The 288358-nt window shown below is 40.0% G+C and overlaps 4 protein-coding genes and 4 long non-coding RNA genes across 12 annotated transcripts; 3 read left to right on the plus strand and 5 right to left on the minus strand.

Annotated features, from left to right (window-relative positions):
• Positions 1-5257: 5257 nt before the first annotated feature.
• kif21a (kinesin family member 21A) lies at positions 5258-121789 on the minus strand. 5 transcript variants are annotated; one of them, XM_033039607.1, is made up of 35 exons: positions 121091-121789; positions 89015-89237; positions 88419-88601; positions 85575-85724; positions 82515-82649; positions 80741-80908; positions 76869-76984; positions 74191-74386; positions 72103-72292; positions 70680-70743; positions 69142-69339; positions 67079-67163; positions 66888-66996; positions 65225-65413; positions 63903-64102; positions 57303-57410; positions 55590-55658; positions 50193-50401; positions 46844-46991; positions 43877-44068; positions 41609-41710; positions 39084-39249; positions 35871-35891; positions 31707-31764; positions 30510-30564; positions 28624-28853; positions 21158-21277; positions 17549-17587; positions 13463-13599; positions 11942-12122; positions 11121-11285; positions 10480-10597; positions 8468-8638; positions 6545-6744; positions 5258-6409 (listed from the first exon to the last, which is right to left on the minus strand). In XM_033039607.1, exons 1-35 carry the CDS (start codon positions 121135-121137, stop codon positions 6316-6318), a joined length of 4836 nt encoding a protein of 1611 aa, XP_032895498.1. In that variant the 5' UTR covers positions 121138-121789; the 3' UTR covers positions 5258-6315. The 5 variants fall into 5 exon arrangements, with proteins under 5 accessions (XP_032895498.1, XP_032895499.1, XP_032895500.1 ...); XM_033039608.1 differs by lacking the exon at positions 35871-35891; XM_033039609.1 differs by lacking the exon at positions 17549-17587.
• LOC116985140 lies at positions 110017-110869 on the minus strand. Its single transcript, XR_004415213.1, has 3 exons — positions 110787-110869; positions 110284-110287; positions 110017-110152 (listed from the first exon to the last, which is right to left on the minus strand). It is a non-coding gene; the product is annotated as an uncharacterized LOC116985140 (long non-coding RNA).
• A 7431-nt stretch (positions 121790-129220) lies between the features above and the next one.
• On the minus strand, positions 129221-171474 carry abcd2 (ATP binding cassette subfamily D member 2). The gene is made up of 10 exons (XM_033039613.1): positions 170467-171474; positions 166865-167045; positions 161849-161973; positions 157539-157707; positions 154466-154560; positions 150507-150652; positions 137258-137403; positions 134074-134158; positions 132143-132268; positions 129221-130794 (listed from the first exon to the last, which is right to left on the minus strand). The coding sequence occupies exons 1-10, from the start codon at positions 171370-171372 to the stop codon at positions 130584-130586; spliced, it is 2190 nt and encodes a 729-aa protein (XP_032895504.1). The 5' UTR covers positions 171373-171474; the 3' UTR covers positions 129221-130583.
• A 7114-nt stretch (positions 171475-178588) lies between these two features.
• LOC116984970 (mucin-5AC-like) lies at positions 178589-235606 on the minus strand. The gene is made up of 61 exons (XM_033039331.1): positions 235531-235606; positions 235069-235128; positions 234563-234607; positions 233172-233519; positions 232836-232904; positions 232198-232248; positions 231811-231861; positions 231630-231689; positions 230659-230703; positions 228839-229186; positions 228501-228572; positions 227484-227534; positions 227303-227362; positions 226838-226900; positions 226332-226376; positions 223154-223204; positions 222973-223032; positions 222508-222570; positions 222002-222046; positions 218827-218877; positions 218646-218705; positions 218181-218243; positions 217675-217719; positions 216283-216630; positions 215929-216015; positions 215304-215354; positions 214917-214967; positions 214736-214795; positions 214277-214333; positions 212260-212304; positions 210427-210774; positions 210120-210179; positions 208862-208912; positions 208191-208262; positions 205992-206042; positions 205796-205834; positions 205660-205716; positions 202797-202853; positions 202465-202530; positions 200265-200315; positions 200069-200107; positions 199933-199989; positions 199604-199669; positions 198195-198542; positions 197419-197469; positions 197223-197261; positions 197087-197143; positions 196763-196819; positions 196452-196504; positions 195464-195635; positions 195131-195363; positions 193205-193388; positions 191656-191866; positions 189792-190168; positions 188598-188667; positions 188369-188475; positions 186546-186577; positions 183331-183441; positions 181483-181534; positions 180201-180306; positions 178589-178993 (listed from the first exon to the last, which is right to left on the minus strand). The coding sequence occupies exons 1-61, from the start codon at positions 235604-235606 to the stop codon at positions 178831-178833; spliced, it is 6018 nt and encodes a 2005-aa protein (XP_032895222.1). The 3' UTR covers positions 178589-178830.
• LOC116984918 lies at positions 200747-202102 on the plus strand. The gene is made up of 3 exons (XR_004415162.1): positions 200747-200785; positions 201088-201089; positions 202093-202102. It is a non-coding gene; the product is annotated as an uncharacterized LOC116984918 (long non-coding RNA).
• Positions 203611-204965, plus strand: LOC116984919. Its single transcript, XR_004415163.1, has 3 exons — positions 203611-203649; positions 203951-203952; positions 204956-204965. It is a non-coding gene; the product is annotated as an uncharacterized LOC116984919 (long non-coding RNA).
• On the plus strand, positions 206474-207828 carry LOC116984920. The gene is made up of 3 exons (XR_004415164.1): positions 206474-206512; positions 206814-206815; positions 207819-207828. It is a non-coding gene; the product is annotated as an uncharacterized LOC116984920 (long non-coding RNA).
• Positions 235607-235669: 63 nt separating the features above from the next.
• On the minus strand, positions 235670-286449 carry LOC116984906 (mucin-2-like). The gene is made up of 47 exons (XM_033039299.1): positions 286313-286449; positions 280511-280546; positions 279027-279255; positions 278162-278279; positions 277838-277916; positions 277617-277705; positions 276600-276801; positions 276322-276447; positions 274792-274912; positions 274560-274698; positions 274214-274306; positions 274048-274120; positions 273816-273953; positions 269838-269993; positions 268077-268171; positions 266862-266988; positions 264329-264575; positions 264188-264246; positions 263995-264080; positions 260828-260976; positions 260607-260745; positions 259665-259769; positions 259335-259523; positions 257017-257256; positions 256781-256937; positions 255425-255538; positions 254963-255104; positions 254116-254147; positions 251612-251704; positions 247892-247936; positions 246072-246419; positions 245724-245804; positions 244706-244756; positions 244525-244584; positions 244063-244122; positions 243557-243601; positions 242165-242512; positions 241820-241897; positions 240007-240057; positions 239620-239670; positions 239439-239498; positions 238977-239036; positions 238471-238515; positions 237079-237426; positions 236737-236811; positions 236099-236149; positions 235670-235762 (listed from the first exon to the last, which is right to left on the minus strand). The coding sequence occupies exons 1-47, from the start codon at positions 286359-286361 to the stop codon at positions 235704-235706; spliced, it is 5538 nt and encodes a 1845-aa protein (XP_032895190.1). The 5' UTR covers positions 286362-286449; the 3' UTR covers positions 235670-235703.
• Between the last annotated feature and the right edge of the window lie 1909 nt (positions 286450-288358).

The raw sequence follows: 288358 nt of genomic DNA on the forward strand, positions 1-288358 counted from the left end.
ATAATTACAACCTCCCCACCCACATATTGCTCTCCAGTTTCCGTGACAGACCACGTACAACTAGTGCTCTCTGTAATGCCACAGTATGAATGTAATAAAGAAGTAAAGTCACAGTGTGTCGATAACATTTCTTTACAGTGCCCAAGAAGAGTAAGGTGACATGCCTCAATGACTAACGTCCGTGGTGAAGAAATGTTTTGAGCGGTTGATTAAGGCGCATATCAACTCCTACCTCAACAAAAACCTTGTCCCCTTACAATTTGCCTACCACCAAAACAGGTCAACGGAGGATGCAATCTCGCTGGATCGCTTGGACAATAAAAACACATAAGTCAAGCTGTTGTTTATAGACTACAGCTCAGCGTTGAATGCTTTAAGGAAAAAAGAAAATTGGCATAATTATTTGTAATTTTTCTTGAACATGGTAACCTGGAACTAGATGTACATTATATTTTGATGCAATCTGATTTTTGTTTAAAATCAAGGCAATTACATGTAAAATAATTTGTAACTAATTAACAGTTGTATCCTTAAAGCTTAAATTCTCCACACTACTATTTGGAATAGAAAATGACATCTGATGGTGCCAGCTGTTTGTTTTTTCAGGGCAGATGTTTGCATTATGCATGAAATGTTTTAAGGACAAATAGCCTCAAGGTTTCAGTGGCCTTTCAGAAACTTGACTGAAGATTTTTGTGTTGCAAACAGGATCTCTCAATTAGTTTTTCTATCAAAAACGTTTAATGTGAATACATATTTGTATTCAGTTCACATCTCAGAACTTAAGGAATATTTACAACCGTAATGTTTTTGAAACAATATCAAAAGATTGATATGAAGAAATTAATGGAACAGTTGAAACATGCGAATTTTGCAATCTACTTGCCTCGGTTAATATTTAGTTTTTAAGTCAGATGGCCTTTGGGTTCAATAACCATTCTAGCTGAGATAAACACTTCAGTGTAATACTGAGGGAATACTGCAGTTTTGAGATGCAATCTTGCTAATGTCAAGAAAATCACATGGTTTTTAAAAAAAAGAGGAAGGTGTCCATAACAAAAGTGAAATATTACACAATAATCATATCTAGCATCCACAAGCTGAACTTTTATATTGATTTTGTGGAGAAACCAAACACTTCTCAATTAATTTCAACAACTGGACTCATCACAGTTGGAATCCAGCAATGGAGTGTGAAATTACAGCAATTATGCAAGGGAAAATCTGCCCAAATAAATCTGATGATCCAAACTGGATGACAGTGTGAGCTCTGCAAAGAAAATGTAGAGGGGGTGTCAAGGGACGATAAATAAAGGTTTCTTTGTAACAGGAGTGCAGTGAAGGATCTGGCATGTGTCAATTAAGAAATCAAGCACGCTGGGTGTATAGTTTCTGTAGTTGAGAAATAGTGAGAGGCAATTTAGTATGCTTCAATGAAACTGACTGATCCCAGCAGGGTTAATGCAGGATTAAAGCTTCCAGTCTGGGATATCTAGAGCCAGGGATCAGTCACAAACTAAAGAATTACCCATTCCTGATCAAGATGAAAAGAAATGGCTTCATGTGTGTAGCAATTTTTTGGTATTCTCAACCTAAATAGTTGTGGAATCTCAGTTGCTAAGGTACTTAGAAAAAGTGCGTCAAGTGAAATTGGTCTAGTGCAGCAAAGTCTTCTTCTTATCGAGTGCACACACAAGATTAGAAGTTGTTCAGCCAGAACTGAACACATTTCTCGGCATCTGCATGCAACGGTGTGTCTTGCGCTTCTTGTGGCGGTGGAAAAATTGGTAGAAACAGGGCCGCGACGTGAACGCTCTTCCCTTGAATAAAATATGACAATGTACACTTTAACCACACGTGTTTTTTTCTATTACAAATCTCAAAGTGTGGAGTACAGAGGCAAATAAATAAATGATGGGTCTTTGTTCCAAACATTATGGAGGGCACTGTATAAATCAGCATTTTGGATAGTAAAATATACTCCTTGCTTCCTTTGAAAACCATGACATTAGTTTAGAGATACAGCACAGAAACAGGCCTTTCGGCCCAGCGAGTCAACGCTAACCAGCAATCCCCACACACTAGCACTATCCTACACGCTGGAGACAATTTACAATGTTGCCAAAGCCAATTAACCTACAAATCTGTACGTCTTTGGAGTGAGCGAGGAAACTGGAGCATCCGGAGAAAACCCACGCGGTCATTGGGAGAAATTGATCATTTTTGTTGCCTAGTACAAAAAGTACATATTTCAACATGTTTCTTCATAGTTGTCTTTTCATGATAGCTATTCTTATCTGACGTGAATTCCACTGTTTACAAAAAATAAATATATCCAAAGCACAATTTAACCAGCAGATATATACATTAAAATATACTTACTAGAGATGAAATCATTAACTTTTTATGATGCTAATTATGAATCTCTATGTAAGAAAGGCCCATCACTAGTGCTCACAAATCACCAGTCAACAATGATGCCACAGTAGCCAAATTAGCTATTACTAAATCAAGACTAGCAGCCATAGTTCACATCTTACCAATGACAACTCTGGAAGGCAAAAAACTAGTTATTTTGATTTACGACAACAAAACTTGTAAAAGCCTCACTCACTTTTGTCCTTTTGGGGAGAAAGTCAATTGTTCCGAGCTAGGTTGAACATAATCAATAAGGTTGAACATTGAGTTAGCCTCATTAAACATCACACCCCAATATTAAAAGAAAATTGCAAACACTTCAGTACTCAGTAAGCTCTAAAATGACACCCACAATTATTGCTCCGTTCCAGTTTCACTTGGCAGCATTAAATGACTGCACTTTTTGTCTGTCATTTTGAGGGTGCTCCCTTTCCTTTACAAATTCTAATGTCCACAACTAGGCCTTGTCTTACTTGGTTATATAGTAGTCAAAATGAAAGTCAATTTAGAATGCTTAAATGAAATTAGTTTGATGTATAAATAAAGCTCTATAAAAGAATCACCTAGTAAAAAGACAAAGTAGTGAAGTTATTAATTGCCATGAAAAGTTTTATTGATGCTCAGAAGGTGCCTTTTTATAGATAGTGTCTCAGAACTCAACCAGCAATGAAAACTAGAAGTTAAATAGTGACACAAGAGAAAGCAGATGCTGGAATCTTGAACAAAAATCAAATAGTTGAAAGAACTCAATGGGTCGAGAAGCATCTGGGCAGGAAATGTCCTCATTTCAGGTCAAGCAAGACCCTGTAACAGGACCGAGTGTGGAGAGGAAATATAACCAGTGTACTGAGAGGGGTGGAGAGCAAGGCAGAGGCCATGAAGTGATAGGTGGACCAAGGAGGGGTGAAGGATTGAGCAGATTGTGGAGGAAGAGTGATGGGAGATACAGGTGGCTGGGTGATAGGTGGGTACACAAAGGTGATCAGTTATAGAATCTGATGTCAGGAAAGTGATAATGGGAACTGTTAAGGGAGAGATGAGGGGCATAGAGAACCAGATGGGGTAGGAGATCTGGTGGATGAAATGCATTGATCGTAGATAGATGGAACCTGGAGAATGACAGAGAGACAGAGAGATAGACGTAGACTGCTCCGGCAGAATGCAAAGTGCTGTTCCACTAGTTGCATCAGGCCTCGCACTGGCAGACGGATAGGTCCGCATAGGAATGGGAGTTGAAACGGCATGCAATGGGAACTTGGGATGGCAATTGCTGCCAGAGCCCACGTGTTCTGTAAACTAGTCACGTTGTCTACATTTGTTCTCACTGATGTAAAGGAGGTCACATCAGGAGAACTGAATGCAGTACACAAGGTTGGAGTTGGTGCTGTGATTCTCTGGCTCATCTTAAAGAGCTATTTAGGTCTCTGGATGGTGATGAGGGAAGAGCGGTAGTGCAAGATTTGCATCATCCACATTACAAGAGTGAGTGACAGGTTCAAGGAGTGATAGGTGGGGGGGGCTGGCCAATCCCTGGCAGAAGTTACTGAATAACAATTATCAGCATGAAAATTCACAGCAACGTTCCCGCTGTATCCATGAATAAAGATGCCAATTGCAATGCCCAATCATTGTTAAAGGCAATACCAAATCAAGCATACACACACAAATTTACTCATACGTAAATTACTCAAATATTTGTACTATAAACTAATACTGAGAAAATGTAATGGTGCAAAAATTATTACCATTCATTGCTGGATACACTTTGCAAGAAAAAGACAACTCATTATTGGACAATTCATTTCACCTGTGAAGTTGGTTGTGTGACTCAACTAATCAATACCATAATTCAAGAAAGACCATGATAAATAAAATGTATTAAAAAGGAACTGTAGATGCAGATCTGATATGTCCTCATTCTTTAATGAAGGTGGTTTCCCCCCTTCTGTCACAGATGGGTCCCTCATATAACTATGTTCCATAGTTCTGCACTCGCTCCCCCTCCCCCAGATACAACAAAGACAGTTCCCCAGGCCGCACCTTTCACCCCACCAGCCTCTGCACCCAACACATCGCCCCCTGACATTTCCGCCACCTCCAATGTGATCCCACCATTAATCACACCTTCCCATCTCCACCCCTTTCCGTCTTTCATGGTGACCGCTCCTTCTGCAACTTCTTGGTTCACTCAACCCATCCCCCCAGATACTTTCCCCTGCAACCGCAGGAAATGCAATACCTGCCCTTATACCCCTCCCTCAACTCCAACTGGTGTTCCTGATGTGGGCTCCTGTACATTGGTAAGACAAAGCATATATTTTGCTGAACACTTATGCCCAATAACTCCCCTTCCCATCCCCATACTGGTCTCCTCCATTACCAGAGTGAGGCCACACACAAATTGGAAGAACAGCACCTCAGATTTTGCTTGGGAAGCTTACAACCCTGTAGCATGAACATTGAGTGCTCTAATTTTCAGTAACTTGTGCAAACACTCCCCCCCCCCCTCCCTCCCCCCACCCTAATTAATTAATACAGTTAATTAGTTCCACAGTTTGCAACTACGAATCCCTTTTGGGATTTCACCATCCCTAGCCAATAATTGGCCTATCAAGGAACCACCTGCTTGAGGTCATCTGTTGCTGGCCCTGATTTATCCTGGTCTTTCCGTCTCCCTCTTACCCCTACAATCAATCTGAAAAATAGATCCCAACCCAAAATGTCACCTATCCAATTCATCCAGAGATGTTGATGGATCTGCTGAGTTATTCCAGCATTGTGTGTCTATCTGTGAAAAATAAACATTGTTTAGGACATTGCGCAACTTTGTGGACTTGAGTGCACAACTGTTTCCTTTTAATTCATGTCACATCATAACATAAAACAAATTGAGCACACATTTCTTTATTTGGCTAATTGTTTACAAACAGCCTGAGAGATAGCAAATAAAACCTAAATCCGTTTCAACTTGGTTATTTACATAACATTTCAGAAGCTTGGTAAAATCACTATCATTCAAATTCTAAAGCTAAATAAAATATATCCCCATTTAGTTATCTACATTCTACAATCTCTGGAAATAAACCAGGTACAAATTAACACTTTCATCTCAAACTCACTATATACAGTGCATTTCCATTCCAGATGAAATTGTCCAGTTAACCGTTACTGAATGCAACATATGCACATATTTCTCAATATTCGCACAGCAGCATTTTACCGACTCAACTGCAAAGGCAATTTCCTCTTACTTGAAAGAAAAGCAGGCTTATGAGATAAACAGTGTGGCTTGAACAGTGAATGACAACACAGTAATGTTATAATGGGAGTATGCCACAAACAGTGCAAGACAATTCTGCTTCAAAGATTTTTGCTAGAATGAGAATACTGCTGTATAAATAGATATTGCTAAATTCTATCTTTAAAGTAATGCAACAGCAATATTTCCAACTAGAAATGAACTCCATATACAAGTACAGACATGGTTGCAGCATCAAAAAAATCTGCACAAACCTTTTGGGAAAATACCAAAGTACATAACGATTCCCATTAGCTGCATAGAACTATTTGCTGGACATGCTATTTGATGCAAACCTTACTGCTCAGAAAGCTACTGCAGACTGAATACATTAAGAATAGCTCTGCAGAATGAAAAGCATTTCACAATTTCTATTCACACAACACAAATCAGTCAAGTGCTAGGTATATTATCTAGTTGCTCTTTTCTCTGATGGTACTGTGATGCTATCAGAGAAAAGAGATGCTATGAATTTGACTGATCAGAACCAATTAAACACTAGAGCTTCCAGGTGCCTTCAGGTCAGTTAGAACAGCTTCCCCAATCACAGTAAAAGTGCTATACACCAATGGCCAATGTTGCTTTGCTCTATGTAGTGTTCAGCTGCTGTTAACATCATCGTTTATTTCTGCAGTTTCCAACAGCTGTCCATCTGATTGTCTCCGAGTGCTCCAAATTCTCACTGTTTGGTCACTGAAAGAAAGTTTGTTTAAATAATGTATTAATGTTTTGATTACTTTGTATAAGGAATATTTTTTTTAAGTTTGAATTGTCTTTACAATGATAAAGATTGGTCTGGAAATCGTCACAGCCATTGTTTGTACTTACTCTGAAGCAGTAAAGATGTGAGTAGAGTTGGTACAAATGGCATTGATGGGACTGTCATGGCCTCTCATCTCCCCAAGTGGTGAAAAGCTGTCTACAGTCCAAAGCTTAAGGATGCCTCCCCTGCAGCCACTGAGCAGAGACATCCGTCCTGGGACAATTCCCAAGGCGGACACCCAATCCTTGTGAGCATTTGGAACTTGCTAAAATAAACAAAAGTATGCCAAGACTTTGAATTTGAAATCTCTTATATACATGTAAATAAACATAGTTTTGAACTCATCTTTAAATGAGCTGGCACAAAGGGCTGAAATTAACAATAATGTCATAAGAGGAGTAAACACATCATCATGGAGGACATCTGACAGGAACATGTAGGGTGCACACATATGGATTTAAACTCCAAAATCAATGTTTGTTTCAATGACCTTACTCCTCTAATGGTTGTATTGTAATAACTTCTACGGTCTAACCAGTAGTTGCGCAACGGTGAATTCTATTCAGACAAGCTGAAAACTTGTACCCTGGTCAGTGAGTAGGCATTTCCAAAAACATAATTAGCAATAAGCTCTTCAGCTAAAAACTACTTTTATTTTTGTGGTGTCTAATTGTTATTTAAAAATCTTCTTCTATTTAAAATAGAAAATCTTTGCTACTAAAAGTAGCAGGAGAGGAGAATCAAGAAGCAGAGGACATAGGTTTAAGGTTCGTGGGTAAAGATTTATTAGGAACACGAGGAGGCATGTTATCCACAAAGGGTGTTGGGTACATGGAACGAGCTCCAGATGAAGTATTTGTAGCTGGCATGATAACATTTCCTTTCTCATACCAGCAATTCATGGAGTTCACAAACAATTCTCACTTGCATCCTGGCCATCGAAATACCCACTGGATCTATCTTCATTAAAATCTGCACCCCAAATCCATGTTTTTATTTCAATACAGAAGTTTTAGTGTTTCCTTATTCTTATCTTCCAATTCCAAATCTACTTTTCACACAATTCCCTGTTAAAGCCCCATCCAACCCATTCTTCTTCTTGGCCTGTGACCTTTGGTGCAGTACATCACACCATTCATTTTCTTCACATAGCTTCCACAGCAGAGTTTTTAAAAATTATTTCCCATCCCACAACAACCTGCAAATATTCAATTTCCTCAAATTGGTCATATAACAATAGGAATGAAAGCACCACTCTCATCTCACTCTATTCTAGAAAGAGAATGCCTGGATTTGAGAGAAAGGGATGTTTTGGGATTTGATGGTAAGGGAGGACTAGAGTGGTGATAGAAATATAGGAGAAAAAAAAATAGGTGGAGTAGGCCATTCGGCCCTTCGAGCCAGCACCACCATTCAATATGATCATGGCTGATGATCTAAAATCAGTTCCCCATACCTGCTTTTTCCCCCATATCCCTTGATTCCTTTAGCCGTAAGAGCTAAATCTAACTCTCTCATGAAATCAAGTGATAAGTACTTTGGAAAGGAACTATTAAAGGTTATAGAAAATAGAACAAGGTAATGGGACTAACAGGATAAAACTTTCAACGAGAAGGTCCTGTGTTGTATGATTCTATGCACCTTACTGGGAAAAGGATGTTGATCCAAGAGGTATTCAGAAATATTGAAGTAGTCTCACCAAACAGACCATCATGGAGGAGAGAAAGAGATCAGAGTTTTTGAAGCAGGAGAGGTAAGAGACAATAGATGCAGGAGTAGGCCATTCGGCCCTTCGAGCCAGCATCGTCATTCAATGTGATCATGGCTGATCATCCACAATCAATACCCAGTTTCTTCCTTCTCCCCATATCCCTTGACTCCGCTACCTTTAAAAGCTCTAACTCTCTCTTGAAAGCATCCAGAGTAATCAAGATTATCTCATTTTGTTAGGACAGGCAACGTACATTAACGCTGCTCGGTATTCATACCTGGAAGAGCTCTTGCTGGGCCATGTCCCACTTTTTTATTCCGTTATCTCTTGATCCACTGAACAAGCTGTCACCTACAATCGTGAGCGATTCAATTCCATCATAATGTGGTGGCTCAAAATTATGTGTGGGGCTTACAGTGCCAATGGCACCTTCTGTTACTTCAAACATCTGTAAAGAAAGAGGTGCAGGATAATACATACATGATTAAGAAAGGTATCCACTGGGTGGCGCCAGCAATGGCTGCCTCGCCAACAGTCAGTCTGTCCCTTCCTTTTTTGTTGTTTGTTTGTATGTGTTTAATGTATGTTTTTACAGTTCTTTAGCTTGTTTTATGTGGGGGGTGGGGGGGGGGGGAGTTGGGGGAATATCTTTCTAATATCTTACCTCGACAGAGATGCAATTTTTTTCCATATCATACTTCCGTCCGCACTGCGGCCTAACATCGAGGAGTTGGCGGCCTTTGCTGGGTACCGACTTCGAGAGCTCCACCGTGGGAGCCTGCGGACTTAACATCACGGAGCTCGCGATGCCTGTCGGGGGTCGACTTTGGGGCTTCAACCGTGGGAGACTTAACATCGCGGAGCTCGTGGTCTCTGGTTAGAGACTGACTGGGAACTCCAAAACGCAGGAGCTTCGACCGCCCCGACGCGGGAGCTTCGACCGCTGGCTGCGGGAGCTTCAATTGCCCCGACTGTGGATGGTTCGATTGCCCCAACCGCGGGAGAAGAGGACGACGTTTGGACTTTATTGCCTTCCATCAGTGAGGAATGTGGAATCCGCTGTGGTGGATATTTATGTTAACTTTTATGTAGTTGTATATCTTGTTGCTTTTTGTTTAGTATGGCTGTATGGCAATTCGAATTTCACTGTACTTTAATTGGTACATGTGACAATAAACTGACCTTGAAACCTTGAGAACATCACAGATTATTTAGTTTACAATTGTAAAATGGGGATGATCACAGATAAAATAAAGGAAAAATTACTTACTGGGTTCATACAAAGTGCACTGTCCTAAAAGCTTAGAAAATCTGAACTCCGCACCCATTACAGGGTTGAGATTGCCAATACAGCAAACCATCGTTATAATGGACCACAGTGGGGAAGGGGAATTGTGTCTGTTTTTGCCGATTGTCTGCCAGAACAGAGTAATGGATTATCATTGTGCAAGTATTAGATAACTGCAGATGCTGGTTAATACTCAAAAGGGCAGAAAGTGCTGGAGTAATTCAGCGGGTCAGGCAGCATCTCTGGCGAACATGAATAGGCAAAGTTTCCGGTCGGGACCCTTCTTCAGACTCTCTGTCTGAAACTGGGCCTGGACTGCCCCAACCTTCTAGTGGTGGGGGGAGGGAAAAGAGGTGAGGATCAGCCGAGTCATTGATTGCAGCCCGAGAGCGGCTGGAGTGCAGGTGTGGGTCAGCGGTGGCGGCAGAAGGTGCAGCCTGGAAGCGGCCAAGGATGCCGTGTGGGACTGCAGTGGCAGCACTAGATCCAGTGTGGAAGCAGCCGAGGAGACAGTCGGGCCATCATTGGAAGCCCTGCCTGGCTGTGCGGGAGCACATCCAGCCTGGAAATGGCCAGGGAGGGCAGGTGCAGAACGCGTGGGAACGGCCAGGGCTGGTTTAGGCAGTCTGGTGTGGAAGCAGCTGTGGAGGTGGTGCAGGCTGGGGATAGAGTCGGCAGTCTGGCCTGACAGTGAAGTTCGGTGGGCCCAGCCGCCATAACCAAAATCAGTTATGAAAAGATCCATAAAAACGAGGTTTTACTGTACTTGAAATCCTGCTAGTTCTCAACTTCCATGTTCCATGAACCTAGAGTCAGGAATTACTCTTGGTGCCTACTGCAACATGGACGTTAAGTAGGTCATGCTGTCAGCTGGTTCTACATTCTGGAACTGCTAGCCAGCAGGCAGCAAAATCTGCTCAATATTTTGTGTCAAATTCTGCAAGAATAGTTGTAAAAATGTAAAGCTTGCTGTAGATTTATTTTCATTGAGAAAATATTACCTTGATGTAGTGATCTTTGGACCCAGTGATAATCAAATCTTGTCCATTTGCAGTTTGGTCAACAGTAAGGCACATAACTGGGCCCAGATGACCAGTCAACTTTCCAGTTGATTGAAACCTTAAAACAGAAAAAAAAAGCTCCATAATCATTGCAAATGCACACACTACCTGGGGGAAAATGTTTCTAAGCAGTATTCACATGCCTCCCACTGACAAGGAGAAGATAGATAATATTTTTCTCAGCTAACAGATAAAAATTTTGATTGCCTTTTTTCGCTGGCAAAATAAAACTGTTGACCTAATAATCATAATTTAAACCTGTATGTTTTGTTGATTGATTTATCTTCGTCCTACATCAGGTCATGAAAACAGATTTAAAAAAATCAAGTTTGACTGAATACGTTCATCGTGACTTAGTTTTGCACTAATTTAACATTATTCCAGCAACCCTAAAAAGTCGGAAACTGGTAGAAATATTCTACTAGTCGGGTAGTAACATTGAAAAGATGACCGGAGATACGATTTCAGATGAAGAAATGCAAAATGGCACTATTTACAGTGAATGTACAGATATTTAATTTAATGTTCTGTTAAAATTGTCGACAAAAATACAATATAGAATTAAAATGAACATAAAATACCTTTTGAGATCCCACATTCGCACAGAGTTACCAGAAGCAGCATAGAGGAACATGCCTGTGGAGTTAAGTGCAATTTGGTTTATCTGATTTTCTCCAGGTGAGATGGTAACTGTTCTATTTTTAGTATTTGCACAAACATCCCCCATCGACGCCTGGCCCGATGACCTGAGAAACAAAAAAAATATTTTTCATACATTAAATTCTCTTACCTTAAATGTTAACACAAATTTGACTGAACAATGTACAGTCTGCTCAGTGAGGCTCTGCAATACTTGGAATGGAATACTTTGTCACATGTGACAATTCTTTGCTTGCATACCCAAAGTATGCAAATAGTCGCCGCAAACGGCGCTGACAAATTTGCAAAGTTTTGAAGGTTGGAGCACTGCAGTGTCTAAATGATTACCTCAATTCTCAAATGTCACTATGTTGTTTGTATATAACCATGTATGTTTCTTTACTAAATTGGCATTTGGCAATCGAACTTTCAAAAGGTGCAACGTGAAGGCACAGCTTGTGGCTCTAACCACCCTCCCCTCTCCATAGCACAATTCTGGTTTTGCTTCAGGGTCCGAGATAAAATTGTCAAAATGCAATAACCTGGGCAAACACTTAAAATCATTTGTCTAGAATCTCATGATTGATTCAACACTACACATTAGAATCTTGCAGATAATATTAGTACCTCCAAATTTATATTCAAGACAGCAAGGTATTTATAAATTATTTAAAACAGAATTTCCAATCAAAAAAATATTTTAAAAACTTAAAAGTCAACGTGTTAAAATATAGTCTTAATAATGATCAGAATGGATACTTACGTCAGTGTTCGGATACATTTAGCAGAATCCCGGATATCCCACACCTTAATATAAGATGTAGAAGCAGAAAATACCAAACTAGAATAACTGCAGTACTTGACTGATACCACATTATTAGGATGCCCACCAAGTGACATGATCTCTTGCCCCGTTACAAGATTCCATACTTTACACGTCCGATCTGTCAAAAGTTTGTAAAAAGAAAAAAATGCAGTCAGCATGCCACCTCTTTTGTACGTTAACAATTATACAGATATACAGCTGAAAAATCAGAAATACTGTGAGAATCAGTGGGAATGTTATGAAGTATTGAAGTTCAGGGTCAATGTCGCAGGATGAGTAAACAGAACTAAAGAGTGGGGATAACCTATGGAAACATCACATGCAACAAACAGCAGAGGAACTGGAGTGGAAAAAATTTCCAAAAACACTTTCTCAATTCCAAAAGGTGAAGTTTTCCATCATACAATCTACGAAAGGGATAGTCAAAGTTGAGCAGACATTTAGCAAGTGGAGCATTCCCTGCACACATAACAATTCAAATTATTCTACTTTATAAAGAAAATTGTGGGAGTTTCCCAAAAACCAATTCTTGGTGCAGCAGCTCAAATGATATAATACAGTAACTGTGGACCCTATGCACCTGGGGAAGTGTAAGGTGTTAGGGAGTGCAAAGAAATCTTGACAAAGTCAGGGGTTCAGAATCCTTTCAAATTTAATGGAAGGACAACATTTTCTTTCAATGGCCTCCCAGCATCTAAAAGAGGATGATAGACAGCGAGTCCTATCAAGTAGTAGGGACCACAGGTCATCGACCTTGGTGTTGGTCCCTGAAAATCAGGAAAGCGGGCCCCAGGAAGAAGGGCTTGGCAACACAAGGAACTGCAAATGCTGCAATCTTGTGTGGAACACAAAGTGCTGTAGTAACTCAGAGGGTCGGGCCACATCGCTGGAGAACATGTATCGCCAATGTTTCGGGTCAGAATCCTTCCTCAGGCTCCTGCCCTTCGACCTGTCTGATGAAGGGTCCCAACCGAAATGTCACCTATCCGTGTCCTCCAGTGATGTGGCCTGAACTGCTGAGATATCCAGCACTTCATGTTCTCAGGAAGAATGGCTTTTTGGACAGGGATTACTATTCTGATAGGAAGCAAGTCAACGACCCTCCTGCTCCCTTCAGCCAATCACAGAGTAAGCTAAAGATGCATTCTTTCATCACTGTTTTTTTCAAAAATCTTGGAATCCTGGTTGCCAGTTGCATAGTTTGTAATAAGTTTTGCGAGAGCGCCGAAATGAGCCCAAATCATTTGCTCATGAGGCATCGCAGTGGTAATGGCAGGCTGTCTGAGTAAAACTGGGGATGGCGGTCATGGTACTTTTCTTAAAATTTCAATGCCTTCTACCTTATACCTGTGGTTGAGATGCTTTGAAATTAGGAGAGGGTCAGTGCTGTTGTGATACCATGGTCTATGAATTTAGTGTAACCCATTTCTTCTTTCAGTTTGACCAATCTTTTCTTACCTTTTGCTCCGGTGAAAAGAAGATCATCTGTAGCATCTAGACAGAGCACTGCTTTGCTGTGTCCTTCAGCCTCATGAGTACAGTAAAGAGGTGCACACCTATTAGCTTTGGAGCTGGGAAACTGGTTAATTATACCCCTAGGGAAAGAATGATAGGATAACAGATTGAGTAATAGAAGTAAATGGCTATACAGTCAACCACTTTATTACGGACCTCTTGAGTAGGCGTGTGTGACCAAAAGTATGATAAATTGAGCGATACCTCTCTTCTAATTCTAAAGCATTAAATGTATATTGTTTTGTACTGTATATATGACTCATTTTTTTCAAAGTTTATCAAGTGAAATGTTTATGTTATGCTGGCAATGTTTGTTTAGGGTCAGAGATTGACCTCACACAGAAGCATTTTTTATCCTAACTCAGTTTTATCTTACAAACTCTGTGAATTTAAAAAAGCTAGAATATTAATATCTTTAGAAGACATGTATTATAGTTCTGTAGGTAGGGAAATAGTGATGAATAAGATTAATCTCTTACAAGAAATTTTTAATGTATTACTTTATGGGATGCCACCTGGTCACGTGTGTGACATCTTGGTTCACTACCCAAAGAATGGCCCATAATGGATTTTGGTTATAGTGGACGATCTGTTGGAACGGTGGCTTCCTATTCTATTGCATCGGGCAGGTCAGGAAACATTGGCATTTTATGGATTGAATGGTCACTCAGCCTGTACACACCATTCACGTTTGGAAACAATATTTTGGTTTTGCTTCTAGTTTGATGAACTCAAATTTGCTGATCTTTTAATGTTAAAGTTGGTGGGCGGCCTCTCTCCCTGGAGCAGGGGATGACAGAGAAATGGGATCCGAGGCTTCAGGAGTCAGGAGATTCATTCATCTGTGCAGTGGCACAGTAGCACAGCTGATAGGGCCTGTTTCCATGCTGTATCCCTAAACTAAGCCAAATCTGAGAACCCAACTTGTGTAAGAAGGAACGGCAGATGCTGGTTTAAACTAAAGATCGAGGGTCTCGACCCTAAACGTCACCCATTCTTTCTCTCCAGAGACGCTGCCTGGCCCGCTGAGTTACTCCAGCTTTTTGTGTCTATCTTCTGAGAACACAACTTTATTGAATTGAGGCAGCATCTATGGAGAGAAGGAATTGGCGACGTTTCAGGTCAAGACCCTTCTTCAGTTTCGATCCGATTACTGCTCTCCATAGATTCTGCCTCAAATGCTGAGTTTCTCCAGCATTTTGTGTCTACCTTCGATTTTACCAGCATCTGCAGTTCATTCTTAAACATATATTGAATTGAGCTTCTCTCCCATTTCTGCCACTTTTGCCGATCTTCCAAGCCCCCCCCCCCCCCCTCCCTCAGGTCCGTTATAACAAGGGTTAACTGTATTACATAATCATAGAAGCTAAGGGCAGTAAAAAGTGGCAACATTTCCACTGTTAACATTTTTTATAAATGAAATAAAAAGTTGTCTTGGACAGTAATCTTAAATATTTTACCTAAAAGCAGATGGACGTTTTGCACATATTAAAGATAAGTCAATCATTTTCCACTTTACGGAAGAGCAGAGTGATTGCCTATTTTTGGAAATTATCTACCAAAATATGTCAATTTTCCTATTTGTCAACAGGCATGAACTTCATGCAAAAATATGAGCATGACTGACCAATCAGCACTTCTCTTCTATCATTTTACCAAGGCGACCGATGAGCCAAGATGTGCCTCACTGATCTTTATAAAGATCTAGGTCACATTCTCTTTCCACTTTTCCCCTCTCATGCCTCTTCTCATTAAGACCATGGCTGATGTCAAGTTACAATTTCATGTATGGGAGTACCCTCCAGTTAAATGTCATTGGTTATTTTCCATTTTTCGTATTTGCCTGCCATCAATTTGCAACAGGAATAGTAATAACTAAATAAAAATGTTGTGGTTGAGAATAAACCAGTTGGTACAAAAAAGGATATTATCTAAAAATTATACTATAGACCATTGTAAACAGAATATCAATCATCAATTTCATGGTGCAGGCAACTAAAATAGGCAGTATCATTGACAGTGAACGTGGTTGTCAAGAATTTGCAGTATTTTCTTGATTAATTGGCCAAATTGGCTGAGTAATGGTTAATGGAGTTTAATTTCACTAAGTGTTAGGTTTTGTAATTTGGGAATCGAATCAAAGAAGGATTTTCACTGGGAACCACAGGGCCCTTAAGGAGTTGAAGACCAGAGGGATCTGAGAGTATAAATATATGATTCCTTCAAAGTGTTTTTGCAGATAGATATGGTGGTGAAGAAGACTCTTGGTATACTAGCCATCATCATCAGGAAAATGAATATAGAAACTAGGATAGTAGTAACAAGGAATTGCAGATGCTGGTTTACAAAATTGATACAAGTTGCCGGAGTAACTCAGCGGGTCAGAAACATGAATAGGTGATGTTTCGAGCAAGGGACAGAGGGGCAGGGGGCGGAGAGAGAGAGAGAGGGAAGGGGGTGGGGTAGAGAAGGAAGGGGGGTGGTGGAGAGAGGGATGGGGGTGGGAGGAGGAGGGGGAGGAGAGGGAAAGGGGTGAGGAGAGGGAGGTGGAGAGGGGGAGGAGAGAGGGATAGGGGAGGGGAGGAGAGAGGGGAGGGGGAGAGAGGTGTGGGGAGGGGGGAGATGGGGTACCACTATGAGGTACCACCTCCAGTTTAAATTCCATTTGGAATATTTTGGAGGACCAAGAAACCAAGAACCAAGACCCTTCGTCAGACTGAATGTGGTGGAGGGGCGCGGATGAAAGCTGGAAGAGAAGAAGGCAGGACAAAACCTGGTACGTGATAGATGTATACAGGTGAGGGTGGGAGGAGGTTGTTAGGCAGATGATTGGACAAAGGCCACAGATGAAAAGACCAAAGATGTGAGATAAGGGTAGAAATGAAGCCAGCAAATTGTGATGCCAGAGGCAGGAATGAAGGGGAGGGGGATGGCAAGAAGTGGGTGTGAATCCAGGTAGCGCACAGGAAAGAGTTTTACAAAAATTGGAGAATTCAATGTTCATGCCATTAGGTTGAAAGCTACCCAAGCAGAATAAGAGATGCTCTTCCTCCAGTCGGTGTGCGACCTCACTCTGGCAATGGAGGAGACCCAGGACAGAAAGGTCAGTATGGGACTGGGAAGAGGAGATAAAATAGTTATAAACCATGAGATCCACTGGGGCTTGGTGGACTGAGTGCAGGTGTTCAGCGAAATGGTCGCCGAGTGTACGCTTGGTCTCACCAATGTAAAGGAGGCCATTATTGGAAACACTGGCTAGAGGAGATTTTGGAATGTTATATTACCGTCACACAGGACGTTGGTGAGTCCACAGTTGGAATATGCATTCAGTTTTGTGGTGAATGCCTAGAGTTATATTCCCACAATAGGGGCATCAATAAATAGAGGGTATAGGTTTGTCAGAGGGAAAAGAGTCAAAAGAAAAAGCTTCCCAACTATTTCACAAAGATGGTGGTAGGTATATGGGATGAGCTGTCAAAGGAAGTAGTTGAGGTAGACACAACAACAATATTTCAAAAGACATTTAGACAGGTACATGGATAGGAAAGGGTTAAAGGGATATGGACAAATGGGATTATCTTGGGTGGGGCACCTTGGCCAGCATGAACGATTTGGGTCAAAAGTCAACATTTGTTTTCCTTCTGTTGGTATCATTGAATAACATGCACTGCTATGTGTGACATCGCACCATTACACTTTTAGTAACAGAGGAAAAGCTTGAGCAGCTATGAATGGGAAAAGCCAACATTACTCTTCAGCAAACAAAGTATTTAAAAATATAATTAGTGCACAAAGCAAAGTAAAACTAAATTTGGCAAGCAACACCAAAAGCAGAGTAAATCATCCAAGAGAGCTACAAAACCGATTTTTTGCTCGACACAAAAACACCCAATTTGCAAAGAACCATCCACAATATTTCAGTCCTGACATAAAACCGTTAATAGCACCAGTAGCATGCAAGCTATATTAGAAGCAATGAACACAACTGTAATTATCTGTTAACTCTGAGCGACAACTTAAATGGTATACCTTTGTACCTCCGAAGGAGAGGAGTCGCTTTCATCTGACCTACAATAAAACAGTGATGGAATTGTGGAAAGGTACAAAAGAGGAGATGTCAGTAGGTTAAACTCTGCATTACTGAAAAGTAGCACTCTTTGCTACTTACATTTACTTTATTTTTGAAAACGAATCAATTCATTTTTAATTTTTAAGTGCTGCAGAGTCCAATACCAAGATCCAAGAGAAAGGAAAATAAATTAAGGGAAAGAAAAAGAGAAAGGAAATCAAGGAAAGGGACAAATACAGAGCACATCTTAAGAGGCAAAGAAAGTCACCAGTATCAGATTTCATTATAACAGAATTTCCAAAAGAAACCAATTTGATGAACTGGACATTTGAAACTATGCATTGCTTACTAATACTGGCAATTCTGCTCAGAGGGGAGGTTTTATGAAACTGCACTACACCACACTTGCTGCAGCTTTTTAATTTAATTGGGAAAAAAACAAGTCTCAAGTGACCTTTATTAATATTCCAAATGTGGCCGAACAACAACAAAACAATTTGAAAGAATGTCCTGATCTTGCTTTTTGATCTATATATTTCAGATCCTCTCTATGGTGGCAATAAACAGACTTAGCATAATAATATTAAGGAACCAAATGATAATTGATAAGGCTACTTTCCCAGGGCTGCTTGGACGATCTACAATTCAAACACCACAAAACGGGCATCTCAATTTTGCAATGGTAATGACAGTTTTTCTTTTATTTTAGTTCTTAAAGCTTTTGGATTGAAGGACAAAGCAAGGTAGATGGAGGAATTATGGCTCAGGGAGCACAGTAGAATTTGCAGAATTCTACCGTAAACAGAAAATGAATTAACTGCAGGTACATCCTCCACACCCATATCCCACTCCTCCCCCCTCATGATATATGCCTAGAGGCAAATGTTGGCCAAATATGAAAATGCTTAAAGATGTTTTACATATTCCAAGGAGACAGATAGGGCTTAATTTACTTTAATCTCCAAAAACATCACTATCCTCCATTTCACATTTGTCCTGAAACATAGGTTGAATCACCACTGTGTCAAGGCTGACATCTAATGGCAAAACTCGAAATTGCAATACAGTGGGGCTGGCAGTAACCCATTTTGCACACTAACAATACACATGTTATTCAAGTAACAATGTTAAAACGGGGAATAAAATCTAAACTGTGAAGAATACAAGATTCAAAAATATTAAATATCAAATACTTCTCATTCAGATTCAACCCGTACAAAGCAACAAAGCCCCAGAAACTATAAACTATCAGATCTTATTTACCTGAAGCCACCAGTGGTAGTAATTCACAGTGCCCTCCATAATGTTTAGGACAAAGATCCATCATTTATTTATTTGCCCCACAATTTGAGATTTGTAATAGAAAAAAAAAATCACATGTGGCTAAAGTGCACATTCTCAGATTTTATTAAAGGGTATTTTTATACATTTTGGTTTCATCATGTAGAAATTACAGCTGTGTTTATACATAGTCCCCCCCATTTCAGGGCACCATAATGTTTGGGACACATGGCTTCACAGGTGTTTGTAGTTGCTCAGGTGTATTTAAATGCCTCCTTAATGCAGGTATATGAGAGCTCTCAGCACCTAGTCTTTCCTCCAGCCTTTCCATCACCTTTGGAAACTTTTATTGCTGTTTATCAACATGAGGACCAAAGTTGTGCCAATGAAAGTCAAAGAAGCCATTATAAGACTGAGAAGCAAGAATAAAACTGTTAGAGACATCAGCCAAACCTCGGGCTTACCGAAATCAACTGTTTGGAACATCATTAAGAAGAAAGAGAACACTGGTGAACTTACTAATCGCTAAGGGACTGGCAGGCCAAGGAAGACCTCCACAGCTGATGCAGAAGAATTCTCTCTATAATAAAGAAAATGTCCCAAACACCTGTCTGACAGATCAGAAACACTCTTCAGGAGTCAGGTGTAGATTTGTCATGACCACTGTCCGCAGAAGACTTCATGAACAGAAATACAAAGGCTACATTGCAAGATGCAAACTACTGGTTAGCTGCAAAAATAGGATGGACAGGTTACAGTTTACCAAGAAGTACTTAAAAGAGCAACCACAGTTCTGGGAAAAGGTCTTGTGGACAGATGAAACTAAGATTCACATATCAGAGTGATGGCAAGGGCAAAGTATGGAGAAGAGAAGGAACTGCCCAAGATTCAAAGCGTACCACCTCATCTGTGAAATACGGTGGTGGGGGTGTTATGGCCTGGGCATGTATGGCTGCTTAAGGTACTGGCTCACTTATCTTCATTGATAATAATAATAAATACTTTATTGATCCCCTCAGAGAAACTCAGATACAACTGCTGATGGTAGTAGCATAATGAGTTTTCAAGTGTAGAGACAAGTTCAAACAAATGCCTCAAAACTCATTGGCCGGCAGTTCATTCTACAGCAAGACAATGATCCCAAGCATACTGCTAAAGCAACAAGAGTTTTTCAAAGCAAAAAAAAAGGTCAATTCTTGAGTGGCCAAGTCAATCATCCGATCTGAACCCAATTGGGCATGCCTTTTATATGCTGAAGAGAAAACTGAAGGGGACTAGACCCCAAAACATGTATACGCTAAAGATGGCTGCAATGCAGGCCTGGCAGAGCATCACCAGAGAAGACACCCAGCAACTGGTGATGTCCATGAATCGCAGACTTCAAGCAGTTATTGCATGCAAAGGATATGCAACAAAATACTAAACACGACTACTTTCATTGACATGACATTACTGTGCCCCAAACATTATGGTAACTTGAAATGGGAGACTACGTGTAAACACAGCTGTAATTTCTACATGGTGAAACCAAAATGTATAAAAATTGCCTTTATTAAAATCTGACAATGTGCACTTTAACCACATGTGATTTTTTGGATAGGTAAGTGGTTTGGAAAACTTTAGAGAAATATGAGCTAAACCCAGGCAAATGGGAGTAGCAGAGATGGGACATCTTGGTTTGCATGCACGTTGGGCCAAAGGGCCTGTTTCTGTGCTCTATGACTCTATGGCAATGAAAGGCATACAAAATAAAAGGAAATTCAGAAAGGAGTTGAGAGAAGTGGAAATCCAAATTGCATGAGCTGAAGGTATGGAGGAGGCAAGGTATTCTCACAACATTTAAGTGATATCATGAGAAGCAAATGAAACATCTAGGCATGGAAGGCTGCCGGCCAGATGCCAGAAAGCAGGGTTAGTATTTAATGTCTGGGTTGAAGAGCCCATTTCCACGCTGTTTGACGTCACAACTATAAAAACCCAAGCTTTCACGGGGCTACAACAGCATTTATATGGTACGAAAATGTTAATTACATTTCTATCAAATTGCTCTACAATAAACTCTTCAATTATTTCAGATTACTTAGAATCATATTGCAGCTCGGTATAGCATTAGAGTTCTGAGAATAAATTGGAAACAAATACAAAATATCCAAGGTTCTTGGTTGAATTGTTGTGAAGTATTAAACAACTACTACGTAACAAAATGGTCATACATTTGCAAACAGAAAAAAAAGTGAACTGTCACTAAAATGATGTACAGAATTCAGGTCCTGTATCATATTACTCACAATTTTTGTTCTTTAACCTTCAATTTCTCTCCTGCCAGGTTACCTCTGTCATACAACTTCCTCCTGGATAATGGTGAAGATTCAGATATTTTTCTTTCTGCTGCTGATGATGGTCGAGAACTAAAACAATACCAGACTTTATAAACTATAATATCATTAATTATTCGGTATAACATCCAAGTTGCAAAATTCAACAGCAATTGCCAAGTGTAAATTAACTGTGATGCTCTAGTTATATTTTAGCACCCTATCCTGCTTTTAAGATGCTTGCAAAATTATTAAAGCTTTATTTCAGACACAGGTCCATATAACACATCAAACAGTACAAAGAATTACAAAGATACATTAAAAAATTGCATATTAGCCTGAAATATATATAAGCTATTGCACCAATGCCGTCTTAGCCTAGAAGTGAATCTATAGCAGCTTTTCAGAGGGCTGACTAGGGCTTCAATTATGTGGTTCTCTGATTTGTCCAGGCGACACATAAAACTAAACATCAGCTGTCTTAAGAGTGCCTCACAGGTTGGCACTCTAGTGGACACAAACAATTGACTGGCACTATGCCACCTAGGGACACGAAGTAGCAACCTCATTGCATCATTGTATGCAACCTTAAGCCTCTGCATACTCTTGTTCTTAGACCACAATTGAGCAGTATATAACGGTGTGATGTAGGTTCTGAACAGGGAACACTTCACAGAATCAGAGCACATATAAAACTTCCCTATAAGCATGTTGGCTTGAAGATAAATTTTACAGCGCTGTCGGTAGAGGTCTTGTCATCCTTCTATGCCACCTAGGGACCGAAGTAGCAACCTCTTGCATCATTGTATGCAACCTTAAGCCTCTGCATACTCTTGTTCTTAGACCACAATTGAGCAGTATATAACGGTGTGATGTAGGTTCTGAACAGGGAACACTTCACAGAATCAGAGCACATATAAAACTTCCCTATAAGCATGTTGGCTTGAAGATAAATTTTACAGCGCTGTCGGTAGAGGTCTTTGTCATCCTTCCAGTCATCAGATATGACATGACCTAAGTATTTAATTTCCTCACACACAGCAAGAGGACTGTCTGACAAATAAAAGGTCCGAAAAATTGATTCCCTGTCCTCAGCGCTTCTAATTACCATTATGCGGCTTTTCTTAGCGTTATACTTAATGTCATAATCAAGGCCATACTGAGAGCACACCTTCAGCATCTGCTGCAGCCCAACACTATATGGACAGAGCAGGACCAGGTCATCTGCATACATCAGATGATTAACAATAGTGTTGCCCACAAGACAGCCAGTTTTTAGCCTATTTAACTGATTTGACAATTCGTCCATATAAACATTAAATAAAATAGGAGACAAAATTCCTCCTTGCCGCACTCCGCTACTAACACAGAATGGAGCAGATACAACATTGTCCCATTTAACGTAAAACGTTTGATGGGCATACCAGAACACTAAAATGAAACAAGAAAGTTGCATAAGAAAATTAAATAATAATTATCTTTGGGGCATGTCTCTTTGCGTCTTCAATAGGCTATTAGTGGACTTTATCACAATTTATATTCCAAGTTTAAAAAATCGTGTTACGGAAACTTAAATTTTTTTTACCTTCGATTTGGTTCCAAGTCAAAATCTGCACTGGATGCTCCAAAGATTGGGGATCATTTCTGTATATTTATTCTATAAACCAGCTTCTTGGACCTACAATATCACATAGATGCCCTCTACTCATCATCACCATGATCTGCCTCTCAAAACAGCAGAATGTCGAGAGCAACCATCATAAAGCCAGAGTTAATTATTGCAGTAATACATGCAAGAAGCTCTGCATAATTTAAGCCAAATGCAGTAAGACTCCAATAGAAAAGAATGCGACTGGAAACATAATAGCTAAAATAGCTAATTTATAAGACACAAGGAACAAATGCTCTATTCCATGGCATCATCTAAATTTAGCTTTCATATTAATTTCACAATCTACTTGGCTACATTTATTACAACGCAGAACAGGTAATGCAACTTTCTGTAAACAATCAAGAGAGAACCAATTATTAATCAATATATTCATTGAAACCTATCAGGATCCCACTCCAGCCGTTCCGTCTTCTCTTGCCTCGCTCCTGCTTAGCTGAAGGTACAAACGTTTGAAAGCGCACACCACTAGACTCAGGAACAGCTTCTCCTCTGTTATGAAGCTCCTCAACGGACCTTCCATAATCTAGGATATTGTCCAATTCATCTCTACCCTATTGTGAACATTGGACATTGTTGATTGATGTGCTACAATGCTGCGAACTATATTCTACACTCTGTTTCTTCCCCATTTGCTCCATCTATTGTGCTTGAGTTTGCCTTGGTTGTATTTCTATATGGCATATCTGAATGGTTTGGATAGCATGCAAGATAAAGCTTTTCACTCTACCTCGGTACATGTGACAATAATAAACTTAAACCTAAAAGGATGCATGATTACACCATCTTCATTTCAAAATTAAACAGGAAATAATAACAAGAAATGCTACAAAAATTAAATTAGGCTTCAATAGCAGGAACAAGTCTAATCAAGTTTCCAAATCAATTTCATGAAAATTAACTTACACCATTGACATATGACCAACATTAATTATATTTAAAATTGAATTTTAAAGCTAAATATACACTTTTATGCTAGATTGTGACCAATTACTCATACATTTGTTTTACTACATAAATGATTAAAAAGACTGGATTTATTGGGTTTTGATAAAATATGATACTCCTGCAGTTAGAAAAAACACTGAACTAGACACACTAGTTGTTTTTACACTTAGAATAATAAAGCAAATTTTTTTTTTTTTGCAGCAGCACAAAAAAATCCAACTTTTATACCAATAAGGTAAAGCACTGGACATTCTCTTGCTCAAACTTTTTTCACTAATTACAACCTTGCAAGAAACTCCAAGTTGTACAATAATCTACAATCTGATTTTCCTCAATACCCCAACACCCTTTTATTGTTCTGGCAATGTTAACAAATACATAATAAAAAACTAAAATGGATCGTCAATTATCTCTAATCATTCATCTGATAGCAAAATGCACACAAGAAATTGGTTTGTGGAAGATAGAACCACATTTGAATTGCTTCTTAATCTTACTTAAAAAAAATTAGCAGTCAAAAACTAAAGAGTAAAAGGGATCAGTTAGAAAAGATTAGGAATTAGGGATGAAGATGCACTTGATGAGAAAACCTAATTGGCATAACTTTTCACATCCTAAAATAGTGCTACCTTCTTGCTAATTAATCAATTGGATTTTTTTGATCAGTTACAGTTCAAATTGACTTAAGTGTCTTGGATGGATGCAGCGGTAGAGTTGCTGCCTTCCAGTATCAGAGACCTGGGTTCAATCCTGACTCCAGGGCCGTCTGTATGGAGTTTGTACATTCTCCCTATTAACGCGTGGGTTTTCTCCAGGTATTCCAGATTCCACCCACATTCTAAAGACGTGCAGGTTGGTAGGTTAATTGGCTTCAGTAAATTGATCTCAGTGATAGAAATAATGTACGGGAGATGATTGGTCAGCGCAGACTTGGTCGGCTGAAGGGCCCGATTCCATACTGTATCTCTAAACTAAACTAAGTGTCAGGCACCCCAAAATGATACAGGAACTGGACCAGGTTAAATATATTCCAGAGCAGGGTAGCAAATATTATTCACTAAATCACTTATGAACCCTGTAATCTACCACAAACAAAAAATGGAAAAAGGTAGACAATGAGGTAGGGCAAGTAAGTCACAAGAGTCATGGGAATAATTGGGAGAGTATTAAAATAATCAGGTACAATATAATAATTGAAAAAGATGGAACAGAAAGACGGCAAAAATTCTTTAAGGTAAGCTGACTAGACTGTTAACGAGATTGGGGATCCCCTCTCTCGCCATCCCTCCCCCATCCGCGTTCTCAGAGCAGTCTGACTGTCCCCCTCATTAAATTTTACAATGTATGTCTCGTTGTCCCTTCCCCGAGATTACAATTATCTCCTTTTTCCTTGAAATTCAGCCCCTTTGATCTCTCGTTTTCACACCTTACGTTTTCACATCTCGCTTCCCTCTCCCCTGACTCTGTCTGAAGGAACTCAACCCGAAATGTCACCCACTCCTTCTATCCAGAGATGCTGCCTGTCCCGCTGAGTTACTCCAGCATTTTGTGTCTATCTTGGAGATGAAAGTTGTATGTATTCGGAATTGGTTTATTCATAGAAGACAGATAGTTGTGGTGGAAGGAAGATATTCTAGCTGGTGGTCTGTGACGAGTGGAGTCCAGGTAAGTTTAGTTTATTGTCACGTGTACATGCTTTTGTTGCGTGCTAACCAGTCAGCAGAAAGACAATACACGATTACAATCGAGCGGGGACCTGTGCAAGGACCTGTCGCTTTAGATATATATAAATGACCTGGATGTAAATGTAGACGGCTTGGTGAGTCAGTTTGCTGATGACGGCAAAATTGGATGAGTTGCAGACGGTGAATAAAGCTTCCAAGAGATACAGCGGGATATGGATCAACTGCAAAACTGGGCGGGGAAATGGCAGATGGAGTTTATCCCGAGCAAATGTGAGGTGTTGCACTTTGGGAGGTTGAATGCAAGAACATATGCAATTAATGGAAAGACCCTTAACAGTATTAATGTGCAGAGGATTCTTGGAGTTCAAGTTAATAGCTCACTGAAGATGGTAGCACAAGCAAATAGGGTGGAAAAGAAGGTGTATGTTATGCTTGCCTTCACTGCTAGGAACATTGAGAACAAGAGTCAGGAAGTCATGATGCAGCTCTGTAGGACTTTGGTTTGTACGCATTTGGAGTATTGCATACAGTTCTGGTCACCCCATTACAGGAAAGATGTGGAGGCTTTTAGAGGGTGCAGAGGTGGTTTACCAGAATACTGCATGGTTTAGAGTGCTTCAGCTACAGGGAGAGGTTGGATAGACTGGATTGTTTTCTTTGGAACTTCGGTGGTTGAAGGGAGACTTGATGGAAGTACAATAAACCCTTGTTTATAACGGACCATGCAGGGGGATGGGAGTATTGATGTCTATTATTGCTGATTGTCTGCTATAACCGAGTAAGGTATTATCATTGTATGCAGTTAAACTGCAAATGCTGGTTAATACACAGTGCTGGAGTAACTCAGCAGGTCAGGCAGCATCTCTGGAGAACATGAAGTGGTGACATTGGGACCCTTCTTCAGACTGATTCGGTCTGCTGAGTTACTCCAGTACTTTGTGTCGTTTCATCTTAAAACTAGGTGCCGATGCCGCTGGTCACCACCAGCGAGCCCCGCTTCACTGTTGATGAGGCTCATGTTCTAGCCTCCTAAAGGACATGTTTTCTTTAGGCTACAACTTACAGGATGCACTTGGCCACCGGTGGGCTCACTCCCCATCACCTGCTGCTTTGTCCTCACCCCCTCCGCCTCCTCACCCCCTACAGTCACTGACATCTTCCAAGGTAAGTATGTCAGCGTCTCCGGGGGAGGAGGAGGAGGCAGCGGTGAAGGGGGTGGACAGAGTGACGGGAGAAGGGAGAGGTGGCCAGTGAGGAGAGAGCAGCAGAGTGGACAAAGCAACGGGAAAAGGAGGAGGCAGTGGGGGAAGAAGTGTACAAATCGATGGCCAACAGAAAACAGCTGTAGCTGATGGGAGGGAGCCCCACGATGACTGAACACATCCTGTCGGTAGCAGTAGCCTGAATAAAGAGCCGCCCCCAGCAGCTACAACATGAGCAGCAACAACAGTCGCGTCAACTGGACCGTGTGGTGGCTGAAGGAGGGCTTGCTGATGCACTTTGCAAGCCGGGGTAGCGTCGGCAGGTCTGTCTGTTATAACCAAAATCCATTATTAAGGGGTCCGCTAAAATGACTGGTTACAATATATAAACTTATGAGAGGCAGTCAGACATTTTTTCCCCAGGATGGAAATGCCCATCCAACATTAGAGGACATCGCTATAAGGTGAGAGGCGGAAAGTTTAATGGAGATGTGAGGGGCAAATTTTCTATTTTACATAGAGTAATGGGGGCCGGGAACACATTGCCAGGGGTGGTGGTGGAGGCAGATATGATAGGCATGTGATAATGCTCTTAGATAGGCACTTGGAAGTGCAGGGAATAGAGGGATACGGATCATGCATAAGCAAATAAGATCAGTTTAATTTGTCCGGCACAGACATTGCAGTCAAAGGACAAGTTCCTGTTCTGTACTGCTCTAATTTAGTTTATTTTTGTCACTTGTACCGTGATACAATGAAAAAAAGTGTTTCTATGTTGGCAAACAACTGGAAAAAGTGCAGCAGGAAAGAGATTAAACACGAGATGTTTAAATAGATTATGATGGCTCAACTTGGGTTCAATCCTGACCTCGGGAGCTGTCTTTGTGGAATTTGGACGTTTTCCCTGTGACCGCGTAGTTTTCCTCCAGATACTTCCATATTCCAAAAACATGCGAGTTTGTAAATTAATTGGTATTTGTCAAATTGCCCCTCGTGTGTAGGGAATGGATGAAAAAGTGGGATAACATAGAACTGGGTGAATTGGGTGAATGGTCAGCATTGACTCGTTGGGCAGAAAGGCCCATTTCCATACTGTATATCTAAACTAAATAATGAATGGGGCACAAGCATAGCTTTATTACTGCTAACATTGATTTCATTCTTAAATGAGTAAAGCAATTCAAAAAGACCAGCTAAGAGACAAAGGATATCTCTACAGATATTGGTAAAAAAGTGGATTTCCATCCATACAGTTCCAATTCTAAGGTTTGAACAATTTTGAAAAACAACTTTATGTCCTAATCTTTGTGTTTAGCCCAAATGAATGCATAAAGGATAAGGGCAAATAAAATGAAAATAAAACCAAAACTAATGCAAGATGAAAGGATACCAAAATGCCATAGAAATCCACGTTTTTTTCATGTAAAGGTGCATCGAGATAATGGGCAAGAGGAAAAAGAGTACTGTACATTTTCATTGGGGAGTTCAAGTGTGATTAAAGCACCTGATTTTGGGTGGGTTGGGGTGGGGGGAGGCAATGTATAAAAATGTCTTCCAATATTTTGGAGCAAACATTCTTATCTCAAACTAGCTTTACTCAACTTCAACAGGAAAGGGCAATGTCAGTTATTTGCCTTAATATTTTTCATTGGATATAAATTAATGTGCTGCCAGATTTCATACTCAATGATTACATTTATTGTAATGTTCAAAGGGAATTTTGGATAAGTTCAAACTCTCAGAATCTCAAATTTTAGAGTTGTGAAGCTTTCGTGAATCAAGGATTTTTTTAAAGTGTGGGGTGCATGCAATTATGTTGAACATAGAATACATTGTTTTAATAACAATTAAAGAAAAGGACAGGAATGCCATAGTAGACCGATGCAGCATCATGCAACATGCTTGAGTAATTAGTGAACATCAGGCAGAACTTACATGCTACTGCCAAGTCTAAGGGGCAAGCCAGATGGTGATGGTATGATCTCTTTTTCCCTAGCTGAAGCAGCATCAGCCTGCAAAGTCCCAACGTCCTTCTCAATTTCTTGCACCTCTGCGACAGGCATTAATGGCACAGGCAGAGCAAGATCTCCTGTAACTATGTCTGAGGCAGAATCACTACTGTCAGCATAAAGCAATTCCATTTGCGTAGCTGTCCTCCTTCGTGCCTGTACAATAATGTGCAGAAACATTTACATTTCAATGCATTATTAAAGGTCAAGTTTCAGCAGAATACAATTAAATTGATTGTAAATGGTCATTTCACCTAACCACAATAAATCTATATAATTAAAAGTCTCATCTTGACCACTTCCTGTCTGCGCTGTATACTGATTTTAGAAAAAACGCTACCCTGTATCGCTGTGATTTTTGGCCATCTTACGCAGTCCTTCCACAGACAGAATTTTCCCATCGATGAAAAGTAAAAAAGTTATGAGTGTTTAAAAAACCTTGAGATCAGCTGATTGGTCCTCTCGCCTGTCAATCACCACGATGAAGGTAACGCCCCTTTCGGGGTGGGGGGTGGGGGTGGGGGCAGAACTATAAAACCCCGGATGCCTGGACGTGTCAGTCACTCTACAAGATCACGAGGGAGAGGCCACGACTGTCATTCTAAGCTGTGAATCAACTGAACTTTGAGTCTGCAATGTACTTGCAATAAGTGATTTGTTAGCTCTTAATGACAATGCCATGAGTTGCTTGACCTGCTGCTCTGCCTGTGCTTGAAAGTGCAAGGCTTAATTGGAAATTAAAAGAAATGACAATGCCATGAGTTGTTTGGCCTGCTGCCCTGCCTGTGCTTGAAACTGCAATGCTTTATTAGGTTGACTGTGTTTGGAAGGAATAAATGCTTTATTAGGTCCGACTGTGCTTGGAAGGAATAACTGCTTTATTAGGTCCAACTGTGTTTGGAAGGAATAAATGCTTTATTAGGTCCGACTGTGTTTAATCCAAAAGTCCCGCTCATTTCGTGACTTCCGCATAGTGGACAGGCCGCGCTGATTGCGTAATTTCTGGTGAGTGCAGAGGTCGCGCTGATTGTGTAATTTCTGGTAAGTGCAGACGTCACACTGATTGCGGAAGTGTTGCGGACTGCTGAAGCCCCACAGTGGAGAAGCCGCGCTCAGCCGTGTGAGTAGATACAAGCAAGTTTACTTTCATATATATGGTGTGCGAGTCAGTGTGTGTGTGTGTGTGTGTGTGTGTGTGTGTGTGCGCGCGAGTGTGTGTGTATGTGTGTGCGCGAGTGCGTGTGTATGTGTGTGAGTGCGTGTGAGGGTATGTGCGTGTGAGTGCATGTGCGTGTGAGTGTATGTACGTGTGTGTGAGTGTATGTGCGTGTGAGTGTATGTACGTGCGTGTGAGTGTATGTACGTGCGTGTGAGTGTGTGCGTGTGAGTGTGTGTGTACTGGAATTGGTGGAGAGATGGAATATTGCGTTAGGCGACCAGCCCTCCCGTGTGAAGCTGGGACCAAACGGGTCCCACTTAGTCTAGTAACTATTAGATTTAATCTAAGCATGTTACATTCAACCAACTTGGCAGTATGGATTCAATTCATCACTGGTCAGACACGCTTGCATTAACGTCAAGGAGCAATTTATGAAGCAACAACTGACTTTACTTCAAATACTAATTATTATACAGCTGTACATGAACCTGAAAGGTAATATTGCTGATAATATTCTGGGTCTTTAAAAAACTGTTGTTTAGGTGGTTTCTCCAGTCAGCAGTTGCATCCCAATGACCTCTTTCTAATGATTCATACTGGGCACCAGTGGCATTCTCACTAGTCAAGCTGGAAAGTAAAAAAGGGGCAAATACCTTATCCTTTGGTTTGATGTCACCTGCTACTCTCATAAGGTCAGAAGTCAGTGAGCTGAGGAAATAAAAAGGTAGAAGCACTAAGATACGAATAAATATTATTAGATTATGATTTTAATTAAGTTGTTCAAATTTTGCATTTAACTCATTCTGACTATTAATTTAATGGTAATCATTTGTTAATTTAATAGGAATTTAACGTCGAATTAAATTACCATTGCAGACTACTACTATTTAAGTGAACAGTACAAATTCAAATCTCCTTTTTCTAACCAAGAGTTATACAAATCCAGAATAAGATTACATTACATAAAAATTATAAACAAGGAAAGCGAACCGATGGATTTGGTAAATTTGGTAAATTGAAGGGATTACTGTTTGAATTTGTATCAATGCTAAATGCAAATCAATATATTGACCAGAACAATGGGTCATCAATCAAGAAATAAAGCAAATATCAAAAAAAGCAAGGCCAATAAAATGAAATTGATGCATTTCAGGGCATTAGGAAAGTGGAAAAATAAGCAATAGTAGTGGTAAAACAGTTTAAAAATAAAATCAGGATAGTTGAGAATATGTAAGATTCCTAAGTTAATAATACCCTAATGATAATGCAAATGTCAATAATGGATTATGCATGCTGTTAGGACGTAGTTTGTACATTCTTTTGTGATTGTGTGAGTTTTCCCTGGGTGCTCTGGTTTACTCCCACACTCCAGACGTACAGGATTATAGGTTATTGGCTTCAGTAAAATTGTAAATTGTCCCCAGTGTGTAGTAATGTGAGTGTATGGGGTGATCGCTGGTCGGTACGGACTTGGAGGGTCAAAGGGCCTGTTTCTGCGCTGTATCTCTAAAGTCTAAAATAAAGTCAATCAAATTGGCCATCAAAAGTCACAAAATGTTATCAGATTTCCAATGATATAATTTCACGAGCTATCAAATTTGCTCTAAAAATTAGTCAGCAATGGAAGCAATTTATGTCTTCAAATTATTTTATATCCTCAAAGCTATACTTATGTTAAATTTATTCAGCTTTGATGTTAAAACATCTGCATTCATTCATTGTTCACCCAAATACATACACAAATGATCCTATAAAAATAATCTATAAGATCTCTATTTTTAACAAATAGAGTTTAACAGCTATATTAATAAATTTGCAATATGTTTTAATACATATGCTTTTAATCTTACCTGCCTTCTGTTCCAGGACTAGTTACATTTTCTTCTTCACTACTTTCAGCTCCTTCTTCTATAAATTTGTTAGAGAATAGAAATTTACATTGTTTATATAATTTCCCCCTTCAAATTGCAGTGAAATTATACAATTATTCATAGAAATTTCAAAATGCTTACAAACAAAATATTTATAGTTAAAATAACGTTGCATTTCTTAACAGTTGTGCAGAAGATTAAAGTTACCTTGAAGGTATTTCGACAGTAATCTAGGTGAGAGAACATCAAGGCATGAGAGTAATAAGCAAAACATACACTGATCTACAGTTCAGTGATGATACTGCTATACATTAGGCACAATCAGGCCAAGTACAAGAGTACAAGTTAGCACATCAATGAGTCCGTCACAAGTGTCGCCACGATTAGGCACCATCCTGTCGTGGCCTGTTCATCTCACTTCACGTGATGTTGAGAAGCAATTGAATTAAAAAGTAGACCATGGGCCTTGATGATATTATGGCTGGTGTTCCGGAACCAGCCCCATCTATAGCCAGGCTGTTCCAGGGCAGCTGGTGATGTGGAAAAGAGTCCGGGTATATCCTGTTACAAAAACCCAATCAGGGCAATCATTAGACCATCAGCAATGGATATGGATGGGGAGCTACATAATAGCATCAACTCACCGAAAATCGACAGGGACTGTCTACGCAAGGTTAAGTAATGATATTTTAAATCAGATATGTTCATTACTCTGCGTGCTACACTGATTCTGACTAAATACTGTAGAAGTACAATTTTCCAAATTTGTTCCATGTACCTAACACCCTTGTGAAAAATAAGTTGCCCCTCAGTTTCCTATTTAAATCTCCTTATCCCCCCCCTCACCTTATACTTCTGTCATCTGGTTCTTCATGACTCTACTCTAGTGCATTTAACCTATCTATTCATCTCAGCATCCTATAAACCTCTAAATGGTCACCCCTCATCCGCCTGCTCTCCAAGGAATAAAATCCTAGCCTGCTCAACTCTCCCTGTAGCTCAGGCCCTCGGGGGCTAGGAACATCCTCGTAAATCTTCTGAGCACCCTTTCCAGCTTAACAACATCTTTCCAATAAGAAGGGTGACCAAAACTGAACACAATACTCTAAATGTGGCCTCACCAATGCCTTGCACAATTGTAACATGACTTCCCAAGTACTATACTCAATACTCCGGTTGGTGAAGACCAATGTGCTGAAAGCCTTCTTGATCACCCTTTAGATTAGATTTCCTTTATTGTCATTCAGACCTTTCGGTCTGAACGAAATGCTGTTGCCTGCAGCCATACATGTAATAATAACAACACACAATAAACACAAATTAACATCCACCACAGTGAGTTCACCAAACACCTCCTCACTGTGATGGAGGCAAAAGTCTTAGAGTTACTGTCTCTTCCCTCCTCTTCTCCCTCTGCGCCGAGGCGATACCCCACCGGGCGATGGTATCAGTCCCGCGGTTCAAGCTCCGCGGCCCGAGGGTGGTCGAAGCTGCCGCCCTCCAGTCCAGCGGACGCAGCTGTTGCAACGGGAGCTCCGGAAAACAGGCACCAGCATGTGACCTGCGAGCTCCCGACATTGTCATCCACTGACTCGCGGCCGAGCCCCGGATCTAGGTCACCGCCGCCAGAACGCCGCCTCAGCCACTGGAGCACCGTCTCCACCCCGCACCGGGCCGCCCACACGGCAGCGTCTCAGCCCCGCACCGGGCTGCCCCCACGGGAGCGCCTTCCAGCCGGGAGCCGGTCCGCCCTCACCGGAGCGCCTTCCAGCCGGTAGCCAGGCCACCCACACGGCAGCGTCTCAGCCCCGCACCGGGCTGCCCCCACGGGAGCGCCTTCCAGCCGGGACCCAGGCCGCTCACACGGGAGCGCCTTCCAGCCGGTAGCCGTGCCGTCTCAGCCCCGCACCGTCCGCCCTCACCGGAGCGCCGAGTCGTGCCGCTGCCCGGACGTCGCCACAGCTCGAAGACGGCCAGCCTCGCATTGGTGAGTCCTGGCCGGCTCTACCTCCGGACCCTCGAGGTCGGTCGCAGGTTGGAGGCCGCCAGCTCCGCCATTAGGCCTCAGCGCAGACGGGGGAAGAGAAGGGGATACGACAAAAAAGTCGCATTCCCCCGAAGGGAGAGACAGAAAGCCCTGTGACGCCACTTTCAAGAAACTATGAAGCTGCATTCCAAGATCCCTCTGCCCTACAATACTCACCAGGACCCAGCCATTCACTGTGCAGGCCCTGCCTTGGTTAGACTTCTCAAAATGCAACATCCCGCACTTCTCTGTATGAAACTCCATCAACCATTCCTCAGCCCACCTGCACAATTTTGACAACCATCTTTCAAACTTATTAATCAAGCCATGTACGTTCTAATGCAAATCATTGATATAGACGACAAAAAGCAATGGACAGCACCGAACCTCGGGGCACACTAGTCACAGGCCTCCAGTCTGAAAAACAACCTTCTGCCATCACCTCTGCTGCCTTCCATGAAGCCAATTTTCCATAGATTCTGACAAAGATAAATTGCAAAGCTTTAAGAAGACAGAATGGGACAGGGATAGGTAGAGTGCTTAAAATGTTTAAAATCCTCTTCATGCATTATAATAATTCTGTGCTTTAAAGAAGGTTGAAACTGAGCACGCGCAGCTGACACTCACTGCAGTTTCCTTTAGTCATATTCTGTTCTCTGTTGTCAATCATAAAACAATAAAATAAGGTCGAAAGGGGAACAGGACATTTGCTTATCTGTAATGGTGTGGAATTGAGCTGTGTTCACTCTGGTGTGTCTTTCGGAGGTGCGCGATGTATATTTGTTATGAGACCATTTGGAAGAAGGAAAACCTCTAAAGTTCTTGCTATGGTAAACAGAACATCAAAAGGAAAGTATGTATATAAGGAGCAGATGAATCTGAGCAATCTCCTAAGATTGCTCCCAGTGATCACTGTATTTGGTGCTTTTGAATAAAGTCTTGATTGTCTTTCCCGATATTTGTGTTGTGTTTTAAAGTTTTCTTTAACAACACTGCTAGCTCTCTTTGGATCCCATGCAATCTAACCTTCCAGAGCAGCCTACCGTGCAGAACCCCATCAAATGCTTTGTTGAAATCCATACATACAACATCTACAGCTCTACCCTTATCAACCTTTTTGGTCACATCTTCAAAAAGACTCATGAGACAAGATCGTGAGACAAGGTTTCCCATTTACAAAACTGTGCTATGTTGAAGGTGCATGTCATTTCATGAATATCCTGACAAAACTCACATAAAAGGTAATCTTATTGATATTAGAAAAGTAAATATTATTTGGTTTCCTCAATAAACCACACGCTAAGATGATCTGGTACACTGGATAGAAGTTCCAGTCAAGAATTATTTTGAACAGATTTTTAGTTGACTCAAGATTACAATGCATTTTAAATATACAGCAACCTTGCTAATCAAATTTTGACATTAAATATGCTACATATCAGTTCTACCAATATACCATGTGTGACGGCAGTTTGTTTTCTGTCCCAAGTCAAATCTATATAAATGCCTATTCAGAAGATTAATAAAGTATTCTCTGTGATCAAAACCACGTCAGTGAGTTAATGTTGAACTTAAATCTTCTGCAGATCGCTGCAATGCACAGAAGCCAGATTGTTTCTTAGTTTTGGAAATCTCTTTCCAAATTGAGAAATGTTTATGAAAATCGTTAATTTTAATATTAAAAACATTTGATATTGACCACAATTTCCAGTTTATACACTTTTTTGTTTGATTAGTACAGAGTACTTTCAACATTATACATTTATATCAGCTGTACATTCACAATAAATTTTAAAATCAGACTTATAAGTTAAATAAAAATGAACAGGTGGAAAGAATCCAAGGCGAGAGTATGTTTAATATTTAGTGTGGATGGAGCCAACATTGTGCCACATCGGTCAGTTGTTAACTTCTGGAGCACGTATATCAAGGATTCAATGGTTCACATGAAAGGTGGTAATGAGTCTGGAAAAATGATGATCTGCATTCATATCCCATTAAATGTTGCATGCAGACTTTGAACATTAACGATGTTATGATAGATGCAGCATTGTTAGCAGACAAGCAAATTTAGTAAAACATGCAGTTACACAACACAGTTGCCACAATTAACTTACCCATAGGTATGCTATCTAGTTCTGTGTAAATAATAGCAACCGGGAAAAGAAAAGCAACAAAGCAATCAAAAGGAATCCACTATATAAGAATAATATCCTAGTGACATGAACCAGTGCTGAAATAAAAATTTCATCCAATTTACATTCTGTTATGACAGATATGCTACTGCTGAAAATATCGTGTGTCCATAAATAACTTTAATTCTTTATTATGTAGCGTTATAATACATTTATTCCTGTAATTTTATTTTGGTGCAGTAAAGCATTCATATTCAGACCTTGAGATATATAAACATCGTACCATAATGGAAAGAGTACTGAAGCTCTATCCAACATAATCATTAAGGATTTAAAGAAAACTTTGCAATCGCAAAGTAACAATTTAAGCTCCACATTGTAAGAAAAACAGATCCACTACGTAAAAGCTGTAATGTGTAGAGAAAACGGTAGAATAACTAAAAGCAAACTAGGCTTGCTGGAAATCGGAAGTAGAAAAACTGCTGAAAATACTCAACGGGCCAAGTAAACATTTTGGACAGAACAATTTAATGACCAGGATTTTCGGGAGAAACTCTGAGAGTCCCAAAGGGAACAATCAGCATTTAGCAAGATCGCAGATGACACTAACATAGGTGGTATCATATTATACTTGGAGAATTACAGCGGGATCTTAATCAGCTGGCCAAGTGGGCTAAAAAAACTGGCTAATGGAGTTTAATTCAGTAAGTGTGAGGTGTTGCATTTTACATAGACAATAGGTGCAAGAGTAGGCCATTCGGCCCTTTGAGCCAGCACAGTCAAACCAGGGTAGGACCTTCACAGTGAGTGGTAGGGCCCAGGAAAGTGGTGCAGAGCAGAAGCATCTTGAGGTACAAGTACATGGTTCCATGAAAGTGGCATCGCAGGTAGACAGGGTGGTGAAGGTGACCCGCTTGTCAGAAAGCTTAGCACTTCTTTGTATATGTGGAACTCCACGGGGTCTCTATTGCTGTCCTTTTAATTGCACTCTAAAGTTATTGGGCTCCTCTTGGAGTCCTGGCTGTTAAACTGGGAAATATCGGTTATAATGGAGAGGAATAGATTGGGAGGGGTGCAATAGGACATTACAGATAATTTATATTGGTTTTGTATTCAAAACAATAAGATTTTTCAGTTGTTAAATATTTCAATTTAAAAAAACAATTAAAGTTTTGGTTTTACAGTTTTTGAACATTTACTTGTAAATATTCAAATCAGTTATGTCAGTTTGTGAGTCTGGGTTTATGGCTTATCCAGTTGTGAAAACATTGTTGATGGAACTTTGTCCAGATGTGTTGAATACTTCCAGCATTTTTCATGGATACATTAAGATAATTTTGTAATAGCTCATACTGGAACAAGTAAACAATTCACAATTTAACACTTCATTCATCGATTCTTGGTAAAAAAAGACCAAAACAATTTTACTGTGACTTTAAACTGCATTTATATTTACCCGAACCAGATGCGTTTGGAAAAAAAAATCTATAGTCGAGATAGGTTTAAGCATCAATACTGCAGTTTTATTTCCAGATTACTCTAATGATTAATTTGGCCATTGCTACAAATTAAACCTATGCTCAATGATATGACCGTCAACATTTGCATGGATAAACAATGCACTGTTACAGTTTACAGTTTACTAATCAACATCCAGAAAACAAAAACAGATGAACAGGTTGAATTAGTTCAAATTAAAACAAATTAAAATGCTTCTCTAAATTTACTTCCTAGCCCCAGGCTTTGTCTGCTACTTTCAGCAATGTTACAGATTATAATCTTACCATACAAATGGTAACAACAAAGATGTTGGTCCATTTTCCCCAAACATAACCAAGAAATACATCCAGCAATCTTGATTGATTGCAATCAGCAAACTGGAGAACCCAATGGCATTGCCATTGCAAAAGTCCATTTTAAAGAAAGTTTGTAAAATAAAAAAATTATTATTATTTGAACTAATTGTTCACGTTATCTCCATAAATCATTTTACAACCCAGGGATTCTCTTTACTTCTTAAACAAATGAACAACAATGGCCACTCTCCAGGTTTCCAGGACCTCGCCTGTGGCTAAGGAAGAAACTAAGATCCTTGCCAAGACCCCTGTAATTACCCCTCTTGCCTCCCTCAATAACCTGGGATAGATCCCCTCAGGCCCTGAGGAAATCCAGCTTAAAAGCCTTAGCGCCACCTCCTTCTAGATCGAAACAAATTCCAGTAGTTTCCTCCCCATGGAATTCCTGTAATAAATGACGAATCTATATCCCTTGACATCTGCAAAGAATCTGCTTATTAAGGTAAGCGATGAAACTCCTAAAATGACCCATTTGTAATAAATCTGGACAAATAGTCCAAGATCCCAGATTGGAAAACTCAATATTGAAGACGGGAGGAATCCATCACACCAGGAAATGGGAAACGTGTATGTCAGAGACTGCTACTCCTTTTGGGGAAAATTTCCTGGAGGTCAGGAGCAAAATCCAGGCCATTCCTTCCTTTCACCCAGAGAGTTGCGAATCTGTGGAATTCTCTGCCACAAAAGGCAGTGGAGGCCAATTCACTTGTATGTATTCAAGAGAGAGTTAGTATAGCTCTTAGGGCTAACGGAATCAAGGGATATGGGGAGAAAGCAGAAACGGTGTACTGATTTTGGATGATCAGCCATGATCATATTGAATGGCAGTGCTGGCTCGAAGGGCTGAATGGCCTACTCCTGCACCTATTTTCTGTGTTTCTTTTCTAGTGGCCTCAATCTGACTCAATTAAGCTCAAACTTCCTGGTTGAAAGCCATTAGTTTTAAGGCAACAGCACACTAAAGTGTTTGATTTTAGAAGAAACACGAGAAGGTGCTTTTCCAACATGATCTAAAAGATAAGTATTTTGAACTTAAGTTTTATAGTCAGTGTTACATTAGTCCCGAGGGATGCACGTGAAAATTGTAACAAGATCAACTAGGTTTGATTTATAAATATCTCCAAGGTCAACTTGTTGAACACATGGTTTCTGCCAAGGACAACTATTGAACACATTTAACCCCCCCCCCCCCCCCCCCCCACACACACACACACAAGAATACAAGATGTCATCCCAAACATATTAATTCAAAATACCAGCAAATGTGCAATTAAATCTTAATTTAATCGTGCAGTGAAAATATACATGCAATATGCAACTATGAGCACAAACTATTTACCTTGCAAAGCATTTCCAAGCAAAGCTTCAAGTTCTGGATTAAATTCCGCTTTCTCTTTCAACATGTGGAATAGCAGTTGATTTTGAGTCGAACTGTTAATTTCTATTTGCTTTACTTTTCCTTCAAGAACTTTAATTTGAGATTCCTTCTGTGCAGCTTGGAGACCCTTAAACCAGACAAAATATATTTTATTTTCCCTGTTCCTTCATGCAGTTAAAGCAATAAACTCTTCAAATCATAGGATATACTTTTCCTCCATCTCTAGAAGATGGTAAATGTATTCTAAATCTTACTCTCTCCTTGATGAAAGAATGTACGGAATCATTAATGGCAATATTAAAATTTACTTTTAACTGCCCTAAAAACATACCACTTTAATTATAAGAATTAGAGCTAGCGTCAATTTAACAATCTAGAACAGAACAGCTCCGTCTACAACATCCGCGCCGAACCCGATACCAAATTAAATTAATCTCCTCTACTGTATGTGCACATGATCCATATCCCTGTTCCATGCATATCCATGTGCCTATTCAAAAGCTTCTTAAATGGCATTAATCAGCCTGTCTTCTACACCATCCCTGGCAATGCCTTTCAGGCACCCACCACCTTCTGTGCAAAAAAAACAAAACACAAAAAAAACATGCCCCACATATCTCCTTTAAACTTTGCTATTTTCACCGTTAAGCAGTGCCCTCTAGTATTTGACATTTCCACCCTGAGAAAAAGGTTGTAACTGTCTATCCTATCTCTGCCACTCATAATTTAAAAAAAACATTGATCAGGCCTCCCCTTCAGCCTCTGACGCTCCAGAGAAAACAATCCAAGTTTATCCAATCTCACTGAAGAAGGGTCTCGACCCGAAACGTCACCCATTCTTTCTCTCCAAAGATGCTGCCTCACCCGCTGAGTTACTCTAGCATTTTGTGTCTAGCTTCGATTTTTACCAGCATCTGCAGTTCTTTCCTACACAAGTTTATCCAATCTCACTTTATAGCTAATATCCTCTAATCCAGACAGCACTCTTCTGCAAATTCTCCAGAGCCTCCACATCATTCCTAGTAATCGGGCAACCAGAACTGTCCACCATACTCCAAATGCGGCTTCCAAAGCCCTATAAATGACTTCCTCTTATGCTTAATGCCACGATTCAGGAAGGTAGCATACCATATGCCTTCTCTATTATCTTATTCCACCTAGATTGCCACTTTCAGGGAGCTATAGTTTGGACCCCAAGATCCCTTTGCATATCAACACTGTTAAGGGTCTTTGAATGCAGGGGTATACTTTTCCCTTACATTCCACCTCCCAAAGTGCAGCATCTCACACTTGGCTGGGATTAAACTCCATCTGCCATTTCCCCGCCAACATCTTGAGCAACTATTTATTAAATTATCCCACTTCCAAACTACATACCAAGGAGCTAGATAAACAGAAGGCTGTAATACATAATACAAATAATTTACATTCTCAGACATTGGTGTAACTACATTACTACAAAGGATAGGGACAGTACCAATCATTATATAAATTGATAAGATCAAGGACTGCCAGCATCATCAAAGACCCACACCATCCTGGCCACACTCATCTCTCCACTGCCATCACACTGATCTGATCTGTATTTATGCCTACAATATTCTGTTGTGCTGCAGCAAGCAAGAATTTCATTGTCCTATCTGGGACACATGACAATAAACTCTCTTGACTTGACTTGGACTGTTAACAATTTATAAATGGATGTCATCTAAAATAGAATACTTTATCAGGAGACAGTGGGTTGATGAGAATGGCACATTTGATACAATCTTCCTTGATTTTATTAGTAAGTTTCACAATATCCAACATGGGAGATCAACCAGAAAAAAAATTAAAAACCAAGAAAAAACAGCAAACTTGACTTAATGAAATAAAGCTAAAGGTAATATTTCCTCATCTCAGGAGACTATGGTTGGATGGCTAAATGCAGTGTAGTGCTCTGGGGCTCAGTATCAGGTTTGGCGCTTTATGGCAAACAGCAGTAATTTTGATTTACTTGTTGCAGTCACAACCAAGTATTGTTGCAGTCACAACCAAGTATTTTCCAGACAAGTGCAGCACAACGGCACAGAGGTTGGTGCTGCTGCCGTATAGCTCCAGCTGTTTGATTCTGAACTCAAGTGATATCTGTAAGGAATCTGCACATTCTCCTTGTGACCACATGTGTTTTCCCTGCATGTTCCCACTGCCTCCCACATCCCAAAAGACATGTTGGCAGGTCAAATTAGTTCCTGTGAATTACCAAGTGTCAGAAGATGGCAGGAGAATTGATATGGGTTTATGGAAATGAAAGTGAGGAGAAAAAAATATCATTGGTTGTACAAAACATTACACCTCCAACTTCAAGAATTTGAATACTGAACAATGGATGTGCCTCAAAATATGTAATATGCATTGGTGAATTGTTCCATTTAACGTCTTAATGTTTTTATATTGAGATTGATTGACTAAAGTATTTAATTGGTCCAGGTTTTGATCATGTTTACCTTATTAATAACCATTGTGAGAAAGTGTTCCAACATGTAGCGAGCTTCTGTCAAAGAGCAGGAAGTGATCACTGCTGAAACATCTACTGTTCTTCCTTCCTCCTGCAATTAAAATGAACAAAAACAAAAATGATCAGCATTTGCCATGTTCAGGAGAATGAAGAAAACTACACGGGTTTTGACAAAGCAGCTTCAACCCAAAATATTTACTGTTTTTCTTTCCACAAACGTTGCCCGATCTGCTCAGTTTTTCCAGTATTTATTGTTTTTATTATTATGGTGCACAAACATGTGAGAAAACATACTGAGAACATGGAAAAAGTCAAGGAAAATGATTAAAGTAAATAAGCTGTAGTTACTTGAGAATGTAGTTATTTATTTTTAGACAAACAAAAATTCAGGCTAAATTGCACTAAATACAACAACCCTGGATTATTCATTAATATTAGTAGTCTGGACAACGAATATTAAGTATTGGCATAAAAAGTGGGCAGACAAGTTATAAAAACTATGTTTTTTAAGCTGTAAACTGCTGAAAGAAAACCAAGCTTGTGGTGGATGATAGAGAACAGGGCCCCACTGATTCAATGGAAAAACCTCTGGCTTATCTGTAACAGGTTTGACATCCAGGCAGTGGAAAGAGTAAAGGGGCTGGGATGAAAACAAATATGTATGACATTGACTCCTGGTTTGAAAGGCAGTTGGAGTCATACAGTACGGAGCCAGGCCCCGTTGGCCCAACTTGCCCATGCCAACCATGTCGCCTCACCTAAACTAGTCCCACCTGCCTGCGTTTGGCCTATATCCTTCTAAACATTCCCGATCCATCTCTGTTAAGATATTTGTGAGAATAGAGTCAAGGGGTTTTGATCAAAAAGTCAAGATGAGCACATGTGGAGAAGTAGAGAATAAGGTCATCAAACAAAAAACATAGATAAGTAAACAGTTTTGGAATGGTGACAATTAATGGTGGAAGCTGAACACATGTTCGCTTGGAAAGCTTCTCATATTTGGATATGTGACCAAGGCATATAAATAAGATACAAGGGGAATGTTGCCAGTTGTCCACCTCAACCCACTAGGTGGCATTGATAAAGTGTTCAAGAAGGAACTGCAGATGCTGGAAAATCGAAGGTACACCTGTGTACCCAGGTGGCATTGATAGTTGTGTGCCCAAATTGCACCCATTGGACAAAGGAATATGTGGGAGAGTGTGAAGGTTGGTGGAGAGAAATTGGAGAAGGGACAAATGCTGAACACTTCCATTCTGCATAGGCCAAAACCTTCAGAAAGTGGACTGATATAAATGCACTGCAACGCATCTAGGATTCTCAATCTTGAATTCAATCTGTAACATCTCTCTTAAACCTATTCCATCAGTACTGGGAAGATAGAAAATCACTCATTTTTAGAAACTCTTATGGAACAATACTTTTTGTTTTACAAATTGAGGAATTTATTGCTAAGGTTTTTAGAAGGATGAGAGTGGATCTTATAGTAGAGACATATAAAATAATAATTTTATAATAATCAGTACCCTGTTCCTGCTTTCTCCCCATATCCCTTGATTCCGCTAGCCCTAAGAGCTAATAGGGATTGGACATGCTAGATGCAGAAAATATGTTCCCGATGTTGGGGGGGCGGGGGGGGGGGAGTCCAGAACCAGGCCAGTTTAAGAATAAGGGGTAGGCCATTTAGAACTGAGATGAGGAAAAACTTTTTCACAAAGAGAGTTGTGAATTTGTGGAATTCCCCATCTCAGAAGGCAGTGGAGGCTGATTCACTGGATGCATTCAAAAGAGTTAGATAGAGCTCTTTGGGCTAGCAGAATCAAGGGATATGGGGAGAAAGCAGGAACGGGGTACTCATTGTGATGATCAGCCATGATCACATTGAATGGCGGTGCTGGCTCGAAGGGCCGAATGGCATACGCCTACACCTATTGTCTATGTATCTATGTTTTCAGCAACTCAGCCCTTCTCCAGATGTCACATCCGCTATGGGTCAATTTAGGGCTCATTCTGTGGGCACATGATTTTTACTCTAACACTGGCAAATGGCAGTTATGTGCATGCACTGTGCTGCATCAGGAACTAGCCACAAAGGTGCTGAAGTGATGCAACAAAAGAATCTTCCCCTTTTATCCCCTTATTTAAAATTGTCATATAAAAATGAACTACTTCATTTGGGGAAGCCATTGGGCAATTATTTTTACAGTAGTGTGTTTATTACAAGCTGCAATAAGAAATGATAGCAAAATTGCCTTGCCTTTGCTTCCTCCATCTGCATTATATTGGCTTGGCATTCTGAAATGCTATCGTTAACATAGTCAATATTTGCACAAAGTGATTCTGTTTCTTCATTAATGCTATGGATTGTTTTGTCATCTACACAGTCCTGTACAAATTTATCTCTCCGTCTATTCAGCTTCTCACGCCTTTTCGTCAAATCTTCACGTTGCTGTAATATAAACACAAGGTTGTCAATCAACAACTTTCTCACATACGCCAAAAATAACAGTGCTCTTACTTAATGTTTACTGCATTCATTTGTAAGCATAGGCACAAAAAATAATTGGAAGGATACCTAGTATTACAAGAGAGGTGCACACCTTTCTTCAATTGTAACAAAGTCAAATATTTATGTGAAAAAAACCCAGCAATTACTATTCCACCAATTATCGAGATCTCCAATTAACTAGATCTGGTAAAAGATTAAAAATAACCTATCATGAGAATGGGCATGACAAAAAAAAATGTAAACAAACATATTTGCATGAGAATATGACCATAAATTCAATTTTCCTCTAAAAAAAAAACTTCAGATGACTGCTCACACCAATTACATACCTTCTATGTTTTGCTCAAGATATTCAGCCAATATAAACAAAACTGCTCAAATGGAACAGAACAGTGCAGTACAGATAGAATCATAGTCATCGATACGGAAACAGACCCTTCAGCCCAACTTAGCCATGCCATCCAAGACTAGTCCATCCTACTGGTGTTTGGCCAATACCCCTCTAAACCTTTCCTATCCATGTACCTGTCCAAATGTCTTTGAAATTGTGTTATAGTACCTACCTCAAATACCCCGACAGCTCGTTCACATACACGCACCATTCTCTGTGTGGAAAAAGTTGCCTCTGACTATTAAATCTTTACCCTCTCATCTTAATCCTGTCCACTGGTTCTTGATTCCCCTACTCTGGGTGAAACACTCAAGAGCATTTCCCTGTCTGATCCCATCAAATTCCACTCCATTCATTTTAAGAGAGAGTTAGATGGAGCTCTGGGGGCTAGTGGAGTCAGGGGATATGGGGAGAAGGCAGGCACGGGTTATTGATAGGGGATGATCAGCCATGATCACAATGAATGGCGGTGCTGGCTCGAAGGGCCGAATGGCCTCCTCCTGCACCTATTTTCTATGTTTCTATGTAAACCTATTTTACGTTGGTTTATAGAGATACAGCATGGAAAAAGGTCCTTCAGCACACTGAGCCCATGCAAATCGTTGATCACGTTCACCCTAGTTCTATGTTATCCCACTTTCACCTCCTGAACACCAATTTACCAGGGCAATTTACAGAAGCCAATTAACCTGCACATCTTTGGAATGTGGGAGGAAACCAGAGCACCCAGTCACAGGGAGAACATACAAACTCAGCACAGACAGCAACCGTAGTCAGGATCGAACCCATGCTTCTGGCACTGAGAGGCAGGAATTCTACTGCTGTGCCACTGTGCTGGATCTAATGGATGTACATCCATTTAATAAGAGATGCTTTATTAAATGTTTTACAGAAATCCATGTCGACAACATCCACTGCCCTATGTTCATCAATCATCTTTAGCAACTCCTCAAAGTTTGTTAGACATGATCTGCCGTGGACGAAGCCAAGCTGACTCTTCCTGATTATCCCATTCTCATCGAATTGCGAGCAAATCCTATCCTGATGAGTCCTCTCCAAAAGCAACTATTACCTGCTAAGTTTTGTCCTGCCTTTTCTCTTTCCTGGCTTTCTTTCCCACCCCCTATAATCAATCTGAAGAAGGGTGCCAGCCTGAAACATCACCTATCCATGTTCTCCAGAGATTTTGCTTGACTAGCTGAGTAACTCTGGCACTTTGTGTCCTTTTCCCCTCTCACCGTCACAAGGTTCCCTGGCCAATAATTTCTAGATTTATCACCACTTCCCTTCTTAAACAGAGAAACAATATTGAGGTGGGACAGTGGCGCAGTGGTAGACTTGCTGCCTTACAGCTCCAAAAAACTGGGTTTGATCCTGGCTACGGGTACTGCCTGTATGGAGTTTATACATTCTCCATGTGACCGCGTGGGTTTGCTTCAGGTGTTCCAGCTTAGAGTGTTATAGTTAGTGTGGAAACAGGCCCTTCGGCCCAACTTGCCCACACCAGCCAACACGTCCCAGCTACACTGGTCCCACCTACATTTATACCAAACCAATTAACCTACAAACATGTACGTCTTTGGAGTGTGGGAGGAAACCGAAGATCTCGGAGAAAACCCATGCAGGTATCCTCGTATATTCCAAAGACATGCAGGTTTGTAAGTTAATTAGCTTCAGTAAAGTTGTCCCGAGTGTAAAGGATACAACTAGTGTATGGGTGAGTATTGGTCAGTGAGGAGTAGTAGGGTCGAAGGGTCTGTTTCAAAATTAAACTAAACATTAACTTTCCTCCGGGACCTTGCCTACAGCTAGAAAGTATGCAACGAGCTTTATCAAGGCCCCTACAATCTCCTCTCTTCAATAAACTGGGATAGATCCCATTGGCCCTAGGATTTATTCTCAAGAATCTCAACTCCTTCTTGATCTTCAAATTGTTAATATAATTATTTTAATTGAAATTTCTTCATAATTAAAATGTAAAGAACAGTGAACTTCTTTACTCTGACATCTTGATAAACATTTACAACATGCAAGCATTTACAGTGATCCATCTAAGAATCTTGCGTGAAAACAATAACGATCAATTTACAGTATTTGTTTTTGTGCACATTACCTACCACCTGCACAAAGGAAAAGATGAAAGATTATTTAAATGGAACTGAAATGAAACAGGAATTTTGACATTAAGGATTCATCATGCCACGGATTAGAAGGACAAAGCAATGAACCCATCCAGTTCTTCCAAGACACAATTTCTAATATTCAAGTTCAAGTGGAAAATGAAGCTGGGATAAAAACAATGGGCAAATAAATGTTGCTCTTACTTTGAGAAGTCTATTCATATCGGCTTCCATGTTTGCAATAGTCATTCTCTGCATAATTATTTCAGTAAGTCTACGTTCAAGTGACTGCCATTTCATTCTGGATGTTCTTGATGCATATGTACTTGTAATTTTCCTCTGGAACTTCTTTCTGCAATCGATTAGAATAAATTATTCATTCATCAAAAATGCATGCAATCTAGTTTATGAACTTGTAGAATAAAGTTAATTATCCATTAGAGAAATCTGAATAAAGACAAACCAGTGGTGTATGGAACGGTCACTATACGTAGCTCATTTAATGTTTTCGATGAGATCACATAAGGGTAATGTAAACACCATGTCTGAGGATTTTCAGAGTTTGGGGTAGGGAATAGATTTATGGAGAGAGAGGTGAAGAGTGGAGAAACGGGTGCAGTCAGGAACATTGGTATTTTTGCAGCCAGCAATGTGCTCGAGTGTGTCATAGTCAGAGTCATACAGAATGGAAACCAGCCATTCAGCCCAACTTATCCATGCCGACCAAGATGTTCCTACGAAGCTGGTTCCATTTGCCATGTTTGACCTATAGTGCATTCAGAAAGTATTCAGACCCCTTCACTTTTCCATATTTTGTTATGTTACAGCCTTATTCTAAAATTCTTCTTTTTAAAAAAAATCATCAACCTACACAAAGTACCCCATAATAAAAAAGAGAAAACAGGAGTCTAGAAATTTTTGCAAAGTAATTGAACAGAAATAACTGAAATATCACATTTACATAAGCATTCAGACACTTTACTCAGTACTTTGTTGAGGCACCTTTGGCGGCGATTACAGCCTCAAGTCTTCTTGGGTATGACGCTACAAGCTTGGCACACCTGTATTTGGGTAATTTCTCCCATTCTTCTCTGCAGATCCTCTCAAGCTGTCAGGTTGGATGGGGAGCGTCGATGCACAGCTATTTTCAGGTCCCTCCAGAGATGTTCGATCGGGTTCAGGTCCGGGCTCTGGCTGGGCCACTCAAGGACATTCAGACTTGTCACGAAGCCACTCCTGCATTGTCTTGGCTGTGTGCTTTTGGTCGTTGTCCTGTTGGAAGGTGAACCTCCGCCCCAGTCTGAGGTCCAGAAAGCTCTGGAGCAGGTTTTCATCAAGGGTCTCTCTGTACTTTGCTGCGTTCATCTTTCCCTCGATCCTGACTAGTCTCCTAGTTCCTGCCGCTGAAAAACATCCCCACAGCATGATGATGCCACCACCATGCTTCACCATAGGTATGGTATTGGCCAGGTGATGAGCGGTGCCTGGTTTCCTCCAGACAGGACGCTTGGCATTCAGGCCAAAGAGTTCAATCTTGGTTTCATCACACCAGAGAATCTTGTTTCTCATGCTTATTGGCAAACTTCAAGCTGGCTGTCATGTGCCTTTTACTGAGGAGTGGCTTCCTTCTGGCTACTCTGCCATAAAGGCCTGATTGGTGGAGTGCTGCAGATATAGATGTCCTTCTGGAAGGTTCTCTCATCTCAACAGAGGAACTGTCAGAGTGACCATCAGGTTCTTGGTCACCTCCCTGACCAAGACCCGTTTGGCCGGGCGGCCAGCTCTATGAAGAGTCCTGGTGGTTCCAAAGTTCTTCCATTTAAGAATGACGGAGGCCACTATGCTCTTCAGGACCTGCAATGCTGCAGAAATTGTTTTATACCCTTCCCCAGATCTGTGTCTCGACACAATCTTGTCTCGGAGGTCAACGGCCAATTCCTTCATCTTCATGGCTTGGTTTTTACTCTGACATGCACTGTCAACTGTGGGACCTTTTTAGACTGGTGTGCGCCTTTCCAAATCATGTCCAATCAATTTAATTTACCACTGGTGGACTCCAAACAAGTTGTAGAAACATCAAGGATAATCAATGGAAACAGGATGAACCCAAGCTCAATTTTGAATGTCACAGCAAAGGATCTGAATACTTATGTAAATGTGATATTTCAGTTATTTCTTTTTAATTACTTTGCAAAAATTTCTAAACACCTGTTTTCACTTCTTCATTCTGGGGTATTGTGTGTAGATTGATGATCAAAATAAGAATGTAATCCATTTTAAAATAAGGCTGTAATGTAACAAAATGTGGAAAAAGTGAAGGGATCTGAATACCTTCTGAATGCACTGCATATCCCTCTAAACCATTCCTTTCAATGTACCTGTCCAAATGTCTTTTAAATGTTGTTATTGCACCTACCTCAATTACTTCCTCTGACAGCTCATTCCACATAACCACTGGGGGAAAAGTTGCCCCTCAGGTTCCTACTAAATATTTCCTCTTTAACCTTAAACCCCAGTCCTCTAGTTCACGATTCCCCTAACCTGAAGGCTCAATATTCACTCTTTCTATTCAATTTGTGATTTGATACAATGTCATAAGATGACCCCTCTGCATCCTGCACTCAAAGGAATAAAAGTCCTTGCCTGCCCAACCTCTCCCTTGGTCAGGCCCTCAAGTCCTGGCAACATCCTCATAAATCTTCTGTCCACTCTTGCCAGCTTAATGGCATCTTTCCTGCAGAAGGATGACCAAAAGTAAAAATACCCCAAGTGTGACCCCATCAACGTCTTGCACTACTGTAACACAATGTTCCAATTTGTAAATAAGGTAACAACCAAAGATAGTCAGACTCCAAGCGAGGCAATAGAATTTTAAAGCAATCTTAAAGATAGGGTGGTCAAGAAGGACTTTGGTACATTGGCTGTCATCAGTCAGGGTATTGAGTATTAACTTGGGATATGTAAACCAGGTTTTCAAATGAAAGGATTGAAAACCCAATTTTATAAATTTAATTGATTTAAGAAACATAAACAGACACACGGAAAAGCTATTCCACAAGTGATTATTTATACATTATAATACAAGGAAGAAAACAGAGAAATACCTGTAAAGAAATAAAAATTACATGGCCATGGAGAAAGCCAGGGACTTACTGGAACATTCTTACAAAAACTCTAATAAATACAGTATATTGAAGAAGATCCTCAAATGAAATGAAAATCCATGGTTTTATTCTCAATTACTGACAGATCTATCTCTGGTAGTTATTCAAGTCAATTTGGTAGGTGATGACAATATTACATTACTTAATTTACAGCACAAAGTGTTCCTTTGAGATCCTTCAAGTCATTCGCGGTGCATTATTGGGATCAGTGGTTTATTCTTCAGGTTACTTTAACCAACAATGACCCAACTTATTCAACTCAGAATATCTCTTATCATTTCAGATCATAGTATGGCATTAAATCAGTTTGAGAGCAACAAATAGATACATTAAAAAACAAAATTTGTTCGTTTGGAAATTCTGAAGGATAAAAATATCACCAAAATTACCTGAAGCTCCCATTTGCTGGAGGAGTCGAGGTTCGGGAAGCAACAGCTCTCCCTTTCTGCACACCGCCAAAGTTCAAGGTTCGGTCATGTTCAGATAAACCTGCATGAGATGACGACTCGGAAATAGGATCTGGCAAACTCAGTTTACGACTCACTCGCCCAGCTACTTTATCTGACATAGGTTTAGAAAGTCTTCGAAGGGCTGTAACCTGAAAGGTAACAACATTGCATGCTTTGAGCAAAGTTATACAAGAATGCAAAGTAAACTTTAAACACTTACATTTCAAACTTTTCTCTAAACAAATAGCCAAAATGTTGACCTTCATTTTTTACTAGATAACACTAATCGTCTGGAAATTGACCTATTCTCATGTTGATGAGGCTGCATTTGGAGTAATGTCTTCAGTTTTGGTCATCCTGCTGTAGGATGTCATTAAGAAATTCTGCTGTAGGGTGTCATTAAGATGTCATTGGAAAGAGTGCAGAGAAAATTTGAGGATATTGTCAGGACTTGAGGGGCAAAATTGTAGGGAGAGTTTGGGCAGGCTAGGACTTTATTCCTTTGGGGTAATTTTATAGAAGTGTATAATATCAAGGACGCATACAGAGCTCTCCCCTGCCCATCCCTGGGACAATCCGATCACCTCTCACTGTTTCTACTGCAGACCCCTCATCCGCAAGACCAAACCTGCAATAAGGATGGTCAAAATATGGCCCGAGGACGCAACCCTACAACTCCAGGACTGCTTTGATCGCACCGACTGGGACCTGTTTGCACAACAGGCTACCAGTGGTACAGAGGTAGACTTGGAGGAGTACACATCCACTGTGCTCTCCTACATCAACTGCTGTGTGGAGACTGTCACAGTGGACAAGCAAATAAAGATGTTCCCAAACCGGAAACCCTGGATGAACAAGGAGGTTCAGGATCTACTAAGGGCACGCAACAACGCCTTTAAATCCAGGGACACTTCTGCTTACAGTGCGGCCAGGTCGAACCTGAACAGAGGCATAAAAAAGGCCAAAGTCATCCACAGGCAAAGGGTAGAAGACCACTTCAATACCGCGGACACCAGAAGCATGTGGCAGGGTGTCAGGGACATCACTGACTACAAGAGCAGCCCCGCCTGCCCCCACGGTGATATCACACTGGCCAACGAACTAAACACCTTCTTTGCCCGGTTCGATACTGGCAACACCACCAGGTGTGGAATAACCCCGGCCATAGTGGAGGGACAGGCCTTAACACTGAGCACTCAGGAGGTACAGTGCGCTCTGCGTAGGATCAATCCACGCAAGGCTGCAGGCCCGGATGGTGTACAGGGAAGAGTATTAAAGGACTGTGCTGGACAGCTGACGAGAATCTTCAATCTCTCTCTATCTCTGGCAATGGTCCCCAAGTGCCTGAAAACAGCCACCATAGTGCCGGTGCCGAAAAAGTCCAAAATCACCAACCTCAACGACTACCGGCTGGTTGCCCTGACTCCAATCCCCATGAAGTGCTTCGAAAGGCTGGTCCTCTCCCATATTAAATCCAGCATCCCTGCCTCACTGGACTCCCATCAATTTGCATACAGGGCAAATAGATCGACAGAGGATGCCATCTCTCTGGCCCTTCACACTGTCCTGACTCACCTGGACAGACAGGGCACGTATGTGAGGATGCTCTTCATTGACTATAGCTCTGCATTCAATACGGTCATCCCCACCAAGCTCACCACCAAACTCCACCAGCTAGGCCTCAGCTCACCGATATGCGCTTGGATCCTGAACTTTCTCACGGAGCGACCGCAGGCAGTGAGACTGGGCCCGCACCTGTCCTCCACCATCACCCTGAGCACCGGCACACCACAGGGTTGTGTACTAAGCCCCATGCTCTACTCCCTCTTCACTCACGACTGTGTCCCTGCATTCGACACCAACACCATCGTGAAGTTTGCAGACGACACAACAGTGATTGGGCTGATCACCAACGGTGATGAAACAAACTACAGAGCGGAGGTGCAGAACCTGGCGGACTGGTGCGCCAATAACAACTTGGCACTAAACACCTCCAAGACCAAGGAGCTGATTATTGACTTCAGGAGGTCCCATTCTGGAGAATATGCCCCAATCTCCATTTATGGGGAAAGTGTGGAGAGAGTGTCCAGCTTTAAGTTTCTGGGCACTCACATTTCAGAAGACCTCACATGGTCCACAAACACCGCCGCGCTGGTCAAGAAGGCACAGCAACGACTGTTCTTCCTGAGGACATTAAAAAAGACTGGTCTGCCCCAACAGCTGCTGACAACGTTCTACCGCTGCACCACAGAGAGCATACTAACGTATGGCATCTCTGTGTGGTATCTCAGCTGCACGGAGGCGGAGAGGAGAGCTCTTCAGCGCGTCGTCAACAGAGCGCAGCGGATCATCGGGACAGAGCTACCAGCCTTGGAGGGCATCTACCACACGCGGTGCCTCAGGAAGGCCCTCAGCATCCATAAGGACTCATCACACCCCTGCCACGGTCTGTTTCAACTACTTCCCTCCGGCAGACGTTACAAGGCCTTCTACGCCCGAACCTCCAGACTCAGGAACAGTTTTATCCCAAGAGCTATAGCGGCTCTGAACCGGCCCTAATGAGTGCCCCCCCATCCCACCCCCTTTGGACAGTCTCCCTCAGATGGTCACGTCAATCAATTCAGCTTGTTTATTTATGTATTGTATTTATTTACCTTTCTTGTACATCAGTGGAGCTGCACACTAAATCTCGTTGCACTGACGTGCAATGACAATAAAAGATATATTATTATTATTATTATTAATATCTTGAGGGGAATAGATAGTGTGAATGCACAGTCTTTTATCCAGGATTGGGGAATGAAAAACCAGAGGACATAGGTTTAAAGTGAGGGGGGCAAGATGAGCATGTAGGGCAACTTTTTCACTGAGGGTGGTGGGTATATGGAATGAACTGGTAGTTGAGGCATGAACTCCAACTTGGGAAAAAGGGAAGTACAACGGGATCTGGGGGTCCTTGTACATCAGTCTATGAAAGTAAGCATGCAGGTACAACAGGCAGTGAAGAAAGCGAATGGCATGTTGGCCTTTATAACAAGAGGAATCGAATATAGGAACAAATAGGTCCTTCTGCAGTTGTACAGAGCCCTAGTGAGACCACACCTGGAGCATTGTGTGCAGTTTTGATCCCCTAATTTGAGGAAGGACATTCTTGCTATTGAGGGAGTGCAGCGTAGGTTTACAAGATTAATTCCCGGGATGGTAGGACTGTCATATGCTGAGAGAATGGAGCAGCTGGGCTTGTACACTCTGGAGTTTAGAAGGTTGAGAGGGGATCTCATTGAAACATATAAGATTGTTATGGGATTGGACACACTAGAGGCAGGAAACATGTTCCCGATGTTGGGGAGTCCAGAACCAGGGGCCACAGTTTAAGAATAAGGAGTAAGCCATTTAGAACAGAGACGAGGAAACCCTTTTTCTCACAGAGAGTGGTGAGTCTGTGGAATTCTCTGCCTCAGAGGGCGGTGGAGGCAGGTTCTCTGGATGCTTTCAAGAGAGAGCTAGATAGGGCTCTTAAAAATAGCGGAGTCAGGGGATATGGGGAGAAGGCAGGAACGGGGTACTGATTGGGGATGATCAGGCATGATCACATTGAATGGCGGTGCTGGCTCGAAGAGCCAAATGGCCTACTCCTGCACCTATTGCCTATTGTCCAACAGTATTTAAAAATACACTTGGACGGGTACATGGATAGGAAGTTTGAGGGATATAGCCAAACACAGGCAAATGAAACTAGCTTAGATGGGTATCATGGATGGTGAGCCAAAGGACCTGTTTCCGTGTTGTATGATATGAATTTATCACAATTAACTAATGAATCAAATCAAAATTTGATCAACTGGCATGGAATATGTAGCTAAATACAATTACTCCATAAGTGAGTACACACATGCTTAATTATTGCAATGTGTTTGGAGTAGAATATAGTCCCCAGTATATACCTGTAGACAGGGATATAATGATGATTCAGGAAATTCTGCACAATATGACAATGTTTTCACAAGCATATTGACAGTTGGTTGAGTACCTGATATTAAACAGTTTAAGTATTTATTTTTGCATTCTCTTCATGGTTTCTTATTACAATTTATTCATGTTCAATATTTACATAAATAGGTTCACAAATTATTCCGTTTCCGATTTCTTAACTAGAATCCAGGTAAACTACATCCACTGACTCTCCTATGTCTATCCTGCTCTTAACTGCCTCAAAGACTTTCAATAGATTTGTCAGGCAAGACCATGTCGATTTTGGCCTATTTTATCATGTACTCGGAACCCTCATCCTCAATAATGGACCTTAAAATCTTACCGACTGCTAAAGTCAAGCTAACTGGTCTACAGTTTCCCCTCCTTTGTTTTGCTCCCTTCTTCAGTAATGGAGTAACATTTGCAATTTCCCAGTCCTCTGGGATCATTCCTGACTTTTGCGATTCTTGATAGACCACCACTCATGCCTCCAGAATCTCCAAGACTACCCATTTCAGAACCATAGAGCGTAATCCACCAGGTCCTTATGGTGACTTATCCACCTCCAGACCTTGCAGCTTCCCAAGCACCTTCTCCTTTGTAACCACAACTTCACTAACTCTGCTCCCTGACTTTCTAGAATTTCAGGCACGTTGCTGGTGTCTTCCACTGTGAAGATTGGTGCAAAAAACGCATTCAATTCATCTGCCATTTCTTTATTCCCATTACTGCTTCTCTGGGGTCATTTTCCAACAGTCCAATATTCACGCTTGCCTCGAAGATAGACACGAAATGCTGGAGTAACTCAGCGTGACAGGCAGCATCTCTGGAGAGAAGGAATGGGCAACGATCCCATTCCTTCTATCCAGAGATGCTGCCTGTCCCGCTGAGTTACTCCAGCATTTTGGGTTTACCATAGATAAGGAAGTGTCTGTATAAGGAAGTGTGAGGTGTCCCAATGCTATCCCCCTGCAACTGCAGGTGATGTACCACATGTCACTATACCTCCCCCCTCGACTCCGTCCAAGGACCCCGACAGTCTTTTCAGGTGAGGCAGTGGTTCACTTGTACCTCCTCCAACCTCATCTACTGTATCTGCTGTTCCAGGTGTGGACTCCTGTATATCGGCGAGACCAAGCGCAGGCAATAGTTTCACTGAACACCTCAACTTCCAAGGCTTTTGTAACTCCCAAAATGGCTGGTACAATTAAATAAATTATTTCTCAAATTTGATGTTACAGTTGAACTGAATGGTTTTAATGCTGAAAGCAATAGTGATAACAAAATATACCTCAGCTATATTTTCCAACAATTTGAAAGAATACTTTTTGCACAAAAAGAAAAAGAATGAAAAAGATACCACACCTCCTCAGTTTTTCGTTTTAGGATTATTTCTTGTTGCCGTTTCTTAGCTTCCAAGAGTTTCATTTGATGCTAAAGGGAAAAGAATAAATATGTGAAGGGAAATAAATTCTTATGTCCTCATGGGTAGTATGCTCAACTGCACAAGGACAATGCATTTTATAGTTCAAGCAAATAAGATCAAGATATAATAAAATACATCAATGTTAAAAATAGAAAACTGCAATTTCCTATCTCACTTCATTAAAGGTTTACACTGTGTATTTTTATAGGTTTAATAACTTGAGCAACTTCACAACAATCACAATTTTGCACAACTGTAAAACTTTGCTGGGCAATGAGGTAATTACCACAATATCTTGTTATAACTGCTGCTCTTTTGCCATTTTATGCTGACACCACCAAATATTCCACTTTGAACACTGTCATTCTCCCTACTACGTATATAGATCAGGTGACTTAAAGGAGTGAGTGACAAAGAATGCAGATAAAATGTTTTAAAAAAGTCAAAATTGCATAAAAGCAAAGGATATTTTTTTTTAAATCACCAAATGCGAGTTAGGCAGAAGGCAGAGATTGATATGGGAAGCTATAAAATGGGGATATCTAAGAGGCAAAACATTTCTTGAGTGCTAATCAATGAAATATCTATGATTTTTCTCTGTGATTTATTAAGATATATTCACAAAAGTCCTATCAGAATCTTGAACCAATCCACACAACCCTAATCCTACCACAGCAACAGAACACTATAGAAAACCTCTTTCACTATCGCAGACTTTTTATTCTAATTATGTTCTGCACCAATGTCTTGGTTTTTTTGCAATCTTTTCTCCTTTTTACTCTCTGGCAGTATTTGTGTAATTTATGCATAATTTATGTTTCTCTGTGCTGTCTGAGTCAATGTACCCGTGTTGTAGCTGCAAGCAAGTTCTCCATTGTACCTCAACGTCACCCTAGTTGTGCAATAAACTCAACTGGACCAAGTTGTCAGTTATTGAAAATTACTGTTGAGAAGTGAAAAATTGTACAATAACATTTTAATTAGATGTTTGGACTCAATATCACAACAAAAGGACTGGAGAGTTGCTACTGTTGTTTCTTTATTTAAAAAGAGACTGAATCCAGGTCACGGAGCCTCTCTTCAGTGGTAAGGAAGCTATTGGAGAGGATTCTTCAGGATAGGATTTACTCCCGATTGGAAGAGTATGAGTTAATTAGGGACAGACAGCATGGCTTTGTACATGGCAAGTCACAACTTACAAACATAATCAAGTTTATTGAAGAGACAACAAAGTTGATTGACATGGGTAAGGTTGTGGATATTGTCCACGTGGAAATCAGCAAGGCATTTCATAGAGTCCCCCATGTTAAAATGGTCCAGAAGATTAGGATGCACGGGATTAACAGTGACTTGGTTGTATGGATTCAAAACTGACAGATCAAAGAGCTGTGATGGAAGGACAATATTCAGGCTGGAGGTCTGTGACTGCAGAGTTCCACAAGGATCTGTGCAGGGACTGCTGAGGTTTGTGATACATATTAGTGATTTCGACATTAATGTAGATGAGTTTGTTAGCAAGTTTGCAGTTCTAACTTTCTTAAATTTCCGATTTTAAAGTTCTAATTTCTTCAATAGGATTATTACTGGTTTCAACTTCTACAATGGCTACAGTACTGAATATATATTAGCATTTTCAAACATCTCAAACACACTTCTTGCTTGCGATGATCCTTCTTCAGTTGAGCAATTTCTCGGTTTCTCCTCGATTCTGCCATGCGAGCACGTTCTTGTTCTTCCTTCATTTGTTTCATTAGACGGACCTTCAAAAGAGCAAGAATCGACAATGATTCTGAATGAAAATTTACTATACGATTGCCATCACCTTCTCTTAGCACTTTCTTCCAGCTGATGTTTGGAAATGTTTGATCATGAAATAAAACGTTGTATACCTACATAAGAGACTCGGCTTCAAACATTAACGCTTTTTATTCCATCATTGAGTTTAGCCATATTTCTCTTTATTTAGAAGACCACGTCCAGGTCCACCATTCCGGCACCCTTGGCTGCAGAGCCTTTCTGGATTGCGCCTTTTGCCGGACCAACATAGGTTACGACCTCCAAAAGGAGTCCAACGGTACCAGAACGGTTCACTTAGCTACCCAGGGGCCAAGATATTGGCCCATAAGATGTTCTCGGAATTCAGCTATAGGGACGGATCTGCCGGCATTCCAGAGCCCCAGTCACTGGGGGTAAATTTGACCTGCTGATTGGCTGCAGGTCGGCTATAGGAACAGATCTGCTGGCTCCGGCTAAGCCAGAATTCCAGAGCCCCGGTAAACGGGGGCAGATTAGACCCAGCGATCTGTGTGGAAATCCCAATAAGGTTGAGATCGGCCACCTCACCTGGCCGAGGTAGCTCATTGTCGGGGAGACTTCGGGGGATGATTTCAAGTGCGCTCTCACAACTTGGGCCGGATTAAACGAAATGCCGGACCAACAATTGCCAGAAAAATTGGTGGTTGATCTGTACATTGCATTTTTCTCTATCGTACGGAGTCAAGAGTGTTTTATTGTCATATGTCCCAGATAGAACAATGAAATTCTTACTAGCTGCAGCACAACAGAATATATAAATAGAGCACTGTAAACAATATAAATAAAAAATAAAATAATAAATAAGCACACACACATACTGCCCTCCATAATGTTTGGTACAAAGACCCATCATTTATTTATTTGCCTCTGTACTCCAATTTGAGATTTGTAATAAAAAACGAATCACATGTGGTTAAAGTGCATTGTCAGATTTTAATAAATGCCATTTTTATACATTTTGGTTTCACCATGTAGAAATTACAGCAGTGTTTATACATAGCCCCACCCATTTCAGGGCACCTTAATGTTTGGGGCACAGCAATGTCATGTAAATGAAAGTAGTCATGTTTAGTATTTTGTTGCATGTCTTTTGCATGCAATGACTGCTTGAAGCCCGCGATTCATGGACATCACCAGTTGTTGGGTGTCTTCACTGGTGATGCTCTGCGAGATTTGTATTGCAGCCATCTTTAGCTTATGCTTGTTTTGGGGGCTAGTCCCCTTCAGTTTTCTCTTCAGCATATAAAAGGCATGCTCAATTGGGTTCAGATCGGGTGATTGACCACTAAAGAATTGACAATTTTTTAGCTTTGAAAAACTCCTCTGATGCTTTAGCAGTACGTTTGGGATCATGGTCTTGCTGTAGAATGAACCGCCAGCCAATGAGTTTTGAGGCATTTGTTTGAACTTGAGCAGATAGGAAGTGTATATTAGAATTCATTATGCTACTACCATCAGCAGTTGTATCGTCAATGAAGATAAGTGAGCTAGCACCTTTGAAAGAGCTAATAGTCAAATCTAAAATGGAGTCGTTCTTGTACAAAAGCATGGTCTAGTAGAACAAAAGAATGGCTCGGTGCCAAGTCTGAATGACTTTGAAAATTATATGGAACACAATATGGAGGACAGGTTGTCTTTTCAATAAAGACATTAAGATGGCAGCCTGCGTATTAACATGTGCTTCTTTTCAAGGCCATAAAGAAGCCAAGGTTGAATAAAAAGCTGACGCTCCAGAGATAAGTAATAACTTGTTATTGAATGAGCTTGATTTGGACCCAGCTTTCTTATATTCTGAAAGGCTATAAAATCTTTCAGTCATGCTATATTCAGACTGGGTAGGAGTGTTTTACTGATAAGAAAAAATTATAATTGTGCTAACTTTCCTTTGTTCTGTGAGTGGAGCCCGAGAAGCACTGAGCAACATTTTTGGCTCATTGTAGATCTTGCCACTCGCGTCTGACGAATCAATTAAAGATTGCCATGGCTTACCTTTAACAGTTTTTGTTGTCATCTGCTTTTTAAGAAACAAACTTTCACACCTTCAGCAGCCATACATGCCCAGGCCATAACACCCCCACCACCTTGTTTCACAGATGAGGTGGTATGCTTTGGATCTTGGGCAGTTCCTTCCCTCCTCCATACCTTGCTCATCACTCTCATGTTAATCTTCGTCTCATCTTCCACAAGACCCTTTTCCAGAACTGTGGTTGCTCCTTTAAGTACATTTTGGCAAACTGTAACCTGGTCATCCTATTTTTGCGGCTAACCAACGGTTTGCATCTTGCAGTGTAGCCTCTGTAATTCTGTACATGAAGTCGTCTGCGGACAGTGGTCATTGACAAATGCTCACCAGACTCCTGAAGAGTGTTTCTGATCTGTCGGACAGGTCTTTGGGGATTTTGCTTTATTATAGAGAGAATTCTTCTGTCATCAGCTGTGGAGATCTTCCTTGGCCTGCCAGTCCCTTTGTGAATAGTAAGCTCACCATATAACCATATAACAATTACAGCACGGAAACAAGCCATCTCGGCCCAACAAGTCCGCGCCAAACAATTATTTTCCCCTAGTCCCATCTACCTGCACTCAGACCATAACCTTCCATTCCTTTCCCATCCATATACCTATCCAATTTATTTTTAAATGATAAAATCGAACCTGCCTCCACCACTTCCACTGGAAGCTCATTCCACACAGCTACCACTCTCTGAGTAAAGAAGTTCCCCCTCATGTTACCCCTAAACTTCTGTCCCTTAATTCTGAAGTCATGGCCTTTTGTTTGAATCATCCCTACTCTCAATGGGAAAAGCTTGTCCACGTCAACTCTGTCTATCCCTCTCATCATTTTAAAGACCTCTATCAAGTTCCCCCCTTAACCTTCTGCGCTCCAGAGAATAAAGACCTAACTTATTCAACCTTTCTCTGTAACTTAGTTGCTGAAACCCAGGCAACATTCTAGTAAATCTCCTCTGTACTCTCTCTATTTTGTTGACATACTTCCTATAATTGGGCAACCAAAATTGTACACCATACTCCAGAATTGGTCTCACCAATGCCTTGTACAATTTTAACATTACATCCCAACTTCTATACTCAATGCTCTGATTTATAAAGGCTAGCATACCAAAAGCTTTCTTTACCACCCTATCTACATGCGATTCCACCTTCAGGGAACTAGGCACAGTTATTCATAGATCCCTCTGTTCAACTGCATTCCTCAATTCGCTACCATTTACGTCCTATTTTGATTTGTCCTGCCAAGATGTAGCACCTCACACTTATCAGCATTAAACTCCATCTGCCATCTTTCAGCCCATTCTTCCAAATGGCCTAAATCTCTCTGTAGACTTTGGAAATCTACTTCATTATCCACAACACCACCTATCTTAGTATCATCTGCATACTTACTAATCCAATTTACCACACCTTCATCCAGATCATTGATGTACATGACAAACAACAGTGGACCCAACACAGATCCCTGAGGCACCCCACTAGTCACCTGCCTCCAATCTGACAAACAGCCATCCACCATTACTCTCTGGCATCTCCCATTCAGCCACTGTTGAATCCATCTTGCTACTCCTGCATTTATACCTAACAATTGAACCTTCTTAACCAACCTTCCATGAGGAACCTTGTCAAAGGCCTTACTAAAGTCCATATAGACAACATCCACTGCTTTACCCTCATCAATTTCCCTAGTAACCTCTTCAAAAAATTCAATAAGATTTGTCAAACATGACCTTCCAGGCACAAATCCATGTTGACTGTTCCTAATCAGACCCTGTTTATCCAGATGCTTATATATATTATCTCCAAGTATCTTTTCCATTAATTTGCCCACCACTGAAGTCAAACTAACAGGTCTATAATTGCTAGGTTTAATCTTAGAACCCTTTTTAAACAATGGAACAACATGCGCAGTACGCTAATCCTCGGGCACTATTCCCGTTTCTAATGACATTTGAAATATTTCTGTCATAGCCCCTGCTATTTCTACACTAACTTCCCTCAATGTCCTAGGGAATATCTTGTCAGGACTAGGAGACTTATCCACTTATATATTTTTCAAAGTGGATAAGTCCACCAGTGTTCTCTTTCTTCTTAATGATGTTCCAAACAGTTGATTTTGGTAAGCCAAAGTTTTGGCTGATGTCGCTAACAGTTTTATTCTTGTTTCTCAGTCTCATATTGGCTTCTTTGACTTTCATTGGCACAACTTTGGTCTTCATGTTGATAAACAGCAATAAAAGTTTTCAAATATGATGGAAAGACTGGAGGAAAGTCTGTGTACTGAGCTCTCTTATACCTGCATTAAGGAGGCATTTAAACATACCCGAGTAATTACAAACACCCATGATGCCTTGTGTCCCAAACATTATGGCGCCCTGAAAGGAGCAAATTACAATCTATTACAATCTCAAATTGTGGAGTACAGAGGCAAATAAATAAATGATGGGTCTGTCCCAAACATTATGGAGGGCACTGTATACACACACATACATATATACACATACATACATATGTACACACACACAGAGCTTATTTGAGGTTGTGGTGTTTAATAGCCTAATGGCTGTAGGGAAGAAGCTGTTCCTGAACCTGGATGTTACAGGTTTCAGGCTGCTTTGCCTTCTTCCCGATGGCAGGGATAAAATGAGTGCATGGCCAGATTGGTGTAGGTCTCCGATGATGCTGGCTGCCTTTTTGAGGCAGTGACTCCGATAAATCCTTTCGATGGTGGGGAGGTCAGAGCCGGTGATGGACTGGGCAGTGTTCACAACTTTTTGCAGTATTTTTTGCTCCAGGGCATTCAAGTTGACGAACCAGGCCATGATAGCCAGTCAATATGATCTCTACTGTACACCTGTAGAAGTTCAAGAGAATCCTCTCTGACATACCGAATCTCCGTAATCTACTAAGGAAGTAGAGGCATTAATGTGCTTTATTTATAATTGCATCAGTGTGCTGGGTCCTGGGAAAGATCTTCGGAAATATACACACCCAGGAATTTGAAGTTTGACTCGCTTCAGGATTGTGGGTCCTCATCCTTCCTCTTCCAAAGTCCACAATCAGTCATTGGTTTTACTGATATTGAGAGCAAGGTTGTTGTGCTGGCACCATTTGGTCAATCGGTCGATCTCACTTCTATGCTCTGATGCATCACCATTTGTAATTCGTCCAACAACAGTAGTGTCGTCGGTGAACTTGAAGATGGAGTTTGCACTGTGTCCGGCTACACAGTCATGTGTATAGAGTGAATAGAGCAGGGGGCTGAGCACGCAGCCTTAAGGTGATCCCGTACTGATTGTTAATGAGGAAGACGAATTTCTGCCAATTCGAACAGACTGTGGTCTGTGGATGAGGAAGTCAAGGATCCAATTCAAGAGGACACATACCCAGTTCCGTGAGCTTGGTAACCAGCTTTTCTTTTTAAATAGTCAAAAATATTTATTCAAATATTAAAATAATATATACAGTAAAAAACAAAACAGAATCCACCACTGTAATACACGACAAACGATAAACTATGATCCAACTATTTTACACTCCTTGTCAAGGATGCATTCAATCCCTCCCCCCCCCCCGATGTGCTCAGCTGTCTCGGAAATCCGTGGGCAGCACGTAGTCCCTCTATAACACCACCCGGGCACGTATGTAACCCCGGGAAAAGGGGTAGACAGCCGGTTCGGGCAGAGCCTTCTTCCGCCTGGCACCCTGACTCGCGGATGGCCAGCTTGTCCAAGCCCAGGAACAACCCAACCAGGACATCCTCGGCCCCACCCTCTCCCTGACGCACAGGGTGTCCAAAGATGAGGTTGGTGAGTGAGAGGTGAAGCTAGAAGGCAAGGGGCAGCCCCCTTATGAGTTGACAAGGAAGGTAAAAAAACTGTAGCTGCTGGAAATTTGAAATAATATTTAAAAATTCTGGAAACACCACATAATGTGTAGAAGGAGAGCTTTAACATTTATATAACTTTTTATTGTTCTTCTAAATCCTGGCAGCCAGCTTCAGAATACGATTGTTTCCATCTTTTTTTCTTTGACAGCAGGATGAAGACAAATTTAAAGGCACACTCATTCAGACCAAGCACTGTGCATTGTGGTAACAAGTTCCATACAATAATATTGACATATGATAATACTACAGCTCATCAGCTTTAATACGTGGCACTTAAACTACCCACTAATATTCAAAGTACAGCTTCTTACAATTACATTCCTACTTGTATCACTTCCCTAAAACATGCGTCACCTTTCATTGGATGCGTGGGGGGAGATGGTAGGATTCTTTTTTCTAAGCTGGTAAATGTGTTGATTTGACGAAATATATGCTTTACCTTAGTAGACTTCTCTTTCTGCTACTTCATCCCAAGATTTAACAAATTAAATTTGTCCTTTATGTTGTAGTCGCCAGTAATGAGAATAAACTTTACCTTGGTTTTCTTCATTTCTCCTACTTCCTGCTGTAGTTTCTTCAACTGTTTTTCATACTGTAATTGACTTTTTAGTAAACGGGCATGTTCCTTTTGGGCAGTGTGCAACTTTTGCAATTCTTTGTTCATAACTTGAAGCTTCTTTTCATATTCTGATTTAATTTTATTTGCTTTTTCTTCAGAAAAAGATTCCATTGAACCTGGAAAAAACAAAATTTCACATTTACCTTCTTTTCTTCTTTGATCAATTGTGTTCTAATTCTGAGGAGTCTATTACTCTAATATTAAGCATTAGTGCAAGTAATCCATTTATTGATTCAAGTAAAAGCAAGAAAATGGGTGGGGAAATGGCAGATGGAGTTTAACCCAAACAATTGCGAGATGTTGCACTTTGGGAGGTTGAATGCAAGGAGAGTATACAGATAGTGGCAAGACCTAATGAGATGCAGAGGGTTCTTGGAGCCCAAGTTCATAGCACACAAAAGATGGCAGTACAAGTAGATAGGGTTGTATGGCAGCATATGGTATGCTTGGCTTCATTGTTAGCAGCATTGTACATAAGAATCAGGAAGACATGATGCAGCTCTATAGGGCTTGGGTTATGCCATATTTGGAATATTGCATGCAGTTCATGTCTCCCCATTACAGAAAAGATGTGGAAGTTTTGAAGAGCATGCAGAGGTGGTTTACTAGAATGCAGCCTGGGTTAGAGGGTTTCAGAAACAGGGGGGCATTGGATAGACTTGGATTGTTTTTTCTGGAATGTTGGAGATTGAGGAGAGACTCTATAGGAGGACATTAAATTGTAAGAGGCATAATTAAATTATGGTAGGCAGTCGGAACCTTTTCCCCAGAATGGAAATATACAACACTGGCAGGCATAGGTATAAGGCAAGAGGTGGAAAGTTCAGTGGAGATGTAAGGGATGTTATTTTTACACAGAGGGTGATGGGCCTTGGTACACACTGCCAGGGGTGGTGGTGGAGGCAGATACGATAGTGGCATTTAAGAGGTTTTTGGATAGGCACATGGATGTGCAGGGAAGAGAGGGTTCTGTGTACGCAGATGAGAACAGTCCAATAAGGCATCATGTTCGGAACAAACATTATGGGCCGAAGGGCCCGTCTTGTGCTGCACTGTTCTATGCTTTTAAAACGCAGAGCAAAATGATCCTTCAAATCAAGACAAATTGCTGAAAACAATGAAAAGTATTTGCAATTGAAAAGAAAACCGATTGACAATTTCATATAAGATTGTATAAATTGTAAAAATATGACCTGTCTAGTCATTTTTTTAATTTGACGCAAACATTTTTTTAATACCTAAATTTTGCAGAACACGGTCCCTCTCCAGCTGGGTATCTCGAATTTTATTTTGCAACATCATTAACTTTTCCTCATACTGCTTCTTCAGTGTCTGTAGTCGTCGCTGGCTATTTTCCAGTTCGTCAATGAGCTTCTGCTTAATTTCTATTTCACAAGTAATGTTAGCCAGATCTGCCTGAAAATTAGCTGTGGAAATAAGTATTGTTAGAGAAACAAGAGTAATTGAATATCCAGAATTCGAAAAAATAAAACCTTATTTAAATCTTTGTATTCTCCGAGGCTAACAGAATTTTAAAAATCCCAGAAGTCCTTTAAGACAGTGTCACAAATTATAATTTGATCAAACATTCACTAAACAGCACTAAATGTGCTGAACCCAAATATCGATCTAATTCTCATACTCAAAATAAAAACTAAATCACCTGTGTACTCATGTTCTCTGTAAATGCAGAATTTTGTAAAGATACAAAACGAGGCGAGATTGTGAGTAAAGGAGGGGGAGAGAATGTAAAGGGCACATCATGCGGATAAAGACGTAGACTATTTTCCAAATGGGGTGAGGATTCAGAAATTAGATGTGCGAAGGGACTTGGGAGTGCTGGTGCAAGATTCCCAAAAGGTTAATTTGCAAGTTGAGTCAGTAGTTAAGGACCTGTCCCACTGCGGCAACCTTATTGGCGAGTTTAGAAGAGTTTGCCCTCGACTTAGACTCGCAACACAGGGTCCTTGGAGGTCTCTGTAACTCTCCTTCATGCTCAAGAGTAGTCCCCGCGTACTCGAGGCCTCAGCTAGGTTGCGGCGTATTTTTCCACTGGCTGAAAAATGCCAGCGAGTAAAAGAGGTCGCCATGGAAAACAAATCGATATTTTTTTTACTCGTAGGTTTAGTCGAGGTAGGTCGGCATGTTATTCTTAGGTAATCAGGGTGGTCGAAGGTAATTGAAGGTAGTCGTAGATAGTCTTCAACATAGTCGAAGGGAGTTTGGAGGAAATCGAAGGTCGTCTTCACTCTCTACTATTCGGTGTCCATTTTTCCCGGAGCTAGTCGATGCTAGTCTTCAACATAGTCGAAGGAGGTCTTCAACATGACATTTTTTCAAACTCTCCTAAACTCTTCTAAACTCGCCAATTAGGTCGCTGCAGTGGGACAGCCCCTTAAGGAAGTCAATTCTAAATTTAGCATTCACTTCGATAGGACTAGAATGTAAAAGCAGGGATATAATGCCAAGGCTTTATAAGGCACTGGTCAGACCGCATTTGGAGTATTGAGAGCAGTTTTGGGCCCGATATCCAAGGAAGGTTGTGATGGCATTGAAGACGGTTCCGAGAAGGTTTACGAGAATGACCCCAGTGATGATTGATTGGGTTAACTTATAATTCTACTCCTATGACTTATGAACGGGGACAAGTTAAATGAGTGGATAAGGACAAGGGTGGCAAGGCTTAATGTGGAACATTTTGAGATAATCCAACGGCGTACAAGTTAGAAAAGCAGAGCACCTCTAAGTTGTCCCAAAATATCAGTGTCCCCTGCAAATAGCAGGTTTGTAGTTGCTTCTGCAAAATTCATGAATCAACAATTTAGATAACTAAAGCCAGCTAGTCACTAATCTATACGAACACCAAAGAGAATCGGCAATATAAATTTGTAAAGTTATTACCTTCTTCATCTAACTCAGAATCAGATTCATCTGAACTTTCACTTATTTCAACCTCATCCTCTTCAGCATCTTCTTCATCCCCATCATGATCACTGCATTCCTGACCTTCCTTTAAAAATAGTATTTCAGCTATTAACACTACTGATTAATTGAAAAGGTAGTTCCTTGAAATTATGTAAACTTTGGCATACCTCTTCTAAGTCATTCTTTTCTTTCTCTTCCTCATCTTTCTCTTCCAGCTTCTCCCCTTCATTCAGATTCTCCTCTTTAGTTACGCTGTGCAAACATAATTACATTTATATTGTACATTGAAATCTCACAACAATACAACATTCACAAATTGTTGAATATATATAAATATGAATTTGAATTATGTTAATGTTACACATCCCTAAATCATGCATCGAGTTGCACAGCATGGGAACAGGCCTTTCGCCCCAACTTGTTGAAGCCAACCAAGATGCCCCATCTCAGCAAGTCCAATTTGCTGCATTTGGTCCATGTTCCTCTAAACCTTTCGTATCCATGTACCTGTATATGTCCTTTAAATGTTATTGTTGTACCTGCTCCACTACCTCTACCTCATATGCGCACCATCTTCTGAGTAAACAAGTTGTCCCTCAGGTTCCTATCAGGTTCCTTCCCCTCTCACCTTAAACCTCTGTCCTCTGGTTCATGATTCCCCTACCCTGGGTAAAAGGCTGAGCATTCATTCTATCTATCAATTCCCCTGGTGATTTTGTACACCTCGATAACATCACACCTTAGCCTCCTGTATTCAAAGGAATAAAGTCCCAGCTTGCCTAATCCCTCCCAACAGTTTGTCCTGCAATATCCTCATAAATTTTCTGTGCACGCTTCCCAGCTTAATGATAACCTTCCTGTAGCAGGGTGATCAAACCTGAACACAATACTCCCAATGCAGCCTCACCAACTATAACATCCCAAATTCTACACTCACTATCCTGACAGATGAAGCCCAGTGTACCAAAAGCTTTACCACCTATTTACCCATGCTGCCACATTGTACCAATGCAAATAAATGTCCAAATATAAAGAGGAAATTGCAATATATGAATATATAACTGAAATCATTTTTAATTTGACTGTGCAATAAGGGTTCAAAACACCATGGTCACAAGTTTTAAAACTAGTGAAATATGGACATTATCTACATATTATTTGAACCTTCACTTTTTCCAATTTGCGAGCAGCAAAAGTCCTATGTATGCAAAACAAAAATAAGGCGATTCGAGCATCACATCTTGAGCAATACTGTTAGAATAAAATATATTTTATGCCCTGATACTTTATAACCAAATTTGGTTGAGGTATAGTTTCTAATCTGTGCTGCTCCAAAATGATTAATATTTTTGTAAACACCTGGTCATACAAAGACAAATTTAAAATTCAAGTTACTATTATGGCAAAGGAAAATCAAAGCATTAAAAATATTTGACTTTAAAACAATTATCCTCTCAACCCAAAATATATTAAGTCAAAGGAATTAAAAAAGTTACAATGTAATACACATATATACATGAAATTTTATCTCAACTGTGCCATTTCCAAAACAAGGAATTTGAAACATGATAAAGTTTAAGACTAGGGTAGAAGTATGCAGTTTATTTGGCCAGATACAAATAAACTATCAACTGCCCACCACCTAGGCATTTCCAATTCTTCATTGAAACTTTCAACAAGGCATTGTATTCAACAAATCAGTTACTCTCTGTAGAAGGCTTCTAAATACGAGCCTTTATCATGCAAATCCCAATCCTGTACAACAACTACAACTTCATCAGTTCTTGCCTCATACCCAATTAGGCATAATGCCAAATGCCACGTTGTCCTTATTCCAGTTTAGCCTTGTGACATGGGAAGACATGCGAGAAGGGATGTGGACAGACCAAGTTATATATTAAGAAAAAATAGGAGTAGTCGTATACTTATGTAAAATAACTTGAATAAAACAAATTGAATGGAAGGCTCGTTAACTACAGAGGTATACTGCCGATACACACCTAGTCTAAAAAGTGTACCATTTTAAATATGTATTAAAATTTAAGAATCTTTAACATGAACAATATTGACTTTACCACGTGCATATGATCAATTCCAAGATCCACAATGAAACTTTGAACAAATTTCATTCGGGAAAAATTAATTGAAGTGTACATGTTGTTACCCCTAATCAAATGTAAAAAAACCCAAACTAATTTAATAAATGGAAGTGATATATCGTAACATGTACCTTTTTTTCTTTTTCTTTTCCTTTTTCTTGAGCTTTTCCAAGTCCTTTTTAGCCATTTGTAAGACATCCATAGCATCCTTGTCTGAACCAAGAACTGAACCAGAAAAAGTACCATTAAGATATGGAGGTCTTGCTGAAGCCCTTGAAAGGTTACGACGAAGGTTTTCATTCATGGCTTCACTCTCAAATAGTTTTGATCTAAAACAATATAATAGCAAAGCTAAGAATGCAACCATGGGTTTGTGTTAAATATTGGAATAAATACTCCGTAGAACTATATTACAGTCCTAATAAAACCATGGAAGTGGCAGGAGCAATGTAACAGGACTAAATTGTGCAGGCTACAATATTATAATAGGACAATCACAGGAATATTTTGCAGTTACTTGATTTCCCCACACACTGCCCCCCAAAAGCTTGTGAGTTTTACTATGTGAAAGGGTGATGGTGCTCATTCTTATGAAAATTCCTCACATCTTGACTGTATTTGATATTTTTAACAACCTATAATTATTGTAGAGGATATCATATCAAGAATACATCATAAGTAGGTGGTTATATTGAACAATTGGAAGACCACAAATTGTGTACTGAGTACTGAAATTGCATGCTTATTTATGATTGTTAATGTATGAGGATTTATGGGAATACATGGAAGTGCTCTTACGAGGCTATGTTATTTGCAGTTTATAAGAAAAGAGGGTATATGTTGTTTTAAAAAAAAACGTAGTGGAACATGGAACATGCTGACAGGGATGATGATAGAAATAGATGCTGACATTTAAGAGGCTTGTTAATTCTATGTTATCCCACTTTTGCATCCTGCACACTAGGGACAATTTACAGAAGCCAATTGACCTGCAAACTCATACGTGTTTGGAATGTGGGAGGAAACCAGAGCACCTGGAGGAAACCCATAGAGTCACAAGGAGAACACACAAACTTCGCACAGACAGCACCTGAGATCAGGATCGAACCCGTATCTCTGGCGCTGTGAGGCAGCAGCTCTAACGCTGCGCCACTGTGCTGCTCTATTATGCTCGTCACATACATCATGGACGGAGGGGGCAGTTCCTGTGCTGCATTGTTCCATGTTCAATGTCAGGGATAGTAATGAAACACAAGATTTTGGGGGATGTGACAGAGTGATTTTGAAGAGAATATTTCTTCTCCTGGGATAATCTAGAATTATGGTTCAGTGCATAAAAGTATTGGGATTGCTCATTTAATGCATGAACAAGATGGTTTGTTTCCTCTGGTGTAATGGGCCTTTGGAACACTCTGCCTTAATATTATTCAAAACAGCATACCATCAATCTTTGAGGAAAAGGTAGTCAGATTCCCAAAAGGGTGAAAGATTATTGGAGGAAGACAGAAATATGGAGTTGAGATTACAACCAGATGAGCTATGATTTGATTAAATAGCAAAGGATATTTGACAGCCTATGTTTTCTAAGGATGCACAATGTTCGTTTATCTTCAAAAATGGTATGTGCCAAGATACAACGACCTACATCTTAAAGAAACATTGCAGTTACCTGAGATCTTCAACTTCTTTAATATAATTCTTTATCATTGCACTGATTTCATCGTTTCCATCTCCTATAATTGTCAAGATAGAATACTTACATTAGTCCAATTAAAAAGTGACTAAAAGAGATTTATGAGCATGTGAAATCAAAGATACAAATGATTCTAAAAGTCCCATAAAGTGCTATGGTTCCCTTGTTCAAAATTTGTCATCAGTTTAACACACACTGCCACACATTGATGGTGCCAAAGTAGAGATGGTCGAAAGCTTCAAGTTCTTAGAAATAAATACCACCAGCAATTTGTCCTGCACCAGCCACAACAAAGCCATGGCCAAGAAAGCACACCAACGTCTGCACTTCCTTAGAAGGATTAAGAAGTTATGTGCATTTTATCGGGATGCAAAACATTATCGTTTGGGAACAGCATCATCCAAAGTCAAAGTCAAAGTATCCTTTATTGTCATTCAGACCTTTCGGTCTGAACAAAATGTTGTTGCCTTGCAGTCATACATATAATAAAATAACAAAACACACAATAAACACAAATTTAACATCCACCACAGTGAGTTCACCAGACACCTCCTCACTGTGATGGAAGGCAAACGTCTTAAAGTCTTTGTCTCTTCCCTCCTTGCTCTCCCTTTGCGGTGAGGCGATCCAGGCCTCCGATGTTATGATCCCACCGGGTGATGGTATGTCCCGCGGCTCAACCGTGCTCTGCAAACGTGCTCCGCGAACGGGCCGGTTCAAACTCCGCGGCCCGGGGTGGTCAAAGCTGCCGCCCTCCCATGACCACCCATGAAATTGCAAAGAGTTGCAGACATAGCCCAGACCATCACGCAAACTAACACCCTTTCCATGGACCCCATCTACACTTTACACTACCTCGCCAAGGCCATTAGCATAATCAAGGACCAGTCTGAACCCGGTCATTCTCTCTTCTTCCCTCTCCCATCAGGCAAGTTGTACAGAAGTTTGAAACTGCATACCTCCAGATTCAGCAACAGTTTCTTCACAGCTGGTATCAGGCAACTGAACCGTCCTCTCACCAGCTAGAGTGTGGTCCCGACCTCCCATCTACCTCATTGGAGACCTTTGAACTATCTTTGATTGGACTTTATTGGACATTGTCTTGCACTAAATGTTGTTCCCTTTATCCTATATCAGTGCACTGTGACAGCTTGATTGTAATTATATATAGTCTTTTCTTTGACTCGATGCGACAATAGTAAACTAACCTAATCTTTGCAGTGAACTTCCAGAACATGTCAGGAAAAGAGGAATTCTCTTCTGTAGTCGAAAAGGTAAAGATCATTTACTTGCAAATATCTAAGGTTAAATTATAACATTAAATTATGTTGAAAAATCATTTAAATTAAGAAGTAAACAGCATCAGGTTTCCACATTTTGAACCTTAAGGTAAGTTCACCTGATTTGGCGAGAACTTGATTGACTTGATCACTCAGAAGTTGTGTTACTCTTGATCTCAGTGATTCTATGGTCTCTTGCATTGCTTTTACCCTCATTCGCAGATTATTATTTTCAGTGTGCAGCATTGTATTTTCATGGAACATATCATTGATACTCTCCACACCATCATCTCCAATTAATCTCTTGCCCTAAAAAAAAGATAGAATTTTATTTTAAGAAGTTAACTCATCTCCATTTCATTGACATGTTATGCTCCAGTCCTCTCTGGAAATAGATAAAGTGCCCCCACCCTTGTAGACAAGTATCATAACAGACTAACTGAAGAAAGGTCTCGACCCAAAACATCACCCATTCCTTCTATCCAGAGATGCTGCCTGTCCCGCTGAGTTGCTCCAGCATTTTGTGTCTATCTTCGGTGTAAACCAGCATCTGCAGTTCCTTCTTAAGCATTTCCTCTACCAGCCTTAAATATCCAGCGCCTTCACCACTCAGGTATACATCTCCAAAACACTAACATCACTTGGGACACCGAAACACATAACTATCCATGCCTACAAAGAGAAGAAGCCGATATAATTATTACCAGATTATTCAAATCTGGACACATTATCGCTCCCTCACTGCCATTTGACAAAAAGTATGTATTTCTACTCAATGGCACTGTGGGAGTAGGCTGGGCACAGAGTAATGTCACAGAGACATCTTGTTCAGGCACAACTTTGGACTATAAATTATCTCATGGTCAACTTGTTACACCAGACAGAATTTTTAAAAGTCATTTCTTTATCTAATGAATTGAACGCGGTAAACTGTATCCTAATTTCTCATACTCTGCTTAATATGTTTGGAGCTCCATTCCAATGTTCCTCTTAAACTCACCAAGTTCCTTGGAAAGTGTATTAAGGGCCTGTCCCACGAGCATGCAACTCCATGCGGCAAGCGCTACCTAACATGGTCGCTTGAGCCGTACGGCCTAGCGGGGCCGGTCTCACTTCGATCGCCGGAGCCGTATGGAGTTGTGCGGAGCTGGTCCCGACATCGCGCGTGGCTCCGAAAAACTGACCGTGTTCAAAAATTCCGCACGGCAACGGCCTGCCAGCCCGCAGCCGCCTCGACGTCATACGCACCGCCTCAACGGGCGTGCACAGCGTCTTGACGCCGTACGTCACACGCAAACTTCCCGCGGACTTCGCTCGAACTTCACGTCACTCACTCGACCTCCGCGCGGCCCCCGCTTCCGGTTTGGTCGCGCTCGCCGCATGCAGGCGCATGCTGGTGGGACCGGCCCTGTACGGGGATCAATCGACCTCCGCGCGCCCCCCGCTTCCGGTTTGGTCGCGCTTGCCGCATGCAGGTCGCATGCTCGTGGGACAGGCCCTTTACTTTACTGTTAAAATATTTTAAACAAAAAGAATCAAATGAGTTGGAGTATTAACAGTTAAATCAAATGGTCTGGAAAGTCTGCTTGTCTAGCACCAAAGTCCTGAGAGTAAAGGATTATTAGAGTTTTAGCAAAATAGTCATCTGGGCTGCAGGACTATTTTGAGAGTTGAGGGAAAAAAAGGATATTACAAAGCAGTTCAGAAGTTTTAGCTGTACAGAATGATTATGTCATTTGGTGAAATTCCCCATGATCATAAAATAAGTTAATCCCTTACACAAGCTTTTCAGAAAATTGACAGACAAGGCAATTTCCCAAACTGTGCAGGTCAGAGAGCATCCAGAAAAACAAGGTGGCACGTGGTGAGGGCAGCATGGTGGCACAGTTTCTGTCTTACAGCATCAGATATCCGAGTTTGATCCTAACTATCGGTGTTTGTCTGTACAGAGTTTGTATTGACTTCCCGTAACCTGCTGGATTTTCTTCGGAATCTCCGGTTTCCTCCCACACTCCAAAATCATACAGGTTTGGAGGTTAATTGGCAGGCTATAATTGTAAATTGTCCCTAGTGTGTGTAGGATAACGTTAGTGTGTAGGGGTGGCTGGTTGGTGCGGACTTGGTGGGCCAAATTGCCTGTTTCCGTGCTGTACTTCTAAATTAAACAATTTTTAAGATTCCTTCCAGTTTTCTCAAAATTTGCTTACCGTCTTATACTCTGTAAGTTCAATCTGGAGTCGTGCTATTTCACTACGAAGTGTATTGATTTGTTGACTTGCTCTGTCCTGGTTAACCATCACTTTATTTTTGATGTTTCGTGCACGATTTGCATACTTCAGCGTGTTCAAAGTTTCCATGAAATCACGATCTGACGGACCAATGCAGGCTATCATAACAGTCTGGCTGCAAAAGAAAACTAGATTCACTATTGAAGTGCATCTCACCCATCACATGATTTCTGAAAACACCATTTAAGAATTAAGTCATGCAAAAAAATGAGCAATGCCAATGCATCAACATCTATTACTTGAGCTTTATCAGGATTGTTGGACTAAAAAATTAAAAATGTTTTCCACTGAAACCAAGTTAATATCTTACAACATTCATAAACATTTTCCCTTTATTTGAGCACATACTACATCACAGAATATTAGCAGGCCACATATTTGTTTGTATCGTAAATGATTTTTAACAGAGCGAGCACAAATGCCAACCAGCCAATAAATGTGAGACCAAACTTTATAACAAGGATCAGATGGATGGATATTATTTCTCCAAATGTCACCATTTGTAAGCAGCTCAATTTATGGTGCAAATTCTCTGTTATTGGCGATTGTTACTACTCTTTCATAATTCACCTCACACTTATACTTGATGGTTTAGTGGAATGTATAAGTTTCACATCTTAGATAGTTCTCTCAGAAAAATTGGGTATTTCCATTTCCTCTCTCCAAACAAGGTATGGTGGGTGGGTGGAAGAGATATATCACATCACCCTCAAATATTGAAAATCAAGTCTATAATTTTGAATTTTTTTCCAAACATACAATTGGAAATAAGATTTTAACCATGCCAATGATTACATAACTTTTTTTTAAAATAAGCACCAATTATAGCAAAGGCCTCAAAGCAAGTGATGATATTGGCGATGTGCTCCGATTTAATCGTACCAAGGAAAAATTCTCATCTGTTCTGATTTCCATCATCATGCTATCATGTACTTGGGAGAAAGATGCCATTACTAATACCGAAGAATAGTGGAAAATTATAACTTTTCCCCTCAGTCATTTTTGCTTCCATCATTCAACTCCTAACAGATGCAATTGAAAATGCAAGGAATACAAAGAACCACCACAGCAAGAGTGACCTCTCTTCTTGCTAACTTGCCAATGGCTTTCTGCATAGTTGGCCAACATGACAAGTTAGTTTACCAGTAAGGATGTGCCTAAAACATGTCAATTTGGACACCAAATTGGAACCTACTCCGAGACTTTCCAGATCAAGGGAATCCAGCCAACATTGGTTGATAGACTACTAACTGCAATGCATTGATCCATTTTGCTTAACACCACCAAATAAAATAATTAAAATGCTCCACTAAACAATGCTCACTCTCCTGGGATATCTTTTAGAGCAATCATCTTTTAATGGGTTACACCATCCAGTATTTCTATGATCATTACCAGCCAGGATTTCTGTCTGACAGACGGCATAGTTTAACACCAGATAATTTAAAAAAAAATGCTAGTAATTATGTGCAACCAGGCAACTTTGGTCATTTATTGTAGTATACCTTTATATTATCATTTTAAACCATATTTTGGTGGTGGAAATAAATGCCTTTTTATGCCTTATGTCAATAGATGCCTTTTTCGCACCTCTTTTGTAATTTTATCATGCCTTCTTGCCTGCCTACTTCAGAGTTTTTTAGTGTGTAAACATCCTGGCTCTAATCATTACACTTGACTCTGCTCCAATGACATTCCAATTATTACTTTTATACATTTAAAAGTACTCTAAATATCTAGACTGAAAATGTATATCAACTGCCTTCTCAATATCCAGTGATACATAAACGTTACTTGGTGCCTATTAGGTTTATCTTAAGTAGAAATTTCACAAAATTCAACAAATGGCTTCAATTATCAAGATGTGGCCAGTGGTGGGATCCCGTTGGTAGACAAAGCTGGAGAAAATCAGCGGGTGAGGCAGCATCAATGGAGCGAAGGAATAGGTGACACTTCGGGTGGAAACCCTTCTTCAGACTGATGTCGGGAGGGGGGGGGGGGGCATGAAGAAGCAAGGAAGAGGCGGAGACAGTAGGCTTGTGGGAGAGCTGGGAAGGGGAGGGGAAGGAGGGAGAAAGCAAGGACTACCAGAAATTGGAGAAATCAATGTTCATACCGCTGGGGTGTAAACTACCCAAGCGAAATATGTGGTGCTGTTCCTCCAATTTGCGCAGGGCCTCACTCTGGCGGGGGCCCAGGAGAGAAAGGTCGGATTTGGAATGGGAGGGGAAGTTGAAGTGCTGAGCCACCGGGAGATCAGGTTGGTTATTGCGAACTGAGCAGAGGTGTTGGGCGCAGCGATTGCCAAACCTGCCTCAACACCTTAGCTCAGTTCGCAATAACCAACCTGATGTCCCGGTCGCCTATTCCTTCTCTCCATTGAATCTGCCTCTCGCTGAGTTTCTCCATTAATTTTGTCTAGCTTCGATTTTTCCAGCTTCTGCAGTTCTTTCTTAAACATTAATCACTTCTAAAACTGATGTACTTCAATTTCAGCAATACAAAATATGCCATCTCTCCAAGCCACCATGACCTCCGCACCTCTTAGAAAAGTAATGCTTCCAATATGATCTAATCAATCTACAGTAAATACCTACCTATTGCCACCCAAGGAATCTTGCAGCAATCGGGTCAATTTCGAGTCTCTATAAGGCACATGAGTTACCCGCTTACTTTTATCGCCAAGTGCACTGATGACATTTCCAAGGGCTAGCTGGAAAGCAAGTTTTATACAAAATGATTAATGTTTTCATTAAACAACTCCAGAGTTTTCAAAGGTCCATTTTTATTCCAAGGTTTATTTTGTTTGCCATGAACAATTCACTTACAATTGAATGACTGGCAATGGAAATAAATACATTTGTGTGCAAATTTACTTTGTCAGGATAAGTTACTGCAAACATACCTAAAATGATTGTACCAGAAAGTAATTGGAAGCCAACCAAATTTCAGTAAATTCAAAGACTATCTATCTTACTAAGTCTGTTCTTGACCGGTTTTGGCCATCTGTGCTGCGATTTCCGAGAGAACGCCGCCACCTACGGCCGTCATTTTTGGCCACCTTGCTCAGAGCCCCCCTCCGCCGCATGTGTGCCGAGGATTTTTCTCGTCAATTAAAAATGACAGAGATTTAATGTTTTTACGAAATTCCCCATTCTCTCTGCTGCCCCCGCTGGCGGCAGGGGGGAGGGACTATAAAACCAGGAAGTGGTGTGCCCCAATCAGTCTCTACAACATGGAGGTCTGAGCTCTGAATGACTGAACAAATGTCTACACAGCTGTGAGTAAGTACCCTTAATTTGGTTTGAAAATGAAAATATGGTTATGGTTAGTTTGAGGAAAAAAGCACTGCCTGCAAATGGCTGTTTGGGGGGTTTGGGTTGAGTAAAAAGGCATTCTCTCTCTCTCTCTCTCTCTCCCTATCTCTCTCTTTCTCTCTCCCCCCGTCTCTCTCCCTTTCTCTCTCTCCCCTCCTATCTCCCCCCCCTCTCCCTCCCATCCCCTCTCCTCTCCCCCCCACCCCCTCTCCTCTCCCCCCCACCCCCTCTTCTCTCCCCCCTCCTCCCCCTCCTCTTCTCCCCCCCCCTCCTCTTCTCCCCCCCTCCTCCTCTCCTCCCCCCCTCCTCCTCTCCCCCCCCTCCTCCTCTCCCCCCCCTCCTCTTCTCCCCCCCCTCCTCTTCTCCCCCCCCTCCTCTTCTCCCCCCCCCTCCTCCTCTTCTCCCCCCCTCCTCTTCTCCCCCCCCTCCTCCTCTTCTCCCCCCCCTCCTCCTCTTCTCCCCCCCCTCCTCCTCTTCTCCCCCCCCTCCTCCTCTTCTCCCCCCCTCCTCCTCTTCTCCCCCCCTCCTCCTCTTCTCCCCCCCTCCTCCTCTTCTCCCCCCCCCCCTCCTCTTCTCCCCCCCCTCCTCCTCTTCTCCCCCCCCTCCTCCTCTTCTCCCCCCCCTCCTCCTCTTCTCCCCCCCCTCCTCCTCTCCTCCCCCCCCTCCTCCTCCCCCCCCCCCCCCCTCCCCCCCCCCTCCCCTCCTCCCCCCCCCTCCTCTCCTCCCCCCCTCCTCCTCTTCTCCCCCCCTCCTCCTCTTCTCCCCCCTCCTCCTCTTCTCCCCCCCCTCCTCCTCTTCTCCCCCCCTCCTCCTCTTCTCCCCCCCTCCTCTTCTCTCCCCCCCCCCCCCCCCCTCCTCCCCCCCACTCTCCTCTCCCCCCTCTCCTCTCTCTCCCCCCCCCACACCCCTCTCTCTCCTCTTTTTCTCCCCCACCATCCCTCCCCTAAACCCCCCACCCCTCCACACACCCCTACCCCGTTCCCTCCACCCTCCCTGCTCCCCACCTCTCCCCCTCCCCTCTCAGCACCCCCTCTCTCCCCCCCCCCCCTCTCTCTCTGTCTCTGCCCCTTCACTATTTAATTTAATTACATTATGGTCCTCCCAATTCTAGATGGCAGTTCTGCCTCTTAGATCAAAGTTTATACAAGCCAAACTACTCATGGAACTCAGCGTACTGGGCAGCCTCCGTGGAGGGAAATGAACAGTCCCTTTTGGGGGCCTGAGGGACATGTTTCCATGCTCTATGACTATTACTCCATGATGCTTCATTTGGATTGAAAGAGTGGAAGTAGTCGGTACAAAGAGGTGAGAGAGAGGTCAGGACAAGAGCTAGCGAGCAATAGGCAGATCCAGCTGAAGAGCAAATCTCACCCCTTTCTTTGGGATATCTCCCTACTTCTGCAGTCCAAATGAAGGGCCACGCCCAGAAACCGACTGTCCATTGCTCTCCTGGAATGCTGAGTTCCATCAGCAATTTGGTTTTTGCTCCGGATTCCAGTTTCTGTAGTCTCGTGTCTCTAAATAACTAACATCAGTATTATTTCCTCACTCTCTGCACTCCTAACTTAACTGCTATTTCTATTTTCATATCAAATCCTCATAACCCTTGCCTTTGGATGTTGATTTGACAAGTAACACACTTAGAACATCTAAGCAATGTCTAGACACCTCGTCTCATCTGCTAGTCCATTTACAACCAATCCTGTCATTCTTCTTCTCACAGACCATCTTCAGTGTTCATCCCTATTCTGCAACAAATTACTCCCAGATCCAACACTCTCCACCCCTTATTTCCCCTCCATTTAGACAATAGATAATAGGTGCAGGAATATGCCATTCGTCTTTAAGGTCCAAACCCTTAATAATCTTATATGCTCTTATATTCTTCCTGATAGCACAAAACCACGGTATAGAATGCACTATTTCAGATGCACTTCTGCCATTGCATTTCAAACAAAAATACATTCCATTCTAATGTTATAAAGAAGGAATGTTAACTCCCCATCCCATTCCGAATCCGACCTTTCTGTCCTGGGCCTCCTCCATGGCCAGAGTGAGGACCACCGTAAATTGGAGGAGCAGCACCTCATATTTCGCTTGGGCAGTTTGCACCCCAGTGGTATGAACATTGACTTCTCTAATTTCAGGTAGTCCCTACTTTCTCCTCCCCTTCTCAGCTCTCCCTCAGCCCACTGGCTCCACTCCCCCCCCCCCCCCTCACATCAGTCTGAAGAAGGGTTTCGACCCGAAACGTTGCCTATTTCCTTCGCTCCATAGATGCTGCCTCACCCGCTGAGTTTCTCCAGCATTTTTGTCTACCTTCGATTTTCCAGCATCTGCAGTTCCTTCTTAAACATGTTAATAGAAATAAACACATATACCACTAGAGGCCGCTCTCCCTTATACGAACAACGAGCATTTAAGGCAAAAGGGCACAAAATGCTGGAGTAACTTAGCAGATCAGGCAGCATCTCTTGAGAACATGGATAGGTGACATTTTGGGTCAGAACGCCTCTTCAAACTGGTGGGGGAAGGAAGAAAGCTGGGAGAGATGAGAGGCAGGATAAGGCCTGGCAGGTAAGTGGACGCAAGCAAATGTGATTTTTGATGGGCAAATGTTTGTAATAAGCAACATTCTATGTTTTACCAGAATTTGATTTCTTAGTTTTTGTCTAATTTATTTTCAGCTCATGCGAGCGGACTTTTGCATTACCTCTGGTCCATGCAGAAGCATTCTGCTAATAGGGCACAGTCTGCATAATTCAGCCCTATGTTTCCTGGATTTGGTCCCAACTGATTTCAAAAAAACATAATGAAGGAGCAAGTACTCATCCTGACTTTCATCAGCAGCTTTCTTGGCACCAATTTCAGGACATCTAACGTCTTCACACAAGCAACCTCCCAACAAGAAATCAATGAAATCCAGGTGCCAAACATCTGTTGTTACACAATCTTTTTAAAAATACAAAATGTTTCAATGTCATTTGTAGATTAAATCTAATGCCGCCAACATTACTAAAATTATTCAACTATTTTACAAAATATCAATATAATTTACACACAATGAAATAGTCTGTTCAAGCTTGCAAAAACATTCACCCTAGGATGAAATACAATTTTTTTTTTGATAGCGCAATTCAGCATGTACTTACAAGACCACAATTAATTGAAATTCCTTCTTTTGCTCGTTCTCCAGTTGCCCCAGTACGCTTCAGTCTTTCTGAACCTGCGAGGTCAACAAAATGGAACTTGGCCGTGAGGGTTTCAAACTCGTTCATTTCTCTTGATTCACTAATTACTTTGTTATCTATCACTTCATCCTGTGTTAAAACAAAAACCATTTTCAATACAGGTAATGAGCATGCATCAATTTATTTGAGATTTATTAAAAAAATGTAACACAATTATAACTTAAAATTGAGCGGTGTGAATGGTCTTAAGTTGGAAGATCATCAGTTTGGTCTTCTCAATTTACAGGCGCTTACTGGACAGAATACTTGCAGCGATTTAATTTCTCATATTTTGTGCATCTGTATTTCGACACCATGAAACCCTTCATCCCACAAACCCAACGGTATATTTTTAGAATCAAGTATCAAGGAAGTTAAATCTGGATATAATTATTTTATGATATGAACAATATTCCCAAGTCCTATGGTTCACTCTTAAAACATTAAAAATTCGGGCGGCACAGTGGCGCAGTGATAGAGCTGCTGCCTCGCAGCATCAAAGACCCGGGTTCAATCTTGACTAGGGGTGCTGCCCGTGCTGAGATCGTATGTTTTCCCTGCGGGATTTCCCTGGGTACTCCAGTTTCCTCCCACCTTCCAAAGACGCACTGGTTTGTAAGTTAATTGGCTTTATAAATTGCCCCAAGTGTGTAGATTGCAAATGTAGGATAACATAGAACTGATGTACAGGTGATAGATGGTCAGCATGGAGTCGATCGGCTGAAGGGACTGTTTCCACATTGTATCTCTAAACTTAAAACAAGGTAGCATTTTTAAATTGCAATGCATAAATTCTATTTTAAATGCTGCCTTTTTCCCCCAGAAATAATGGTTTATTTTTGTCTGGACACGTTAGTCTTTTGGATTCAGCTCTTTGTAGTAATCTGACTTGCATTTCACAGCTTTTAATAATTGTTTTTATTTTCTCTCAGATTGCCTTTATTAATCTATCAACCAGACAGCTGCACAAACAGAATCACTATCAGAAATATTCTTTGCTCTATTCATTCTTCTCCCACCTTTTCTGTAATCTAATACTTGCTTTCTTATTTTTCCAGTTCTGATGAAGGCCTAACATGTTAGCTCTATTTATTTTGCAGATGCTGCCTGAAGGTGCTGAGGCTTTGCAGCATTTCAAATTTCAAATATCTTTGGGTATTATTTTCATTCATGTTCATCATTCGCATCTGGCTTAAGGAAACATAAATAATTCTGTGTATGAAGGAATTGCACAGCTGGTTTAAACCAAAGATAGACACAAAATGTTGGAGTAACTCTGGGGACAGGCAGCATCTCTGGAGGAGGAATGGATGTCGTTTCAGGTCGAAACCCTTCTTCAAACTGACTCCAGCATTTTGTGTCTATAAATAAGTCTGTATTCCCCAAATTATACATATGTGATTCTTATATATCTGACATGATTAAGTTCCAAAAGTTCCTATTGATTATCATTCAGATGTCTTTAATTTGTTGTTGTACTTTTTGCATTCATTTAAATTGGACAATGTAACAAGCTGCATCCTAAATCAGTCTACAACAAAAACCCGAGAAATACAATTGACTAAGTTATAAATCGAATCTTCAAAGTTACAAACCTACAATAAAATAGAGAAATATGGAAGGAAAATAAAGTAGAATCGAATGGCAATATCTTTGATCATATTACCAATTTAAATTTCAGATGTTTAACACTTACATTATCCATCTTGATGCAGACACGCATCTGGCATATATGTATTGTAAAAATAGCATGAGAGCGAGAACTCTGAACATTCATCTGCGTGCTGGCAGTTGTGCGAGAAAGAGCTCCCAGCTTTAGACACTGCAACATCTACAAAACAATTGAGAAAATATATCAGATCACCAGCCTACAAACAATTTATTCAATGCTCTGCTCATGATAGTTTTACTGAAAATAAAGTGATATTTCATTTATATTTGTAATTAAGGAATAATTATGGAATATCACTATCTTTCACGATAGTTCCTTTCTAGTGCACTCAGCAACACAGCTCAATTAATCAATTAATTGAAAGCTAAGGGATTGTACTGCTAACAAATATCAAAAGATTCAACTGGTTCTCACTTGTTCGATAAGATTTTATGTCTGAAAAACGTCAAAGGCCTATATGGACTACTTGCTAATATTGCAATTGCTCGCAGTATTGAATAAATGCTACATGTTTTACAACCAAGAATTTTAAATACTAGGTCAAACATGTTTGAGTAATATGCAGCACAGTAACAGCATACCCAAATTCCCCATCAAAAATACAGAGGAGTTATGATTTCAGAAGTTATAACTTCCAATGGTACCATAGGTCTTAAAACATTTAATAATAATAATAATAATAATAATAATAATGGATGGGATTTATATAGCGCCTTTCTAGAATACTCAAGGCGCTTTACATCGCATTATTCATACACTCCTCAGTCACACTCGGTGGTGGTAAGCTACTTCTGTAGCCACAGCTGCCCTGGGGCAGACTGACGGAAGCGTGGCTGCTAATCTGCGCCTACGGCCCCTCCGACCACCACCAATCACTCACACACATTCACACACAGGCAAAGGTGAGTGAAGTGTCTTGCCCAAGGACACAACGACAGTATGCACTCCAAGCGGGATTCGAACCGGCTACCTTCCGGTCGCCAGCCGAACACTTAGCCCATTGTGCCATCTGTCGTCCCAAATTTAATCTATTATAATACATACTGTGCAACACACAAATGAATATTTGTTACACGTATCATATTCAAATAGCATTGCAAAAATCAACAACAGTGAGATACTTTTTCATATTCTCAATCTTTTACAAAAGTGCTGGGTAGTTTACTTATAACATGATTGTTCATTTCTGTCCCTCTCTTCAATTTCAATTTCAGTGACATCAGGTTAATTTGCTACTTTGGCCATTTTTTTTGATAAAGTAATACTGTAACTTGATTATATTTAAAAAATCCTAAACTGGATTCACCAAATCACAAATGTTGACGAACTAAAGTTCTAAAATTGTATACACAGCAAATGTTCATTTGAGTCATCATCTTCTCCGTTCCCCAGCTGTTAGCATAAAATGAAACCCAAACCTCATTACTTTGAATAGAAAAACAATTTGAAACAAACGATTAATATTTCATTGTGATAGTTTCTTTATATTATAAAATCACATACACCGACATGTGCAACGAAAACGGCCATTTAAAAACTGAAATTCCTTGTCCTAAAAGAGAACAAACGTGGTTTCAAAACATTCTTAAGAAACTAACCATCATTAAAATTGGTAGAACTGTTTATCCATAACTCATTAATATTAGAACATAGAAATGCACAGTACAGGAACAGGCCTAGCACTGCACGTAATACTCCAAACCCAATCTAACCAAAGTCTTATTGAGCTGCATCATGACTTCCTGACTTGTATACTCAATGCCCCAACCTATGAAGACAAACATACCATATGCCTTCTTTCCCACAAGTATCCACTTTCAGGAAGATCTTTCTGCAAATCAATGATGTAAAGGAGACTGCCATCAACCAATTACCTTCTCCTTACATTCGACCACCCAAAGTACACTTCACACTTGTTCGAAGTAAACTCTATCTGTCATTTCTCTGCCCATTTCTGTAGTTGATCTCCATCCTAAGTATTAAACAACATTAACTTAAATACTATCTCCTCCTGCAACGTTAACTTAAAGCAGAATATATTAGCTTATGACACCAGCCTCAACACCATCTAAGATTTGCACAATTTAGCCAAGTGGCTGTTTATTCCAAATATAGGTGCAGTCTCTGTTCAATTTACAAAATTGCTCATTTGCAGAAGGATGGGATGAATGGGTCTTTGTGCAACAATTGTTTTTGCCAGTTCTCAGCCAAGTTGAGTTTCAAAGACACTTGGACAGGTACAGGTAAAGGAAAGGTTTAGAGGGATATTGGCCAAACGTGAACAGGTGGGACCAGTGTAGATGGGGCATCTTGGTTGGCATAGGCAAGTTGGCCCAAAGGACCCATTTCCATGCTGCATGACTAAGTAAATACACCATATGGGAAAGACTGACCCATTAAACTCAATCCATTGTCAATGCTGAGTTTGCAGGTTTCACCAACTGCAGTGAAATGAAACCAAATGAAGCATTACAATTAGTTTCATTGTTCAGAGACAACAGCAAAATAAGTCAGCCTGCCTTCCTTTCACCATTACTTTCCAGTCAGTGCCAGGAGACAGTGTGAATTATTTTGAAGTGGATTTGAAGTTCAATTATATGGAAGTAATTTGAGAAACAAGATAAACACAGCACTGCAGAACCTTCAAAAATCAAGACAACCCAGTTAATTGATAGGCATTTTAATTGACATTTTAATTCCAAAGAATTGGCCAAAATAAAAACAGGGATAAAGTTCTAAAAATGTTTTCATGTTATTTTTTATTTTTTTATTGTATTCTGGGCATTGTTTTATACAACTAATTATCATTGAATGATACACACAAAAAGAGGAAAAGGTGCTTCTCTTCACCAGTTTACCACTGAAAGAAAGACAAATCTGAAATGCATAACTAAATGCTCCATTACTGTGTTTTGAAAACATATTCCATTTGTTTCTGTTCAACATATTAACTTGGACACAACAATTTAAGTAATTTCCATTTTTGAAGCTTGGTTCACATTACACAAGATCCACTTCTCCCAACCACCCCGAGACACCATTTTTGGCTTCTCGCGATGTTTTGGATTTTCAACGCAACCTCACCTCTGCTTCTGAGTTTATCATACGTGTTGTTACTCCTACAGTGTAAATTCCTCCATTTGCATCTTCGTGGATTTTAATGTTTGACTTTTTGTGTCTTGCCTCAAGGTCACGAAGCGAATCAAAGAGATCAAGAATTTCTTCATTATAAAGCTTGAAGAAATGAAAAAAAATGTTACAATGTGTTTATGAAGTAATTTTTAAAAATAAATCACAGCTACCATTTTGTGCATATGTCTGTGCTCCAGCAGGTGAATTAAGATACACAAATATTTAAACTAGGAAGACTAACACAAGACAAGGGGTGCAAGTAATAAAATAAATCTTTACTTGATTATAATTTAAGATGAAAAGTAAACCAATAAGCAAAGAAATCCAGTTTTAAAAATATCCACATGCCTACCACATATGGTTTACCATGTTAGTATCCAATTCTTTTGCTAACTTCATTGTTATCTTTGACTATGGGATTTTAGCTGTTTGGTACTTCTTTTAAATTTTGACATAGAAATGCACACAGCATGAAATTGGCCAAGTTTTATAACTGAGCGAGCTCAATAATCTGCATTTGGCCCACATTTCTTTAAACTTTTCCTATCCATGTACTTGCCTAAATGTCTTTTATTGTCACCACTGTAGCTTGCAGTTCTCATTCCATATATACACACCTCATATCACATGAACAAATTGCCCTTCAGGCCTCTTAAATCTGTCTCACCTCACCTTAAACCTATACCCACTAATCATGGACTCCTCTGCCCCAGGAAAAAGGCTGTGACCATTCACCTGATCTATACCTCTCATGATTGTGTACTCCTCTATAAAGTCTCTCCTCAGCCTCCTAAGCTCCTGGTAAAAAAGACTCCCAGTTTATCCAGCCTCTCTTTATAACTCATGCCCGAGTCCATATCCAGGTGAATGTTTTTTGCACGTTTTCTAGCTTAAAGGCAGCTTTCCTATAGTAAGGCGAGTAGAGCTGCTAAAAAAAATCCAATTGCAATAACAATATTTAAGACGCTTTGACGGGTATATGGATAAGAGATTTAGAGGGATATGGACCACATGTGGGAAAATGGGGATAGCTAAGATGGGGCATTTGGGTTGGCATGGATGATTTGGGCCAAAATGGCCTGTTTTCGTGTGGTATGCCTCTCCGTAGATTCACTAATATTTTACACGGATGTAGTGTAATGTACCACTCTTATACTCACTAGCCTTATCAATTAAGACAGGTATGCCGAACACGTTCTTCGACACCCTGTCTATGTGCCATTCACAAGGAACTCTGTACCAGTAGCCTGGGTCTCTGCTCTACACACTCTCCAGAACCCTGTGAAAGTCCTGCCCTGATTTGATTGACCAACTTGCATCACTTCACATTTTAGCGCGTTCAAGTCCATCTCCTATCGCTTGGCCCACTTTCCTTGTTGATCAAAATACTTTTGTAAATGTAGATAGCCTTCCTTATAGTCCATCTCCCAACTCTTTCTCTGCTAGACAACGACTGCATCTCCTACACCCATGCAGAATTTGTTGATTTCAGTAACTTTACCACTAACTTCCACCCTGCTCCAAATGCACATCAAATATCTCAGACACCTCACTTCCCTTTCTTAATCACTTTCCATCACAGGAGACAGACTATTGACTGGCATCTACTACAAACCCTCCGACTCAGAGTTATCTGGACTGCACCTCCCACCCTGCCTCTTGCAAAGATGCTTTCCTTTACTCTCAGTTTCGCCGTCTCTCCTGCATCTGCTCCCAAGATGAGGCTTTCTATTCTAGGACATCCGAGATGTCCTCTTTCTTTAGTAAAGATGTTTTTCTCCCTGCTGTCATAGATGAATCCCTCACCTGTGTTTTCTGTGTCCTATGGTTCTGCTCTCGCTCCCCTCTGCCCAGATGGAACAAGGTTAGCGTTCCCCTCGTCCTTACCTTTCACCCTATCAGCCTCTGCATCCAAAACATTAGTCTCTGAAATTTCCACCACCTTCGACGTGATCCCACCACTAGTCACATCCCCACCCCTTCTGCCTTCCACAGAGATCGCTCCATCTGCAACTGCTTGGGTTTCGCTTCCCACCCAAACCACTGCCTCCCCAGGTAGCTTCCCTGTGTGGAGTTTGCATGTTTTCCGTGACCACGTGGGTTTCCTAGAGGTGCTCCAGTTTCCTCTCATGTCCCAAAAACTTGCAGTTTGGTCGGTTAATTGGCTGTTGTAATTATACCTGGAGTGTAGGTTGGTGGTAGAATGTGGGGAGTTGATGTGAATTTGGTGAGAATAAAATTGAATTGGTGTGGGATTAGTTGAAGGATGTCGTGGACACAGTGTTCCAAAAGGGCTGTGTCCACAAGTAAGCAAGAAACAATGTTGAGAAGATTTATGAGGATTTTGCCAGAACCTGTGAGCCTGAGCTATAGGGAGAATTTGGACAGACTAGGACTTAAAACATCTCTATAAGATCACCCCTCAGCCCGCTGCATTCCAAGGAATAGAATCATGAGGGGAATAGATATGTGGATGCAGTCTTTTAATCCATAGTTGGGGAATCAAGAACTAAGTTTAAGGTGTGAGGGGGCAAGATTGGAACCCCAGGCTTAACTGTTTCACACGCAAGGTGGTGAGTATATGGAATGAGTTCCCAGACGAAGTAGTTAAGGCAGGAACTATAACAACATTTAAAAGACATTTGGACAGGTACATGGATAGGAAAAGTTTAGGGGATATAAGAAATCTGAAACAAATTTGTAGTATATAAACCTTAATTAAATGTTAACATTTAGCCTTATTAAAGGTAACAACAATGAAGAGCAGATCCTATCCTCAATTACTAAGATACACACCTCAAGAAACTGCACATTGACTTTAAACTCTGGTGGTGGTAGCCCTTGTTCAATAGCAGCACGCTTTTTCTCCTCTATACCATAGTAAAGGTGTTTGATAGCACGTGGAATTATACCAAGCTCACCATCAGTGATGTTAACATCAAATCCAGTCCCCATTGTGTACGTTTTCCCTGATCCTGTCTGTAAAAGATGGCCATTTTAATTTTATTTTATGATATTGGTTATCCACAAGATATTTAACATTACACACAAAAATAAGGGTTATTAGTGCGCATTTGCATTGGAGTTGGCTTTATTCTAATATTTATAAACTCACCTAAAATCAAAATAGTCAACAGATTTTAAGTTCTCAAACTATTCAGTGGAATGATGCTAATAGGATGCAATGCTGCAAATTCTACATCTCACCATGAAGCAGGTAATTACTGCTTTGCAAGTTAACTGATATGTCAAGGCAAAAAGCTGATTGAGCATCAATGCTCTAGAGTAATATTACTCACCGATGCTATGAAATAGTTGCATTGAACTTAGTGCCAGTATCAGCATTATTGTGGACAACAGTAAAAAATAACTAATGTAAATATGACACTCACTTGCCCATAGGCTAGAACTGTGGCATTATAACCTTCCAAGCAGCCATCAATAAGCTCTTCTACACACTTCAGATAGGTCTCCTCTTGCTGAGTGTCCATGTCAAAAACAAAGTCAAAAGTAAATGCTTTATCTTTTCCAAGAACAACTTGGGGTTCTCCTGGTATAACCGAAGTACAAATATGGCATCCTTCTATCTTCTCTTTGGCCAGTTGTGGACGAATTCTGCATGAAGAGAAAATAATAATTAACACAGTGCCAAGTTGGATCAGGGATATTAACATCTCAAGATAACATCGCATTTGGTGTTTCAAAGATTAAATGTAAAAATCATTGCAGAAATGCAAAGTAGCATTATGCTTCAAAAGTACAAATCAAGTATTTTTCATTTTAAATCTCATAACCATACGAACAGAAGACTGAGTAATGCGTCCTCACCAAGAACACCCCTTTGTCAGTACTGAAAAGGAAAAAAAGCTTGTTTTCAGTAGCAAGGAAGATGTTAGAGGTTAGATGTTAGAGGGGGAAGGGTTAGAACAAAGAATATCTATCTGATGGGGGTAGACCAAATGAGTTAGTGTAGCAACAGGAATAGCAGATGGGATCAGCTATAAATTATAGACTACACAAATAAATTAAGAAAAACTTGAGCCAACATAATGGTGGATAGAGTTGCCAGTTCTGATGCAGTGGGATAAAGTGTGGGTGACCTAAAGTTGGAACATTTGATAGAGCCCAGAAAGCTGCAACATGACCAGTACAAGATAAGGTTGCACCTTCTTGAAACAGTGCAGAAGGCCACAGAGACAAAATGTCAGAGTGGGAGAGGGATGGTGAATTAAAGTGGCAGGCAACCAGAACTCAGGGTGTACTGCATTTGGCACTCAATTCCAGGTAACTTTACTTTTCAATTCACATCACTGGCTAGTTCTGCAAGGGTATCCATCTGTAAAAATGTGGAGACGAGGAATTACAGATGCTGGTTTACAAAAAAAGTGAACGAGTAACTCAGTGGGTCAGGTAGCATCCCAGGACAACATGATGTTTCGGGTGGGACCCCTTCTTCAGACTGATTGTGAGGGTAAGAAAGCTAGAAAGGCAGGACAGTGTGGCAGGGAAAGGTTGGTTTTGAAAAGCAGATTGCTGGACAAAGGGCAGAGATGACAATAAAAGTTGGGAGAAAAAGGTCTGAGGAGTTGCAAATTGTGAAGCCAGAGAAAGGAATGTAGATGGCAGAGAGGGGAGAAATTGGTGAGAGTCTAGATGGAGCACAGGAGGGGGGGGGGGGGGGGGGGGGGGGGAGAGAAGTGGGCAAGGAGCATGGTGGAGAAAGGAGTGGGGCAGGGGGGCATGTTTGTTAGAAGTTACCTAAAATTGGAAAATTCACTGATCATACCATTGGGTTGCAAGTACTCAAGCAGAATATGAAAGAGGAACGAGCGCAAATCTGAAGTAAAGGCAGCATGCTGGATAGAGACACTCCATATCAGGCAATATCTGCAAAACACAATTTTACCGATGTTCCCTGACCTGCTGAGTATTTCCAACATTTTCTGTTTTTGCACCTGTGAATACTTCCCATCCAAATTCATTCAGACTTGTGTGCAATTTTTTTTTGTAGAAATGATAAATACCATACTGGGTTGCACAAAAAGCACCGAGCAAAGGTTAATGTGAGAGCTGGAACCAGCCTAATGGTTCCTTCTATTGCTGTGCTTATTTGTGTCTTTTTACAATACTGAAGAGTTTTTGACAAAGATTAGTATTTACTTTTTTACACCAATACACTGTTCTGAACAAAAATCTACCCATCATATGAAACCTTACAAATAGCAAATATAACTTAGATAACTTCAAGACTGAAAGTCAAAAATGTTTTTCATAATAGACAAATTTTCATCTTTTCCCCACCATTTAGAACACCAAAAATGTGACATTAAAAACTCTGCCACATTTAGTCATGAATATTTATTTCATAAATAAACTTCATACATATTTTGGTAATGGTCTAGGCAAATATCTTCATCTAGACTAGGAGAAAAATACAGTAACATAAAGGTAATACAATAAAGATCCCGTAACGGTCGTTGTGCTTGGTGTCCATTGTCACATCGTCCATTATCGGGATCGGTACCTCTGTAGGTTAAACCACGGATGCTCCAAACCTCTAATGCTTTTCAAACACCCAACGAGGTATCCTATGGTAGTAGCACTTTGGGTTAGTAAATTATTTTTTCTTATTTTGCAATTTAATATATCAAAAACATTGTGGTGTCAAAAACGCAACGACCGTTTACGATATATTTCCCTACTTTTTTAAATTTAAAAAAAAACTGACATAAATTGGTCATCAAAACTAAGAATCTGAGCCAATCTTCAATTTGGCAGCACACTGTCTCTTGTTTACCTTTTGTACAGACCAAGTCGCTAACTTCATTCCTTCGTGTCAACTTCAGGAAGCTCCGCAACGACCGTTACGGAGACATTTTACTTACAATTTTTTAAAAAAAAATCAGACAAATCAAACGATCTGATGAATCATCGGCCATCAATGTCGCTCAGATCCATAAAGTGATGTACCGTTTAGATCGCTTTGGTAAAAATGCTTGGTTTTGACAGGGACACCAAAACAAAAGTTTTTTTAAGTGTCCACCGCAACATACGTTTGTGTAGGTATGTTGCAAAGCGTACCTGAAGCGTCTTTGAAAATCTGCTGCTGAGGGTGTGCGCGATTTTGGCGCCGTTTAGAGGGGGCGGGTTTAAAACGCGATTTTCTCTAGGCTGTTCAAATCGAAGATGTTCAGCCTAGTTAATTATTAACGAAAAATCGCTGGAAGACCCCGTCGCAAAAGCTATTATTAGGTTTAAAGGCCTCGTATAATAGTTATAGTAGTTTAAAAATCAATCTCTAAACCCGCGACCGCCAGCAACCGCAGAGTCTCATAAAGCAAATAGCAGAAGTTAGGTTGTATATTTTTACATTAAAAAGGGCTTCTAAAGATCCCTTTATGCAAAATTTAATATTGCGAGTAGCTCAATTTGGGCCCATTATATCGCGCAGTATTTTTCTCGGCATTTGGGGGCACAAATCTACCGCAATGTGAACGTTCTAAACCAGCGCGTTCCACAGGATCCCACTAGAAAGCTGATTTAAATGGGCATTTATTTACAGCAATTGAACACTGAATTCCTTCCATTTGGTCTATAAATTAATGTAAATGAGATTTAAAAATCATGTTTTATTGTGAATTATTTGTGAATATTATTTGGACATTTAGGCTATTTAAAAATGTTAATAATTTATTAAGAAATGGATAGATGTTTAGATCTAGTAATTGAAGTCTGAAATTAGCTACAATTAGGTAACTAACTAATTATATGCTTTAATTTCAGGTCATCCAAGTAAGATTATTTTATATTTGTTTCAGAATGCTTCAATCTATGATAACTGAAAATTTCATTCAGTTCTCTTAATTTTTAAGAAAGTTATGGGCTTTTGACTGTTCACGATCACAACTTTTTTGTTATGTCCATAGAAAATCAATAGGGAACAAGATGCTCATTTCCGAGTATGAAAATGGCCATAACTTTTTAAATACTTGAGATATGAAAGTGAATTAGGTGTCAAATTAAACTTATTTTTATGCTTTATCTGATGGGATAAATTACAGACTTGATTTTTAAAATCTCAAAATTTTGTAACATTGCTAGTTTGTGTGTATGGTGTGTAACGCGCGATGCGGTGTCCACTCAGATGGATGCAGTATTCTACTGCATCAGGTAAATTAAGTGGAAATGGTGTTTGCAATTTTATTGTTCCATGTGGTATTCATAAACATAGAAAGGAATAAGAAACATGTGTACTTACTGTGCCAACCAGGTCACTGGTGGACACCACGCAACAACCGTTACACAAAATGTATTTATGTATTCTGATGCCATTTTCAGAAACGTCATCAATATGCTATCTTTTCTTATATTGGTTGTTGATACTACGTTAGTCATGAACCCAATAAAGTGCTTGTCAACTATTTTGAAGGAACGTGAAATTTGACCCCATTTGTCACATTTTTGTGCGCAGTATTGTAAAAAGACACATATGGGCACAGTGCCATTTCCACGCCACAACTGTTAAATTACCACTTGCCAGACTGCTAAACGCTCATTACTAATTCTACTTTGTTTCCATGTGAAAAGCCGCTCTGCAGTTTCAATGAACTCCTGGCACTTCAATGATTAACTTCAAGAATTTGCCATGATTAAAAAAAAAGGCATTTTAAAAGGAACAATGTGGGGAAAGAAATAAAACAAATAGCTTTCTCCAAATTAAAGTGGAATGCAATGACTATGATGTTAATACAGGAGCAATCTCCAACAGAAATACTAAAATGATAAATGATTTGCGAGCTTTAACAACTTTCAAATGATTAGATTTAATCGGCAAGACAACAATCTTGACTCCTAAAGATGCTTAAAGGCAAGGATTATAATCCTTAAACTAAAAATTAATGATTTCACAGTGAATGGTGGGCCCTCAGGAGTGTTGTGGAGTAGAGGGATCAAGGAGTGCAGGTACATCATTCTTTGAAAGCAGCCAGGTATTTTAACTCCCCTTCCCATACTGACCTTTCTGTCCTGGGCCTCCTCCACTGTCAGAGTGAGGCCACATGCAAATTGGAGGAACAGCACCTCATATTTCACTTGGGTAGCTTAAAACCCAGTGGCATGAATAATGATTTTGTCTAATTTCAGGTAGACCCTGCATTCCCTCTCTCTACGTGCCTCCTCCACCCCAGTCGTCCTGATGGACCCACTGTTTGCGTTGCTTTGTTAACACCTCTTTCACAGACAAAAATGGACCCCAACGTTTCTTGGTCAACGGTGCCAGCTCTGATCGTTCTTTTCATACTTCTAGTTTTACTCTCACCTGACTCTATCTGAAGAAGGGTCACGACACGAAACATCACCTATTCCTATTCTCCAGATATGCTGCCTAACCTGCCAATTTCAAGCATGGAATGGAATCAAATATAAATTGGTCTGATACCCAATCAATACATGGAAAAGAGCCTAGAGGAAAAGGCTCGAGTTGGTAAGTTGTTAAATGACCTCAGAAGCACACATGAAGTACGGTTACAAGGTTGAGTTGCCGTGCTCAAAACTAGATTTCACACTTTCCAACTGCGTCAGTTTCCTCCGGGTATCTGGGTTTCCCCCACTCCTCAAAGATAGGAGGTTAATTGGCCTCTAAATTGCCCCTAGTGTTCAGGGAGTGAATGTGAAAGTGGGATAACATTATCTATACTTAACGTAAAGTCTGTTTCCATGCTGTATCTTTCTATCAATCACAAAAGAAACAAAAGGTTGCTAGGTGGATTCAAACGCAACAAATAACATTAAGGTGCATTACTAATAGGTGAAAAACATGTTTCTTAATGCTTCAAACTTGTATCAATTTGTAGCTTTGGGCTTTAAAATCACATCCTGCAACATCTTGAGGGGCAGTGTCTCAACATGCTCTAGATTACGGTGTTGAAATTCTCAGTAGATGCTAACTTGAATAGATATGAAAATAAAATTTACAAAAACAAATAGCTTAGCTGGTGCACTGAATTAAACAAATACCTTCAGAAACTGCAAACAACAAATATATATAGCTCTTAATGGTACCATATTGTGTACAAAATGGCTGCCATGCAGCTTGTCTACCGGAGTGCAGTTTTCCCTTCAAAGACCGAGACCTAGAGGCTCAAACAAAACTGCTGGTCTACAGAGCCGTTGTCCTCTCAGCCCTGTTGTATGGAGCCGAGTCCTGGACCACCTACTGCAGGCACCTGAGAGCCCTGGAACAATACCGTCAAAGATCCTTACGAAAGATTCTGAGGATCAGCATTTTGGAGGAAGCCAACATGGCCAGCATCACCACAATAATGCAGCACCAACATCGATGGACTGGCCATGTCATCTGCATGTCCAACACACGTCACCCTAAACAAATCCTGTACTCTCAATTGAAGGAAGGTCGGCGAGTCCCCGGCGGGCCAAAGAAACGCTTCAAGGACAACATCAAGCACAGTCTGAAGAAATTCCACATCACATCAAGCAACTGGGAGCACATTGCACTGGACAGGCGCTCCTGGAGGAAATCCGTGCAGGAAGGAGCTGCACGTCACGAAATGGAACTACGCTGTGTCGCAGAGACAAAGCGACAGCACCGTATGGAGAGAGAGAGAGAGAAGGGGGCTCGATGACTACCAACCACCGCCAGTCTCCACTGCCTACATCTGCAGACCCACAAGTAGATGACCCTATGGAGAGGAAAGGACAGTCAAACTGGTTTCGAGTGACTGCCGATGATGATGACGACATCTCAGGTGCTTCATTCGCTATAATAGTGTTTTGGCATGTCCTGAAAGGCATGTAAAAACTGTGGATAATGCCTTTTGAAAATTCATATATTGCATTCATAAGTTCTCCCAATCATTTTCAAAGTATACTTCAAAGAAACTTGATTAGATTTGCAAAACAAATACTTTAGCATAATTATTTGGCTCAGTCCATTCATATGCTTTGCCATGTGCTGTTACTACACAATGATTAATGCGTTCTAGAACTTCTCAGAAAACAAAAATCTTTATTTTCCATCTTTCCTATTCTAAGAAACAATAATACATTTGCTCTCTTCTAATCAGGTTCAGAATTATGAAAATGACATGAGTATTGTCAGCATCTTCGCATCCACCTTTTAAAATCCAAAGATTTATGAACTTGGTGAATATCTTTGGATTTTAAAAAGGTGTCATATTTTGGCCATTTGAAAATTGAAGTACTTTCTTCAAACAAAATTTAGCAATAAAGCTGCTTCCTCACAGCGACAGAGACCCAGGTTCAATCCTGACTTTGGGTGCTGTCTGTGAAGAGTTTGTACATTCTCTCTGTGAACACATGGGTTTTCTTTGGGTGCTCCGATTTCCTCCCATAAAGACATGCAGGCTTGTAGGTTGTCCCTAGCGTGTCAGATGCAAAAATAGGATAACATAGAATGAGTGTAGGGGTTATCGATGGTCGCCGTGGGCTTGGTGGGCCAAAGGGCCTGTTTCCACACCATCTCTAAACTAAACCAAAACTAAAATTAAGTTCCTCACTAGATACCTGCCTCTGCCGAGCACAGACTATAACCTCACGGCCTGCATATCTCTCAACATATCAGAACCAAACCAGGATCAACATGCAGAAGTACATGCTCGGAATAGAACTAACCTAATGTAATGAGGTGCCAGCTCAGCAAAGCTGCTACACTGGACTGCAAGAACAGAGCAAAATAAATGAAAAAAAGGAAAGAAAAAAGAGCAAAATTTATATATTTTTTATAGATGGTTGGCTCTAGATTACAGGTACTAAATAGAAGACTGAAACATTTGCAACCATGTCCAGCCATTAACTGCTGCGTGAAGATGCATCTTGGCTTTCTCCCAACATCCCCATTGTCAAAAATGCCAGCCAATTTGATTTGCTTCACATGACATCAAACAAATTTGTACCTAGTCTACTTTAATTCAAATATAACAGTATCGCTGCATTGTCAAGAAATGCAGATCAAGCACAATCTTACCCAGATTATAGAGACGGCTCAAGGGGCCATTTTGCCTGCTACTGTTCCTGTGTTACTCTGTTGATAAGACCAATGCAAATTCCAATCTGCACTTTTAAAATTAGAACTTAATTCTGTTTCAGTTCAATGGAACTTTGAAACAAATATTTGTTGTTGCACAGAATACCCAAAATTGTGTTCTAGAATGGCTTTATTGAAGTAATACGATTATATTTTGCAGTCTAAAAAGTCTGAGGAAGTGCACATTTTTTTGCAATGACATTACTAAAGCAAAAGACAACTGGAAATTTCTAAAGAGGTCATCTCATAGAGGTGTATAAAATCATGAGGGGAATAGATTGGGTGAATGCAGGGTAAAAGATTCAAAGTCTAGAGGGAACAATCTTAAAGCGAAGGGAAAACAATTAATAGGAATCTGAGGGGCAATTCCCCCCCCCCCCCCACATACAGAGTGGAGAGTATATAGAACGAGTTACCAGAGGCAGTTGAGGCAGGTACAATAATAACATTTAAAAAAACATTTGGACAGGTTCATGATTTTAAAAAGTTTGCGGGATATGAGCCAAATGCAGGTAAATGGGACTATCTTAGAAGGGGCATCTTGATCAGCATGAACCAGTTGTAGTGAAGGGCCTATTTCCGTTATATGACACTATGACTCTTCCTATAATTGATACTTGAATCTGATTAATGTACGTCTAAAACTACACACAAGAACATTAGATTTAACATACCCAGCTGTTTATAAATGGTTGATAGAGTCCAAGATGAAAGATCAAATTTTTGACAATGTAAATCGGATGAAAAGATAAATCCGATATGTTGCTCGATATCAATCCCAAGAAATAAACTATCTTGATAAGACCTCCTATCTTGCTTTTTGATGTTCCCTGCTTCATGGTTATTTTAAGCGAGTCAAAACACCAGACTAAATTCTTTTTTCCCCAAACTATTGAGAGGAAAATGCTCCAATTGTGAGAGTTGTTCAGTTCATATCCACCGGGTGACGCCAGCAATGGCTGCCTCGCCAACAGTCCTGTCCTGTCTGTCCTGTCCTTCTTTGTGTTTTAATAATATGTGTTAAATGTATGTTTTTACTGTTCTTTAGCTTGTTTAATGTGGAGGGGTGGGCGAGGAGAGGGAAGTTGGGGGAAACTTATTCTAATCTTTTACCTCGACGGAGATGCGATTTTTTTCAGTATCGTATCTCCGTCCGCACTGTGGCCTAGCATCGAGTTGGCGGCCTCTCCAACCATGGGTGTCTGTGGACTTTAACATTGTGGAGCATGTGGGCTCTGGTTAGAGACAGACTTCAGAGAACTCCAAGCCGCAGGAGCGTCGACCACCCCGACACGAGAGCTTCATATCACCCCGACCGCGGGAGAATAAAGAGGACAGAGATTGGACTTTATTGCCTTCCATCACAGTGAGGAATGAGGGGAATCCACTGCGGTAGATGTTTATGTTAACTTTTAATTAGTTGTGTGTCTTGTTGCTTTCTTTTTTCGTATGCCTGTATGGTGATTCGCATATCATTATACCTTAATTAACACACGTGACAATAAAAGACCTTTGAAATCTTCATTGAGGACGTGAAAACAAACCTCATGATATTTGCAACTAGTGCAAAAACATCATTTCTATTATTTCTTTCAATTTTCTCCTTTACAACTCAAAACTATTGATTGAGAACAATGGCCTGAAAATATTGAGCAGGTCAGGTAGCACCTGTGGTAAGAAACAATTAATGTTTCAATATAATCACTTTGCCAGAACAGGAGGAAAATATAGAAATTAAACGTTTTAATTGGTGGAGAAAGTTTTCATGGTTGGGATAGTGGCAAAAAAAGACTTCCACTTTTTTGACTTAGCTATTTGATTCAAAACATCATGGCTAAGCTCAAAATCACACCTGTAAATATTTTGAAACAAGCTGTTGGATAACAAGCTAGCTTGATCAAGAGCAGGAACTCTTAGCAAACAGTGAGCACATTATACTCCCATTGGTTTTGCTCAATTTCAGTTCAAATTGATCAAATCCAGGAGTTTGGTTTATTATCAGAAACATTCAAACTAAAATGTGTACAAAACATGAATATCACATTATTTTATTCGGATTACATAATTTGTTGGCTATTAAAGCATTGACAAAACACAAAGTAATGGAGGAACTCAACAGTCCAGGCAGCATCTGGGGAGGGCAAGGACAGACCACATGTCAGGCTGGGATCCTTCTTACTCTGATACATTGGTCTGCTCCACATGCATGATGCAAGAAGTTAGGGGGACTTCCAGAGTCCCCATACAGTGTAGCTAGAACTTCAGTGGGAACTGGAGCCGTGGCTTGTTCACTTCAGGATCATCCAGGAGAATTAGAGCAACATAGATAGGAGTGAATTTGAGACGGTCACACCCAAGGTTTAGGTAGAAAGTAGATACCACCAGGAAGGAGAGTAGGTAGAGAGTGCAGGAATCCCCTGTAGTAATTCCCCTGGAAGACAGGGTTACCCATTTATACAATTAGGGGGAATGACCATTCAGGGAAGAACAGCAACAGCTTTCAGGTCTGTGGCACAAAGCCTGGCTCCAAGGCATAGCAGGGAAAGATGAAGGCAGACAGAATGATTGTGATCCGATATTTGTTAGTTTGAGGGTGCAGACAGGAGATTGTCATTGCAAATGAGACTCAAGGATGACATGTTACCTCACAGGTGCCAGGCTCCAGGTTGTCTCAGAGCGGCTGCAGAACATTCTCAAAGGGGAGGGTGACCATCCATTACGGAGACCCGAGTGAGACTGGAGTGGCAGCTCAAAGTTCTAGGATTTTGACATTTCAGTCATGGTGGAGAAGGAGATGAAAGAGGTGACGGAGTTATTTTACTAATCAGGGAGAATGTCAGTGACATACTGGAGGATCAGTCCACTGAGGCTACATGGGTTAAAAAAGACAAAGAGCTGGAGTAACCCACAGGGTCAGGCAGCATCTCTGCATGACATGGATAGGACCAGGAGTGGAATAACCCCGGCCATGGCGGAGGGACAGGCCTTATCACTGAGCACTGAGGAGCTACAGTGCGCTCTGTGTAGGATCAATCCACGCAAGGCTGCAGGCCCGGATGGAGCCCAGGGAAGGGTACTAAAGGACAGTGCTGTACAGCTGGCGGAGGTATTCACAAGGATCTTTAACCTGTCTCTATCTCTGGCAACGGTCCCCAAATGCCTGAAGACAGCTACCATAGTGCCGGTTCCGAAAAAGTCTAAAGTCACCAACCTGAATGACTACTGCCCGGTTGCCCAAACTCCAATACCCATGAAATGCTTTGAAAGGCTGGTCCTCTCCCACATCAAATCCAGCATCCCTGCCTCACTGGACTCTCATCAATTTGCATACAGGGCAAATAGATCAACAGAGGATGCCATCTCTCTGGCTCTTCATGCTGTCCTGACTCACCTGGAAAGACAGGGCATGTACGTGAGGATGCTCTTCATAGACTATAGCGCTGCATTTAATACGGTCATCCCCACCAAACTCCACCAGCTAGGCCTCAGCGCGCCGATAGGCGATCGGATCCTGAATTTTCTGACGGAACGACCGCAGGCAGTGAGACTGGGCCCGCACCTGTCCTCCACTATCACCCTGAGCACCGGCACACCAAAGGGCTGTGTACTGAGCCCCATGCTCTACTCCCTCTTCACACACGACTGTGTTCCTGCATTCGACACCAACACCATCGTCAAGTTTGCAGACGACACAACAGTGATTGGGCTGATCACCAACGGTGATGAAACAAAATACAGAGCGGAGGTGCAGAACCTGGCGGACTGGTGCGCACGTAACAACTTGTCATTAAACACCTCCAAGACCAAGGAGCTGATTATTGACTTCAGGAGGTCACATAATGGAGAATACGCCCCAATCTCCATCTACGGGGACAGTGTGGAGAGAGTGTCCAGCTTTAAGTTTCTGGGCACTCACATTTCAGAGGACCTCACATGGTCCACCAACAGCGCTGGGCTGGTCAAGAAGGCACAGCAACGACTGTACTACTTCCCTCTGGCAGACGTTACAAGGCCTTCTACGCCCAAATCTTCAGACTCAGGAACAGCTTCATTCCCAGAGCTATAGCGGCTCTGAACCGGCCCTGCTGAGTGCCCCCCACCCCCATGGACTGTCTCCCTCGGATGGTCACGTCGCACAGACACATCTGCACTTTAGTCTGTTTGAACTGTTTTGACTATTTTACTGTTGTAATGTTCTTCTTACAAACCATGTTCTCGGGGTATCTAAATCTAAATGTTATTAGTTATTTAAGTTATGACATCGGATGGAAGCTGCATACCAAATCTCGTTGCGCTTATGTGCAATGACTATAAAAGATATTATTATTATTATAGGTGACGTTTCGGGTCAGGACCCTTCTTCAGACTGATTTTGTGGATGGGGTGGGGAGGCAGGATAGCAAGAGAAATGGGTACGTATCTAGGTGGGGTATTCCGGAAAGGGGGGGGGGGGGGGGGGGGGGGTGTAGGATGGTTAGCTAAAATTAGAGAATTCAATATTCATACAGTTAGGACGTAGGCTACCCAAGCTGAATAAGAGGTGCTGTTCCTCAATATGCATGCTGCCTCACTCAATCAAAGGAGGCGGCCCGGGACAGAAAGGAGATGGGAAGGGGAGTTAAAATGCTTAGCCACCAGGAGATTACAAGTGTTCAGCAAAACGGTTGCCTAGTCTACACTTATCACTCATGAAAAGGTCACATCGGGAGCACCAAATGCAGTAGATGAGATGAGTAGATGAATAAAAGTGCATGTGAACATGTCATACCTGGGAGGGCCGCAGAGGTCTCCGAATTGATGTGGTCGTGGATGGATGGATGAGGCAATATGACCACAACTTAACTTCACCTGCAAACAGTCTCATCCAATGTCCTTCCGCAAGTTCCCAACAATTGCTTTCAAAATTGGTCTTGCCCCAGTTTAGGACCTTAACTTGTGCATTAGTCCTATCTTCCAAAATTATTTTAAAACTAATAGAATTATGGTAGTTTGTCCCAAAGTGCTTCCCCAATGACACTTCAGTCACTTGCCCTATCTTGTTCCTGAACAAGTGGTCCAGAAGTATGTCCTCTCTGGAAGACCTCTCGATATATTGACTAAGGAAGCTTTTTTAGACACGTTTAACAAACTCCACCTTATCCAAGCTCATTGCATGATCCAGTCAATATTAAGAAAGTAAAGGGCCTGTCCCACTTGGCCGCATTTGCGCGCCATTTACGCGACCTGGTGGTGTGTGGGTAGCGCGGGACGGGCACATGGAGTGGCGTGGAGGAGTGTGGAGTTGCACGCAATATCGCGCAGCGTTCCAGGATTTCGTTCTGCACGGCCTGTCGCGTAAATGACGGCCAAGTCTCGCGTCTCACGGACAACGTCTCACGTCCAACAGCAGCAGAAGCAGGCAAGCGATCGCCGAGCTCGGTCTGGGGCTCACGGCCGTTGCAGATCCGGATCCGCCCCCACTCCTACTCCCAGAGCGGGGCCAAGACGATTGGAGATAGACACAAAATGCAGGAGTAACTCAGCAGGACCGGTAGTATCTCTGGAGAGAAGCAATGTGTAACGTTTCCGGTCGAGCCCCTTCTTCAGACTGAAGAAGAATCTCGATCCGAAACATCATCCATTGCTTCTCTCCAGAGATGCTGTCGGTCCCGCTGAGTTACTCCTGCATTTTGTGTCCATCTTCAAATGACGTCACGCGCTCCAGATGGCTGCGCTGACGCATGATGACGCGCACGACCGTCGAGCGCCAGTCACTACCGGCCAGTCGCGTAAATGACGGCCCAAGTGGGACAGACCCTTAAGTCTCCCAATCTTGCAAACTCTCTCCAACAACCAAAAATAAAAATATTACATTAAAAGGTAAACTGCTTAATAGTCTAAATGACCTGGATAAGTTAAATATGTAAGAATATCGGCCATGAAGTGTGCAGCAAAAGGAAAGAACTGGGGTTCATAAGCACATAGCGAGAGCATTTACATTTGACTTAAAAGATCAACTGACAAGTGACAAATATGAATCAACCTTTATTTCCTCTATGATGGAAGGCCAGAGGTTCAAGACTCTTTGTAGAACCCACACATATCAAGGACCTACTCCAGTGCAGCAATGAAAAAAGCACTGGCCTGCCTGAACGGTCATCTTTTAGATGTGATGTTTAACCCAAGACCTGCACTGCACTTTTAAGGCATGTTTTAAAGGTTAAACAAAATTATCTCATGCATCATATTCATGCACAGACCTGCTCTCCTCATCCTATTCGCTGCCTCAATATTTTTATCTGTAAAGTATTTTGAGACAACAAAGTTGGAAAATTCACTACCATGGCAAATCTCACTTAAATATATCATATTCCTTTGACATATTGTGCATTCCTGTCCAATTGACACAAGCCTTCCAACTGATACTCTTCCCCCCCATCCATGATGCACAAACAAACCAAACATAAATTTATTTTTTTAAAAGTCTTCTCTATTCTGAACCGGACGATACGAGTTATCCAATACGTGTTTTCCTAATTAAAATATGGGGTTCCTTCAATTAATATTACCTATGTACGTATAAAAGACCTCGTATGAACAACATGGTATATCCTTAGCAACAAACAGCAAATGAATGAGGCAAACAACCATAACCCCACCTGGAAAGCCTCAAAGGGTTAAAATTTAAAAGTGAAGTAGAACTTTGATTTTTGTATGAATGAATGAATACGTTTATTGTCATTGCACAACACTGTGCAACGAAATTCCATTACATCTCCTCCGGTTAAAAAAAATACAAACACGACAACCATTGACACATATGTACACTTATTAGTAAAATAATAAATAAGTATTTTAAAAGAATTAAAAAGAATTTGGCGGCATTTCTTGGAATTACATTTTGCTTCCCCAGTGTTCTCTGTTGGAATTAAGCTCTTTTATCGCACATGGGTAGAAACTATTTTTTAGACCTGAATAGCCTCCCAGAGGGTAGCAGTGTGAAAAGGTGGTTGGCAGGGTGGGATGTGTCCTGCTTGATATTTGTGGCCCGGCGCAAGCATCGGGCCCTATATATATCATCCAAGGAGGGCAGTTGAGTGTTTGTAATGCTCTGTGCAGTTTTTATAATTCCCTGCAGCGCCCTCCTCTCAGCCACAGTACAGCTAGCAAACCACACCAGGATTCCATAGGAGAGGATACTTTCCACGGCGCATCGGTAGAAGGACAGCAGCAGCGGCTGTGAGACGTTTGCTCTCCGCAGAGACCTCAGGAAATACAGCCGCTGATGTGACTTCTTCACGAGAGTGACGGTGTTCATTTGCCATTTGAGGTCCTGGGAGATGTTTATTCCCAGGAACTTAAAGCTAGTGACTCTCTCCACCATGTCTCCTTTGATGTATAAGGGAGCAGGTTCCTCTCTCCTCTTCTTCCTGAAGTCGACGACCAGTTATATTGTCTTTGATGGGTTGAGTACCAGGTTGTTTTTGGTACACCAGACAGTCAGTTTTTGGACTTCATCCCTGTAGGCAGACTCGTCGTTGTTGTTTATCAGTTCCACCACAGTCCTGTCGTCCGCAAACTTGATGATCCTGTTTGTACTGTGTGTTGGTAGACAGTCATAAGTGTATATTGTATACAAGATGGGACTCAGCACACAACCTTGTGGCGCTCCTTTGCTGAGCGTCAGGACTGGGGAGTAATTGGACCCCATCCTGACAGTCTGTGGGCGGTCTGTTAAAAAGTCCTTAATCCATCCGCATGTGTTTGCATTAACACCCAGATCAGACAGTTTGTCCACCATTCTGCTGGGGATGATGGTATTAAATGCAGAACTAAAATCTACAAGTAACATCCTCACATATGAGCCAGGACGCTCCAGATGTGTCAGTGCAGAATGTAGAGCTATGTTGATGGCATCCTCCGTTGACCTATTAGCTCTATATGCAAACTGATGCTGATCCAGGGTGGATGGGAGTGAGGACTTAATGTGGGCCAGGACCAGCCGTTCAAATGTTGTAGCAATACAAGTTATAGCTAGGAACCACAATAAATACTTCAAGCATCTTTGAAAACCACCAAAACAAAGTGCAGGAGGAACTTAACAGGTAAGGCAACATTTCTAGAGGGAATGGACAGATAATGTTTTGGATCAGACCCTTCTTCACACCCTTTTATTTGCAACTCATGAAATAACCATACAGCATATGTCATTTCATTTCAAGTCAATTAATATGGTCATATCTACCACTATGTTTCCACTCTGCAATTGGATCCACAACTTCCTGACCAGCAGACCACAATCAGTGAAGATAGGTGACAAATTATCCTCTACGATAATCCTCAACACTGGCACCACGAGAATGCATTCTCAGCCCCATTATATAGTCCTTATACACTTAAAACTGTACAGTCAAATACTAATCCAAATTCGTAGACGACACCACCGTAGTGGGCCAGACATCAAATAATGACGAGACAGAGTGCAGGAAGGAGATTGAGTGTCATGACAACAATCTCCTCCTCAATGTCAGCAAGACAAAGGTGATTGACTTTGGGAAACGAAGTGGAGATGGTTGGAAGTTTCAACTTCTTAGAAATAAATATCACCAGCAACTTGTCCTGGACCAGCTACACCAAGGAATGGCCAAGAAAGCACACTTTGAAGGCTTAGGAAGTTCAGCATGGCCAAAGGAACCCCCAACAACTTCAACAAATGCATAGAAAGCATTTTATCAGGATGCATCACAGCATAGTTCGTGAATAGCTCCATTCAAGACTGCAAGAAATTGCACCATTGTGGACGTAGCCCAGACCATCATGCAAACCAACCTCCTTTTCCCAACTAAACTTCATGCTGCTTCAGCAAGGCCACCAGCATAATCAAGGATCAATCTCACCCCGGTCATTCTATCTTCTCCCCTCTTCAATTAGTCAAGCGGTACAGAAGTTGGAAAAGGTATACCTCCAGATTCACGGGCAATTTCTTCCCAGCTGTTGTCAGGGAACCGAATGGTCCACTCACAAACTAGAGAGCAGTCCTGGCCATCCCTCTACCTCATTGGAGATCTTTGAACTATCTTTAATTGGAATTTACTGGACTTCATCTTGCACTAAATATTATACCTTTTATTCTGTATCTGTGGGCGGTTTGATTGCAATCATTTAGTCTTTTCGCTGATTGGATAGCATGCAACAAAAAGCTTTTCACTGTACCTTGATACACTTTGCAAAAATAAACCAAAATAAATGTGGTTCTTTTAAATCCACTATTCCAAAGAGTTTTACCCTCATGGATTGGTCTTCCAATGGAAACTTAGCCTTAAAAATTATATTCTTTTTATTAAAATATGCTTTGTAGCAAATGAAAAAAATGATATTCCAAAAGCTGGACAACCAAAAAGCCTTGACACTGATCACTACTGGTCAGCCAGAGTCTGGTCACTGAAAGCAACTGGAAAAACATAGGTATACTGCCACCACAGCAATAATTTAAGCCAGTACTCCAGCTCCAACCCACAAGGAAAATGAAACAAAAATACTATGTATGTAACAAAAAAACTGGCATGAGAGCTGGAAAGAATGAGAAACAAAATGGGGAGGAGGCAAATTCCTGACTCTGGAGGTTGAGGAAAAAATCCATCTTCGAGTGTGGTTTGCATAATTTAAGTATGAGGTTTTGGAAAAAAACAAAGTTAAATGCAGCTTAAGCAAACCGTTTTGTTTTGGTAAAATATAACATTGTTTCTCCAAATGTACAAATTAATATCTCAAAGCATCAGTAACTGTACATTTTCCTCATTATTATTGTGCCATAGGTTTGGGTACATCTCAAAAATATAAAGATGCAATCACTCTGATGGGATTATGCTACAAGCCTCCCAATAGCCAATTGAGAGATAAAGGAACAAATGTGCAGAGATTACAGAAATGTGAAAATGCAACAAGGCTGTCGTAGTGGGTAACGTTAACTTCCCCAATATTGACTGAGATTTCCATAGTGCAATAGGCTTGGATGAGGCTGAATGTGTTAGGCGAGCAAGTGTGGTGCTGGACGAATGGAGATTGGATACAAAGTAAAATAAGTATACGCCTAATGGCATGAATCCTAATAGCATTAACGTACAGATAGATCTTTGGCTTCACGTCCATGGTTCATTGAAAGTGACAACACTGTCAGCTCAGCAGTGGTGCAGCTGGTATGGCAGCTACAGTATCTCACAGCACAGAGTCCTGGAGTTCAATCCTGACCTTGGTTAGTGTCTGTGTGGAGGTTGTACTTTCTTCCTGTGACAGCATGGGTTTCCTCTGGGTGCTTCGGGTTTTCTCCCACATCCCAACGACGTGCGAGTTTATAGGTTAACTGGCCTCTGTAAATTGCCCTGCGTCGGTCGGGAGTGGATGCAAACGTGGAATATTAATAGAACTAGGATGAATGGGTAATCGATGGTCCATATGAATTTGGTGCGCCAAAAATCCTGCTTACATGCTGTATTTTTCCTCATTCAATCAACCAACCAACAAATACATTTTGCGCAGGGCAAGTTTTTTTTAAAAATCAAGAGTTGTGAGTCCCTAGAACGCGTGGCATGGGGCGATGGTGAAAGCAGATATAATTGTGACATTAAAGAGCCCTTGAATATGCAGGGAATGGATGGATAGGGATCACGTGCAGGCAGACGAGATCAACTTGGTATTATATTCGGCAAGGACATTTTGTGTCGCAGATCCGGTTCCTGTACTTTAACTATACTACGTTCTGCAGCTGCTACCTCAGATATTGAGTTATTCTCAAGAAATACCTACCAATTGCCTATTTCCCTTTATAATGCATGTTCCCATCATTAGGGTATCTTTAGGTCTGAAGAAGGGTCTCGACCCGAAACATCGCCCATTCCTTTTCTCCAGAGATGCTGCCACACCCGCTGAGTTACTCCAGCATTTTGTGTCTATCTACCATTAGGGTATCCCTGATTACTAGGTCCAAAATATAATTTTGTTAAACATGAAAAAAATACTGCCAGTTATAAGACCTTTCCATTCAACTGGTAAGTGTTAGCAAAACAGTAATTTCCACCACGCAGGAGAGAACAGCTTCGGGAAAGTTCAGTTTTTCCAATTGAAATTTATTTAGAAAATCCCATGACGTGTCAGCTTCTGCCTAGAACAGTGTATACATTATCCTTTGATGAACAATGCTGCCATTTTTGTTTCAGATAACTGCTGACATCTTGTAACCAACACGTCTGGTCACAAAATATTTCAAATTAATTCCAATTGACAAACGAGAATCAACTACAAAAACAAATATAGAACAATGCTATGTAAAATTTCCTCAAATTTAATTTTACTACCAAATACAATTTCGGCTTGTTATTTGCATCTTATAATATACATTTTTGAATAATCAAATCTTTAAGACAAAGTAGCAAACATATTTAAAACAGTACACACAAAATGCTGCAGTAAATCAGCGGGACAGGCAGCATCTCTGGAGAGAAGGAATGGGTGACATTTTGGGTCGAGACTCTTCTTCTTAAAATAATTTGTTTTTAACCATCTCTCTCCACTTGCACTTCACGCTGCCTCAGGAAAGCAGCCAACATAATCAAAGACAGTTTTCGCCACCGTCATTCCCTCTTCTCTCCTCCTCACCTCTCCTGTCAGGCAGAAGATACAAAAGCTTGAAATCTTGTAGCACCAGATTTTCCCCCCACTGTTATCAGACTACTGAGCAGTCTCCCCAGAAGTCAGACCCCAGTGTCCCGATCTTCCAACCTACATCATTGCAGATCTTGCACTTTTTGTTTACTATAAATGTAACACTAACGCTATATTCTGTACTCTGGTATTTTTCACTTTGCACTACCTGTTGTACGTATGGATGGCTTGAATATACTCTTGTAGATTGACTGGTTAGTACCCAAACAAAGCATTTCACTGTATCTTAATACATGTGACAATAATAAATTAATACCAACACCGTTAGAATTATAAATACCCCTATCAGATCCTTTCGCAACTACCTTTGTCTCAGTTTCTCCATGCTCTATTATAGATGGCCTTCATCCCTGAAAGAATGCGAAAATCTCCTGCATCTCCCCTGAAAACTCTACATTACCACCCCCACCTCACCACTCAAATGTAGCATCTAGCCAATCATTGCTTTATTCAAGAATTATAAAAGCAGAAAAAGATGGAACTACACAGTACTAAGGCAGCATCACTGAAGAGAAATTAAGTTAATATAACAGATCTGATGAAAAGATCATTGTACCATAATGTGAATTCTGTTTCTTTCCCTTTAGATGCTGCTTGACCCAACTGTTTTTCTAAAATTTTCAGCTTTCAATTTTAGAATTCCAGCAGCTACAGTTTCTGTTTTATCAAGGATCAAGGGATGATTGTTACCTTGCTGCTCTTGCAGTCTATAACCATTTATAAATCACAGAATTGCAGGAGCTTAAAAATCAAATCCTCAACTTATCCTCCATTGTTTTTTTTTAATACAGAGAATGCCTGGGATGGTGATGGCAGATACAATAGTGACGCTTAAGAGGCTTTTAGATAGGCACATGGAAATGCAAGGAATAAGGGGATACGGATTATGTACAGGCAGATACGATCAGTTTAACTACGCATCGTGTTTGGCACAAACATTGTGGTTCAGTGCGTGCACTGTAAAGGCCTGTCCCACTTGGCCGTCATTTACACGACAGGCCGGTAGTGACTGACGCGCGATGGTTGCGTGCGTCATCATGCATCCACACAGCCGTCTAGAGCGCGTGACGTCATTTGAAGATAGACACAAAATGCAGGAGTAACTCAGCGGGACCGGCAGCATCTCAGGAGAGAAGGAATGGATGATGTTTCGGGTCGAGATTCTTCTTCAGTCTGAAGAAGGGTCTCGACCCGAAACTTCATGAATTGCTTCTCTCCAGAGATGCTGCCGGTCCCGCTGAGTTACTCCTGCATTTTGTGTCTATCTCCAATCGTCTTGGTCCCGCTCTGGAGGTAGGAGTGGGGCCGAATCCGGATCCGCAACGGCCGTGAGCCCCAGGCCGAGCTTGACGATCGCTTGCCTGCTTCTGCTGCTGTTGGAGGTGAGACGTTGCGCCGCGCCAGGGTGTCCCACTTGGCCGTCATTTACTCTACAGGCCGGTGGCACGCGAAGATGTCGTGCAGAACGAAATCCTGGAGCGCTGCGCGATACTGGGCGCAACTCCACACTCCTCCCCGCCATTCCATGTGCCCATCCCGCGCTACCCACACAGATGGCGTAAATGGCGCGCAAATGACGTGCCATTTGACGCGCAAATGACATGCCAGTGGGACAGGCTCTGTACTGTTCTCTGTATTTGAGTTCAATTCACTGATGCACAAGAAAAACTGCTGACCTGATACCAACTGCCTTGAAACACTCAGTTCCAGCCATCCAAGTTCAGTTGTGACTTTTGCTGCTCATTGTGTAGTTTGGCGCTCCGAATGTGGCCTCTTTTACATCGGCTAAACCAAGCATTAACTAGGTGACAATTTCACTGAACAATACACGAGTTCTGCTTGCCAAGGCACGATGGATCTTCCGATTACTAACCATTTTAATTCCCCTTCCTGTTCTCATACTCATCTTAGACACAAACAGCTGGAGTAACTCAGCGGGAAAATTAGCATCGCTGGAGAGAAGGAATGGACGACGTTTCAGGTCGAGACAATGAGACCCTTATTCAAACTGATGCCAGGAGTGTGCGGTACAGAGATAAAATGTAGTCGGAGACAGTAAGACTGGTTGGAGAACTGGGGAGGGGATGGAGAGAGTGAGAAAGCAAGGGCTACTTGAAGTTAGAGAAGTCATTGTGCATACCACTGGGGTGCAAGCTACCTGAGGTACCAAGCAAAATATGAGGTGCTGTTCCTCCTATTTGTGCTGGGCCTCACTCTTACAACGGAGGAGGCCTAGAACAGAAAAAGTCAGTGTGGGAATGGGAAGGGAAGTTAAAGTGTAGAGCAACTTTGCTCTGAGTAAACCAGCATCTGCAGTTCTTTCCTACTCATGCTGACCTTTCTGTGTTTGGCCTCCTCCATTGCCAGAGCGAGTCCACATGCACACTGGAAAAACAGAATCTCACATTCTGCTTGAGTAGCTTAGAATTCAATAGTACGAACATTGAATTATTCAATTTCATTCTACCCCCAATTTCCACACCCTCTCTCTCTGGCTCGAACCCCATCCCCGAATCCAGCATACACACATTTCTCCCACCATCTTAGTCAACACTGCTGCTTTCCCCATCAACTCATATCCTATTTCCAAATCACTTTTATCTCCCCTCTTTCTGTCCCGACCATTTCACCCATATCCCACCCGCCACCTTTACATTTCATTCCTCCCCTTTCCTCATCTGGCACCCCTTTTTGTCTATTTTTTCTACTGCAAACTTTTGCCACTTACTCCACCCACCTGCCAACTACCCACCTCAATTATATCCACCTAACATTTGCCAGGCACTGCCTCACCTCTTTTCCAGCTTTCTCACTCTACTCCCAACCCGAAATGCCATCTGCCACCCCCTCTGCAGATGCTGTCTGACCCACCGAGTACCTCCAGCACTTTGATCTTTGCTCAAGAATCCAGAATTTGCAGTTTCTCATATCTCCCCACAACCTCGGTGAGTTATAGAATTGGTGGGGAGGTTAGAAATAGGGAGAGAATAAAAACTTGATAAGAGTAATTAGGTGGAAGATGGGTTATGTAGATTAATTTCCAAGTTGTACGACTTTACAATACACCCCAGTCTGAAAAATAACTTTCACTCTACTGTATCTTGTAATTAGGTCAGCATTCCATCAATGCAGCCCATTATATTTAAAAGCCTTGGAATTCATTTTATCAAAAACCTTGAATGTCTGGATATAGCATATTGACCTTCTATTACTTTTTTTTTTTTTAAATCAAGTTACTTCGACATGATTTTCTTTTAACAAATCCCTGCTAAGTTCTCGAATCAATTGTCTTCTGCACAAATAGCTGTGAATACTCTCCTGGTGATTCATTCCAAAACATTCCCCATCAAAGTTAAACCTCAGTTTAATCTCTACATCCTTGTCTGAACATTTATTTCCTCCCAGTTCTGTCAGCAACATGAGATGCATTCCATCAGGACCAAGTATTTTATGCTTTAAATGCAACCATTTCTCTTGCACTTCATCAACTTTTATGTCATCCAGAATCCTAAGTACATCTTTTGCTGAGATTCTAGCAGCTGTATGTTTACTGCATAGTCACCTTACTGGATCTTTGCCTCTCCTAATTCACCACTGATCCTTTCTTATTCGTTCCTTGGATCAGATACCTGTCAAGTGTTCTTTTCCTCAATCTCTTCTTGGTCTTCCCGAAATCTCTGGCTTTAATTTCCCTACCCTTCTCCCTCATGAGAATGCAGTTAGACTTGAATTGAAACAATTCTCCAAAGAAACTCAATAAAGTTAGGAATAGCAACTCATCTTTCCATTGGGTTTATGACTATAAATCAATGCTCCCATGATGAAACATAGTGTATGTAGGCCATCCACCCTTCAACCATACATTGAGAGAATGAATAGATGAAGGATGTCTGCACCGAACAGTCTGGACTGTCAAAAGAACTGATTCACCTCCAAATCTCCATCCAGGTTAAAAAGGAAAAGACGAGACACAGACACATAAGACTAGCGGCATAGGCTAAAATATAACAAGGCCTACCAAAGTTAACAAATATATGGATTTCAGAAGCTCAAAGTAGTGTTGAAAGATGCTGATGCCTGTTTAATAATTAACCAAGTGATAGGAGAGAAAAGGTAGCCAAATGGATTTAGATCACTGATCAACCAGATCATCAGATAAGGATCCCAGGGCAAAACTATATTCCTATTCCTTTAATAAGAGCAGTGAAATAAATATCTAATCTTTGCTCGCCTTAATTACAAATTAGGCTTTATAGTAAAACAGAATCTTTGCATGGGTTTTGGGATGAGCCATGAAATCGGGATGCACATGATTGCCGAACTAAGCACACATTCCAATCTTTTAACAAAAGGAATTCTGCTGAGGTTGGTGCAAAAGTGAAATTGTGTATTTCTCTCCTCATACACATGGCTTGGCCTGCTGAGAATTTTACTGCAGCACCAAAGGATACATTAAGAAGAATGTCTCAACCCGAAACGTCACCTACACCTTCGCTCCATAGATGCTGCCTCACCCGCTGAGTTTCTCCAGCATTTTTGTCTACCATTAAGAAGAAACAAATACTTTAACTCAGTTACGATTATGAATACACAATGCCACAGACAAGCAGAGTATTGTCAGAATAGTTTCAATGTAAAGAACAACAAGGTTTTCAGTAGACAGCAGAATGAAGATGTGCTTGCCAAGTACATTTATATTTTATATTTTTCTGTATATTTGATATTTACCACAAAATTTCACAAACATTTATGAAAATTATTTTCCTGGAATACAATATTACTCAAATACATTGCATATTACAGTATTCATCCCATCACTGCAAGTTATTAATTATAGTTCTGCAGGAAAACCGATATCAGTCTGTACAAGGAACCGCAAGGAATTACAAGTCATAATAAAGTATAAGCTTCAAAGTTGTTTCTTTGAACAGAACACAATAGTAATTTTAACTGATAAAGAATCTGAATACTTCACTGATAACGCAAGTTTACAGGAGACAACATTCAGATTCCCTAATTAATCTCACTTTCCACATATTAATAGGAAAAAGATATCCACTTTTACAAAGTTAAGAAACAAAATCAACATTCTTCCACAGCATCCTTGTAAAGGGACTGTCCCACTTTCATGACCTAATTCACGACCTTTTTTACTCGTGGATCTTTTTCATCATGCTAGAAAAAACTCCCGGACCTACTTAATGCCACGAGTACCTACAAACTCCTACGACCATGCTGCGAGTATGTCAAGGGCAAACTCGGCGGAGGTCGTGAAAGTGGGTTAGGCCCTTAAATCTTCTATGCACCCGCTCAAGCTTAACAACATCTTTCCTGGGTGACCAAAACTGAACACAATACACTAAATATGGCCTCACAAATGTCTTGTACAACTCTAATACAAGATCTCAACTTCTATAATCAACACTCTGACTGATGAAGACCAATGAGCCAAAAGTCGCCATATATCCACCTGCCTTGACCACCATATATTCACCTGCCTTGCCATTTTCAAGGAAGAATGTCCCTGTATACCTAGATCACTTTGCACTACAACAATCCCCATTCACTGCGCAAGTCCTGCCCTGGTTAGACAAAATGCAACACCTTGCACTTATCTGTATTAAATTCCATTAGAGCGATATATTTGATATATTTACAAAGCTTTTCAAGTCAAGAATAGAACCTAATACGGAATGGATTATATTTGGAATAATAGTAGAAGATATCAATTTAAATAAGGACCAAAAAGTTTTTTTTAATTATGGGTTAATAATTGGAAAGAAATTGATACTTAAATTTTGGAAAAATACAGCTATTCCAACTGTTAAAATGTGGATTAGGAATATGATGGACATAGCACGCCTTGAAGCAATGAGACTCCGACTAATAGATAAATATGACCAATTCTTAAGGAGTTGGTCCCCTTTTATCGACTTTTTTGAATCATGTGATGCAGCGGTACCGTAGTTTACTGATTTCAGGTCAGGTCGTGGATAGATTTACATCTCCGAATAAAGATTTGAAAATTTCTCTTTTAAGGGTCTTTTTCTCCTATTTCTACTTTCAACTTTTTCTTTTCTTATACACACACTTCACGTTTTTCTATTTTCTACTATCTATTTTTCCTCTTTCTCTTCTCCAATTTTTTTTTCTTTTTTCTTCTTCTTGTCTTTCTTATTTCCTTTTCAAAAACATAAAACTAGAGGTTGTACATAGAATGTATAATTACGTTATGACATAGTTGGCACCTAAATTTAGGTCCAACTGTATTGTTTTGTATTGTACTAACTTCTAATAAAATAAACAACAACAAAAAATCTGTATTAAATTCCAGTAAACATCCCTCAGCCTAACTGCCCAACCGATCAAGATATAGTCACAATCATGCAGCATGGAAACAGGCCCTTCACCCCAACTTGCCCACACTGACCAACATGCCCCATCTACACTAGTTCCACCTGGCTGTGCTTAGCCCATAACCCTCTAAGCTCCATCCATGTACCTATGCAAATGTTATGATAGTACCTTATACATACTATCTTTTCAGTAAAAAAGCTAGCACTCACGTCCCTATTAAACCTTATCCCCATCACCTTAAACCTATGTCCTCTGGTTATCGATTCCCCTACTGCATTTACATGCAAAGACACTGCATTTACCCAATCTATTCATCTCATGATTTTGTACACATCCACAAGATTAGCCCTCATCCTCCTGTGCTCCAAGGAATAAAGTTCTAGCCTACTCAACCACTCCATATAGGTTAGTCATTAGAGTTCTGGCAACATCTTCATAAATCGTTGACAAACTAATTATTTCCTAGAACTTTGTGACCAAAACTGAACATAATACTGTATGTGGCCTCACCAATGTCTTATACAACTTTAACATGACCTCCCAACTTCTAAACATATCTACTCTGACTGATGAAGGCTAATGTGCTGAAAACCTTTTTGACTATCCCGTCTACCTGCGAAGCCACTTTCAAGGAACAATGTAGCTTCACTCTTTGATCCCTCTGCTCTACACCACTCCCCCAGCCCTGCAATTCACTGTGTAGGTTCTGCCCTGATTAGACTTCTCAAAATGCAACAGCTTCCACTTCCCGGTATTAATCTCCATCAACCATTCTTCAGCTCACCTTGCATCCCATGCAATCTATCATTCCAGAGTGGACTACCATGTGGAACCTTGAAATTCCTTGCTGAAATCCATATAGACAATGTCTCCAGCTCTGCCCTCATCAACTTGTGTCACATCTTCAAAATAAATTCACATGTGTGAGACACGATCTCCCACATACAAAACCATGTTGATTATTCCTAATCAGCCCGTCAATCTAAATGTAAGTACAGGTGCACAACCTTTTATCCGAAAGCCTTGGGACCAGACACTTGTCGGATTTCGGAATTTTTCGGATTTCTGAATGGAAGATTTTTAGCGTAGATTAGGTAGGTAGTTGTTGGCGGCTTGAAAAGTCTGGAGTGGCTGCCTCCTCCCCGGAGACCGGGGAATCATTGTAAATCATTGCATAAATGTTAGTCAGTTATTTTGGAGGGATTTTATGGGGGGGGGGGGGGGGGTGAAGGGGGAAACTTTAATTCTTAGTCCCCTACCTGGTCGGAGAGGCGGGGGAGCGGGCAATGCCTTACCGGGTCGCCGTGCAGTAAGCTCCGGGGCGCTATGGCCGCCGACTCCCAACATCGCGGAGCTGGGCCTGCGGGTGTCCGGCCGCGGGCGGCGCCGGTTGGAGCTCCGACCCCGGCAACTCTACCCCTGGCTGCGCGGCGCTCCAAATCCAGCGCCGCCCGCGGCCGGACGCCCGCAGCCCCAGCTCCGTGATGTTGGGAGTCGGCGGCATCGCAGCGCTGGGATACCAGAGGGGAGCGGGCAATGCCTTACCGGGTCGCCGTGCGGTAAGCTCCGGAGCGCTGTGGCCGCCGACACACAACATCGCGGAGCTGGGGCTGCGGGCGTCCGGCCGCGGGCGGCGCTGGATTTGGAGCGCCGCGCAGCCAGGGGTAGAGTTCCCGGGGTCGGAGCTACAACCGGCACCGCCCGCAGCCCACAGCGCTCCGGTGCTTACTGCACGGCGACCCGATAAGACATTGACCACTCCCCGCCTCTCCGACCAGGTAGGGGACTAAGAATTAAAGTTTCCCCCTTCACCCCCCCCCCCGCCCCCTTCACATAAAAGCCCTCCAAACTAACTGACTAACAATTAAGCAATGATTTACAGATGTTTAAGTGTCTCCCCGGTCTCTGGGGAGGAGGCAGCCGCTACAGTAGTACAGACCTGGGTTGACCGTGGGTCGTTTCGGGTCAAGTTTGGCGCCAAACGCGAGCTTTGGTGTGCAGACGACATCCTGGAAAAAATGGCCGGTTTTCGGAGTTTTCTGGTTTCCGGAACTCCGGATAAAAGGTTGTGCACCTGTATATCTTATCCCTCAGAAAAATCTCTCTAGTAACTTTCCGACCACATATATTAGACTCACTGGCCTGTCGTTCCCATGCTTTTCCCTGCAGCCCTTCTTAAATAGAGGCACAACATTTGCCACCTTCCAGTCTTCCAACATCTCACCCGCATTTAGTCATGACTCATAAATCTCAGCCAGCAATTTCCTCACTAGCTTCCCAGTGACCTCATTTACATCTGGTCAAGTCCGGGAGGTTTGTCAACCTTCATAAGCGTTAGGACCCTCAATGCCTCCTCGACAGGAATACTGAGTGCCCTCGACATTCAATTGACTGCACCAAGTTCCGCAGTCCTCAAGTCTTTATCCACAGTAAAAACAGGAGAGATACTCATTGAGGACCTTTCCCCTATCCCATGGCACCACAGTTGACCATTTTAATTCCTGAAGGCCCCTACTACCTCTCTCTATGAATGCTCTGATTATCCTATATGTTTATAAAATTGTGGGTTTGTCTATAACAATTCTCTAATATTATCTGATAGAGCTATCTCCTGCCCCCTTTTTGCCCTCTTGATTTGCTTCTTTAGTATGCTGCTCAGTTACTGAAACTCCTCCAGGGATACCACTGACCCCAGCTGCCTAGACATTATTCTTGACCATTTCTCCTTGTCATTCAAGCTTCCATATGCCGACCTGCATTTCTCCTCCAGCAAGCTAGTCTGCGTCCAAGTGCCATTATCTTCACATCACTTTGATCAACATAATTTTAAATTATTACATCACTACAGAACACAATCTATTTGCCACGCAGGACCCAAACAGGTTTATCAAGTAAAACACAAAGTGCTGGAGGAGCTCAGAAGGTCAACAGCTCCTGTAGTGAACACTGGGCAGCATTTCTTCTTCAGTTTGACCTGTTCTGTCCTGAAACGTCACCCATCCATGTCCTTCCCATATGCGGTCTGACTGCCGAGCTCCTCAGCACTTTATATTTTATTTAAGGTCCCAGCTTCTGCAGTTCCTGTGTCCCTGGGTTTATCAACTGCCTGATGTTTTACTCAATTTAAATGAATTTGTTCTAGCTAACCTAAGCAACTGATTACAAAAGATTTTGGTACATTGGTACATTGAGTATGGAGGTTCGGATGCTATGTTGATGAGGCCAGATTTGGATTATTGTGTTCTGTTTTGGTCACCTTGCTGCACAAAGAATGTTGTTAAGCTGCAAACTGTGCAGAGAAGATTTACACGGATGTGTCGGGACTGGTGTCAGTGCCTGAACTACGGGGAGAAGTTGAGCAGGTTAGGACTTTACTCCTTGGACCGCAGGAGCATGAGGGGTGATCTTATTGAGGTTTATAAGATCATGAAGGGAATATATAAGATTAATCCACAGTCTTTTACCCAGAGAAGGGTAAGAACCAGGGAAAATAGGTATAAGGTGAGAGGGAAAACATTTAATAGGGACCAGAGGGGAAACTTTTTCACAGAGAGTGGTGGGTATATGGAACAAGCTCCCTGAGGATGTAGTTGAGGCATGTACTATACCAACAATTAAAATATATTTGTAAAGATACTTTATATGAAAGGTTTAGAGGGATATATGTGGACAGGTGGGACAAATGCAGGTGGGGCATCTTATTTGTCATGGGCAATTTGGGCCAAAGGGCCTATTTCCAATCAAAGTTTCACTTCAATTTTACATATGTTTATACCATATTCTATACCAGACTAACATTCATAGGCAACCTATGCACAATCCAAAATAAAAAAAGACTGCACAACTAGTCAGGTAGCAACTGTGCAGAGAATTTGACATAAGATAAACAAAGTTGTTAAACGTCTGCAGATGGATAAAGTTAATTTTGCAGATTGAAACAAACGTCTTGCATAATTCATGCACACTTTATGTTGTCCGAGTCTATATGCTTGTGTTGCCGCTGCAAGCAAAATTTTCATTGCACTTGTACGTCACTGCATGAGCATATGGCAATGATCTTGACACATCAGAATAACTACGATTCATGTTTTTGAACAAGGTCCAAATGTAAATATGTTACTCCTCTTCCAAAGACAATAATTCAATAAATAACTAATTAATAATGAACACATTTATTACATTCGCCTCAAATATCTTCGCCGATTGCATAACACGGAACGGTAATAATCTGATTAATGGACTAAGGCAGTTTTGGAAATGAGAACCATCATTAATCAGATTCTACAAATTGCAAAAACACAACCTAAAGTGCACCTGGAGCTTGATGTTGGAGATCATTGATTACAGAAGTGATTAACAAATTAATTCAGCTCAAGAGATGAATCTTTGCTGCTTTTGGAAATTGGATTACTACAATAAATAGTTTCACACTTTGCCTTCAAAGAGCATATTTGACAGTAGATAACAAATTCAACAGAACAGTACCTGTAGTTTCTTATCGCTAAATCTTACTGAAATGAAATATTAGATAATATTTTGGGTGCCACAGTGTCACAACGGAAGTTGCTGCCTTGTAGCCCCAGAGACCCGGGTTTGATCCGGAATACGGGTGCTGTCTGCATGCAGTTCGTAATTCTCCCTGTGATCGTGTGGGTTTTCCCCGTGTGCTCCAGTTTCCTCCCACATTTCAAAGACGTTCTGATTCGTAGGTTAATTGGCTTCTATAAATTGCCCTTAATATGGAGGATGCAAAACTGGGATAACATAGAACATGTGGTCATTAGTCCATGTGGCTTTGGTGGACTGAAGGGCTGGTTTCCACATGGTATCGCTAAACTAAGCAATTAATGGCCCAGTGTTCCAAATGAGACACAAAATCTGTCTTTGGAATAGTTGGCAAAGCCAAACCCCAACAGAACACCAAAAGAAGTTTCAAGATGTTTTGCTATCGCATAACCTGAAAATCCACCTAATGCAATAAAATATTCTCAAGAATTTGTTATTACGTGGAATATGACTCCAAGCAACACAAGAAATGACCATATTACAGGGTGACTTGGGAGGTTAGCCCAGAAACTGACAAACTAAGCACAGCTAAAACAGTACAATTAATTCCACAGTCCAAAACTGGGTCTGTAGTACTGTTGGTCTGAGCTTTCAAAAGATGTGCATCACAAAACACAACAGCAAATTTTGTAGACAGAATAAAATATACATGCCACAATAATTGTAATGCACACCGTCAAAATATGGTCTCAATAGAGATACATTAGTCCTTGTTGATTTGACGTAGTCATTTTTAAACATGAAAGTTAAGTTAGGCTTAGTTTGGCTGTTTGTCAGTAGCCAGGAAAAATTTTGAAATTTCAGAGAATAGAAAGAAATATCTTGAATGTTTGAAATTTCAGAGAATAGAAAGAAAATGGCTTCAGTTATACAAATATTTTGTTGACAAAAACGTGCATACATCTAGTACTGCGTGTTGGATAAGTCAGTGAAATAATCAGGAGTTGGGGAAGGTCATACAAGGCAAAGCTGGATGTCACCAGAAAACACACACAATCGTCAAGTCATTAGTAAACAATATCTTATTTTTCTTCACAAAACACATCTTATAAAACAGACTCTTATAATAAGGGGGTGGGGATGGAGAGATATTTTCTAATTGGTCAAGAGATAAACACCAAAAAGCAGAAACATAAACACCAATACGCCAGAAACCAGCATGTTTATACATTAAACCTTGATTGTTTTTACATCTCATACCTTTAGTATTGAAGTAAAATAATCATTGGGAATATTTGAAAACATATAAAAGAAAATAAGGATGTCATTTTGAGACGATGATAAAGCATATAAGCTCACAGTCAAAATTCAAGAAAATAATTTAGACACAAGACTATTCAGCACATTGCGCCTGCGAATAAAATAGCCACCTAGCCTAAACAGCATCCAATGGAGCCGTGCAGGTCTCAAGTGCACATTCAAATACTACATCAAATGTGTTGAGGATTTTTGCCTCTGCCATCTTTTAGGCGGCAAGTTCCAAAACCAGACAATCGTCTAGGTGTATTTATCTTCTCATCTCCTCCCCAATCCTCTACCAATGACTTGAAATCTAAATCTCCTTACCACTTTTATTACAAATCCTTCAAAATTTGATGCATTTCTGCTCCGCCTGTCCTAAAGAAAACAACCCGAGTTTATTCAGCGTCGCTAAAATAAATTCCAACCAGAACATTTAAAATGGACACAGTGATTAGTGGGAAGATACGCATCTGAATGGCAAGCATAAGTAACGATTGGATTTAGTTGGCAATGCCAGATATACAACCTGTCGACAGGGCCCTACCTCACAGCCACCCGCACGGTGCACTCATCCTGGCCAGGCGCCGCCATTGCACCGACTCGGTCCCGAGAAAAACGACTGTGGAAGGAAAACCTGCGGCGAGATGATCAGCAAGCCTTCCTCCTCCTTGTAGGTGTGAGTCTGTGGCACCAACCCATCCGATGAGGAGCCGGGTAGGGTTTAAGCTGGAGGGAGCAGGGAAGGAGACAGCGTCCTGCTCATCCCCACCAAAGATCTTATAGACCCACACTGGTCCGGGAGGGAGGGAGGGACGGGGACGTGAAGGAGTGGTTACCGGCCTCCCACCCAGCGCCGTTCACAGCGGCTCCTCCCAGCTTTCGCCTGGCCTTCGTTCCGCAATGCGCCGCTGAATTAGCTGAGCCGCAGAGTGGGCGGCGAACGGCCAACCCGACCCCACCCGGCGCCTCCCTCCCCCGGTCACTGACTATTGGGCGACCGTGTCAGGGGACGACGACGGCGACATCGCCTCCAGCTACACCCATCAGCAAAGATGCTATAGCGGATTAGTATATTTTCCCACCAGTGCGCAGGAGTCTGTTTCAAACCTACGGCCGCTATGGAATTAAAATGACGGTCTTTGATCGTAGACCGAGGAAACCACCCTCCCCAACCGGATAGAAAAGGAGGAGACCAAAGGGCCACCTCGATCTTGATGGTCAACAGCGGTATCCAGTCAGGGTGGCTATGGTTTGTGACGGTGGACAGGGGTTGAAGGGGCCACCTGGCAGGTGGTGACACAGGAGACTGCAGATACCGCAGTCTTGGCAGCTGCTCGCAAATTCATGTCATCGGAACAGCATTACCCTCTTCGGCCCATCCAGTCGACTCCGCCATTCAATCGTGGCTTGATCTATCTTTCCCCTCTCAACCCCATTCTCGTCTTTCCCCCGTTTTCACTAATCAAGAACCTGTCGACCTCTGCCTTCAAAATACTATTTCAGCTAAAGTAACAAAGAAGGCTGATGGAGGAATTTTAAGAAAGCATTTAACAAACCATTTCATAAACTGTTGGGTGAGAACATTAAAACTCATCATATGATTGATAACATGGTTAAAAAAAAAGGTGTGATAAATGTTTTGTCAGATTGAAGGAAGATGGACAATGGTGTTCCTTAATGGTTCCCCTGATGCACCATTGACAAACGACTTGAATATCAGAATTTAATCAAGAGGATCACGGCTTTCGGCAGAAGGGCTAAGAAGAGGCAGTGTAGACTTTGACCATAAAACAATACAGCACATGAAAAGGCCCCACAGATTGTAATTTTTGTGCTGAACATGATGCCTAGTTAAACTGATCTCATCTGGCTGTGTATGATCCATATTCCTCTATTTCCCTATCTAAAAGTCTCTTAAACGTCACTGTCATATGTGCCTCCATCAATCCCTGGCAATACGTTCCAGGCCGTCACTACTCTGTAAAAAACCTAACCTGCACATCTCCATTAAACTTTCACTCTCTCACTTTATATCCACGCCCTTTAGTGTTGAACGTTTCCACGCTGGGAAAAAGTTTCTGTGTATCCTATCTATGCCTCTCATCATTTTATATAGTTCTATCAATGCTCCCCTCAACCTGACATTTCAGAGAAAACAATCCAAGTCTATTCAACCTATCCCTGTAGCAGAAACCCTCTAATCCAAGCAGCATTCTGGTAAACCTCCTCTGCACCCTCCCCAAAGTTTCCACGTCTTTCCTGTAATGGAGCAACCAGAACTGCACGCAATATTTCAAAAGCAGCCTAACCAAAGTCCTATAGAGCTGCATCATGACTTCCTGACTCTTGTACTTAATGCCCTGGGCAACGAGGGCAAGCATACCATACACATTCTTTACCACCCTGACTACTTCAGTGAGCTATGAACTTGGATTCCAAGATCCCTCTGCACATCAATGCAGCTCGGGCTCTTGCCATTAACTCTACTTTCCCCTTATATTCAACCTCCCAAAGTGCAAACTCCTAAACTTACACTTGCTCGGGGTAAACTCCAACTGCCATGTATCTGCCCATTTCTGCAACTGATCTATATCCCACTGTAACATCTGACAGCATTCGTAATTTTCTGAAACTTCTCTAATTTTGAAGTAGTCAGCAAATTTACTTAACAACCATCCATATTTATATACATATCATAATCAGCAGTCCCAGCACAGATCCCTGCAGAACATGGCGGCGGCATGGCACAGCGGTGGAGTTGCTGCCTTACAGCGCCGGAGACCCGGGTTCGATCCAGACTACGGTTCTGTCTGTACAGAGTCTGTACGTTTTCCCCATGACCTGTGTGGGTTTTCTTCAAGATCTTCAGTTTCCTGCCACATCCCAAAGATGTACAGATTTATAGGTTAATTGGCTTTGTAAATGTAAAAATTGTCTAGTCTGTGTTGGATAGTTTTAATGTGCGGGGATCATTGTTCCGTGTTATATGTCTAAACTAAACACCACTGGCCACAAGCTTCCCACCCCCCCCCGCCCCTCAGTTTACAAGTTGCACACTTTGCAATTATGTATCCCTCTTGGGCTCACACCCGTCTCTAGCCAAAGACTGGCCTATTAGGGAACCTCCTTGCCCGAGGCCATCTGTTGCTGACTCAGATTTGTCCTGTTTTTTCCCCCTTGCTCCCCTTTCACCTCACTACAATCAATCTGAAGATGGGTCCTGATCCGAAACATCACCTCTCCAGAAATGCTGCTTGACTCGCTGAGTTATTCCAACATTTTCTCTTTCTGCTGAAAAGTGAATTTAGGGATCATCTTAAAAAGAGGTGGAGAATAATATTTCAGCTTCTACCTTTTTCCCCATGTATTTTGCCACTTTTTAATTAAGTCCACTGCAAAATGTTTATCTAAATAGTTTTCCTTTAGAACTTTACTGGTTTGCTATCTTCAGTGTGATTGACTGACCTGATAACATCATTGCTGATGGGCACCTCACTTGCCAGGGACTCGCCACATTTGAAACATATACCTGAGATTATAGATGGCAAAAATTGTTGTGCAGCTGTAAGTGCACAATTTGAACCCAATGTGAATATACACAGCTCAAGCGGTCCCAAAGCAAATTAAAGAATGACCATGATTTCTGACTGGAGTATTTCAGGTACAACCCATTGGCATTCTGACAGTGCTTGTAATTGTATATTGGTAGGTTATCGTAGCATCATGGTTGTACAACATTTAAAGGATCTCTTCCTATTTTATTTTATTCACCGGGTACATGTTTGTGCGTGGTGGTGCAACACATGGATAACAATAATCAATCTCAGTAATCATGCTTCCTAACTTTAGCTGAGCGAGTGGTACCCTGCGAAAGGTGCCATCTTGATAAGATATTAAATAAAGACCTCATCTCCATTAAGAATTTAATCCCCTGAACTCCATCTGGTGTGCAGTCTATTATTTATTACTGTAATAATTTCACTAAAGCACATTAGCTGGCTACGTTTGTGGTACTCTAAACAAATTAGCCCTCTACGTCAGTGGTTCCCAACCGTTTATCGTCTCGTTTACCCCTGGCAACTTTAATAGCACAGAACAATGTTATTTCACTTATTTATGAACACCTAACGATGAACAGATACTGGTATACCAGAACCAAACACAGTCAGTCAATGAGAAAACATATGTATTCAGAATCAACAAATCTACCCCTGGGGGTAAGTTTGGGAACCCTTGCTCTACGTTATTAGGAGGACCACTTCAATATGTCACCAATTATAAATATTCTGATAACATGAATAGCTTGCATATATTTGTCTTTTTACTTCATATATCCTTTTGTAGTAAAGATTACAGGATCAAGCATTAATGATGGTTCAAAGTTTTAATGTGTATAACAATATAACTATTGTTTTTCAAAATACAAGATACAGTGCATTTATGTACGGATTAAGCTGCAATTGAATGGCAAAACAGGATTTCACAATCATTGAGGTGATTTTTATAATTCATTTCAGAAAATGCAACATAGTCCCTGCAGTGTCGGGCTGCTCAAAATATTCCTCAAATCATTTAAGTCAAGCATTCTTTACATTATTTAATTCAAACAGTACAAAATCAAAGTATTTGGGATATAACACAATTTGGCCGTACACGTATATTGTTTGGTTGGTAAGGAGTGCAACATGAAAAATGCATTCTACTGCACTTTAATACTACATGTTTATCCAATTCTCCTTTCTGCTCCAACAAAAGATATTGGGAAATTCTGGCTGGTAGAAGCATAGTACACAGAATGCATTTGATTATAAATGTATGCAACATCACTTATTTTCATTTAAGGTTGACGACATCTGTTTACAACAGATTTGCCTTGATCAAATGTAATAGCATTTCTCCAATCGGCTTGATACCAATTGAAAAATCTAAAGATTATGGGCATATTTGCAAAATTTGCAAATTGCTAGTCAGTTGTACTACCAATTCAGAAAGTAAAGACCTGCAAATCATGCAAGTTATTGTAAATATTTTCAAGTCTCAATATAAAATGTTATTCATTTTTTATTACAAATCGTTCATAACAAACAAAACAGTCATGTTCATTCCCACACATGCTCTTTTACAGTCACATTCTGGTCCAGCCATATGAATATCATTGAAGCTACTATACATAACATTTTCACAAAAATGCAAATTACTGTAAGTTTACATACATCATGCAAAGGACATTTTAGAACATGAAAGTGAGGGTCATGCTCTGGTTAGAAGAGCATGATTCATTTTAAAAACAGTATTTAATGGCATGAGAGTACATGCAGGTTATCAATTTATCATGAAAGACAACAGTTTCAAGAATGCACACAGCCTATTTCTAAAACAAAACACAAAGGAATGATATTGGGCCCCATGGATTTTAATACAATTAATTAAAAAATCACCAAACTCAACATCTGTTTGTTAAATCTAAAAGCTAACAAGGAGGAAGTTCAAGAGATTGCAGGTATTTATTTTGCAAGTTCAAATACTGGTTTCAGCTGCTGTTTGAGCAATAATATTCCTCATTGCAAAAATTCCATACGTTGTACATGGTTTTACATCAGTATTGCGTGAAGTGCGATAGATGCAAGACCAGCTCTCCATCATAGAAGCACATCCCCATTAGGCCAATCAACAACTTAAAATCCACTGACTAAACCCTCATGGTAAGAAAGGAACAAGCAGAACTTCAAAAATCTGGTTTTCCATAATTTGCAACAGTAAACAATGAGGCATGGCATCCAAGTGCAAGTGTAAATACCAAGTATATAGAGCAAAAACACTTTTTTAGAAGATCAAGCCTATGCATGAATGAGTTTTAATACATGGATAAACATTTTTCAAAGGAATAAAGTGAACCCAAATAAAAATAGAAAATGCTCATAAGACCAGTCTGTAACCTCTATCTATTCCATCCGGAGTTTCCAACCTATATTAAGATGACCATGTGATCCAAAGAAAGTCAATGTAGCATGTTTTTAAGTCAAATCAGGAAAGGACCTTCACAGTAAATGACAGGGCCCTGGGAAGTGGTGTAGACCAGAGGGATCTAGGTGTGCAGGTAGATAGTTCCCTGAAAGTGTGTCAAAGGTAGATGGAGTGGCCAAGAAAGCTTGGCTTTCATTTGTCAAGGTATTGAGCAGAGAAGTTAGGATATAATGTTACAGATGTACAATGTTGATGAAGCTGCATTTGGAGTATTATGTTCAGTTTTGGTCACCCTGCTGTAGGAAGTATGTCATTAAGCTGGAAAGAGTGCAGAAAAGATTTATGTTGCAAGGACTCGAGAGCCTGAGCTATATGGAGAAGTTGAGCAGGCTAGGACTTTATTCCTTGGAGCGCAGAAGGTTGAGAGGTGATCTTCTGGAGGTATAAAAGATCATGAAGGGAATTGTTAGGATGAATGTAGGATGAGTCTTGTACCCAGGATAGGGTAACCACAAACTTGAGGACATAGGTTTAAGAGAGGGGAAAGATAGTACCCCGAGGGGGACCTTTTTCCACACAGAGTGGTGAGTGTATGGAACAAGCTGCCAGAGGAGGTAGTTGAGGCAGGTACTATAACAACATTTAAAAGGCATTTGGACAGGTACATGGATAGGAACGGTTTAGAGGGATATAGGTCAAACATGGGCAGGTGGGACTTGTGTAGTTGGGACACCTTGGTTCAGCACTGACATTGGGCTAAAGGGCCTGTTTCCTTGTTGTTTGACTCCAGCATGCCTTAATAACCATCATCCGGTGGTTCTTACATCCACCATAATGAAGTGCTTCGAGATGCTGATCATAGCATATATTAATTCCAGCCTACCAGCAGCCTTGATCAACTGCAGTTTGCCTACTGTCGCAAGAAGTTCCATCTCCCTGACCCTACACTCATCAATGGAACAACTGGATAACATGTACACCTACGTCAAGACTCAAATATCTATATTACTAAAAGTCTGATCTTGGCCACTTCCTGTTGTTCTGTATATTGATTTTAGCAAAAACGCTGACAGTTACGGCTGTGATTTTTTGCCATCTTACTTAGTCCCCCTACGCTCATCAGGTGCAAAGGATTCTTCCCATGAATGAAAAATAAAAGTGTTATTAGTGTTTAAAAAATGTTGAGAATCTCTCTCCTGCCAATCACGCCATGAAGGCCACGCCCCTTCCGGTGGGAGGGGGAGGGATTACAAAACCCAGAAGTGTGGGTGTGGCTCAGTCTCTGCAAGATGGGGGAGGGAGAGGTCACGACTATGTATGCGTTGTGAATCAACTGAACACACTGAATGTCTACTGAACTGTGAGTGCGGTATTTATGTGGTATGAAAGTGCACTTGAATTGGGTGGCCTTGCACCCTGCTTGAAGTGGCATGAAACTGCACTTGAGTTTGGTGGCCTTGCACCCTGCTTGAAGTGGTAGGAAACTGCACTTGAGTTTGGTGGCCTTGCACCCTGCTTGAAGTGGTAGGAAACTGCACTTGAATTTGATGGCCATGCACCCTCTTTTTAATGGTAGGAAACTGCATTTGGTGGCCTTGCACTCTGCTTGAAATGGAATCTCAAGGAATAGCCGCGAGTCAACTGCCAGCCCACCAGCCGTGAGTGAGCTGCCAGCACATCAGGCTTGAGTGACTGAGTTGCCACCCCAAGAATCCATTTGGCCCACAATGTCCATACTAGCCCTCTGGAAATCAGTCCATTCAGCCCACAACACCCATACTAGCACTCCAGAAAGTCCCTCCCCCCCCCCTCTGGCCACCAATATTGGAATTGGTGGAGAGGTGGAATATTGTGTTGGGGGACGAGCACTCCCGTGTGAACATGGGACCCAACGGGTCCCACTTAGTTTAGTATTGATTATAACTCCACGTTCAATTTCAACCAAACTCATCTCCAAACTATTGGACTAAGGAGTCAATATTCCCCTCTGCAACTGAATCCTCTACATCCTGACCTATGGACCACAATCAATGTGAATAGACAATACATCCTCCACGATAATTCTCACAGGTACTCTCAGTGTTCTCAGCCTCTTACTTTACTCCCTATATACTCAACTGTGGCCAAATTCTGTTCTAATTCCATTTGCAAGTTTGCAGATCACACCACTGTAGTGATAAGATGGAGTACAGGAAAGAGATAGAGCGACTAGTAACATGATGTCAAGACAACAACCTTTCCATCAATGTTAGGAAGATGAAGTAGCTAGTTATTGACTTTGGGAAAGGAGGTGGTGTACATGCCACAGTGAGCATCAACAGTGCTGAAGCAGAGATGGTCAAGATCTTCAAGTTCCCAGGTGTAAATATCAACAATAATTTATCCTGGACTAAACACGTTGAAACCACAGGCAGGAAAGCACACCAATGACTCAATTTCCTCAGAAGACTAAGAAAGTTCAGCATGTCTCCAACGACTCTTACCAACATTAACGGATGCACCATAGCACGAATCCTATCCAGATGCATCATAGCTTGGTTTGGCAACAGCTCTGTCCAAGATGGCAAAAAATTGCAGCTGCCTTGGAAGAGCAGCCAACGTAATCAAGGTCCACTTACATCTCATTCATTCCTTTCCCCCCCTCCATCATGCAAAAGCTCGAAAGTAGGTACCAATGTATTCAGATTCAGCTTCTTTCCCACCGCTATCAGATTACTAAACGGTCCTCTTATAAGCTAAAGTTGCAGTCCCGATTCCCTAACTTTCATTGTGGCTCTTGCACTTTTTTTTGCACTTCACATTCTCTGCGGCTGTATTATAATGGTTACCACATTATTCTGCACACTAGTATTTTTCTCTTTGCACTATCTGTTATATTTGCGTTTAACTTGATTGTACTGATGTATCACATGATTTGACTGGATAGCACGCAAGTAAAATGTTTCATTGTGTCTCAGTTTGTGACACCAATACTAGTACCAGTGAGTGTGCAGAGATAAGCAGCTCATTTTTAGACTAATGACCATTCACCTGCAATTATAGAAATCATTGACCTGAAACATTATGTTTCTCTCCTCAGATGCTGCCCAATCTGCTGAGTATTTCCAACATTTTTGTTTTAGATTTCCAGCATCCCCTATTTTATACTTTGAAAGTTCAACCAAGTTTTTTTAATACACAGTATTGACCTTTTCAGTGGTATAATGCAGATATAATGAATACAACATTAATTGAAATAAAATATGCATATTTTATGTTAATATGCACTATAGTAATTATTGTTTAAATAAACAAATCTATACCAGATCATTTTTTCATTAAAAACAAATGAGTAGTTTTGGATTCTGTATAATGTGGAACATATATAAGCATAAATTCATTACTTAGATCCATAAAAATACCGAAGATGTGTTTGGTAATATATACTACTTTTATAACAACAATGGGCAACTAACAGTCTGAAGTGTAAGCACGGCTGAAATGCTAAATGTTATACTAGAGATTCACTCATATTGCACTAAAATAAATCATATGTTGATACAAGAACCCCTCTCTGTTTCCTCAAAACAATTAATCCTGGGAAGCAAAATAAAATACTGTTTGTACTTATTGCAAATGAACTGCCTGGGTAGAGTGGTAAAAAAAAAAATGGTATGGTATCATCCATATCAAAAGTCTAGCCCAGCACTTGTACCAGATGATACCTGGTACAAAGTTAACACAAAATGAGGCTCATTAAATATTAAAATTGAGAAGAGCATTCAATTGCACTCAGACGTTAACCATTTCTCTAGAACATGTACATTCTAGTTTCCTCTTACAATTCATAGTACTTTTTAAAATCAGTGCTGTCAAATTTATTACCAGACGCTAATATTACAATAATGTAAACTATCAGAAAAGTTAACATATGTTTCAAAAGAATGATGAGATTGCATCCAAAAGTTAACTTATTTTACTGACTTTAATGACTTTAAATAAATAGGAAGATCTGTTTACTTTATATTTGTTTGCATCATGCAATTCTTTTGTAGCTCCTCTTGTCATATTATTCACATTCATTGGCTGTATCATTAATCTTCAGTTCCAGTTGTTCTGAGCACAGAGTATTCTCCCAAAATTTTGCACAATTCATTCAGTCGCTGTTGCATTTGCGGGATTCCAGCCAGTTGAGACTCAAGTCTCTGCTTTTCCTCAGCCAGTGAGAGTCGCGTAGCAGTATCTAATTGTTCAAATCGCCAACCACCCTCCCCATCAAACTGTAATAGGTGTGTGTGGTATTTCCTGCAAAATTAAATTGCATTAATCTTATACAGTTTCCATCCACTTAGCAAATAACAAAGCTTCCAGATTAAATTATCCTTGCTGTTAACATGTTAATTTTAGGAATCTACAGCTGTTTCTTTCATTTCACTTCATAAATTTTATAACAGCCACTTGCACTGCCAAAGCATTTAAATATTTTAGAAGAAATTTGACTACCCATCATGGAAAAAGCGATGATCATTTTATCAATGCAAGTTTAAATCATGCAATTCCATTCACTGGGGGAAAAAAAGTTTCATCTTTTGGATAGCAAAGGGCATGAGGCATGTTTCAAAAGGCATTATTGAAAGAAATGTTGCATCGTAGACAAGTGACTGGAACAAGAAAAGCAGGCAGCAGAGACAAATAAAAGTGAAAAAAACTGTGAATGTTGGGAATTTGAAAGAAAACTAGAAAATCATGGAAAACCTCAGGATGTCAGAAAGATCTATGGAAAAAGAAAATGTCAATAATTTGGAGCTGTGGCCCTTCATCAGAACCGGGAAAGAGAGCTGCAACATAAAAACTGAGACTAGAATATCCTGGCAAAATGCTATTTGAATTAGAAAGGGGCAAGTAACGTAAACCCTTAGAATGTGGTCTCTGGTTGATAGTTCTTTCCAATCTATATTATCCCTGTGGGTATTGGCACAAGAGGAGTGGAATTGGATTGTTATCTAAATTACCAATTATGATAAGCCAGGGGGAAGATGCAAAAAGACAAGCTTAGAATAACAGGTTGAGCCAATTCCTTAGAAAAAGTAAATTTGAGTTTCCTCTTAATATACACAGAAACATAGTCAATTAATGAAATTAACAATTATCTAGAATTTTGTGCAGACTGCAATAGAAAGCAGGATGTTGCATGATGTGCACACTTGATGCATGGAGATGAAATAAGCATTTTAAAATATAACTAGGCAAATTAATTTATGTTTGTACACCATCACATTCAGTAATTCAGCAGATATCAAATGACTTTCAAACTATAGAGGCGTCAAATCAATGAAGCAAGTGAATGAAGCATTTTTGTATTGTAATAATCAACACATGAATACATAACAATATTTGTAAAAAAAATGCTAGGCACAAATCCTATTACTATGCTTTCATATTCCTCAGAATCCGATATTTATCCATGCCTCGAAGTCTGAAATAACACATCAATATGAATTCAATTTATTTCTTCATTAGTGGTGCTACAGTAGAGGAGAATCTAAAATTCAGAATTCAGCTAAGAAAAGTTGCAGCAATTAATTTATTCCTAGTTTGCATGCAACTGTATAACATTCTTTCATTAGAATATTTGTAAAGTTGGAGTACTCACCATAGAGATGGCCTATGAGTAATAGAAAGTAATGATATCCCCGAGTCCTTTGCAGTCTGAAATATCTTGCCCTCAACATCAATACTCACGGCGCTTGTACATTCATCAAGCAATGCATATTTTGGTCTAAATAAAATCAAATAAACTGTAAACTACAATAACCACTGATATATTTCCAATAAGTTTTTTTCTTATAACAATTGATGTAATGTAAATCTTACATACAATTAGAAAACAAAATTAAAGAAAATCAAAATATTGTTTAAGAAACATTTAGACAGATACATGGACAGGTTAAGAAGGATATGGGCCAAACACAGGCAGATGGGACTAGTGTAGATGGGGTATGTTGGTTGGCGTGGGCAAGTTGGGCCAAAAGGCCTGTTTTTGTGCTCTATGATATTTAAAGGGATCAAAACTATAAATTTAATTGATCAAGTTAAGCAAGAAAGGGATATTAAGTTGCAAATAAGTATATTATAACGTGAAGATTCTGAACATTTTCTGCAGTACTACTTTCATTCTCTGATATGAAACAGATGTTTCATTCATTCTTTTCAGAACCTGCGGTGTAAACTGCTCATGGAGCAATACAGCACAGGAATGCAGCCTTTAGCCCACAATGTTTGTACCGAACACTACTCTCCCATCATAGATGAGGCCCTCATTCGTGCCCAAGATGAGGTGTTCCATACTAGAACATCCAAGATGTCATCATTCTTTAGGGAACGGGAGTTCCCCTCTCCCATCATAGATGAGGCCCTCACTCGTGTCTCCTCGGTACCCCGCAGCTCCGCCCCTTGCTCCCCCCCCCTCGCCGCAACAGTGACAGAGTCCCCCTAGTCCTTGTCTTCCACCCCATCAGCCATCGCATACATAATCCTCGAAATTTCTGCCACCTCCAACGGGATCCCCATTTTTCCATCTGCGCCTTCTGCAGAGACCATTCCCTCTGCAACTCCCCGGTTAACTCATCCCTTCCCACCCAAACCATCCCCTCCCCAGGTACCTTCTCCTGCAACCGCAGAAGATGCAACACCTGTCACTATACCTCTGTCCAGGGATCCGACAGTCCTTTCAGGTTTGGCTGAGGTTCACTTGCATCTTTTCCAACCTCATCTACTGTATCCGTTGTTCAAGATGTGGACTCTTATACATCGGCAAGACCAAACACAGACTGGCCGATCATTTCGCAGAACACCTTCGCTCAGCCCGCGTGAACCAACCTGATCTCCCAGTTGATGGACGCTTTAATCCTCCTTCCCATTCTAACACAGACCTTTCTGTCCTCAGTCTCTTCCATTGTCAGAGTGAGGCTCAACGCAAATTGGAGGAACAGCAATTCATATTTCGCTTGGGCAGCTTACAGACCAGTGGTATGAATATTGATTTCCCTCACTTCAGGTAGCCCCGGCATTCCCTCTCTGTCTCTCTCTATCCCTCCCCCCACCCAAGTTGGGCTTGTTCTCATTTTCACCCTACTTAACCTAGAAAGATTTTCTTCGTCACTCTGGCTCTTTTAGCATTCACTTTAAAATCAATGTCGTCTCATTTTCAACCCTTCTGCCAAATGGAAGTGTCCTTGTTTCACTCTTCTTCAACCCTTCATGATCTTGAACGTGCTATCTAATAAAGTACAAATCTCTCTCTCTCTCTAACAAAAGCATTTTCCATTTTGTCAGTCTATTCATCAACTGAAATCCCTATTTCCTGACACCAATCTACTATATTTTTGCTGCACTGTCTCAAGTTTTACAAATTTCCCAGTGTGGAATGAGGGATGGACAAGATTACCAGTGAATGACCAGATAAACAAAGTGACTACAGGATAACAAAAAGAGCAATTTAGTTTATATATTATTTAAGTAAGCAACCATGATATTTGATCAATCTCGTAATAACTTTCAACGTTTATCTTACAGCCCACTCACTTCTGATAAAACATTCGTGCCATCCCCATTCTTTGTTTCTCACCCCCAGACAAGACATCCTTCCAGTCAGTAAAGGCATCCCACCCTGCAACAGGAAAAAATAATGCTCACTTACTGTAAAAAAATCAAAATTCTGCCAAATTAAACAGTACTTAGTAAATTTTGCATCATATTTTCAAAATGTCATTATTTATTATTGGAAATTATTGTAACTTGTTCAAATATATTGCATGTAATGGCCAGGAATGGATCTAACCATTCAGATTTTTCAGATATAGAAAGAGTAAAAGAATGGACATCGGACCACTGACAAATGATGCGAGAGAAGTAGTATTGGGGAACAAAGAAATATTGGACAACCTGAATACATTTTTGCAATCGTTTTCGGTGTAAGATGCCAGAACACGCCAGAAATTCAGGAGTGTCAGGAGCAGAAGTGAGTGCAGTCGCTGTCAGTAAGGAGAAGTTTCTTGGGAAGCTAAAAGTTCTGAAGATGGATATAGAAGGAGCCCATGGTATTAGAGGCAAAGTTCTAGCATGGATAGAGGATTGGCTGTCTGGCAAAAAGAAAAGAGTGAGAATAAAGCGGCTTTTCTGGTTGGCATCCCGGTGGCTAGTAGTGTTCAGCAGGGGTCGGTGTTGGATCCACTACTTTTCATGTTGTATGTCAATGATCTGGATGATAATATTGATGGCTTTGTGGCCAGGTTTGCAGATGATATGAAGATAGGTGAAGGGGCAAGTAGTGTTGGGGAAACAGGGAATCCGCAGAAAGATTTACAGGTTGGGATGTTAGGGAAAGAAGAGGCAAATGGAATACAGCTCAACAAATCGTACGGCCATGTACCTTGGTATCTAACTGTGGAGAGGATTCAGAAATCGGAAGTGCACAGGGACTTGGGAGTGCAGGATTCCCAAAGGGTTAATTTGCAGGTTGAATCAGTAGTAAGGAAGGCAAATGCAGTGTTAGCATTAATTTTAGGAAGACTAGAATATAAAAGCAGGGATGTAATGCTGAGGCTTTATAAGGCACTGGTCAGCCCACATTTGGAAAACATTTGGACTATAAAGTCAGAGACTTATACAGCAGGGAATCAGCCTCTTCAGCCCAATTCATCATGCCAATCAAGATGGCAGTCCACTTTTGCCTTTTGTTAAACAAAAATTCATTAATTACGTGATAGAACTCCTAGAATGGTTAGTTTCTGCAAGCTCCATGTTACCAACATGACCTTGGTAACTTTAAATGACTGCTCTGGTAAACTGGATTATGTATCATCGAGGTTACTGCAGAATAATAGCATTCATTTTAACCTCATTGTATGAGGTAAGTCTACTATACAATCTTGTCAGGGCAGGTCTATCTTCCTTCACACAGTACAAATATTAAGTTCCCAGTTTCTAACATAAAGGAAACAAGAACATTGTCGCCTGTAGATTTTAGAGATAGTGTGGAAACAGGCCCCTCAGCCCACTGAATCCACGCTGTCCAGCAATCCCCGTACACTAGCACTATCCTACATGCAAAGGACAATTTTACCAAAGCCATTAATCTACAAACGTCTTTGGAGTATGGGAGGAAACTGAAGCACCTGGAGAAAACCCACGTGCTCACAGGGAGAACATACATACTCTGTACAGACAGCACCCAAAGTCAGGATTGAACCCAGGTTTCTGGCGCTGTCAGAAACAACTCTACCACTGCGCCAATTTGCAATCCTCTGCTGGAGAATATTTTCCATTGGCATTACTAATGACATTTTTCCCTTTCCATGTCAACATTTGGTCTTGCCGATGTGTGGCAGGCTGCATTGCAACACTGGATGCATTCAATTAAGTTAGAGGAGGTGCATGTGAACCTCTATCTCACCTGAAAGGACTGCTAGGGTCCCTGGATGGAGTTAAGGGAGGAGGTCCAGCAACAGATTTTACATTTCCTGCAGTTGCAGGGGAAAGTACCTGGGGAAGGGATGGTTTGGGTAAAAAGGGTTGAGGAAAAAAAGGAGTGGCATGGGGAGTTGTATCACAATAGGGGAAAAGGGGTGGGGATGGGAAGATGTGACTGGTGGTGGGATCATGTTAGACAATAGGTGCAGGAGTAGGCCATTCGGCCCTTCGAGCCAGCACCGCCATTCAATGTGATCGTGGCTGATCATCCCTAATCAGTACCCCGTTCCTGCCTTCTCCCCATATCCCCTGACTCCGCTATTTTTAAGAGCCCTATCCAGCTATCACTTGAAAGCATCCAGAGAACCCGCCTCCACTGCCCTCTGAGGCAGAGAATTCCACAGACTCACCACTCTCTGTGAGAAAAAGTGTTTCCTCGTCTCCGTTCTAAATGGTTTACTCCTTATTCTTAAACTGTGGCCCTTGGTTCTGGACTCCCCCAACATCGGGAACACGTTTCCTGCCTCTAGCGTGTCCAAACCCTTAGCAACCTTATGTTTCAATTAGATCCTCTCTCATCCTTCTAAACGCCAGAGTGTACAAGCCCAGCTGCTCCATTCTCTCAGAACATGACAGTCCTGCCATCCCAGGTTGAAGGTGATGGGAATTTTGGGGAATGATGGAATTCTTTCCCAATAATTTTATGCCCATCTCTTTTCTCATCAAATGTACTCCTTAAAACTTTAATTATTTGACAAAATATTTGGTAGGCTTTCTTGATATACTTTCCTGAAACATAGTATCAAATGTTTATCACTTAAACTCCTGTTAACATATTACGAAAAATTATTCTTCTAGATACACAATGGACAATCACATTCATTGCTTTACAAACAATAACTTTAAATGCACAATGACTTTATGAAAATTCATGCAATTCATTAAATAAGATTTCATGTAATGTTTTTGTATTAACTAATATTTCATTGTGTAGCTTCAGAATTACATGATAATTTGGTGACTACTTTGTTCCGTAAGATAAACAATCACTATCACACAGCCAGAAGTTCATTGCTATTAATTATTTATAGTTGATCTTAAAATAAAACACACATTAAATTACAAATAATCATAAATAGTAGTGGCCAGGGGATTAATTATATAATTGTTAATATAGTATACAAAATATTATATTTATCAAGTACTAAATTGGAAATAAAATGCAATGGTACGATTTAATTAAATTATCTCACTGAAATACTATCTATTAAAAATAAGCATTTTTGGAAACTCATACCTCCCTCTCTCTGTACAATATGATTCAAATACACAATATCTAGAATATGCTCCAGATCCAGATCTGCATATCCTTTCTCATGCATGTCTTCCACAGAATCCGGATAGATAACCTGATCTCTTAGAGTTCCAACCGACATGTAAGGCCTGTGAACCCAGATAAAAATAAACCATTAACTTTGCAAAAAATAGTACCATTTACGCAAAAATCATTTTTGGAAGGTAACAGACTTAGAAAGAAAATATCCTAGTTATATTGGTACACAATGTAATTTAGTTTAGTTTAGACTACAGCCCAAATATTTCAAATAAAAAATATTATGAAGATAATGGCCCTGTCATTGGCAGTACTTTGAGAGTCATATCTCAACTTTCATTTACAACTAAAAAGTGTTTTGTCAGTGAATACGCTCAGAATCAAAACCAATGATAATACTTTAGTCGGTCTCATTTTTCTTACAGCTTCCCCGCTACTCAGTCTGTTTTTCTGAACAGGTAGGAAAGCTAACAACAAAAGAGCGAAGCAAGGAGTAAGTCCCAACAAAAGTATAGACTTCTGAATCTGCGCAGGTTTCAAATTTGGTCTCAAACTTGTGGAAGAGCCGGGTTGACAAATCAATAAACAATGCTATGTGGATCATATATATATATTTTTAAACCAATTTTTTCTTGAATGAGCACATTATTGGTTAACTGAGATTAGTAGTGTGTCCCTATACTGGTAATAACTAAGCACGATCAAAATAAATAATTACTCCAGCATTTTGTCTCGACCTTCAAAATAAATAATCCCAATTATCCTCTATTTCAAAGGTTCCCAACCTGGGGTAAATTTACCCCCAGGGGGGTAAATTTGTTGATTCTGGAACTTAAAATAATAATGTTAAAAACAGTATTTTAAAATTTCCCCTTTGTCGGTTGCTTTATTATGGTAGAAGTGTAAACTCAAATTACTGAACAAAACAGGGTGGGGGTAAATTTACTTTCAAAATGTTGCCAGAAACAGGACATAAAGGGTTGGGAACCCCTGCTCTATTTCAAAATTTAAAAAAAAATTAAATCAGTTTGAGAAATAACATTGAAATACGTAACTGGTACAAGAACAAATTGGAGCAGGAGGAGGACATACACCCCCTTGAGCTTGCTTCAGCACGCAGTATAATAGTGGATGATCTGATCTGATTTAGACTCAACTCTTATATATGCAGAGATGCTCTCTCATTTTAGAGTGCAACATTTGCATGCTGAGATCTAATCTTTTATTGACCATTTCTAAATGTTGTTTCCACTCTACTTCTGCTGGCTGCCTCCCATGTGGCCTGCATGATGGCAGACAAAACAAACCACAGCAATCCGTGGATACCATCTGTTCATTAGGAATATTTTCAGAGTGCGAGAACATACAATTATTACTGTCATTGTTCTAAAAGCAATCACTTTAAATACACACCTTTATGAAAATGTATGTGATTCATTAAAGAATTCATGTAATGTTTTTGTATTAACTAATATCTTATTCTGTAGCTTCAGAATGCCCCGAGTTGCAGTAATGTTCCAGCAGTTTTTTTTAAATAGAATTCGAACAGACAAAATGCGCCTCCACTTTCAGAAAACCTGCAATGTCAACAAACATCTCCATGTCCAGTCTATCTATGGACAGCATGAATACTGGTCTGCTCAAACAGAAACTTATGCAAACTCCCTTACGATAGAATGCACAGCAGATTGGGAAATATTGCTGATGTCTACAATTCCTGCCTACAAAAAAGCTTTTCACTGTATCTCGGTACATGTGACAATAACCTAAACTAGAAGAAGCTAGATTCCGAGCCACTCTATCATTACCCACCATAAACAAAACAATCCATCGGCTGTGCCTATGTTTGTACAGGGTCTCAGATCCTATGGGCATCACACTACAAAAAAAGGGATGTACGAACACTGTTCCTGTGGATACTAATTTCAGCAAATTAATATCCACAGTATCAAATTAATGACATGATTCTAGACCGTACTTCTAAGGTAACAATCTTAAATTTGTAAACTACACCAAAGTCACATTTAATATTCATTTACATGTGAGGAAATAATAGCCTGCAAAATACAAATCTTGAAAATATATTGGTGGTGTACATGTAGGGAATTCAAAGGGATTTATTTGAAATATTCATGAAAAAGACTGCAAGGATCTGGATCGTCTGGGAGTATGAGAGTGCAACAGACAGGAGTTACAGTGAGGTGATCACTCTGTTGGTTTCCTCCCACATTCCAAAGATATATACAGTGCATTCAGACCCCTTCACTTTTTCCACATTTTGTATTCAGACCCTTTACTCAGTACTTTGTTGAGGCACCTTTGGCAGCGATTATAGCCTCAAGTCTTCTTGGGTATGACGCTACAAGCTTAGCACAACTATATTTGGGTAATTTCTCCCATCCTTCTCTGCAGATCCTCTCAAGCTCTGTCAGGTTGGATGGGGAGCATCGATGCACAGCTATTTTCAGGTCCAGAGATTTTCAATCAGGTTCAAGTCCGGGCTCCGGCTGCGCCACTCAAGGACATTCAAACTTATCACGAAGCCACTCCCGCGTTGTCTTGGCTGTGTGCTTAGGGTTGTTGTCCTATTGGAAGGTGAACCTCTGCCCCAGTCTGAGGTCCAGAACGCTCTGGAGAGGTTTTAATCAAGGATTTCTCTGGACTTTGCTTCGTTCATCTTTCCCTCGATCCTGACTAGTCTCCCAGTTCCTGCCGCTGAAAAACATCTCCACAGCATGATGCTGCCACCACCATGCTTTACCGCAGGTATAGTATTGGCCAGGTGATGAGCGGTGCCTGGTTTCGAGACGTGACGCTTGGCATTCAGGCCAAAGAGTTCAATCTTGGTTTCATCAGGCCAGAGAATCTCATTTCTCATGCCTATTGGCAAACTCCAAGCGGGCTGTCATATGCCTTTTATTTAGGAGTGGCTTCCGTCTGGCCACTCTACCATAATGGCCTGATTGGTGGAGTGTTGCAGCTCCTTGGTTGTCCTTCTGGAAGGTTCACCCATCTCCATAGAGGAACTCTGGAGCTCGAAGGTCTCCATCACCTTTCTCGAAGGTCTACGGACAATTCCTTCGTCTTCATGGCTTGGTTTTTGCTCTGACATGCAGTCAACTGTGGGACCTTTTTAGACTGGTGTGTGCCTTTCCAAATCATGTCCAATCAATTTAATTTACCACTGGTGGACTCCAAGTTGCAGAAACATCTCAAGGATAATCAATGGAAACAGGATGAACCTAAGCTCAATTTTGAGTGTCATAGCAAAGGGTCTGAATACTTATGTAAATGTGATATTTCAGTTATCTTTTTAATTACTTTTCAAAAAATTCTAAACACCTGTTTTCGCTTCTTCATTCTGTAGTATTGTGTGTAGCTTGATGATTTAAAAAAATGAATTTAATCCATTTTAAAATAAGGCTGTAATGTAACAAAATGTGGGACAAGTGAAGGGGTCTGAATACTTTCTGAATGCACTGTAGGTTTATAAGTTAATTGGCCTTGGTAAAATTGTAAATAGTCCCTATAGGCTGTGGGCCGAGGAGCTTTATTCTGCAGTTTCGTGACCCAAGTCACCAAACTACATGAAATTTTCACATATTGTGTAAAATTCTTTTATATAAATCACCCCTGAAACTCGATATGAAGAAGACTTGCACATTTTTTTGTTAAATTAGAGAAAAACCGGAAAATAGATCTCACCTTTTAGTTAGAGTTGGTCCCTGGCTGTCTAAATCTTTGTGTTCCAGGACCTCAGCAGGGACTTTGCTTTCAAGGCTTTCTTGCACTTTAATCCACTTCGCAGCACTTTCTTCAGCCTTTTTAATGCTTTTCCCACTAAATACAATTACCTGCTGCAAGTTTCCACGACATTTATTCCACAGAACAACAAATCGGAATCTCCAGTAAAACAGGCATCTGTGAAGCCCCCTTAGCCATTTTGTGTGCTAGCCTGAAACCATGATTGGCCAACTGGCAGACAAATCAATGTTAAACGTGCTTTGATTGGACTAAAAATCACCCGAATATTTTCCGGTTTTTCTCTAATTAAATAAAAAAATGTGCAAGTCTTCTTCATATCGAGTTTCAGGGGTGATTTATATTATTTTTTTTACACAATATGTGAAAATTTCATGTAGTTTGGTGACTTGGGTCACAAAATCACATTTCTAGACACATTTTTGATGCTCGGCCCACAGCCTACTAGAGATGCAGGATTGTGCTAATGTACAGGGTGATTGCTGGCTGGCAAGTTTCAGTGGGTCGCAGGGCCTGTCTCTACACTGTATCTCTAAAGTCTAAATTAGGTCTATTGGCAGAATGTAGATAAGCAAACATCCGGAATGAGATAATGCAGGAATCCCCTGTGACCATTCCCTTCAATCAAGGATACCTTTTTGGGTACTCTTGTTGCAACAGAGGGGGAGGGGCTGTGGAGAGAAGTGTATTTGTTTAAATGACTGGTAGACACAAAATGCTGGAGTAACTCAGCGGGACAGGCAGCATCTCTGGAGAGAAGGAATGGGTGGCATTCCTGTCGGGTTAACTTACAGCCCTGGACTGACCAGACACCACCTCGGAGCAGTGGAGTTAGCGCTTCTTCTCCGCGCTGGTTGTGGGCCTGGGCCGCCGCTCCCGTCTGACTCCCGACAGTTCAGGGCTGTAGGTTAAACCGGCGGGACAGGCAGAGTTGAGCTGGAGTCAGCGCTGCTTCTCCGCACTGGTTGTGGGCCTGGGGCACCGATCCCGTCTGAATCCCGATGTCTCCAGTCACCCCCGGACGGGGTGGGGCACACGGGAGGGGACGGGGATTGTCCAGTGGCGGTTCAGTAGTGCTTGTGATGCCTGAGTCTGTGTGCATGCAGCGGCATGGTTGCCGAGAGTGTTTATGCAGAGTAGCTGTTGACCTGGGCATGCACAGTCGGAATACCGAACTCGCTTATTTATAGGTAACTTTTGTCAGAAGAATTGAGAGAATGTGGAACCTACTATACAGAAGGGTGGCATGAGGCAGAAAGAATTCAAGAGTTACTGAAACATTAAGACAAAATAAAAAAAATAAAAAGGTGAGCAAGTTTGCATGAAGTACAAACACCAGCATAAACTGGGTGGGGGCAGAATGGTCTGTTTCTGTGCCACGTTTCCTCATGTGATTCAGGAGGAATATTTATGTTGGGTAATGACTTGGGTCAAATGTAAGCCAAGTTTAAACCAGAGTATGTTAAAAATGTTTTAGGACTTAGCTGGGACGTGTTTATTCACATGTTTTTAAACAGTTATGAAATTACACAGGATTGGCAATCAATTCTTTCCGCCCTTAAATAGATACACTAAACCAGCACTTGTGTCATTTAACCCAATGCAGATTACATCTGGATTTAAATCATGCTTTTTGTACAGCAATGCATGTGTGTTTTTAAATGGAGAGCACATTATTTTAATTATGCAGAAAATGTTCATTAAGCTACACTACCCATCAGCAAAAATGATCATGTCCTGATGTCCAGAACATGAAAGGTATTTGTGGGTTTTAAACCAAATGGCAAGCTCAAATTGGGAAAGGATAAACACGAGTTCACACATGCATATATATACAGTGCCCTACGTAATGTTTGGGACAAAGACCCATAATTTAATTATTTGCCTCTGTACTCCACAATTTGAGATTTGTAATAAAAAAAAAATCACATGTGGTTAAAGTGCACATTGTCAGATTTTAATAAAGGCCATTTTTATACATTTTGGTTTCACCATGTAGAAATTACAGCAGTGTTGATACATAGTCCCCTCATTTCAGGGACCATAATGTTTGGAACACAGCAATGTCATGTAAATGAAAGTAGTCATGTTTAGTATTGCATATCCTTTGCATGCAATGACTGCTTCATGCGATTCATGGACATCACCAGTTGTTGGGAGTCTTCTCTGGTGATGCTCTGCCAGGCCTGTATTGCAGTCATCTTTAATTTATACTTGTTTTGGAGGCTAGTCCCCTTCAGTTTTCTCTTCAGCATATAAAAGGCATGCTCAATTGGGTTCAGATCAGGTGATTGACTTGGCCACTCAAGAATTTACCATTTTTAAGCTTTGAAAAACCCATTTGTTGCTTTAGCAGTAGGTTTGGGATCATTGTCATGCTGTAGAATGAACCGCCGGCCAATGAGTTTTGAGGCATCTGTTTGAACTTGAGCAGATAGGATGTGTTCAGGATTTATTATGCTACTACCATCAGCAGTTGTATCATCAATGAAGATAGGCGAGCCAGTACCTTCAGCAGCCATACATGCCCAGGCCATAACACCCCCACCACTGTTTCACAGATGAGGTGGTATGCTTTGGATCTTGGGCAGTTCCTTCTCTCCTCCATACTTTGCTCTTGCCATCACTCTGATAGGTTCATCTTAGTCTCATCTGTGCACAAGACCTTTTTCCAGAACTGTGGTTGCTCTTTTAAGTACTTCTTGGCAAACTGTAACTTGGCCATCCTATTTTTGATTTTAACCAGTGGCTTGCATCTTGCAGTGTAACCTCTCTATTTCTGTTCATGAAGTCTTCTGCGAACAGTGGTCATTGACAAATCCACAACTGACTCCTGAAGTGTTCTGATCTGTCGGACAGAGAGAATTCTTCCGTCATCAGCTGTGGAGGTCTTCCTTGGCCTGCCAGTCCCTTTGCGATTAGTAAGCTCACCAGTGCTCTCTTTCTTCTTAATGTTCCAAACAGTTGATTTTGGTAAGTCTAAGGTTTGGATGATGTCTAACAGTTTTATTCTTGTTTCTCAGTTTCGTAATGGTTTCTTTGACTTTCATTGGTCCTCATGTTGATACGCAGCAATAAAAGTTTCCAAAGGTGATAGAAAGACTGAAGGAAAGACTAGGTGCTGAGAGCTCTGAAACCTGCATTAAGGAGCAGTGATCTCACTTAACTTTTTTTCCCTGTTGCCAGCCGGGCAACCTCGGCAGCTTTTTAGGTTGCCAAATGACAGTTTAGGTGGTCATTTAAGACGGCTTGCATGACGCGTGCAATAATGTGCTCGGACGAAGTGTGTAGTTATAAGTCGGAATTATGGTCAATAATTATGGACATATTATATCTGCTTCAAATAAAGTCGCAAACTAAACATATTCACCAATCAAGACATGATATACCACAATGACATGCAGCAAAATTACAATACAGTATTTCATCTCTTTTTATACACGTTGCAATTAATGCAATTTCTATTATTTCTTTCCACTTCCAAACAAAAATCTGGTTGGATTATTTAGTGTATGATCAAACTCGGTGAGACCAAGCGCATGCTTGGCGATCGCTTCGCACAACACCTCCACTCAGTTCGCAATAACCAACCTGATCTCTCTGTGGCTCAGCACTTCAACTCCCCTCCCATTCCGAACCCAACCTTTTTGTCCTGGGCCACCTCCATGGCCAGAGTGGGGCCCACCACAAATTGGAGGAACAGCACCTCATATTTTGCTTGGGTACTTTACACTACAGCAGTATGAACATTGGCTTCTTCAATTTCAGGTAGTCCTTGCTTTCACCCTCCTTCCCCTCCCATTCCCAGCTCTCCCACAGCCCACTGTCGCCGCCTCTTCCTTTCTTTTTCCCACCCCCACCCCTCCCGACATAAGTCTGAAGAAGGGTCTCGACCCGAAACGTCGCCTATTCCGTCGCTCCATAGATGCTGCCTCATCCACTGATTTTCTTCAGTTTTGCCTCCCAACGGGATCCCACAACTGGCCACATCTTCCTATCTCCTCCCCTGCGGGTTTTCTGCAGAGACCACTCCCTCCGTAACTCCTGGTCAATTTGTCCCTTCCCACCCAAACCATCCCCTCTCCTGGCACTTTCCCTGGCAACTGCAGGAAATGCTACACTTGTCGCTTTACCTCCCCCCTTGACTCCATTCAAGGATCCAAGCAGTCTTTCCAGGTGCGGCAGGGGTTCACCTGCACCTCCTCCAACCTCATCTATTGCATCCGCTGCTCTAGGTGTCAGCTGCCTACATCGGTGAGACCAAGCGTAGGCTTGGCGATCGCTTCGCCCAACACCTCCGCTCGGTTCGCAATAACCAACCTGATTTCCCGGTGGCTCAGCACTTCAACTTCCCCTTCCATTCCGAATCCGACCTTTCTGTCCTGGGCCTCCTTCATGGCCAGAGTGAGGCCCACCGTGAATTGGAGGAGCAGCACCTCATATTTCACTTAGGCAGTTTACATCCCAGTGGTATGACCATTGACCTCCAATTTCAGGTAGTCTCTGCTTTCTCCTCCGCTTCCCAGGTCTCCCTCAGCTCACTGTCTCCGCCTCTTCCTTTCTTCTCCCCACCATCCTCACATCAGTCTGAAGGGTCTCGACCCGAAATGTAGCCTACTTCTTCGCTCCATAGATGCTGCCTCACTTGCTGAGTTTCTCCAGCATTTTTGTCTACCCATTCACACAAGTTCTGTTATCCAACTTTCCTCACCCACAGTCGATGATGTGCTGGCCGTGGTTGTGCACATGTGCAGGGGGAGGATGTGCTGGCCGTGGCAGTGCGCATGTATAAGGCAGCCTGCCGTGCCGGCGGATGAGGAGCGAGCCGAGAGCCGGACACGGATGGCGGGTGGAGACGGAGAGTGACAGAGAGGGAGAGATAGAGAGGGGGCCCGCTCAGAATTAAACGTGCTGGTGATCTCGAGTTTATCCTGGCTACTCAGAGGTGCTGCCGATCTCGGGTTTATCCTGGCTACTCAGCTTTAAGACTTGAAGATGTGGCGCTGGTGATTTCAGACTTTGCCCCAGTGTGTCTGTGCACCGACAGAGGGACTGCGCTCACACACAGATACAAAGACTGAACTGTGGACCAACAGAGGAGTCCAATGGTACCGGTACAGTCCACCTAGCCGAGGAGCAGAGATACGGCCTGCAAAGTCGGCTATGGAAATGGATCCGTTGGATCCAGCCAGGCCGGAGTTCTAGATCCTCAGCCGGAGGGTGCAAATTCGACTGCTGGTCATCCGCGGGCGTCAACTGTGGGAACAGAACTGCCGGCTCCAGCTGGGCCGGAGTTCCATAGCTCCGGCTGCAGGAGACAAATTCGATCTGCTGATCCTAATGTCCTGATGAGATTGATATCAGCTGCCTCTCCCGACCTTGGCGCCACATATTCGGGGGAACTTCCAAAGGGGATTTCAAATGCGCTCGTAATTTTATCGGATTAAAGGAGATACCGAACCAACAATTGCTTGAAGATCGGTGGAGGGCCAGTATATATTTATTAAAATCTGGTATACAAGGTGGAAAGGTGTATGGGCAAATCTGGAATCAGGTGAAATATGAAAGAAGCAATCTGGGAAATCAATGTCTGGAGCAGGTATTAAAGATTGTCAAGACTTGAATAATGATTGTTACGGGTGAACCTGGGGGCAATGCAGGGCTGTGGAGTCGGAGTCAATCGACAATAGGTGCAGGAGTAGGCCATTCGGCCCTTCGAGCCAGCACCGCCATTCAATGTGATCATGGCTGATCATCCCCAATCAGTACCCCGTTCCTGCCTTCTCCACATATCCGCTGACTCCGCTATTTTTAAGAGCCCTTAGCTCTCTCTTGAAAGCATCCATAGAACCTGCCTCCACCGCCCCCTGAGGCAGAGAATTCCACAGACTCACCACTTTCTGTGAGAAAAAGTGTTTCCTCGTCTCCGTTCTAAATGGCTTACTCCTTATTCTTAAACTGTGGCCCATGGTTCTGGACTCCCCCAACATCGGGAACATGTTTCCTGCCTCTAGCATGCCCAAAACCTTAACAATCTTATATGTTTCAATGAGATCTCCTCTCATCCTTCTAAAGTGTACATGCCCAGCTGCTCCATTCTCTCAGCATATGACAGTCCCGTCATCCCGGGAATTAACCTTGTAAACCTACGCCGCACTCCCTCAATGCCATGCATTTGCCCACTCTCCCAACCTGTCCAAGTCACCCTGCATTCTCATAGCATCCTCCTCCCAGTTCACACTGCCACCCAGCTTTGTGTCATCTGCAAATTTGCTAATGATACTTTGAATCTCTTCATCCAAATCATTAATGTATATTGTAAATAGCTGCGGTCCCAGCACCAAGCCTTTCGGTACCCCACTAGTCACTGCCTGCCATTCTGAAAGGGACCTGTTAATCCCTACTCTTTGTTTCCTGCCTGCCAACCACTTCTCTATCCATGTCACCACTCTACCCCCAATACCAAGTACCCCAATTTTGCCCACTAATCTCTTATGTGGGATCTTATCACGTCGGAGTCATCGAGTCTCAGTCGGAGCAATTGTGGTGCTGCTGGAGTCGGATTCAGTAAAAAGTCCCGACTCAGAATCCAACCTCAAAATAAATTTCAGAGACTACGTAAATTTGAAAAAAATCCCACTTTTTAAACATACCGCACACTTTATTTCCACCCGAGAGAATGAGAAACCACATCAGTGCTGCCATCTGGCGGCAGAACGACGAGAAACAAAACGTAAACAAACGCCATCACCAGCTGTTTTCCCTCCACCTGCTACTGAGTTAACATGTCTGGATAATTTCTGAATTCAAAAGGTAAATTTAGTCATTCATTTATGGGAAAATATATATCATAAATGAATACAGATTACGAATTTTCATGATTTATTGCAAACTAATTGTCAGTCATGATTAATTCCTTCTCAACAGCAGTAAACACTAATCTTGGCAAAGCATCAAGAATTTGGTCATTTTCCGTGAATATAAACCATAATTTCTACTTTCAGTGGGATGCTTGACACAATATTCTAGGTTAAAAGGTTAGTAAGGGGTTGGGTAATGAAGGAAAATTAGGTTAGGGATCATTTAGGTGAAAGTATAGTAAACACCAGCTAACCTAAACTAACGGGGGAGGGGGAGGGGGGGGCTGCGTTCCCTTGACCCCACTAATCACTTAAAACAAGTTTCCTCAAATTATTTAATTATTACCAATGAATAGAGAATATTACCAATGAATAAGTAAAGTATGTCAGAAAGTATTTACTGTACTTTAACCCTGTATTTTTTAATATATAAAATATGTTAATAATTCCATTTCAGGCCCTATCCATTCACTAATGTCATTCAGTATTTTCTTTTTCAGGAAAAAAAATAAAAATTTGAATTAATGCAAATTTTCCCAAGTAAGCAAGTTTGAAATCTAAAGCCCCTTTCTCAATGGCACAGAAAACTCCAACCAGATCTGCTGTTTTTTGAATATTTTACAATAACTACAGATGAAAAACATTTTGTGTGTCAGTGTATGATAGATGATGATGATGGTGAAAGATTGTGTGAAACAAAAGACAGTTGTTTCTCAGGCTCTGATAAAAATGCTCCAACAAGAGCTTCAAATTTGAAAAGACATTTGCAGCATATCCACTAAAATTTTAGAAGTTGTAAATGAGAAAGATACAAGAACCAATAAAAATCTTACAGCGGCATCAGATCAGCGTGGAGAGACTGTTCTCCGCACTGAAAGTAATTCAATCAAATTTAAGGGCTTTAACGATAGAGGATCTGGCAGAAGCAATTTTGTTCCCAAGGACAAGTTATTAATACATTTTATGTATGTACTTTTGTAGCAAACCTAAACTACCTATGCATTGTTTTAATTTCTACTGCACTTGAGATTTTTTGTCATAATTTAGCCATTTAGCTCATACCTGTGGCCTTAGTTTAATAATTTTTGGAGTAATGCTTTTATAATTTTTATTTAATTCAATGGAATTTTAATTTTATCATAGTCCTATATGTATTTTTTTCCTTTTAGCATTGTGAATTATGTTTTTTTTGCAAGACCAAACAATAAAAAAGCCACAATAGCATAACTACAACTATGAGACTCAAAACTTTAAGGACCTTGTGTAGTTCTTATGAAATGCCATCTTGTGTAATGTAATCAAAACAGATTTAGAATTATTATACTTAGGGGTCAGGGTCGGAGTCGGATACAGAAGAAATCAAGGAGTCGGAGTTGGGTGGTTTGGGTATCGACCCCACAGCCCTGGTGCAATGGACTACATAATCCTCATACAAGCCGAGTGTATAACGGACAAAGATATGGGAGTAGATAAGCCATCTATTTAGTCTCTTTCACCTCAGTGCTTGGCATTCTTGTGATAGAGACAAAATGGTGGGGTAACTCAGTAGGTCAGGCAGCATCTCTGGAGAAAATGGGTAGTGACCCTTCTTCAGACTCATTCTTGTGTTCTTTTATTGTCATCGCCATAAAAACTTTCAGACCTCTTCTCCAATACATTGATTCTAGACAGAAACATGTGGAGAAGGATGACAGTAAATCATGCACGTTATTACTTCCATCGCTAAACCTGGCACCCCAGAGTTAAAAAAGGCTCAACTAGAAATGGCCCGAGCGAGCCCATGAGAGATTTCTTGGGGCCTGGTGAAGTCCTTCATCAACTTCGTACAAAGTTTGTAACACAGCAAGGTGTTCACCCTTGTAGTCAGAAGTGAAGTGCAATTTCATGGCAGCAGTTTGCGATTCTCCCACAACATACTATTTGACAGAGCATGCGTTAGATTATATGGAAACACTGGCAGAGACCACCCAAAGTCTATGTGCATCAATGGAAGCTATCAGATCCCATGACAGCTGTGCATAATCGAGTACAGTACACCCATTTTACCCATTGGCATGGGTCTGAAGGTAAGGAATCCAATCATTATTTGTTTTCAGGACAATGCCAGCAACTGAGGAGCAGGAAACTTCTACTCTCCATTTGGATTATAGCAATTGTATTTCCAGCACTGATACTCCAACAACTCCCATGTGTCTGTCAACTGGCTCAGACTGGTGTCTCTCATGCCAAGATGCTACAATTTCATCCATGATATTCAATCTTGGTTTCACTCAATTTGACAGGTGGGGTAGGGAGGGTAGTGCAGTCAAAGCAGGTTAAAAGTACTCCTCATGCACAGCCACACATGCTCCACAAACTGACTTTGTGTTGCACTAATTGAGCAGCTTTATTGCAATTGCACAATACAAGCATAAAAGCATTAACATTCACCAGATTTGTGCTGCGAGTAATAACTTCAAGCCCATTCAATCATGAACCAAAAATACAACATGAAAATAAATTGGCAAAGTTCAGAGAACATAAAAAGACATTGAATGCATGACTTTTAGCAAGACAAAGGTTAAATGTTTCAGTGAAACTAAAGCACTCACCTCTGTGGAATATAGAACATATGCTGAGGAGGAGGCTTAGACAATACCCCTCCATATACCGGCCATAGGCCACTCAAAATCCTGAATAAAGAACTTTTCCCACATCCATTTGGCCCACTAATAAGGAGATGCATGCCTTCATCAACCTACAAAGCAAAATTCAGATGAACAAAAACAAATTATTGCTCAAATTATTACACTTTTATACAACTATGTATAATCCAGTGAAATATTTTTTTCAAATGTTAGAAATTAACAATTATAAAGAACACAGTTTTTTTTAGGTTTTAGTTTACATCAGCATGTTTTCTGAATCAATATTGATGCCCAATACACATGAAGCTTTTCTTCACAACTACAGTTGAAAATAAATTGAACATTGAAATCAGATGCGTCTAAATTCAGAGATTTTATAGCCTTTGTTTATTTCCATACAGAACTGTTTTACTGGGTTGGGAGATTGCAACCTTCACATGGTCCACCCTGTTTCGACTAATGCAATCAACCCGACGTGCACAAGCAAAAGATCAAATAGAAGAAGTTGACCTACAACTTTAGGCTGTGCACGCCATACGCAAGAAGAAGTTTTACTGGTTTACTTCCAACAGAAATTATATTAATATGTTCTATCAGCAAATGAATGGACATGAAATTATTGGCTCAGATGGAATCAATCCGACTTGTTCAGGGAGATCAAGAAAACGCTGAAGAAGCCGAAAGCAAATACAATTAACATTCAAGATGCAAAACTGGTCATTAAGGATCTAATTCATTTCAGAAAAAGAAAGTCATAAAAAAATGAGGCACAATAGCAAAAAAGGAAATGAAATAAAATGGATATTAGTTGGTAGGAAAGAGTTGATGTGGGGAAAGACAGGTGCATTGATATGGCTGTGTGATTAAAACTTCTTTGCCAGAGCATTGCAGCTGTTTTCAATCAATGGCAGAGAGATTATGGGTGTAAATCTGTCATCTAACTTGGCTCTTTTCCTCCATATCATGGTTAAGCAGAGGGCATTACAATTCCCAGAAGTCTTAAAACTGATTGAGATCTAAAGGAAGTGAACCTGTGAGAAACATAAATCATTACGACTGATGAAATTGAGAATGCTTAGATAATAAGACAGATAAGAGATATGACAGTGATTCAATGCAGAAATTATCTAATCTAAGGCCAAAGGGAAATCTAATTGTCGTCTTTATAATTGTTATCTCTCTGTTTTCTATTTCAGTTTATTCCCTGGCCACCGCTGCATTTCTCTCCCCAGCAACTGTACAAACATAACCCACTTGCAATATTGATAGTAAATCTGATCCCGTGAGCTTCTAGAAAAAAACACTCTTCCTATCCAAACCATCCCCTTCCTGGTACATTCTGTGCATTAGAGCTGTCTATTCCAACAACTCCCTGATAGCTTTTCTTATTCTCTTATCCCATCTTTTGAATTAATGTTTATTGCAAATAGGGTAGACACATTTAAAAATACACTAAGTATTAGTAGCTGAAAGAAAAAGCTAAAAAGGTTATGTCCATATAGTAGAGGAATGTGACAGAGATTTAAGTAGAGCATAAACCCAGATCAGCTGGTCAAAATTGTCTGCTTCTATTTCATTCTATTTCAGAATGATTTTCTGTCAACAAGAAAATTAGGGCAGCACAGTGGTGCAGTGGTTGCGTTGCTGCCTTGCAGCACCAGAGATCAGAGTTCAATCCTGACTATAGGTGCAGTCGGTACAGAACTTGCATGTTCTTCCTGTGATCGTGTGGGTTTTCTCCAGGTTCCTCCAACATTCCAAAGACATGCAGGTATGTAGGTTAATTGGCTTCTGTAAATTGTCTTGTGCGTAGGATAGAATGGGGGTATAGGTGATTACTGGTCTTGGCGGACTCTGTGGGTTGAAGGGCCCGTTTCAACACTATATCTCTAAAACTAAAACTAAACTAAAGAAAAAGCAGTTAGTTCCAATATTTAGGTGTTAAATTATGTTGTGTATCTGGACATGCAAATGTATGAGAAAAGATTACTCAGCATATTTTTGTTCATGAACTTACTTTTGGAAACCTACTGACAAATTGGGGCTAATGGGTATTAACAGGTGCAAGGAAAACAGTTACAATTTGAGGTATCAGAAATCGAGAGGCAGGGTACCCATTTTGAAGTGATGGTGTTCTTTCCCGTTAGCCTATCTAATATCAAATTCAATTACCATTTGATTATTGTATAGATAGCAAATGCTAAATAACAAATGGAATTTAATTCAGGCCAAATGTGATGTATTGCATTTTGGGAAGTCAAATCATGGCAGGACGTTTGCAGTGAATGATAGGGCCCTGGGGAGTGTTGTAGAGCAGATGGATCTCGAGATACAGGTACACAGTTCCAAGAAAGTGTTGTCACAGGTAGATGGGAAAGTGAAGACGGTTATTGGCACGCTGGCCTTTATCAGTCGGTTGTACAAGACATTGGTAAGAACGCACTTGGATTATGGTGTTTTGGCCACCTTGCCATAGAAAAGATACCATTAAAGCATGGAAAGAGTGCTTGGTAGATTTACAAGGATATTGCCTGGACCCAAGAGCCTGACCTTTTGAGAAAGATTGCACAGATTAGAACTTTATTCCTTGGCATGCAGGAGTCTAAAGGATAATCTTATCAAGGTGCATAAAATCATGAGAAGGATAGATCGGGTGAATACGAGGTGTCTTTTTCCCAGGGAGGGTGAAGCAAGAACTAGAAAACATAGGTTTATGATGAGAAGGGAAACACTTAATAGGAACCAGATGGACGTTTATTCCACCACTTGGAGAGTGATGGGTATATGGAACAAGTTGCCAGAGGAAGTCGTTGAGGCAGGTACATAACATTCAATAGACATTATAAGTGGGAAAGGTTTATAAATAGGCCAAACGCAGGAATAGTTTAGATTGGACATCTTGGTCGGCATGGACAAGTTGGGACGAAAGTCCTGCTTCCATGCTATATAACTGACTCTAAATACGTTCTGATTGAACAAATACTTTATTGTCACATGTGACATGTCAGAGTGAAATTCTTTGCTTGCATACACAAGGTATGCAAATAGTCGTCACAAAAAGAGCACTTAAAGTTAAAAAGTATCCATGCAAGGTCCCCTTTTGTTCTCCCCACCCCACCCGCGTCAGGTCCCCCTTTGTGTATAAACACTTACCCAACACCAACCTAAGATATTGTTTATGTATATCCCAAAAGACAAAATTCAACCTGTGGTATCAGGAACATACATAATGAAGCACTAAAAAAAGTTGCAATATTATTGCAATGAGGTGATTAAGTAAAAATCTTAAATCTATTATGTATCTGGTAATCCAGCACACTGGTAATTCAATATGCTAGCCGCGAAAAAAAAAAATATGATCAGATTCGTATTTTCTAGCAGGAACACTTTCCTTTCATGCCATTAAATTTATATTTAACATCATACTTCTGTATCCATCATATTATATAAAACCTTTTCCAATCCTTCAGCAATAATGTTTGTTTCTGATGACAATCTTGGGTCTACGTATACTTACGATCAAAAACTGGTACCTTGGACTACTTGAAATAACATAATTAAAATGGAAAAATATTATTTTAAATATAATGGGGTTTTTTCTGTGACTAAACATTTATAAAACTGCACTTGCATTACAAGATTAGATAGGTCTTCCAAATTTCAATTTTATGTCCTGCAGGAAAGATTTTGTAAATGTGTATATTGTTTATATTTTTCAATAAAATAACATTTCTCCTACATAAATATAACTGCTAAATTTAATTAACCAGTCCATCCAAAGGTTTGATATCAATCAAATGCATTATTTAGATACTACATCTGATCTGACTGGTGTTGTAAGTTTTAAAATGATACACAATGAAGTTGTAACAACTGAATAACAATCCAATTCACAAAATAACATTTTAGTTTTTAGTACTTACTTCAAAGTTTAGGCTGGAAACAACAACATCTCCATTTGGGGTAATAATTGGAACATTTGCACATACAATTCCAACATCAACATCAATAACGTGTCCTGACAGATAAAACAAAGTTATTCACAATGAAATGGTACCAGGTCATAAGAGACATCCTTGCTTTTTAGGAAATGAGGGTTCCCCACTTCGATTATAGACGAGACTCTCACTTGGGTCTCCTCGATATCCCGCAGCTCCACTCTTGCTTCCCCTCCCCCAATTCGTAATAAGGACATGGTCCCCCTGGTCCTTACCTTCCACCCCATCAGCTGTCACATACATCAGATAATAATCCTCCAACATTTTCACCACCTCCAACGCGATCCCACCACTGGCCACATCTTCCCATCTCCACTCCTTTCTGCTTTCCACAGAGACCCTTCCCTCCGTAACTCCCTAGTCAACTCGTCCCTTCCCACACAAACCACTCCCTCCCCAGTTACTTTCCCCTGCAACCGCAGGAGATGCAACACCTGTCCCTTTACCTCCCTTATCGACTCCATCCAAGGACCCCAACAGTCTTTTCAGGTGAGGCAGAGGTTCACTTGCACCTCCTTCAAACTCTTCTACTGCTGTTCTAGGTGTCAACTCCTGTACAGCGGCGAGACAAGCGCAGGCCTGGCGATCGTTTTGCTGAACACCTCCGCTCAGTCCACCTTGACCCACGATCTCCCGGTTGCTCAGTACTTTAATTCCCCCTCCCATTCCCAATCTGACTTTGTCCTGGGCCTCCTCCATTGTCAGAATGAAGCCCAGCACAAATTGGAAAAAGAGCCCTCATATTTTGCTTGGGGAACTTACACCCCAGCAGTATGAACATTGACTTCTCTACAAATAGCTCTTGCTTTCCCTCTCCATCTCCTTCCCCTTCCGAGTTCTCCCACCAGTCTTACTGTCTCCGGCCACATTCTATCTTTGTTCCGCCCACTCCCCTGACATCAATCTGAAGAAGGTTCTCCACCCGAAACGTCACCCATTCCTTCTCTCCAGAGATGCTGCCTGTCCCACTGAGTTACTCCAGCATTTTGTGTCTACTCTCTGTATTGTATTTAGCTTTTTATTAATTTTAAACAACCAAGCCATTTTGAGCCATGTGCAACATATACCAGCAAACTCTATATCCTGCAGCTCCGTTTAGTTTAGTTTAGTTTCTGTGATGGAGAACTTCGTCAAGAAGAGCTAAATCTTGTTCTAATGCAACTGGACTATGCACTTCTATTACTTGAATGAGAAAACGCAACTTTTTTTTCAAAATAAATTTTGATTATGTCCATTCGTAATCATAAAACGCAATTTTTAGTACATTTATCCCAATTAATTAATCATTAATCATAAAGTTGTGGTTTTCATTAAACTTAAACATTCTACAAAATAATAATTTTAACATATCAAACCCTTATTAATAGATTTTCAAGCAATTTTAAATTGAATGAGAGGACAAACATTTCAGAAAATAACTATAAAAAATGCAATGCTCTGGCAAATATTTCCAGAAAAAAGTTTGCATATGAAGTTCCTAAATGTATGTCACTATAGTTGCTAAATGATTGAAATGTGCTATAATTGAGAATCAAAATTGAACGTCACCATTTAACAAATAAAGAATAATGTTACAAATAAAATCCAGAACATCATGAAAACAGAAATCATTGAGAGGTTATTTATTGGGTTCAGCCCCTTGTGATAGCTTCACCATAAAACAGGATAAAGTCTGAGCCTCCTCCAATCTCAATTTTGAATGAAATCAACGTCAATCAACAAAGGAGTTTCTGCAAGCTACAAAATGGTCAATTCTTGAATGGCCAAGTCAATCACCCGATCTGAACCCAATTGAGCATGCCATTTCTACGCTGAAGAGAAAACTGAAGGGGACTAGCCCCCATAACAAGCATAAGCTAAAGATGGCCACAATACAGGCCTGGCAGAGCATCACCTGAGAAGACACCCAGCAACTGGTGATGTCCATGAATCGCAGACTTCAAGCACTCATTGCATGCAAAGGATATGCACCAAAATACTAAACATGACTACTTTCATTTACATGACATTGCTGTGTCCCTAACATTATGGTGCCCTGAAATGGGGGACTATGTATAAACACTGCACTAATTTCTACATGGTGTAACAAAAGTGTATAAAAATGGCCTTTACAAAAATCTGGCAATGTGCACTTTAGCCACATGTGATGTTTTTTTATTACAAATTTCAAATCGTGGAGTACAGAGGCAAATAAATAAATAAAGGGTCTTTGTCCCAAACATTATGGAGGGCACTATTTCTGATCAGGCCCTGGAGATTTGTCTACCTTCATACACTACCTTCAGCACCTCTTCAACTGAAACACTAAGGGTCTCGACCCAAAACGTCACCCATTCCTTCTCTCCAGAGATGCTGCCCGTCCCGCTGAGTAACTCCAGCTTTGTGTCTATCTACTGCTCACAGGACACTTTCCATTGACGGCCCCAAGTTCTTCCATCCTCCTGTCTTTCTCCTTGGTAAATAGAGAAGAAATACTAATTGAGGACCTTGCCCATCTCCTGTGGCTCCACACAGAGGTGACCGTTTTGATTCTCGAGGGTCCCACACTCTCTCTCTCTCTCTCTCTCAAGTTACCCTTTCCCCCTTATGGATTTATAAAATCTCTTGGGATTGTTCTTCATGCTATCTGCCAGAGCTATCTCCTGGCCATTTTTGTCCTTCGGTTTTCCTTTTAATTTACTCCTCAGTTGCCAAAACTCCTCCAGGGATGGACATGATCCCAGCTGGCTATACCCGTCTCATGCATCCTTATTCTGGAAGGATGCCTCAATTTCTCTCGTAAATATCCTGCTAAGTTCATAAAGAACAGAGGATGGAATTCTCAAGAATTTAGGATAGGAAGTGACCTTATTGGATAGATCTGCCAATCCAGGAATCTTTCTAGTGAATCTCTGTGGCTCTTATATCAATATATGTTTTTAAATATATTCAGAATTCAAATGAACACAGAAGAAAAGCTAACATTTTATCTGCATATTAGGCATTTACAACTGATTACCTTTCTGTTCCAAAGAATGTTTAATACTTAATCGATGTTTAGTTACTTTACTGGAATCTATTTCATCTTCCTGATTGACAGAGGACTTCTTATAAATGCCCCTCTGAACTTCGTCAAAAACCGAAAACATGTTGTGTACTCGGGCTGTATAGCCAGCCAATTCAGTGATCTGCAAATCAAAGAAGAAAAGAATCAACATAGCCACTTTATGATTCGGTTACAAAATAAACCTTTATGTACAGCTCAAGATTTTTCTAAATGATGTATTATTCATTTCAGCGTGCAAACTTTTGACAATAATTTTTTGAAGTCCAATTCAGGTTCAAGGTACCCAATGATTTCCATCAGCTTTTCAAATTATATATAGCCAGGATGTTTAGGCACTAAAAAACAGAAATAGGCAGGCAAAAAGGCATGATAAAATTACAAAAAAGGCATGGAAAAGGCACATTGACAAATTAAAGCATAAAAAGGCATTTATTTCCACCACCAAAATATGGTTTAAAATGATAATATAAAGGTATACTCATTAAATGACCAAAGTTGCCTGGTTGCACATAATTACTAGTACTTTTTTTCAAATTATCTGGTGTTAAACTATGCCGTCTGTCAGACAGAATATGCTTCAGTTCAGTGAAAAACTTCTGTCTACCTCAGCTGAGGTCACTGGTGCATACCCAAAACAAGCTACGGACTCTACATTCATGTCGATATCTTGTGCATTACAACTACCTTTGAGAACTTTAGCTGTTTTGTATTTCTTCAAGATCTTTGTTAGCTAAAATCAATCTCTCACATTTTCCTTGTATGTCTTTATCTCCGTCTCCAGGAACTTTACGAATATCATCAGTTACTTTGTTGAAAGCCTGCAAATTATTCACTAATGTTTCACCATGTTCCTCAAGGGAAGTGACAGCTTGTGGGAAGTTTGCAAAATTGGAAGCAATAAACACAAGATCTCGGTGGAGGGACTTTTTCTGCATGATTTCACTGAAGATCCTGACTGCAGCAGATTCATCTTCTTCTAAACAATAGACGATTTATTTTATCTTTTCAAAATTTGCAGCATCGTAAAGTGCAGCAGAGAGCCACGTACCCCACCTTGTCAAAACGGGCTGAGGAGGTAGCGGAATCTCGGGTGCCATTTCCTTTGACAACTGCTTCGAGGAAGATTTTCTTGACATTGGAAACTAGGCGATCAACATTTGGAAACAAGCTACGTATGTGCTTGGCAATTCTATGAAGTCCTTGAGCTAAGCATGTCAAATGCAACATTTTGAGGAATAAAAATGTCACAAACAGAAGTACATTCTCATGTTTTATACCTTCTGGCCAAAGTACAGCAAGTGAAGATGTAAACAACTGAGCAATAGTTGAGCTGTTTGACTTCTCCAATACTTCCGATGTCAACAAATACTCCTTTGATGGATGACCTGCCTCCAGTATACCGATGACCACATTGGCAACATATCTCCTCACAGCATCGGTTGTCTCGTCTATTGAGATCCATATTTTGTTGCATGCAACTTAATCTCTAATTTTTTGCACAACAATGTTGAAGTTGCTGTCAACATAATTTTTCCATAATGATGACTCGCTTGGTATTTGTTCTTCTGTGTTTCTCTAAAAAAAACTCTGAGAGATGTTTTCCAATTTCCACAATGGAATTCCGGCATCAATGAATGCCTTGCACAGATCACTCAACTCAGATTTGCGACTGGAGCCAGCAGTAAATGTAATGAGGAGACAAGCTTGGGTATTATGTTTCGGTAGTCCACACCCCAGCGGTATCACAATTGATTGCTCTAATTTTAGATAGCCCTTGTCTTCTCCCTCCTCCCCAGCTCTTCTTCTAGTCACTGTATCCGCCTCTTCCTTTCTTTTTCCCGACCCCCACATCAGAATGTAGAGGGTCTCGACCCAAAACGTTGCCTATTCCTTTTCTCCATAGATGCTGCCTCACCCGCTGAGTTTCTCCAGCATGTTTTGTATACCTTCGATCTTTCCAGCGTCTGCAGTTCTTTCTTAAATAGATGTTGGGGAAGACTGAACCAGCAGGCAGCAGCACAAACGAATGAATGACCGATGGTGGCGCCCCCGGATTCGCCCCTGTGGTGGAGGTTTTCTTGTATGTTATACTATGTTAACACTTTAATAATAGCATTAATATTAATGTGTTAACATAGAAAATGTCATCGTAATCACGGTACAACTTGAGAAAATAGCACCTTTTAGCAAAATGGCAAAAAGAGGGTGATTTAGGCACTCGATCATGAAAAAGTCATTATCCTGGTGAAATCATCAAAAAAGACATAAAAAGGCACCCATGACATTTATGGCAAAATCCTGGCTCTAATATACGAGTGAGCTTTATGTAGTGGTCGCATTAAACGGAGAAAAATGGCACACTTCAAGGTCATCTGTGCAATATTACTAAAACTCTCATCAAATAAACCGTATTGTATTGTATTGTATTGTCTGTCTGTGTGTGTGTGTGTGTGTGTGTGTGTGAGTGAGTGAGATCCTGAAATTACACCAAAACGGTACACGATAGGGATACAATTTTTTTGGACCATCTTACTCACCATTGTCCTGCAGTGTGGTGTATCAAGTTTTGTTCAGATTGATGGTATATTTTACAAGTTATTCACATTTTAAACTTTACAAAATTCCATTTGAGAAAAATCACTTGAACTTGCAGTAGCAGTTAGCAGCTATGACATCACAATGGAATCTCATTTACATTTAAAAAAACAGCAACTTCCACCTCACAATGACTCCAAGGGGGGTGGGGAGAGGGATTATGGAGGAAGAGAGGGAGTGACTGATGGTAGGGAGTAACTGAGGATAGGGGAAAGGAGAGGGATGGATAGGTGAGGGAGGGAATAGAGGAGGGGACGAGGAGAGGGAGAGTAAAGAGGAGGGGGAGGGAGTTTTGGTGGATGAGGGGAAATGAGCCGCACCTGGCAGTTGGGAGCTATGGGTGAGTGGTGGAATATTGCGTTGGGGGAATGGGCAAGAGGCTTGGCAGTCAGGATAAAGAGTTCAATCTTGGTTTCATCAGACCAGAAAATCTTGTTTCTCATGGTCTGAGAGTCCTTTAGGTGCCTTTTGGCAAACTCCAAGTGGGCTGTCATGTGAACGGAGCAAAATACAGAGAGATCCTTGATGAAAACCTGCTCCAGAGCGTTCAGGACCTCAGACTGGGGCGGAGGTTGGCCCTCCAACAGGACAATGACCCTAAGCACACCGCCAAGATAACGCAGGAGTGGCTTTGTGACAAGACTGTGAATGTCTTTGAGTGGCCTGGCCGGAACCCAGACTTGAACCCAATCGAACATCTCGGGAAGGACTGAAAATAGCTGTGCATCGACGCTCCCCATCCAACCTGAGAGGATCTGTGGAGAAGACTGGGAGAAATTACCCAAATACAGGTGTCAAGCTTGTAGCGTCATACCCAAGAAGACTTGAGGCTGTAATCGCTGCCAAAGGTGCCTCAACATTTACTCAGTATTGAGTATTTGGTCTGAATACTTATGTATGTGGTATCTCAGTTATTACTTTTTAATTACTTTGCAAAACTTTCTAAATAGCTGTTTTCGCTTTTTTATTATGGGGTATTGTGTGTAGATGATTTTAAAAAAATCATTTAATTCATTTCATAATAAGGCTGTAACGTAACAAAATGCGTTAAAAGTGAAGGGGTCTGAATACTTTCTGAATGCACTGTAAATTACTTTATAGGAATGCCAATCAAACTTTGTTACCAAGTCACATTATGACAGTTCATTATGGCACATGGCAGTTCATTAAGGCACATGATTAAAAGCAGGGCCAACAAGCTGATAGAATTAAATAAATATTTCAAGAGTTTACGGGATAGGTAGTTGATGAAACTAATAAAATTGTGGATACACGAGGGTAAGGAATACTACTACTACACAGAGATCTTGGTGAATAATAGGACTGATGGAAGTCAAGGATGACGACTTTAAAATTAAGACACTTGTCATAGGTCTACAAGCAGACAGAAGACAAAAAAGTTGGAGATAAAACTAAGACGCAGGATGCAGACGAGAAGTTTTGGAAATCAGTTATCAGTTCAGCTTCTGGTTAGAGAAAGGAGTTTGGACTAGGAATTCAAGATTATGGCTTATAATGCTCCAAATTTTCATTGGAGAGCAATTGACTGACCAAATGGTGCCAGAACAGCCACCATGAGATTACATCTTAAATCTGGGAGTTTTAAGAACCAGATGTAAGAATTTAAACAAATCTAAATTTCAATCCTACTTTTGTGCTACACAAACCTCTTTGTATGATGACATAATTCTTTCAATTGCACCTGCTCCAGAAGCCAGAAGATTGCGAGCTGTTGTAAAAGCTTCAGTTCGTTCACTAACCAAACTTATCTGCTTCTGACCATCTTCAGACTCTTGAAAAAAAATGTGATTTAAACATAAATTAAACTCTACTGAGAAAAGACTTTTAAAAATCATATACATTTCAAACATGTACTGTACTATATAATAAAAATAATAACTACAATTGTGTACTGTATCTAAATTCTGGTCATAAGGTTTCACTACTCTGATCACTCCTTTGAATTCAACTGGGGAACATAGAAAACATTTGTCAGAGTATTTTATGGCTTTCATTATATTTCATGCAACTTAAGCTTTCAGTGCATTTACACTGAAGTAAATTATTTGTTGTTCACCCCTTAAAAGAACCAGAAACATTTGTTTCAGCTGTAAAACATACACACCATAAACAAGCTGGGTTAATTCCAATTTGAGAAAAGTAGTAATTCATGAAAAGTTATTATTCATTCTAAGCAATACTAATAGATGCAAAATTAATAATTAAGGCAATTAAATGAAAATTAAATTGTCACTGATGGGCCCTTTGAATGTCACTGCAGACTCATCACTACCAAGATAACAATGGTTTTTCCACTGTACTTCAGAATAGTGAAAACAAGAGGATGGATAAATATTCCGATAAGATTTTATAAAAATAAAAAGGCATACTTTTGTTGAATTTATTCCTCTTTGCTGCATTTGGCTTCAGTCTACCAAGTTTACTGAAGATGCCAAACACTAGATAATGAGCAATGCAATCCTGGGACCATAAATGAGGAAACTTCAGAATGATTTTCAGAAAAAGAGTGGTATCTTTTGGGTACCTTGCATCTTAAATGTTTAGAAAACAAGACTTTCCCACTCAGTAATCACTCTATTTCTATTTTTTAGATTACTATTTATACATACTTTTTAGGTTTGAAATTCTAACTGGTCAAGAGACAAAAAGTTTAGTGTTTTTCAATAATAGTTACTCCCTAGGTTTTAAATATACCTCCCAGATCAAGAATCCCAAGCATTTTTTTTAACCCATGTTAATATAAATAGCTGCAAAAAGTTTCTATAAAAATCAAATTCCCATTAAATTTGCAAAGATTCTATCCTCACCCTGCCGACTGCTCATCCCTTCCTCCGCCTTACCGCTCTCCAAGAAGCACTGCTACTTTCTTGGATGGTCTGACTTTGTTCTGGCAGAACTGGATGTGGAATTAAATAGTATAATGTAGAAACCAGAATGTGAGATGCCAGCCAAATATATGGGAGAAGGAAATTCTCTTCCTTTAAATGAATGATGGACATGGAAAAGACAACAGAGAACAAAAGTGGCACAACTATTTGGGAAAGAAGAGTTAATAAAATTACTGCCAAATAGACAAAGAGAAAGAAGCAAATAGTTTCTCTATAAAATAGAAACATGAATTGCTTCTTTTTCTAGAATAAATCAATATTCCCTCTTCATTTGCCCTCTTGTAACCGAGCACTGCCAATCTAAATGAAAGTTACTTATATATTTTTTAATTCCATCTCAGCATCGTTTATTAACGCGTGGGATATAAATGTTGAAGGTTAAAACAGCATTTATTACATTGCCACATCTGAATGGAAAGGCTCACCAGATTATTTTAAAGGCAGATTTAAGAGTCACCACTTCGATGCAAGTCAATGTCACATTTGGGATGAACTGAGTCAGGATGGCTGAATTCTTTCCTTGAAAGATATTAACTTTCATAAGCTATTAAACCCATTAAGTTCGTCTCTAACAACTGGAAGCCGTTAATTATGTCACAACTGCATAATTAAGCAGGTAACAAGCTCCTTCAGCAATGACACCAGAAATAAAAACAACTAACCTAATATTTCTGTACTTACTATTTTTCTCATTGGACTTTCACATATTACACACGAGATGAATAAATCAGTCAAGGTACAATGGACATCAAAATCACAAAATATGCACAAAGGTATTTTCTTCTGCAATTTGGTGAAATCATAAAGGAAGAGACTAGGGAGTGGATCAGTGGGAAGCAGAGTGTAGTTAGAAGCCAATAAAGTGTCGAGCTAGTAAAATGATCTGGGAGAATGCAGCAGGATGATGGTTGGAGGGTTACAGTAAGATCATAAACATTGCTAAGTCATAGAAGCAAGTAACCGGGCCATCTTTCATTTCCAGTCAAACTTCCTCTGTAATGTTCAATGCCTTTATCAGTTATAGTTCTCACGCTCATGGAATAATTTTGTGTAGACTAAATCAAAATACCCACACTGGAATATAACGATGCTCACATTGGATAAATCAATCAAAAAAATGTGAAGTACTTAACCACCAGCAGAGTGACACACTGTTCCTCCCCAGGGGCTCAGGTTTCTTCCAATGTGCAGGAGACATATTGACTCATTGGCAGGTTAACTAATTAGCCTAAATTGCCTATAGTGTAGATGTATCACTAGAAAATGTGGGATGTGGAGGGTGGGGTAGGCGTGAATGAGTAGGCATGAAAAAAATCTGTGTGGTCATGCAGCACGGAAACGGGCTCTTCAGCCCAAATCGTATCTACTGACCAAGATACCCTTTCTGAGCTAGTCCTGTTAACCTGCTTTTGGTCCATATCCCTCTCAACCTTTCGTATCCATGTTAGATTAGGTTATAGGTGAGGTGGGCCTACTTCCATGCAGTGATTACATGACTATAAAACAACATTTTATTACACAGCGAATGGAAACCATCCAGATTACTGTTACTTCTTGATACTGCACAAGCTACACATTAGGCAGTGCACCCCCATTCTCTACTGATGGCAGAGGACAATTTACTTATTTTTTCCAGCATGTCCTGTTTTATATCATGCTCCCTAGTGGCGGCGCGGCTCTGGCTGCAGCGGCTCTCCGGCAGTCCTGTTTGTTTTGTGTTTTTTGGGTTGTTTATTTTCGTTTTGGTTAGTCTAGTTTTGGTTTTTAGTTTCTGTTTGGGGGGGGGGGGTTGAAACGGGGCTTGCTGCCTCTCCCTGCGGGGGAATGCGACTTTTATGTCGTATTCCCCTTCTCTGCCTCCGTCTGCGCTGAGGCCTAATGGCGGAGCTGGCGACCTCGAGGCTCAGGAGGCAGAGCCCGCCAGGACTCGCACTGAGCTCGCTCCCGTGAGGACGGCCCGGCTCGGGGCTGGAACAGGGCTTCCATGAGGGGCTGTGACGCTACCGTGAGGACGGCCGGCCCGAGGAAGGAACGGTGCTCCCGTCGGAGTGGCAGAGCTCGGGGAGGTACGGCGTTCCCAGCCCGAGGGAGAAGCGGCGCCCGGTCGGGGCGGCCCAGCCCGAGGGAGGAGCGGCGCCCGGTCGGGGCGGCCCAGCCCGAGAGAGGAGCGGTGCCCGGTCGGGGCGGCCCAGCCCGAGGGAGGAGCGGTGCCCGGTCGGGGCGGCCCAGCCCGAGGCTGAGACGGTAACGGCACTCACGTGAGGGCGATCCGGCTCGGGGCTGGAACGATGCTCCGGTGGCTTGCACGGTGGTCTGGCGGCGGTGACCTGAGTCCGGGGTTCGGCCGCGGGCCAGCGGCTGCGTCAGCAGGACTGGTGAGCGGCAGCTTCGACCACCCCGGGCCGCGGTGTTGAGCCGCGGGACAGTCGTAACATCGCCCGGGGGGTATCGCCTCAGCGCAGAAGGAGAAGAGGAGGGAAGAGACTGGAGACCTAAGACTTTTGCCTCCATCACAGTGAGGAGATGTTGGGTGGACTCACTGTGGTGGATGTTAATATGTGTTTATTGTTGTTTTTTATTGTATTGTATTGTATGTATGACTGCTTCAATTTCGTTCAGACTTCGGTCTGAATGACAATAAAAGGCTATCTAATCTATCTAATGCTGATGCAGTTTTTCTTATCCTGTTTGTATCAGAGTAAGTGGTTGGGGCATGCACAGTTACATTTAAAAGACATTTGGACAGGTTTGTGCATCAGAAAGGTTTCGAGAGATTTGGGCCAAATGCAATTGGGACTAATTCAGGAAAGTACCTTGGTCAGTATAGATGAGTTGGACCAAAGGGCCTGTTTCTGTGCTATACAAGTCTATGACTCCAGCTCTAGCCTGCCAGATTACATAGACCAAGAAGCTTAAAGTACTGGCACCTGCCAACATTAAGCCACTTTCACCTTTCCCAACAGACATTCTCTTTGTTTCACCTTATCCCTTTCCAACCTTATTTTACACGGCAAACTAACTTGTTTCTCTCTTTCCCAGTTCTGAGGACAAGTCACAGACCCACAACCTCATTTCTCTTTCCAGAGATGTTGCATGACTTGCTATTTTTTTCGACATTTCCTATGCTTTTTTCCCCCCCAGTTCTCAATCCTACAGTTTATTTAATACAGAAAGTATTTCAAACATACATTTAAAACAAATGTCAAGCATTCATGAGAATCAAGCAGCTTCAGTCACTGCATACAATTAGTAATAACCCATAACATGCAAAAGCAAATATTTTGAAATAAGGAAGATTACTGGGGATTGCAATTTGCCATATTGTATCTTATAAGGTTGGTATAAGGTGGATATAAATTAGATGCAAAAAAATGCAATTTACTGAAGAGGATGGGAAGTTCAACTATAATCGCTGCTGTGAACAGGTCAAGAAGAATTAAGTTTCTATTGAGCATGCAAAAACACAATAAAATCACCTTGTGCTTCAGAGCAAATCTACCGATTACTCAAGCCCATTCTCAGCCCTGTATATTTGTTGCTTCTAACAACCGAGCACTTTTGTTTTATATTTGTGATACAGCTTTAAAATCATTTATCAGACCTAACAGGACTGAGGGGAATCATGACAATTGGAGACTAACAAGGACTTGACAGCAACCCTTTCCAGGACTGAATTCCAGTTGGGGCCTCCCCTTAACATTAATAATACGAAATAATAATTTTCAATAATACCAAACCAAAATATTAATCAGATTAAAAAATCTGCCTCATTACCACTGTCTGCAAAACCTGTTGCCGTGATAATGGGTACTGCTACCATTACTAATCCACTTCCACTCCACACGTACTTCATTAGAAACTGCTCCAACATTATGTACCATAATCTTTTAGACAAAATAAGATTCATCTGGGCAATAAGCGACTTGTAACTTTTCTGTAGCTGATTCATTTCCACCTAAGGAAAGAAAATGGAAGATTGTAAAGCCATGACCAATATTGTTCTGAAAGATGGTCATGCTGCATCTCAAATTCATGAACAAACAATGTGCTTCAAATACCAGTGAAACTGGAATCTTGTGGTGTGATGTGAAATGTGGGGTGGAAGATTGCAACCTTCACGTGGTCCACCCTATTTCGACGAATGCAATCAACCCGGCGTGCACAATCAAATATAACAAGTTGTCCTACAACTTTAGGCTGCACACCATACGCAAGAAGATGTGAAATGTGGACAGGTACATGGATAGGAAAGGTTTAGAGGGATATGGGCCAAACACGTGCAGCTGGGACTAGTGTAAATAGGGCACCTTGGTCGGAATGGGCAATTAAATGATAATTCAAGTGCTGTATGACTATAAATTGGAAATAATTACATGAAACAAAATAACATTGCTGTGTGTGTGTGTGTATGTGTGTTTTTGACTCAACTGCTAACATAAGGAATTCCTTTAAAGCATTGCAATCTGCAATTTAAGTGGGAAAAGCAGAATCAACATGTTACCTTTATAACTCCAAAGTAACACCTATATTACAATGCATGTCCTTCTTGAGAAGTTACACTAATTTTCAGCATTTAGTGCTATGTTTGTTCAAAGTGCCAGAGTAACTCAGTGGGTCAGGCAGCATTTATGTAAGGAATGGAAATGTGATATTTCAGTTCGCTTCATCTTCACTGATTGTAGTGTGGGGGGGGGGGGGGAGAAAGCTCCTGATATGGTCCTTTATATCACTGAAAATCTGTGCTCTGTCCATCAAGGTCTACTAAATCTCCAGTTAGCTAAACATTTTAACGTCTTTTCCCATTCCCATTCTTCTATCCTTGGCCTACTCCACTGTCAGAGTGGACACGTGCAAACTTGAAGAGCAGTAGCTCATATTCCATTTGGATAACTTATAACCCAGTGGTACGAAAACTGAATTCTCCAATTTCAACCCATTTCTCCCACCATACCAGTCGCCCTGCTCTTCCCCCCCCGCACACTCATTTTCTATCCCCGGTCCCATATTTTCTTTGATAGACACCAAAATGCTGGAGTAACTCAGCGGGACTGGCAACATCTCTGAAGGAATGGGTGACGTTTTGCGTCAAGGCCCTTTTCCAGCAGACCCATATTTCCTTTAATTTCCTCTTTCCCCTTCCCCACCAACTCCCTGGTCTCCTTCCATTCAGATCTCTACCTATGGCTTTATATGTCACTCTTCTTCTCTCCTTATATGACACCTTTTTTGATCTCCAGCTTTTAACAGTTACTGCACCCATCTGCCAATCCTCCCCACCTCAACCTGTATCCACCTACCTCTTGCCAGACTATCCCCCATCTCCCCCCCCCCCCCCCCACACCAACTCGTCAGTATGAACAAAAGTCCCAAGCTGAAACGTTTCCCCATTCTCCCCAGAGATGCTGCCTGACCTGCCGAGATGACCCAGCATTTCGGTTTTGCTCAAGATTTCAAATCTGCAGTTTATTGTCTCTGTGATCAAAGGCTATTTAACAGTTTATTTCTACCTGCTCTTCCTCAAATTCTCAATGGTTTAATCACCAAGATATATGAAATATAACATAAGATATAACACAGGTCAAATCAAACATAGAATAACATATGTAACACATAGAATAACGTATATAACAGATCAAATCAAATTTTACTGAACTTATTTTTTTCAGTGTATCAAGGGCAAGACTCTTAACCAGTAAAAAATATTTCCCCTTTGCTGACAAGCTTTAAACAAAGCAGGAAAATGGTTAAAAACCACAACTTTTCTTGTCTTCATGCTCAAAAAAACCTCTTGTGCTGATTCAAACAGAGGCATGCTATGAAAACATGAAGGATTAAATCTTAGAACCCGGAGTACCAGCTGCCAAATTTCACATCCAATAATAGGATGATTTAACATGTACTGAAGTATATTGGTTTATTACCCCTTTGTTATTGATCTCATTGGTAATTATCTGCTTAGTTGTAAATCACATCAAATATCATTCCATATTTACAATTATAGTTGAGCCCCAATCCCAATTTAACACTCTTATTTAAGTAAGCACTGAGTTGAAAAGATTTCCAGAAAAGGCAATCTAGTAATTTAGTTTTTAATTGTGTTGCAGTGTGAAACCCAGGTACTATGAGAATGGCTTTTTCTAGCCTTCACAGATGGGTCATCTGGTTTTACTGCAAAATCATTGTCACTTTAATAGTTCCTGACTCAGTTACTTTTATATTCTGTGGTTACAGAAGGAATAATGATATAGGAAGTACAGCATTGTTGCTGATGTTTCAAAAAATTTGCAGACAAGAACAAACTCTTCCTAACACAATCTAACGCTAAAAAATTATAATTCTCTTGTGGGATTATGATGGATTATTTGGATAAAGTACATAATGGATATTTTGTTACATACATTTACAAATATCCAAAATGTAAAGCCTTATCCTGTGAAATATTTCCCACAAAATCATATTTGAAAATCAGTTCTTGGCCTCAACTCCACCATAGCTCCAGAGGTCTTGATGTCCGTCTCCCATTCATCTGATAGCAACAACTTCCAGACTTCTGGAACAGTCTTTCAATCTCCCAATTGGCTTGTTCTAGTTTTTTGCCCTAATTCCATATTTGCATGATGTGGCTATGGAAATTGACCACAACAATCTGATCATAAGTTCTAACATGTGTCCTTGACGGTATAATCTGTATGATGTAAAAACATATCAAAATAATAACTTTCAAAAATGAATATTCCTCTTCTGCAATGAGTGACATTATCAGAATAGAAAGATAATAGAATTTCAAATGAAAACAATTGTAAATCTAATAAAACAAATTTAGAAATATGAATCTGTTTCCACAGCCTCACAACCTTACGTATACACACAAATATCCTTTTTTTTTAAATTAGGGATTTTAGGGATAGTTTCTTGCCTGGGACACCTGGAATGCACTGCCAGGGGTGGTGATGGAGGCTAACACAATAGTGGCATTCACGAGGCTTTTGGATATGCAGGAAATGGATCACTTGCAGGCAGAGATTAGCTTAATTTGGCATCACGTTTGGCACCGTCATTGTGGGTCAAGGGGCCTGCTCCCGTGTTGTGCTATATGGTTCAGAGGCTATATACAAAGCTCGATTTTGTTAATGTTAGAATTTAGGCAAAGATAGGTATCTTGCTATTTTTTATGAAATATATCAATTTTCCTGACAAAAAAAAGTGATCCATTCACTACCAATCTTATATAGATTCAAAAACATAAGATAAAGTATAAAGTGTCAGGTGTAGTCCAAAACAATACACTAATGGCCTAATGCAACCATCTCTCACTGTCATGATAAACTTTGAGCCATCAGTTTAATGAGCTCCAGTTTTACTGCAGAAATCCTTACCCTATGTCCCCTGTAGAAAGCAATCTCTTCTGCATTGGCTATAATTCGTGAATGGATATATCTTAAGTATCCTTTCCTTTGGGCTTCTTCGGCCACTAGTTTACCAAATCTTGGAGAGAATGCTTTTAATACCCTGGCTGTGGCATAGACAACGAGGCCTGCTAAAAGTGTTGGTCCCATGGGGTTTGCTCCACGCGAAGATGCAGTCTGGATCAAGGTGTAAGAGGTCAGCATCACGTCAAAGATGGGCTTCGTCAAGTTGGAGTACAAGTGTGCGATAGACTGTGCAAACATAAAAATATCTTCTGTGAGTGACTGGTCTGGATTTTCCAATCTCCCATCCATGTTGCTAACCTTGTAGTAAGTTTGATCGGTGAAATAAGTGCGGTATGCGTGATCTACCAGACGAGTGCGAAATGCCAAAGCCAGCTTACATTCCAGATAACGAATCATACTATTGACAAAAGTGGCAGGGATGGCCACCAGAAGCCATTTGACCAGTTTTAACACGAAGCTTTTGGTTTTTTTTTCAACGATCGTCTTCACGATCTTCCCGTCCAACACGGCCACATAAATTGAGAGAAAAGTCCTGGAAATCAAAGCCACCGAATGCAGGCAGAGCAAGCCCAGCTCCTTAGTGAGCAGTTTGGGGAATAGGATTTTGCCGAGACCGAGAAGCTGCCGATAAAACTCGTCGTCAATAGTGGGAGATTTCTTGGCAAAGCAGTGGCTGGGCGTGTGGTGAGGTGAAGTTGCGCCAGGCCGCGGCTTGCCATGGAAGTGATGCTGGAGAAGCGGATACAACTTCTTCACGCCATAGACGGCCAAGGCCAAGACGAGCGCTCGGCGGGCAGCCGTCGACTTGGTCCATCTCACGCCGGCAGCAATCTGCAGGAGATGGGACATTTGCACCCTTTAGCTGGCCGATGTGCGGCGGAAAGACGAGGCGGCGGGTGTCATGGCGCTGAGCACCCGGCGCTGCTCCCATCCGGTCCGCGCCGCGCTGCGTCTCCCGTTGCGTCACCGCGCCTCCACGTCACACGCTCGGGCCCGGCACTTTCATATACGCCGTGACGCCACGCGTCCTTACGTCATTCAACATAACGAGTTTCAATGTATAGGAAGGAAGTGCAGATCAAAGATTATAGAGGAGCTATCTTTGGTGCAGATGCTGCTTGACATCCAAGATAGACATGGGTGACGTTTCGGGTCGAGACTCTTCTTCAGATCCAAAACGTCACCCATTCCTTCTCTACAGAGATGCTGCTTGTCCCGCTCAGTTACTCTGGCATTTTGTGTCTATCAATGAGTTTCAATGCAGCGTGGGTGAAGAAGGATTCCTATCCCAGAAACTAATTATCATAAATCTCTTCTGGACATCTTATAGCAAAGATCCTATAGAGATCTTTGTTTTATAGTGCGTTGACATCCTTCCTATTGGGGGGGTTGCACATAAGGTCATCGGGTCAAAGGACGTGACGCACAGAGCAGCTGCATCCTTCTGGAGGACATGGCAGCATCCCGCATACACTAGTAACTCACGAAACGTGTACTGTCTTACCTGTTAAAAACCGCCAAAATGGTCAATTTTTGCGCAGTAAAATTTGTGGAGGGTGACTGCGCGCTCTGAACCAAATGCTCTAGTATCTGCAGCTGCTCTGTGCGTCACGCCCTTTACTGAGACTAGAATTGAACACTGGAAGGGAGCATACGTATCAGAAGACACATGATAAAAATAAACACACGAGTAGTGAGTAGTCTGAAGAAGGGTCTCGACCAGAAACATCACCCATTCCTTCTATCCAGAGATGCTGTCTGACCTGCTGAGTTACTTCAGCTTTATGTGTCTAACTTGATTGGGGATTGGTACTGATTGGGGTTGATCAGCCATGATCACAGTGAATGGCGGTGCTGGCTCAAAGGGCCGAATGGCCTACTCCGGCACCTATTGTCTATTGAGTAGTGAGGGTCTGAAAAGGAGGTAGACGAAGAAACCCTCAGTTCCAAAATTGATTTCTCCTCTACCCAGGCTCATTGTTCCAGTATACTAATAACTGAGATTATCATTGTTTTGAGATCATGCAAAGGGCAAAACAATCACCAGAAAATACTAATATATTATTCGAATATTAACCGGGAAAACATTCAGTTTAAATCTTTGTCCGTTCTGCCAATAAAAAATAACTCCTTGTTCATGCTGTCAAAACAATTTTAATTTCTACATTAAATGTAATTTGCTTGAAGAACAATCTCAGTTTTCCATTTATTTTACATAACTGTATGTATCCCTGTCCCTTACTACCTAATCCAATCTATCCATTATATAACTCTTTGCACACATTTACTTTGCAGGTCACTCATCCTTTTTCTCCAATATCTTATCTGGCATCCGTATTGATCTCTACTACATATCCATATCTTTATACAATACCACGCATATCCCACAGTTATCATTCCTAAATATACTGCAGCGGCAGAGGACCATGTCCCATCACGGTTAATCAGATGAGTGAGTGTTCCTTTGTTGCGATAGAAGAGAGCAAATAAAGAGGACTCAAGGTGGCGCTCCAGGCATTGATGGGGAAACAGACATCAAACATCAATCATCCATTCAAATCAGCCAAAAAGACATACATTACAGATACTCGGTTCAAAATAAAACAAAACATTATTAACTCAGTTTCACTCTCCATAGAATCTGTCTGACGTACTGAGAATCTTCAACATGTTCAGCTTTTTCAGATTAGTTCATGCATGCCTAGATCACAAAAATTCAGACTTTGTATGACAATATTATATGACAATGTTATAGCCCGCAGGCTGCGTAGCCAACAGTCTGTCTCGTTTCTTCTTTGTTGTTTTTTTAGTATGTGTTAAATGTATGTTTTAGTGTTCTTTAGCTTGTCTTATGTGGTGGTGGTTGGGCGGAAACTTTTTTTAATATCTTACCTCAACGGGATGCAATTTATTTCTGTATCATATCTCCATCCGCACTGCAGCCTCGAGGAGCTGGCGGCCTCTGCTGGAGACCGACTTTGGGAGCTCCAACTGCAGGAGCCTGCGGGACTTAACATCGTGGAGCTGGCGAACCCTGTCAGGGATCGACCTCAGAGCTCCAACTGCGATAGCCTGCGGCTTTTAACATTGTGCATTCTTGGCGGGTTTTCCAAACATGGATTTTCATTATCTTAGGTGTATCTTAAGAAACAAAGAGAGAAGAATGGAGTTTGTGTACAAATAATGTGGTAAGTAAATGTATTTGAACTATATGTTTTAAAATACCATATTTCCCAGCAAGTAAGATTCTATTTTTTACCCAAAAATAAGGCACAAAAATTTACCTGCGTCTTGGAGGCTGAAGGTTAGGTTGTTAGCCAAGAAAGATAGACTTGGCTAACCTATAGTACGATGTTGCTGTACTGAGGGATAGCCAAGTCTATCACTCATTACTGGCAGCTAATGGGAAGCGGCTGTAAAAGGACAGCGCTGCTGGGGGAGGGGGGAGGAGAGTTCCTTTCACAGCGTGTGGGGAATCTTGCCAGGGTTAAAGTTGCGGGGAGGGCAGGGGCGTTGAGAAGAAGGGGGCCGGGGATCGGAGTTCATGCCAGAAACTCACTCACTCACTCACTCGGGCACGGAGCCACCACATTGTGGCCAGGGAGGGAAGTAGCTCAGGTGGCTGCGAGCGGACAGCGGAAACCGCCCACCATCTCAGCGCCTTCTGCCGGGCCGCTCACCTCTGGCAGTGCCTTTGGCAGTAATAAGATCACAACTGATTCAACTTGACCCGGTGTGCTCCCGTTTTTCCCACCCCCCACCCGTTCAGTAATTCAGAATGAAGGAGATTTGGAAGCCTTGGGCAAATTGAATTGTTACTTTCTTTATATTTATTTATTTATTTTTGACCGTGAGAAATTCTACGTCCCGCCAGCCTTCTTTCAAAATTTAGCAAATCAAAATGAGGATGCATCTTCATTGCCGGGAAATATGATACTTTATTATGAGATATGGCATTTGAAGACTTTATAAAAGTTGCCTACAGCTTACTGAAAGGAGAACAATCTGCGCATGCGCGGTTTAAGATTTTTTAAAAGCCGACTGACTACCTACCCTGAGTAATTACTCATGGCATGTGCCTGGGCTGTGGGAGAGCTGGGAAGGGAAGGGAAGGGGAAGGAGGGAGAAAGCAAGGACTACCTGAAATTGGAGAAGTCAATGTTCATACCGCTGGGGTGTAAACTACCCAAGCGAAATATGAGGTGCTGCTCCTTCAATTTGCGATGGGACTCACTCTGGCCATGGAGGTGGCCCAGGACTGAAAGGTCGGACTCGGAATAGGAGGGGGAGTTGAAGTGCTGAGCCACCGGGAGATCAGGTTGGTTGATTCCACGCCAGTGGGTCACATAAGTGGCAAGGGTGGGGGATAAATTTGTGAAATTTGAGCAATGTATGTAAACAGTATAGAATGTTTTGTATAGCCTCCGAAAATGTCAGATTAATTTTTTGCATGGTTCATGTATTGTATGACCTGAATTATTACCTGAATAAAGCCTATTTTGATTTTTTTTTTTTTAATGCGAACTGAGCGGAGATGTTGGGCGAAGCGACCGCCAAGCCTGCGCTTGGTCTCACCGATGTAGAGCAAGTGACACCTGGAACAGCAGATGCAATAGATGAGGTTGGAGGAGGTGCAGCTGAACTTCTGCCTCACCTGCAAAGACAGTTTGGGTCCTTGGATGGAGTCGAGGGGGGAGTTAAAGCGACAAGTGTAGCATTTCCTGCGGTTGCAAGGGAAAGGGAAAGGTTGCAAGGGCAAGCGAATCAGAAGCCATGGATGAACGGAGAGGTCAGGCTACTGCTGAAGGCATGTGACACCGCTTTCAGGTCAGGCGATGCTCGAGCCTACAGTTCATCCAGGGCTACCCTGAAGAGGGCCATCAAGAACGCCATGCACAGCTACAAGCTAAGGATCGAGGAGCACTTCTAGAACAACTCCGATTCCCGTCGCATGTGGCAAGGCATCCAAGCCATCACGGACTATAAACCCACCAACACCACCCCCACATCCAGTGACGCCTCCTTCCTTGATGAGCTTAACCTCTTTTATGGCCACTTGCACAGGGACAATCAAAAGATGACCATCAAGGCTGTGTTCCCTGCTGATCACCAGCCCCTCACACTCACCCCCATCGACGTGTATGCGGCACTGAGCAGGATTAATGCACAAAAGGCTGCTGGCCCTGATGGCATCCCTGGGCGCGTCCTCAGGGCCTGTGCTGCGCAGCTGACAGACGTCTGGACTGACATCTCCAACCTGTCACTTGCCCAAGCAGCTGGCCCCACGTGCCTTAAAACCACCTCCATCGTGCCGGTGCCAAAACACTCCACTGCGGTGAGCCTCAACGACTTCCGCCCAGTTGCACTTACACCAATCATCACTAAGTGCTTCGAGAGGCTGGTCCTGGCACACCTCAAAGGCTGCCTACCTCCCACACTGGTCCCCTATCAGTTCGCCTACCGCAAGAACAGGAGTACGGAGGATGCCATCTCCACGGCACTTCACTCCGCCCTCTCCCACCTCGACAACAAGAGACCTGCGTGAGAATGCTATTCATCGACTTTAGCTCAGAATTTAACACCATTATCCCCTCCAAACTGATCACCAAACTCATCGACCTGGGCATCGACCCCTCCCTCTGCAACTGGATACTGGACTTTCTCACCAACAGACCCCAGTCTGTTAAGTCAGTCAATCACACCTCTTCAACCCTCACATCTGAACACCGGCGTTCCACAGGGCTGTGTGCTGAGCCCCCTCCTCTACTCCCTCTTCACCTATGACTGCACACCTGTATATGGTACTAACACCATCATCAAGTATGCAAATGATACAACGGTGATTGGCCTCATCAGCGACAACGATGAGTCGGCCTATAGGGAGGAGTTCCAGCTCCTAGCAGCATGGTGCGCTGACAACAACCTGGCCCATAACACCAAGAAGACCAAGAAGCTCATTGTGGACTACAGAAGGTCTAGGGGCGGCACGCACACCCCAATCCATATTAATGTGACGGAGGTGGAACGTGTTTCCAGCTTCAGGTTTCTGGGGGTCAACATCTCTGATGACCTCTCTTGGATCCACAATACCTCAACACTGATCAAGAGGGCTCACCAGCGTCTCTTCTTCCTGAGGAGACTAAAGAAGTTCCATCTGTCTCCTCAGATTCTGGTAAACTTCTAGCGCTGCACCATCGAGAGCATCCTTACCAACTGTATCACAGTATGGTATGGCAACTGCTCTGTCTCCGACCGGAAAGCACTGCAGAGGGCGGTGAAATCTGCCCAACGCATCACCGGTTCCTCACTCCCCTCCATTGAGTGTCCAAAGCAAGCGTTGTCTGCGAAGGGCATGCAGCATCGTCAAGGACTGCTCTCACCCCAACCACAGACTGTTTACCCTCCTCCCATCTGGGAGGCGCTACAGATCTCTCCGTTGCCGGACCAGCAGGTTCAGGAACAGCTTCTTCCCTGCGGCTGTTACCCTACTTAACTCGGCACCGTTGTGATTGCCAGTCTCCCCCCCCCCCCCCCACCTCCCGGACATTCCTTCCCCCAGTGACTGATCTCTGCCCCCGAAATTTGCACTACTGCTACTGTATGTACATATATATATTTTACTGTTCCATTATTCTGTGTTCGTACTTCTGGGTGAGATGCTAACTGCATTTTATTGTCTCTGCACTGGTACACTGCACAATGACAATAAAGTTTGAATCTGAATCTGAATCTGAAGTACCAGGGGAGGGGGTGGTTTGGGTGGGAATGGATTAATTGACCAGGGAGTTACGGAGGGAGCGGTCTCTGTGGAAAGCCAAAGGGGAGGAGATAGGAAGATGTGACCAGTGGTGGAATCCCGTTGGAGGTGGTGAAAATGGCAGAGGATTATATGGTGTATGATGGCTGGTAGGGTGGAAGGTGAGGACAAGGGGGACTCTGTCCTTGTTACGTGTGGGGTGATGGAGAGTGAGAGCGGAGCTACGGGATATAGAGGAGACCCTGGTGAGAGCCTCATCTATAGTCGAAGAGGGAAACCCCAGTTCCCTAAAGAATGAGGACATCTCTAATGCCCTGGTTTGGAACACCTCCTCCTAGATGCTGATGCGGCATGGACAGAGAAATTGGGAGTAGGGGATAGAGTCCTTACAGGAAGCAGGGTGGGAAGAAGTGTAGTCCAGATAGCCATGGGAGTCAGTGGGTTTGTAGTACCTTTGAATATTTCGGATATGTAGGGCATTAGGTATATTGGATGCACAATAATGATGACATTAAAGGTCATTCTGAAATATAGAAGTGATGGAGAAATGTATCTGAGCCATGCAGTGTGAGTCTCTGGTCGGGAAATTCCAGCAGGACTCTCAGTTAGGACAAAATCTCAACAGGTAACAGCAACAATGGTAGGAACAAGGAAAGTTGCTTCAAAATGTTAAGTGCATATATGAGTAGAATATTAAAGACAACGCAGCTATGTCCAGTGGAGCAGCCTAGTATAAAGTTGTTTTGTCGATGTTCAGTTGTTCCGAGTACATTAACCTGAGATCAAAGTTGAGAAATGATTCAATGTCAGCCAAGGAAACCATAGAACAGGCAAAAAGGAATTCGGGGAAAAAAAACGTTTATTGTAAACCAGCATCTGCAGTTTTCTACAAAAAGGAATGGGAATTGGCCGTTCAAGTTGCTAGTAGTGGACTTTTAATTAGGGCTAAAATATCTGTACATTTATTGTATCCATGGCAATGCTCAGAGGAATCCCAATAAGGAAAACTCATTCCTTTCAGTTTCTGTATGATATAAATGGACATTGATGCCCAATATATGACAACAGAGTCAATAATGTCATATACCCGATGGGTTGGTCCACCCAAAAGTTGCATTAAGCAGGAAAACTGGCACTGAACTTGGGAACATAAGGCAGAGGAATTAAACTGTAAAAGTAGTCAATTGTAATTCCACATATGTTGCAAAACATACTTGGCTAATAAAGTATTATTATGATTGTGATTGATTGTGATTGTTATGTATTCAATTTTAAAATGAAACACATAGCATTTTGCTATAAAGCTGATTCATATTTGGTGAAAATGCTTTATTGATTTTAACTTATTTACTAACAGATCAAAAGTTCCAACATGTACAAGGTATGATCTTGAATCCACATTCCAAATTTCATAACTTGAGATAGATACTCAACATTTTCCTAATTTTACCATGTAACATTTGCAAACGAAACATTGATTTTTATAATTTCCTTTAAAATTTTAATTGCATTCAAAAATTCTGTTAAATTGACCAGATAATGCAAAGGTCTTATTTGCCTCCACAAGTTTTGCACATGCATGTCTTTGCGGATTTGTACTTGTACTTTTTAGTCCTTCCATTCTTGCAACTCAGATTTGCTTCCTTTTCTTCTATTTCCTTTTCCTGACAGCAGTCGCAGTTCTTCACCATGCGGTTTACTTTGGAATCAAATCTGAAAAATAGCCGGATCACAGCAGCAGGCTTAAACTAGTCGTAATCAAATTGGCATCATGGTTGCACACATCACAGATATAAGAACAAACTCATAACACACACAACACAAGAAAATCGGAGGAATCAACCATCTGCACTTCAAGCCTGACCTGACATTCAATATGATCATAGTTGATCTCAATTCCCATGTCAGTTCTCCAGAGCACTAAATTCTTCATCTTTCAAAAACAATTATAAACCCACTCTTCAAATACTGCCAATGATCTTGTCTGATTCCTTTAACCAAAGTGCATGACCTCTTTGCCACATTAAGCTCCATTTAGCAAGTTTTTACCCACTCACTCAACCCATCTATATCCTGTTGCAATATTCAAATATTCTTATTGTAACATGCCCTCAAACCTATTTTATTGTTAGAGGTAAAAATTATACCCTGGCCTCCCCTCCAGATCATTCATATTGGGAGCAAATGACTGGGAGCCAAGAATAGATCTTTGAGGAACTCCAAAAAAAATTACAAAGTGCTAGACTAACTCAGCAGGTCAGGCAGCATCTCCGGAGAACATGGATTGGTGGCATTTGACTTGGGACCCTTCCATGCCTTTGAGGATCTCCATATGCTTTATCTTTACAGCATGAAAAATACCTAATTATTCCAACTCTTTGTATTCCATGTGCTAACCAGTCAATGCCATGTAATATAAAATACTGATCATGCACAACAAAAGGAGTTAGAAGCTTAAACTGCTTAAATCTGTAGAAGTTAATATATTCTTTTATTTCCACAGCATTGTATTTTTGCTGGATGATTAGCCTCTCTTGCCAACACTTTAAGTCATATATGTTCTATGAGGTCAAGGGAGGAGTGGTCAAGTCGCGGCCCTGTTTCCACTAATCTTTCCACCACCACGCACAAGAAGCACAAGAAGCGCAAGACAGGCACCATTGCACTCTGGCTGAACAATTTCTAATCTTGTGTGAGGACTCGACAAGAAGAAGATAAATGTTCTATCAGCCAGTAATCATTCCACTCTGTTTCTTTGTTTTTCCTTCCCCATTTAAAAAAATCTAAACGTGCTTTCATCTCCTAATAGTGTACAAACTGAAATGGTTGATTCTCTGACCTGCCAGAAATTATTTTTTAATTTGGGTTGATTTATAATTTGATTTAAAACTCTACAAATATATTAAATCACTTCACTTACATGGAAAATGACTTGCAAAATCCTTCACATGAATTAACTTCAACGAATGCTGAACAACTACCCTTGGTTAATTCCGTCAGCACGGGTTGAACTTTGCAATTTTGCCCTGTGGGAAAATAAACGTGTAAATTGGTAGGAATCAATCAGTATTTAAAATGATTATAAATCCATTATAAATATAAATATGTCTTGAAATTTAAATTTAACCAATTAAGGTTGCACCTTCCACCTGGCTCTGTGTAGTTTGTAACCTTGGGATATATTACAATTAATTTCCTCATTCAAATAATTAATATGACATTAGCAGGTGGCACAGTGGTAGAGCTGCGGCCTTACAGCGCCAAAGACCCGGGTTCAATCCTGACTATGGATGCTGTTTGTACGGAGTTTGTACATTCTCCCTGTGACAGCGTGGGTTTTCTCCGGGTGTTCCGGTTTCCTCCTGCATTCCAAAGACGTGTAGGTTTGTAGGTTAATTGGCTTCTGTAAATTGTCCCCCGTGTACGGGTGATCGTTGGTCGCTGCAAACTCGGTGGGCCAAAGGGCCCGTTTCCACATTGTATCACTAAAACTAAAGCTAACAGTATATTATGAAATATAATATTTCATATGAAAGGCTGGATTTTCAGAACTGATTATATAGCACTCTGTTAGTTACTGCATCTTTGAATGACAGAGAGGGACAAAAACGATTCAAATCAATTACTGACTTTGACAAAGTCAAAGTTCCACCCTAGCTATTTTGTTGCGAGAGCCTGTCAGTGGTGTTCCACAGACAGGGCTGCTGAAGCCTATTGGCCGTTAACTCCAACATGTGGATGGCCAGCAAGATTAGCTCTCTGATGCAATGAAATTGAGTGTGAATAGCGAGAACCAAAGGTGGCTCTGAGCAATCAGCTGCATTCAGTAACATCTATCTCAAAGCTTTTGGAGTACAGCCACTTCGACTAAAGCTTCATTAACTGATTTTGTTTCAGCCATGAAGGCCTAAACTGAACTCACAATTTGAAAATTATGTGAAAAACTGCCAGGAATATGATTTGCTTCAATAGCCATTCAAATAGAGAGATATAATAGAATACCTCGATACACAGCACAAGCACTGTAAGGGTGAACTAAGTACTTTACCAATGTAGTCACTATCGTGTAATGGAAATGGTACGTTTTTGTTTCAAATGTTCTCATCTTTAAATAACATCATGTGTATAATTTATAGTTTCTATACATACCACACAGAAGAATATATATTACAGAATACATTACTTTGACTAAAACTACTTACATGGCTGTGGACAATCATAGCAGCAGTGATTTTGATCCCATATTCTGGAAGCCTAAATTAATAGAAAATATTAATCACTGTTGTACACATACTATTTAAATTTAAATTGTTATATGTTATGCAAATTGCACTGCAAATACAAATGTATAAATTGGCGAAAATTAAATTATAATTAAATTGTCAGAATAAAATGTGATTTATTATATCTTTTTGAAACATGATTATTTTGTAAGGATATTATATAAATAATTGCTCCAGTTATCTACAGCAAGGATTTGAGGATGTAGGTGATTGCGATTACAACTACTTACACAGTTTTAGTTTATTTACATTTTTAAATGTTTGTGCATTTCAAATTACTTAAATCTGTGTTTCTTTCAATTGGGTTTTGAATTCTGCACACCATGGCAATTTTGGTGAAATTATGATTACATTTTGGAATTTCATTTCTGTCATTTTTATTTCAGTCATTTTTATATACTCTGTTGTTTCTCATGGATATTTTGACCTAATCTGCAAATAAATGCAATGGTATATAGTGGTGTATTTATCTGCTGTTTATGGTAAATCTATAACAATGTTTATTGTGGTAAGCCTTGCATTGTCATCCATATTTCCAGATTGATTTGATATCAATTTCCATGAACTGTTTTAGTCGGGAGGGAGAGGAAGCTCTTTATCAGTCAGAATGAATTAGACTAGTAGGATGCACTGGTGAATCAAACATAGCACATCTAACATAGATAATTGTTCTCCTTATTTTGTTCCAATGAACCGTTTTTGAACCATACAATAGACTCCATTGGGTTGCACACTGACGCAGCTTGCAGTTACTTCCTCACAGCGCTAGAGACCTAGGTTCGATCCTGATCTCGGGTGCTGTCTGTGTGGAGTTTACACATTCTCCCTGTGACCGTGTGAGTTTCCTCTGTATGCTCTGGTTACCTGCCACATCCCAAACATGTGCGGATTTGTAGGTTAATTGGCGTCCGTAAATTGTTCTTAGTTTGTACGGAACGGATGTAAAAGTGGGAAAATATTGAACTCATGTTAAGAAGTGATTGATGGTGGGCCAAAGAACAGGTTTCTATGCTGCACCTTTCAATTTAATCAAAACTAAATCATTGCAGTTTGGAGTTTCTTATCCTGACATCACTGACATGACTGCTGCTTTAGTGTCAATTTGTAATTTGTTCCCAACATACGAGAAACTAATGAGATTAGCCTCTGCTTTTTTTTTAATCGAATAACCTTTGTAACAAACAAAAGCCACCCTTCATCTCAGTTATCGGAGCTAAATTAAAATCTTGGTTACTCAGATGAACTGGTAGAATAATGCCTTCTGCAACAGCTGTATCTTGAAAGGATGCTCTGTTAATCTTCTGAGCCACAAAATACTCACAATGTTAAGAGATTTTATTTTTAAGTTTCTATTGATGTAGAATCTTTCCCATTAATTTAAATTGGTATCTCATTTTGCTGTACTTTTAGGTTTACCATCCATTGGTCAATTCTTTGCACAAACAAGAATTATAACAAAACTGATAAATACATCAATGACAAAAACAAAGCTGTGGAAACACTCAGCAGGTCAGGCAGCATCAATGGAGAGACCAATAGTTAACCTTTCAGATTGAAGACTTTGTCAGAATCCTTTGTCTGACAAAGAGTCTTTGAACTGAAATGTTACTTCTATTTCCCTTTCCACAGATGCTGCCTGATTTGCTGAGTGTTTCAAGCAATATTTGATTTTGTTAAGATATCTTCCGTTTTTAAAAAACAATTTAAACACACCAGTGTTATGAACATGAGGAATTTAGTACAAATCAAATAGTGTATTTTACAAACCTCATCACAGCTTGGGCGAGATGAACATGTTATTTTGTTCTGTACTACCACACCTTGTGTACAGCTGAAGTGAATACACGTATTATTGGGATGGGACCAGCGTTCACCATCCTGTAAGAAAAATATATAAATATTCACCAAAAATTTATAAAATCCATTAGTGTTAGAATTTCCTCTCATGATGATCCAGTTGCTTATGGCAGTAAGTAGTTGAATCGTGTAATCCAGAAGGATCAATTTTGAGATAGCTAACATCAGATGAAGCAGCATTGGATCATTACAATTGGTATTTGGTTGGGAAAAGAAGAATCATGCTTCAGACACAAGGTACTGGAGTAACTCAGCAAGTCAGAAATAATGGCATGCTTTACTGCTTCAGTGCATTGACAAAACAAAAATATAATCTGAATTGCTTTTTCTCTCTTGAAGCTATCCATTGGAGGGAAATGCCTAATGTAATGAGATCAAGCTGTATTAGAAGGACGCACAGTTCTGACATATGATTTTCAACCTGAAGTGTTAACTTTTTTTCACTTTCACCCGCTAAGTGTTTCCAGCATTTCTTGTTTTATTTCAGATATCCAGCCGCTACGGTTTATATTGGTTTTCATCCATAATGAATACCTCATTTGACCAAAAGATCAAACTCACTACTTTCATACTAGTTGGAGATCCAGCACAAGAGCGTCACAGGCAATTCATGCACTGAACATTATTGTAGTCAGCACCTGTTTGCCATGTATTTATTACCAGTATGTGGACTCACAAAATAAATTTGCTGAATAATATTGGTAATACAAATTCTGATTGATTTATGTTTTCTTTTCTTGAACTATTATAGGCTTAATCAGGAATCTAACCATGATCTTTATTGTACCTTTCAAACGGGATTACACAATGTCAAAAGCAATTGGTACATTGACACTGAAGTAGCCGGGCCTTTTTTGACCAGCAACCACAGTTCTATCAGTTTTAAAATAATTATGGATAAGAATAGGGCTGGTCCGTAATATTAGGTTCTACATTGGGGCAAGGCCAACTTTAATGTTATTAAACAGGAGTTTGCAAAAATTGATTGGAGTAGGCTTTTTTGCAGGCAAAGGGATGTTCAGAAAAGTGGATACTTTTAAAAGAATGAGAGTGAGAATTCAAAGTAAAGATTTTCCCATGAGAGTAAAGAGGAAGACAGGTATGAGTAAGGAAACCTGGATGACAAGATAAATTGAAGCTCTCAACAGGAAAAAGGAGGCGGGGCATGGGTCAGGTAGTGGGCGCGGGGTTCAACTCAATCCCTGAAGAAGTATAGGAGATTGAGGAACATAAGAAGGAAATCAGAAAGGCAAAAAGGAGGCATGAGATAGCTATGGCAGATTAGATTTAGGAGAATTCAATGAGATTTTAAAGTATATTTTAAGGGGAAAAAGGTAAATAGAAACAGAAGAGGGTCTCTCAGAAACCCAAGCAGTCAGTTATGTGCAGAACTACAGGAGATGATCTAGGCTCTCAATTAATGTTTCTCCTCAGTTTTTACCATGGAGAAAGACAAGAGGATTAAGGAACTTGGGAAAGTTAATGGAGATTTGTTGAGGACAGTCCATATTACAGCCACGGAAATACTGGAAGTCCTATGACATATTAAGGTAGATAAATCTCCAGAACCTGTTCAAATATATCCAAGAACACTATGGGAAGCTAGAAAAGAAATTGCAGGAGACCTAGGTGAGATATATGAATTACCATAAGACACAGATGATGTGTCAGAAGACTGGAAGGTGGCTAATGTAGTGCCTCTATTTAAGATGGGATGCAATGAAAAACCTATGAAGCATAGACTAGTACGTTAAATCCTGTGTAAAAAGTAACTAGAGAGGATTCTGAAAGATAATATACAAGAATGACATGCTTTTGGAAGAACAGGGATTGATTACGGATAGTATGCATGGTTTTTGTTTATGTGAAATCATATCTCAAGAATGTTATTGAGTTTTTTTGACTAAGCAACCGAGAAGGTTGAGAAGGACAGGGGTGTTTACATTGTCTATATACACTTCAGCCAGGTCTTTTATAAGGTTCCACATGGTAGCTGCTCTGGATGGCTAGATCGCATGGGATTCAGAGAGAATTTGCTAGCTGGATATAGAACTGGCTTCATGGTAGGAAGCTGAGGATCGGGGAGGAAGGTTGTATTTTACACTAAAGGCCTTGTGGTGTGCGTCAGGGATCGGTGCTGGACCCCTGCTATTTGTCATCTATGTCGACAATTTGGATCAATATATATGGCATGATGGTAAGTTTGTAAATTACACCAAAATAGGCAGTATTGTAGACTGTGAAGATGGTTATCAAATATCACAGTGGGGTTTTGATCAGCTGGGCCAAGAAATGGTGAATGAAGTGCAATTCATGTAAGTGTTAGCTGTTGCACTTTGGGAAGTCAAACCTGGGCAGGGTCTTCACAGTGAACGATAGAGCAGTGAGATACTCCAGTATTCATATTTCCCTGAAAGTGGCATTGCAGGTGGATAGGTTAAGAATGCTTTTGACAAGCTGTCCTTTATCACTCAGGGAATTGAGTAAATAAGCTGTTACTGTTGTGCAAGTCATTGGTGAGGCCACACTTAGAGTATTGTGTTTAGTTTTGTTCACCCCGCTATAGTAAAGATGCCATTATGCTGAAGAGTGTGGACAAGATTTATGAAGATGTCACCAGGACTTGATAACCCAGCTATAGGGAGAGTTTGGGCAAGCTCGGGCTTAATTCCTTGGAGTGTAGTTGGCTGAGGGGTGGTCTTATAGTCGTGTATAAAACCATGAGTGGAGTAGATAGGGTGAATTCAGAGTCTTTTTCTCAGGGTTGGGGAATCACAAACTAATGTGTATTAATAGGAAAGTGACAGTATAATTAATGTAAAAATCTTTGAGAGTACGTAAGGAAAATAAAACTTGATTAGCAATGGCAGGAGTGAAACTTTACAGTTTCATTGTTCAGGATTTAATTATATCGCCCAGACCAACAAATGCCCGAAACAGAATTCATCAGAATTCAATAAATGCTCGAAATAGAATGATATTAATACACTGTAACTATAAAATAGGATGCCTCTCCAACTTGGGAAGTTCTGTCTTAATGTTCATAGGAAATTCTAATTATAAGAAACAAATTTGCATAGAAATATAGATTCCAATGAAGCATTGAAAAATGTTCTAGTACTCACATGTCTTAAATTTCCTGAATTGTCTTTACATCCTGTAGAAAAAATGCAGCAATGCATAATTAATTCTGAATTAAATTCGCAAGCAGTTAATTTTTACCACAGTAATACCTCAAATTGCGTTCTAGATACATTCCAAGAAAATGGAATGTTAAATAAAACTGCGCTCAAAATGGGGTCATTATACCATAAATGAGGATGCGATCCTTGTAAGTTATTTTTAATCTCAGACATACACAGTACTGTATATTATACTGTATATGAAGAGTATGGATAATAATAAAGAATAATAGTAAAGAATAAAGAAAAACAATATAGAAATGTATCTTTACTAGGAGTCAGGAAGTTGTGTGCAATGGAAAATAAACTTTCTCTACAAGAATGCAGGTCTGAAGACTCAAAATTCTCTAAGTGGCCTGGGCCATTATCGATCACCAACAATGCTTTAGGTTCAAGGTTACTTTCTTCACATTACTTGGCAAAATTCTGACATAAACCACACAAGTGTGACGGTATATATTGTCACTCAGGCTGCCTTGTTTGATTTCCAAATCACAGGCAGAAACATTTTTGATAATCTCCACATTATTCATGGTATTTCTGAGTTATAAACGAATCAGCGGCTTCAGGTTGGTCTCCTGAAGTGTTACTGCCGAGTGAGAGTTTTAAACTGCCTTTTCCAGCCTTGAACCCACTAGAAAGTTTATTTTCAGAAAATAAAAGTGCTTTTCAGAAAAGCCCATTTCATCAACATTGAAGACAAGCTGGGGAGGGTAGTTGCTATGTTCAATGATTGCTTTGAGATTCTGGGGAAATAGTTTGGCTGACTGCACGACTGCACTTGCAACTTCACCTGAGATACAGATGCTGTGCAGGTCATAGCATTGTTTGAACTTTTCAAACCAATCCCTGCTAACTGTGAATGGTTTGGGGCTATCCCTCCTTGAAAAAATCACCTTCTTTGAGTTTGACATGGCACAAGCTTTTATCTTCTCTACTTTTTTTATAATGGTTTGAATCATTGATGGAGCCAAGTTAATAGATTTACCCACTTTCATCTGATGCGCACCAGCTTCCAATTGCCTCAACATTGCCTTTTCCGCAGCAACAGATGCACTTCAGCACTTGAAGTTGCAGGCTGTTTTCCAGTCATGATAAGTAAAAATTGTGTAGATAATATAACGAATTATAACAAGACAGCCAGAATGTGTGCACAATGTAGTTGCGTCAGAGCGTGACCTGACTGAGGACTAGGATGTAGCTGCTGTCCGGATGTGAACGCACGTATGGTGTGTTCTGATTGGTAACGTGAATGTAAAGAAAAATAGACACTCTTGGCAGGCTGTTCGAACTTGCAAATTTTGACCACTGTTAAGGGCCTGTCCCACTGTATGAGGTAATTCAAGAGTTCTCCCGAGTTTCCCCTGATTTGAACTCGGAGAATTACGATAATAGCCGTACGTAGGTACTCAGGGCTCTCGTGGACATTTTTCACAGTGCTGAAAAAACTTCACGAGTTACCGCGTTTCCCGAGTACCTGCCGTTAGCATTAAGAGCTGCTACGAGACATCCACGAGCTCCGACGTATCCGCTATGTACATTCTACGTACTTACCACGAGTTTGATTTTTTTTAAACACGGGAGAGCTCTTGAATTACCTCGTACAGTGGGACAGGCCCTTTATGGATTTTATTTATTTTTTGGGGAAAAAAAGGCTTCAAAATGGAAAAGTGCTTATAGTGATGGGGGTAGTGCTAAACAAGGTATTACTGTACTTTAATTGTGATTTATAAATATTTGTATGTTTACTTGGAAACAGAACTTACTTGTGCATGAAGGAACACATTGGGTCTTATCTTCAGATAGCATCATTCCATCCGGACAAAAGCAACCTTCAGCAGGCACATCAAAAGGTTCTCCAACTATCATCATACTGCAACAAAGATAATTATTTGAGATGATTTACTAAATTATAGTTGCATATCAATATTGAAATTTGGCATGACAGGCATGAGAGAGATTTTGAAAATATGAAGTCTATCATAAAATACTTACTTGTTCTTACAATAATTGTGATCACGTCTGGAACAGGCTTTATAGATGAAACCATCCGGACAAATGTAGTCTTTAAATAGAATTAACATAAAATATCAAATACAGAGACATTTAAAATATCCATAAAACCACTACTTCCAGCTGAAGAAAAGCCAGAAGAGATTCAACTTTGCTCAACAATATGTGTACGCTTGTATTAATCTTTGCACATTTGTTCCATTCATGTCAAAGGTAACAGATTTCAAAAGCACAGTTGAACATATAAGCCTCAAGTTTCTTAGTTCCTCGATTTTCACACCAAAGTTTAATTGTTATGGGGCTGTCCCACTTGGGCAACCGAATTGGCCAGTTTAGGAGAGTTTGAAAAAAATGTCATGTTGAAGACCTCCTTCGACTATGCTGAAGACTAGCTTCGACTAGCGACGACTAGCTAGGACTAACTACGGGAAAATTGGACATCGAATAGTGGAGAGTGAAGACGACCTCCTTTGATCGACCTCCTTTCGACTATGACAAAGACTATCTACGACTACCTTCGATTACCTTTGATTACCCTCGATTACCTACGACTAACATGCTGATTTATTACGACTAAACCTACGAGTAAAAATAGTATCAATTTTTCCATGGCGACCTTTTTCTACTCGTGGGCATTTTTCAGCATATTGAAAAATACGGTGCGACCTAGCTGAGGCCTCGAGTACACGGGGACTACTCTCGAGCATGAAGGAGAGTTACAAAGACCTCCTAGGACCTCATGTCGACCATGCTGTGAGTATGAGTCGAGGGCAAACTCGCCAGAACTCGCAGATTAGGTCGCCCAAGTGGGACAGCCCCTTCAGGGATAGTAATTACAAAAGTTGATTGGAGTAGATTGTAAGCAGGCAAAGGGACATCCAGAAATTGGGATGTTTTTAAAAGTGTGATAGAGTTCAAGACATGCATGTTCCTGATAGAGCAAGACAGGTAAGAGTGAAGAGTGTTTTATTATCATATGTCCCAGTTTATTATTGTATCTGGCTTCACTATCACCCCCAGCAGTGCATTCCAGGCACTTACTACACTTGGTGTAAAAGACTTGCCCGACACATTTCTTTTAAACATTATCCCTCTAGTATTTGGTATTTGCATACTGGGAAAAATATTCTGATTGTCTACCCTATGATTTCCTGACTATTGCATCACAATACTCACCACATAATCCTTTTGCAGATGATCTCCAGTCGACACACTGTCCCGCTCTATTGCACATTTGGGCAGCTGCTTCCAAGCTGGAACAGTCAGGTCTTCTGGGATTCGACCCACAGTTGCCACCTTCATGGCTGGAGCAACCATTTTCGGCGGAACCTGAACCTGATCCGGAATTTGAACCTGGACCTGGACGTGAATCTGGCCCTGATCCGGAATTTGAACCTGGACCTGAATGTGAATCTGAACCTGGATGTGACTCACAACTGCCATCTTCACCACTGGAACAATTAGTTTCTGTGGAATTTGTCCCGCAGTTGTCGTACTGACATGCCTGGTTGTAGAAGTCGAAATACTTATTGTTTCTGCAACCACTGAATGAACTGTAGAATTGGAACATAAAGTATTTAGTCCTACAATTTAATAAAACTCAAAATGATTTCACATCTAAGAAAGCTTAACATTAATTGCAACAATAAATTACAACACATATAACAAACATGAGAAATTCCTTTCTCTGTTGTTTTTGACTAATACTTGTTAAAGGGGAGAATGCTTATTAATTGTATATACTGTACAATGGGCAAGATTTCCAGAAATACTAGTTACCAAAATGTTAATCAAAATGTTTTGTATTTTTCACATCTATGACAGTAATGTGTTTATTCCCATGCCCATCCCTAACCTATATCTGGCATTTTCCCAGTAATGTAAGTGCAAATCCCCCAATAATAAAAAAGACTGAATTCTGAAATAATCTTGATCATGATCGGATAATTTGCCAGTTCAATGGTGCTATTTAATCAGTGACCACCGTAAATTTGGTGCAAATAGCCTTGGACACCAGTGAACCATGTGGTCTCTTAAAAATCAACTTCTGTGCTAAAATATTTAGCAAAGACATTAATGCACTCAAAATAATGCTCAATGTTTGTGATAATGTTATCCAAGGTCATTTTGAAGTATTAACAGGCTATCAATGGAGCCAAGTGCAGTCCCACAACAGGAACACAATTCAAACCACATCATATGTGCTGAAGTGGAATTGAGGGGATTGTTTATTGCAAAGATACTTCATCAAGGCCACATCAGATAAAGTACACAGTTCGCCACTGATATTTTTAATTCTGTACTTAGGAACTGCGGAGTTCAAGAGCTAACCTTTAAACACTCTCAGAGCATGAGAGGTATACAAATTGCTGAAGAAGTCTCCACTACACTATGGACCAGGGCAGTTGACTGCATTCTAGGTATCAACTGCTCCCCAGTGTTCTGACTCACGTCAGCGCATGTTAACAATATCAACAGGCACAGGGACTTTGATGGCAGAGGAAATTAATCCAAATACCAAAACGTACTCAGTATTCCATTGAAGGCACTTAGATACCGATTAATTTTCAAAGACATCAGGCATGTCGCAACTGGTGTCACTTTGGACAGAATCTGAATTGATGACCAATCTCAGAAGCTTAATTTCAAAAATCAGTTTCCATTTCAGCGCAGAACAAATTAGATTTTAAATTGCGTCCCATTCGCTCTCTGAGGTGTATAAAAATGATCCCATGACACAAAATTAATTAAATACTGAAGTTATCTCTGAAATCCTTGTTATGATATATTAACTCACATCCTTAAGAAAATATAATGGAAAAACAATATTAAGGGTGACTCTGAGCTAGCAGTTGTTTATAACTTTAAGTTTCTATCGCACATCTTGTCTGATTCTTTTTTTCTTTCCACAGATGCTCCCTGACCTTTCAACCTTTTACAATATTTTATGTTCAGAATTTTCAGCGACAGCAACGTTCAATAAAGTAATCAATTGAATTTATTATTTAATTTCAAAGAAATAAAATGAAATAGTACATACTTTTCTTTCAGGACATCACACACAGTTTCATGTTCACATGATGGAGGAGGAGGAGGTGGAGTGCAGGGCACGTTTGTAGGAGCTGCTCTGCACTCTGGTTTATTTGGGTCATCAACCTTCCAGTCAAATGCAGTTTTGTGGCAGCAGTTAGGAGGCTCTGCTTTTCCATTTCTTCTTTTACACTCATCATTCACATTTCTGGATAGACAACCTATGACGCAGGAACATTTTCGATAAGCAAAAAAATAATATTTCCGAACAATACAATTTATAGTTTATTTGATTTTTATAAAAGCTTAAAGGGCCTGTCCCGCTTAGGCGATATTTTAGGGGACTGCCGGCGACTGTCATAGTCGTAGCAGGTCGCCGAAAAACCGGCGACTGGACCCCCCCTACGACAATATATACGACAAGCTACAACAACCTACCACCTAGTCGACGTCAAGCCACGGCAAGCCACCGAAATCCGGCGACCCATTAGGACGACAAGTTACGACCCTGTGGCGACAACTGAAGGCAATTTAGTCGCCGGTACCTGTCGCCGGTTGGCGTAGGTTGACATAGGTAGTCCCCAATGGAATTCACCGAAATCAGCGCGGGAGACAACCTATGACAGCACCTACGTCAGGAGAAGTCAAGCTACACTAATTGGCGTCAACCCACTGTTGCCGACTGTCTTAAAAATTGTTTGAACATGTTGAAAATACAGCGGTGACCAGAAAGACGCTACGATTCTTTGGGCGACTGAGAAGACTACTCACGACCATACAGGTGCCACCCCGGCAACTATACGGCGATAGTCTAGTCGCCTGTAGTTACCTAAAAAAATAGCCTAAGTGGGACAGGCCTTTAATAGGTTAAACATGCACTCAATATTTTAGGATATTCACTTTCTATAAAAAGATAAGTAAATATGTAAAGAAGTAGTGGCATGAACTATAGGTTACCCAATGTCAAATAATAATAATAATAATAATAATAATAATAATTATTATAATAATAATAATATTAATAATACACTTTATTGTCATTGTAAATACATACAACGAAATTTCAGGCGCACTGCCCGAGCGCAGCTCCAACGTACCAGATAAATAATAACGAATAATGAATAACAAAAACGGCAAGAAAACGTCAAGTCATAATGTGCAATATTTCACAGAATAGTGTTGTGGCAGTACAAAATATTGGCTATAGGGGCTGTGTGTTCAGTGCAGAGTTCAGGGTGGTGATGGCCTTGGGGTAGAAACGGTTCGTTAATCTTGTGGTATGTGTTTTGATGGACCTGTAATACTTTCCTGAGGGCAGAAGGGCAAACAAGTGATGTGCGGGATGAGATGCGTACATTACTGGTCATATTATTTGTGTTAAATGTAATTGCAAGAAAAATATTCAGATTTTAATCCACAGATTTAATGCACCCTGATGCCATTGTACCTGCCCTAAGTTGGAGTAAGCTACAAACAAACGGCACAAACTTATTAAAACACAATTGTATGATATAGCTATGTATCTTAGCATTGTGTATAAACAATAACATATCTCATACCGCATTGTCCTTGTGTGTTATCTCGGAAGTATTGCTCCGGTACTTGAATCTTGATGACATGTTTGTGACCAGTAATAGTGGTTCGAATGTAAGGAATATGAACACGTACATTGACACCCATCTTTGAAATGTAAATTCCTTCTGCATTATATGGAAAGCTCTCAGCTTCTCCATTGAATGTAATCTGTTGAACATTGATGAAAGATTGTTAAGACTTCATGTGTGAGAAACATATTGTTAAATAATACTCATTAAATATCAATTAAAACAATAATCAGTGGCATTCTTCAGGAAAATGCCATTGTTACAACTACAGAGGCTAAGTTTGATTTCCTGTTCGTGAGGCAAAAAAAGTTTATTTGAGTTTTAACTGCTGATTTAAATGCTGCTGTCAAATCTGTTAAAAAGGGTGCACCCAAAAATTGGTGAAACTATTCATATTTACAATGTGTAATAGGAGATATCTCCAAAATGTCAGCTTCCATGCGCTTCAGGGTCGAACGAAATTCAGAATTTCACAACGACACCTTTCCTTGATCATTGTTGCTTTTCGATTTGACCTTTTGCATATCTTCCATTCATTTGTTCTATGTACCTTTTTATACCTCTTGTTTTCCTCTCCCCTGACTCTCAGTCTGAAGGGTTTAGACCCGAAAATGTCACATATTCCTTTTCTCCAGAGATGCTACCTGACCCGCTGAGTTACTCCAGCTTTTTGTGTCTAACTTTGGTGTAAACCAGCATCTACAGTTCCTTCCTACACATTCCACCTGCATTTACATAGGTCAGTCTGAATGACCTTCAGCATCCTGAAGTCTGGATGGGCTGTTGCAATGTAGTCTGAAGATCCCAGCCATTGAAAGCTTCTGATAGAATTGAAAAAAGGAAATGCTGTGGAAGTAGCATCCCCTCGTGTAAAATCTCTCATTGATATTAAAGTGTCTCTAGCATCATGAAAATTGAAGAAAATAATTAAATAAGAAAATTAATTTAAATAAATAAATTCTTCAAAATCAGAAACAATCACAAAAATAAAGATTAACTCAAAGAAAAAATAATTACCAAGCCTCCCATTGCCTCCTCATCTGCTGAACCTGAATATCATTAAAATCAATAGGGACCTGGGATCATTTATCTGACATAGCATATAATTCACTGGTTAATGATATTGAATCCCAGAAAGTCTGAAGATAGTCTTGACCTGAAACGTCGCCTATTCCTTCTCTCCATAGAAGCTGCCTCACCCGTTGAGTTTCTCCAGCATTTTTGTCTACCTTCGATTTTTCCAGCATCTGCAGTTTTTTCTTAAACACTCACAGCTTGATTGAGTCCAGGACTTATTTAACTTCAAATGCTTGCCATCTTATCTTTAACTGCATACAACATATTTCAGTCCAATGAGAACCAAATTAAATGCAACTCATGAATATTCTTGGAGTAATTTAAAATAGGCCCCGTGGCATAAACTGCAAATACTCTGAGCCTGAAACGTGAAATCACTGTACATGTCAGGTTCTCAAAACACTCTATTTTAAGTTAAAGAAAATAACTGAAATACAGTGCCAACACACATAAAAGCTGCAATAACATTTTAGGTTGACAGCCTTTTATTAAAACAGGAATAATAAGAGGTAAAATCTCAAGATGTAAAGAAATGGACGAGGGGACATAAGAACAGAAAGACATGTCGTGCTGGGATGGGGGCAGGAGAGGTTGAACAACAAGATAGGTATAGTGTAAATGTAATGAAGGTGGGAATATGGGCTGAAGGATAATCTCATGGACGTGTAAATACAGAATAAATATCAAAATTGCCCATGAAATGTGGACTGGATGCTCTTTGCCAGAATGAAGAGTCTGCAATCGAAACGGGTTTGTGAAACGGATATATAACTATGCATAAATATATATGAAGACATTACTTACACTAGGTTGTTGTCCGGTTGTTAAATATATGACATTTCCTTGGTAATGGATAATTAATGTTTGTTGACAGGATTTAGCCGCTGATGATGTGCAGTAATAATTATCGAGTATCACCGTAAAATTGTATTTTGGGATAATTTCTTGCACGAGAATATGTGTACAATTTTCAAAGAAGTTATAGAATATCCCATCAAAGGTACGATAATGTCGTCCTCCCCATATCTGACAATCATCTAAAAAAAAAATCCATTTAGATCATGTACAATAAAAACAAAAATGAAGAAAATTACTTTTCCACTGGCAAAAGAAAGATGAATCTGAATCAATTCTTACATTCACAATCCCACTTTGAACAGCAACCATCTTGAGATTCAACTCTGACAGGTTTTAACCCATTGTAACATCTTGGTTTCACGGGTAATTCACAGGCAACGTGTTCAATTTTGAACATTTCGTCTTTAACACAAGTAAGGGTTGCACAGTTCTCTTTCCATGTTTCATTGCACTAGGGAACGATGACAAAAAAAGTATACATCAAAAGCTTACACATTTGCCATGTTGTTTGAATTATGCATGTTACTGCATATGAAAAAGCATATTTTAGGGTGGCTTGGTTGCATTAGTTTCCAACTAAACAATTTGAATATGAAAGGGCATCACGTGTTGGTTTCTCTGAACCATAGACGCCTCTTATTATGATGGAATGTATGGTGAACCAAAATTGTGTTTATTAGATGGATGAAAATCCAGCCGTCAATAATGAGAGATCAGAGTTTTTGAATACCTGCGGTGCTGGTTAAGATTATGGAGGGGTGAGGCAGGGAGGGTGAGAATTTTAAGACTGAGACATTGGTGGACAATTTGGGTAAAACTACATAAAGGTGTTGGATGAACCCAAAGTGGCATAGGCTAGGATATTAGATGCAGAAGCTAGAAGCAAAAATCAATGGAAGAACACAAGGCCAAGTGGATAAATAATGGAAGAGTCAACTCTGGAGAAGCAGAAGAGTGTATGAAAGGTTTGGGGGCAACATAGTGAAACAGGTGAAGAGATGTGTAATGTTATTAGTTTCAGAAGGTAGTGCTTTATTGACATGAAGAAATATGGTTGGAAATTCAGCTCAGAGTTCAATAGAATGTTGAGGATGTAAAGTGTGTCATAAAGCCTTAGGCAAAGCCTAGACATTGCCATTACAAATTGCAATTCATTCTGATAACTGCAATAAGATATTAGGTAAATTAAAGGCAACATTTTAAAGGCAAAGTTTCCAGTGTAAATTTACAACCACATCAAATCTGCCCAATTGGGTGAAACAATTACCCTTCTTGGTGGATCTGAATCACAGAAGCATTCTTCAGGGACTGTAGTTTCTTCTGTAAACAAATGCATACATGTCCTTTATATTCAACTGAAATGTAGGGAACACCGTGACATACTTATTCATATCTTCACTGAATAAACTATACAGCTAAAAAACATTTCCTGTGAAATGTTGTTGTAATTATTGTTATTATTCAGAGCAGTGGAGAGATTGATCTGTTCTTTGCCATTGGCCACAAGATATACTGCTGTCACTTTTTGTTGTAATTAAAAATAAACATGAGTGTACATTGAGAGAAGTTATCACTTACCAGTTGTAGGAGTGGTAGTAGATTCTGTGGTGGTCATGGCTGTTGTTGTTGTTTCTTCTGTAAACAAATGCATACATGTCCTTTATATTCAACTTGAAGAAAGGTAGATTTGAGAGAGTAGTAACAAAATCAGCATTTATCGCATAAATTTAAAGATGTTGTGGAATAACTTCAACAAAAGCCACTGCAAATTTATAATCAACACGGCATTCAGTAGTAACTTTTGTATGTGGTGCAACTCCAGCACAAGCTGGGCATACTTTGGACATTGTTGTCGGTACTTTAAAATGACTGTTAAAAAGTACTGGAGATGGTGTCACTCACCAGTTGTGGGACTGGTGGTAGACTCAGTTGTGGTTGTCTCTATTGTTGTTGTTTCTTCTGCAATTAAAACCATTCCATTAAAAAATGTCGGTACCTAATGACTGGTAATAACATACTGACAGAGGCGTTCACTCACCTGCTGTGGAGGTGGTGGTGCTTGGTGTCACCGTGGTAACTGTTTTTTTATGGAAAATAATAAAGGAATTACATTTATTTAGAAGCAAAATGATCTGTATATGCATAGATACTCAGTATGTGCATATGTACTCTGGCAGAGGCTTATACTGTATTAAAATGAATCGCAAATAATTCTTGATAATATCATTACTCACCAGTTGTGGAAGTGGTTGTGGGCTCAGTTGTGCTGGTTGTTGTAGATGTTTCTTCAAAAGAAAAACAAGTTCATGGACAATTAATTCATCCATCTTGAATACAAGATTATGAATGACCAGCAAATTCAGCAGATATTTCCCAGTTACAAAAGAGATTGTGTAAAGTGGAAATAAACACCCTTAATTACTTCCCATCTTGCAAAGGACTTACTGTAAGAAATTGTACTGAAATATGGTCACAGCTGAAATGTAGGGAACACCGCTTATTCATATCTTCACTGAATAAAATATACAGCTAAAAAATATTTCCTGTGAAATGTTGTTGTAATTATTGTTATTATTCAGAGCAGTGGAGAGATTGTTCTGTTCTTTGCCATTGGCCACAAGATATACTGCTGTCACTTTTTGTTGTAATTAAAAAAAAACATGAGTGTACATTGAGAGAAGTTATCAATTACCAGTTGTAGGAGTGGTAGTAGATTCTATGGTGGTCGTGGCTGTTGTTGTTGTTGTTGTTGTTTCTTCTGTAAACAAATGCATACATGTCCTTTATATTCAACTTGAAGAAAGGCAGATTTGAGAGAGTAGTAACAAAATCAGCATTTATCGCATAAATTTAAAGATGTTGTGGAATAACTTCAACAAAATTCACTGCAAATTTATAATCATCGCGACATTCAGCAGTAACATTTGTATTTGATTCAATTCCAGCACAAGCTGGACATACTTTGGACATTGTTGTCCTTCCTTTAAAATGACTGTTCACAAGTACTCACCAGTTGTGGGACTGGTTGTAGACTCAGTTGTAGTCGTGGGGACAGTTGTAGTCTCAGTTGGCACGCAGCAAACTCTAATTCTGTAGTCACTACAAAAGTGGCCAATAGGATTTCCAGAGAACGTGCAGATCAAACCTGTGTCTTTATTGCAGGTCACAATATCTGGCGATGCACTTAGTGGCCAGTCAGGATGGTCGGCAAATTGGCACTGAATATTAGTAATTTCATCGGAGGAAGATGGGCAAAATGTAGGGCCATATGTTTTCAACAATTCATAATCATGTGGAGATGAAGTTGATGGTTTATGTTTATTATGCCAATCAGACCATACACCCAAACAGTCTGTAATGGAAAAGAAAGAAAACATAAGGCAAACTTGTATAAAACAATACAAAGTGGAAAATATAAACATAAATATTAAAAACAAGATTTGAGAAACATGGTTGTGCATCAAAATGAATCTTCAAATTACAGTTTAAAAGAAAATGGGAACAGTAAAACGGGAATAATTACATTATGTTTTGGGAACTGTTGATTGATGTGAAATGAGATACAACCTCAAGTATCAGATAGGGAAACAGTAATTGCCAGTGCAGAACAGAACAATGGGGAAAAAGCATAAAGCACAAATGTGAGGTCACTTATCAGGCAGCTGACTGCAGCTGTGCACTAACTATAGCATGATTTTAACAGCCAGATATTCTTTCCACTTTGATGGGTTGGTCTCAGCGTGTTATTGAAGAACATTATTGGAATAGTTGCGCTGCCTCACCATATCACCTTTAAACATGCTACGTACTGTATATGGTGAAAAGATATACCATATATGCAGAAGAGATTAATTGGTGGGCAGGAGGGAAATGGCAAAAAGATAGCTGCTCCAGGATAATATATGATAAAGGAACAAGTTTGCAGTCAATTCATAAAACAGAATCAAGAGTTAAAGCAGGAAAGAGATTATAAAGAAAAGAAGACCACTCTCAATAAGCTGTGGAAGGCTGTGCCTCGCCTTTGCCTGAAAGTTTGAGAGATCAAAGTTCAATCCTGATATAAGGTGCTGTTTGTATGGAGCTTATATTGGCTACCTGTACATCCATGGGTTCCTCCTGTCACCCAGAGACATGCAGGTAGATTAATTGGCTGTTGTAAATTATCCCGTTGTATAGACCAATACCAAAATAATCAAAGGAGAGTGGATGTGAGAGAGAATATGTTGTAGAGTTACAGGGAAATAAACAGGGGACATGACATTGTACTGTTGGAAGTTGAAAAGGACCCAATGGGCCAAACAACCTCCCCTAAGCCCAAATAAAGAAGTTACCTATCATTTTCATATAAAGAAATTAGTTCAAATTCACGCATGAGGATAAAAGTAGCTGCCATTGTGAGCAAAATAAGTTATCACTTACCAGTTGTAGGACTGGTGGTAGATTCTGTTGTGGTCGTGGCTGTTGTTGTTGTTGTTGTTGTTTCTTCTGTAAACAAATGCATACATGTCTATATTCAACTTGAAGAAAGGCAAATTGAGAGAGTAGTAACAAAATCAGCATATATTACATAAATTAAAAGAAGTTATGGAATAACTTCAACAAAAGCCGCTGCAAATTTATAATCAATACGGCATTCAGTAGTAACTTTTGTATGTGGTTCAACTCCAGCACAAGCTGGGCATACTTTGGACATTGTTGTCGGTCCTTTAAAATGACTGTTAAAAATGACTGGAGATCGTGTCACTCACCAGTTGTGGGACTGGTGGTAGACTCAGTTGTGGTTGTCTCTGTTGTTGTTGTTTCTTCTGCAATTAAAACCATTCCATTAAAAAATGTCTGAACCTAATGGCTGGTAATAACATACTGACAGAAGCGTTCACTCACCTGCTGTGGAGGTGGTGGTGCTTGGTGTCACCGTGGTAACTGTTTTTTAATGGAAAATAATAAAGGAATTACATTTATTTAGAAGCAAAATGATCTGTATATGCATAGATACTCAGTATGTGCATATGTACTCTGGCAGAGGCTTATACTGTATTAAAATGAATCGCAAATAATTCTTGATAATATCATTACTCACCAGTTGTGGAAGTGGTTGTGGGCTCAGTTGTGCTGGTTGTTGTAGATGTTTCTTCAAAAGAAAAACAAGTTCATGGACAATTAATTCATCCATCTTGAATACAAGATTATGAATGACCAGCAAATTCAGCAGATATTTCCCAATTACAAAAGAGATTGTGTAAAGTGGAAATAAACACCCTTAATTACTTCCCATCTTGCAAAGGACTTACTGTAAGAAATTGTACTGAAATATGGTCACAGCTGAAATGTAGGGAACACCGGGACATACTTATTCATATCTTCACTGAATAAACTATACAGCTAAAAAATATTTCCTGTGAAATGTTGTTGTAATTATTGTTATTATTCAGAGCAGTGGAGAGATTGATCTGTTCTTTGCCATTGGCCACAAGATATACTGCTGTCACTTTTTGTTGTAATTAAAAAAAAACATGAGTGTACATTTAGAGAAGTTATCAATTACCAGTTGTAGGAGTGGTAGTAGATTCTGTGGTGGTCGTGGCTGTTGTTGTTGTTGTTGTTGTAGTTGTTTCTTCTGTAAACAAATGCATACATGTCCTTTATATTCAACTTGAAGAAAGGCAGATTTGAGAGAGTAGTAACAAAATCAGCATTTATCGCATAAATTTAAAGATGTTGTGGAATAACTTCAACAAAATTCACTGCAAAATTTATAATCATCGCGACATTCAGCAGTAACATTTGTATTTGATTCAATTCCAGCACAAGCTGGACATACTTTGGACATTGTTGTCCTTCCTTTAAAATGACTGTTCACAAGTACTCACCAGTTGTGGGACTGGTTGTAGACTCAGTTGTAGTCGTGGGGACAGTTGTAGTCTCAGTTGGCACGCAGCAAACTCTAATTCTGTAGTCACTACAAAAGTGGCCAATAGGATTTCCAGAGAACGTGCAGATCAAACCTGTGTCTTTATTGCAGGTCACAATATCTGGCGATGCACTTAGTGGCCAGTCAGGATGGTCGGCAAATTGGCACTGAATATTAGTAATTTCATCGGAGGAAGATGGGCAAAATGTAGGGCCATATGTTTTCAACAATTCATAATCATGTGGAGATGAAGTTGATGGTTTATGTTTATTATGCCAATCAGACCATACACCCAAACAGTCTGTAATGGAAAAGAAAGAAAACATAAGGCAAACTTGTATAAAACAATACAAAGTGGAAAATATAAACATAAATATTAAAAACAAGATTTGAGAAACATGGTTGTGCATCAAAATGAATCTTCCAAATTACAGTTTAAAAGAAAATGGGAACAGTAAAATGGGAATAATTACATTATGTTTGGGGAACTGTTGATTGATGTGAAATGAGATACAACCTCAAGTATCAGATAGGGAAACAGTAATTGCCAGTGCAGAACAGAACAATGGGGAAAAAGCATAAAGCACAAATGTGAGGTCACTTATCAGGCAGCTGACTGCAGCTGTGCACTAACTATAGCATGATTTTAACAGCCAGATATTCTTTCCACTTTGATGGGTTGGTCTCGGCGTGCTATTGAAGGACATTATTGGAGTAGTTGCGCTGCCTCACCATATTACCTTTAAACATGCTACGTACTGTATATGGTGAAAAGATACACCATATATGCAGAAGAGATTAATTGGTGGGCAGGAGGGAAATGGCAAAAAGGTAGCTGCTCCAGGATAATATATGATAAAGGAACAAGTTTGCAGTCAATTCATAAAACAGAATCAAGAGTTAAAGCAGGAAAGAGATTATAAAGAAAAGAAGACCACTCTCAATAAGCTGTGGAAGGCTGTGCCTCGCCTTTGCCTGAAAGTTTGAGAGATCAAAGTTCAATCCTGATATAAGGTGCTGTTTGTATGGAGCTTATATTGGCTACCTGTACATCCATGGGTTCCTCCTGTCACCCAGAGACATGCAGGTAGATTAATTGGCTGTTGTAAATTATCCCGTTGTATAGACCAATACCAAAATAATCAAAGGAGAGTGGATGTGAGAGAGAATATGTTGTAGAGTTACAGGGAAATAAACAGGGGACATGACATTGTACTGTTGGAAGTTGAAAAGGACCCAATGGGCCAAACAACCTCCCCTAAGCCCAAATAAAGAAGTTACCTATCATTTTCATATAAAGAAATTAGTTCAAATTCACGCATGAGGATAAAAGTAGCTGCCATTGTGAGCAAAATAAGTTATCACTTACCAGTTGTAGGACTGGTGGTAGATTCTGTTGTGGTCAAGGCTGTTGTTGTTGTTGTTGTTGTTTCTTCTGTAAACAAATGCATACATGTCCTTTATATTCAACTTGAAGAAAGGCAAATTGAGAGAGTAGTAACAAAATCAGCATATATTACATAAATTAAAAGAAGTTATGGAATAACTTCAACAAAAGCCGCTGCAAATTTATAATCAATACGGCATTCAGTAGTAACTTTTGTATGTGGTTCAACTCCAGCACAAGCTGGGCATACTTTGGACATTGTTGTCGGTCCTTTAAAATGACTGTTAAAAATGACTGGAGATCGTGTCACTCACCAGTTGTGGGACTGGTGGTAGACTCAGTTGTGGTTGTCTCTGTTGTTGTTGTTTCTTCTGCAATTAAAACCATTCCATTAAAAAATGTCTGAACCTAATGGCTGGTAATAACATACTGACAGAAGCGTTCACTCACCTGCTGTGGAGGTGGTGGTGCTTGGTGTCACCGTGGTAACTGTTTTTTAATGGAAAATAATAAAGGAATTACATTTATTTAGAAGCAAAATGATCTGTATATGCATAGATGCTCAGTATGTGCATATGTACTCTGGCAGAGGCTTATACTGTATTAAAATGAATCGCAAATAATTCTTGATAATATCATTACTCACCAGTTGTGGAAGTGGTTGTGGGCTCAGTTGTGCTGGTTGTTGTAGATGTTTCTTCAAAAGAAAAACAAGTTAATGGACAATTAATTCATCCATCTTGAATACAAGATTATGAATGACCAGCAAATTCAGCAGATATTTCCCAATTACAAAAGAGATTGTGTAAAGTGGAAATAAACACCCTTAATTACTTCCCATCTTGCAAAGGACTTACTGTAAGAAATTGTACTGAAATATGGTCACAGCTGAAATGTAGGGAACACCGGGACATACTTATTCATATCTTCACTGAATAAACTATACAGCTAAAAAATATTTCCTGTGAAATGTTGTTGTAATTATTGTTATTATTCAGAGCAGTGGAGAGATTGATCTGTTCTTTGCCATTGGCCACAAGATATACTGCTGTCACTTTTTGTTGTAATTAAAAAAAAACATGAGTGTACATTTAGAGAAGTTATCAATTACCAGTTGTAGGAGTGGTAGTAGATTCTGTGGTGGTCGTGGCTGTTGTTGTTGTTGTTGTTGTAGTTGTTTCTTCTGTAAACAAATGCATACATGTCCTTTATATTCAACTTGAAGAAAGGCAGATTTGAGAGAGTAGTAACAAAATCAGCATTTATCGCATAAATTTAAAGATGTTGTGGAATAACTTCAACAAAATTCACTGCAAATTTATAATCATCGCGACATTCAGCAGTAACATTTGTATTTGATTCAATTCCAGCACAAGCTGGACATACTTTGGACATTGTTGTCCTTCCTTTAAAATGACTGTTCACAAGTACTCACCAGTTGTGGGACTGGTTGTAGACTCAGTTGTAGTCGTGGGGACAGTTGTAGTCTCAGTTGGCACGCAGCAAACTCTAATTCTGTAGTCACTACAAAAGTGGCCAATAGGATTTCCAGAGAACGTGCAGATCAAACCTGTGTCTTTATTGCAGGTCACAATATCTGGCGATGCACTTAGTGGCCAGTCAGGATGGTCGGCAAATTGGCACTGAATATTAGTAATTTCATCGGAGGAAGATGGGCAAAATGTAGGGCCATATGTTTTCAACAATTCATAATCATGTGGAGATGAAGTTGATGGTTTATGTTTATTATGCCAATCAGACCATACACCCAAACAGTCTGTAATGGAAAAGAAAGAAAACATAAGGCAAACTTGTATAAAACAATACAAAGTGGAAAATATAAACATAAATATTAAAAACAAGATTTGAGAAACATGGTTGTGCATCAAAATGAATCTTCCAAATTACAGTTTAAAAGAAAATGGGACCAGTAAAACGGGAATAATTACATTATGTTTGGGGAACTGTTGATTGATGTGAAATGAGATACAACCTCAAGTATCAGATAGGGAAACAGTAATTGCCAGTGCAGAACAGAACAATGGGGAAAAAGCATAAAGCACAAATGTGAGGTCACTTATCAGGCAGCTGACTGCAGCTGTGCACTAACTATAGCATGATTTTAACAGCCAGATATTCTTTCCACTTTGATGGGTTGGTCTCGGCGTGCTATTGAAGGACATTATTGGAGTAGTTGCGCTGCCTCACCATATTACCTTTAAACATGCTACGTACTGTATATGGTGAAAAGATATACCATATATGCAGAAGAGATTAATTGGTGGGCAGGAGGGAAATGGCAAAAAGGTAGCTGCTCCAGGATAATATATGATAAAGGAACAAGTTTGCAGTCAATTCATAAAACAGAATCAAGAGTTAAAGCAGGAAAGAGATTATAAAGAAAAGAAGACCACTCTCAATAAGCTGTGGAAGGCTGTGCCTCGCCTTTGCCTGAAAGTTTGAGAGATCAAAGTTCAATCCTGATATAAGGTGCTGTTTGTATGGAGCTTATATTGGCTACCTGTACATCCATGGGTTCCTCCTGTCACCCAGAGACATGCAGGTAGATTAATTGGCTGTTGTAAATTATCCCGTTGTATAGACCAATACCAAAAGAATCAAAGGAGAGTGGATGTGAGAGAGAATATGTTGTAGAGTTACAGGGAAATAAACAGGGGACATGACATTGTACTGTTGGAAGTTGAAAAGGACCCAATGGGCCAAACAACCTCCCCTAAGCCCAAATAAAGAAGTTACCTATCATTTTCATATAAAGAAATTAGTTCAAATTCACGCATGAGGATAAAAGTAGCTGCCATTGTGAGCAAAATAAGTTATCACTTACCAGTTGTAGGACTGGTGGTAGTTTCTGTTGTGGTCAAGGCTGTTGTTGTTGTTGTTGTTGTTTCTTCTGTAAACAAATGCATACATGTCCTTTATATTCAACTTGAAGAAAGGCAAATTGAGAGAGTAGTAACAAAATCAGCATATATTACATAAATTAAAAGAAGTTATGGAATAACTTCAACAAAAGCCGCTGCAAATTTATAATCAATACGGCATTCAGTAGTAACTTTTGTATGTGGTTCAACTCCAGCACAAGCTGGGCATACTTTGGACATTGTTGTCGGTCCTTTAAAATGACTGTTAAAAATGACTGGAGATCGTGTCACTCACCAGTTGTGGGACTGGTGGTAGACTCAGTTGTGGTTGTCTCTGTTGTTGTTGTTTCTTCTGCAATTAAAACCATTCCATTAAAAAATGTCTGAACCTAATGGCTGGTAATAACATACTGACAGAAGCGTTCACTCACCTGCTGTGGAGGTGGTGGTGCTTGGTGTCACCGTGGTAACTGTTTTTTAATGGAAAATAATAAAGGAATTACATTTATTTAGAAGCAAAATGATCTGTATATGCATAGATGCTCAGTATGTGCATATGTACTCTGGCAGAGGCTTATACTGTATTAAAATGAATCGCAAATAATTCTTGATAATATCATTACTCACCAGTTGTGGAAGTGGTTGTGGGCTCAGTTGTGCTGGTTGTTGTAGATGTTTCTTCAAAAGAAAAACAAGTTCATGGACAATTAATTCATCCATCTTGAATACAAGATTATGAATGACCAGCAAATTCAGCAGATATTTCCCAATTACAAAAGAGATTGTGTAAAGTGGAAATAAACACCCTTAATTACTTCCCATCTTGCAAAGGACTTACTGTAAGAAATTGTACTGAAATATGGTCACAGCTGAAATGTAGGGAACACCGGGACATACTTATTCATATCTTCACTGAATAAACTATACAGCTAAAAAATATTTCCTGTGAAATGTTGTTGTAATTATTGTTATTATTCAGAGCAGTGGAGAGATTGATCTGTTCTTTGCCATTGGCCACAAGATATACTGCTGTCACTTTTTGTTGTAATTAAAAAAAAACATGAGTGTACATTTAGAGAAGTTATCAATTACCAGTTGTAGGAGTGGTAGTAGATTCTGTGGTGGTCGTGGCTGTTGTTGTTGTTGTTGTTGTTGTTGTTTCTTCTGTAAACAAATGCATACATGTCCTTTATATTCAACTTGAAGAAAGGCAGATTTGAGAGAGTAGTAACAAAATCAGCATTTATCGCATAAATTTAAAGATGTTGTGGAATAACTTCAACAAAATTCACTGCAAATTTATAATCATCGCGACATTCAGCAGTAACATTTGTATTTGATTCAATTCCAGCACAAGCTGGACATACTTTGGACATTGTTGTCCTTCCTTTAAAATGACTGTTCACAAGTACTCACCAGTTGTGGGACTGGTTGTAGACTCAGTTGTAGTCGTGGGGACAGTTGTAGTCTCAGTTGGCACGCAGCAAACTCTAATTCTGTAGTCACTACAAAAGTGGCCAATAGGATTTCCAGAGAACGTGCAGATCAAACCTGTGTCTTTATTGCAGGTCACAATATCTGGCGATGCACTTAGTGGCCAGTCAGGATGGTCGGCAAATTGGCACTGAATATTAGTAATTTCATCGGAGGAAGATGGGCAAAATGTAGGGCCATATGTTTTCAACAATTCATAATCATGTGGAGATGAAGTTGATGGTTTATGTTTATTATGCCAATCAGACCATACACCCAAACAGTCTGTAATGGAAAAGAAAGAAAACATAAGGCAAACTTGTATAAAACAATACAAAGTGGAAAATATAAACATAAATATTAAAAACAAGATTTGAGAAACATGGTTGTGCATCAAAATGAATCTTCCAAATTACAGTTTAAAAGAAAATGGGAACAGTAAAACGGGAATAATTACATTATGTTTTGGGAACTGTTGATTGATGTGAAATGAGATACAACCTCAAGTATCAGATAGGGAAACAGTAATTGCCAGTGCAGAACAGAACAATGGGGAAAAAGCATAAAGCACAAATGTGAGGTCACTTATCAGGCAGCTGACTGCAGCTGTGCACTAACTATAGCATGATTTTAACAGCCAGATATTCTTTCCACTTTGATGGGTTGGTCTCAGCGTGTTATTGAAGAACATTATTGGAATAGTTGCGCTGCCTCACCATATCACCTTTAAACATGCTACGTACTGTATATGGTGAAAAGATACACCATATATGCAGAAGAGATTAATTGGTGGGCAGGAGGGAAATGGCAAAAAGGTAGCTGCTCCAGGATAATATATGATAAAGGAACAAGTTTGCAGTCAATTCATAAAACAGAATCAAGAGTTAAAGCAGGAAAGAGATTATAAAGAAAAGAAGACCACTCTCAATAAGCTGTGGAAGGCTGTGCCTCGCCTTTGCCTGAAAGTTTGAGAGATCAAAGTTCAATCCTGATATAAGGTGCTGTTTGTATGGAGCTTATATTGGCTACCTGTACATCCATGGGTTCCTCCTGTCACCCAGAGACATGCAGGTAGATTAATTGGCTGTTGTAAATTATCCCGTTGTATAGACCAATACCAAAAGAATCAAAGGAGAGTGGATGTGAGAGAGAATATGTTGTAGAGTTACAGGGAAATAAACAGGGGACATGACATTGTACTGTTGGAAGTTGAAAAGGACCCAATGGGCCAAACAACCTCCCCTAAGCCCAAATAAAGAAGTTACCTATCATTTTCATATAAAGAAATTAGTTCAAATTCACGCATGAGGATAAAAGTAGCTGCCATTGTGAGCAAAATAAGTTATCACTTACCAGTTGTAGGACTGGTGGTAGATTCTGTTGTGGTCGTGGCTGTTGTTGTTGTTGTTGTTGTTGTTGTTTCTTCTGTAAACAAATGCATACATGTCCTTTATATTCAACTTGAAGAAAGGCACAATTGAGATAGTAGTAAAAAAATCAACATATATTACATAAATTAAAAGAAGTTGTGGAATAATTTCAACAAAAGCCGCTGCAAATTTATAATCAACACGGCATTCAGTAGTAACTTTTGTATGTGGTGCAACTCCAGCACAAGCTGGGCATACTTTGGACATTGTTGTCGGTACTTTAAAATGACTGTTAAAAAGTACTGGAGATGGTGTCACTCACCAGTTGTGGGACTGGTGGTAGACTCAGTTGCGGTTGTCTCTATTGTTGTTGTTTCTTCTGCAATTAAAACCATTCCATTAAAAAATGTTTGAACCTAATGGCTGGTAATAACATACTGACAGAGGCGTTCACTCACCTGCTGTGGAGGTGGTGGTGCTTGGTGTCACCGTGGTAACTGTTTTTTTATGGAAAATAATAAAGGAATTACATTTATTTAGAAGCAAAATGATCTGTATATGCATAGATACTCAGTATGTGCATATGTACTCTGGCAGAGGCTTATACTGTATTAAAATGAATCGCAAATGATTCTTGATAATATCATTACTCACCAGTTGTGGAAGTGGTTGTGGGCTCAGTTGTGCTGGTTGTTGTAGATGTTTCTTCAAAAGAAAAACAAGTTCATGGACAATTAATTCATCCATCTTGAATACAAGATTATGAATGACCAGCAAATTCAGCAGATATTTCCCAATTACAAAAGAGATTGTGTAAAGTGGAAATAAACACCCTTAATTACTTCCCATCTTGCAAAGGACTTAATGTAAGAAATTGTACTGAAATATGGTCACAGCTGAAATGTAGGGAACACCGTGACACACTTATTCATATCTTCACTGAATAAACTATACAGCTAAAAAACATTTCCTGAGAAATGTTGTTGTAATTATTGTTATTATTCAGAGCAGTGGAGAGATTTTTCTGTTCTTTGCCATTGGCCACAAGATATACTGCTGTCACAACAGTACACTCACAAACCCAGTTGAAAATCTCAAGCAGATTTGCATATTATCAGCAGTGCCGCACTACCACTATCCTGCACCAGAGGACCATCAAGACTGAACACACAGACTCTGAAATGGGATCATGAATGACTGAGCTTAAATTGCAAAACTTGAAGCAAGGAGGAAAAAGCCCCGCTACTGAACATGAATGTGTGATGTATATGAGCTCAGCAGTGATAAGAAAATAATGAGTGCACATTGAGGGAAGTTATCACTAACCAGTAGTAGGACTGGTGGTAGATTCAGTTGTGGTCGTGGATGTTGTTGTTGTTTCTTGTGCAAAAAAATGCATATATGTCCTTTATATTCATCGAAGAAAGGCTCATTTGAGAGAGTAGTAACAAAATCAGCATATATTGAACAAACATAGCTCATTAACTATTGAGCTGAAATTGCACTAAAATATGGTCACGGCTGAAATGTAGGGAACACCTTAACCTACTTATTCATGTCTTCACCGTATAGACTATAAAGCTTAAAAATACTTTCTGAGAAATGTTTTTGTAATTATTGTTATTATTCATGTTTTTTCTGTCATTTGTCATTGGCCACAAGATGTACCTCAGTCACGACAGCACACTCACATTCCCAGCTCAAAATCTCAAGCTGAATAGCACAGTATTGGCAATGCTGCACTATCCCTATCCTGCATCAGAGGACCATCAAGAATGAACCCACTGAAATGGGATCATGAACTACCGAGCTGAAATTGCAAAACTTGAAGCAAGGATGGGAACATGAGTGTATGAGCTTACATGTAATAAAAAATAAACATGAGTGTACAATGAGAGAAGTTATCACTTACCAGTTGTAGGACTGGTAGTATATTCTGTGGTGGTCGTGGCTGTTGTTGTTGTTGTTTCTTCTGTAAACAAATGCATACATGTAGTTTATATTCAACTTGAAGAAAGGCAGATTTGAGAGTAGCAAAATCAGCATATATTGCATAAATTTAAAGATGTTGTGGAATAACATCAACAAAATTCACTGCAAATTTATAATCATCGTGACATTCAGCAGTAACATTTGTATTTGGTTCAATTCCAGCACAAGCTGGACATACTTTGGACATTGTTGTCCTTCCTTTAAAATGACTGTTCACAAGTACTCACCAGTTGTGGGACTGGTTGTAGACTCAGTTGTAGTCGTGGGGACAGTTGTAGTCTCAGTTGGCACGCAGCAAACTCTAATTCTGTAGTCACTACAAAAGTGGCCAAAAGGATTTCCAGAGAACGTGCAGATCAAACCTATGTCTTTATTGCAGGTCACAATATCTGGCGATGCACTTAGTGGCCAGTCAGGATGGTTGGCAAATTGGCACTGAATATTAGTAATTTCATCGGAAGAAGATGGGCAAAATGTAGGGCCATATGTTTTCAACAATTCATAATCATGTGGAGATGATGCTGATGGTGTATTTTCATTATGCCAATGAGACCATACACCCAAACAGTCTGGCACTGTAATGGAAAAGAAAGAAAACATGAGAAAAAAATTGTATAGAACTATACAAAGTGGAAAATATAAACATAAATATTAAAAAACAAGATTTGAGAAACATGGTTGTGCATCAAAATGAATCTTCCAAATTACAGTTTAAAAGAAAATGGGAACAATAAAACGGGAATAATTACATTATGTTTGGGGAACTGTTGATTGATGTGAAATGAGATACAACCTCAAGTATCAGATAGGGAAACAGTAATTGCCAGTGCAGAACAAAACAATGGGGATAAAGCATAAAGCACAAATGTGAGGTCACTTATCAGGCAGCTGACTGCAGCTGTGCACTAACTATAGCATGATTTTAACAGCCAGATATTCTTTCCACTTTGATGGGTTGGTCTCAGCGTGTTATTGAAGAACATTATTGGAGTAGTTGCGCTGCCTCACCATATCACCTTTAAACATGCTACGTACTGTATATGTTGAAAAGATACACCATATATGCAGAAGAGATTAGTTGGTGGGCAAGAGGGAAATGGCAAAAAGGTAGCTGCTCAAGGATAATGAATGATGAAGGAACAAGTTTGCTGTCAATTCGTAAAACAGAATCAAGTGTTGAAGCAGGAAAGAGATTTTAATGAAAAGAAGACCACTCTCAATAAGCTGTGGAAGGTTGTGCCTCACCTTTGCCTGAAAGCTTGAGAGATCCAAGTTCAATCCTAATATAAGGTGCTGTTTGTATGGAGCTTATATTGGCTACCTGTACTTCCTTGGGTTCCACCTGTCACCCAGAGACATACTGGTAAATTAATTGGCTATTGTAAATTATCCCTTTGTATCGGCCAATACCAAAAGAATCAAAGGAGAGTGGATGTGTGAGAGAGAATATGTTGTAGAGTTAGAGGAAAATAATCCGGGGACATGACATTGTACTGTTGGAAGTTGAAAAGGACCCAATGGGCCAAACAGCCTCCTCCCATGCCCTCATAATGAATTTACCTAGCACATTATTATAAAGAAGTGAGTTCAAATTCCCACATGTTGATAAAAGTAGCTGTCATTGTGAGCGACCGACCATTTTACTTATGAAAGTCAAAATGGAGAAAAGGGAACACGGTTCCCAAAACAATATACCAAAAAGGTAGAGAAGATCGGGGAGTACCCCCCGCCACGGGTACCGTGTAATCCCGTGCTACCTGCTCCATGGTTTGATATTCGGTGACTAAACCATCTCCCTCACCTAATTTTCCAGGTGAGGAGGGGGCAGTGAACCCCCTGCAGGACCAAAAACAAGACCTTTCAAAGGGCAGATGAGCTCCTAACGAGCCAACGGCCATCCACACTTCAGTAAAAGTTGCAATCACTGTCATATATAGGATTGTAAGGCCCGTGCACGTTGATGTTTTTAATGATGATGATGATGATAGAGAAGAAAACAAATGGATTTTCATTGTGATGAAGTTGCAAAATAAATATCTCTTGAAAAAGCCAACACTTACCTGTTGTGGAAGGAATGCTGGTTGATGTCACAGTTGATGTTTCTTCTGGAAAATAACAAATAAATTCAAATCACAAAGTCAACTCAATTCTTATACTGCTCAAGCAGATTTCAGACATAAGAAAAATGAAAGCAGAAATGACTGGAAGTACTGGGTAGGTCAAGCAGCATCTGTTAAGAATTAACAATTGAGACTGATTATATTTTACAAGTACTGGAAAATTTAGAATGAAACATAATTTACGGTGCAGAGAAATAGGGGAGAACGTGATCGGCTGGAGAGATTGAGTGACCCAAATGGTGACTGAAAGATGGAAGGAAAGGAGAAGAAATAACAAGGGGTATATCTGGAAAATGTGTTACCGCAAAGAAACATAAAATCTAAAAAATAATCAGGAAAGGCAGTGAGTATATAAGAAAAAGGGAGGGAAGGGAAGGTCCACAGCAGAGTGGAAACCAAAACAGATTTACTGTGGTATATATAAATCATGAGAATTAAAGTGTCTTTCATTTAAATGTTCCCTACATTTCCACTTTGTATCTCCAACACAGTTCCAATAAAATTCAGTGCTCAGTGTAAGTTACAGTGCCTCATCTTCCAACTACACATCTGGCTTTAGGACTCAAGTATAAATTTAACTGTTTCAGATAATCAGCTGGATTTGTATATCACATTTGGTATTTAATCTCTCTCCAATATGGTGTCTCAGATTTCAGTTTTATGATTACATTTACAAAACCCCTGGTTATGAAGTCTCATCAAAACTTTCTCTTGCAACTTAAAACCTTAAATATTTACTTTTTTTAAAAATGTGTTAATAAAGGTAAATGATCTGAAAAGATATCTTTGGTGCTTGATACAGAAATAATCCTGAATGTTAACAAAGGAAATATCTTTGATCTGTTCTGTATCATATCACCAACCATGAGTGAACCCTCAAGTTTCTGGAAAAGGATAGAACTCTACTGCGCTGAAATTGAAACGATTGTGGCAAGCCAATAAAGTTCAAGCTTACTGTGCTTGAAAGGATAGTTGCGTTAAAATATCCATTAATTAATATTGAATGAAGGCATCACCCACCAGTTATGTGACTGGTGGTAAACTCAGTTATGGGTGACTCTGTTATTGTTTCTTAAGTAAGTAAAAGCATTCATGACCATTCAACTTGATGAATGGCACAACTGAGGCAGTAGAAAATTAACCCAAGAAATGATTGTTTAAAATAATTTCAGCAAATGGCTTCAAAATTATTACCATACTCCATTCAGCAATAAAATTTGCTGGGTGATTTATCTGCATCACAAGTAAACTCTACTTTAAAAAGATCATCATTTTGTGAGCAAAAGTGTTAACTGCATTTAACATACTGTTTATCACTTGGAACTTTCAAGTGTAATGCTGAGAAATGATTGAGAAATTTGAAAACAATTTAGACGTGGAAAAAGTATTTTCTTCTCTGCAGAACCATCACGAGATGAGATGCAGCAGCAACAAAATAGTATAGTCCTGCACGATTTATTCTCAGTTTTCATTCACTCGCATGACCTCAATGCATTTCAGTATGGTGTACCCCCTTATTTATGGCAATCACCAAAAAACCTACCATTGCACTTTTATTATGAATTACACCTTAATTACCCATGAGAGATGCTTTACTCAGTCTCACACAAGCTGGCTGATCATCATGGTAGCCATCATTTAAAGAAGTGGATTCTAATAATTGTCTGCAGAAATAAATTTCATGACCCTTCATTCAATATTTAGACCAATACTTGTTATTGGAAATTGTAGTGCATAGGTCCAATTATTAGACTTTTACTGAAGACGAGAGGAAGTTTTAATTGAACAACCAAACCCAACAGCCAGTAAGTACATACTGACAGGCGATCAATCACTTGTTATGGATGAAGTGAAATTGAAGAAAGGAGGGGAAAGGAGTGCAACTGAAAATGATGTTTATGAGCTCAGCTGTGATATAAAAACCCATGGGTTTACATTGAGAGTAGTTATCACTCACCAGTTGTGGGACTGGTGGTAGATTCTCTTGTTGGTGTCGCTGTTGTTGTAGTTTTTTCTGTAAACACATACATACATGTCCTTTACATTCAACTTGAAGAATTACACATTTGAGAGCGGTGTAACAAAATGAACATATATTGCACAAAGTAAAAGAAGTTGTGCAATAATATTTCAACATAATCACTGCAAATATACAATCCATACTACATTCAGCAATAATATTTGTATGTGTTTCAACTCCAGCACATACTTTGGGCATTACTGTCGTTCCTTTGCATTGTATTAAAGCACCATTCTAGTTTGTATCTCAATACTTTGAAATTCGAGAACATCCCATGAACTGCTGAGGCAAAATTGTGTTGCACATGGCAAGAGTGATCAACATTGTCACAACCTGCGAGTGGTACTGTATTTGAGCATATCCGTGTTAAAATGCTTGATAAAAGACATTACTCACCAGTTGTGGGGCTGGTGGTAGACTCGGTTGTGGTTGGCTCTGTTGTTGTTGTTGTTTTTTCTGCAAATAAAACCATTACATGCAACTTGAAGAATGATTCAACTGAGGGCAAGCGGTAGTTGAAATTGAATGACTGAACGTAACGGCTGGTAATAACCTACTGACAGAGGTGATCACTCACCTGTTGTGTAGGTAGTGGTGGTGCTTGGTGTCACCGTGGGAGTTGTTTCTTCTGGAAAATAATAAAGGCATTACATTTGTTTAACAAGGAACTGCAGGTGCTGGAAAATAGAAGGTAGACAAAAATGCTGGAGAAACTCAGCGGGTGCAGCAGCATCCATGGAGCGAAGGAAATAGGCAACGTTTTGGGCTGAAACAAGTCTGAAGAAGGGTTTCGGCTTGAAACGTTGCCTATTTCCTTCGCTCCATAAATGCTGTTGCCCCCGCTGAGTTTCTCTAGCATTTATGTCTACCAAGGCATTACATTTGTTTTGAATTAAAATAATATGTATATGTATAGGGATGCTTGGGTAAACAAAAATTTGCAAATTAAAATATCACCATCCACCAGTTGTGGAAGTGGTTGTGGACCCAGTTGTGCTGGTTGTTGTAGATGTTTCTTCAAAAGAGAAACAAATTAATGGACAATTAAATCATCCATGTTGAATTGTAGATTTTGAATGACCAACAAATGCAGACGATAATTTTGACTATTTCAAAAGAGATTGTGTAACTCCTTTAATTACTTCCTATCTTGCAAAGGACTTGCAAGAAATTGTACTAAAATATGGTCACAGCTGAAATGTAGGGAACACCATAAACTACTTATTCATACCTTCATCCTATAAACTATAGAGCTTAAAAATATTTCCTGAGAAATGTTGTTATAATTATCGTTATTATTCATGGTAGTGGAGAGATTTTCCTGTTCTTTCCTATTGGCCAGAAGATAAACCTCATTTACGACAGCACCCTCACAAACCCAGCTCAAAATCTCAAGCAGAATAGCACAGTGTTGTCAGTGCTGCTCTATCCCTATCCTGCATCAGAGGACCATCAAGACTGAACCCACAGACTCTAAAATGGAATTATGAAATTGCGGAACATGATGCAAAGATGGGAACATGAGTGTATGATCTCAGCTGTGATTAAAAAAAAGCCATGAGGGTACGTTGAGAGAAGTTATCACTTACCAGTTGTAGGACTGGTGGTAGATTCTGTGGTGGTCGTGGGTGTTGTTGTTGTTGTTGTTGTTGTTGTTGTTGTTGTTGTTGTTTCTTCTATAAACAAATGCATACATGTCCTTTATATTCAACTTGAAGAAAGGCACATTTGAGAGAGTAGTAACAAAATCAGCATATATTGCGTAAATTAAAAGATGTTGTGGAATAACTTCAACAAAAGTCATTGCAAATTTATAAACATCGCAACATTCAGCAGCAACATTTGTATTTGGTTCAATTCCAGCACAAGCTGGGCATACTTTGGACATTATTGTCCTTCTTTTAAAATGACTGTTAACAAGTACTGGAGAAGGTATCACTCACCAGTCGTGGGACTGGTGGTAGACTCAGTTGTAGTCGTGGGGACAGTTGTAGTCTCAGTTGGCTCGCAGCAAACTCTAATTCTGTAGTCACTACAAAATTGGCCAAAAGCATTTCCAGAGAACGTGCAGATCAATCCTATGTCTTTAATGCAGGTCACAGGATCTGGCGATGCACTTAGTGGCCAATCAGGATGGTCAGCAAATTGGCACTGAATATTAGTAATTTCATAGGAAGTAGATGGGCACAATTTAATGCCATATGGTTTCAACAATTCATAATCATCTGGAGATGACGCTGATGGTGTATGGTTATTAGACCAAGGAGACCATACACCCAAACAGTCTGGCACTGTAATGTAAAGAAAGAAAACATAAGGCAAACTTGTATAAAACAATACAGAGTGGAAAATATAAACATAAATATAAAAAACAAGCTTTGAGAAACATGGTTGTGCATTAAAATGAATCTTCCAAATTACAGTTTAAATGGGAATGGGACCAGTAAAATGGGAGTAATAACAATATGTTTGGGGAACTGTTGATTAATCTAAACTAAGATACACCCTTAAGTATCAGATAAGGAAACAGTAATTGCCAGTGCAGAACAGAACAATGTGGATATAAGGTGCTGTTTGTAATGAGCTTATATTGGCTACCTGTACTTCCTTGGGTTCCTCCTGTCACCCAGAGGCATGCTGGTAGATTAATTGGCTATTGTAAATTATCCCTTTGTATAGGCCAATACCAAAAGAATCAAAGGAGAGTGGATGTGAGAGAGAATATGTTGTAGAGTTACAGGGAAATAAGCAGGGGACATGACATTGTACTGTTGGAAGTTGAAAAGGACCCAATGGGTCAAACAGCCTCCTCGCATGCCCTCATAATGAAGTTACCTAGCACATTATTATAAAGAAGTGAGTTCAAATTCCCGCATGATGATAAAAGTAGCTGCCATTGTGAGCGACTGACCATTTTACTTATGAAAGTAAAAATGGGGAACAGGGAACAGGGTCTAATATACCAAAACGTAAGAGAAGATAGGGGGGAGTCCCACCCGCCACGGGTGCCGTGTAATCCCGTGCTACCTGCTCCATGGTTGGATAGCCGGCGACTAAACCGTCTCCCCCACCTGATTTGCCAGATGAGGAGGAGGCTGTGAACCCCCTGAAGGACCAAAAACAAGACCTGTCAAAGGACAGATGAGCTCCTAGCGGGCCAACGGCCATCCACACTTCAGTAGAAGTTGCGATCACTGTCGTACATAGGATTGTAAGGCCCGTGCACGTTGATGATTTCAACGATGATGATGATGATAGAGAAGAAAACAAATGGATTTTCATTGTAATAAGTTGAGGTTGCAAAATAAATATATCTTGAAAAAGCCAACACTTACCTGTTGTGGAAGGAATGCTGGTTGATGTCACAGTTGATGTTTCTTCTGGAAAATAACAAACAAACTCAAATCACAAAGTCAACTCAATTCTCATACCGCTCAAGCAGATTTCAGATATAAGAAAAATTAATGTAGAAATGACTAGAAGTACTTAGTAGGTCAAGCAGCATCTATTAAGAATTAACATTTGAGACTGATTATATTTTACAAGTACTGGAAAATTTAGAATGATCCCTTCATTCAATATATAGACCAATGCTTGTTATTGGAAATTGTAGTGGATAGGTCAAATAATTAGACTTTTACTGAAGACGAGTGGAAGTTTTAATTGAACAGCCAAACCCAACAGCCAGTAAGTACATACTGACAGAGGCGATCACTCACTTGTTATGGATGAAGTGAAATTGAAGAAAGGAGGGGAAAGGAGTGCAACTGAAAATGATGTTTATGAGCTCAGCTGTGATATAAAAACCCATGGGTTTACATTGAGAGTAGTTATCACTCACCAGTTGTGGGACTGGTGGTAGATTCTGTTGTTGTTGTTGTTGTCTCTGTTGTTGTAGTTTTTTCTGTAAACACATACATACATGTCCTTTACATTCAACTTGAAGAATTACACATTTGAGAGCGGTGTAACAAAATGAACATATATTGCACAAATTAAAAGAAGTTGTGCAATAATATTTCAACATAATCACTGCAAATATACAATCCATACTACATTCAGCAATAATATTTGTATGTGTTTCAACTCCAGCACATACTTTGGGCATTACTGTCGTTCCTTTGCATTGTATTAAAGCACCATTCTAGTTTGTATCTCAAGACTTTGAAATTCGAGAACATCCCATGAGCTGCTGAGGTAAAATTGTGTTGCACATGGCAAGAGTGATCAACATTGTCACAACCTGCGAGTGGTACTGTATTTGAGCATATTTGTGTTAAAATGATTGATAAAAGGCATTACTCACCAGTTGTGGGGCTGGTGGTAGACTCGGTTGTGGTTGGCTCTGTTGTAGTTGTTGTTTTTTCTGCAAATAAAACCATTACATGCAACTTGAACAATGATTCAACTGAGGGCAAGCGGAAGTTGAAATTGAATGACTGAACGTAACGGCTGGTAATAACCTACTGACAGAGGTGATCACTCACCTGTTGTGTAGGTGGTGGTGGTGCTTGGTGTCACCGTGGGAGTTGTTTCTTCTGGAAAATAATAAAGGCATTACATTTGTTTAACAAGGAACTGCAGGTGCTGGAAAATGGAAGGTAGACAAAAATGCTGGAGAAACTCAGCGGTGTGCAGCAGCATCTATGGAGCGAAGGAAATAGGCAACTTTTCGGGCTGAAACGGGTCTGAAGAAGGGTTTCGGCGTGAAATGCTAATTTCCTTCACTCCATAGATGCTGTTGCCCCCGCTGAGTTTCTTCAGCATTTATGTCTACCAAGTCATTTGTTTTGAATTAAAATAATATGTATATGTATAGGGAAGCTTGTGTAAAAAAAATTACAAATTAAAATATCACCACCCACCAGTTATAGAAGTGGTTGTGGACCCAGTTGTGCTGGTTGTTGTAGATATTTCTTCGAAAGAGAAACAAATTCATGGACAATTAAATCATCCATGTTGAATCGTAGATTTTGAATGACCAACAAATGCAGACGGTAATTTTGACTATTTCAAAAGAGATTGTGTAAAGTGGAGATAAACTCCTTTAATTACTTCCTATCTTGCAAAGGCCTAGCAAGAAATTGTACTAAAATATGGTCACAGCTGAAATGTTGGGAAAACACCATAAACTACTTATTCATACCTTCATCCTATAAACTATAGAGCTTAAAAATATTTCCTGAGAAATGTTGTTGTAATTATCGTTATTATTCATGGTAGTGGAGAGATTTTCCTGTTCTTTACTATTGGCCAGAAGATAAACCTCATTCACGACAGCACCCTCACAAACCCAGCTCAAAATCTCAAGCAGAATAGCACAGTATTGTCAGTGCTGCTCTATCCCTATCCTGCATCAGAGGACCATCAAGACTGAACCCACAGACTCTAAAATGGAATTATGAAATTGCAGAACTTGAAGCAAGGATGGGAACATGAGTGTATGATCTCAGCTGTGATAAAAAAAAAAGCCATGAGGGTACGTTGAGAGAAGTTATCACTTACCAGTTGTAGGACTGGTGGTAGATTCAGTGGTGGTCGTGGGTGTTGTTGTTGTTGTTGTTGTTGTTACTTCTATAAACAAATGCATACATGTCCTTTATATTCAACTTGAAGAAAGGCACATTTGAGAGAGTAGTAACAAAATCAGCATATATTGCGTAAATTAAAAGATGTTGTGGAATAACTTCAACAAAGGTCATTGCAAATTTATAATCATCGCAACATTCAGCAGCAACATTTGTATTTGGTTCAATTCCAGCACAAGCTGGGCATACTTTGGACATTATTGTCCTTCTTTTAAAATGACTGTTAACAAGTACTGGAGAAGGTATCACTCACCAGTCGTGGGACTGGTGGTAGACTCAGTTGTAGTCGTGGGGACAGTTGTAGTCTCAGTTGGCTCGCAGCAAACTCTAATTCTGTAGTCACTACAAAATTGGCCAAAAGCATTTCCAGAGAACGTGCAGATCAATCCTATGTCTTTAATGCAGGTCACAGGATCTGGCGATGCACTTAGTGGCCAATCAGGATGGTCAGCAAATTGGCACTGAATATTAGTAATTTCATAGGAAGTAGATGGGCACAATTTAGTGCCATATGGTTTCAACAATTCATAATCATCTGGAGATGACGCTGATGGTGTATGGTTATTAGACCAAGGAGACCATACACCCAAACAGAGTGTCACTGTAATGTAAAGAAAGAAAACATAAGGCAAACTTGTATAAAACAATACAGAGTGGAAAATATAAACATAAATATAAAAAACAAGCTTTGAGAAACATGGTTGTGCATTAAAATGAATCTTCCAAATTACAGTTTAAATGGGAATGGGACCAGTAAAATGGGAGTAATAACAATATGTTTGGGGAACTGTTGATTGATCTAAACTAAGATACAACCTTAAGTATCAGATAAGGAAACAGTAATTGCCAGTGCAGAACAGAACAATGTGGAAAAAGCATACAGCACAAACGTGAGATGTCACTTATCAGGCAGCTGACTGCAGCTGTGCACTAACTATTGCATGATTTTAACTGCCGGATATTCTTTCCACTTTGATGGGTTGGTCTCGGCGTGCTATTGAAGAACATTATTGGAATAGTTGCGCTGCCTCACCATATTACCTTTAAACATGCTACGTATTGTATATGGTGAAAAGATATACCATATATGCAGGAGAGATTAATTGGTGGGCAAGAGGGAAATGGCAAAAAGGTAGCTGCTCCAGGATAAATAAGATAAAGGAACACGTTTGCTGTCAATTCATAAAACAGAATCAAGAGTTAAAGCAGGAAAGAGATTATAATGAAAAGAAGACCACTGCTGTGAAAGGCTGTGCCTCGCCTTTGCCTGAAAGCTTGAGAGATCCAAGTTCAATCCTGATATAAGGTGCTGTTTGTATGGAACTTATATTGGCTACCTGTACTTCCTTGGGTTCCTCTTGTCACCCAGAGACATGCTGGTAGATTAATTGGCTATTGTAAATTATCCCTTTGTATAGGCCAATACCAAAAGAATCAAAGGAGAGTGGATGTGAGAGAGAATATGTTGTAGAGTTACAGGGAAATAAGCAGGGGACATGACATTGTACTGTTGGAAGTTGAAAAGGACCCAATGGGTCAAACAGCCTCCTCGCATGCCCTCATAATGAAGTTACCTAGCACATTATTATAAAGAAGTGAGTTCAAATTCCCGCATGATGATAAAAGTAGCTGCCATTGTGAGCGACTGACCATTTTACTTATGAAAGTAAAAATGGGGAACAGGGAACAGGGTCTAATATACCAAAACGTAAGAGAAGATAGGGGGGAGTCCCACCCGCCACGGGTGCCGTGTAATCCCATGCTACCTGCTCCATGGTTGGATAGCCGGCGACTAAACCGTCTCCCCCACCTGATTTGCCAGATGAGGAGGAGGCTGTGAACCCCCTGAAGGACCAAAAACAAGACCTGTCAAAGGACAGATGAGCTCCTAGCGGGCCAACGGCCATCCACACTTCAGTAGAAGTTGCGATCACTGTCGTACATAGGATTGTAAGGCCCGTGCACGTTGATGATTTCAACGATGATGATGATGATAGAGAAGAAAACAAATGGATTTTCATTGTAATAAGTTGAGGTTGCAAAATAAATATATCTTGAAAAAGCCAACACTTACCTGTTGTGGAAGGAATGCTGGTTGATGTCACAGTTGATGTTTCTTCTGGAAAATAACAAACAAACTCAAATCACAAAGTCAACTCAATTCTCATACCGCTCAAGCAGATTTCAGATATAAGAAAAATTAATGTAGAAATGACTAGAAGTACTTAGTAGGTCAAGCAGCATCTATTAAGAATTAACATTTGAGACTGATTATATTTTACAAGTACTGGAAAATTTAGAATGATCCCTTCATTCAATATATAGACCAATGCTTGTTATTGGAAATTGTAGTGGATAGGTCAAATAATTAGACTTTTACTGAAGACGAGTGGAAGTTTTAATTGAACAGCCAAACCCAACAGCCAGTAAGTACATACTGACAGAGGCGATCACTCACTTGTTATGGATGAAGTGAAATTGAAGAAAGGAGGGGAAAGGAGTGCAACTGAAAATGATGTTTATGAGCTCAGCTGTGATATAAAAACCCATGGGTTTACATTGAGAGTAGTTATCACTCACCAGTTGTGGGACTGGTGGTAGATTCTGTTGTTGTTGTTGTTGTCGCTGTTGTTGTAGTTTTTTCTGTAAACACATACATACATGTCCTTTACATTCAACTTGAAGAATTACACATTTGAGAGCGGTGTAACAAAATGAACATATATTGCACAAATTAAAAGAAGTTGTGCAATAATATTTCAACATAATCACTGCAAATATACAATCCATACTACATTCAGCAATAATATTTGTATGTGTTTCAACTCCAGCACATACTTTGGGCATTACTGTCGTTCCTTTGCATTGTATTAAAGCACCATTCTAGTTTGTATCTCAAGACTTTGAAATTCGAGAACATCCCATGAGCTGCTGAGGTAAAATTGTGTTGCACATGGCAAGAGTGATCAACATTGTCACAACCTGCGAGTGGTACTGTATTTGAACATATTTGTGTTAAAATGATTGATAAAAGGCATTACTCACCAGTTGTGGGGCTGGTGGTAGACTCGGTTGTGGTTGGCTCTGTTGTAGTTGTTGTTTTTTCTGCAAATAAAACCATTACATGCAACTTGAACAATGATTCAACTGAGGGCAAGCGGAAGTTGAAATTGAATGACTGAACGTAACGGCTGGTAATAACCTACTGACAGAGGTGATCACTCACCTGTTGTGTAGGTGGTGGTGGTGCTTGGTGTCACCGTGGGAGTTGTTTCTTCTGGAAAATAATAAAGGCATTACATTTGTTTAAGAAGGAACTGCAGGTGCTGGAAAATTGAAGGTAGACAAAAATGCTGGAGAAACTCAGCGGTGTGCAGCAGCATCTATGGAGCGAAGGAAATAGGCAACTTTTCGGGCTGAAACGGGTCTGAAGAAGGGTTTCGGCGTGAAATGCTAATTTCCTTCACTCCATAGATGCTGTTGCCCCCGCTGAGTTTCTTCAGCATTTATGTCTACCAAGTCATTTGTTTTGAATTAAAATAATATGTATATGTATAGGGAAGCTTGTGTAAAAAAAATTACAAATTAAAATATCACCACCCACCAGTTATAGAAGTGGTTGTGGACCCAGTTGTGCTGGTTGTTGTAGATATTTCTTCGAAAGAGAAACAAATTCATGGACAATTAAATCATCCATGTTGAATCGTAGATTTTGAATGACCAACAAATGCAGACGGTAATTTTGACTATTTCAAAAGAGATTGTGTAAAGTGGAGATAAACTCCTTTAATTACTTCCTATCTTGCAAAGGCCTAGCAAGAAATTGTACTAAAATATGGTCACAGCTGAAATGTTGGGAAAACACCATAAACTACTTATTCATACCTTCATCCTATAAACTATAGAGCTTAAAAATATTTCCTGAGAAATGTTGTTGTAATTATCGTTATTATTCATGGTAGTGGAGAGATTTTCCTGTTCTTTACTATTGGCCAGAAGATAAACCTCATTCACGACAGCACCCTCACAAACCCAGCTCAAAATCTCAAGCAGAATAGCACAGTATTGTCAGTGCTGCTCTATCCCTATCCTGCATCAGAGGACCATCAAGACTGAACCCACAGACTCTAAAATGGAATTATGAAATTGCAGAACTTGAAGCAAGGATGGGAACATGAGTGTATGATCTCAGCTGTGATAAAAAAAAAAGCCATGAGGGTACGTTGAGAGAAGTTATCACTTACCAGTTGTAGGACTGGTGGTAGATTCAGTGGTGGTCGTGGGTGTTGTTGTTGTTGTTGTTGTTGTTGTTACTTCTATAAACAAATGCATACATGTCCTTTATATTCAACTTGAAGAAAGGCACATTTGAGAGAGTAGTAACAAAATCAGCATATATTGCGTAAATTAAAAGATGTTGTGGAATAACTTCAACAAAGGTCATTGCAAATTTATAATCATCGCAACATTCAGCAGCAACATTTGTATTTGGTTCAATTCCAGCACAAGCTGGGCATACTTTGGACATTATTGTCCTTCTTTTAAAATGACTGTTAACAAGTACTGGAGAAGGTATCACTCACCAGTCGTGGGACTGGTGGTAGACTCAGTTGTAGTCGTGGGGACAGTTGTAGTCTCAGTTGGCTCGCAGCAAACTCTAATTCTGTAGTCACTACAAAATTGGCCAAAAGCATTTCCAGAGAACGTGCAGATCAATCCTATGTCTTTAATGCAGGTCACAGGATCTGGCGATGCACTTAGTGGCCAATCAGGATGGTCAGCAAATTGGCACTGAATATTAGTAATTTCATAGGAAGTAGATGGGCACAATTTAGTGCCATATGGTTTCAACAATTCATAATCATCTGGAGATGACGCTGATGGTGTATGGTTATTAGACCAAGGAGACCATACACCCAAACAGAGTGTCACTGTAATGTAAAGAAAGAAAACATAAGGCAAACTTGTATAAAACAATACAGAGTGGAAAATATAAACATAAATATAAAAAACAAGCTTTGAGAAACATGGTTGTGCATTAAAATGAATCTTCCAAATTACAGTTTAAATGGGAATGGGACCAGTAAAATGGGAGTAATAACAATATGTTTGGGGAACTGTTGATTGATCTAAACTAAGATACAACCTTAAGTATCAGATAAGGAAACAGTAATTGCCAGTGCAGAACAGAACAATGTGGAAAAAGCATACAGCACAAACGTGAGATGTCACTTATCAGGCAGCTGACTGCAGCTGTGCACTAACTATTGCATGATTTTAACTGCCGGATATTCTTTCCACTTTGATGGGTTGGTCTCGGCGTGCTATTGAAGGACATTATTGGAATAGTTGCGCTGCCTCACCATATTACCTTTAAACATGCTACGTATTGTATATGGTGAAAAGATATACCATATATGCAGGAGAGATTAATTGGTGGGCAAGAGGGAAATGGCAAAAAGGTAGCTGCTCCAGGATAAATAAGATAAAGGAACACGTTTGCTGTCAATTCATAAAACAGAATCAAGAGTTAAAGCAGGAAAGAGATTATAATGAAAAGAAGACCACTGCTGTGAAAGGCTGTGCCTCGCCTTTGCCTGAAAGCTTGAGAGATCCAAGTTCAATCCTGATATAAGGTGCTGTTTGTATGGAACTTATATTGGCTACCTGTACTTCCTTGGGTTCCTCTTGTCACCCAGAGACATGCTGGTAGATTAATTGGCTATTGTAAATTATCCCTTTGTATAGGCCAATACCAAAAGAATCAAAGGAGAGTGGATGTGAGAGAGAATATGTTGTAGAGTTACAGGGAAATAAGCAGGGGACATGACATTGTACTGTTGGAAGTTGAAAAGGACCCAATGGGTCAAACAGCCTCCTCGCATGCCCTCATAATGAAGTTACCTAGCACATTATTATAAAGAAGTGAGTTCAAATTCCCGCATGATGATAAAAGTAGCTGCCATTGTGAGCGACTGACCATTTTACTTATGAAAGTAAAAATGGGGAACAGGGAACAGGGTCTAATATACCAAAACGTAAGAGAAGATAGGGGGGAGTCCCACCCGCCACGGGTGCCGTGTAATCCCGTGCTACCTGCTCCATGGTTGGATAGCCGGCGACTAAACCGTCTCCCCCACCTGATTTGCCAGATGAGGAGGAGGCTGTGAACCCCCTGAAGGACCAAAAACAAGACCTGTCAAAGGACAGATGAGCTCCTAGCGGGCCAACGGCCATCCACACTTCAGTAGAAGTTGCGATCACTGTCGTACATAGGATTGTAAGGCCCGTGCACGTTGATGATTTCAACGATGATGATGATGATAGAGAAGAAAACAAATGGATTTTCATTGTAATAAGTTGAGGTTGCAAAATAAATATATCTTGAAAAAGCCAACACTTACCTGTTGTGGAAGGAATGCTGGTTGATGTCACAGTTGATGTTTCTTCTGGAAAATAACAAACAAACTCAAATCACAAAGTCAACTCAATTCTCATACCGCTCAAGCAGATTTCAGATATAAGAAAAATTAATGTAGAAATGACTAGAAGTACTTAGTAGGTCAAGCAGCATCTATTAAGAATTAACATTTGAGACTGATTATATTTTACAAGTACTGGAAAATTTAGAATGATCCCTTCATTCAATATATAGACCAATGCTTGTTATTGGAAATTGTAGTGGATAGGTCAAATAATTAGACTTTTACTGAAGACGAGTGGAAGTTTTAATTGAACAGCCAAACCCAACAGCCAGTAAGTACATACTGACAGAGGCGATCACTCACTTGTTATGGATGAAGTGAAATTGAAGAAAGGAGGGGAAAGGAGTGCAACTGAAAATGATGTTTATGAGCTCAGCTGTGATATAAAAACCCATGGGTTTACATTGAGAGTAGTTATCACTCACCAGTTGTGGGACTGGTGGTAGATTCTGTTGTTGTTGTTGTTGTCGCTGTTGTTGTAGTTTTTTCTGTAAACACATACATACATGTCCTTTACATTCAACTTGAAGAATTACACATTTGAGAGCGGTGTAACAAAATGAACATATATTGCACAAATTAAAAGAAGTTGTGCAATAATATTTCAACATAATCACTGCAAATATACAATCCATACTACATTCAGCAATAATATTTGTATGTGTTTCAACTCCAGCACATACTTTGGGCATTACTGTCGTTCCTTTGCATTGTATTAAAGCACCATTCTAGTTTGTATCTCAAGACTTTGAAATTCGAGAACATCCCATGAGCTGCTGAGGTAAAATTGTGTTGCACATGGCAAGAGTGATCAACATTGTCACAACCTGCGAGTGGTACTGTATTTGAGCATATTTGTGTTAAAATGATTGATAAAAGGCATTACTCACCAGTTGTGGGGCTGGTGGTAGACTCGGTTGTGGTTGGCTCTGTTGTAGTTGTTGTTTTTTCTGCAAATAAAACCATTACATGCAACTTGAACAATGATTCGACTGAGGGCAAGCGGAAGTTGAAATTGAATGACTGAACGTAACGGCTGGTAATAACCTACTGACAGAGGTGATCACTCACCTGTTGTGTAGGTGGTGGTGGTGCTTGGTGTCACCGTGGGAGTTGTTTCTTCTGGAAAATAATAAAGGCATTACATTTGTTTAACAAGGAACTGCAGGTGCTGGAAAATGGAAGGTAGACAAAAATGCTGGAGAAACTCAGCGGTGTGCAGCAGCATCTATGGAGCGAAGGAAATAGGCAACTTTTCGGGCTGAAACGGGTCTGAAGAAGGGTTTCGGCGTGAAATGCTAATTTCCTTCACTCCATAGATGCTGTTGCCCCCGCTGAGTTTCTTCAGCATTTATGTCTACCAAGTCATTTGTTTTGAATTAAAATAATATGTATATGTATAGGGAAGCTTGTGTAAAAAAAATTACAAATTAAAATATCACCACCCACCAGTTATAGAAGTGGTTGTGGACCCAGTTGTGCTGGTTGTTGTAGATATTTCTTCGAAAGAGAAACAAATTCATGGACAATTAAATCATCCATGTTGAATCGTAGATTTTGAATGACCAACAAATGCAGACGGTAATTTTGACTATTTCAAAAGAGATTGTGTAAAGTGGAGATAAACTCCTTTAATTACTTCCTATCTTGCAAAGGCCTAGCAAGAAATTGTACTAAAATATGGTCACAGCTGAAATGTTGGGAAACACCATAAACTACTTATTCATACCTTCATCCTATAAACTATAGAGCTTAAAAATATTTCCTGAGAAATGTTGTTGTAATTATCGTTATTATTCATGGTAGTGGAGAGATTTTCCTGTTCTTTACTATTGGCCAGAAGATAAACCTCATTCACGACAGCACCCTCACAAACCCAGCTCAAAATCTCAAGCAGAATAGCACAGTATTGTCAGTGCTGCTCTATCCCTATCCTGCATCAGAGGACCATCAAGACTGAACCCACAGACTCTAAAATGGAATTATGAAATTGCAGAACTTGAAGCAAGGATGGGAACATGAGTGTATGATCACAGCTGTGATTAAAAAAAAAGCCATGAGGGTACGTTGAGAGAAGTTATCACTTACCAGTTGTAGGACTGGTGGTAGATTCAGTGGTGGTCGTGGGTGTTGTTGTTGTTGTTGTTGTTGTTGTTTCTTCTATAAACAAATGCATACATGTCCTTTATATTCAACTTGAAGAAAGGCACATTTGAGAGAGTAGTAACAAATCAGCATATATTGCGTAAATTAAAAGATGTTGTGGAATAACTTCAACAAAGGTCATTGCAAATTTATAATCATCGCAACATTCAGCAGCAACATTTGTATTTGGTTCAATTCCAGCACAAGCTGGGCATACTTTGGACATTATTGTCCTTCTTTTAAAATGACTGTTAACAAGTACTGGAGAAGGTATCACTCACCAGTCGTGGGACTGGTGGTAGACTCAGTTGTAGTCGTGGGGACAGTTGTAGTCTCAGTTGGCTCGCAGCAAACTCTAATTCTGTAGTCACTACAAAATTGGCCAAAAGCATTTCCAGAGAACGTGCAGATCAATCCTATGTCTTTAATGCAGGTCACAGGATCTGGCGATGCACTTAGTGGCCAATCAGGATGGTCAGCAAATTGGCACTGAATATTAGTAATTTCATAGGAAGTAGATGGGCACAATTTAGTGCCATATGGTTTCAACAATTCATAATCATCTGGAGATGACGCTGATGGTGTATGGTTATTAGACCAAGGAGACCATACACCCAAACAGACTGTCACTGTAATGTAAAGAAAGAAAACATAAGGCAAACTTGTATAAAACAATACAGAGTGGAAAATATAAACATAAATATAAAAAACAAGCTTTGAGAAACATGGTTGTGCATTAAAATGAATCTTCCAAATTACAGTTTAAATGGGAATGGGACCAGTAAAATGGGAGTAATAACAATATGTTTGGGGAACTGTTGATTGATCTAAACTAAGATACAACCTTAAGTATCAGATAAGGAAACAGTAATTGCCAGTGCAGAACAGAACAATGTGGAAAAAGCATACAGCACAAACGTGAGATGTCACTTATCAGGCAGCTGACTGCAGCTGTGCACTAACTATTGCATGATTTTAACTGCCGGATATTCTTTCCACTTTGATGGGTTGGTCTCGGCGTGCTATTGAAGGACATTATTGGAGTAGTTGCGCTGCCTCACCATATTACCTTTAAACATGCTACGTATTGTATATGGTGAAAAGATATACCATATATGCAGGAGAGATTAATTGGTGGGCAGGAGGGAAATGGCAAAAAGGTAGCTGCTCCAGGATAAATAAGATAAAGGAACACGTTTGCTGTCAATTCATAAAACAGAATCAAGAGTTAAAGCAGGAAAGAGATTATAATGAAAAGAAGACCACTGCTGTGAAAGGCTGTGCCTCGCCTTTGCCTGAAAGCTTGAGAGATCCAAGTTCAATCCTGATATAAGGTGCTGTTTGTATGGACTTATATTGGCTACCTGTACTTCCTTGGGTTCCTCCTGTCACCCAGAGACATGCTGGTAGATTAATTGGCTATTGTAAATTATCCCTTTGTATAGGCCAATACCAAAAGAATCAAAGGAGAGTGGATGTGAGAGAGAATATGTTGTAGAGTTACAGGGAAATAAGCAGGGGACATGACATTGTACTGTTGGAAGTTGAAAAGGACCCAATGGGTCAAACAGCCTCCTCGCATGCCCTCATAATGAAGTTACCTAGCACATTATTATAAAGAAGTGAGTTCAAATTCCCGCATGATGATAAAAGTAGCTGCCATTGTGAGCGACTGACCATTTTACTTATGAAAGTAAAAATGGGGAACAGGGAACAGGGTCTAATATACCAAAACGTAAGAGAAGATAGGGGGGAGTCCCACCCGCCACGGGTGCCGTGTAATCCCGTGCTACCTGCTCCATGGTTGGATAGCCGGCGACTAAACCGTCTCCCCCACCTGATTTGCCAGATGAGGAGGAGGCTGTGAACCCCCTGAAGGACCAAAAACAAGACCTGTCAAAGGACAGATGAGCTCCTAGCGGGCCAACGGCCATCCACACTTCAGTAGAAGTTGCGATCACTGTCGTACATAGGATTGTAAGGCCCGTGCACGTTGATGATTTCAACGATGATGATGATGATAGAGAAGAAAACAAATGGATTTTCATTGTAATAAGTTGAGGTTGCAAAATAAATATATCTTGAAAAAGCCAACACTTACCTGTTGTGGAAGGAATGCTGGTTGATGTCACAGTTGATGTTTCTTCTGGAAAATAACAAACAAACTCAAATCACAAAGTCAACTCAATTCTCATACCGCTCAAGCAGATTTCAGATATAAGAAAAATGAATGTAGAAATGACTAGAAGTACTTAGTAGGTCAAGCAGCATCTATTAAGAATTAACATTTGAGACTGATTATATTTTACAAGTACTGGAAAATTTAGAATGATCCCTTCATTCAATATATAGACCAATGCTTGTTATTGGAAATTGTAGTGGATAGGTCAAATAATTAGACTTTTACTGAAGACGAGTGGAAGTTTTAATTGAACAACCAAACCCAACAGCCAGTAAGTACATACTGACAGAGGCGATCACTCACTTGTTATGGATGAAGTGAAATTGAAGAAAGGAGGGGAAAGGAGTGCAACTGAAAATGATGTTTATGAGCTCAGCTGTGATATAAAAACCCATGGGTTTACATTGAGAGTAGTTATCACTCACCAGTTGTTGGACTGGTGGTAGATTCTGTTGTTGTTGTTGTTGTCGCTGTTGTTGTAGTTTTTTCTGTAAACACATACATACATGTCCATTACATTCAACTTGAAGAATTACACATTTGAGAGCGGTGTAACAAAATGAACATATATTGCACAAATTAAAAGAAGTTGTGCAATAATATTTCAACATAATCACTGCAAATATACAATCCATACTACATTCAGCAATAATATTTGTATGTGTTTCAACTCCAGCACATACTTTGGGCATTACTGTCGTTCCTTTGCATTGTATTAAAGCACCATTCTAGTTTGTATCTCAATACTTTGAAATTCGAGAACATCCCATGAACTGCTGAGGCAAAATTGTGTTGCACATGGCAAGAGTGATCAACATTGTCACAACCTGCGAGTGGTACTGTATTTGAGCATATCCGTGTTAAAATGCTTGATAAAAGACATTACTCACCAGTTGTGGGGCTGGTGGTAGACTCGGTTGTGGTTGGCTCTGTTGTTGTTGTTGTTTTTTCTGCAAATAAAACCATTACATGCAACTTGAAGAATGATTCAACTGAGGGCAAGCGGTAGTTGAAATTGAATGACTGAACGTAATGGCTGGTAATAACCTACTGACAGAGGTGATCACTCACCTGTTGTGTAGGTAGTGGTGGTGCTTGGTGTCACCGTGGGAGTTGTTTCTTCTGGAAAATAATAAAGGCATTACATTTGTTTAACAAGGAATTGCAGGTGCTGGAAAATAGAAGGTAGACAAAAATGCTGGAGAAACTCAGCGGGTGCAGCAGCATCCATGGAGCGAAGGAAATAGGCAACGTTTTGGGCTGAAACAAGTCTGAAGAAGGGTTTCGGCTTGAAACGTTGCCTATTTCCTTCGCTCCATAAATGATGTTGCCCCCGCTGAGTTTCTCTAGCATTTATGTCTACCAAGGCATTACATTTGTTTTGAATTAAAATAATATGTATATGTATAGGGATGCTTGGGTAAACAAAAATTTGCAAATTAAAATATCACCATCCACCAGTTGTGGAAGTGGTTGTGGACCCAGTTGTGCTGGTTGTTGTAGATGTTTCTTCGAAAGAGAAACAAATTAATGGACAATTAAATCATCCATGTTGAATCGTAGATTTTGAATGACCAACAAATGCAGACAATAATTTTGACTATTTCAAAAGAGATTGTGTAAAGTGGAGATAAACTCCTTTAATTACTTCCTATCTTGCAAAGGACTTGCAAGAAATTGTACTAAAATATGGTCACAGCTGAAATGTAGGGAAACACCATAAACTACTTATTCATACCTTCATCCTATAAACTATAGAGCTTAAAAATATTTCCTGAGAAATGTTGTTGTAATTATCGTTATTATTCATGGTAGTGGAGAGATTTTCCTGTTCTTTCCTATTGGCCAGAAGATAAACCTCATTTACGACAGCACCCTCACAAACCCAGCTCAAAATCTCAAGCAGAATAGCACAGTATTGTCAGTGCTGCTCTATCCCTATCCTGCATCAGAGGACCATCAAGACTGAACCCACAGACTCTAAAATGGAATTATGAAATTGCGGAACTTGATGCAAAGATGGGAACATGAGTGTATGATCTCAGCTGTGATTTAAAAAAAGCCATGAGGGTACGTTGAGAGAAGTTATCACTTACCAGTTGTAGGACTGGTGGTAGATTCTGTGGTGGTCGTGGGTGTTGTTGTTGTTGTTGTTGTTGTTTCTTCTATAAACAAATGCATACATGTCCTTTATATTCAACTTGAAGAAAGGCACATTTGAGAGAGTAGTAACAATATCAGCATATATTGCGTAAATTAAAAGATGTTGTGGAATAACTTCAACAAAAGTCATTGCAAATTTATAAACATCGCAACATTCAGCAGCAACATTTGTATTTGGTTCAATTCCAGCACAAGCTGGGCATACTTTGGACATTATTGTCCTTCTTTTAAAATGACTGTTAACAAGTACTGGAGAAGGTATCACTCACCAGTCGTGGGACTGGTGGTAGACTCAGTTGTAGTCGTGGGGACAGTTGTAGTCTCAGTTGGCTCGCAGCAAACTCTAATTCTGTAGTCACTACAAAATTGGCCAAAAGCATTTCCAGAGAACGTGCAGATCAATCCTATGTCTTTAATGCAGGTCACAGGATCTGGCGATGCACTTAGTGGCCAATCAGGATGGTCAGCAAATTGGCACTGAATATTAGTAATTTCATAGGAAGTAGATGGGCACAATTTAGTGCCATATGGTTTCAACAATTCATAATCATCTGGAGATGACGCTGATGGTGTATGGTTATTAGACCAAGGAGACCATACACCCAAACAGACTGGCACTGTAATGTAAAGAAAGAAAACATAAGGCAAACTTGTATAAAACAATACAGAGTGGAAAATATAAACATAAATATAAAAAACAAGCTTTGAGAAACATGGTTGTGCATTAAAATGAATCTTCCAAATTACAGTTTAAATGGGAATGGGACCAGTAAAATGGGAGTAATAACAATATGTTTGGGGAACTGTTGATTGATCTAAACTAAGATACAACCTTAAGTATCAGATAAGGAAACAGTAATTGCCAGTGCAGAACAGAACAATGTGGAATAAGGTGCTGTTTGTAATGAGCTTATATTGGCTACCTGTACTTCCTTGGGTTCCTCCTGTCACCCAGAGGCATGCTGGTAGATTAATTGGCTATTGTAAATTATCCCTTTGTATAGGCCAATACCAAAAGAATCAAAGGAGAGTGGATGTGAGAGAGAATATGTTGTAGAGTTACAGGGAAATAAGCAGGGGACATGACATTGTACTGTTGGAAGTTGAAAAGGACCCAATGGGTCAAACAGCCTCCTCGCATGCCCTCATAATGAAGTTACCTAGCACATTATTATAAAGAAGTGAGTTCAAATTCCCGCATGATGATAAAAGTAGCTGCCATTGTGAGCGACTGACCATTTTACTTATGAAAGTAAAAATGGGGAACAGGGAACAGGGTCTAATATCCCAAAACGTAAGAGAAGATAGGGGGGAGTCCCACCCGCCACGGGTGCCGTGTAATCCCGTGCTACCTGCTCCATGGTTGGATAGCCGGCGACTAAACCGTCTCCCCCACCTGATTTGCCAGATGAGGAGGAGGCTGTGAACCCCCTGAAGGACCAAAAACAAGACCTGTCAAAGGACAGATGAGCTCCTAGCGGGCCAACGGCCATCCACACTTCAGTAGAAGTTGCGATCACTGTCGTACATAGGATTGTAAGGCCCGTGCACGTTGATGATTTCAACGATGATGATGATGATAGAGAAGAAAACAAATGGATTTTCATTGTAATAAGTTGAGGTTGCAAAATAAATATATCTTGAAAAAGCCAACACTTACCTGTTGTGGAAGGAATGCTGGTTGATGTCACAGTTGATGTTACTTCTGGAAAATAACAAACAAACTCAAATCATAAAGTCAACTCAATTCTCATACCGCTCAAGCAGATTTCAGATATAAGAAAAATGAATGTAGAAATGACTAGAAGTACTTAGTAGGTCAAGCAGCATCTATTAAGAATTAACATTTGAGACTGATTATATTTTACAAGTACTGGAAAATTTAGAATGATCCCTTCATTCAATATATAGACCAATGCTTGTTATTGGAAATTGTAGTGGATAGGTCAAATAATTAGACTTTTACTGAAGACGAGTGGAAGTTTTAATTGAACAACCAAACCCAACAGCCAGTAAGTACATACTGACAGAGGCGATCACTCACTTGTTATGGATGAAGTGAAATTGAAGAAAGGAGGGGAAAGGAGTGCAACTGAAAATGATGTTTATGAGCTCAGCTGTGATATAAAAACCCATGGGTTTACATTGAGAGTAGTTATCACTCACCAGTTGTTGGACTGGTGGTAGATTCTGTTGTTGTTGTTGTCGCTGTTGTTGTAGTTTTTTCTGTAAACACATACATACATGTCCATTACATTCAACTTGAAGAATTACACATTTGAGAGCGGTGTAACAAAATGAACATATATTGCACAAATTAAAAGAAGTTGTGCAATAATATTTCAACATAATCACTGCAAATATACAATCCATACTACATTCAGCAATAATATTTGTATGTGTTTCAACTCCAGCACATACTTTGGGCATTACTGTCGTTCCTTTGCATTGTATTAAAGCACCATTCTAGTTTGTATCTCAATACTTTGAAATTCGAGAACATCCCATGAACTGCTGAGGCAAAATTGTGTTGCACATGGCAAGAGTGATCAACATTGTCACAACCTGCGAGTGGTACTGTATTTGAGCATATCCGTGTTAAAATGCTTGATAAAAGACATTACTCACCAGTTGTGGGGCTGGTGGTAGACTCGGTTGTGGTTGGCTCTGTTGTTGTTGTTGTTTTTTCTGCAAATAAAACCATTACATGCAACTTGAAGAATGATTCAACTGAGGGCAAGCGGTAGTTGAAATTGAATGACTGAACGTAACGGCTGGTAATAACCTACTGACAGAGGTGATCACTCACCTGTTGTGTAGGTAGTGGTGGTGCTTGGTGTCACCGTGGGAGTTGTTTCTTCTGGAAAATAATAAAGGCATTACATTTGTTTAACAAGGAACTGCAGGTGCTGGAAAATAGAAGGTAGACAAAAATGCTGGAGAAACTCAGCGGGTGCAGCAGCATCCATGGAGCGAAGGAAATAGGCAACGTTTTGGGCTGAAACAAGTCTGAAGAAGGGTTTCGGCTTGAAACGTTGCCTATTTCCTTCGCTCCATAAATGATGTTGCCCCCGCTGAGTTTCTCTAGCATTTATGTCTACCAAGGCATTACATTTGTTTTGAATTAAAATAATATGTATATGTATAGGGATGCTTGGGTAAACAAAAATTTGCAAATTAAAATATCACCATCCACCAGTTGTGGAAGTGGTTGTGAACCCAGTTGTGCTGGTTGTTGTAGATGTTTCTTCGAAAGAGAAACAAATTAATGGACAATTAAATCATCCATGTTGAATCGTAGATTTTGAATGACCAACAAATGCAGACGATAATTTTGACTATTTCAAAAGAGATTGTGTAAAGTGGAGATAAACTCCTTTAATTACTTCCTATCTTGCAAAGGACTTGCAAGAAATTGTACTAAAATATGGTCACAGCTGAAATGTAGGGAACACCATAAACTACTTATTCATACCTTCATCCTATAAACTATAGAGCTTAAAAATATTTCCTGAGAAATGTTGTTGTAATTATCGTTATTATTCATGGTAGTGGAGAGATTTTCCTGTTCTTTACTATTGGCCAGAAGATAAACCTCATTCACGACAGCACCCTCACAAACCCAGCTCAAAATCTCAAGCAGAATAGCACAGTATTGTCAGTGCTGCTCTATCCCTATCCTGCATCAGAGGACCATCAAGACTGAACCCACAGACTCTAAAATGGAATTATGAAATTGCAGGAACTTGATGCAAGGATGGGAACATGAGTGTATGATCTCAGCTGTGATTAAAAAAAAGCCATGAGGGTACGTTGAGAGAAGTTATCACTTACCAGTTGTAGGACTGGTGGTAGATTCAGTGGTGGTCGTGGGTGTTGTTGTTGTTGTTGTTGTTGTTGTTGTTTCTTCTATAAACAAATGCATACATGTCCTTTATATTCAACTTGAAGAAAGGCACATTTGAGAGAGTAGTAACAATATCAGCATATATTGCGTAAATTAAAAGATGTTGTGGAATAACTTCAACAAAGGTCATTGCAAATTTATAATCATCGCAACATTCAGCAGCAACATTTGTATTTGGTTCAATTCCAGCACAAGCTGGGCATACTTTGGACATTATTGTCCTTCTTTTAAAATGACTGTTAACAAGTACTGGAGAAGGTATCACTCACCAGTCGTGGGACTGGTGGTAGACTCAGTTGTAGTCGTGGGGACAGTTGTAGTCTCAGTTGGCTCGCAGCAAACTCTAATTCTGTAGTCACTACAAAATTGGCCAAAAGCATTTCCAGAGAACGTGCAGATCAATCCTATGTCTTTAATGCAGGTCACAGGATCTGGCGATGCACTTAGTGGCCAATCAGGATGGTCAGCAAATTGGCACTGAATATTAGTAATTTCATAGGAAGTAGATGGGCACAATTTAGTGCCATATGGTTTCAACAATTCATAATCATCTGGAGATGACGCTGATGGTGTATGGTTATTAGACCAAGGAGACCATACACCCAAACAGACTGGCACTGTAATGTAAAGAAAGAAAACATAAGGCAAACTTGTATAAAACAATACAGAGTGGAAAATATAAACATAAATATAAAAAACAAGCTTTGAGAAACATGGTTGTGCATTAAAATGAATCTTCCAAATTACAGTTTAAATGGGAATGGGACCAGTAAAATGGGAGTAATAACAATATGTTTGGGGAACTGTTGATTGATCTAAACTAAGATACAACCTTAAGTATCAGATAAGGAAACAGTAATTGCCAGTGCAGAACAGAACAATGTGGATATAAGGTGCTGTTTGTAATGAGCTTATATTGGCTACCTGTACTTCCTTGGGTTCCTCCTGTCACCCAGAGGCATGCTGGTAGATTAATTGGCTATTGTAAATTATCCCTTTGTATAGGCCAATACCAAAAGAATCAAAGGAGAGTGGATGTGAGAGAGAATATGTTGTAGAGTTACAGGGAAATAAGCAGGGGACATGACATTGTACTGTTGGAAGTTGAAAAGGACCCAATGGGTCAAACAGCCTCCTCGCATGCCCTCATAATGAAGTTACCTAGCACATTATTATAAAGAAGTGAGTTCAAATTCCCGCATGATGATAAAAGTAGCTGCCATTGTGAGCGACTGACCATTTTACTTATGAAAGTAAAAATGGGGAACAGGGAACAGGGTCTAATATACCAAAACGTAAGAGAAGATAGGGGGGAGTCCCACCCGCCACGGGTGCCGTGTAATCCCGTGCTACCTGCTCCATGGTTGGATAGCCGGCGACTAAACCGTCTCCCCCACCTGATTTGCCAGATGAGGAGGAGGCTGTGAACCCCCTGAAGGACCAAAAACAAGACCTGTCAAAGGACAGATGAGCTCCTAGCGGGCCAACGGCCATCCACACTTCAGTAGAAGTTGCGATCACTGTCGTACATAGGATTGTAAGGCCCGTGCACGTTGATGATTTCAACGATGATGATGATGATAGAGAAGAAAACAAATGGATTTTCATTGTAATAAGTTGAGGTTGCAAAATAAATATATCTTGAAAAAGCCAACACTTACCTGTTGTGGAAGGAATGCTGGTTGATGTCACAGTTGATGTTTCTTCTGGAAAATAACAAACAAACTCAAATCACAAAGTCAACTCAATTCTCATACCGCTCAAGCAGATTTCAGATATAAGAAAAATGAATGTAGAAATGACTAGAAGTACTTAGTAGGTCAAGCAGCATCTATTAAGAATTAACATTTGAGACTGATTATATTTTACAAGTACTGGAAAATTTAGAATGATCCCTTCATTCAATATATAGACCAATGCTTGTTATTGGAAATTGTAGTGGATAGGTCAAATAATTAGACTTTTACTGAAGACGAGTGGAAGTTTTAATTGAACAACCAAACCCAACAGCCAGTAAGTACATACTGACAGAGGCGATCACTCACTTGTTATGGATGAAGTGAAATTGAAGAAAGGAGGGGAAAGGAGTGCAACTGAAAATGATGTTTATGAGCTCAGCTGTGATATAAAAACCCATGGGTTTACATTGAGAGTAGTTATCACTCACCAGTTGTGGGACTGGTGGTAGATTCTGTTGTTGTTGTTGTCGCTGTTGTTGTAGTTTTTTCTGTAAACACATACATACATGTCCATTACATTCAACTTGAAGAATTACACATTTGAGAGCGGTGTAACAAAATGAACATATATTGCACAAATTAAAAGAAGTTGTGCAATAATATTTCAACATAATCACTGCAAATATACAATCCATACTACATTCAGCAATAGTATTTGTATGTGTTTCAACTCCAGCACATACTTTGGGCATTACTGTCGTTCCTTTGCATTGTATTAAAGCACCATTCTAGTTTGTATCTCAATACTTTGAAATTCGAGAACATCCCATGAACTGCTGAGGCAAAATTGTGTTGCACATGGCAAGAGTGATCAACATTGTCACAACCTGCGAGTGGTACTGTATTTGAGCATATCCGTGTTAAAATGCTTGATAAAAGACATTACTCACCAGTTGTGGGGCTGGTGGTAGACTCGGTTGTGGTTGGCTCTGTTGTTGTTGTTGTTTTTTCTGCAAATAAAACCATTACATGCAACTTGAAGAATGATTCAACTGAGGGCAAGCGGTAGTTGAAATTGAATGACTGAACGTAACGGCTGGTAATAACCTACTGACAGAGGTGATCACTCACCTGTTGTGTAGGTAGTGGTGGTGCTTGGTGTCACCGTGGGAGTTGTTTCTTCTGGAAAATAATAAAGGCATTACATTTGTTTAACAAGGAACTGCAGGTGCTGGAAAATAGAAGGTAGACAAAAATGCTGGAGAAACTCAGCGGGTGCAGCAGCATCCATGGAGCGAAGGAAATAGGCAACGTTTTGGGCTGAAACAAGTCTGAAGAAGGGTTTCGGCTTGAAACGTTGCCTATTTCCTTCGCTCCATAAATGATGTTGCCCCCGCTGAGTTTCTCTAGCATTTATGTCTACCAAGGCATTACATTTGTTTTGAATTAAAATAATATGTATATGTATAGGGATGCTTGGGTAAACAAAAATTTGCAAATTAAAATATCACCATCCACCAGTTGTGGAAGTGGTTGTGGACCCAGTTGTGCTGGTTGTTGTAGATGTTTCTTCGAAAGAGAAACAAATTAATGGACAATTAAATCATCCATGTTGAATCGTAAATTTTGAATGACCAACAAATGCAGACGATAATTTTGACTATTTCAAAAGAGATTGTGTAAAGTGGAGATAAACTCCTTTAATTACTTCCTATCTTGCAAAGGACTTGCAAGAAATTGTACTAAAATATGGTCACAGCTGAAATGTAGGGAACACCATAAACTACTTATTCATACCTTCATCCTATAAACTATAGAGCTTAAAAATATTTCCTGAGAAATGTTGTTGTAATTATCGTTATTATTCATGGTAGTGGAGAGATTTTCCTGTTCTTTCCTATTGGCCAGAAGATAAACCTCATTTACGACAGCACCCTCACAAACCCAGCTCAAAATCTCAAGCAGAATAGCACAGTATTGTCAGTGCTGCTCTATCCCTATCCTGCATCAGAGGACCATCAAGACTGAACCCACAGACTCTAAAATGGAATTATGAAATTGCGGAACTTGATGCAAAGATGGGAACATGAGTGTATGATCTCAGCTGTGATTAAAAAAAAGCCATGAGGGTACGTTGAGAGAAGTTATCACTTACCAGTTGTAGGACTGGTGGTAGATTCAGTGGTGGTCGTGGGTGTTGTTGTTGTTGTTGTTGTTGTTGTTGTTTCTTCTATAAACAAATGCATACATGTCCTTTATATTCGACTTGAAGAAAGGCACATTTGAGAGAGTAGTAACAAAATCAGCATATATTGCGTAAATTAAAAGATGTTGTGGAATAACTTCAACAAAAGTCATTGCAAATTTATAAACATCGCAACATTCAGCAGCAACATTTGTATTTGGTTCAATTCCAGCACAAGCTGGGCATACTTTGGACATTATTGTCCTTCTTTTAAAATGACTGTTAACAAGTACTGGAGAAGGTATCACTCACCAGTCGTGGGACTGGTGGTAGACTCAGTTGTAGTCGTGGGGACAGTTGTAGTCTCAGTTGGCTCGCAGCAAACTCTAATTCTGTAGTCACTACAAAATTGGCCAAAAGCATTTCCAGAGAACGTGCAGATCAATCCTATGTCTTTAATGCAGGTCACAGGATCTGGCGATGCACTTAGTGGCCAATCAGGATGGTCAGCAAATTGGCACTGAATATTAGTAATTTCATAGGAAGTAGATGGGCACAATTTAGTGCCATATGGTTTCAACAATTCATAATCATCTGGAGATGACGCTGATGGTGTATGGTTATTAGACCAAGGAGACCATACACCCAAACAGTCTGGCACTGTAATGTAAAGAAAGAAAACATAAGGCAAACTTGTATAAAACAATACAGAGTGGAAAATATAAACATAAATATAAAAAACAAGCTTTGAGAAACATGGTTGTGCATTAAAATGAATCTTCCAAATTACAGTTTAAATGGGAATGGGACCAAAAAATATTTCCTGAGAAATGTTGTTGTAATTATCGTTATTATTCATGGTAGTGGAGAGATTTTCCTGTTCTTTACTATTGGCCAGAAGATAAACCTCATTCACGACAGCACCCTCACAAACCCAGCTCAAAATCTCAAGCAGAATAGCACAGTATTGTCAGTGCTGCTCTATCCCTATCCTGCATCAGAGGACCATCAAGACTGAACCCACAGACTCTAAAATGGAATTATGAAATTGCAGAACTTGAAGCAAGGATGGGAACATGAGTGTATGATCTCAGCTGTGATTAAAAAAAAAGCCATGAGGGTACGTTGAGAGAAGTTATCACTTACCAGTTGTAGGACTGGTGGTAGATTCAGTGGTGGTCGTGGGTGTTGTTGTTGTTGTTGTTGTTGTTGTTGTTGTTTCTTCTATAAACAAATGCATACATGTCCTTTATATTCAACTTGAAGAAAGGCACATTTGAGAGAGTAGTAACAATATCAGCATATATTGCGTAAATTAAAAGATGTTGTGGAATAACTTCAACAAAAGTCATTGCAAATTTATAAACATCGCAACATTCAGCAGCAACATTTGTATTTGGTTCAATTCCAGCACAAGCTGGGCATACTTTGGACATTATTGTCCTTCTTTTAAAATGACTGTTAACAAGTACTGGAGAAGGTATCACTCACCAGTCGTGGGACTGGTGGTAGACTCAGTTGTAGTCGTGGGGACAGTTGTAGTCTCAGTTGGCTCGCAGCAAACTCTAATTCTGTAGTCACTACAAAATTGGCCCAAAGCATTTCCAGAGAACGTGCAGATCAATCCTATGTCTTTAATGCAGGTCACAGGATCTGGCGATGCACTTAGTGGCCAATCAGGATGGTCAGCAAATTGGCACTGAATATTAGTAATTTCATAGGAAGTAGATGGGCACAATTTAGTGCCATATGGTTTCAACAATTCATAATCATCTGGAGATGACGCTGATGGTGTATGGTTATTAGACCAAGGAGACCATACACCCAAACAGACTGGCACTGTAATGTAAAGAAAGAAAACATAAGGCAAACTTGTATAAAACAATACAGAGTGGAAAATATAAACATAAATATAAAAAACAAGCTTTGAGAAACATGGTTGTGCATTAAAATGAATCTTCCAAATTACAGTTTAAATGGGAATGGGACCAGTAAAATGGGAGTAATAACAATATGTTTGGGGAACTGTTGATTGATCTAAACTAAGATACAACCTTAAGTATCAGATAAGGAAACAGTAATTGCCAGTGCAGAACAGAACAATGTGGATATAAGGTGCTGTTTGTAATGAGCTTATATTGGCTACCTGTACTTCCTTGGGTTCCTCCTGTCACCCAGAGGCATGCTGGTAGATTAATTGGCTATTGTAAATTATCCCTTTGTATAGGCCAATACCAAAAGAATCAAAGGAGAGTGGATGTGAGAGAGAATATGTTGTAGAGTTACAGGGAAATAAGCAGGGGACATGACATTGTACTGTTGGAAGTTGAAAAGGACCCAATGGGTCAAACAGCCTCCTCGCATGCCCTCATAATGAAGTTACCTAGCACATTATTATAAAGAAGTGAGTTCAAATTCCCGCATGATGATAAAAGTAGCTGCCATTGTGAGCGACTGACCATTTTACTTATGAAAGTAAAAATGGGGAACAGGGAACAGGGTCTAATATACCAAAACGTAAGAGAAGATAGGGGGGAGTCCCACCCGCCACGGGTGCCGTGTAATCCCGTGCTACCTGCTCCATGGTTGGATAGCCGGCGACTAAACCGTCTCCCCCACCTGATTTGCCAGATGAGGAGGAGGCTGTGAACCCCCTGAAGGACCAAAAACAAGACCTGTCAAAGGACAGATGAGCTCCTAGCGGGCCAACGGCCATCCACACTTCAGTAGAAGTTGCGATCACTGTCGTACATAGGATTGTAAGGCCCGTGCACGTTGATGATTTCAACGATGATGATGATGATAGAGAAGAAAACAAATGGATTTTCATTGTAATAAGTTGAGGTTGCAAAATAAATATATCTTGAAAAAGCCAACACTTACCTGTTGTGGAAGGAATGCTGGTTGATGTCACAGTTGATGTTTCTTCTGGAAAATAACAAACAAACTCACATCACAAAGTCAACTCAATTCTCATACCGCTCAAGCAGATTTCAGATATAAGAAAAATTAATGTAGAAATGACTAGAAGTACTTAGTAGGTCAAGCAGCATCTATTAAGAATTAACATTTGAGACTGATTATATTTTACAAGTACTGGAAAATTTAGAATGATCCCTTCATTCAATATATAGACCAATGCTTGTTATTGGAAATTGTAGTGGATAGGTCAAATAATTAGACTTTTACTGAAGACGAGTGGAAGTTTTAATTGAACAACCAAACCCAACAGCCAGTAAGTACATACTGACAGAGGCGATCACTCACTTGTTATGGATGAAGTGAAATTGAAGAAAGGAGGGGAAAGGAGTGCAACTGAAAATGATGTTTATGAGCTCAGCTGTGATATAAAAACCCATGGGTTTACATTGAGAGTAGTTATCACTCACCAGTTGTGGGACTGGTGGTAGATTCTGTTGTTGTTGTTGTCGCTGTTGTTGTAGTTTTTTCTGTAAACACATACATACATGTCCTTTACATTCAACTTGAAGAATTACACATTTGAGAGCGGTGTAACAAAATGAACATATATTGCACAAATTAAAAGAAGTTGTGCAATAATATTTCAACATAATCACTGCAAATATACAATCCATACTACATTCAGCAATAATATTTGTATGTGTTTCAACTCCAGCACATACTTTGGGCATTACTGTCGTTCCTTTGCATTGTATTAAAGCACCATTCTAGTTTGTATCTCAAGACTTTGAAATTCGAGAACATCCCATGAGCTGCTGAGGTAAAATTGTGTTGCACATGGCAAGAGTGATCAACATTGTCACAACCTGCGAGTGGTACTGTATTTGAGCATATTTGTGTTAAAATGATTGATAAAAGGCATTACTCACCAGTTGTGGGGCTGGTGGTAGACTCGGTTGTGGTTGGCTCTGTTGTAGTTGTTGTTTTTTCTGCAAATAAAACCATTACATGCAACTTGAACAATGATTCAACTGAGGGCAAGCGGAAGTTGAAATTGAATGACTGAACGTAACGGCTGGTAATAACCTACTGACAGAGGTGATCACTCACCTGTTGTGTAGGTGGTGGTGGTGCTTGGTGTCACCGTGGGAGTTGTTTCTTCTGGAAAATAATAAAGGCATTACATTTGTTTAAGAAGGAACTGCAGGTGCTGGAAAATGGAAGGTAGACAAAAATGCTGGAGAAACTCAGCGGGGGCAATAGCATCTATGGAGCGAAGGAAATAGGCAACTTTTCGGGCTGAAACGGGTCTGAAGAAGGGTTTCGGCCTGAAATGCTAATTTCCTTCGCTCCATAGATGCTGCTGCACACCGCTGAGTTTCTCCAGCATTTTTGTCTACCAAGTCATTTGTTTTGAATTAAAATAATATGTATATGTATAGGGAAGCTTGTGTAAAAAAAATTACAAATTAAAATATCACCACCCACCAGTTATAGAAGTGGTTGTGGACCCAGTTGTGCTGGTTGTTGTAGATATTTCTTCGAAAGAGAAACAAATTAATGGACAATTAAATCATCCATGTTGAATCGTAGATTTTGAATGACCAACAAATGCAGACGGTAATTTTGACTATTTCAAAAGAGATTGTGTAAAGTAGAGATAAACTCCTTTAATTACTTCCTATCTTGCAAAGGCCTAGCAAGAAATTGTACTAAAATATGGTCACAGCTGAAATGTTGGGAAAACACCATAAACTACTTATTCATACCTTCATCCTATAAACTATAGAGCTTAAAAATATTTCCTGAGAAATGTTGTTGTAATTATCGTTATTATTCATGGTAGTGGAGAGATTTTCCTGTTCTTTACTATTGGCCAGAAGATAAACCTCATTCACGACAGCACCCTCACAAACCCAGCTCAAAATCTCAAGCAGAATAGCACAGTATTGTCAGTGCTGCTCTATCCCTATCCTGCATCAGAGGACCATCAAGACTGAACCCACAGACTCTGAAATGGAATTATGAAATTGCAGAACTTGAAGCAAGGACGGGAACATGAGTGTATGATCTCAGCTGTGATAAAAAAAAAAGCCATGAGGGTACGTTGAGAGAAGTTATCACTTACCAGTTGTAGGACTGGTGGTAGATTCAGTGGTGGTCGTGGGTGTTGTTGTTGTTGTTGTTGTTGTTGTTGTTGTTGTTTCTTCTATAAACAAATGCATACATGTCCTTTATATTCAACTTGAAGAAAGGCACATTTGAGAGAGTAGTAACAAAATCAGCATATATTGCGTAAATTAAAAGATGTTGTGGAATAACTTCAACAAAGGTCATTGCAAATTTATAATCATCGCAACATTCAGCAGCAACATTTGTATTTGGTTCAATTCCAGCACAAGCTGGGCATACTTTGGACATTATTGTCCTTCTTTTAAAATGACTGTTAACAAGTACTGGAGAAGGTATCACTCACCAGTCGTGGGACTGGTGGTAGACTCAGTTGTAGTCGTGGGGACAGTTGTAGTCTCAGTTGGCTCGCAGCAAACTCTAATTCTGTAGTCACTACAAAATTGGCCAAAAGCATTTCCAGAGAACCTGCAGATCAATCCTATGTCTTTAATGCAGGTCACAGGATCTGGCGATGCGCTTAGTGGCCAATCAGGATGGTCAGCAAATTGGCACTGAATATTAGTAATTTCATAGGAAGTAGATGGGCACAATTTAATGCCATATGGTTTCAACAATTCATAATCATCTGGAGATGACGCTGATGGTGTATGGTTATTAGACCAAGGAGACCATACACCCAAACAGACTGGCACTGTAATGTAAAGAAAGAAAACATAAGGCAAACTTGTATAAAACAATACAGAGTGGAAAATATAAACATAAATATAAAAAACAAGCTTTGAGAAACATGGTTGTGCATTAAAATGAATCTTCCAAATTACAGTTTAAATGGGAATGGGACCAGTAAAATGGGAGTAATAACAATATGTTTGGGGAACTGTTGATTGATCTAAACTAAGATACAACCTTAAGTATCAGATAAGGAAACAGTAATTGCCAGTGCAGAACAGAACAATGTGGAAAAAGCATACAGCACAAACGTGAGATGTCACTTATCAGGCAGCTGACTGCAGCTGTGCACTAACTATTGCATGATTTTAACTGCCGGATATTCTTTCCACTTTGATGGGTTGGTCTCGGCGTGCTGTTGAAGAACATTATTGGAGTAGTTGCACTGCCTCACCATATCACCTTTAAACATGCTACGTACTGTATATGGTGAAAAGATACACCATATATGCAGGAGAGATTAATTGGTGGGCAAGAGGGAAATGGCAAAAAGGTAGCTGCTCCAGGATAAATAAGATAAAGGAACACGTTTGCTGTCAATTCATAAAACAGAATCAAGAGTTAAAGCAGGAAAGAGATTATAATGAAAAGAAGACCACTGCTGTGAAAGGCTGTGCCTCGCCTTTGCCTGAAAGCTTGAGAGATCCAAGTTCAATCCTGATATAAGGTGCTGTTTGTATGGTACTTATATTGGCTACCTGTACTTCCTTGGGTTCCTCTTGTCACCCAGAGACATGCTGGTAGATTAATTGGCTATTGTAAATTATCCCTTTGTATAGGCCAATACCAAAAGAATCAAAGGAGAGTGGATGTGAGAGAGAATATGTTGTAGAGTTACAGGGAAATAAGCAGGGGACATGACATTGTACTGTTAGAAGTTGAAAAGGCCCAATGGGTCAAACAGCCTCCTCGCATGCCCTCATAATGAAGTTACCTAGCACATTATTATAAAGAAGTGAGTTCAAATTCCCGCATGATGATAAAAGTAGCTGCCATTGTGAGCGACTGACCATTTTACTTATGAAAGTAAAAATGGGGAACAGGGAACAGGGTCTAATATACCAAAACGTTAGAGAAGATAGGGGGGAGTCCCACCCGCCACGGGTGCCGTGTAATCCCGTGCTACCTGCTCCATGGTTGGATAGTCGGCGACTAAACCGTCTCCCCCACCTGATTTGCCAGATGAGGAGGAGGCTGTGAACCCCCTGAAGGACCAAAAACAAGACCTGTCAAAGGACAGATGAGCTCCTAGCGGGCCAACGGCCATCCACACTTCAGTAGAAGTTGCGATCACTGTCGTACATAGGATTGTAAGGCCCGTGCACGTTGATGATTTCAACGATGATGATGATGATAGAGATGAAAACAAATGGATTTTCATTGTAATAAGTTGAGGTTGCAAAATAAATATATCTTGAAAAAGCCAAAACTTACCTGTTGTGGAAGGAATGCTGGTGGATGTCACAGTTGATGTTTCTTCTGGAAAATAACAAACAAATTCAAATCACAAAGTCAACTCAATTCTTATACCGCTCAAGCAGATTTCAGACATAAGAAAAATGAAAGCAGAAATGACGGGAAGTACTTGGTAGGTCTAGCAGCATCTTTTAAGAATTAACATTTGAGATTGTTCATATTTTATAAGTACTTAAAAAATTAGAATGAAACAAAATTTATGGTGCAGAGATATGGGGGAGGATGTAAAGACCAGGAGAGATTGAGTGACCCAAATGGTGATGAAAGATGGAAAGAAAGGATAAGAAAGAACAAGGCGTATGTCTGGAAAAAGTGTTACTGCAAAGAAACAAATCTATCTATATCTATATATACCACTAAAACTCTCATCTTGTTTATTTGTTTGTTTCGATGTGTGTGAGTGCCTGAAATACAGCCAAAACGTTACATGATAGCGCTACAATGTTTGCCCCACCGTACTCACCATTGTCCTGTGATGTGCAGTATCAATTTCCCTTCAGATTGACATTATATTTTATAATGACATTAGATTTTATTGACATTTAAAACCTAAAAAAAATTAAAACACCACCCCCCACTTGCCGTCTTTACTTGACTGGCATCACAAATAGCACCCAACAGGTCCTCAGCCAGCCTGCGCAGCTGGGGCCTTTGCCAATTTTCAGATTGCCACTTTTATTTTTTGCATGTACTTTCTGGCCTCACAACAGGGACCCAGCGGCTCCATGGGTAAGTTTCTTTCTATTTTACAAACACCTCCATGGGGCCTCTATTTCCTTATTAACTTTAACTTAATTTCTGCCGTTAACGGCACAACTTTGACCACCGCTGTCGCGCCTGCGCAGTGGGCCGGGTATCCGCGCTTACGCAGTTGGGGAAAGCTTGCTGGGCCTGCCGCCATTTTGAGATTGCCATCTTGACTCACGTCACAATGGGGGCTTTCTGTTTCGCTAGTATGGGTGTTGCGGGCCGAAGGTACTGGTTTCCAGAGGGCTAGTATAGACATTGTGGGCCAAATGGATTCTCGGGCTGGCAGCTAACTGTTGCAACGATTTTAAAAGCCAAGCCAAGGCAAACAATTTGGCTGCAGCCAACCGACAACCAAAATTCATTTTGTGAACACAAACATTTTTAAAAAGGTGAGGCAAACAATTGGGCAGCAGCCACCTGACAACCAAAATTCATTTTGTGAACACAAACTTTTAAAAAAAAGGCGATGCAAACAATTGGGCAGCAGCCACCTGACAACCAAAATTCATTTTGTGAACACAAACTTTAAATAAAAAGGCAAACAATTTGGCAGCAGCCACATCGAGTGGACTCACCGTGGAGTAGACGTGCGTTCAGTGTTATTCACAGCTCAGAGAGCCGTGACCCTCTCGCTTCCTGGGTCTGACAGGGAATGAGTGAGGCACGACACTTCCGGGTTTTATAGTCCCTCCCCCCTCCCCTTGCCTCCAGCGGGGGCAGCAGAGAGAATGGGGAATTTTATTAAAACATTAATATATCTCTGATTTTTCATCGATGGGAAAAATCCTCTGGTCCCGGAAGGCGGAGGGGGGCTCTGCGCGAGGTGGCCAAAAATGACGGCCGTAGGTGGCGGCGTTCTCTCGGAAATCGCAGCACAATGGGCCAAAAGCGGTCAAGATCAGACTTTTAGTAATATAGAAGATGAGAATTACAGTGTCTGTTATTTGAATGTTCCCTACATTTCCACTCTGTATCTCCAACACTGTTCCAATAAAGTTCAGTACTCAGTGTAAGTTACAGTGCCTCATCTTACAATTACGCATATGGCATTAGGACCCAAGAGTAAATTTAACTGTTTATGTTAATGTAAATGTAATTGTACATTTCTTTGTACAAGGACAATATTAAATAGTACTTAGAAGCATTGCCATCAGTTTAAAGGGAATTTGTGAAAAGGGTAGGGAGCTGCAAAATTTAACAATATCAACATTATTTAACAATATAGCGAAACTGGCAGAAAATAACTGTGGAAAACAGAGTTGAACAGGGATGTCAACAAGATTTTTTATTAAAAGGTGCAGTAGAATGGAAAATATGTGAGTGGTAATGGTTATTATGATCATCCTTCCATTATATAAATATTCAGATGTAACCCAAGGCCTTGGCTGCAAGAAATTGGGTATTGTAGATTTGATCTTCATGTCAGCTTCATAGGTCTATCACAATATTGAGGGAGGCTCGAATTAGAGATTTACTGACACTGTGGTTACATATTAACTCTCGAGCAGATGTTGTATGTGTGGTAGTAGGAGGAAATGAGATGGAAGGGAAGGGAAGGGATCAGAATGGTGCTATTATGCAGGGTAAGGGAAGGTTTGAAATGAAGGGTTGACAGTCCAGTAAGTCAACTGAGTAGGGATCATTGTGATGGGAAGGAGGGTGGTTAATGCAGATTAAAGGGTCAGTGTATTAGCGGAGACCAAGGACATTGGGTAGTACATTAAATTCAGCAGGTTTTAGGTAATTATCTGACTTTGTAATTTTATTTTAAAAGGTAAACTTGAATATGCTCATAAATTATATCTCTTACCAACAGCACATTCCAAATTATTGCAAATTTGTGGTTAAAGTCATTTATATTTTAATTTTGCCTTTGGTTCTTTTGCCAATTACCCTGGGACCCCCTTTTTAGTATGTATCTGGTAGATCATTGGCCACAATGTATACAAAAGCCATGCATCACAAATCATTTCATGAACTTTACATTGCAAAAAGCCAGTTTGATGTCACATCTGTTTTACTTCATATTTTCATTGAGATCCAACAACAAAAGTGTAAATTTTACTCAAAAGGAACAGAGAACAATACAGCACAGGAACTGGTCCATCAACCCACTATGTCTGTGCCAAACATGATGCCAAGTCCAATCCTTATCTGCCAGTACATAAAACATACCCTCCATTTCCTGCATATCCATGTGCCTATCCAAAAGTCTTTTAAACACCATTGTATCTGCCTCCATCGCCACCCTCAGCAGTGGGCCAGGCACTCAACACCCACCACATAACAAATCATCTCTAAACGTTGCCCAGCCCCAAAATGGACAATTGTGCAGGCAGAGATTAGTTGCAGGCAGAGGAGATTAGTTGAATTTAGCATCATGTGAACCAAAAGGCCTGTTATTGTGCTGTACTGTTCTATGCGAGGATGTTCCTGATATACATTCATTATTCTTATCAACAGTTAGCCATGCTGGCAACATGAAACCCTGACCTTATGTGCTTTTCACAAGTGAGTTTAAAACATGAGCCAAAGCTCAGACTTTATCGATTCAAATTGCCTCTTACACCTACAGTTGTTTTGGGCTTGTTCCTATGAGGCAGGAGCTGTGAATGTGAATGGAGATGAGACCTACTTGACTGAATCATACATTTGCCTTATGGAGCCAGGAGAGACTCTCATTTGCCGTTTTTACACAATATTTGTCATCTCTTTGAGATCCAGGTGCAGTATGCAGATTAAAGTTACTGATTGTCAACATCATGAAACGTGTTGGAAAGTGATAACCAGCTTATGAATCCCATTTATAATTATTATGTCCAAAAGTACAGACATACCAATGTCCAGTTTCACCTCTGATCATTTGAAATCTGTTCTTATCATATTGTAAATATTACACACCATAACCTGTAACTAATATCACCTTACCTGGGCTAGTGATTGGTGAAGACATTGTTGAAGTTGATGTAAGTGGAGTTGTGGTCAACAGTGTTGTAGATGGAACAGTTGTGGTCTTTATTCCTGTTGTTATGAACATGTACATAATACCATTTCAGTCCTTATCTCTTTCTGATATTTCCTCAAGGCAACAACCATGTCATTTAAGTAACAGAAATATGCCTTATCAAATTCGTAATCAACTACCAAAACATTTGATATACAGATTAAAACTTGCACTTACCAAAATAGAAAATAAACAAATAAATATATATATATAAATGCAAACAAAACACCAAGTTTTATGTTTTGTCATTGTGTCAATGGGGTTGGCAGTCACAGCCATGTCTTCTTCAGACTAAAAACACATAAACAGATGTCTCAGAGTGCAGTCGCTGAGTGCAGGGGAGTCGCAGTAGCCCTGGCCATCTCCTTAAAGTAATCCCTCAATGTTTACTCCACTTCTCCCAGCCACCGAGCTTTAACTCATTAGTTTAGTTTAAAGATACAGCATGAAAACAGGCATTTTGGCTCACCGAGTCCACGCTGACCATCGATTACCCATTAACATTAGTTCTATGTTATCCCACTTTTTCATTTGTTCCCTACACATTAGGAGCAACTTACAGAGGCCAATGAACCAACAAACCCGCCATCTTTGAGATGTAGGAGGACACGGAGGAAAGCCACGTGGTCACAGGGAGGTGAGCAAACTCCACACTGACAGCACCATTCCTTCTATGTCACTTTTCTCCCATGAATCCCAATGCTTGAATTCCATTCCTTTCCCAAATAAACCCACTTCCATTCCTTTGCCAAATAAACACAAATAAACCCCCTTTCATGTTCAGTGAGCCTTGTGCATCAGACAGTACGACTCACAAATTAAGAGCCTGGCAGTGCTACGGTCTGAGGCATCAGTTCACATATCATCGGTGTTGTGGCCATTTGGCTTGTTTTGTAGGTCATTGATGATGGCATATGCCTTTAAATTTTAGACTGCCCGTTATGTTGTGGGTGGGATTTATGACGTGTTTTGGGGCGTGGTTGGAGCTTAGATGCTTGCGCAGAAGTTTAGTTTTTAGATTAGTTTGGAGAGACGATGGGGTAGGTTAACCCTTCTACCATGCGGGCCACATGCCAAATCATGCCAGTGTTACGGAGACACGAGGAGTTTTCTAATGTTTAAGGTAATAAGCTGGAGTTCAATGAAGATTGTAGTAACGAGTCGTAAGAAATTTGGATGTATCTTACTGTTTTCTATCAGCAATAAAGCATTTACTCATCAAAAGACTGTGTTTTGAATCCATATCTATGAAGATGCTCTGAAGGACTGTGAGTGAGCTCGCATGTGTTTCGAAGACACCCCCTTCAACCATTCTCATCCATTTAGCGGCTAGCGTGCTAATTACCTGAAAGATATGATAATTTGCCGCTTCAATAGGACTGGAGGGAGCATGACAAAGGTGGGTGGCTCAGCTGGGACTCCTAACCCAATCAACAAAATGACTCGTGTTCAAATCTTATTGCCAAACAATTTTGAGTGATTAAAAATTGATGAAACTTGTTGTTTCATCTGGGTCTAATGTTGGTCTCAAATGTTAAATAAGAATGGTGGCTTCTCATGTCATCACTGATAAATTGGTTTAAAATGAGAGCAAAACATTCTCTTATAACGTGGGATTCAAGAGGAAAAGGAGATTGCGTTGCAGAAAATCACGATTATAGCAAATGCAATCACTCTATAATGCAGGGGTCATCTTTGTTGGGTACATTTTGCCTGCATGCATGAGTGTTTCTTAGCTCTGCTATAACTTCAGTACAAGTTGTGGGTGACAAATCACCCTCTACAATAATCCCCAATATGGGTGCTCCGCAAGAATGTGTTCTCAGCCCCCTTCATTACTCCTTATTCACCACGATTGTGCAGCCTCGTACAAATCAAACTCAATTTACAAATTCATGGGTGACACCACCGTAGTGGCATGGATACCAAATAATGATGAGACAGAGTACAGGAAGGACATTGAGAACCTTGTAACCTGGTGTCACGTTAATAATCTTTCTCTCAATGTCAACAAGACAAAGGAGATAGTGATCAACTTCCGAATTCAGGTGAAGTGCTACACATACATTGACACTGCCAAAATAGAGATGGTTGAAAGCTTCAAGTTCCTAGCAGTAAATATCACCAGAACCTTGTCCTGAACTAGCCGTATCGAAGCAAAGGCCATGAAAGCACACCAATGCCTCTTCTTCCTCAGAAGGCTTAGCAAGTTTGGCATGTCTTCAACAAACTCTCACCAACATCTACAGATGTGCTAATTATTCACATCTGGCATTTGAAAAGTAATGTTTTGGAAATATTTAAACTGAAGATATAACTACAACTGCTGATACTTTTAATATTGCACTGCAAATAAGCAAACATTCTCCTTTATCGCAAAACAATACTGCATTCCTTTAACAGGTGAATGCTGAAAGTTATTACTTACTTTGGCAAGTAGTGATTCCATGATGGCATGTACTGTCAACAAAAAGAAAGATGTTACAAATAAAACAAACTAAAGAACTACAAACTAGTCTAAAGACATATTGTGTTGCAATGGTTGAACCTCTCTGGAAAGATGGACAACAAATAGATACAAAGCAAGAATTGGAAAGGTAAAAACTCTGTTAGCTCTGAAATCACGACCAAAAACCATGGTCCACATGATGATTTAAAAATGTAATGGAGGCAATGTATGGTCAAGGTAATAGATTCTTTACTAATAGCAGAATGAGACATAAGAAGCTTTAATAAATTTTGTTGGTTTATTCATGGGTAATCACAGACCACCTGCACTTTATTGTTGCAACTCATGGGGGAGTTAACCTTTAAAGGAGCAATAGCCTTCATTTAATGTTCATAATTCACAATAAATATTACAATATAGTGTAACAATGAAGAATAATTATTAAGGGATGGACTCTCAGATAGAATAGTCACTGATTATTGTTGGACAGAGAGAATAAAGAAAATGAAGAACTTTTTGCTGAAGGAACAGAAAATGAATATAATTGCAAACTGTAGATGAAAGTCACTGAAATAGGTGAGGGAGGGTGGTGGGTGGGAAGGAATTTGAAAACAATTATTTTGGCCTTTGTTCAGGTGTGAAATTATCCTAGACTGCATTTTATATTTCAATTATTAAAATAGCTAATGTCACTATTTAAACCTCAAAAATTATTTATGGCATTTTTAAGGAAATATTTGTAAAACCCAGTTTTTTGGCATTTAATTTGTTTTTTCTTTCAATATTAGAACAGTGATCAATACATTTACTGATGTGACTACTTTACCATTCTTCACAATCACTTATTGTTGTTTGACCAGGTTGTAGTATTCTCCCATCATTATAACATGTGCACTGTGGTAGTGTAACACATTTCATAATATTTTCATCCAAGTAAGGTGCATTATCTGGGCACTTTGCATAGCAACCTAAAATAGTGAGAAGTAAAAATTACCATCGAGATAAACAGGAATATTGTAAATGCAGGAGATCTTGACACCAATAAAATGTATCTCCATTCTAAATATGCACAAATCTCCAACGAATGACAGTATAAGCATGATTTTTTTAATGAAGATTTATCAAAATATATTGATACTTTAACTGAGTATAATGTGTAATGAATTGCATAATGAATTGATTATTATGATTTTTATTTTTAAGAACTGAAACTTAGTCTAACCTAAAAGTATTGTTTAAAAAAATTGTAAAATGATTGTGACATATTTGAATAAATTCGAAACAGCACCTTCTAGACTTGCAGAGTACTTTTTCCTTGTGCAAGTTTTTGTTGTTGTTGTTCCACACGGCTGATAATGCCAACGGCAGTCACCAAGACTGTTATAATAGTCACAGAATACAGCTGGAGAATAACAGAAACAATCAAATTGTGATTTTGGCTTGGTTATTCATTGCCCAAAATGAGCACAATATTGCATGGCAAACAGTCACTGTATATTTATTTTATAGATATTGGTCTGTGAACTGGAGTGTTGGACTCTCAGACATCTGTCCTTACCATGGCAGATACTCGGACACATTTATTCTCCTATTCCAAAGAGTATACATGTTGATAAATGAGTTGACTTATGTAGTAGGTAAAGGAGAATTGTCATGAGCACCAATACAATCAACCTGCAAAGTATATATTTTTAGATAAAGCGGACCAACAGTAACATTGATAGATGGAATGATATGTGCATTTATTCTTAAGTGTATGCCAAACTTGGAGGATAGAGACTGAATGTTGGCAGAACATCATCTTCAAATTAATAGCCACAAATCTCCTTCATAAGCAAACAGACGAGATTTAATTAAACAAATATTGTGGATTTGTTGCAGATTAGCAGGTGTTGGAATATTCTGCTGCGTGAGGTTCTGAATGTATTTTGCTTGATGAATCAAGGATTAAAAGTGTACAGTGATAGTAATCTGCCTTTCATTAAAAGGATCAAAATGACCTGCCTTTCATTGCAAGGATCAAAATCAGTTTTGATATGTTATCCATCGTGAGCCAAAAAGTGATTCAGTAAACAGTGCACAAATAATTATCCGAGAGTATCCTCCAAACAGAATCAAGGTATCAAGGTCAGTTTATTGTCACATGTACCAATTAAGGTGCAGTGAAATTAAAATTACCATACAACCATATTTTTCAAAAAGCGATAAGTCACACAACTACATAAAAGTTAACATAAACATCCATCACAGCGAATTCCCCACATTCTTCACTGTGATGGAAGGCAATAAAGGCCAATCTTCTTGAAACATTGATTCTGTTTGGAGAATACCCTCGGATAATTAATTGTGCACTGTTTACTGAACCAAGTAGAAGATGCAGGATCTTGTGTCAAAAGAGACATGGAATTGAAGAAGGAAATATGGTTTCTTTATTGCAATTACAAAATGGCACAGATTTTAAACAGCACCAAGCATCAATCTGGACTTTGAGAACACAAGAGTCTGCAGATGCGGGAATCTGGAACAACAATCTGAATAATTATGGTACTCTGCGGATCAATATGTTCTGCTATCTATAAAAGTATGTTGATGAGCTCTTATACCTTAATTGTTCTCTACAAGGAATACAGAAGTTTAGACTTACGGCAGAATTCGGGGGTTCTCCAGCGAATGCAAACATCAGCCTTGTTGCAAGCCTCTGCGTACACAGCAATAGCAGTACATAAACCCTGGTATTTTCCCTCCATATCACAAACACAAGCTTCTTGGACACAAGCATCATAAAATGGGTTTGGGTTAACCTGATAAAGAGTCACAATGTCAGAAATCATGATTGAATTATGGATTCTATTTAAATTTCAAATTTAACTGGCATCTTACCATTTTATGACAAGCTTGAAAGACTGGGCCAGTAATTATGCTGCACCTCTTCTGAGCCCATGCTAAACAATATGGATTGTTATCACATGGGTATATTTCGTTTACTGTGTCAGAGCATGACTGCATGGACTTCCAACTGTTCCCAAAGACCATAAAGCTGGTCACCAAGGAGTTCCCCTTCGTTGTTAAGTCGTCTTCAATGTTTTCATTGAAATTTCCACAAAGGCCACAAACTTTATTCTTATGTGTGTAAAAAAAGCAAAATAATGGTTACTATTCTAAATTCACAATTCAAATGTCCTACTTTTTCCAAGTTAACCCAATACAAATGTCAGAATTATCAATCTTTCATTGCAATAAACCACCTAGTCTCTTCTTGAGATCCAGTTTGGCACCATACAAACATAATTAATCAATTAAATCATTACAATTATTTAATTTGTTAATTTTTGACCTAGTCGTTGATCTTTTACATAATTTTCAGTGTTCCTCGCTTCAGAAGCACAGCTTTTGTCTACTCCAAAAATAAACGCAATCATAGAGAGAGCGAAGCATCAGGAGGGTTTTACATCACAACCAGAACCAAAGACATTAGCTATAAAGAGGTTATAATTTAGTTTGTGAATGCAATATATAAAGCAAGTTATTTCACTCTTCATTACCTATGGATTAATATGGTTGAAAATTCAAATTATTTTCAATAAACTGCTAAATTATACAAGATGGGGATTTGGGGCAGTTCTGGATTGATTAACTAATCTATTGGTTGAAGGCCTTCACCATAAGTTCAGTGTCACAACTTTTCATGATAAAAGTTGGCACAAGTATATAAAAGAAAATTAAACTGCTAAATGTATAATTTAAAATGAAGAATAATTCAAGACTATTAACTGATCCAATTATATTTTATCTTCCTTATTTTCAACAAACTCTTGGCTTTGAATCCTCGTGATCTTTACCATGTATACAGACATTGTACACATTTCTACTTCACTGTTTAACTCCTCAAAGCATCAAGCCATCCTTTGAATGAAATGTCAACCTCATAAATTCGAATTCAAAATCTGTATGTGAACTGTTGTCTTTAAATATATACACTACTTGCAAACTCTTGAAAATAGATGGCATCAAAAGGGTAATTTTAAAACAATTCCTCTTGCTTTCATATTTTTGCTTTCATTTAAGTGATTTATCATTTCATATAAAGCTTCATATAGTTTTTTTAACTATCAGTAATGTCATCTCAGACTAATGCCGTGACATTCTCCTTAATCAATAAGGCAACACCCTCTTTACCATTTTGCTATTCCAGGAGAGCTGCATGAAAGTCAGATAATGACTTAAAACCTGTCGAATTTAATGTACTACCCAATGTCGATCTCCACTAATACCCTGACCTATTAATCTGCACCAATCACCCCCTATCACCCCCCCCCCCCCCTCTCCTCTCCCCATCACAATGATCCCTTCTCAGCTGATTTACTGGACTGATTTACTGGTCAACCCTTCATCTGCTTGTCTCAACCTTCCCTTACCCTGCATAATAGCACCATTCTGATCCCTTCCCTTCTCTTCCTTCTCATTTCCTCCTACCACCACATGTAAGAGATCTGCTAGAGTGTTAGTGTGTCACCACAGTGTCAATAAATCTCTAATTCGAGCCTCCCTCAATTATGTGATAGACCTATCAAGCTGACGTGAAGATAAAATGTGCAATACCTAATTTTGTGCAACCAAGGCCTAGGGCTGCATCTGAATTTTAACATAATGGAAGAATGACCATAATAACCATTGCCCCTCACATCTTTTCCATTCTAGTGCACCTTTTAAGAATTTTGTGGACATCTGTACTCAACTCCGTTCTCCATAGTTATTTTGTGCCAGTTTTCCTCTATTGTTAATTAATTCAGCTCCCTACCCGTTTCACAATTCTTATTAAACTGCTGGCAATGCTTCAAAGTACTATTTAATATTGTCCTTATACAAAGAATTGTCGGTTATTGTTCAGCTGTTTCTTAAAGTAGAATAGCTGATAATGAGCCCAATAATAAATGAAAAACCATAGTTTCATCTCATTTATTTTGAATCCAATGCTGCATTGCTCGGGGAATGTGTCCATCATTTATTTCCAAATTCTGTGTTGTCCATCCCATCTACAGCTCAATTGTCTACGTACATTTAGTTAAACATTTTTCACACCACATCCACGTTTCTCATATGAATTATGCCACACAAGTTTTGTTTTACAATTTCTCATTATGTTTTCTCTATCAATAAACAGAAATTACGGTAACATTTTAATTTAAAATCATACATACCTTCCATCTGGGGTCTAATGTGATTGAAAATCTTGTATTTTTGTCCCATATCACAGTTATCCCATTGGAAAATGTTATGACTAAGTAAAGTCCAACGTTGTGAATTGTATATAAATTTTCCGTGCACTGGTTTTTGCCAAGGGATACTTCACTCACTCTATTGCCACTCAACAGAATTATTTCTTTATCCTATAAGAATATATTTGAAAATACATTGATTTATAACATGCTGAATAAACTAAATTAAATCATTGCAAGGATCCATTTGGATGCTTTATTTTAAAACGCCATCTTACGCATTCTAATTGTTATAAATCAAAGCGCATATACCTCAAATATGATTCTGATGTTTCTTGAACATGTCACTCCATTTTCACAGCAGGGAACACTCTCGGTCAGTATTTGGAATGTGCCAATCTCTCGCACACATCGGTCCTAAAATTAAGATAACTCGAATAATTTTGTGCAGCATAATTTTAACCAATCATAATCTGGCATGGCAGAGCCAGCTCAATAATTACAGTATAATTTATAGTTCATCAAGATTTATATATATTTTCATTATCCTCTGAGCTCAAGAAAATATAAGGACAAAGGAAGGGGAAAAGACAAGGTCATAATAACAGCTCTTGAAACCCTTAGCACCAAGTGATAGTTGACACTTTCAAAAGCATTTTTGGTTTGCTGAAGAACTATTCATACTATAGAATCTCAGATCATTTAATCTGATTAATACATTTTGTTCATTGTTACCTTCTCATTTATATCTCAGAAGCTATATCAGAGATTTCAGATTACACTCAAAACCATTCTTGCTGATTGTGTCTGAGACAATTTTTACTTTAAAACATGCGATCTAATATGCTGCTTCATGTTTAGAATGCCATCTGTCATAATTTTGAAGTGTGAAATTCTTTGAGTGATTGAACAAGCAAATGTGTGAACAATTCCAGTTACACACATGTATTACTCCCTCTCCTCCAACAGCCATCAATAACAACAACCAAAGGCCGACCAAATGTCAAAAGTAGTTGCTAGGACCAACCCATTTTGAATGAACACGTTATGCTTTAGAGAAATTTTTAATAAATACTTCAGTAAAATATTTTAAATACTGATTACAATCATTATATCAATTAACAATAATCTTTTGCATGTCTGCCTAAACTTAGAAAGAATGTAAAGATTTTGAATTTAAGTATTATCATATATGTTTACAACTAAAGGAAAAAGACAAAAAATGCACATTGAATATGACGTTCTCAATCTTACCTCAACAAAGATATATTCACAGTTGCCATCAAAAGTGTATCGCTTTCCATCAAAGGTGATGTAATGTCCATCTCCATAAACATGGCATGTCTTTGGACATGGATCATTGGTACATTCCCATGTGCCAATTTTGCATGTGCTACAATAGAGAAGATATAATAATATCTACAATTCTATACAGTTAAGGGCTGTTATTTTGTTTGACATTTGTCTAAGCTCACCACTTATTGCAGTCCCTTTTGATTGTTTCTCCAGCCCCAAAGGTTTCACCTCCAAATACACAAGGACACTGAGGTGGTGCAATGCATCTTCCACTGGAATCTTCCACCAAACCGTCAGGGCAGACACAGCCCGGGATACATGGGTTTGGCTTTATAAAGGAGAAAACATTGTAAAATTGGCAGAATTGGCATTAAGATCTATGCTAGGACAGCATGTATGCGTAATCATCACATAGTTAAAATATACCCTGCAGTCCTATATGCTTCTGAGACTTGGACTACCAGCAACAGGTATCTTAAGGCAAAGGATAAAATACTACCTATGCTATTTCAGAAAAAGCTATGGAATACAGCCTCAAATCAGCATTAATGTTCCCGAAGTGGAGATGGTTGAATGCTTAAAATTCCTAGGTATGAATATCACCAACAATTTGTCCTGGATCAGCCCTATTGAAGCTATGGGTAAAAAAGTACATTGATGAATCTAGTAGGTGATAGGTTGAACCAGAAAAGGATAGGTTGAACCAGAAGAGCACATTGAGGATCTAGTAGGTGAAAGGTTGAACCACAAGAGGGGTGAAATGATAAGCAGATGGAACCAGATTAGGGAGCATAGGGAATGGAAGAAAGAGGTGAACAGAGAACTTGAGAGGGTTGGTGGGGATTAGAAAATAATATAGGGTGTCAGAGTTATCTGAGAATGGAAAATTCAATGTTCACACTTTTGGGCATAAGCTAACAAAGCAGAATCTGAGGTATTGTTCTTCTAGTTAGCACTTGGCCTCACTGTGGCAATGAAGAAGGCTGAAGGCAGGCAGGACAGTATTGGGATGGGGAGGAAAGTTCAATAGACATCCAACTGGAAACTCAGGATGACTGTTGAGGACAGTGCACATGCTCTGTAAAACAGTTACCTAATCTACACTTTTTCTCGACAATACAGAGCAGGTTACATCACAAGCATTGAATCCATTATCCATTTTATAGATTGAGTGACATAGATACCCATAGAATGTGACAAGACATGTATGGTATAAAGCTACAAAGTGAAGGCGGGTAGTATCGCTGGCAACAATGGGTCCCTTCCCGACTAACTCAATGCATCTACACCCGCTTTGAACAGTCACATTAAAGCTACAGGCAAAAAAGCACACAGATGCCCACACTTTCTCAGATGACTAAGAAATTTTAACATGCTCCAACAACTTTCCTTCTACAGATGCACAGTAGAAAGCATCCTAACTTAGTTGCCTCACAGTCTGGTTGAGCAAGACCAAAAGAAATTGCAGAGTTGTGATGAAGCACAACTCACTGTAATCTCTCTGATGTAGTCCATCACACAAACTAGTCTCTCAACTATCAACCCCATCAGCACTTAAACTATAGACAATAGACATTACACCGTAGGTGCAGGAGTAGGCCATTCAGCCCTTCGATCCAGCACCATCCTTCATTGTGATCATGGCTGATCATCCCCAATCAGTACCCCATTTCTGCCTTCTCCCCATATCCCCTGACTCCGCTATCTTTAAGAGCTCTATCTAGCTCTCTTTTGAAAGTATCCAGTAAACACGGCCTCCACCGCCCTCTGAGGCAGAGAATTCCACAGACTCACAACTCTCTGTGAGAAAAAGTGTTTCCTCGTCTCCGTTGTAAATGGCTTACCCCTTATTCTTGAACTGTGGCCCCGGGTTCTGGACTCCCCCAACATTGGGAACATGTTTCTGCCTCTAGCATGTCCAAACCCTTAATAATCTTATATGTTTTAATAAGATATCCTCTCATCCTACCAAACTCCAGAGCATACAAGCCCAGCTACTCGATTCTCTCAGCATATGACAGTCCCGTCATCCCGGGAATTAACCTTGTAAATCTACTCTGCACTCCCTCAATAGCAAGAATGTTCTTCCTTAAAGTAGGGGACCAAAACTGCACACAATGCTCCAGGTGTGGTCTCATTGCGGCCCTATACAACTGCAGAAGGACCTCTTTGCTCCTATACTCAACTCCTCTTGTTATGAACACACCATTCGCTTTCTTCACTGCCTGCTGTACCTGCATGCTTGCTTTCATTGACTGATGAACAAGGACCCCCAGATCCCGTTATACTTCTGTTGTTTCAGGAAAGAAGTCAACAAAATTGTAAATCATTTATAGCTCAGTCATTCCCTCTTCTCCCTTGCCCCTTTGGGCAGAAGGTGCAAAATCTTGAAAGCACATACCATCAGGTTCAGATACAGATTCTTCCCCATGGCCAGTGGACTACTGCACAATCCTCCTATAAGCTAAAGTGTAGTCCCAATCTTCCAACCTATCTCATTGCAAATCTTGAACTTTTTCTCTGTGACTGTAGCGCTATAATACTGTAACACTATATTCAGCTCTGCTATTTTTTCTTTGTACTACCAGTTGTGCTTGTGTATGGCTTAATTATACTTGTACAGAATTCGACATTAGCGCTTAAACCAAGCTTTTCACTGTATCTCAGTGCATATAACAATAATAAACCAATACGAATACCAATGCCAAATTTGCTGTTCGGACTACAGAACCAACATCATTGTCATCTCCCAGGATACGCTCCCAGTATTGAGGCCCTGCTTATTTTTAGGTGGTTACTATGGTCAGGCCTCAACATTCATATGCCTGCTGACTTTCATATGCCTAGTACTTTTCCAAGCTCTGCATGGGAACAATTTACCAGGAAGACATAGGAAAAGATCTGAGGAGGTGCTCAAATGCACCTTGGAGAAATGCAGCAATCTTACTGATTCTTGGGACTCTCTGGCCTGTGACCGCTCAATGTGGGGAAAAAGCATTGCGGATGATATGGAAAACGTTGAGGTCATGTATCAGGAAAATAGCGTCACTGTGATGCAAGAAATAGATCACTTAAACTACCCTTGCCCTGTCAGTCAACATCTGCCCATCTGTGAAAGAATATGTGATTCCCACAAGGCCTCATTGGCCATTTCAAAACCCATAAACCAAAATAGAATGAAATCACGCTTGATCTTGAGGGACTGCCTAAGAAAAAGAATAATAGAATGGATCACCATTTGTGTCATGACAGACACCTATTAAACTAAAGTATGTTGAGATTCATGACTCCATTGGCCTTTTATTTTGAACAAATGGATCCAGAATATTGGCTCATGCTCACTTACACATGGTTTGTACAGCGTTTCACATGTCTTCTTGCATGCACCAGCAGTGACACAATTCGAAAATATTTTATTTTGTCTCGTGCAATCTAACAAAAAAAAGTGAATTATTTTTTAATGCAACCATAGTGCATTCATTTAATTCCAAAGTTAAATTGTGTGCTTCAGTTGTTTAAATAGATTAAAAATTGTTTACCTCGTATGATTGGTGGAATTGTTGCATGAGGGCACGAAATCTCTCCATTGAGACATAAACTAAGAGAAAAAGCATACTTCTTATTTTATAGTTGCAAGTACTTTAATCCAAAATGTACAGAGCAAATTGTAAAGCACTTACCATTGCGTTCCACTTAAAGTAAGACTTTGTCCGGGTGGCAGAAATAAACCATCAACATAACAAGGGCATTCTGATCTGCTCACGCATGCTTTCTCATCATTCATGTACTTTCCCTCAGGACAGCCGCAACCATCAACTGGAACATCTTGAAGCTCACATGTGAAATCAGGATTTGACAGAAACCTGCACATACGGTTACAGGCTCTCATATCGTGATGAAAAATCTGTGTTATTGGGCAATTTACTCCTAAAAAGGAAAAACATTCCATTAAGCCATTTAATTTTTGCTATAACAATGATTGAACACTAGTAATTGCATGGCTAATTGCTCAAGACGTTCAATTGGCAAAGGTATCCTGAAATAATTTTCGGACTGCAGATTACTATGCTTATTTCAAACAATTGGGGAAAAAAACACGTTTTACATTTCTAAGATAAGACTCGGCTCTTTGAAAAAATTCACCAAACATCACATTTAGCATTCTTATTTGTTAGAACATATATCATGGAACAATGCAGTACATGGACAGGTCTTTCAGCCCACAATATCTGTGCCAAACATGATGCCAATTATTGGTTATTTGTATATCAAAAAGCCTCTTAAACGTCACAATCGTATCTGCTTCTATCCCTGGCAGTATCCTCCAAGAATCTAACACTCTGTGTATAAGACTTGCTCCGAACATCTCCTTTAAACTTTCCCCCTCTGATCTTAAAGTTATGCTTTCTATGACTTGACAGTTCCATCATTGGAAAAAGAATCTGACTGTCCATGCCTCGCATAATTTTATGAATTTCAATCAGGTCCCCCCTCAGCCCCTGACACTCCAGAGTCTTAGAGTCACAGAGCACAGAAACAGGACCAACTACCATGCTGACCAAGATGCGTCAAAGTAGTTATTCTCATTAGTCTGTCCTTGACCCATATACCTCAAAATCTTCCTGTCCATATGCGTATCCAAATGCCTTTAAATGTTGTTATTGTATCTGCCTCACTACTTCCATAAATGTTCCTTTAAAGTAACACCCTCTGTGTGGAAAAAGTTGTCCCTCACGTTCCTATTATACCTTTCCCCTCTCACATTAAACCTAACCCTCTGGTTCTTGGTTCGCCAACTCTGGGAAAAAGACCGTGTCCATTCACCCTATCTATGTCCCTCATGATTTTATACACCACTGTAAGATCACCCCCCAGTCTCCACGGAATAAAGTTCTAGCATGCCCAACCTCTCTCTATAACTCAGACTCTCAAGTCCTGGCAGCATCCTCATAAATATTTTCTTCACTCTTTCCACTTAATGGCATCTTCCCTTTAGCAGGAACTGAACACAATACTCCAAGTGCATCCTCACCAACATCTTGCACAAGTGTAACATAACACCCCATCTTCTTTACTCTTTACTCATTGCCCTCATTGATGAAGGCTAGCATGCTAAAAGCCTTCTTCATCACTCTGTCCACCTGTGACATCACTTTCAGGGAGCTATGTGCTTTTAATCCTCATTGACCTTCTTGGTTACTTCTTCAAAAATATACAATCAAATTTCATGTCTTCTGGCATCTCACTTGTGGCTAATGATGAACCACACATCTTATCCAGGGAGCTGCGATTTCTTCTTTACCTTCCTACAGTGTTTTTGATTATATCTGATCAGACCCCAGTGATTAATCTATCTTCATACATTTTAAAATGTCCAACAATTCCTCTAATGAAATGCAGTGGAACCCGAAGACATCCTTTGTGAGTTCATTGGTCTCCATTTTTTTCTTCACAGTAAAAACAGAGTAGAAATATTCACTGAGGACCTCGCTGATCTCCTGCAGCTCCAAACATAGATTCCCTTTTGGTCTTTGAAAGGCCCTATTCTCTCCCTAGTTATTCTAATATACTTAGAAAATCTCCTTGAATCCCACTTGAACATCTCTGCCATTGTTCAATGGTGTCCACTTCTTAATACACTGCTCTGCACAAATTATTTCATGTTTCTACAAGATTATCTTATTCGTGATTAAATCAATTAAATCAAGACAAACTGGTAACAGAAAATGTAATGCTGTATTTATCCCACAGTGCAATAGAGTCTAAACAAAGTTAACTATCAGTTACATTTGGAATTTCCTTCCCGAAAAGTCAATGGATACTGGGACAATGGAGCTCGCAAGTGTAAAGTTGATAAATATTTCCAAGGAAAGGGCTTCAAGAGTTGCCACACTGTACGACTCTATGATTATCTCCACCCATCTGCTAATCATCCTCCCCCCCCCCCCCAACTGTATCTTTGCACCACCCCAACCTCCATTCCGCAGCTTTCTCCCACCTACTTCATCAATCTGAAGATGGGTCCCAACCCAAAATGTCTCCTGTCCCTTCCCTTCACAGATGCTGTCTGACCCACTGAGGTCCGCCAGCAATTTGCCAGCATCTGCAATCTCTTGTGTCTCAATAACTGAATGGTCACCTCCCACTCTTAGTAGTCTTCTATCCATTTTATTTCTGTAATTATAATGTAACATATAATGAAAAAACACATACTGCACACTGATCCTCTCCAGTTCCTCACGATGACACCCTTCGCAGCACAAGCATGGGCATATGCTCCGATTGTAGCACATACACAGTCATTGACCTTCTCACAGTTACATGAGGCAGCTTTACACATCTAAAACACAAAACACATTTGTTACAATTTTAAATATCTCCATTATTGATACCATGATTACTTTATAAACATCGCAATGGAGCAGGCATTTACATTTTAATATATTTCCAAAAAATTGATTCCATCCATAGGCCATAATTTTTACACAAATTATTTAAAAAAAGTCAACTTAGGTTCTTGTACAATTCTAGTAATTCTTCTACTCATATTATCTTTTTCATAGGTAGTGTTTTGTATCAGAATGATTGTTAGCACAATCTGATTCTAAGCCTTCTAACAAAGCAATTTTGATGTAATCTCAATTGTAATTCTGTACTTTATTTGAAACAAAAACAAGGATAAGATCTCCATGGATTTATTTTAATTGACATGCCTCAGATTTGGGACCATAAACAAAATCTTATTTAAATGATATGGACCTTGTTTAATTAAAAGTCATTTCCCAAGAAGTATTGAGGTGGTAGCTTGATTGTCACAGGTCAAATAGTGTTAACACTGCTTTCCAAGGGAACCACTGACTATCATCCAATCAAAATATCTTGGAGATCCAGGCAGATGCCAGGAAATTGGAAAGGTGTTCAGAAGATCACGTGCATCTGATTATCTGCATCATTGACCTCAGTACTGGGGCAGTAACTTGCTAAGGGGAGACCAGATACAATGTACCTATTACTCAGTGTGTAGGAAAGAACTGCAGATGCTGATTTATATCGAAGGTAGATACAAATGCTGGAGTAACTCAGCGGAACAGGCAGAATCTTTGGAGAGAAGGAATGGGTGACGTTGCGGGTCGATACCCTTCTTCAGACTCTGAAGAAGGATCTCGACCTGAAACATCACCCATTTCTTCTCTCCAGAGATGCTGCCTGTCCCGCTGAGTTACTCCAGCATTTTGTGTGTACCGATTACTCAGCTTTACTGTATGTCGGCTCTATTTAAACTTAAGAAACGGGTCACTTATCCAATCCGCTACATTCACAAAGGTGGATGGGGACCATGGGCTGCAAGTAAAGATAGTGGACCAGGTCCAGGATGATCTGGCTGAACATATTATCATTTGCGGAAATATGTTTACAATTCTGACTTACTTCATAATACTTGTTAAATTCTACAGTAGAATGACACTTGGAGAAAGCTCCTGTAGGGTTTTTTAACTGGGCACAATGTTCTTTTGCAAAGATTTCTGCAACACAAACATAAGTTATAAATACATAAAATATGAATTATCTATTGAACTATTAGCCAGAATTATACAAACAGGCATGCAAAGCATTTGTATGTTACTCATGTACCAACTGACTTTGATTAGAGGAAATTATGAGTGTTTGACAAGATTCACATGCATAGGCCCTAATTTGGCCCGCAAATATCCACATTTTGCTGAATTCTCCTTGACATTGGTCCCTTATTCAGTTACTCCGGTTCCTATCACTTAGTATGGACAATATTGTTCTCACTTTGGCCAGCTTCAATTTGAAACAAGAAGTTTACTTTCATAGATTTCAATGGAGGACAATTGCGGAGGATTAAGTTAAAAAACATATTATTCAAAACTTTTAAAAACTTGTTTGGCAACCTCAACTACCAAATTACTCAAATCTGTCAACATTATTTTAGCTATCTAATTGCTGGGTCATGTTCTTGCCCGCGAGCATCCCCACCCCCAATTATGTCATAGAAGTTACTACCATTGCACAAGGCCCTCTGGTGAAAGGGTGAGCTTCAGTATCACTATTGGTCACAACATTTGGCTCATTAATGTTAGGCTTCATTTGTTGGAACACAAGAACAGACTATTAAGGAGCTCATACTCTGGAGTATGCTAACCCAATGCTAACTTCCATTGTCAGCTCAGTCTAGCAATCCTTGAACCACAAAGGTTAGGCCTAGGTAAGCTTGAACAAGAGTTGTTTCAGAAATGTTATGGTTTATAGGAAACCCAGGAAATTCCTACTTAGTAAAACTGTGCTCAGACTGTTAATAAATACTGACATCACATTGACCTATATCAGAGGCATAACATGCATGATTTATTTTAAATCATGTTGCAAGAAGGAAAATAAATTAAATTTAAGGACAACATTGGAAATAAAGGTAAATCTTCTGACATTTTATGTGTAATAAACCAGTTTATTTTGCTCTTTTAATTTCATTGATCTGGATCTGTGATCTGGAAATTACATAAAGCACATGATTGAAGGTGACCCCTTCCAGTTTACATTTGGATTTTTTTCTCCAAATTTATAGGAAGCTGGTGCTCTGGCTTCAGTGATCATTAAACGAGGGCAATTTCCACCTTTCGTTCTTTCAGAACAATATTTTAACCCGAAATATCTACTGGGCACATAATAGATCTGCTTTCTCTGATTGTTTCTTAAGCCCGAGTTTCTCAATATTGTCTATTTTTGATATTTTCTCCAAAACAATAATGACAATTTATCTTTAAATTCTGAATCTTCCATAAATGTTTGCTTTCCAGCGTCCCAGCTTCATTTTTTTTAATTAGAGGAAATCAGTTTTCAGTCAGCTTAAAACTTTATCTGTACACTGTGGATGGCTTGATTGTAATCATGTATCATCTTTCCTTTGACTGGATAGCACACAACAAAAGCTTTTCATTGTACCTCAGTGCATATGACAATAATAAACTAAACTCTCAGAGCCTTATGCATAGGTATCTAGATCTATTTTTATTGTATGATAACATAGGCAGAAATTGGAGTTGTGAGACGGTGGGGTCACGTTTTTTTGTTGCAAGTACCGTATACTGTATTCTGGAGTATTAACATTCAAATGAAAATTGCTGCTTGACCAGTTTAGTCACACAATGTTTTGCCATTAAAACGTACCATTTTCTGAACTGACACATGTGGGATTTACTCTTGGTGAAGGGCATCCCTCCGTGTCTTTCCACGAATCAGCAAATGTAAAGTAAGTGTTTTCCAACATGCCATAGGCAGATAGAAAGTCATCGTCTGCACGAGCATTGAAGGTGCCACATAAACCTGCAGGAAGTAACAATTCAGGTCAACACAAGAGAGCAGTTATGTTTTATGTAATATGTTCTGAGAGAAGAATGAAATTAAAACATCATCTCAATAGTAATCCACAGATTATTATATTGTTGAAAAGATTATTTTTTCCAAAGCAGCCACATTAACATGACTTTGGGTTGGGAGGTTGACAAATTCATGCTTCAAGTAGTTCAACACTCTACCTGATTTTATTTTGAAGTAAAATCAATAAGATGTATTATTGGGAAATAGAGCAGTATACAGTCTATCCAATTTTCCTGGTTTCTTGATAAGCAGGTCATCTGAAAGTTATTGACAGCCTGTTTATGGGAATCTTCAGTGAGACTTTTCACTTCTCGTGTTTAAACTACCACGTAATAGATTTCTGAGATGCAGGACATCATTTAGAGCTATTGCCTCAAATTGCCAGAGATCCCCGTTCGATCCTGATCTGTGTTTGTTGAGTTTGCATGTTCTTCTTGTGACTGTATGACCATAAGACATTGGAGTAGAATTAGGCTATTTAGCCCGTTGAGTCTACTGTACCATTCAATCATGGCTGATCTATTTTTTCCTCTCAAACCCCATTCACCTGCCTTCTTCCCATAACCTTTGATGCCCTTCCTAATCAAGAACCTATCAATCTCTGCTGTAAAAATACCCAATGTCTTGGCCTCCACTGGCCGTCTATGGCAGCTAATTCCACAGATTTACCATCCCCAAGCTAAATAAAATACTTGTTATCTCTATTCTAAACATACATCCTTTATTTTGATGCTGTTCCTTCAGGTTATAGGCTCTCCCATCATTTTCCCATCCACTTTATCTAGGTCTTTCATTATCTGGTAGGTTTCAATGAATTCCTCTCAACCTTCTAAACCCCAGCGAGTACATGCCGAGAGCCTTCAAATGTTTATGTTAATCCAATCATTCCCGGGATCATTCACCTAAAACTCCTCTGGTCCCTTTCCAAAACAAGCACATCCCTCCCCACATATAGGGTACAAAACGGCTCACAATATTCCAAATGTGGCCTCACCAGCACCTTGTAAAGCCTCAGCATTACATCTTTGCTTTTGTAATCTAGTCCCCTCGAAATGACTGCTCGCATTGCAGCTGCTGTTTCTTACCACCGGCTCAACATGTAAATCAGCATTTTGGGAATCCTGCACCAACACTCCCAAGTCCCTTTGCACCTCCGATATCTAAATCCCATTTATTTAGATCCCTTTATTCCTTCTACCAAAGTGCATTATCGTACACTTTCCTACACTGTATTCCATTTGCCACTTCTTGGCCCACTCTCCCAATCTGCCCAGGTCCTTCTGCAGACTCCCTATTTCCGCCACACCAAAATACAGTATAGCTTCTCCCTGTGACCATGGTTCCTCCAGGTTCTCCTATTTCCTTCCATATCCAAAAGACGTGCAAATAGTCAGTTGATTGGCCTCTAAAATTGCCTCAAATGTGTAGGGATTGGATGAAAAATTGGGATGACATAGAACTAGTGTAATCAGAGATGTTCGGCTTTGTCTCAGTGGACAAAGGGCCTGGTTCCATGCTGCATCTCTAAATCTCAAACATGGAACAATTCCAGATCCTATTCTAATAAAATAAGGTCTGATGCTTTTATATAGATCAGAGGAAGGCTTTACAAAAGCAACTGACCCCTGGGTTACAGACAGTGAAGCTACGTGCTTGTTAAATATGTGCACCAATCTCTATCAATAGCAAGGGAATCAATATTAGATTTTTTTCAGAAAGAGCTGATGCAGGGGCTGAAATTCAAAACCCTGAAGCTATTGTTTCCTCATAAATACTGCATTCAATATAAAGTTCAAAATTTCCCACCTAAACCTATATATGAATCAAAATATATTGGTTTTGAAATTATTTTGTTTATTGCAATCTTTATGCATACTATGTGGCAAATTACATTACAAAACCAATTGCTGAGCAGGATCGTGGGCGAATTATATCCATTACAAATTTTTGATTTTTCTTTCGGGTCATCCATGTGCATTATGTATAGAGTGTCCTCGGATGCACAGGAGTAGCTAATGATCCATCTGCACAAATTCACTTTGTCAAGTTGGGGCCACTTGTAGTTTTTTTCTATGAATGTCAGAACCAATGATAGTTTATGGGGACCTGCCTGACAGGACCCAGTCCGTGCAATCCAACCCAAACTTCAGCACCCATTAATGAAGACATCCCAACCCCACCATTGTGGTTCTAATCATTGAGTCATACAGCATGGAAACAAGCCTTTTGGCCCAACATATATTTTAAATCCTTTGACACTGAACAACCAAGTGGAAGACATCAGCAATGTGCCAGAAATTCAAGAGAATCAGGGGCAGAAATGAATGTAGTCGCTATTCCTGAGGAGAAGGTACTTAGGAAGCTGAAAGGTCTGAAGGTGATTAAGTCACCTGGACCAGATGGGCTACACCCCAGAGTTCTGAAAGAGGTAGCTGTAGTGAATGTGGATTCGATTTTTCAAGAACCACTAGTGAGGAATGATTGCAGAGGACTGGAAAATCGAAAATGTAACTCCACCGTTTAAGAAGGGAGCGATCAAAAGGAAGGAAATAATAGTCCATTTAGTCTGACATCTGTGGTTGGTAACATTTTTTAGGTTTTGGGGTACTTGGAAGCACATGATAAATAAAAGGATGTTTCCAGTAATGGGAGAAGCGAGAACCAGAAGGTAGTCTCAGAATAAAGTAATGTATCTACAGTGGAGATGAAGAGAAAAGAGAATGAAATTGAGAGGGAAAAATCGATCAGCCATGATTAAATGGCAGTTGACTCAATGGGCTGAATGGCTTAATTCTGCTCCTGTGTCTAATGACTGGTACTCTTTTTGGAGCAAAAGAGGCTGACGGGTGACCATGCCAAGGTGTACAAAGCTATGAGCGACATGGGTAAAGTGAACATTAGTAGTCTTTTTCTCATGGTGGAAAATTTTAAACTTTGGGAAGAGATTTAAGAGGGGCCTCATGGAAACCTTTATCACTCAGAGGGTAGTCCATATATAGTTTAGTTTAGTTGAGAGATACAGCTTCGGATCATCGAATCTGCACCAACCAGTGATCAACTATACAGCAATTCTAACGGACACACTACGGACAATGTACAGAAGCCAATTAACCTACAAGCCTGCACGTCTTTGTAATGTGGGAGGAAACCGGAGCACCTGGAGAAAGGCTACGTGGTCACATGGAGAAGGTACAATCTCCATGCAGACAGCACCCATAGTCGGGGTTGAACCCGAGATTTTGGTGCTGCAAGACAGCAACTCTATCCCTACACCACTATGCTGCCCCAATGGAACGTGTTTCCAGAGAAAGCTACAGAAGCAGATACAATTTTGACTTTTAAGACAGATATATGGATGGGAATTTAGAGGGTTATGGGCAAGTATGGATAAATGCAGGCAAATAGGACTAGGCCAGTATGCCAACTTGGTTGGTATGATGGGTTAAAGGGCCTGTTCCTGTGTTGTGCACCTCTAAGACCCTATTGGTTCTGAGTGAATGCAACTTTAATACTAGATAGATTGACGTTTAAATATTTTCCTTATTCGGCCGATGAACAAAGTCAAACAAGCAAATAAACTAAGGAGACAAAGTGTGTTGATGAAGAATGCGATTGGGACATTGTTCCAGAAAGAGCAAAAGTGACTGAGAAGTATAAAATAGCAAGTGAAACAGAGCACTGTTTTTCAGCAAATGTCTGGTGACCATCTCATAACACTGTTCGTAATCGATAATTTTTGTTCCCACAGATTTGTATAATTAGTCGTACCTTTTGTACTTCCCTCAGCACCTCTGGGCAGTGAGATGTAAAGTTGCATGATGGGAAGTATCTGTATTTGCATCCTCAGTCCAGACACGGCATGGAAATGAATGTAATGTGATGACTGTTGATATATTATTAAATCACCTGACAAAAAAATTGTATAGGTTAAGTACACTTTAACTATTGTCCGTTTAATTGTATAATAGGTTGTTTGGTTAATTGAAAGAAAACTATTTACCGTTTCTGAAAGGCAATCCCATCATATTTCCATTTTGAGTAAAAATACCATTCATATTGATTGTGTAAGTGTTCTGGAATGGAACAAAAAATGTTTGTAAAACTTATCTGAAAAAGTAACTCAAACATAAAGTTCCTGAATGAAAAAAAAAATCACAGAATTGTACCTGGTACATGATGAATGCAACTTGTTGTAAACATGTCTGTTCATATGCTGCCTGACAAGGATGTATTTGAATTTTTACTGACCAGTCCCGTGTCTGAAAAGCAATTTGAAATCCAAAACTCAGAAATGAATTTCCTGGGCATGCTAGGTAATAGATACAAAGTGCATCTTAATAATAATAATAATAATAATAATAGTAATAATAATAATAAATACTTTATTGATCCCCTCAGGGAAATTCAGATGTCCAGAAGCCCCCAACCAACAAACCCACAGATTCAATTCAGATCTTTGAAAAATTAAACAAGAATGATTAAAATTTGTTGACAAGGCAAAAGCTTACGTACAACTACTGCATAGTATGAACAATCTCCGATCAAGTTATATTGTGTGCCATCAAATGTTGTTATATGTGTCCCTCCTACAATGCTGCATGTTGCAGCACAGTTAAGGTCGGTACATTCCCACATTCCATCTCCGCAGGTGCTAAAATCATAAGGAAATGTATTTATAGCACATTATCTTTGCTGTAATGTTCAAATATTAATTTACAGATATGCTTTTGATTTATGTCATTACCATGATAGGCAGGAAGAATTTCTTATTTCTCCAGAGCTATAAAGGTTTCCGTCATATTCACAAGGACAATCCATCTGTCTGACGCACCTGTTATTACCTCTTAGGTTATCAAGAACAGTACCTGAAGAACAATGAAATAAATGCCTCAGTTCATCTGTTCAAAGCAAAACAGTCTGTAACTTTCATGTGAAGATTATGAAAAGTTTTCTGAAGGACAGTTAACGTTCCCAGAGAAGTGAGATTCCTCCTGCCCGCGGCACAGAAGGGAAAAACAAGAACGGACCCAGCGGCCTCCGCGAAAAACCGATGGCTCTTCAAGGACGGCGGCCTACGTGAACGAAGACCTGTTGGGCTGCCCGCGGCCAGAAGCGGTGACAAGTCTGGTTCACCACTGCGAAGAAGGACCCAGCAAGCAGCTGCCTACACGGGGAAGCTTGAAAGCCCGAAGACCAGAGAGTTGAGGAGAGAGCCGCTGGTAAAAAACTATTGGTGGACTGTACACTCCCACACTCGTCATATTTCCAAAAATTACAAATTCTTTAAGAAAACTGTCCATCATATGGACAACTGGTCAGCATTGGTTTTAGTACTTTCTTTTACAATGATACTAACGATGAAATGTGTAACTTTCTGTCAAAAAACAATGTAATTTGTCTGGAAATTAACTGTTGAAATATTTATCTTGTCAAAGGTTTTTAAAGGATATCTTTGCTGTGCTTTATCATACTCCAAATATTCAAACATCAAATGGTCCTTCTTTAATAGATTATTGCAAAAAGGAATTGAGAAAGTCAGACTTTCAGTTAAATGAGCACTTTCATTCCCAAAATAATAATGCAGTTGTGTTGAACACAGGCATTGACTGCAGCTGGAAGCTCTGAAGGGAGCTGATAATTATCAGCCATTCACAACTCAGTTTGTCTCTGAATTCTTGTCCTTCAAAATGTAGATGTACTCCCATAAGTCCAGACGCATTGAGCATCCAGCTCCCAGCCTGACAGCAGGTACGTTTGGCAAATGAACAGCAACTCACAACCCCTGTAGACAAAGCTAAATTCAGGTAAGTGCTTGTGTTCTTGTTATTCAAAACATAAAACTTTTTGTTAAATGCTTTTAAATTACATTTCCTTATTCATTTATCATATTATTTTGAATAAATATTTGAACATTTTGAGTTTTGAGCATGTTCACATTTTGAACATTTTTTTGGAACATCTAGTGGGGTAATTTTGAAATTTAGCTGAATTATCAGATAAATTAAAAAACAGTTAAATAGCCAATGACAGCCCACAAAACTATCATGGTGTTCTGAGGATGAAGCCTTTGGATTGTAGCCTGAGAACTACTGGACTTTTAAAGCCTGTTTCACCATGTCAGGTGCCTTTCGGGTGCAGAGGGTGGCTCTGCATCTGTAAAAAGTGCACACGTGTTGAGTTTGTGGACATGGTCCAGAATGGTCTGCTCCATTATATTCAATAAAATGCTTGATAAAAGTTCTTTGGACCATAAGTAACTGTTAAATATCATTACCTGCTGGACAACTACATGTATTAATACATTGATCACACTGCTGTTGAGAATATGGATCAGTGCAGGTAGGCATACAGGCAGGACCACACTCTTGGTAAACCTGATTCCCTGGACAGGTAGGTCGTGCTGAAAGAAAAGATTTGTTGATTTGATAATTAGACGTGCTTAGTGCAGTTAAGCAAAGGAGATAATTAGCAAAATCTTGTTGAAACAAGGAATCCATTACACTTCAAAGGAGTTTAATTCAGGTTTTGACTGTCCAATACAGAGTAACTTACTGCATTGGTGCAAATCTCTCCATGCATTCCAAATCGATGGATTTACATGTGCACATTGCTTTGATGCTCTTCCAAAGCTGGCACAATGACAGTCGGGTGCTCCTCCACAAGCGCAACTATCCAGTCGACACATGTTTATGAAATTATCGTTGATGGCATCAGAAGAACACGACTTGAAAAACTTTGGGATTTCTAAACAGATCTGAGCATAAAAATAAATTATTTTGCTTAAAATCTACTTTCCATACATTAGGTAAGCAGGAGAAAGAAATAAGTAATATTTTCCAGTTGCAAGCATGGTCACAGGTCAGCACCAAAATCCTTCCAGTGCACCATAAATTTTTGCCTGACAAAAATGGGGAAGAGTGGAGACATACATTGGATAATAAAAACAACCATCGCATACAATCAACATAGAGTCAAAGAGTAGTACAGCATGGAAACAGGCCCTTTGGCCCAACTTCACCATGCCGACCAACATGCCCCATCTACACTAGTCCCACCTGCCTGAATTTGACCCATATCCTTTGAAATCTATCCTATCCATGCAATAGTCCAAATGTTTTTTTAACTCTGTGATTTAAAATATAAGGAGTGAACTGAAAAAGTCAAGAGGAATGGAAAGAATTGTACCAATTACTGACCCTATTAATGGACTGAGATGTTTGGAAGCACAATTATAAACAAATCAAGATATCTTAAATTAGCTGAAACCTTAATTGGAAGCGAGATTTACAAACATAGATAAAATTCAATGGAAGGGATCTGGGATCCATCAAGACCTGTTATGGGATTGAACTCTCACTGGCCATTAATGATAAGCAGAAGGGAATGATTTGTAATTTTAATATGTTTGTTACATTAACTCTTGTTTTGAGGTTGTCGAATTACAGAATTTAATAGCAATTCTTCATGAGGATATGTGCACTGGAACAAGAATTAAACAAAAATTAGGCCTTTCAAATTTGTTTTCTGTTAAATTAATTTCTTAAATATTGCTGGTGCAAGGCGACTTACGTCAGTTGTATTGCAACTAGTTTCTTCTGGGAAAGCAGTCACACAGGCACCAATTGTATCCAGGTTGGCCTGAAGGGTAAACTCCAAATCTACACCAAAAAGAATGATCCAATTATCAATTTCTGAAATATTCTATTCATGAAATTTTAAAGATCAAAGGAAAGTTTAAAAAATGATTCAGTTATAAATAGTGATACAAATAGCGTATATTTCGTTTTTACCATAAGTTGTTGGGATACTTTCATCATAAGGTCCACAAAGGCCACATAGTTTCCCACGGTATTGAACATCGACGGTTATCTAAAAATAAAAGACTGGAACTAAAAAACACAAAAATATATTCCATCACGTGAAATAGGTATTTAATTATGCGAAAATTAGACCTGTTCCCTCAAAGCAGTTTTTCATTCAACAGAATGATCTTTCTCAACACTGTATGAAAATGACATACATAAAGGAGATTTCAACTTAATCTTTAAATTATTTATAATCTGTGAACTGAATTTTTATATAGAATATTAGAAATGTTCTTCAAACTTTCTTACCGACAGTGCATCATTATAATTCCAGATGATAGATATAGTATGTTTCCTGTTCATAAAGCGTACATCTACTCCATATGGATGAATACTGATCAATTTGTCATTATATGGCAATGATACTCTACAGGGGAAAAGCAATAATGATTGAAATAGCAATTGACATTTAAAATGTTCACATACATCAACGTTCTATTTATGGCATTGGCATTATTTTAAATAATTCCACGATGTTAAAGCTGCAGTGCAGACAGAAATACGTTGAAAAAGTCGCATCTCCATCGAGGAAAGAGATAAGGTATCTCTCCATATCCCTCCCCCCCCCCCCCCCCCCCCCACATAATACAACAACTAAAAGTACACTAAAAACATACAAGTAAACACAGACCAAAACAGCAAAAGAAGAAAAAGACGAGACAGGCTGTTGGCGAGGCTGCCATGTACGGTGCCACCCGGTGTTAGAATATTTCATATATAGTGATATAGTTGATATTTATACTGAATTATTTCCACATTTGTATATTTGTTTATTCTTTATTCAAAGGCAATGGTTTCAATAAAATTCCTCAAAATAATTTGCTTTCTGTACTATTCAGCTGTGTTAAGTTAAATAGGAGCCGATATCATCACAACAACTGGTTAAAACATTTTATTAATAGCAGGGACAAAGAAATGCTGAGCATGTTCAAGGGCAGAGACCAGATGCAGTATAGGGTGGATGGCATAGGGTGGATGGCTGGCTGGAATGTAGGGCATCATCAGGTCCAGGCAATTTCCCATCCAGTTAGATAATTAGCAATTGTTAGTCATTCTGCTTACAATTAGTCATTTACATCTTACAGTATGAAAATTAATTAATATCAATACTTACATTTTGTTTTTAACCTTGATTGTATCATTTGCCACAACGATGAAAACACCTTCAATGTTTATGAAAATATGCTCCAACTTGCCATTAGCGTCACGCCGCATCTCCAAATTGAAATCTTCCGTGTCATCTTGGCAATGGCGACTCAAAATGTAGTCGCAATTTGATGTAAAATGATAAAATGCATTGGTGTATGTTTTGATCGCTCCTTGTCCCCATGTGCTGCAGGTATCTAAAGAAATGTAGAGAAATCAACCGGTCATTATTTAGTTGCCTGAATATGCTTATATGATAAATCCAGCATTGTTTTGAAATGTAATGCCATAACGTAATTGTGTATTTATATATTTGAAATGAAAAGAATAAGTATCCTGTGCAAATCTTAAGGTTTGTATGAGATGTGACCCATTCAAATCAAGCAGAAAAAAATGCTTGCATTTGACACAGTTCACATAAAACATGGGAGTAAAAAGGGTTTTCTTTCTAAATACAAATATTATTTCTTTTCAGTTCACACTGAACTTAGTTATAGTAATTTCCATAACTAATTGTGGCTACAACATTGATCAAGATCTTTTATTTTAAAGAGAACCTTCACATATCTGCATACTATGGAATTTTATGAGAAACATCTCTCCAGTTTTATGTAAACACAAATGCCACAAGTTACTTTTTCATCAAAACTGAAGAATTTATGTTGGATTGATTGATATGACTGCAAAAGATGCAAAGTCTTTAAATTATTATTTTCTCTGACTCATGCACAGTATCATCTTAATTGGTTGTTTAACATGCTAAATATTTTTCTGTGATGGCGCAGATCTAAGGAAGAAGCTGAGTTAAGGGGCTGTCCCACTGTACGAGGTAATTCAAGAGCTCTCCCGAGTTTAAAAAAAAAATCAAACTCATGGTAAGCATGTAGAATGTACGTGGCGGGAACGTCAGAGCTCGGGATATCTCTTAGCGGCTCGTAACGCTAACGGCAGGTGCTCGGGAAACGCGGTAAGCTGGTGAATACTCGTGAAGATTTTTCAACATGTTGAAAAATGTCCACGAGAGCCCCGAGTATCTACAAGCGGCTATTACCGTAATTCTCCGAGTTCGAATCAGGGAAAATGCGGGAGAACTCTTGAATTAGCTCGTACAGTGGGACAGCCCCATTAGATGGGTTTTAGAAATGTTATCCATCCAGTAAAGTGAAATTAGTTTACTCTTTTCAATAACCAGAAGTTTGATGGAATGCAATTGCACGAGTCAAAAGAAAAGCAATGCATGGGATAGAAGAAAGTACTGGAATTGGTAACATTAGTCAGAGGACTATACTGAGATGAAGAATCAAAAATCTTTCCTATGAAGAGAAGATGGCCCCTGCACACTGGAGTATTGCGAGGTAACTACCACAATTTCTAAACCCAAATACAAAATGCTGATGGAACATTAACCTAAATAATGTCATGGTTTTTTCAGTATTATAAATATTAACTTACCATGGCTGTTCTGTGAAAACGGACTCGTATTTATTCCTGTTGGGTTAAACAAAAATCAATTTTACTCAAATGATCTAAGACATCTAAAGCCTATTGTTTATTTGCAACTGAATAAGATAATTATTGATTATTTTGTATAATTCTATAGAGATTTGATATTCAAAAATACATTACAAAGGAATATAATATTTACTTTAAAAAAGAGAAAGTCTATATCACCAAAACACGTGCATTGGGAAACTCAGAAAACATATCCCCATGGGATTAACTCGTGCCTTCTGAATCTCTGACAGACTTTAAAACAACCTCATAATTCTGATAAACTACCTTTAATCTAACAAATCGTACAACTATGAAGAATGAAAAGTAATGGACAATGTAGAATCCATGATAAAGTATAAACTGATTTTTCAGGATCAACATAATTTTCATCCATAATTAACACATTGCAAATAAATGTATTATTTGAAATTGGGAATTATAGTTGATTGAGGCCAATTTGAAAGTCGATTGCACAATAAATTGGACAAAGTTATGAGCGAATTCTAAACATCAAGTTGTAAGTTAATGCATCAGGTAGATCTCAGTCTAATACTAAACATGCCAATGATGTCCCAGGGAGTTTTCAAGCAAAAGTTTCTGTTGAACTAATGAAAAGAGGAGAGTCCAAGGGCATTTGCAGTGTAAATTATGCAACACAAAAGTGCCAGCTTTGATGTTCAAATAATTTTCTACTGCTGAATCCCTGATCATTAATATCCTGGGAGTTGCCATTGACGAGAAACTAATTGAGGGCAGCCACATAGATACTGTTGTTAAGGAACACACCGGAAGCTGGGTATTCTGCGGTGTGATTTTCTACTTAATATTGTTAGATATGCGCAATCTGCTATCTACAAGGCAGAAGGAAGGAGGTTGAAGGAATATTTTCCATTTTTCCATCAAAAGGTCCAACACATTCCAAAACAAAGCAACCTATTTGTTTAGAACCCAAAATAACACCCAAAACATTCATTCTGCTGACCATTGCCAAACAGTAGCCGTTCTTTTTATCATCTATAAATTTTGCAGCAAATCCTCTCGATGCTACATGGAGTACAAACTGGGCATCCTCAACTCATAAAGGATGCTCTCTAATGCTTTTCTGATCCAAACTTCAAATTTCATACTTGCGGGTCTCTATGCCGACACGGGACACTTGACTATGTTGCTTCTGAATGAACTTCAGGCTGTTCAATACTTTCTAAGTTAGCAATAGAAACTGTTTTTCATGCATTTAGCTGCTGGGATTCCCAATCTATAATTGGATTGGTGGTGAAGTCTGTAACAGCATTAATTACTGGAGACATCATTAAGGCCATGAAAGGACATGTAGGATGAGTTGGGAATTTAGGGCAGGAGCAAAAATAGTTCATCTGCAAAGAGCCGACTCTCATTTAGTGTTCAGAGATACAAAATTCTATCTGGAGCTCTCTGCTTAGCAAATTTTCCAAGGCTGTCATCACTATGGTTAATTCAAATCTGTGAAAAATGAATGATTCATGCCCTCATGTCTGGACTAGTCTCACTTTGCAGATCAAGCACCCGTTGACACTAATCACCATCCCTGTAAGTGCAACTAATCTGTTTTTCCCTCCTAATTTACTAATCTCTGCTCCACCAGAGAGTTCACATGAAAATGATTTAATTTATTTTTATTTTAGAAAGAAGCATGTGAAATCTCTAACATTGGGATTTACATTTATTGCTAGTTTCCTAAAAGCATTGCCATCCGATTGAGGAAGCCAGTTTTAGAGAAGTTATTATCTGTTCTGATTCTGCAGCTGCTCTTGAAACTTTAAGAGTAGGGAAATCTAAAGCTCGTCCTGACATTCTAAATGAAATCTTGAGTGTGTTTTCTAGAATTGGGTTTGCGTGTAACATCACTTTTTGCTGGGTTCCCGGGCATGCTGGGGTGAGGGGGAATGAGCAGGTGGACCTCATAGCAAAGGAGAGTTTAAGAAGATAAATAGATACCCATGTATCATTGGGGAGAGTGGAACTGAGAGAAATAATTAAAGAGGGCTTAATAAAAGAATGGCAGAGAGGGTGGGAAATGGAAGTCAGGGGTAGACACTACTTTTCTATACAATCTGAAGTTAGGAAAATATGTTTCTGTACATCTCTGTCCCGTAGGGACTCAGTTAAACTGTGTAGATTGAGGTTGGGACACTGTGGGTTAAATTACTATTTGTGCATTGTAGGGAAACATGTTTCTGGCTTGTGTGAATGTTGGAGTAATGAGACAGTTAAGCATGTTTTCCTAGAATGTAAAAGTACAGGGTAGAAAGAAAGGTATTGTTTGTTAGACTGACAGGACTTGGAGTTGAGGCTTTTTCTGTTTTATCTTTGTTTGGACACAGTGAGAAACATCAACTAATATCCAGGGCTGTTCTTCAATTCCTGCAAGTTACAGGACTGTATGTAAGAATTTAGTTCAAACTTTGACCTGTGGAGGGCAGTAATACGCTTAGCAGCGTCTACACTGCCGGAATCCTACAAGAAGCAGCACTGTCATCCAATTACTGCACTTAAAAGACTCCAAGTAATCATTCAAGGCTTTCTCTCAACGGGGATGTTTTCTTCTTGTCAGCATTTTTTCTTCTTCTTCCAAACAAGCATCAGGTTATTGAATAGTATGAACTCCATCTAAACTTCGAACTACAAAAGGTCTTGATTGCACTAGGGACTAGGGACTTTGGTCTTTGTTTTGTTTTGATACCATTTTGGGTATTTAATTTAATTTTACTTTGTTTATTATGTTATCTATTGAGTACAGTGTTTACTGATCTGTTGTGCTCTTTAAGTAAGAATGTCATTGTTTGTTTTGGTGCATATGATACTAAAACTCCATCTGCAATATTTCTGTTTTTTTCTGTAACTAATCTATATTAATAGCAAAAGGATAACGAGGGATAAAATTGGTCCATTAGAGAGTCAGAGTGGCCAACTATCTGCAGAGCCAAAAGAGATGGGGGAGATATTGAACAGTTTCTTTTCTTCGGTATTCACCAAGGAGAAGGATATTGAATTATGTGAGGTAAGGGAAACAAGTAGAGTAGCTATGGAAACTATGAGGATCAAAGAAGAGGAAGTACTGACACTTTTGAGAAATATAAAAGTGGATAAGTCTCCAGGTCCGGACAGGATATTCCCTAGGACATTGAGGGAAGTTAGTGTAGAAATAGCAGGGGCTATGGCAGAAATATTTCAAATGTCATTAGAAACGGGAATAGTGCCGGAGGATTGGCGTACTGCGCATGTTGTTCCATTGTTTAAAAAGGGGTCTAAGAGTAAACCTAGCAATTATAGACCTGTTAGTTTGACGTCAGTGGTGGGCAAATTAATGGAAAGAATACTTAGAGATAATATATATAAGCATCTGGATAAACAGGGTCTGATTAGGAACAGTCAACATGGATTTGTGCCTGGAAGGTCATGTTTAACTAATCTTCTTGAATTTTTTGAAGATGTTACTCGGGAAATTGATGAGGGTAAAGCAGTGGATGTTGTGTATATGGACTTCAGTAAGGCCTTTGACAAGGTTCCTCATGGAAGGTTGGTTAAGAAGGTTCAATGGTTGGGTATTAATGGTGGAGTAGCAAGATGGATTCAACAGTGGCTGAATGGGAGATGCCAGAGAGTAATGGTGGATGGTTGTTTGTCAGGTTGGAGGCCAGTGACGAGTGGGGTGCCACAGGGATGTGTGTTGGGTCCACTGTTGTTTGTCATGTACATCAATGATCTGGACGATGGTGTGGTAAATTGGATTAGTAAGTATGCAGATGATACTAAGATAGGTGGGGTTGCGGGTAATGAAGTAGAGTTTCAAAGTCTACAGAGAGATTTATGCCAGTTGGAAGAGTGGGCTGAAAGATGGCAGATGGAGTTTAATGCTGATAAGTCTGAGGTGCTACATCTTGGCAGGACAAATCAAAATAGGACGTACATGGTAAATGGTAGGGAATTGAAGAATGTAGGTGAACAGAGGGATCTGGGAATAACTGTGCACAGTTCCATGAAAGTGGAATCTCATGTAGATAGGGTGATAAAGAAAGCTTTTGGTGTGCTGGCCTTTATAAATCAGAGCATTGAGTATAGAAGTTGGGATGTAATGTTAAAATTGTACAAGGCATTGGTGAGGCCAATTCTGGAGTATGGTGTACAATTTTGGTCGCCTAATTATAGGAAGGATGTCAACAAAATAGAGAGAGTACAGAGGAGATTTACTAGAATGTTGCCTGGGTTTCAGCAACTAAGTTACAGAGAAAGGTTGAACAAGTTAGGGCTTTATTCTTTGGAGCGCAGAAGGTTAAGGGGGGACTTGATAGAGGTTTTTAAAATGATGAGAGGGATAGACAGAGTTGACGTGGAAAAGCTTTTCCCACTGAGAGTAGGGAAGATTCAAACAAGGGGACATGACTTGAGAATTAAGGGACTGAAGTTTAGGGGTAACATGAGGGGGAACTTCTTTACTCAGAGAGTGGTAGCTGTGTGGAATGAGCTTCCAGTGAAGGTGGTGGAGGCAGGTTCGTTTTTATCATTTAAAAATAAATTGGATAGTTATATGGATGGGAAAGGAATGGAGGGTTATGGTCTGAGCGCAGGTATATGGGACTAGGGGAGATTATGTGTTCGGCACGGACTAGAGGGGTCGAGATGGCCTGTTTCCGTGCTGTAATTGTTATATGGTTATATGGTTATATGGTTATCCCACAATGACAGCATTCCTCTATTTTAGTGTCATTTGCAAACTTAGCCACCAACCTATCTACATTTACATCCTAATAATTTATATATATCACAAACAACAGAGATCACAGACAGATCTACTGATCACAGATCTCGACTGATCACAGAACTCCACCGATCACAAACCTTCCGCCAGAATAACACCCTTCCACTACAACCCTCTGGCTTCTATGATTAATCCAGTTATGAATCCACACTACCTAGATACCGTGAATCTCGTGCACCTTATTCTTCTGGATCAGACAGAACCACAATGGACTTTATTATATGTCATATCAAAGGATATTATCAATATTATTAAATTTTTAAACTAATTTTGTAGGTTGGAAAATAATAAATTTGAAACGACAACAGTGACCCGAAAAGATGAAAAAATTGAAACTCTAGTAATGGTACAGATCAATAATTCATATTTTCATCCCTTTAAACTTTTTTGCATCAAGCAATTTTGTGTTAATGATGAGAATTGAAAAAAATATTAGCCTGTCTTTAGGTAAACACAAAATGCTAGAGTAACTCAGCGGGTGAGGTAGCATCTATGGAGAGAAGGACTGGGCGACGTTTCGGGTCGAGACCCTTCTTCAGACTGTAGATTTGTTTATTTAAGCTTAACATCTGAAGTTGTATACTCAATAGTAATGTGAAATGTAGAGTGAAATTTCACTGTGTTATACAAAATATGTTCAAGCAACATTATATTTCATTCTCTTTGGCAATGCTGTAATTTAGCTATAATCTTGAAATACCATATAAAAAGTTCCAGTCAATAGGGTTCCAACTTTGAATTCATATTATTTATGCTGTTAGAAATTATACAAAAATTAAATCAAAATTACATGTTAAATAATAATCTGCTTAAATTAAGTTATTGAAAATTATATTTATTCTTAAAATACTTAACATTTATTTATCAAATACATATATCAGAGTATGGCTAAATATATAAATATAACAATGCCTCCCTGCTACATTACTTCAATTACAATACATAATACAGAGTAAAAATCTCACCTTTCAAAAGAAACAAAGCAAAGGCAATTACAAACATGTAAAACCTCATGGTGTTAGTTTGCCAGTGAATCAGATACCAATCTGGCAGTGGTGAATGCTGCTGATTGCTCAATGTACTGTTTCACAAGTGTTTTATACCTACGTTTTGAATAGTCCCATTACATAAGAATGAGGAAATTGTTATTTCTTGGTAATTTTTATAAAATTAATCGGGACATCAAACACTCAAGACTGAGAAATGACGATACAGTACGTTGTTAACCTTCCCTTAAGGCAAATGTTCTCATTTCTTAATTGTTACACAGCATGACAACTGGCAGAGGAATTCAGCCAAGCCAATTGCACATAAACTTATTTAAAGCATAAATATATAAAACTTTGAACCCTAATATATCGGATGGGCTTTGAGAAAGTTTTGAGGGAGGCAAAGGCTTTGTGTGGTGGATTGGGGCTTGAAAGGCTTGAATTCAGGAAAGCTAAATGCTACCACTCCTGGATGGGCTGGAGGAAGTGATAAAGAAGGGACAGGCCCATTGAGCGATTTCAAAGTGAGAATGAAGAATTACAAATAACGATTTGAGGGTTCTTAAACACAGGTGGATCATTGAGGATGGAGTGATGATAAGTGAGTCTTAATTTGAAGTACAGCACTGTTATAGTATTTTGGTCAGAGTTAATGAAGGGAGGAAGGCAGAACGCTATAATGAATTGTGGTGCAGTACGTTAGGACAGCAGTGAGAAAACATAAAACATCAAGATTAGAATTACGGAAGATTGTTTGAATCAACGAGTCACAGAATAATTACAGCATGAAAAAAGACCATTCAGTCCTTAGAATCCATACTAAATCTATCTCATAGTAATCGAGCTAGTCCCTCTTCTTCACCTTCTCCCTTAAGCCCTAAAAAATATTTCCTTTCAGATACTTAACCCACATGCTTTTTATTGCTACAATCAAATATTTCTCCTTTACTGTCCTTGGCATTCTCATATCACTTTTTGGTTCATTTGCCATGAGAGTCATAGAAAGAACTGTTCATTTGCCATGAAAGACATAGACAGTCAGAACCTTTCCAACAGGCTGGATATGTCCAACACAAAAGGGCATAGCTATCAGGTGAGATGGGGAAGTTTAATGGAGATGTGCGAGGCACATTCTTTTACTCAGAAATTGGTGGGGTCCAAGAGCGCATTGCCATCGATCGTGGTACAGGCAGATACAATAGTGGTGTTTAAGAGCCTTTTAGATAGGCACATGGAAGTGCTGGGAATAAAGGGATATGGATCATGTACAGGCAGATAAGATCAGTTTAACCTGCTATCATCTTCGGCACAAACAATGTGGGCCAAAGGGTCTGTTCCTGTGCTGTACTGTTATACTCTGCCCATCACATATCTGGAGGAAAATGGACAGATTACATCTTCAGGTGCCGTTATCCATTCTGGAGGTTGTTTCCTGTGCACTCAAGCTCAAGTTGTTTTTTTGGAAACCAGCAAAAGGATTAGTCCTCGTATGGACCCCTAGACCCCTACATTATAATACTCCTCTGTCCAAAAAAAACACCCTGTCGCTGTTACATAAGGTTTCCTGTTACCTTGCCACTTTTCTATCTATACTGTTCCAGACTCCATAACTTTCGGGCTTAACGACGTACCTATTATTTGGAACCTTAACAAATTATTTTGGGAGTCTTATGACAGGAACTGCATTTCTCCCATCAATCTGTTATTTCATGATAAACCTATCACTTGTTAGATATAATTTGTATTTCACAAATCCATGCTGATTTTCCCTAACCAATCCTCATTATTATTTCTAGATTTTTTTTCACCATTCAAGTTACTGACTGGCTCCCAATTACTGGTTTTTATCCCGGCTTTCCCTTAGAAACAAGGATGTAACATTCACAACTTTCCAGTTCTCAATACTGACCTTATTTCCATTCCATTTGGAAGATTATGGCCAAATCCTCTGCAATTACTACGAAGCACTCACAGTCATAGAGTTGTACAGCACTGAAATGGGCTCTATGGCCCACCATGCCA

This window comes from Amblyraja radiata, chromosome 21, assembly GCF_010909765.2.
Source record: "Amblyraja radiata isolate CabotCenter1 chromosome 21, sAmbRad1.1.pri, whole genome shotgun sequence".
Lineage (NCBI taxonomy): Eukaryota > Metazoa > Chordata > Chondrichthyes > Rajiformes > Rajidae > Amblyraja > Amblyraja radiata.

Excerpts from the sequence above, each read along its gene's own strand:
- abcd2 (XM_033039613.1), bottom strand. The coding sequence starts at position 171,372 with ATGTCCCATCTCCTGCAGATTGCTGCCGGCGTGAGATGGACCAAGTCG. Across the intron at positions 157,708-161,848 it reads TTATGTCATCATACAAAGAG|ATCACTGAATTGGCTGGCTA; the intron begins GTTTGTGTAGCA and ends TTTGATTTGCAG. Across the intron at positions 130,795-132,142 it reads ACTCATAGGCCATCTCTATG|GAAATACCACACACACCTAT; the intron begins GTGAGTACTCCA and ends TTAATTTTGCAG.
- LOC116984906 (XM_033039299.1), bottom strand. The coding sequence starts at position 286,361 with ATGAGGTTTTACATGTTTGTAATTGCCTTTGCTTTGTTTCTTTTGAAA. Across the intron at positions 276,448-276,599 it reads GAGAGATTTGCACCAATGCA|CACGACCTACCTGTCCAGGG; the intron begins GTAAGTTACTCT and ends CTTTTCTTTCAG. Across the intron at positions 243,602-244,062 it reads TACCACCAGTCCCACAACTG|AAGAAACATCAACTGTGACA; the intron begins GTGAGTGATAAC and ends GTTATTTTCCAG.
- kif21a (XM_033039607.1), bottom strand. The coding sequence starts at position 121,137 with ATGGCGGCGCCTGGCCAGGATGAGTGCACCGTGCGGGTGGCTGTGAG. Across the intron at positions 85,725-88,418 it reads TCAATGTGCAGTTTCTTGAG|CTTTATAATGAAGAAATTCT; the intron begins GTGTGTATCTTA and ends CATTTCTTCAAG. Across the intron at positions 46,992-50,192 it reads CCAGCAAATGGGAGCTTCAG|AAAGAAGTTCCAGAGGAAAA; the intron begins GTAATTTTGGTG and ends AATCGATTGCAG.
- LOC116984970 (XM_033039331.1), bottom strand. The coding sequence starts at position 235,606 with ATGGTTTTATTTGCAGAAAAAACAACAACAACAACAGAGCCAACCACA. Across the intron at positions 214,796-214,916 it reads CACCACTACCTACACAACAG|AAAAAACAACAACAACAACA; the intron begins GTGAGTGATCAC and ends TTTTATTTGCAG. Across the intron at positions 206,043-208,190 it reads TACCACCAGTCCTACAACTG|AAACATCTACAACAACCAGC; the intron begins GTAAGTGATAAC and ends TTTCTTTTGAAG.